Genomic DNA, 230,566 nt, shown 5'->3' on the forward strand with positions numbered 1-230,566 from the left:
GGGCTCCCTGGCCGCTCCTTCAGCCCTCGCCGCTGCGGCCCCTCGGTGCTGCGCGCTCTGGTGACCCTCCGGGCGCCTGCCGCGTTCCCGGCGCTGCCGGGCGCGGCAGGGCTCGTCGACTTTGGGGCAAAGCGAAGAGAGTGGGTTTGGGGAAGCGGGGGCCGAGGGGGTGGGACAGGTCTGCCCGAAGGCCGGGCCCGGCTTCGGCGTGGCAGCGGGGCCGTCCCGGGCCCAGAGGCAGGGGCTGCTACCGCTGGGACGGAGCACTCGTGCGGCCGTGCTCGGGAATTTCCCCCTAGATGGGACCCGGCGATGGCCCGCCGGGAGAGCGCCCACCCCCACCAGGGCTCGGGCCCCCAAGCGGGAAGCTGCTTGTAGGAGCCGCAGTTTGCGTGCTGGTGATCCCTCTAAGCGTCCCAGGCGGGGTCTCCGCGTGTTTCGGGAGCCATCCCTCCTGCCACTCGCGCGCCCGCTTTTATTGCTCGCAGCGTGTTTCTCCGGAGCCGGTTCATCGCCGACGATCCAAGTTGTGAAAAATGAGCAGGCACAATGTGTGTGTTTAAGGCTTTCCGTATATTTTGCTGTTCTGCTTTTGCTGTGGGACCAGTTATGATCAAAGATGATGACAGCATTGTTCGTTTGAATGTAGAACCCAAATTTAGAAACGTGGTTTATGTTTCCTTTTCCGAATGTTTTAAAAAAATAGTTTTGCTAACAGGTTACCGTGGCATCGGTTTCTTTAGCTCACACGTGTAAATCTGAGCACGCACTGGACGATGAAATTATGTAAGCTATATTAAATGGAATTATTAATCCTTTTATAAATGTAAAATAAATGAATTTTAACATAATTGCGGTTATAAGATTTTATAGTTTGACTCTTGGCTTTCATGATTGTGCCTTTCTTCAGGAACCTCTGTCCTGTCTTGTGGGATGGTAATTTGCCAGGTATTCAGCAAAAGTGTTCTCTCAGCCATGGAACATATTGAGTATTTCAGAGAACACTTTAAAATAATTATCTAGTAATAAAATACAGGACTGCAGCCCTTAAACATCTGTTAATAAAACAGATTTTTCAGTCTGAGATCTAGCGTAGAAGGTTCCTTTTAACTCTGTCAGGATGGAGAAGATGGCTAGTAATTTTGGCCAGTATTGTTTTCTGTCGTTAACAATTCAAATGTGTGAAGTGGTAATCTTAGACTAAAATTTTTGCGAATGTGGACACTTGTAAAAGTATGGGTCACTCTGTCTTACTTTAGGTAGTCAGTCCTAAGGGCTCCTGGTGGTCCAGCCAGTGAACCTTCTCTTCTGGTTTAAGAGCATGGAGACCTTTAGTTTGATCTTGTTGGGAGCCTTCACTTGCACTGTGCAGTTCAACTTCATTAGTTTGGAAACCCTCATTAAAAATGTATGACTACATTCTTATTGAGTAAAACGCTCTTATATTTCTCTTGCAGAATTTCAGATCTTATTTGTTAGTAGAATTCATTATAAGTATCTTTTTCAAACCAGAGCTTAATAACTTCCTGGATTATCCAGTATTTAATATTCCTAATGTTTTTCACATTATCAATAGTATATCTGTGGTCTGCTTTGATTTTACAGTTCTTTCACTTAATTGTCTCTTTTTATACTGAATTTTATCATATGGACTTTATTCATATTTAATAAAGCTGTATTTTAAGATACCCTTTATGATTCTCCCCTTCCCCATGATTATTAATTGAATGTTTACTGTAATAACCTGTACACTTAGAGTTTTTACTAGGACAAAATCTCAGTCAAATAAGACTAAGTATATAGCAACAGAAAGTTATACACATTTTTATATAACACTACACCAAGATTAAAATTCCATGTTATATAATTCACTGAATTATCACTCTTCTTTTTATAATCAACACTCATTATTGGGTGCTTATTGATATAAGACAAGCTATCAGGCACTTTATGGAATTTAGTTGAAATTAGTTTCTCCATGAAGATTTTAAATTCTAAACTATAGGCATGGGCGTATTTGATGTTAACTTGTATTAACTATAGAAGGTGAATAACTGGGTTTAGAAAGCAGTGATAACTTGTGAGAAAATCTTTGGAGTTCCTTCTTTTCAGACAGTAAGCGTAGGCAAAGAAGTAGTGGGGGTTAAGTGCTTCTAGAGTGTTATACCACAGTTTGAGTTCCTGGCCAAGAAAGGTTAACAGGCATGCCTGAGGGCATGTGTGTGGGGAGGGGGCTTAGCCAGAGGCTACAGGAAGTAAGAAATTTGTTTAAAGTTTTAAGTTCAAACTTTGAAATTTCCTATAAATCTTGTAGCTTATTCCATAATAGACCCATGTTTGTTATAGAATATAAAATTTTTAAAAATTCACACTTAAACTGTTGGGTAAAGATAGCCCCTTGGGACCATTCTTCAGTGTGACTTGAGACTTGGAGTACCCCGGCACTTCTGTTCCTGTCTCCAAGATGCAGGTGGCCTAGTTTAAGAGTCAAAGAGTGGTAGATAAGAGCTAAGACTTCAGAGTCAAACAAATTCAGGTTCTTTTTGGATTCATTTTCTTGTGTGTAAAATGGGATTAATAATGCCTGCCTCATAGGATTTTATGAAGATTTAAAACATACAATGGACCCAGCACATGGGAAACCCTCAGTGAGTTGTCATGTCTGTCATTATTATTACTAATACTATGCCCTAGTGATCTGCCTTCACTGGTAGAGATTTCTAGTAATGTTCAGTTTTGCAAAGTAGCTGAGCTGGTAGTTTCTAAATTGCTTACAAATGGCCGATTTAATCAGCCATATTCTACTGAGAGAATTGTCCATTGGGCTTGTTAGGCAAATTTTGGAGGTGCATTAACTCACCCCACTAGAGTGTCATTTAGTATGTTGCCAAGTGTATCTCGTGATCCCCTTGAGGCCACCAGAAATCAATGCACATCTCAGAGTGACTGATATGCCCCCCTGGAATAGACCTATGCATAGAGTGGACTGAATCAGTGGCTGACTGCTGTGTTTGGTTTTATTTTTAAAACAGTTAACATTTATTGAGAACCTATTATGTGATAGGCAACTATGTTTAAGGGATTTCATTTCATTCCACTTTCTCAGCATTTATGAAATGGGCGGTGACCTACTGGATGTCCTGAGTTAAAGCAATGCTAAGTGATAGGTCCTAGGTCATACAGGATCCTGGTTGGTTGGCTGCATTTTCTAAATGCCTAAATATTCCCAGTGTACTCCCTGGGAATAGGTTAACCACCAGAAGCACTGCATTTATTCTGCTATGATGATGAATAGCAATAATAAATGTAAACTTTTCTATGATTTTTGGTAACATGAAAGGAGCCAGGACAGGGCGTTTTCTCATTTTATGAATGAAATGGTAAGGCCTAGGTAAGTGACATACTCAAGTCATATAAGTAATGATGGAGCCCGATCCAGGACCTAGGTCTTTTGACTCTTATATATAGTCTGTCATTTTTTTTTTTTTAAATATGAACTATTATTGCTCAGTAGGAAAACTGAGGTGAAGATTATGTTACTTAGGGACCATTGTGTGATCATTAGAGTTCTCAGCTTGGAACCTGTGGCTTATATGTGTTTAATGAGCCCCACAACTTGGCTCTTTAAATAAGTAACCATAACTTTCTTTTCACAGTCAGAACCAACCAATGAGGAGGGAATATGTGTAGTTTGAAGTGTTTTCTCCTGGAAGAGAAGAACTATATAATTCGAGTATGTTAAATGACTGGTTTAGATGTAGGGATAATCTTTATAGATACAGTTTAGCCCCGCCAAAAGTCTGTTTATAATTGTGACTGACAAATGAAGAAACCAATATTTTGCATTACTGAACAAGTTTTTCTTTCTCTTGTCCTCTTGGTTCAGAAGCAAGCCTGAGACATCAACCTATGAAGACTGTGAAGACAATTCTGAATAGCAGTTGTGACTGATGTTGCTGTCAGACTTACTCTGCAGAGCATCTGAAATGAACCTCTCTTATTGATTGTTTTCATTGGCCCAGAGCCAGGAGTACTGGATTCAGTTGGCTTCATAAACATATGAACCAGTGTGATGGTGAAATGAGATGAGGCTCCGAAATGGAACTGTAGCCACTGTTTTAGCATTCATCACTTCGTTCCTTACTTTATCTTGGTATACTACATGGCAAAATGGGAAAGGTAAGGAAAATATCTCCAAAAATGTACATGAAATATACTAGGTTTTTTGCTTTGTTAATGATGCATAAATGTTTAGGTTAAATACCCCAGCAGTCTGAATGTTGCATGCTCTCTGCTGGTGGCCTGGCAGTTCTCTCTGAGATAAAAATTAAACAGTATTCTTGGACAGTGGAGATAGAGAATTTCTAATTTGAATGGGGTTTTGTTTTTGATTTCTTGTAATTGCACTTGGAGGAACAGATACCCATGAGTCATTTATGTTGTACATGATAGCCAAGTTGAATAAGGAAGACTTTTGGCATTTTATTTTCATTATTAAACAACATAAATGTTTAATAAGCATCCTTGTACTGGATGTTGTATAAAATGCCTAAAAGGACACAATCAGTGCTTTTATGAAATTTACATGCTGATTATACTAATGATTTGGTGCTGTTTAGTTAATAATTGAAAATGTATTTGTTGACAGATTGCTGTTTAGACAAAAATATTTATGAAGTGGGTGAGAAGTTCTGACTGGGAATTTTTTAAATTTTAAAAAATTGATGGTGTTTAGATTGTTGAACTTTGTTTTTAAGGAAGGTTACCTGCTCAGTGATTGGAACTGTATGCAGGGATAGTGCTTTTTTTTTTTTGAAGAGAAACTTTGGAGTAAATTCCTACCCACACTTTTTACCTGTTTCTTTTCCTTGTAATAATCTAAGGAATGTTAATGGCAAGAAGGGTGGAGGTGCTGAGATAAGTGCATATTTGGTTTGTTAGAGTAGCCGTCAACACCTGGTTATTTGAAGATGCTGTTGTTGGCATTATTTTATTGACGTATATGAAGATAAGTGAAAAGATGGATTCATCACTTAATTTTTCTCTATGTATAGATATGTATATATCTCTGTGAAGATATGTATGTATAAAGTAAGCCAATAGAAGAGAAAAACGTACTCTGTGCTTTGAGCAAGTATGGTATTCTTGTTTTTCTTATTCCCCCCCCACCCCCCATGAGTAGAGCTCTAATTTTGGGGGGAAGTCTTTGGGGGAAAATGAATGAAAAACTTGTTGAAGACCTTTTTTGTGGCCAAACATATACATTTTAGATTTCATTTTTAAATTGTACCAAAGGGAGAAGATTTACTTAGGAAGAACGGCAAATAGTTAATTTAATCAAGCTATTGATTGTCTTTGGTATGAACAGAACAGATGACTGGCCTTAAGAATCTACTTATGAAATAAGGAAATTGACCATAAGAAGAGTGTACGAATTTTTTTTTTTTTTCTTATCAGGAAACTTACTTATTCAGAGAGTTATAATAGAGAAACTTGACCCCTCTTCTCACCATGTCTTATTTAAGGGATTAGAAGTTTTTGGAGTCTGTGTTCTATTGATCTTGTTTTGTAGTAAGCATTATTTTGTTTGTATTGATCTGTCCTTAGAATTAAAATTAATTTAGAAAATATAAGATTCTTTTACCATGTGACATAAGATACAGAAAGTCTCTTCTGTTTGGTTACCACTCCTTGAACAGCTCTGTAATCCTTCCGTGCATACTTGTAGGCTGTTTTTCTGCTTAGTATTTTGTCCAGACTCTTTCAGGTATCAACAGAGATCTGCTGTTATGGTTATATAAAATCCACTGGGTTGTAATGCTGTCATTTATGTAATCACCCTGTCTGCTGAGCATTTGAATTCTTTCTAGATTGTTCTGGCAGTCAGACAACTTGGATTTTCCAGAGCAGACCTGATTTCAGATATTCCAGTATACTTATAAACCATGTGCTCTGATTTTTATTTTGAAAGCATAGTTCCCATGTCATTGATGTTGCTGGAGTAATAGTTTTTATTTTTCATTCATTCATTGGTCCCTTCCATGTACCTGTCCTATCTTGTGCCTAACACTGTATTCTAAGAAGGAATAAGAAACTTCACATCTCTGAGAAACTCAGGGTTCAGTAGGGGAGATGCCTATAAACAAATATGCTAGATCAAGATAGAAGCAATAACAGTGCTGGTCTTGTACTGTTATAAACATATTACATATTACATTTATCTCATTCTCGTAACAGCCCTGGGAGGTATTATTATTACATCCTTTCTGTAAGTGAGAAAACCAAAGCAGAGTGGTTGAGACACTTGCCAAGGTCATATGTTAAGTGGTGGTAGAATAAAGTTTGAAATGTGGATTCCAGAAATATTGGTCTGTTGCCCAGAAGAACAGAGACAGAGGCTACTAATTCTTGAGACACTTCACTGAGGAAGAGTAAATGTGAAGGCAGTACCAGGCAGAGTAGGGGACAGTGGGCATGTCAGGTAGAGGGTGCTGTGTGTCCAGCCATGGAGTTCTGAAAGGGGTAGAGTATTTGTGCTTCGGAATTCTGAGACACTATTGTGATTGGCACATGAGATTCCCAGACACAGTGCAGTTCCTAGAAATATATCTAGTTTGTCATAGGTTGTTTACCATTTGGAAGAATCCATGAGTTGATCCGTGGGATTGGCCTAAGTTGAGGAGGATGTCAGGAACCCAGCCAGGGAGTTTGGACCAGGGTACCAGTTCCAACAGGATTCCCACGTGAAAACGAGGCAGAATTCCAAGTATGTGGCATGCACAGGTTGTGAAAGTTGTAAAAGTGGGACAAGAGTCTTACCTGTGGGTGGGATTAGAGCCCCTAATGACCCTCCTGCTCTGGTCAGGCATAAACCAGAAACTGGGCAAGACTGGGCAAGCAGTTGTAAGCCCCTGTCCCTGGAGACATATAACATTCATGTATGTATTGTTGTGAGGGCATATGCTTTCATTTTTCTTGGGTATTTTTACCTAGGAGTGGAATTGCCATGTCATATGGTAACTCTACGTTTAATTTGAAGAGGTTCCAGACTGTTTTCCAAAGCAGCTGGACCGTTATGTGTTTCCTCTAGCAGGGTGTAAGAGTTTTGATTTCTTCACATTCTTGACAACACTTATTATCTGGCTATTGGATTCTACTACCCTAGTGGTTGTGAAGTGGTATTTCACTGTAGTTTTGATTTACCTCATGACTAATGATGTCTAGCATCTTTTTATGTACTTATTAGCCATTCAAAAATCTTCCTTGGAAAAAAGTCTGTTCATATCCTTTGCCTGTTTTAAAAAATGGGTTATTTGTTTTTTAAGTTGAAAGAGTTTTTTATGTATTCTAGTTGTGAGTACCTTATCAGATATGATTTGTGAATATTTTCTCTCTGCTTATGGGCTGTCTGTTCACATTCTTGATGATGTGCTGTGAAGCACAAAATATTTTAATTTTGATGAAGTCCAGTCTATTTTTTGTTGTTATTGCTTGTGTTTTTGGTGTCATATCTAAGAATCCATTGGCAAATTCAAGATCATGAAGATTCTCATGTTTTCTTCTAAAATTTTTGCTGCTGTGGTGAAGTCTTTGATCCATTTTAAGTTAATTTTTATATGTGGTGGGAAGTAAAGGTCCAAATTCATTCTTTGTATATAACAGGTTGTTTTTCTCTTACTGCTTTTTAAGATTCTGTCTTTAAATTTATAATTTTAATTTTAAAATGTTTCTTTGTTTTAAAATGTGTCTCTGCTTTCATCTTGTTTGGAACTCTTTTGGCTTCTTGGATCTGGATGTGTGGCCTTCCCCAGGTTAAGGAGGTTTTCAGACATCATTTCTTCAAATAAGTTTTCTGCCTTTTTTTCCTCTTCTGTGAATTTGTTCCATTAGATGTACTATAAGTCCCTTAAACTATGTGTGTGTGTGTGTGTGTGCGCGCGCGCGCGCACGTGCGCTGCTCTATTTGTTTCAATTCTGCTGCTCTACCTTCCAGGTCACTGGTCCTTCCTTCTGCTTCATCTAGTTTACTGCTGTAAAACCTCTCATGTATTTTTCATTTTAGTTATTGTAATCTTCAGCTCTGTGACTTCTGTTTGGTACTTTCTAATGTTTTCTATCTCTGTTAAAGTTCTGTGTTCATCTATTCTTTTCTCAAGGTTGGTGAACATCTTTGTGACTATTTGAATTCTTTATCAGGTAAATTACCTATTTTTCTTTCATTTTAGGTTTTCTTGTGGAGCAGTTATATTCTTTTGTTTGAACATATTCTCTTATTTCCTCATTTTGCTTGACTCTGTGTTTCTGTGTATTAGGTGAAACAGCCATCTCTCCAAGTCTTAAACTAGTGGTCATTGAAAGATTGGAGGTGTATCTGTCTGTTGTCTGTGCAGTAGGCAGGGGGAAGCAGCCGGGCAAGAACTCTCTCAGATTGTTTCATTCTCATGGGGCTCAAAAGCACAAGCCCCTTTGGCGACTAGCACCAGGTGTTCAAGGGGTGACCCTGTGTATATTATATGCACCTTCCAGATCTTATGGGACAGGACCACAGCAGAGGAACATAGGGCCAGGGTGAGCCTTCCCCACCCACTGAGTAAAGCAGAGGCAGGAACAGTGGCAGAGGAGCACCAGGCAGGCTGGGGTGGGAGCAGAAGCCACAGGGGAGTGCTAATATAGGGCAATTGGTGCTGGCAAGGTGATGAATGCCCAGATTGTGCCCACGAGCACCTTTTTCCCCAGAGAGAGAGTTTCAACAAACTCCTGTCTCTCTGGCATACACTTTAAGATTAGTTAATGAATCTTCCTTGCATATGATCTAGGCACTTTTTAAACTGTGGCCTCTGTCTGCACTGGGACTGGGAGCGTGAGTCTGTGTGTGAGCCCTTGACAAGAAGAGTTTCAGTTTCCTACAGCCCTGGGTTTCCTGGATGTAAGCTCTGTTGCTTGTCAAAGCCAGATATTTTGAGGGCTCATCTTTCCATTGCAGGTCCCAAGAGTTGGGATGCCTGATAGAAGGCATGAATCCCTTGCTCTATGTTTGTGACATCCTTCCCTCTCGTGGGTTGTTACCGTCCTGAGACTAGAGCTCCTGGTGAGATTGTATCTCTGCCTCTTCTATTCAAATTGTGGGCTTTTTATCCTTGGTTATGGGAGAGCTGTTCTGATAGTTTTCGGGTCTTTCTCAAAGAGAATTGTTTCACATGGTATGTCCGTGGGAGGAAGTGAGCTAAGGACCTTCCTCTGCCACCATCTTGAACCCACTTTTATTTTACACTGTTTTGATTATTGTTGCTCTGTGGTAAATTTGAAATAGAGAAGTGTAAGTCCTGTTACTTTATTCTTTTTCAGGATTGTTTTGGATATTTTGGGTCTCGGCAATTTCATATGAATTTTAGAATCACTTTATTTTTATAAAACATCAACTGGGATTCTGATAGGGATTGCACTGAATTTGTAGATCAGACCAGGTAGTATTACCATCTTAACATTAGGTCTTCCAACCCATGAACATGGGATGTTTTTCTACTTGTTTTTATATTTTAATTTATTTCAACAATGTTTTTGTATGTTCTCACAGTATAATTTTTATGCTTTTGTTATATATATACCTTTTTATTTTTTCTGATGGTATTTTGAATAGAATTGTTTATTTTGGTTTGTTCATTGCAAGTGTGTAAAAATGCAGTTGATTTCTGTATATTGATCTTGTATCTGGCAACTTCGCTGAACTTATTTATTCTAATAGGTTTTTAGTGGATTCCTTAGGATTTTCTACATGCAAAGTCATGCCATCTGTGAATAGAAATAATTTTCTTTCTTTCTTTCTTTCCAATCCGGATGCTTTTTGTTTTTTTTCTTGTTTAATTTTCCTAGCTAGAACCTTTATTATAGTGTTGAATAGAAGTGGCGAGAGCCGACACCCATCTTGTTCCTCATCTTAATGAGAAGTCAGCCACTTTTTCACATTTAAGTGTGTTGTTAGCTGTAGTTTTTAAGTATATGCTCCTTTTTTAGCTTAAGAAAGTTGCCTTCTATTCCTAGTTTGCTGAGTATTTTTATCACAAAAGAGTTTTGGATTTTGTCAAATTATTTTCCAGCATCTGTCGAGATGAGCATCTTTCCTGCATCTATTCAGTGATTTTGTTTTGTATTCTATTAAGATATGTTGTATTCATTGATTATTAGATGTTCTATTAACCTTGCATTCCTAAGATAACACTTGGTCATGGTATATAATCCTTTTTGTATGTTGCTGAATTTGGTTTACTAGTTTTAAGGAGTTTGCATTAATATTCATAAGGAATATTGGGCTATAGTTTTAGTATGTCAGGTTTTGATGTCAGGGCAATACCAGCCGCATAGAATGATTTGGGAAGTGTTCCCTTCTAGTCTTGGTTTTTTGTTTTTTTTTAAATTCTCTTTTTGAAGACTGTGGAAAATTGATATTACTGTAGTCCCCTCATTTGAATTTTGCTTTTTGCTGTTTCGATTACCCATGGTCAACCACGGTCTGAAAACAATAAATGGAAAATTCCAGAAATAAACATGTTTTAAATTGTGCGCATGATGAACTCTTACACCATCCCACTCCAACCCACCTGGGATGTGAATCATCCCTTTGTCCAGCATATCTATGCTGTGTATGCTACCTGCCCTGTTAGTCACTTAATAGCCATCTTGGTTATCAGATTGAGTGTTGCAGTATGGCAGTACTTGTGTTCATCACTCTTATTTTACTTAATAATGGCCCCAAAGTGCAACAGTAGTGATGCCGGCAATTCAGATATGCCAAAGGGAAGCCATAAAGTGCTTTTTTTTTTTTTAATTGAAAAAGTGAGTACAGTACAATAAGATTTTGAGAGAGATCATATGCACATAACTTATTACACAATATTGTTATAATTGTTCTATTTTATTATTGTCGTTTCTTACTGTCCCTAATTTATAAATTAAACTTTATCATAAGTATGTATGTATAGGAGAAAACGTGGTATATATAGTTTAGTACTATCCACGGTTTTAGGCATCCACTGGGGGTCCTGGAACTTATCCCCCACAGGTGTAAGGGAGGACTACTGTAATTCTTCTTTGGCTGGTAGAATCAGCAGTGAAGTCATCTGGACCTGGGCTTTTCTTTGTGGTAGTTTTATTGGTGACTGAGTCAGTTGCTTCATTTGTCTTTTCAGATTGTGTATTCTCTAGTCAATTTCTATAGTTGGTATTGTTCTAGGAATTTGTCCAGTTCATTTAAGTCATCTGAATTGTTAGTATACAATTATTCATAGTATTTCTTTATAATCCTTTTTGTATTTGTAAGATCAGTAGTAATGTACCCCCTTTCATTTCCGATTCTAGTAATTTGAGTCTTCTGTTGGCTAAAAGTTTGTTAATTTTATTGATCTTTCGAAGAACCAGTTTTTGGTTTTTAACGTTTTCTCTATTTTTCTATTTTCTATTTAATTACTCTTTGCTCTAATCTCGGTCATTGCCTTCATTCTGCTTGTTTTAGGCTTAGTTTGTTCTTCTTTCCCTAGTATATTAAGACTATTGATTTGAGATCTCTCATAATGTAGGCATTTACAGTGATTAATTTTCCTCTAAGCACTGCTTTAGCTGCATCCTGTAAGTTTTGGTACATTTTGTCTTGAGTTTTTATTGATTTCAGTATTTTCTTATTTCTTTTACTAGTTGGTTATTTAGGAGAATGTTCTTTAATTTCTACGTATTTGTGAGTTTGCCAGATTTTTCTGTTACTGATTCCTAATTCTATTCCATTGGGGTCAAAAGACATACTTTGTATCATTTCTTTCTTTTGAGATTTATTTAGGTTTGTTTTATTACCTAGGATGTGATCTGTCCTGTAGAATGTTCCATGTTTCAGTATTTCTTTGTTGACTTTCTGTCTCATTGTTCTATCCATTATTCGAAGTGGTATATTGAAGTCTACAACTATTATTATAGAATTGTCTATTTCTGTCTTCATTTCTATCAGTTTTTGCTTCACCTGTTTTGGTGTTATTGGGTGTATATGTTTTCATTTTTATATCTTCCTTTAATCTCTAGTAACTTGTAAAGTCTATTTTTTTCTGATATTAGTACAGGCACTTCAGCTTTCCTATGGTTTCTGTTTGTATAGTATGTCTTATTCCTTTTTTTTTAAAAACAAATTTACTCATGTCCTTTTTTTTTAAATTAAGTTTATTGAGGTAACATTGGTTAATACAATTATATAACTTTTAGATATACATTATAATTTGATATCTGTATATTCTATTGTGTGTTTACCACCCAAAGTTCAGTTTCCTTCAGCTATCACATATTTGATCCCCTTTACCTATTTCAGCCTTCCCCTCCCCACCTATGTTTGACCCCCTTTACCCTATCAACCCCCTACCCTCTGGTAACTACTAGTCTGTAGTCCATGTGTCTCTGTTTGTTTGTTCTGCTTATTTTTTGCTTTTAGGTTTATATCCCACATATAAGTGATACCATGTGATTTTCAACTTTTCCTGTCTGGCTTATTTCGCTTAGCATGATTATCTCGAGGTCCATCCATGTTGTCGCAAATGGCAGTATTTCATCTCCTCTTATGGCTGAGTAATATTCCATTGTATATATGTACCACAGCTTCTTTAGCCAGTCCTCTATCGTAGGACATTTCCGTTGCTTCCATGTCCTGGCCACTGTGAATAATGCTGCTATGAACATCAGTGTACAAATATCTTTTCGGATATGAGTTTTCAAGTCTTTGGGGTAAATACCCAGTGGAGGGATTGCTGGATCATATGGTAGATCAATTCTTAGTTTTTTGAGGAACCTCCATACTGTTTTCCATAGTGGCTGTACCAATTTGCAGTCCCACCACTAGTGCATGAGGGTTCCTTTTTCTCTGCATCCTCTCCAGCATTTGTTATTACTTGTCCTGTTGATAACAGCTATTCTAACAGGTATGAGGTCAAATTCATAAAATCCTCTTTAAGTCCAAGGTCCTTGAGTTTAGTTCCTATGTTTTCTTCTATGCATGTTATTGTTTCAGGTCTTATATTCAGGTCCTTAATCCATTTTGAGTTAACTTTGGTGTGTGGTGATAGACAACAGTCTTTATTGAAGAGGCTTTCCTTTTTCTACCATATGTTTTGGCTTTTTTGTCAAAAATTATCTGTCCATGTAAATATGGGTTTACTTCTGGACTCCTGATTCTGTTCCACTGGTCTGTGTGTCTGTTTTTCTGCCAATACCATGCTGTTATGATTACTGTCACTTTGTATATAACACTCTATTTCCCAAGCTTGCTATTTCATTTTTCAACTCTTGCAGTGTGTTCTTCATCTCCAGAAGGTCTATTCTGCTCTTCTTGAGGGTTTTACTCTCCTTGCTTTGCTCATCTAGTTGTTTTTTCAATTCTTGAAATTGGTGATATGACTCATTTCGGAACTCACTGAGTTTTTTCAGAAGTACCATCCTGAATTCTCTGTCATTTAAGTCGCATATTTCTATGTCTGTAAGCTTATTTTCTGGAGATTTTTCTCTTTCCTTCAGAAATGCCTTGTCACCTTGGTTGTTCATTGTGTTTAATGGACTATTTCTCCACCTAGGCATTAATGAGAATATATTCTGCTTTTTTTCCAGAATAAAGTTTTATTACATAAAGGTCTCTCTTTAGCTTGCTGCAAAGAAGGCACTTTTCTTTTGGTTTCCAGTAGATGGTGTCTAAGTTTCTTGGATCCCTGCTTTATATAAAGCCTAATAATGCCTTTTTATTTCCTTGTAGATATTTAATCACGCTCCCTACCCTCAGTTTTAGTCCTTGTCAATGTTAGCAGCAGTTTTGGTAGCGTTTGATCAGGTTCCCCTGGGGCTCCGCAGTGATGGGTCTTGGAGGATATAGGGTAGGAGCCCTCTGGGTTGGGGGTTGGGTACTGTGGCTCAGCTTCGGTTTTGCAACTGCGGCTGGTAAAAATCAGCTGTTTTTCTGTTATCCTGCTTCTCTGCCTACTGCCCTGATGACTGACTGAGCCCTGCTGCTGGCTGTGGGGAGCTCACAGCTCTCCCAGGCAGGACTGTTTAGGGAACTCGCTGTTTCTTCTCTCCTCTTCCCACCCTCCTATAGGTAGCTCCGGTGGCTGCAAAGGCAGCTTCTTTATTTCTCCCAGTCCACCACCCGACACCCAGGATTCTGATCTGTGGTAGCTCTTATGTGCACATCCTACACTCATACGTGCTGGTGTTCAGTTTGGGTGTTTTTTGTTGAGTTTTAGATGTTCAGCTCATTGTTGTTTCAAGGGGAGAGATCTGGAGATGTCTCTCACTCTGCCATGTTTCCTCCTTCCCTCTATTCATGTTTTTAAATCTACAGTGTGTCTCTTGTAAACAGCATGTAGTTGGATCATGCTTTTTAAAATCCAATCTAGTAATGTCTACTTTACTTTTGATTGGACTGTTTAATCCATCCCTGTTCAATGTTATTGATGCAGTTTGATTTACATCTGCCATCTTACATCTCTTTTTCATATTCTCATTTCTTTTTAGTTCCGCCATTCCTCCTTTAAAGGTGTTTTTTTTTTTTGCATTGATTAAATATTTTCTAATTTGGCATTTTAATATCATTAATGACGTTTTTCACTAATTTTGAGTATATTTTAGTGGTTGTTACAAGGCTTACCATATACATCTCAACTTATCAGAATCAGCTTCAGATTTATACAAGCTTAATTTCAGTAATATTTAGAAATGTTATTTCTATATAGTTATAAACTTACTCCCTTTCCTCTTGTTTTTTGGTTGTGGTATTGTTATACACATTATATCTGTTGATGTTACAAACCCAGCAATACATTGTTAAAATTATTACTTTACTATCTGTTATTTCCTTTGCATATTACAGCTTTTTCCCATCTACCTCTTTTGTGCTGTCATTGGCAAATGTACTACATTTCCATGTTATAGACTCAACGATACCTTACATACATATCATTTATACAATGTCTTTTTGAATCAGTTGAGAGAAAGAAAAAAATACATTAATAGCATCTGTGATAATTACATAATTACTGATGTTCTTTGTGTGGATTTGAATTACTGTCCTAAGATCACTTGCTTTCAGCCTGACGAACTTATATTAGTATTTCTTGTAAGGCAGGTCTGCTAGTGATGAATTCTATCATTTTTTTAAATCTTGGAATATGTGTATTTTACCTTCATTTTTGAAAAATGAGTGTGCTGGATGTAAGATTCTTGGTTGATGGGATTATTATTTTTAAATTAAAAAAAATTTTTTTTAGCACTTTGTTAAATCTCACTGCCTTCTGGCCACCATTATTTCTGATGAGAAGTCAGCTATTGATCTTTTTAGGATTCCTTATAAGTGATGCATCATTTTTCTCTCGTTTTCAAGATTTTCTTGTGTTTGACTTTTATTATTTTTACCATGATGTATCTGTGGTTCTTGCTAATACCATACTTGCTATTGTTCTTCAGAAATTTTGGGAATTATCCAATCATTCTTATACCTTTCAATATGTTTTTCACCTTTTTCTTCTCTCCTCTGGTATTCTCATTACATTTGTGATGGTATACTTAATGGTATCCCAAAATTTCTTTGAGGCTCTGTTCACTTTCCTTCATTATTTTTTCTTTTTTCAGCATGCATAATCTCTATTTGATCTGTCTTCTAAATCTTGCTGAATTCTACAAGAATCTTGCCAGTTCTTTCTTTGACCAGTTCAAATCTAGTGTTGGATCCCTCCACTGAACTTTTTATTTCTATTATTGTACTTTTCGACTCCAGAATTTCCATTTAGTTCTTTCTTAAAATTTCTATTCCTTTATTGATATTCTTTATTTGATGCAACGTTGCCATACCTTCTTTCACTTCTTTATCAAAGCTTTTTGTTAGTTCCGTGAGTGTATTTATAATAGCTGATTTGAAATCAGTACTGGTTAAATCCTACCCTTCCTCTTCCCCCCTCCCCCCAAGATTATGTCTCTACTGTTGCTCCTCAGGAAGGCACAGTTCGGTGCACACCCCACATCAGCATAGGGTGACCCTTGTTACTGGTAGGGTTCTCGTCCACTCCCTCAGTGACCACTGCACTAATTGCTGGTAGATTGTTCTGTTGTTTACAGCAGTGCAATGGAGCATACATTCTATGAACTAATCAAACTGTAGTTCCTTTGAAGAAATTATTTGAGTTTCAGTGTGTGTTATTTCTGCCTCCGGAAGGCTCCTCCCAGCTATCATTTTCCCTAGTTTTCATTCTCCCTCTGTCCTTCCTTCTTGCGCACACACACATAGACTAGCCACCTACAATCTAGGCTGTATTTTCATTAGGTCTCCAATTCTCCCAGTTCCATTTTCTATAGCCTCCACTATTGCTGTGAGAGCTTTAGGTATAAACTCCTCCAGGCTCTGTTGCAAATGAAACTCGGTCCTTCGGGAAGAAATTAGGAACTATCTGTTTTTTGGCCCTATTTTTCCCCCAGGCAAAATTTCTGACCAGAGCTCTAGAGGTGGAGGCAATGACAGGCTTCTTTCTGTGTGGTACCCCTATTCTAGGAGCTGAGCCCTGGGTTAAGGGAGAGGGTTAGTAGCCGGAAGTTCTCATGGCTCTGACTGTCCTGGAGGGGAGCCACTGCCTCACTAGCTGGAGGAAGGGCTGTTAGGTCCTCAGATTCTTACTTAGCTCACTATATCCAACGCAGAGCCTCAGTGTGTGAAAGTAAGTGAAAAGACCAGATGTCATGTCCTTTTAGTTGCAAACATGTAGACACTAAAGCATTTTGTTTAAAACTATGACTCTTATTTGTGAACAAAATACTTTAGATTTTTTTTAGTTTTTCTTTATGGAATAAGAAAAGTTTTTTTCAAACAGGATATAAGGAAAATTAATAGTAACCGTAGGATTTGGAGGACATTCATGGTTCTGGCTCACTGAAATTGTGTAATAGTGTTTGCTGAGTGCCTTCTGTGTGTCAGGCACTGCTAAAAATTTTGGGTTACATTAGCAAATGTATTGGAGAAAAACCCCTGCTCTTTTCGGGGAGGAAAGATGGAAATAGCCCCCACCATAAATAAGTCAATTAAACAGTAAGCTGAAGGGTAACATGGTTTTTAAACTTTTTATTTTGCAGTAATTTTAGATTTACAGTAAATATGCAAAAATTGTGCACAGAATCCCTTTACACCCCCTAATATGAACAACTTACATAACCACAGAGCACAGTTTTCTAAAATGAAAAGCTGACATTGGTACAATACTATTAACTAACCTACAGACCTGATCTGAATTTTACCAGTTGTCTCACTTGTGTTTTCCTGTTCCAGGACCTCATCCAAGACCCCACGTTGCATTTAGTTGTCATGTTTCCTAGTATCCTATCCATTACGAGAAATTCCCTCAGTTTTTCTTTGTCTTTTATGTCCTTGACACTTCTGAAGATATTTGGCTAGTTATTTTGTAGATGTCCCTTAATTTGAATTTGATGATTTCCTATGATCAAACTGAAGTAATACAATTTTTGGCGAGAATACCACAGAGAATACCTTGTGTCCTTAGCGTATTATATCAAGAGGTGCGTGACTCACCACAGGTTTCGTTAACATCAGTCATTTGTTAAAGTTGTGTCTGCCTGGCTTTGGCAAAGTCACTCTTTTTTCTTTTTGTAATTAATAAACATTTTGTGGAGTCACACTTAAAAACTAAGCAGATATCCCGTTTCTCATCATACTTTTGCCCACAAATTTTAACCTCCATTGATGATTTTTGTCTGCATCAGTTATTGTGGTGTTTGCCAAATGTGATTTTCTGTTCCTATCATTCCTTCTTATAGCTGTTAATTGGTACTCTGCTGAAAGAAGGAAATGTCTTTTCTCTCTCATTTGTTTCTAATTTCTTTATATGAGTATGTACTCACAGGTATTTATTTTCTATGGGTTATAACCTTTTATCATCATTAATAATTTTGTTGTTTACATTGTCCCACAAGTGACTATCAGCAGCTCCTTCAAGTTGGCTTTTGTGCCTTCAACGTGCCTCTGTCATTTTTTTCCCAAATTTATTGAGGTGAAATCCTCATAACATGAAATTAACCATATTAAAGTGAACAGTTTAGTGGCATTTAGTACATTCACAGTGTTGTGCAGCCACCACCTTTATCTAGTTCCCATTCATTTTTTGAGCAATTTTTAATTTTCTGGTGCCATAAAGTGCTCTTCCTGTCTTGTCTTATACTTTCCCTGTCTCAGCCCTGGAAGTAACCTTTTTTTTTCCAAGGAGCTTCTAGTTCCTTTGAAGGGTGGAGTCTTGGTGTGCTCATTCCTGTTGTGGTATCACCAGTTCTGGTCCTTCTCAGTGGACATTGCAAGCACATGTGTGTATATACATGTACATCTGTGTCTATTTCCGTATACATCTGTGTGTGTATATATGTGTATATTTTAAAAACCACCATGAGTTCATACTGATCCAGCTGATTTTAATCCGATACTATGGTATTCTAGTCTCTACTTTTCCTTATTTGTAACGCTTGTCTCTGGCAGTAAATAACATATCTCTTAGTATCCCAATATACTTACTTATTTGCTAAATCCCAGTATATACATACAGTTGTTTCAGAATTGCTAACTCATACCCAAGTGAAAAATAAATTTACTAGGGTACAGTATCTGTGCACAGTTCTTTTTGTATTTAGGTTTGCAGTGTGGAACTTGTCACTTTAAAACCATTTTCTATGAGTGAGTCATATTGAAAGTGAGATATATCATGGAAAGTGTGGACTTTTAAACTTGTAATGGATGTTTAAATGTTTGAATTAGGCCATAGAGAAGATTCAGAAAGAACTCCAGAGATTATAAATGTCTGCCTTGCTCTGGAATAGCAGGGTTTGATCCCTTTTCAGGAGTGGAGGGTGGGTACAGAGATTATAACCCTTAAGACACTGTTCATGTTTTTCCTTTCCTGAGGAATGGTGGCAGTGGTGCCCCTGGGAAGAAGGAAGAATCTAGAGTTGTTGGTTCTCTTGTAGCTTGCTCTTTGATTCTGGAAAAGTCACTTTGGCTCACTTGAAACTGGTTTATTTCTTCTCTTCTCTTCTCTCTCTCTCCTTTCTTTTTTTCTTTTTGCCTCTCATTCCACCATTTATGATCACAGAGGAATTTTAAAGATTGAGAGAAGTGCTAGAAGGCAAATGTAGGCAAACAGGGTTATTTTTTAAAAAATTTATTTAAATTAGTTTCAAATATACAATACATTCGTTAGACATCTATACAGTTCATAAAATGATCCCCCCAATTTCTCCCTCTCTCCCCTGGCCCTCTACCTAGCCATCATATTAATGCTAACTGCATTCCCTCTGCCATACTCCCCATCCCCCTGACCAACTATCAACTACTAATTTGTACTTCTTTAACCCTTCACCCCTTTCTTCCAGCCCCACAACCCCCCTCCCCTCTGTCTGTCACCAAATTGTCCACTATATTTGTGAGTCTGTTTTTGATTAATTTGTTCTTTTTGTTCCTTAGATTCCATATATGAGTGAAATCGTATGGTATTTATCTTACTCTGTCTGACTTATTTCACTCAGCATAATCTCTAGGTCCATTCATGTCGTTGCAAATTGTAGGATTTCATTTTTTAATGGCTGAGTAATATTCCATTGTATAATATATGAACCATAATTTCTTCATCCAGTCATCTGTTGATGGACATTTAAGTTGCTTCCATATCTTAGCTATTGTAAATTGTGCTGCCATGAATATTGGCGTGCATAGACCTTTACGAATTATTGTTTTGGTTTTCTATGGATAAATCCCCAGAAGTGCAATTGCTGCATCAAAAGGTATATCCATTTTTAATTTTTTGAGAAACCTCCATACTGTTTTCCATAGTGGCTGTACCATTTCGCAGTCCCACCAACAATGTGTGAGGGTTCCCTTTTCTCTGTACCCTCGCCAACACTTGTTTCTTGATTTATGGATGATAGCCATTCTGAAAGGTGTGAAGTGATTTCTCAGTGTGGTTTTAATTTGCATTTCTCTGATGGTTAGCGACCTTGAGCATCTTTTCATATGTCTGTTAGCCATGTGTATTTCCTCTTTGGAGAAGTATGTGTTCAGGTCTTCTGCCAACATTTTACTTGGATTGTTTGCTTTTTGGTGTTGAGTTGTTTAAGTTCTTTATATATTTTTGGATAGTAACCCCTTATCAGATGTATCATTAGCAAATATTTTCTCCCAGTCGGTTGTCTTTTTGTTTTGTTGGTGGTTTCCTTTGCTGTACAAAAACTTTTTAGTCTGATGTAATCTCATTTGTTTATTTTTTCTTTTGTTTCCCTTGCCTGAGGAGATAAATCTGAAAAGAAATTCCTGTTAGTAATATCAGAGAGTTTACTGCTTATGTTTTCTTCTAGAAGTTTTATGGTTTTGGGTCTTACATTTAAGTCTTTAATGCATTTTGAGTCTATTCTTGTATACGGTTTAAGAAGGTGGTCCAGCTTATTATTTTTTTTGCATGTATCTGTCCAATTTTCTCAACACCATTTATTGAAGAGACTGTCTTTACCCCATTGTATATTCTTACCTCCTTTGTCATATATTAAGTGAGCATATAGGTGTGGATTTATTTCCGGGCTCTCTCTTCTGTTCCATTGATCAATGTATCTGTTTTTATGCCAGTACCATGCTGTTTTGATTACTGTAGCCTTGTAGTATAGTTTGATATCAGGTAGTGTGATACCTCCAACTTTCTTCTTCTTTCTCAGGATTGCCGTGGCTATTTGGGTTTTTTTATGGCTTGATATAAATTTTAGGATTATTTGTTCTAGCTCTCTGAAAAATGCCATTGGCATTTTGATAGGGATTGCACTGAATTTATAGATTGCTTTGGGTAGTATGGCCATTTTAATGCTGTTGATTCTTCCTGCCCATGAACATGGTATATGCTTCCATTTATTTGTATCTTCTTCAGTTTCTTTTTCAATGACTTATAATTTTCTGAAAACAGATCTTTTACCTTCTTGGTTCATTTGATTCCCAGGTATTTTATAGTTTTCGATGCAATCATAAATGGAATTGTTTTCTTAATTTCTTTTTCCGAAAGTTCATCATTGGTGTATAAAAATGCCACTGACTTCCGAATATTTATATTGTAACCTGCTACTTTACTGAACTTACTGATCAGTTCTAACAGTTTTTTGGTGTAATCTTTTAGCCTTTCCCTATTGAGGATGACGTTAGCTGTAGGTTTGTCATTCATGGCCTTTATTATGTTAAGGTATGTTCCCTCTATTCCCACTTTGCTGAGAGTTTTTATCATAAATGGATGTTGGGTTTTGTCAAACACTTTTTCTGCATCTAATGATATGATATTATGGTTTTTATCTTTCGATTTGTTAATGGTGTATCACGTTAATTGATTTGTGGATATTGTACCAACTTTGCATCTCAGGAGTAAATCCAGCTTGATCATGATGTATGTTATTTTAAATGTATTGCTGAATTCGGTTTGCTAATATTTTATTGAGGATTTTTGCATCAATGTTTATAAGAGATATCAGCCTATAGTTTTCTTTTTTTGTAATGTCTTTGTTTGGTTTTGGAATCAAGGTAATGGTGGCCTCATAAAAGGAGTTAGGGAGCCTTCCTTCTTCTTGAATTTTTTGAAATAGTTTGAGAAGAATAGGTGATAATTCTTTGAATGGTAAAATTCGCCTATGAAGCCATCTGGTCCAGGACTTTTGTTTTTTGGGAGGTTTTTTATTACTGATTCTGTTTCATTGGTGGTAATCAGTTGGTTCAGATTTTCTGTTTCTTCTTGACTCAGTCTTGAGAAATTGTATGTTTCTAGGAATGTGTCCATTTCTTCCAGATTGTCCAATTTGTTGGCATATAATTGCTCGTAGTATTTTCTTATGATCCATTATATTTCTGTGGAGTCTGTGGTTATTTCTCCTCTTTGATTTCTAATTTTATTGATTTGAGTCCTCTCTTTTTTCTTTGATGAGTCTGGCTAAAGGTCTGTTAATTTTGTTTATCCTTTCAAAGAATCAGCTCTTGGTTTCATTAATCTTTTGTATTGTTTTTCTAGACTCTATTTCATTTATTTCTGCTGTGATCTTTATAATTTCCTTCCTTCTATTCACTTTGAGCTTTGTTTGCTATTCTTTTTCTAGTTCTTTTAATTATAAGATTAGATTGTTTGAGCTTTTTCTTGTTTTTTTTTGAGGTAGGCCTGTATTGCTATGAATTTCCCTCTCAGGCCTGCTTTCTCTGTGTCCCATAAATTTTGACTCATTGTGTTTTCATTTTCATTTGTTTCTAGGTATCTTTTGATTTCTTCCTTGATCTCATTAATAACCCATTCATTATTTAGTAGCATGTTATTTAACCTCCATGTGTTTATATATTTTCCAGTTTTTTTCTTGTAGTTGATGTCTAGTTTCATACCATTGTGATCAGAGAAGATGATTGATATGATTTCAGTCTTCTTAAATTTTTTGAGACTTGATTTGTATCCTAACATGTAGTGTATCCTTGAAAATATTCCATGTGTACTTGAGAAGAATGTATATTTTGCTGCTTTGGGGTAAAATGCTCTGAAAATATCGATTAAATCTGACGTAGTGTGTCTTTTAGGCCCATTATTTTCCTAATTCTTTGCTTGGAAGATCTGTCCACTGGCATCAGTGGGGGTCTTAAAGTCTTCTATTATGAGTGTATTACTATTGATCTCTCCTTTTATGTCAATGATTGCTTTATGGGTGTATATATGTTTACTAGGGTTATGTCCTTTTGATTTATTGATCCCTTTAACATTATATAATGCCCTTTCTTGTCTCCTATCATAACCTTTGTTTTAAAGTCTATTTTATCCAATATAAGTATTGCTACTCCAACTTTTTTTCATTTCCATTTATGTGAAATATCATTTTCTATCCCTTTACTTTCAGTCTGTGAGTGTCATTTGATCTGAAGTGGGTCTCTTGTAGACAGCATATGCATGGGTCTTGTTTTCTTATCCAGTCGGTTACTCTCTGTCTTTTGATTGGAGCATTTAATCTGTTTACATTTAAAGTGATTACCGATAGGTACATTGTTACTGGCATTTTATTATTCATATTTGTTACTTCTATTTTCTTTTTTACCCCTTCTCTTACAGAAAATAATGGGCCTTCTCTAACATTTCTTGTAATGCTGGCTTGTTTATGATGAATTCCTTAAACTTTTTCCTGTCTTGGAAGCTCTTTATCTCATCTTCCATTTTAATTGAAAGCCTTGCTGGGTAGAGTATTTGTGGTTGTAGATTCCTGTTTTTCATAACTTTGAATATTTCTTGCCATAATCTTCTGGCCTGCAAAATTTCCATTGAAAAGTCAGCAAACATTTTTATGGGGGTACCCTTGTAAGTAACTATCTTCCTTTCTCTTGCTGCTTTTAAGATTCTCTTTGTCTTTGACTTTTGGCATTTTAATTATGATGTGTCTTGGTACAGATCTGTTTGAATTCCTCTTGTTTGGGATTTGGTGCTTCCTGAACTAGTATGTCTAATTCCTTTGCCTGGTTAGGGAAGTTTTCTTTCATTATTTCTTCAAATAGATTCTCAATCCCCTGTTCGCTCTCTTCCTCTTTAGGTACTCCTATGATCTGGATATTTTTACGCTTCATGTTGTCCCAGAGGTCTCTTAAACTATCCTCATTTTTAAAAATTCTTTTTCTTTTTTGTTGTTATGATTGGGTACATTCTGCTACCAATTCACTGATTTGATCTTCTGCTTCATCCATTTTACCGTTGAATCCTTCTAGTATATTCTTCATTTCAGTTATTGTATTCCTCATTTTTGTCTGGTTCTTTTTAATGGTTTCTATGTCCTTTTTTATGCTGTTAAGGTTCTCATTGTGTTCATCCATTCTCCAATAAGTTCGTTGAGCATCCTTATGATCATTATTTTGAACTCTGCACTGGTAGGTTGCTTGCCTGCATTTCATTTAGCTTATTTTCTGGAGTTTTCTTTTGTTCCATTTGTGGCATGTTTTTTTGTTTTCTCATTTTATTAGCCTTTCTGTGTTTGTTTCTATGTATTAGGAATATTTGTTTCATCTCAGCCTTGGCAAGGTAGCCTAATGTGGAAGGTGTCTTGTGTGACCCAGTGTCACACTTTCCTTGATCCCTTATGCTGGTGGCTCTGGACGTGATCTTTGTGTGGGTTGTGTGTGATCTTCTGTTGTCGCCAAGCCTTTATTGTTGTTAGTAGATCAGTGGATGGGATTAATGCTCAGGCTGATTAATCGTGGGAATTGGCTGCATCCACAGTTGTTGTGTGGGGGCTGACCCCACTGAGTGGGATTTGCCCTAGCAGGCTTGTGTACTTGTCACAACCACCCTTTGTGTGTATCACTAATGGGACTAGTCAGGAGTTGCTCCTTTGTGGTCTGGTGCCAGCCTCCGGATGCGTTGGTTTTGTGGCCCCTTGGGAGGGGCTCCCCCATAGGCCAAGGTCAGCTGCTGCTTTTGATTGCTCAGGGCTACCCAGTAGGAACTACAAAGCAATCTGCAGATGGTTGTTGCCTATGCTGGACCTGTAGGTAAGTGGAAGAGACAATACTGTAGGCAGCAGTCAGTTATTCCGCATCCCTGACCTATGGCAGTTTAGCAGGGGGACCAGTGCTCCTCACGGCCTGACACTACCTGTTAGTTTTGCCTTTAAGACTCTGAAACTAGATGAGCCTCTGGGTGATATGTGTGTTGGGTGGCGCAGGGACCCTGGGAATCTCCTGGGTCTATTGAGTAAATTTCCCCCTGCCACTGCAGTGTCAGTTTATGTGCCAGCACTGTCTCTCTGGCTCCCTGTACAAGTTTCTGCTTGTAGCCTAAATGTGTTACCTTATGGCAGGGGGCAGCTGTCTATCAATGTGCAGCGGGCACTTTGTGTACTGGATGGGGCAGGAGCTCAGGGAGTCAAGGGCCATCAGGCCAATTCAGACCCTGCAATCCCCTCAAGAGATATTGCAGCTTATACAGATGACTGTTTTCCTCGAAATGTGCTCACTGCACTAGCCAAGGTCTGTTGCCTGCGCTGACTGTGCAACCCCAGAGCCAAGCAGAGCACAAGAGGCTGCTTGTCAATGGGCTGTAGGTACTTTGTGGCTTGGGTGAAGTTGGATCTCAAAGGAGACAAGGTCCGTCCGGCCAATATAGCCTCAGTTTTGCTGCAACTTCTGTACCTAGGCGTTCCCGTGGCTTCGATATGGCTCCTTTCTATTATCAGACGTAGGTGTTATCAGCTGGACTTCAGGTGATTCTCCATGCTGATTATTTTATAATTTGGTTGTAATTTCCATGCAGACCTGGGAGGAGAAGAACCCTACTTTTACCTAGTCTGCCATCTCCCCCCCGTCCGGTTATTGTTATTTTTTATTTAAGGACAAGAAGATGGATACTGCAAATTACAGAGCTTGACATTTGGGGACAAATGGTAACTGGATACTTTGTGAGCATGTGTACTTACTAAGAGAAGTAGTCATTGTTTGCAGCCAGCAAAAACGAATTAGGATTGAGTCTAGACAGTGAGCTTCTTAAGGACGGAGACCTGGTCTCCCTCTCCCACCCTACACCAATTTTAAAAATTTACAGAAAAATATAGTGAATGATATAGAAGAAAAAAACCCCTAGGTTTTTATATTTACTTCACATCTTTCATTTTAAATAAGTAAAGCGTGGCAGATCTACCTAAAATCCCCCATCCATTTTTCACCTTTACTTCCCCTTCCTTGGTTGAGGCAAACCACATCACGTTTGTGTGCTCTTCTAGTCCATGTTTTATGCATTGATTTCTGTGTGTAAATATCTGTGAATTATATGTATGTATATGTGTGCACATATAATTTTGTGTTTTAAAACATTGACACAAATGGTGTTATGCTATATGCAATAGTATTATGCGAGTATTATTCTAAATAGATAAAAACATCACTTTTTTCTAATATCGTTTTAGTGTTTCTGGGGAAGGATGCACCCTAGAGGGCTGTGTTCTACCATTTTTGCTGATTTCGCTCAATAGCCATTTTTATGCCATTCCATTATCCAGGTCCTAGCAAGATTCAGATTCAAGTTCTTCTAAGTCGTTTGTATAACATTTTCATCCTTGTTCATTCAAATGTTCATCTTTTAGAGTTTAGCTCATGGCATGGTAGACTTGACACTTTTTTGTCCCTACATACATGGTAGATAATGTTAAGTACACGATCTCAGAACCTCCATCATTTTTTTTTTTTTATGCCTATAGCACCTGGTCTTCCTAGGTGGTCTCCCATTCAAGTACTAACCAGGCCCTACCCTGCTTAGCTTCCGAGATCAGACAGGATTGGGCGTGTTTAGGGTGGCATGGCCGTAGACAGACCTCCATCATTTTTATCCATCTCTCAACATCCACACTGCATTCCTCATTTCCAGTGTTTGGGCACACTTAGTTGGTAGTATTGGTAATAAGAATCTTATTGTTAGTTGATTTTCATTGAGTTCAGACTAGTCCATGATCACATAATCATTTGCGTGACTATATAATATTTTTAATGGACATTATTTTTTCTATAATCAAGGTGATCATATAATTTATTGTCCAGATTGGGGCACTTGAGAATAAAGGTAGTGCTGTTAACAATTATACTGGGGTAACAGTTGTAAATTGGAACTGTCCTAAGCAAAGTAAGTCCCATATGTAGTCACCTTCTTTTCTGTAGTCACCATTAATGAAGTGAAAGACAGTGGTAGAAAATAGTTGTCCATGTTGAGACAGGACAGGGCAGAGGATTCAGCCATGCTGGGAAATGAAGCTCTCAGCGATCTGAACTATCACTCAGAATCATTGTGAACCTCTGTACCTGTGTACCTGAGGGAGCACATGACCCAGGGCATTTATGAAACCTGATTAATGCTTTAAGAAGGGAGTTTATGTTTTAAGAAGGGAGCTTAAACAGTGAGTTCAGGGGAGGCGTTTTCTGAGGTGGTGGCAAGCATTCGCTGAAGCAGTAATGAAAGGAAGTTACCTTTCAGTGTGTCCGTTAAGATCTAGCATATCTCAGTATGCCCATCTAGAACAAACCCTCTTAAGGTAAGTGAGACTTTACCCTTCTGACCTGATTGGATGCAAGGATAAAGATAACTTGGGTTTTCTTATCAGAAAACTAAGATTAAAGATACAGTAAAAAATAAAAAAAATAAAATAAATAAAAGTAAAACAGGACGTCCTATCACCTTTGTTAAGGAAGTTTCTTTTTGCATGTGAATTGTGCCTCTTGTGTTCTTTTGCGTACTCTCTAGGAGTTAACATGCTAAACTGCAGTAGAGTAACTGAACAATGCCTTTATTAGTTTTTCTTAAACTAGTGCAGTTGATGAATTAGATCTTGAGGGAAATTTACTACCCTGTTATAGGATATTAGCATATAGGATATATAGGATATTAGTGGTTGATTGACATAGTGCTCTTTTGATTTGTAAGTACCTTTCTTCATATTGCTTCTTTTTCTATCTTCAGTTAATTTATTTGTTCACCTGGTATTTACTGAGTATGTATGAGGAACCGTTAAACTAGGCAACAAGGTGGTAAACAAGATAGGTGACATCCTTGCTGTCATAGGGCCCTAAGGCAGGAGAGGGAATCAACAATAATAGGGTCAGTAACTGGAAAGACTAGATTATTTGATTTAGCAGTGAATACTGACGATAAAACTAGCTAATGTGATGGAAAAGGACAAGTAGAATGAGGGCTATTTAAATATAGTCAGAGAAGGCCTCTCTGAGGAAGTGCCAATTGAATTGAGGTGTAAATGATAAAAAGCCAGAGAAGTAGAGTGAGGAGGAGTCTCAGTAGTAGAAAGAATAAGTATAAAAGTCCTAGGGCAAGAATGAGCTCGTCATGTTGAAAGAACAACAGGTTGGTGCGGGGAAAGCACAGTAAAAGGTAAGGAGTGTAAGAGTGTGTAGAGATGCACATCAAGAGTTTAGTGATAAATTTGAGATGCTTAGGCTAGAGGTAGAAATTTTGATATTAGTGGCATATAGATGAAATTTATAGTTATGGGAATGGATGAGATAACTTAGAGGATTGAGCCCTGTCACACTCCATCATTGAGGTCGAGTAGAGGAGGAGTAGTTAGTGAAGCAGGAAGAATATTAGGAAATTGTGATGCCAAAGAAATCAATTGAGGGAAGTATTTCAAGAAGGAGAAAAGTGGTCAGTCTCATAGAAAGCTGTCGAGAGATTGTGTAAGATGAGGACAGGCCAATGTGTACGACTCTGAGTTTCTCAACCTGACATCTCATTGCTGTCCTGGATCTGGCTCATCTTCCTCTTCTAAGTCATCATCATCCCGAGGGCTTAATATTAACCCAGTATTAATCTTGTATGCTGAAACCTTGCTGTAATTGCTTACTATTTCGAGGGGGTTTTTGTTGACCTTTGGAATTTTCTAGACAGTTATGTCATCTGTGAACAAAGACAGTTTTATTTCTTTCTTCCCAATCTATATACTCTTTATTTCTTTCTCCTGTTCTATTGCATTATCTAGGACATCCAGTATGATGTTCGAATAGGAGTGGTGAGAGCAGCCATCCTTGCTTTGCTCCTCATCTTAGTGGGAAAACATCCAGTTTCTCACCATTAACTGCGATGTTAGCTGTAGATTTTTTTGTAGATGTTCTTTCTCAAGTTGAGGAAGTTCTCTTCTGTTCTTAGTTTGTGGAAAATCATTACTTTTTTTCATATATTTTTTCTACCACCTTTTCTCTCTGCTTACCTTCTAGGCATACCTAACAATATAGCTCATACTCTGAGGCTCTATTCAGTTTTCTTCAATCATTTTTCTTTCTGTTCTTCAGATTGGATAATTTCTGTTGATCTAACGTCAAGTTCACTGATTCTTTGCCATAAGAAATCTCCCTTCGAGCCTCTCCAGTGAATTTTTTGTTTTAGTTACTGAACTTTCAACTCCATAATTTTCATTTTGTTTTATAATTTCTGTCTCCTTATTTTCTCCATTATATCAGTTTCATCACACTTTCCTTTAATTCCTTAAATGTCATTTTATTCAGTTCTTTTATCCCAGTGGTTTTGAAGTTTTCATCTGCTAAATTCAACATCTGGGAACACTCAGACCATTTCTATTGACTGCTTTTAATTGTTTTTTCCCCCTGAGTATGGGTCACACTTTCTTTTTTCTTTTCACGTCTTGTAAAGTTTTGTTGACTACTATATATTTCAGATAATACATGATGCAACTCTAGATTTTTACTTGTTACCTGGAAGGTGTTGGTGGTTTTGTTTGCTCATTTGTTTGCTCATTTGTTTAGTAACACTACTAGACTAAACCTCCACAGTCTGTGTCTTGTACAGCATATGACTACTGATGTCTCACCACATTTGTTTTAATTTTTTCTAAGCCTGGTTTCCTAGAGTGGCTGCTCCTGTGTCTGCATAGCATAGTGTTCAGCCAAAGATTGGTCAGCGGTTGAAGACCGATACTTGCGCTGGTAAGGAAGGCACCCTACTATTCCGGAGGCTGATGTGGACTGGGGAGCACAGGCATGTGTCGGCTGTTTTCAGTCCACCTAGCTTCTTGCTTCTGGTGTCTTTTTTCAGTTTCTCTGTGTGCATACATGTCAGCCAGGAGTGTTTGGGTGGCTTGGTCTCTGCTGTGCATGCCCATGGCCTCCAGTCAGCCTGGGATATGTAAAGAGTTGGTTAAGCCGCCTAAAGTTGTCTCACTCTCTGTTAGTCTGGCCAGTCTGCCAGTCCATCGCTGGCCCAAGGCAGGGTGCAGCCTCAGACCAGCAGAGCCACTGGTCTCCACATTCATTCACCTCTGAGATTGCCATTCTGACTAACAGCACTCCAAATCACACGCATCCCCTCTGGCATGGCAGTGAATCTGCTGGTTCTAAGGCCTACTCCACCTCATAGAACTTCTGAAGTGGTAGAGCTGGAGAGGGATGAGGGCAGCTCCTAGCGTGAAAGTCACAGCCCTCTGCTCTTCTTACCAACCTGCCATCATTTCCACAGCTGAACACTTCTCAGTTTGTTGTATGTCTTTGGTTGATTTCCAGAGCACTGAAATAGTTCTTTTGACTCTTGTCCAGTTTTATGGTTGCTTTTGGGGGAGAGGATTTGTGGGCCTCCTCTGTCTGTGATGCCAGAAGTAAGAAAAGACTCCTGGCATTTTTTAAATGTTCCCTCAGGTGATTCTAATAATACAGCCAGAGTTGAAAACTATTACACCTAGAATTCTTCAAGCTCTAACTATATACATGTAAAATCATGGCATAGTAAAGTTTTCCCACACTGAATTTCTAAAAACATAAAAAGTCTTTAATATCCGAGGTATTATAAATAAGGACCTAATTTTAAAAGAGCACCTAAAGAGGGCCTAGAATACAAACTTAGATTCTGCCAAGTTGGCCAACAGCCTTTCTTGTTCCTATATTAAAGTTGGCAGATTTAGCCCTTGGACTTGGTACGGTATTATTTTATGTTCAGCTTCGTTGGCTAGCATCCACTTCCTAAACACAGTTTCTTAATCTAATTTTTCTAGGTTGGAAAGCTTCTTAAGCATTACATGTGCTGTGCTTGCTCCGAGATTGTCTGGAATCTGTGGTCGATGTATGCTTAACTCTGAAAGGGTGTTATTCATGGCTGACATATTAGAGGAGACTACATTGAGAACATTGGATTATTACAGAACATTATTAGCTAACTGAATTTTTTGTGCTGCCTTGGAAAGACTGCCTGTCAGGTTTTGGGGAGACAACTAATTGTTCTTTTCTGACTCTTGTCAGAAAAGACAAGACTGGACAAGAATGGCATAAAAAATGAGACCAGTGTACTTGTAGATCAGTGTACTAAGCATAACATAAATGCGTGGACACATGAAAGTGCTGATCAACGGATCCCAGCAGCTGGAGCAATGTTAACTGTTCTGGTGTATTTTCTTTCATTTTTCTGGACTAGTGGTTCTTAAAGGGTGGTCTAAGGGCCCTTGAGGGCATTTGAGACCCTTTCAGGAGGTTCATAAATTCAAGACTGTTTTCATAATCATACTGATAAATATTTGGTTGCCTTTTTCACTCTCATAAGAAATAGCAGAAGCAGATATGAGAAATCAGCTGTTATTTTTTAAGCCAGACATTAAAAAAGATTTGAGAAGATGTCATTCTACTAAATTTTTTTGGTTTTAGAAAATAGTTATTTTTGATAAAAATATATATGTAATGGGTTTATTGTTTTTAGATGAATTTTAAGTGAATGTTTTATATGTTTATTGGTTTTAATTTCTAATAATGGCAAATATTGATAGCTACAATTCATATAAACAAGAGGTATTTGGGATCCTCTAATTTGGAAAAGTGTAAAGGGATTCTGAGACCAAAAAGTTTGAGAGCTGTTGTACTAAATATAAATGAGATAATTAACATCATATTGTGCATGTTGCATAACCTACATTTTTGCCTAATATATCACAAATGTTTCCCATGTTATGATTTTTAGTGTGCTCATACTATTCCATTATATAATTACCATTATTAACCTCACCTTATAAATAATGCTATGATAAATTCTGCATATGTTACTGATCATTTTCCGATGATAATTCTTAAAATTTAAGAGGACTCGCCTCAGTTCACTGGCATTGCTACTCATCACCTGGCATTCTACAAGGCACTGAGGGATAAAATGTGACTAAAATTTGACTCCTGCTATAAAGAGATATGTTAACAGCAGATCTGAGACTGCTTATTGTTAGAAAGTCCTACTTGCAGGGTCAGCCTTTGGCTGGCATCTGGGAACCTGGCTGGTAAACACTGATACAAAACTTCCCCTACGTGATAAGAGAGGTTCATTTGCCTAAACTGTTAGTACAAACACTTTGGTTTATGCTGAATACCTGATTTCCTTATTAGTCTGGAATCTTGGTATGTGCTAGGCAGAGTCTGCCTGTATGACTAGCCTCCGGGAGCATCCTTGGGCACCAAGTCTCTAAAGAGCTTCCTTGGTAGACAACACTTTGCATGTGTTGTCAGAACTCATTGCTGGAGGAATTAAGTGTGTCCCAAACCACTCCACTGGGAGAAGATGTGGAAGCTTGTACCTGGTTTCCTCCAGACTTTTATCCATGTGCCTTTTTCCTTTGCTAATACAACTGTGTGCTGCGTCCCGTGAATCCCAGTGAATAACAGATCTGGGTGCAGCCTTGAAAACTCCTGGCACACCTGCCACCCCAGAACTCAGAGTTTAGTAGGAAAAAGAAATATGTATGTAGTTGCAGTACAGTGTATGTAGTAGGTACAAAACGGGAGTGTGTAAGATAAAGCATTATTAAGAGGAGCTAAACAAGACAGAGGTCAGAGAGAGCTTCACAGGGGAGATAACTAGTGTTTTGAAGGATGAATGGAATTTCATCAAATGAAGAGAGAAAAGGGTGGGTCTGATAAGCAGATGGTATGAACTAAGAGGGATGAAATTCATACAGTACCTAGAGAGCTCTAAGCAGTTTGGTGATGCTGAAGCAAAAAATGATCCTAGGTAACATTAAGGGATAACATTGGAGACTTAAGCCAGGGTTTCCAGTTGAGAAAGTAAGCTTTGTGTCCAGAGTAGTTGGAGGGGAGTGCAGGAAGGCACGAACATAATGCTTGATCCAAGTGGGGAATAAAATGAGGGCTTACAGTGCCGTCTTTGTGAAGAAGAGAGGATAGATGAGCACCGAGGTAAGCAAATGTGAAATTTCAGAGTGTATGAAAAACTTCAACATTCAGAAAGGTGGATAGGTAGGCTCTAAGGAATTTTTGAGAAGTATACTCAGCCTGCAAGTGAGAACTTCAGGGTTTGTATTTTTTGTAGCAGCTTCCACCTCTGATATCTGTATAAGTAGGGCCATCCTCACTGTCCCCCCTACCTTCTACGTGAAGGAGATATAGAGCTGGCCTTTCAGGGGCTATTGGAGTAGACTAAATCATGCTTACTTGGACTCATTGATCCTTTCTCCCCTTAGGTGGCATGGTTCTAAAGACTAGAGACCCCCAAAATTGAGCTTTGCCCTAGATAGTGTGGGAAGGGAGAATTGTGGATGGAAGGAAGAAGCAGTTTCCCTAAACTCATTCCTATATTATACCAGGAAAAATAGATATCAGTGTTTACCATCCGGGTCCAGTGGATGCCTTTTATTTTTATTGTAAGTAATTTTGTAAGTAATAAACAGATAAGAATAAAGGGAGAATTTAAAAAAAAATTTTAATAAGAATTTAAACATAGCCAAGCCAAATCGTTATTTCACTTTTTTTCTGGTTTGGTAGGTACATAAACTGGAATAGGCAACATCCTTCGAATACAGCTTAACTGCCCATGAACCGTCGTGCATGAGCCTGGGACACTTCTTGCTTGTAAATTCTAATCCAGATTTTAGATACTTCTCTACTAAGTCTAGCTCATCATTATTTCTAGTTCTTCTGCACTTGCATCATCAAAACACAAGACTTTTAAAAACCTGCAGCTCCTAATTTTTTTGAAGTAAGGATGGCTGTCTTCTTTGTTCCTTAAGTGCAAAACATTTTCATTATTAAATTTATAAACACCAATTAGAATGATCAATCCAATAAGTTTATTTTTTGTATTTCTATATCATCTCTTTCTAATCACTTTTGTATGTACACCAGCCTTTATCCTTTGTCTGTTTATGAACTTATTCAGTAAATCCTGTCACACAAATGCGTAATAGACAAACGAATACTGTTACCCATCCTTTTAGCAAAACAGGATGTTCTGGGTCCTTATGACAAACATCGTGATGAAGTCCTTCCAGTTGAATGACTAACTGGATAAAAATGCTGTATTTCCTTTTTTGTCCTTAGAAATTCATTGAATCTTTTTTGTTTGGTTTTTTAAATCATAGATTCTTTTTTGTTTTGCTTTTTAAAAAGCTGTTTATTTAAAATAAATATAGAATTATAGGAAGCTACAAAGACAGTACAGAGATAAAGTGTAACCTTCACCCATTTTCCTCCTGTGGTTACTTCTTGTGAGAAGTTATATATGTATAGTGTTCAGGGTCAAAATCAGGAAATAGACATTGGTTCTATGGGTGTGTACGGTTCTGTGCTGTATTATCACACGTGCACACTCTGCAGCCACCACTAAGAAGACATAGAACAGTTATATCACCACATAGAACTGCCACCTTATAGTCACACTCCTTCCTCCATCCCCCACCGTGCCTGGCAACCACTCATCTGTAATCCATCACTATAACTGTCATTTTGGAAGTGTTATATAAATAGAATCATACAGTATGCGACCTATTGAAATTGACATTTTTCATTCAACATAACTGAGATCTGCCGAAGATGTCGGATGTTTCAGAAGTTCATTCCTTTTTATTGCTGAGTAAGACTCCATGGATGTTAGCCTTGTAGACGGCCTAGAATTGAATCATGTATTTTAATCCACTCTATCAGTCTATCTTTTAATTAGTATTTTTAGGCTATTTACATTTAATGTAATTAGGGATGTTAAGCTTAATGAAGTCTGTTATTTGTGTTCACTGTTACTTGTTTTTTTTTTTTCTTTTTCCTGACCTCTTGTGGGTTACTTGAACATTTTAAAAAATTCTATTATAGTGTTTTTGAATATATCCCTTTGTATCGATATTTTAGTGGTTACTCTAGGTGTATTCATATATAACTTACTATGGTCTACTGCTCTTGACATTTATCAGTTTGAGTGAAAAGTAGAAACCTTATCACCTTTAACGTCCCTTTACCCTCCCCAGTTTATAATTGTTTCAAATATTTCCTCTACATTGAGTAGTTCACCAGACAATGTTATACTTTTTCCTTCTATATTCAGACACAATTTGTAAAACTTTAAAAGAGAAGGAACGTCTGTTGAGTTTACCCATACTTTTGCTCTTTCAATTCTTCCTGATGTTCCAAGATTGCTTCTTTTATCATTTCGTTTCTATTTCAGGAACTTCCTCTAGCCATTCTTTTTTGCTGATGACAAATTTTTTTTTTTTTTGTCTGAGAATATCTTGATTTCCCTTTCATTCCTTAAGGATAGTTTTGCCAGATATGGAACTCGGGGTTGATAGTTCTTTTTTTCAGTACAGTCCTGCGCCACTTAACATTTTGGTCAGCAGTGGACCCGCATATATGACAGTGGTCCCATAAAATTATCATGAAGCTGAAAAGTTCCTAGTTACGTCATAGCCATCCTAACATCATAGCACAACGCATCACTCATGTTTGTGGTGATGCTGGTGTAAACAAACCTACTGTGCTTCCAGTCATATGAAAGTACCATGCAGGTTTGTGTAAGTGCACTCCATATTCACACAGTCACGAAATCACCTAATGCTACATTTCTTAGATTGTGTTTCATAATTCCAGTGTTAAGTGACTCATGACTATACTTGAAAAAATGAGGTGCCACTTTCTTCTGGCTTCCGTAGTTTCTGATGATAAATTGTAGTCATTCGATTTTTTTTTTTCCCAATAGGTAAAGTGTCACATCTCTCTGATTACTTTCTAGATTTTTTTTTGTCTCTAGTTTTCTGAAGTTCAGTTATAGTGTTTCTTGGCATGAGTTTCTTTAGGTTTATCCTGTGTGTGGTCTTCTCTGCTTCTTGAATTTTTATGTAAGTTTATATCTTTTGCCAAATTTGGGAAATTCTTGCCGTTATTTCTTCTGATACTTTTTCCACTCTGCCCTCTTTCTCTTTTCCTTCTGGGACTCTTATGATAGGCATGTTAGATCTTAGATATTTTGTTGTAGTTCCAAAGGTCCCTGAGGCTCTGGTAATTTTTTTATTTCAGTCTTTTTTCTCTCTGTTGAGATTGGGTAATTTCATTTGTCTTCCTCAAGATTCACTGATATTTTCTCCTGTCTTTTTCATTCTGCTGTTGAGCCCATTAAGTTTTTTGTTTCAATTATGTTTTCTGTTCTAAAATATTTATTCGTTTCTGTATTTTATAGCTTCTATTTTTTGTCATTTGTTTCTATTTTTTATTTGTTTACTTTCCCATTTAAGCATTTTTATGATGGCTGCTTTAAAATCCTTATTAGATAATTCTAATATCTGTGTCATTGTGATATTGATATTTTTTCATGTTTAGATTTTCTTGGTTCTTAGTATGATAATGATTTTCAGTTGTATCCAGGATATTTGAGGTATTATGTTATGGGACTCTGGGTCTTATTTAAGTTGTCCATCTTTGCCGGCCTTTTCTGATACCATTCTGGAAGGTGAAGAGGGAGTACCACCTTGTTACTACCAGGTGAGAATAGAAATCCAGGCATACTTGGCCTCCATTGAAATCCAGTGGGGAGGGGCTCCTGGTTACTTCTGGACAGACTGGGGTGGGAGAGTGATTTTCCATTAGGCCTCTGCCAACAGTACTCCAGCTGACAGCAGGGGAGATACTCCGTCACTGCTTTCCATATGGCCTCCAGTGATACCTTATCGGGGCGCTCAGTGCTGTGAAGGGTAATGAAAGTCCTGCTATGACTTCTTTGATGCCACTCCAGGGTGCGCGTGCGTGTGCACGTGCCCTGGTTACAGTTGATCAGCGATGGAAGTCTAGATGTCCTGCTTTGCTTTCGCCAATGGGATGTATGAGGGGGGAGGATTTTTTTTTCCAGGGTATTTGGTTGGAATAGAGTAATTATTTTCTAAAAGTTTTCTGTCTTGCTAGGCTGCTCCACCTATAGTCCTTTGGTTAGAAAGGCGGGCTTTTCTTGAGATGTTTTTGTGTGCTCCTTTTGGTGTTTCCAGGATGCTAGCTTCTCTGTTACTCAGGCTGGGATATATGAAGCAAAAAGAAAGCACAGGGAACTCACCGTTGTGTTGTTTTTTGGGCCTCCAAGTCTAATCTATCTGCCCTCTTCTCTTCATCTTCTGGAGTCTTCTCTATGTTTGTTCAATATATAATGTCCAGGGTTTTTGTCGTACTTAGTGGAAAAAATAGGTAGTAGTACACTTTCTCCATCTTGGTCTGTAACCAAGTTCTGGAGGTCCTGAACTTGAATTTGAGAAAATTCATTTAAGATATTGTTACCTGAAGACTCAGAGTCTGAGATTGTACTTTTATGGTCAATTTCACTAACATTGTTAGAGTTTAGAGTGATAATACCTGTCTCTACATTCATTTTCTGATTCATCAAATAATTATGAAATGTTTTCCTCTCTCATTTTCTTTCTTTTTTGCCATTATGAGTACAAGAAGGAAAAATCCTAAATTCTCAATTATTTTCAGTGAAAGTTACAAAAGACTACAAACTTAGTGTTTCCAGGCAAGTGGACCATTTACATCAATTAGAGAACAAAGTCCACAGTACTTCAGAAAAAGACAACAGAGAAGATAGGGATGTTACAGGTTAGATGGGGGAAGTGTGAATAATGTGAAAGAAGAAAGAGGTGAGAGGTATGAAGTTTGTGATGAAAATGAAAAATCCAGAGAAAGAGAAGAATTTGAAAAGTGTTTTGTTGAAGAATAATTGGAGAGAAAGATGGAAAATAAGGAACAAAAGGAAAGTGAGGAGATGGAAGAAGAAAGTATGAAGTAGGTTGTAAAAGCGGCGATATGCAGTGAGAGGCACCATGTTTGTTGGTAGAACTAGTCTATTGTAAGATGGGTTAATTATCAGTATTCTGCTCTTTAAAGATGATTCTAATGTAGAATAAATTGCTAGGTCTTGAGGGATTCCTTCTAGGAAGATATATACCATTATCTTTTAGAACACAAGATTTTTTTTTTTTCTTTTGGGAATGAAGCAACACTATAATGGGAAAAAAATCTGCCAATAAGTTTAAGAACTTAAGGAGAATAGTTTATAACCGTCTGATAATTTTTATTCCAAGCTCCTTATGGCTTGTTGAATTTGAAAGAATTGGGTTGAATAAAATCATTATCAGTATTTTTTAAAAGTAAAGAACTGTTCTAAATACATACTCTAATGAATATCCTAAATTATTCAATTTATTGTTTTTTTTTTTTCCTCATTTCACTATGATGATGGAATTTGGGACTTTATGATAAAATTACTAAAAAGAGATTGCCCTGTCCTCTAGGAAAATCAAGGAAAATGGTTGAAGCTATTTAGATTAAGGAATTATTTCTAGGAAGACAGTGTGTATAGGTATATGCAATGACATTTGATTATCTTAAGGCTTTATAAGGTTAGTGGACAGATTTTAACTTACAGACTTCTACCTGGAAGCTTGTTTGGAATGATATTGTTAATGATTATATTACTTAAGGGACAACTTGCAAATAGTGATTGTGTTCCAGAAAATTCTTCACCCTCATCACATCTGGTATTTACTAGTTAGGATCCTTTTTCGTAAGCATGAAAACACAAAGGAACAAATGGAATTATTTTCTTTGTTTTAATTTAAATAAAGTATACAATTCTGCATATCTGTGAGCCCCACCTTCCTCTTTTGAGTTTAGAAAGGTGCAGGTCTTTTTATCATCTGTGTTTATATGGTGGAGCCTGACTGGAAAGTGGCAGGTCCTCGAATAGCATCATTTCTCTCAGTGTTGTTTCATAAGACTTAGATGAGATGTCAGAGGAACTTAGCTCTTATTTATGTCATTCAGCCTGTGGTAAAATTGGTTTCATTATATTTCATTTAACTCCAAGTCACAGAACCTGTGGATGACGTTAAGTAAGGACTTAACTGTACTCCAAAGCCAGGAATGATCTTGTTCTGCATAACTCTTAGAAGAGACCATGGAACTTGGTCGGTGTCCACTGCATATTACAGAACCCCTCCCTTTCTCAAGTGCAGTGTAGAAGATGATGGCTCAAAACATTTTAATGAACTCCTCCTGTCCTGACTCCCTTAAAATGTAGGAGTGGAAGAGGAGGTGGTAGGGCAGAGCTGTATCGATTTCCAGGCTGCTGGGGTCTAGGCCTACCCTGTGGACAACATCGGCCACATCAGTGCTGCTCAGCACTGCTGTAGAGTATATTAGAAATTTGCAGGCACTATGCCAGATCTCCTGAGTCACAAACTCTGCAGTGGGGTCCAGAATTCTGTCTTAAGAAGCTCCTCCAGGTGGTGGTTATGCACGGCAAAGTTAGAGAAATTGTGAGATACCTAGTCTTGTCTATAATTTTTACTTATTTATTTTTAGCTGTCTGTTCTAATTAGAATTGTCTATTTAAATTCTGTTCTTTCCCCGTATTTCCTTTGGACTCCTGCTTGCCGAGTCTTTTGGCTTTTCTAGGCTTTAGTTCTCCTAAACCATCTTCTGAATCCAGTTTTTAAATTATTTCTTTAAGAGATTTTAAGTGGGAAATTGCTTATAATTTCATTTAGGCTTTTTCCTATTTAAAAATTGTCATATAAGAATGATGAGTGTGAAATAAAATGTTTTTCAAAGGCAATGACTTTCTGAAAAGTAAAGCTTTTAAATTTTGTAATCTATTACTGAGGGAGCTCCTCATTCATATATTTTTTAAAAATTTATATTTGTAAAATAGTTCAGTGTAGTAAAGGACAGAGAGATGGACCAGATAACTTGTCAATATTCTTTTTAGTGCCCGAATTTTATTGTTTAATAAAATTAAGAAATTTGAAAGGAGGTTTAATTTTTGGTAATTTTAATTTCAGTATACAAATCATATTTTTAATGTTATCTCACAGCATTCAATAGTATACCTTGCTAATAATATACTGTTGTTTGAAAAATGAAGTTTTCTGTTCTGTTTTTATATACTATACATTGGGTGTTAGTTATTAGTCCTTTTGTGCTTGTTAATTTTTTTTATATATACTGTATGCATTTTTTCAGTTAAATTGAGTCCAAAGCTGTCATTTAAATTTTGGAACCATATGAAACTGCCAATTTTGTTGAAAATGATCAAATATTAAGGTACCATTTTCACTGGAACACTGACTTGATTATTTGATTTGAAGGAATTCAAGTGGTTTCTTTGAAGATTTTGTATATTTTTGCATCTTGGGTGTACAGAACATGATTTGTGCTTTCATTGTCTAATATGCATATATACTTTTCTACGGTTAAAGGTAGAGTCTGTGTACAATAAAAATAACAGAAAACAAAGCCAGGCACTTCCCAGTAAGATGATCATATAAGAGTTCCCTCACAGTTTCCTCTAGTGTCCCCCCATGGAAACCATTGAAATGATTCAAAGCAAAACAAACATAAGGATTTTGCTACTAAGGTTGAAAATAGGAAAAATTGTCAATCATATATCACTAATTTGAAGGAGTTTTTCTGTCTTTTGTGTTAGAGTTTGAACTTCTGGGAGCTGATACAGCACTCTCCTCAGGAGCACCATGTAGTACTATGGGAAATAAAGGTGGAGAAAATTCTAGAAGTTTCTCATAACTCTGGGCGGGTGGTAGAGGGTGGCCCACAAGGGAGGGCTGTGGGAAGGCCATGGCTCTCTCAGCTCTGCTTGGAGGAGCCTGTGGTATTCTGTGGTCTTCCTCTCCCTGCAGGGCTTATTCCTTTCACTGACTTGGTTTGCTCGATGGAGCAGACTCACTCTGATGTCACGAAGAGAATCCTTTTAATAAGGAAGGGTTGGGCGAGAAACAAAGGGCGGATGTAAGAAAGACAGAAGGATCCACTTGGAGCCCCTCATAGCTATGGGCTCCAGACGAAGAGCAGCAACAGCATCTGGGCCTGAAGGAAAATACTTGTGACTTTACCCTCTGTCTATGTACTCCAAGAATCTTTCCCAAAGCATGGCCAGTTCACCTCAAAGCAGGGGAGCATTTTGGAATCAAGAGTGGGAGTATTTTTCCATTGGTACTGGTCACTCTTCAGACTTGGTGAAGCTGGCTTCTGGGAAGGTGGTTTCAACCAGTACCAAGAAAATGCATGTAAGGCCAGAGGTGCATTCAGAGCCACATTCTTCTACCAAAAGCCTTAACCTCCATGCCATCACTCCTCCTGCTTGCTTTTTAAAAACTTTTTATTTAAAAAAAAAATATTCAAATGAAGAGTTACAAGGATAGTACAAATAACTTCTCTATATTTTTCACCAATTTTGAACATTTTTCTTCTGTAGATATTTGTTTCTTTTCAGAAGCATTGGAGAGTAAATTACAGAATTATGTCTTTTTACCACTAAATAATTTAATGTTTATTTCCTAAGAACAAGGAATTCTCTTACAGTATTACAGCACAGGAAGCCCTCACCTAACCTTGTCGACTTTAAACAGTTTTACCACAGACTAATTTATATAGACAAGAGTTAAGGTCCAACAGAATATTTCTGTATATACATCAGTTTGTGGTAAAATTGCTTTTGTTACATGTCGTTTTGCTTAAAGTTACTGTTTCTAAGAACCTGTCGAAGGTGTTAAGTGAGTACAAGTGTCAAATTTAGGAAATTGGGACAATATTAGCTACTCTCTAAGTCTATATTTGTTTTTTTCCAGTAATGTTCTTCATAGCATTTATTTTTTTCTGGTCCAGGATCCAATCCAGGATTGTGCTTCGCATTTGGTTGTCATGTCTCCTTTAGTCTCTGGTCTCTGAATCTTGGGTGGTTCCTAAAGCCTTTGTCTTTGGTGACCTTGACATTTTTTAAGTATGAGCCTTTTATTTTGTACATTGTCCCTCAATTTGGATGTTTGTGATATTTCCTTGAGATTAGATTTCTATTATGCATTTTTGGCAGGCGTACTACATAAAAGAGGTGTGTGTCCTGTGCATCGCATCAGGAGACATGTGATGTCTATTTCATTGTTGCTGAGATGATTTTACCACTTGATTAAGATGACACCAGCTAGATTTCTCCACAGTAAAATTAGCATTTTTCCTTTATAAGTTAATAAGTATTTTGTAGGGAGACACTTTGAGATGATGTACTTGTCCTGCTCCTATTAAGACTTTCACCTGCTAGTCCTAACATTCATTTTTGATTCTGGCCTGAATCAGTCGTTGCTCTGGCGGTTCCAAAATGGCCCTTTCCTACATTCACCATTCGTTCTACGTTCGTTAGTTGGTGTACAGAAGAAACATGTTTCCCTCATCTGTTAGTTTTTATTTGTTACTGATATGGACTCAAGGATTCTTATTTCATTCAATAGGTTATAGTCTGTCACCATCAGTATTTGTTTTGGTGCTTAAATTGTCCTGATATTGGTCAGTGGGAGCCCCTCAAGTACCTTCCTGAGCCCTTTGACAAGTCCTGTTTTTTTTATTTTAAATAACATTTTCTTGACACAAGAATGCTGCAGGTTCATCTTGAAGTTATTTCTCCAAAGATTTCTGTTCCTTTTATGGTGGATGATAAATAGAAACCGCTGTGTCAGTGCTGTGTAAGTGTTAAGGAGAGGGTTTCGATGTGCTCACACAAAGAGGGGAGAACTCGGGACAGTTCAGTCATGCTGGTTTTGGCACTGTCTGCTTTGCATAACCGGCCTGTGCCAACTCTCTGGACCTGCTCGTCTACACTGTTTTAATTGGAAGTCTACACTGTAGCCTTCTAGTATGTTCTGATCTTAGAGCAAGTTCCCCTTATTTCTAGATATTTTTAGCTCTTTAAAAACGTTCTCTCTTCTAGATGAATTTTAGAATCACATGTCAAACTCCAAATTCCAAAAAAAAGTCATTGTTATTTTGAAAAGAATTGAATTTATTATTTATTATTTGAACAACGTGGGTTTAAACTGCATGGGTACAAATTAGTAGTTGATAGATGGTAATGAGATGGGGAGCACAGCATAGGGAATGCAGTGAGCATTAGTGTAATGGCTAGGTGGAGAGCCAGAGGAGAGAGCAATTAAGGAGATTGTTTTATGAACTATATAAATGTCTAACCAGTGTACTGTATACTTGAAACTAACACAATTTCAGAAAGAACTGGAAAAAAATAAATGCAGTAAATTACTTTTTGTTTTTCTTAATAACATATTCTTTAGCTTACTTTATTGTAAAAATAGAGTATATAATACACACAGCTCACAAAGTGAGTTAATCAGCTGTTCATGTTACCTGTAAGGCTTTCAGGCAACAGTGGCTACCAGTGTAGTAGACCCTCCACTTCTGTGGATTCCCAACTGCAAGTTGAAAATAGTGTTGATAAGTTTTTGGAGAGTCAGAAGTTATGTGTGGAGTTTCCACTGTGTTGGGGGTTGAGGCCTCCAACCCCTGATGTTGTTCAAGTGTAAACTGTAATTGTTCATAGTTTTGTGTTTGTGAATAGTATCTTTTAATGATTCTTTTATTATGAATTTACACATGTGGAAAAGTGCCTAAACTATGAATGTATAGTAATGAATTGTATTCAGCCACCACCCACGTCATTTAATAGAACCTTGCTGGCATCTTGAAGCTTCCTGCGTCATCACAACCCCCTGTTCTTCCTTTCGTTCTAAAGTCAGCACATTAAGAGGAACACAGATGCTCACATGGCTTTCATGATTCAGTACAGGGAAGCATGACAGTTAAGCAGGAGAGACTTTACTTCTCTGCCACAGAATTCTTAAGTGATATTTACTGTGTGGGCCTTTATGTAAGGGACAAAGAACAGTACAATTGACTCTTTTTAAGACTAGCTTTATGAAACATGCAGATTTATTTTTTATAAGTCTGTTTATTATTCAGTTTATGCTAGAATAAAACTGAGGTTATAATAAATTAAAAAATGTCTTTTTAAGGTGTGTTTAATTTAGATGTCAAAATAGTAGCCTTGGATTATCTAGCTTGATATGGAAGTTGAAAATCATTGTTCCCTTAGTTTAATGAGGTATGGAAGTTGCTCATACTACTACTGCTATAGCCTCAACTACCCTTTGGCACTACTGATCAAGAGAAATGAATAGTTTTTCTTCTACATCTCTTAGATTTTGGTGTCCAGTTCTGTCCTTGGGCCTCTTCTCAGTATGCGCTTTGTCTCTAATCTATCTCATACTGTTGTTTCAATGCCTACATGTATCCTCATAACATCTACTTTAATTTCCTAGACCAGGTTTCCTGAGTAGTGATTCTCTTAAATTAAAACGAATGACTTCTGACCAGGGTCATCTTCCATCTACCCAATTGTGTGTTTAAGGATCAGGACTTTGCCTAAAGTCTGGCCTAGGGAAACCTTTGCAGAATGGGAAGCACAGAGGAAACATTTAGCCTATGGAAATGAATGATTCTGCTATATTATCATCCGTTTCAGTGCCTCATCTCTCTGTCTTCATACATGTGGTCTTTATAGTTGAAGTATTAATTCTAATACCTTTGTCTTTTTCTCCCTATCTTTAAATTTCTGACATGCTAAGGAGAAAGTGCTCACATTCTTACAGATCTTCAGAGCGCACTTAGTGGTAGATAGCTTTGTTATATAACTCTTCAGGGCTTTTTTTATTTTCACTTTGTTATCAGCAAATACATAAATGAATATCCGTTTCTGGAAAATGTGACTATAAAATTCCTAACCTTACATTTCTGTTTTGATTGTGGTGTTTGATTTTTTTCTTTTTTTAAAGAAATATACTGATAACTTGGTTTTGCTTCTAGAAAAACTGATTGCTTATCAACGAGAGTTTCTTGCTTTGAAAGAACGTCTTCGAATAGCTGAACACAGAATCTCTCAGCGCTCTTCTGAACTAAGTGCCATTGTACAGCAGTTCAGGCGTGTAGGAGCAGAAACAAATGGAAGAAAGAACACATTGAATAAATTTTCAGGTACAAATAGTATTTTTGGTTTTATAAAAGGATTATATTTTCAAAGGATTATGTAAAGTATTTTATTTGAAAGTTGTGTAGAGTAGCTTATCGGCCAGCATTTGCTACCTTTCACAAAACTTTCTATTATGGTAAATTACAAGACAGTTTTTATTAATTGCTAGATTTTATTTTAAGAGAGTAATAGTGACAAATTTCAGTACTATAAATTTCATTGACAATAGTGTTTTTTTATGTTTTTATAATTGTATTCAAAAAGATTAAAATTTAACTTTGTGCTTTACATGTTTATGTTGTGGCTTATGTGGACCTCAGATGCATTCTAGATAATCTTTGAGCTATTTGAAGCAATTAGTGCTCTTATATCTGACTTATAAGAAAAAAATACAAAGTTTTATAATGGATACTTTTGGGGATATTTGACTAGTTCCGTCTCTGAGAACTTCTCATCAGAGTAATCATCTCTCTGTTTCTGTGCTATTCTGATTATTACATTGAAACATGCAAATAATCAGGTGCCTTCAAATTTACATGATCTTTTAAGTTTAATATACCTTTTATTTAGAATCATCAGTTCTAATCCTTTACCATTAATTCCTCTTGTCACTACCTTATTAAAGTTTCATGCTCTTTATTTCCTGTTCTGATTCTGAAATTTGTATTATGGTACAGTAACATTTAAAATTATGGAATGATATAGGTAATAAAAATAAATCACCCACAAGCCTCCTGATAAATGATTTCTGTTAAAACATTTTGGTTCTATTTTCCATGAATATTTTTCTTCAGAATTGTTATTGTGTTATAGCCTGATTTTTTTACTCTTGAAGTAATGCTGTTAGCATTTACTTTGTCATTGAATAACTTCAAAAATACCATTTTTAATGGCTGTATAATTTGACAGCTAATTCCGTACTGTAATGTATTAAACATTTTTCTATAATTGGCAAATAGGATTTTCCTGGATGGTTTTTCTTGCCACTTTATAGCTCTGTAGTGAACATCTTTGTATATAAATCAGACACATTTCTGGTCATCTTTAAATTATTTTCCTTAGGTTGTGACTTTCTTAAAAACGGAATCTGTGTTTTGATGACTGTTGATTTCCAAACACAAGGCACAGTGGCTGGAACAGAATAGGTAATCACTAAATACTTAGTGAATGCATGGAAGTTAAAGTCCTAAAAGGGAAATTATTGAATAATAGGACAGAAATATTTTAGGGTTTTTGATGCTATTCCAAATAGCTGAAACATTTATCACATTATCACCAAAATTTGATAGAGTATTTAATTTAGCTACAAAAGCCTCTTTTTCATTTTAAATGGAGATCTCATTCACCAAAGTATGAAATGAGGAAAGAAAATTCTTTAGTTCTAGTTTTCATAAATTTCATTGCTATATTTATAAAAGCCTCAACATCTATAAGTAAGGTGTACCTGTGGATTAATTATACTTCTGTGTTTCAGATAATACCATAAAGCTGTTAAAGGAGTTAACAAGCAAAAAGTCTCTTCAAGTGCCAAGCATTTATTATCATTTGCCTCATTTATTTCAAAATGAAGGAAGCCTTCAACCTGCTGTGCAGATTGGTAATGGAAGAACAGGAGGTATGTTTATTTTGTTTCTTATTGTGTTTGTCCTGCTGGTCTTAATTGAGTACTACATTGACCATTAGAAGTCTGCAGGTCAAAGAATAATTCTTTTTCTGGGCATAGTAGATTTGTTTAGGACTCATTCTGAAGTCCACGTTGAAAGGAGTTGTACATTTTTCTCCGTAGACCAGAGTAATAGAGCTGAAAAAGAAAATGAGAAATCTAGTTCAAGCTCATTCATCTCCAGGTAGAAAAATGTTTAAACCTTTGTCATTTTTTTTTAACTTTAAAATTTGAGAGGTGGAGAGATGACTTATTTCTCCTTGTATCTTATTTCAACAATAGCTTTTACAGTCATGTCAAGAAAGTCTTATGTCTGTCCCTACTTTTTCCTAAAGAGATGGAAGTATATAGTTACCTTTATTTTATCTTTCATGAAGTAATTGACATACTTTGGATTGCTTCTTTTTTTCTATTATAACCAAGAGATAATTTATAGCTTTTTTTTTCCCCTTTCATTAGAGCTATCAGAGCTTCTTGGGTTTTCCTTGTGGGACCTGTTTACTATTCCCTTATGTTTTCATTCCTCCACTTTGACATTGTTAATTTTTCTTTGTAGAGTTTTAACTGTAGAGACCAAAACATTATTTCGGTCTCTTTATACGTCTTTAACAAATGACAAAACCATGACTTCATAGATACTGAAATTTGTCTTTGTGGTAACGTTTTTGAAAAGCTGATTTAGTCTGCTTTTGATTCAGTAGGATTCTTAGGTACTTTACTGTTTTTTTTGCGGGGGGGGTCACATTTTCTCATATTAATTGATCTATAAGCTTTTATATTCATCTTTTTTAGTTCTGTCATCTTTCTGTCTTATGAATTATATAAAATTATACATTGTCTTATAAAAAGAGGTAATAACTCCTAAAATAGCATGTTCAGACCAAGTCTTTTCTTTTTTTATGATTCAGGAAATATTTAGAAGATACTAGATATAAAAAGACAAATACGATGTATAGCATATTCTAAAGTATTTTCTTTAGAACATTGATCATTAATTATTTCTGAAGTTGATATCGTATCTCTCCCTTTAATAATCACTTTTAGGGTAAGGTGCCTTGGCCATTTAGTGCATTTGTTGGTCTTTATTAATAAGAATACCAAATGAAAAGAAGTAGTACAAGTATTTTTCAAGTCATTTAAAATTTTAGAACTACTAATAGATTTTTTATAGTAGTCTGTTCTTATTTTATGAATGTGACATTCTCTTTTGAAGATATTTATTCCATCCCATTTGTTTATTATTTTATCCATCATAAATATAATGAAATCTTGGTCAACCAGTAGTTAACATTCTTATTAAGCTGACAATATTTTTGAGAGAGAAAGCAGACTCAGGAAACAGGAAACAGGAAAATCCTCACATTTACTTTAAAAATCTTCCTTCCTAAATCCTTAGGCAGTGAATCTTAACATTTTTGGAGTCACAGAACCCTTTGGATATCCTTGTAAAACTACCCTCTTATTTTAAAACTGCACATAGGAAAAGTAATTTCGTATGTAATTTCTGGGTTTTATGGTGTCCTAAGACCTATTTAGGGACTTTATATTAAGAACTTCTGTTTTTTAGATCAAAGGAAAATGACTTCTTGCTAAAAAATTCTGTTCTTCAGTAGTCAGGCTGATTAAAGAATAGCAGTCAGACCAGGTAAACTAAGCCTTTCTAAGGCTAAAAGGGGAGAATGGTGCTTCAGGCATCTACATACCCTCCAGAAGGGGACTGGAATTCTCACATCCAGAACAAAAACTACCAGCCCACTCCACCCATACCACATCCAGAGCCTATCACAAAATTTGTAGCCTCAGTGGTAGGCTACAGCAAATAGACACAGCGACCACAGTGGGTAACAGGCATCTGGCACAGTAACATTACCAAATACTTAAGCAAACCAACATCATGAATGGCTTACTATTCAAGAAAATTGAATTTCTAGAGCAAGCACATTATAATTTAAAAACAAAAATAATCAATGTATTTTTAGAGGAACGAGAGAGAACAATTCATAACTTATAAAAGAATTAGTTAGAAATCTTTGTGTTTTTATTTTAATGATTATATTTAAAATTAGACATACATGGACTGATAAGCAGAGTAGACACAGCTGAAGATCAAATTAGTGATCAGAAAGGTTGTGTAGTTATTCCAGCAAAAAAGGCACAAAGAATTGGGGCCGACAGATATTTTAACATCCATCTAATAGGAAGTTCAGAAGGAGTGAACAAAGAGTGAAGAGAGGAAATAAATATATAATAGAAGAAAACTTTTTTGGGTTGAAGACACACACAGGTCTTCAAATTAAGGGCATTGAGTGCTGAGCAGGATGGCTGGAGAAAGACCTAAAGGTCACCTGCCCAAATGGTGTTACCGATTGGTGGTGGAGAACAGGCCATTTTTTAAGTATTTGCTAAAGTAAAACATCCATGAGCACCAGCTCTGTGCCTGGCACTTAGCCAGGTACTCTGGTACACAAAATTAGACATGGCTGCAAGTGTGGTGCTTCAATTCAAGGGTGAATGTATTAGATAATCAAGTATATAAATAATGCACAGTTTAGAGCCTTAAGTGGTGATATAAAGGATGCTTTGAGAACGTATAAAAAGGGCATTGGACCTAATTAAAGAGCATAGGAAAGTCTTAAAAAATACATTTGACCTGAGATTGGAGTATGTAGTTCACTGCTGAAAATGGGTGTATTTGCTTTCTATTTCTGCTATAACAAATTGCTGCAAACTGAGTGATTTGACACAACGGAAGTTTATTATCTTATATTTTCGGGGGTCAAAAGTCTTGAAATCAGTGTGTTGACAGGGATGTGTTCCTTCTGGAAGTTTTAGAGGAGAGTCCATTTCTTATCTTTTCCAGCTTCTTGACTACATTCATTAGTTTTTGGCCCCTTCATTTTTAAAGCATAGCACCTTCAAATCTCTCTGACTCTGACCTTCTTGCTCCTGTTGTCACATTTTCCCTCATCCTCACTTTCCTGCCTTCCTCTTCTAAGGACCCTGATGAGTACATTAGGCTCACCTGGGTAACCCAGGATAACCTTCCCATCTCAATATTCTCAGGTCCACAAAGTCCTTTTTGCCATATAAGGTAATATATTTACAAATTCCAGGAATTAGAGCATGGACATCTTTCTGTGGGGGACATTATTCTGTCTACCACATGGGAGAAAAGAATATTCCAGAAAATGAGAAGAGCACCACAAAAGTCCTGTGATGGAATGTTCTAGAAAATGGAAGGAGGCCAGTATAGATGAAGTGTAGAGTGAGGGGAAGCATGAAACAAGATGAGACTCTAGAAATGTATTGAGGCCAGACCATGCAGGACCTTGCAGACCATATACAGGATTTGGGCTTTCATTCTAAGAAGAAAGAAGGCACTGAAGTGTTTTAAGCAGGAATTATTTAAGATGACTTTTAAGATATAAATTTTGCAAAGCTCATATTTGATGCTATGAGAAGAGTGATTGAGGATGTGGGAAGAAGAGTAGATGTGAAAGGGCTGAGTAGGAGGCTGTTGTACTTGAGGTAATAGTGATGGTAGTAGAGGCAGAAAGATGATGATTTAGGAGTTTTTTGAATGTATGAGGACATATGTGGCCTGGTTTTGTGATCTGAGGTGGAGGGAATAGTCAAGGATAAGTCCTCGGTTTCTGGATCATGCAACTGGACGAGTGGTGGGTGCTATTCCGAGATTAGGGACAATAAAAAGTTTTACAGCATTAGTTTGCAAAACAGGATTAAAATTCAACTTGGATATGTTAAGTTAGGAGATGATTTTGATTTATCACAGTGGAGTATAGGCAGTTGGATACTTAGATTTGGGACTGAAGACAAGATCTGAGTTAGATTTAATTTTACAAGTCGGCATTCTCAAGTAGTGGTTTTTGGCAGTACGAAGATGGGTGAGCTCCCCTAGGCTCCCCTAGAGCCTTGAAGGTTCTCTAGCAGTTAGTTTTCAGGAAAGAGAAAGATGAAGTGAATGAAGACAGAGAAGGTACGACTAGACAGTAGAGATAAACATAGTGCCATGGAATATAAGGAAAGAAGTGGGGAATAAATCACTAAAATCAAATATATACACTAAAATCAAACCTTAGGCAGCATGATAGGCCAAAAACGTTTGACTAGCAATGAATATCAATTGAAAAAGGAAAATAATTCAGTTAAAACTGAAGGTAGACTAGTAATCGATGATTAAGAATGCCAAATTAAGATTGTTCCTAAATTTTTCTTGATCATAAAGGAAATAAGTACTATTTGAAAACTTCCCAAAGAAGCTGAAGAAAACTGAAATAACAGTTGATACACCACCAAATTATAAACACCGTGAGGCAGCTACCTTACTCATCTTATGACTGCATTTAGACTGTCTAGTGCATAATGCACTACAGACACACAGTTGATACTTGAATAGGAAATACTGGAAATAATTCAGTAGAACAATGTAGTTCAGCCAGCCCTTTGGCTGTATTTCTCTTTGGTTCCTTGTCTACCTTGCTGCTCCCTAGAAGGATGATACGGCCATATCTAAGATATTTATTCTGAACTCTGATCCCTTAGAATACATACATTTTCTAGACTGTAAGCCATAGAAGGACGTTGTATCAAATAGGACAAGCTGGGTGACTAACAACCCCCAAATCTCAGTGGTCCAAGTAAAACAGGGTTCTTTTATTTATTTTTAGCTCCAAGTGCATGTCAGTCCATTGGGGTTGGCGGATTTGTGCAGTGTTGGTCACTCCAAGACCCAGGCTGGCTGAGCAGTCGCCAGCACCTCCAGTGCTGTTGGCTGCTGTGCTGGGCAAGAGACACACCTCTGAGGAGTTTCCACGTGCTCAGCCACAGGTTACAGGGGTGACTCATTGTTCATTACTAGTCACACCCCCTTCGTTACTCTCCCAGCTCCATGGGGACCAGGAAGTGCCATCTTACTTTGTACCCAGAAGACAGGAAAAACTGTCTTTTTTATGGTGATTTTGTGAAGTATCACAAACATGGATACTCTCTGTGAGTTTAGCTAAAATCAGTACTTTCATTTTTCATGCTTTTGAAGTCCTTGAGTGCCTTGTCTTAAACTAAAGAATTTAAATTTCGACTCCAAAACATTATATTCGAGGAAAATGGCTTCTCTAAACATGCCATCTGAACTTAACCCGAGACTAGTAGGGAGTAGACAGTTTGCATTATAACTTTATACCATTTGTGTTTGCAAATGGGGCAGCATGTATTTTGCCTTTACCATAAATGGAATCTTCGAACTCCATGTAAGTTAACCTTTCTTTGGAATGCTTTGTGTCATAGATGTTGTACATTTATTCTTTGTTCTAAATATTTAAAATACTTTTACTGTAAATCCTGAGATAGATTAAAGTATATGGAAACCTGCTTCCAGTATAACGCATCCTATCTCCAAGCATCTTGGGATAGCACTGTCAGAACAGATGTCCTGATTTGGGGCCTCTCCCCCTCACACGTGTGGTTCTCACAAGACGGTCCCCAGCCACACACTCAAGTCACCATTCGACCTCCTCTTCTGTCTCTCCCAGTCTTAAACCTCATTGAGGAGAGTCTCTGAAATATGCCCCAAATCCACCCATGCCTCTTCGCCTTCAGACACCCTCATTCAAACTACCATCTTTTCCTTTAATTACTGCGGTCACTCCCTAACTGATCTCCAGATGCCTTTGCTTGTAACACTTTTGTGTCTTTCCACAAAATTTGGAAAATTTTTAAAATTACAAATTGGATAATGTCCCTCCCCTTCTTACTACTTTGCAATGGCTTTCTCTTACACTCAGAATTAAAACTAAATTTAAGGTTTTATGTGGTCTTGACCCCCTAATTCTCTGACTCTAGGCCCATTCTGCTTTAGACACATTCTGTTCTAGCTGTTTCTTAGCTATGTTAAGATCATTGTCTCTTCAGGGCCTTGCTATTTCCTCTTCTGAAATGTTCTTTCTCTGTTCTTTCTCATTGTTAATTACCAGCTCAGTTGATATCAGAGAGGCCTTCCATGACCCACACTATACAGGTACTTCTCCCTTCCCTCCCCCACTACTCTTTCTAATATTGCCACGTTTTAGCTGGTATAGTACATATTACCCTCGAAGATTGTATTATTTTATCTTTTCCTCTCCTCTAGAATATTCCAATTAGGCAAGGACCATATCTGTGTTTTTTACTATCATATCCCTATCAGCTAGAATAACACCTTCTATTTTAACAGGTTTTTAGTAAATACGTTCAGAACAAATACAACAAATCTCTTTTTGAGCCCTTAAACTCTTTTGTCTCAAAATGGAAGAGGAGAATGTGGAACTTTAGGGACATCCCTTAAACTCTCCTTATCTGCAGAATCATGGTGGTAGACACCTTGATCCATGATCTTTAAGCTTCCTTCTAGCTTTAGAATTCTGTGAATTCTAAGTATGTTGTAGTATCCCCAATAAATTGTTACATAATTAAGACTTAATTGTTTTTAACATTTGCAAAGTATTTCTCTACCGATATATATGACACGTAGGATACTAAGACTTCTTAAAAGATGTTACTTTTTAGAACTTTCTGTGAAATACAGTTTTACTATAACAGTATATGCATTCCTAAAAATTATTGCACTATGCAGAATTGTGTACAATAATATGAGAAAAATGGGGTTAGGATTACAACACTCAAAAACTTTGTCAATTACATATAAAAAAAGGTAAGAACCTAGTAAAAAATGGTGGCACAATTTTACACACGTTAAGTGATTAAGAAATACAAAATTACTATAATATGTATGGTATTCTACCTTGAAAAAGACCTGGGGTTTGCTTGTTAAAGTGAGCTTCAGAAGGACTGCAGCTTGGAAGCTTTGGGAAAGTGGTGCAAGGCTCTCTGAAATATGGCAGAAAGTTGTAACACCAGATGTGGATAGGTGTGGTTCATAGCAACACTGCAAGCCGAAGCAGCTGGTAGATGTTGGAGGTGTATGCATTTTGTGTATTTCTATGCTGCTCTGTTCTGAACTCAATTCAAATGGGTACAGTTTTCTGCATTCACCTAGTGAGTTCTTGTTCGAGAGAAAAAAATGCGCATAAGCAAATTTGAAGTTAACGTACTGAAATTGTTTCCTAATATACTAAGTGATGTAGGAACATATTTGCATTTCAGAACAAGCATTATATTAGAACTGAAATTTTAGAGTCAAAAAAATGGTTGCATAAATAGTACGCAGTTTCCACATATCTCACTCAGTTGCTGTAAATGTTTACATCTATGTAACAATAGTACTGTGGTCAAAACCAGGGAATTTACTTTGATGTTATACTGTTGACTAACCTTAGCTCCTATGCGCATTTTGTAATTTTTTTTTTCATTATTATTTTTCTGTTCTGGGATTCAGCTCAGGATCCCAATTCACCTAATTGTCATGTCTCCTTAGTCTTCCTCAGTCAGGGATAGTTCTTCATTCTTTCTTTGTCTTTCCTGATCTTGACACTTGAGAGTCCTGGCCAATTATTTTGTGGAATATTCCCCTAATTTGGGTGTGTCTGATGCTTCTTCATGGTTAGACTGAGGTGATGTGTTTTTGACAAGGAAACCACAGAAGGGGCGTTGTGTTCTCGGTGCATCGTATACATGAGATGTGAGACGTTAATCTCTAAGATGTGTTTAGTGTTTCTGAGGTTTAATTGTATAATTAAATATGTTGTTTATACTTTATAGTCATTTGTTTTTAATGTGAGTTTAATATCCTTCATTTATATTGGTTCTTTAACATTATTTCTTATGGATAAGCCATGTGGAAAAGGATTATAGTATTATGTATATGTCTGTATATCCTTTGATTATTTTTCTTTCTAGTATATTTTGATCCCTCAATTATTTTTATCAACGTGAGCGAGTATAATACTTTCGAAATAGTGGTGTTTTTCTGTGTTGTCTTTGTAAAATCTTTTTATATAATTACTATCATTATTTTATTTCAGTTTCAATAGTAATGGGAATTCCTACAGTGAAGAGAGAAGTTAAATCTTACCTCATGGAAACTCTTCATTCCCTTATTGACAATCTATATCCTGAAGAGAAATTGGACTGTGTAATAGTAGTCTTCATAGGAGAGGTAATTATTTAATTGTTATTTTTTACTACATATAATAAGAGTTGAAACAATAATTGAATATTTGAATATACTTTTATAAGCATTTTTTTTAAATGTGATGAGTAAAGTCTACAATAATATATTTCATCTGATAGTTTAAGTTATGTCGTTTGTTATCTTGTTATGTTTGACTTAACTTCTGTCCTGCAGTCACAACCCAGGAGTAGCATGCCGTCCTCAGTGGAGTCACATCACATACATAGATCTTTGAGAACAGTGAGTCCCCATTTCTAGCTCTAGGACCTGAATTTGGAGATTTGCACTGCTGTTCTTTGGGAGTTTTGATACCTAAGAGAGGTTTATCCTAGGCCAGGGTTTTGTCATCTCTATTCTCTCCACCCCTTCTCCATCCTCCCAAGTACTCCCTTTTATGCAGCTGTCATTATTATTCAAAAAAGTATAAATATGTGAATGAGGAATATTATATTACTTGTATTTTAGTTTCTTAAAAAGATCTAGGGAAAGAATAAATCTTGAGCAAGTTTTTCATAAATAATGAAAAAGCACCCTGGAGTAATTATTTCCTTAATTATTATATGGAATTTCAGAATGTGAAAGGATTTAGAACATCTTCTGGTTCTGGCCCACTGATTCCCACCTTTTCAGTATTTCCTGTATCTTTCTAAATGAAAATGTTCAGAACAGTTACAGATATGTGTACTGAAAATTTGCATGCTCTTCCTCCATATAGATATAAATATTGATATTCTGAAATATAGCTTAAGAAAATATTCCTGTGGCTTGTATACATATATATAAATGGATATGTTCTATATATATTTTAATATCAGGGACATTTTTTCATGCCGAAAAGAAATACTACAGCATCATTTTTTTATGGCTACAAAATATTCCATTGTATGGTTTTAACATAATTTAATTTCTGATAGATAGACATTTAGATTGTTGCCAAGTTTTTACTATTATTTTCAACATGGTGTTGAGCATTACTATAAATCAATCTTTGTGTCCTTTGTGTAGTTACTGAGGTAGGATCAATTCCTGAATGTGGAATTGCCAGGTCAGAGTTCATATACATTAAAATGTTCATACGTAGCCAGAACACCCTGCAGAAGTTGAGCAAGTTTATTCCTCCTCCAGCAGTCTGACAGAGGGCTGGTTTCTCTGTTCCTGTGCTCTACTAGATACTATCAGTCTTTAAATTTTTTGTCAGTGTGATGTATTATATAAAAATGTGATACAAGTTTTGTTTAATTTGGATTTCTTTACCGCATGGGGTTAAATGTTGGTTTATAGGTTTTTTTGACCGTCTGTAATTATTTTTATAGCCTTTGCTCATTTTTTTTGGTGATTTTTGATTCATAAGAAATTTTCATATTTGAGAGGAAAACTTTTTGACATATTTGTCTTTAGCATGAACTTCATTTGTGATTTTTTTGTCTTTTATAGAAATTGTATATTTTAAGTAATTGCATATTGTGTACCAGTAGAAATTGGTGCAACCTCCTTGGAAAGCACTTTGGCAATAGGTACTAAAATTTAAAGTATATCCTGTGACCCAGCATTCTGCTTCTAAAAATTAACCCAGTAGAAACATTTGCAGGTGTGCAAATATAGCACACAGACTTATGTATTACAGCTCTACATGTACATTAATTTTTTAAAAATGGAGAAAATGGTCATAGCAGGTATCTTGAGAATTAGGATTATGAGGAATGCCACTTTCTATTGTATGCAATTTTATAAAATTAAAAATTTTTTTACAATGAGTGTATTGATTTTTATTAGAAAAAAGCTCTAATAGTATAAAAGGAAAAAAGCTATATTTATACACTTGAAAAACAGCTTTCAGTGTATAGACAGATAAGTGCATGTAAAGATTCAAGACCCTCTTGCCGTAGCCATTCATCTGATCACTAAGATGTGATAACACTGGATTTGGAGTCAGACGGCCTGTGTTCAGGGCCTGGATTCTGCCACTCACTGCCACTTGAACAGTTAGTTTTTCTTTCTGCAACTTCAGTTTCTTCATTTCTAAGATGAGAATAATGTCACCGAGCCTTAGAGGTCACCGGTGTTGCAGGCACAGCAAGCTCACACGGGAGTGGCGGTGCGTGTTGGAAGCATTCTGAACTCTGGAGACCCCGCTCCTAAACTGCAGGATTTGTACGCTTAGCTATATGGAATTTTTATAGTTGGAAGAAAATCTGCACTGAACAGAGGAAAAAATTTACAGAGTTCATTGAATTGCCTTTGGGCAATTTAAGATTGCTAATTACTGCATTTGGTTTTACCTTGATTAGTACCTTGAACCGAAGTGTCTGGCAGCCTGGGGCCCATCTAACACTAGTAACAAGTGTGTATTCTGTGGCTTTCACTCGATCTATACATGGGATAGTTTCTAGATCTAGATCTCTCGCCTCTCCCTGAGTTGGTATTTCCAGCTACCTATTTGATGACATTATTTGAACTATTTTATGGGTAACTCAGTCTGTCCGTAACTAAATTAGTCTGCTTCTTTTACAGGTTTCCCATCTGTTTATTAAAAGTTCTTTACCTCATATTGTTAACAGGTCTGCGCTCTAAGTCATCCTACTGTCAGTTCACTCCGTGGACCTGTGTGTTCTCAGTTCCGTTTGTGTTATTCCTTAATCTTAAACGTTACCGCTTCCTCTCTCTTTCTTATTTATCCTGTAGATCCCAGCTCATCCCCTTTATAAAACTGTCTCCCGTTTGAAATTAATCTAGAGTAAATAGGCAAAAGTAAATTTATTTTTTACAAACGTTTTCAATTTTTTGTGAAGGACTGAATTATCTCTGGTCCACTTTAACATATGAGGAGTAAATTAAGAATGCAAAAGAACTGGAGAAGATACACATAGACAGCAAAGGGTAGCATAATCTCTTCGTCCCTGTTTGACTTTCTGTTCTTCGTATTCTTTTTTCTTGAAAGAGGGACCATAAAATGCCCCCGTAGGAGGAGATGAGAGACAGAAATATAATTATTAGCTGTATTTTGTTCTTTGTTTCTCTCTGGTGATTTCTCCCTTAGGGGTCTGTTGGGCTTATATGATGAGACATGCAAGGTTTTAGCCAGTTAGCTCGATGCATTATTTGAAAGTTCACTGACTCCAGTCTGGAATTGCAGAAGGAGTTGAGAGGAACGAATTCTAGTTGTTCTGACAGACGCATGAAATGATTCAAGTGTGGTTGTTCACTTTTTAATTGTTTCATTTTTGTTTCTGGTTTTACTTATAATTTAATTATAGTTTTGTATTCTAATGATCTTTTGTCTGTTTGCCTCCTAATTTTTTGTTATATATTTTATGCTATTATTTATTAAAGTTCTTGTTATACTGTATCGTTATTTATATTATTTCTCATTTATGATCATTTCTGACAAAGCATTTTCCTACATTGTACTCTGGATTTTAGGAAAAATTATTTTTCCTTTCCCATTCTTATATTTGGAGAATTCCCTGTCTTATGAGTCTTGGTGAAAGGAAGTGCCACCCTCCAGCCAGGGAAACTGAGTGTCAGATGCCTGCTTTACCAGTCCCAGCAGCCAAGTGGCTAGTCCCATCCTGGACTTTGAGTGGAGCATCATTATTTTCAGATGACATGGAAAACCCAAAGGAATAAACAGACACAAATGATTAGAAATAACGGGAATTTATCAAGGTGGTTGGATATAGGATCAGTTTATATTTCTATGTACCAGTAACAGAAAATAAGAAAATATATTTAGAAGGAATATTTTTCTAAAGAAGTGGAGATTGCGGACAGTCCATTCTGGTGATAACCAGTGGTGGGGGTAGTGTTGTCTTTCCAGGGGCCACAGGGGCAGAGTCCAGAGGCATCAAGGACTGATGGTGAGGGCTTTGCAAGCTGTGGCTTGGGAGCATTCTGTGATATCAGGCCGGTCCAGCCTTATTTCTGCCACCTTCCTATCCTGGTTCCTCAGGCAGACTGGAGGTTTTGTGAATTCTCATCATCTTTTAGTCCCTTGTTCTTCTGACTGTTCTGCCCACGTCAGTTTCTGTTGGTTGCAGCTAAGATCCTGACTGATACAGGTTGTATCTTGTTCAAAAGCACCTCAGTTGCCACCTAAACAGAACAGTCAACATGGATTCACAGGGTAGGTGGCTACATGCTGTTCCAGGTGAAAGGAAAAGACAAAGTGAGTGTTGGAGGCAGGCTTCAGGAAGGATATTGCCTAAATCATAAAAGCCACATTGCTGATGATAACCAATAAAGATCACTGAGAATTTGGAAAGACAAGTTTAGGTAGCTCATCTTGATATCATTCTAATTATTCACACTGTTTCTGCAGTTTGCCTAGAAACATCCCAAAGGCATGTTTAAGTTTTAAGTTTCTAAACAGAAGAATTCAAGTTGAAATTCTGTAATGAAATAGTAAATTCATCATGTTAGAAAAGCACCTAAAGATGGTCTCTGAAAAACTAAGTTTAGAGAATTTCCCCTTCATTGAGTGTTTAATATGTGGCATGAAAACAGTTTTGCTTTTTATTGAGTTGTCTCGTTTTACCGTTGTACATATTTTAGTTTGTATTTTATAGTCAGAGTGCCTGACACCTTTACTAAGCCTACTTTAAATTCTTTTATTTAAATTGGGTTAACAATGCTTGTTAGTCAGCTCACCTATGGGCAGAAATTTGCAGAGCAGGTAGATTTATAAATGAATTCAGAAATTGAATAACCAGAGAGAATTGATTGAATTGCTGTGGGGTTTTTTTGCTTTTTATTTTTCTATTATATATTTTATTTACTAGGAATCATTTCCTATGTACTTAAATTTTTTGGATAGATTATACAATCATATGCTTTAAAAATTATAAATGCGTGTGTTGTATACCTTGAAAAGTCTTCCTTTAGTGCTGTCCCCTAGCCACCGATTTACCATCTCCACTGGCAACAACTATTTGATTGTGGTTGTACCCATTCAGAGGTATTTAACGGGTATATATGGGGGTATTCCTTCTCCCTATTTCTGCATAGATGGTATAATATTAACTTTTCATATTAGAATATAAAGAGCTATTGATATTTCTTGTCAACTTTGATAAAATGTTTTCTTAGAAAATTTTACATTTTATCCAGGTTTTAAAATTTGCTTTATACAGAGTGGAGCAACTCCCTGATTTCATTGTGTACATGTGTATACTTGTACTCCTCCCTCTTTTTGGATTTGTTAGTTAGTGAACCTGTTTATATTTATTATTCTAAAAACTATCTTTGGGTTTATTATTATTTCTCTTTTTTTTCTAATTTATGTCTTTTAACATTTTTTCTGCTTTTGTTAGTTCCATTTTATACTGTACAAACACCTCGTCCCAGATGCTAAATTGATTTATTTTCATTATTTTTGTTAATGTAAAAATGAATGTTTTTTCTTTTGAGCATTGTTAGCTGTATCCCATAGGTTGGTATCTTTGATTCTCATTGATAACTATGTGTAATGTCAGTGCAGTTGGGTGAACACCATATAATTGACTTAGTCTTTTCTAGTTCGACAGTCTATGTGTTACCTGAATGTTTTGGAACATTTTTACATCCCAGAGCACCTGGGAAGTGCAGTAGCATCAGCAATGGATAGTAGCCCTCTCTGTAGTCATGTTTTCTCAAGCTCTCATAATTACCTGTTAGTCTTATTTTTAATAAAAGCAAAGGTACAGATTTCATTCTAAGTATTCTTTCACTCATTGAACAAGTATTTATTGAAGTACTGCAATGAGGAAGATACTAGAAGAAATTAAAAATCTTTTTAAAAATATCCATTAGATGATAGATTGTGCTTTTAACTTGTAGTCTCACATTACACAGTAATATTTGTCAATTTTAAAATAAAGATTTGTATTTTTTTTGTAAGTATCAGTTCTACGTGCACATGGTGTAAGAGTCTAGTAGTTCCACAAATTTCTTTATAGTATTAAACAGCGGTCTCCTGTCTTCACTTTTCCAACCCCCCTTTCCTTTGCTTTTCCCTTCCTCATTTCTTCTCCCTCTGAGACCTTTTGGCTTTTTTAGTTCCTGCTGGCCAGCCCTCAGGTGAAGTGACTCCCTGTCATGCTAATCAGGGATGCTGTTGACATTATTCTTTGATCGTTTTAAAGAACAACTTTTAGTTTTATTGACTTTATCATTTCTCTGTTTTCTGTTTCATTAATTTTCACTCTTTGTTATTTCCCTCTGCTTGCTTTTCGTTTGGCTTGCTCTTCTTTTTCTAGATTTTTAAGGTGAATGCTTAGACTATTGGTTGGAAAGGGTTGTTTTCCCTAATATAGGCAATTTAAAGCTATAATTTTTTCTCTGAGCATCACTTTAGCTGCATCCCATTAATTTTGATATGTCAGGTTTTTATTTTCATTCAGATCAAAATACTTTCTAACTTGTAATTACTTCTTTCACCCATAGTTTACTTAGAAATATGTTTTTTAATTTTTACCTATTTGTGGATTTCTCAAATTTTCTTCTGTTTGATTTTTAATTCAACTCCATTGTAGTCAGAGGACAGACTTTGTATGCTTTCAGATCTTTTAAGTTGATCAGTATAGTAGTCACCCTTGTCCGCAGGGGATATGTTCCAAGACCCCAGTGTATGAAACCACGGATAGCACTATACCCTACATGTGCTATGTTTTTCCTGTACCTACACACCTTTTCACTTAAAGGAAGCACTCTCTGGCTTCTCTTCAGAATATCTGAATTGTCATCATCACTATTATGTTTTGGGGCCATTATTAAAAAAAGAGTGACTTGAACAAATATTATGACACTACAACAGTCAGTCTGATAAACAAGATGGCTACCAAGTGACTAACAGATAGGTGGCATATAGAGTGGACACACTGGATGAAGAGGTGATTCACATCCCAGGCAGGATGGAGGAGGACAGCATGAGATTTCATACGTTACTCAGATGGCATGTAATTTAAAACTTAGGAATTGTTTATTTCTGGGATTTTCCATTTAATATTTTCAGACCACAGTTGACTGTGGGTAACTGAAACCGCGGGAAGCAAAGCCGTGGATAAGGCGGGCTCCTGTACTTGTTTATGAAACTAGCACATGGGGCCTGTGAACAAGGTTCCAGGGTATTTCAAAGCTTGTTTATGGACTTGCATGTGGAACTTACCCTGGACAAAGTGCCATGTGTGCTTAAGAAGAGTGAATTCTGCCGTTGTTGAGAGTGTTTGTAGATGTCTCTTAGGTCAAGTTGATCGATAGTGCCCTTCAAGCCTCCTGTAGACATGCTGATTTTCTGTCTAGTTGTTAGTTGTTTCTGTTCTCGATTTTAACAGGTTACTGTGTTAGTGCAACAGTATTTTGGCCTGTAATTTTTAAGCAGCTAGATTTTAAGATGTTTATTTATGCATTGGTTGTAAATTGTAAAAATGTCGATTGGGAAGAAGTTGTATGTGTATATAATAGCCCATAAAATTCGCTTGTAATTCGACGCATATTTACTGAAACAGTGGCGGTAAGTGCTAGGTATGCATGTCATTGAATAAAACAGAGTCTTCGCCTGATGAAACTTACATTATAGAGGACAGATAAAAAACTAATATATAGTGTGTAAGATGGTAGTGAGCCTGTGGAGAGTAAATCAGAGTGAACAGGAAAAGGGAGGACAGGGTTGCAGGGATGGTTTATTAGAGGTCAAGACATTTGGGCACAGACCTGAGGACATGAGAATGAAACAGTTTCAGCAGAGAAATAGCCCTGAGGCCAAAATACTGCTTGGCACATTTTGTGAAACAGCATGGAGAGGCCTGCGTGGCTGGAGCAGAAAAGGTGAGGTGGTTAGAGAAGGAGTGAGGTGGACCAGATCACGTAGTACACTATAGGCCATTGTAAGAACTTTGCTTTTATTCTAAATCAGAGGACTGGGCCACATAGCAAATATTTAGGCTTTGAAAGCTATACAGTCTCTGCTGCAGCTATTTAACCCTGCTATTCTAGCCCCAAAACAATTGTAGACACTACTTAAATGAATGGGTGGGGTTATGTTCAAATAAAGTGTTGTTTTACAAAAGCAGGCGTCGAAAACAGGCAGCAGTTCTGTTTTGCCAGCTGCTGCTCTAATTAAGATGTAAAGTCATTTGAGGGTTTTGAGTAGGGAAGACACTTGACTTTTTTTCTTTAGGGCACTTTAAAACAGCATTTTGAAATAATTTTAGATTTACAGAAAAGTTGTAAAAATAATACTGAATATTCCCTTCACTCAGCTTGTTCTAATGTTAACTTAGGTAGCTTAATTTTATGTGACTTAATAAAATGCTCAAAACCAGGAACTTAACATTGATATAATACCGTTAGCTAAAGTATAGACTTTATTAAATTTCCATGTTTTTCCAACTCAGGTCACTTTTCTGCTTCAGCATCTAATGCTGAAATACCACATGACTCCTTAATTTCTTCCTATCCATGACAGTTCCTCAGTTTTGTTCTTGTCTTTTATGAACTTGGGCACTTTTAATGAGTACTAGTAAATTATTTTGTAGACTGTCTCAATTTGGATTTGTCCGATATTTTCTCATAATGAGATTGCAGTTATTCATTTTTGGCAAGAGTAACATGTTTTAAAAGGCTTACGCTTGTTGCTTTGGTAAGGGCAGAAACAGGATTATTTAGAATTGCAATAATCCAACAGGCTTGAACTAAGATAGTTATGGAGGCAGTGAGAGGTGGTCAAATGAGCATCAACAGAGTAGGAGAAGGAAAGGAAGAAAGGCTATGGTGGATATATTGGAAATGAAGAAGTCTTTTTTCCTCCTCTTTCCTTTTAATTTCCTCTTTCTTACTCTTTCAACAGCTTGACCATTTTAGAAACTAGCAAAGCTAATTGTGGTATTTGTTAGCCTTTTTGGTACATTTGCATTAAATTAAAGTATTATAATTATTAGGTAGGTAGGAATAGCTTTTTCTTGGACCATAGGGAAATAAAATTTATTATGAGCTGCCTGCCTTATTCTCATACATGCCTATCCTTTTAGTCTTTTTGATTTGTCACTTGTACATATTACCTTTCTAGAATTCTCATTGGTTCCTTATTCTGTAAAGTTGCACCTGTTCTAGCTGTGATGGAGTTAGTAAAGACTGGACTTACCTTATTGCTGTAAGGAACTAGTAAACTGGACAAAATGTAGATTCATTTGTTTTCAGACACTAGACAGCAGACTGAGCAGGATGTGATTCCCAGAGAGAGAGAGAGAAAAATAAATGCAGGCAACACGATTGCCCCAACTTTCTGCCCAGAGACACATTTCAGATCATGTTGCAGGAAGCAGAATCCTAAAGACAACATCTGGAAGTTGCAGAGCAGAGTTCCAGAAAGGAGCATACTACACAGAAAATGATGGTCCCTTTGAACCTTGATTGTTTTGGGCCCCACATGCACAGGCTGGAACTCCACAAGTCTGGGAGAAGAATGATCGGGGGGCTGTAAGCTGGACAGTTCCCATCGCTCACACAGGCCAAGGTCTGACCAGCTGGAGTGGCCCATCCTTCGTAATTATCTGGAGTGTTCAGAGGGGTCAGCACCTTCATGTGAGGGCTGAACTGTCCTTAAAGTGGTCATTCTTTACCAAACCAGAGCAGAGCTTCAAAGGGATTAGCTGATCCACAAATACCTGTCTGCTAGAATCAAGCACAGTACTTTTTAAAAGATAACAAAATTGAGAAACTCATTAATGTAGAATTTATAATATCCAGTATTATATAAAAATGTTAGAATGCCAAGGAGCAAAAATAATGTGACCTTTTACCTAGAAGAAAATGTAGCCAATAAAAACGTATTTACAAATGGCAGATAAGGACAATAAAACAACTATTATAAACATTTTCAGGTACTTAACACAGTGAGGAATGGAATGGAAGATATGTAAAAGAATCAAGTGGAACATAAAGTAATAAAACTACAGCGTATGAAATTAAAAATTCGCCGCAAGTTCTTATCAAATGAGACACAGTAGAAAAGGTCCATGAACTTAATAGAATCTATCCAAAATAAAATAGAGAAAAAGACTGAAAAAATAAAGAACAAAAAATAAAGAACAGTGCCTCAGTGACCTATGGGATAATATTAACTGGTATACCGCACGTGAAATTGGAATGTTAGAGGGAGAGAATAATGGCTGAAATTTTTTCATATTTGATGAAAAGTATAAACTCGTAGATTCAAGAAGTCCAGCAAATCCTAAGTAGAATAATTACAAAGAAAGCCACTCTAAAGTATGTCATGATAAAATTGCCGAAAACTGGAGATAAAGAGATCTTAAAAAGAAGCCAAAGAAAAGACACTTTATGTACAGAAAAAGAAAGGTAATAATATTGTAGAGCAGACTCTTGCTAAAAAAAAGATGCAAGCCAGAGACACTGGAACAAACTCTTCAAGTGTTTTCTTAGATGAATTGTCTTATGTTTCGTCAATCAACATTACACGGTGTTCATGCTACATAGAACCTGATAACATTCAACTGTTTGGGCACCTTTAAAGAGAGGAACTTCATCCTCTATCCCTTATTCAGGTGGGCAACCTGAGGGCCCATCCACTGTGCTCGCTTACCTGCCATGGCTTCCTGCTGTGTCACAAGCCCATTTTGAGTCCCAAGTAAGTCCTTTAAGATCATGTATAGTTTCTTTCAGAACTTGTTAGAACAGGTAGAAAGTGAGTAAGGGTAGAGAAGACTTGAACACCATTATCCACCTATTGATATAAAGTCGTAAGATGTTATTTAGGAAGTCACCGTGATAGGTAGTGGTTATCATCTTATTTTTGTGGCCTCTTTCCAGAGACCATCTTATAACCTCTTTGGCTAATGCAATCTTTGTGTCTTACCAGGACTCATCCCAGTACAGCAGTGTGATCAGGGCTTTTCAGCATCCCATTAATCATGTGTTCCTAGGTGTGTGTGTGTGTGTGTGTGTGTGTGTGTGTGTGTGTGTGTGTGTGTGTGTGTGTGTGTGTGTAGTGTATTTACAAATTAATAACATACCTCTAAAATATATCAAAACTGGAGTATTTTACAGTATGATATATTCCAGTGGATTGTCTTGCACATATGCTGTCTCTGGTCAGAGTAAAAGCCCTAATTAACAAAGCCCTAAATAACCTACAGTATTCCGTTCAGTGTTTTGTTTATTTTTGTAGATTTGAATAGAAACATCAGATTTAGGATTAAATGTCAAATCATCAGAGAGACTTTTCTTTGACAATCCTGTTTAAATAGGTCATCTCTGTTTTTCTCTATTACCGTATACTCTTTTTTAGCACTTAAACAGTTATATGTATATATAACTTTTTTATGAACTGCATTTTCCACTAGTTTTAAATTCCACAAAGCAGAGATCTTGTCTATTTTATTTAGTAATCTGTACTCAGAACTTAACAATATGGCTGTGATATGGATATATATATGTATATATATCCACTTATCTCCCAGCTTATGGGGTAGGCACTGGGTAAGTATTTGTGGAATGAAATGACTAGAAAGACAGTAGTAAATTTACATAAGAAGAACCTTTTTTAAAACCAATTTTTACCTTTCTTCATGTTATTTAAAACTCAGTTCTTTTAATTCTATGTGCTCTTTTAATTTGGTCCTTAAAATTTCTTTCTCTTTTTCCTCTGGGTAACCGTTTTACAGCAGCCTCAGGTCTCTAACATTTGCAACATTCTTTTTTCTTTCATAGGAAATTCCCTCTAACTTTCTATTTTATTCTTTGGGCCATTAGAATGAATTTCTATAATTTATTTTTAGTATCCTTTTACTCAGATCTCTGCTTCACACATTTCTCTGTGCAGTGGTACAGAACACAGCAGTTGTGGCATATTCAAAAGCGATTGGTTGATTTTAATTGAAGGTCTCCCTGAAATAAATCAGTTGACTTTGTTGCAGTTTTCTGACGGCCATGATGTTTCACAAAGCTGTACTTCTTTTCAAATGGGACTTTACAAATTACTGATTTATAATAGCAAAGATGGGAACTTATCTCTTACTAGGGTTTAATTGATTCTTAAGCCAAATATGTATCTTGATGAATTGTTCTACGCATGAGTATATATTGGTGAATTGTGGTCAGTATTAGTGGCTTGTTTAAACCTGATTTAATGCTTCTTAAATTTTTCCTTATATATCCCTAAGAGAAGTCGTGTGACCTTGTACTCCCGCAGTTCCACTCGCACAATCTAAAATACTTGTTTTTTTACATTTAACTTGATTGCTTAGGTTTTTTTTTCTTTTGTAATTCACATAAGATACAGTTCACCTATTTAAAGTCACAGTTGTACAGCCATCATCTCAATCAATTTTAGAAAATTTTTGTCACCCAAAAAGGAACTTTGCCATCACCCATTAATACCACTCACTCTCTCCTCAACCCTAGGAAACTATTAATCCACTTTCTGTCTCTCTGGATTTTTCTATTCTGGACATTTTATATAAGTGCAATCATATAATACATGACTGGCTTCTTTTATTTAGTATAATGTTTTCAAGATTCATCCATGTTGTAGTATGTATCAGTAATATCTCCTAGTTTTAATATAAAAATATTTAACTTCACTTAATCATGAAGAATGCTTGATTCTTCATGATGCTCTTGTTACATATGTCCACTTTCCACCTATCCTAAGTATACCGTGTTTACATACCCCTAGAATATACATATCCCAATTTTAAATTCACAGATATATTCTCAGAATTGGATGATAATACTATGTTTTAAGAAGTCTCCACATGCCTTTAAAAAATTGCAGAAAAAAGTGCTCTCTTAAATCAAGAAAGCCCCAGATCTCAGAGACTGCCTGTCTTATTGCCAACATTTGAGTGGGGGAAAGGCAAGTGGAGGCCCTGATGGAGTCACAGATGTGTGTTCTGGCCAGTTACATGACCCTCAGAAGAGCCTCCTCAGCTAATGCTAGGAAGGGTTGATTCTGCCATATGAAAGTGGCACCAAGTACAGTCCAAGCGAATCTTTTGCTAGTTCTGTCAATTAGCATGCAACATGAGAGTTATATGTAGTATTAGATATGGAGCATTTGCATTTCATAAATTTTAATACAATTACATAATAAATCTACATTCACATAAGTTTATTTGCCCTCCCCCTCCTTAGAGAGCCTAGTAGAGACAGGGAGCTGGTCTTGTTAATATTTGCATTCCTCTTTTCCTTGGATAGGCAAAATAACTGGCACTCAGCAAATGCGTATCAGATTGAATTTCAGGTTGTTGCTAAATTTATTAAAGTTTTTATAAACAAAGTCTTGATCATGTTCTTCAAAATTAGAGCCTGATGAGTAGTAAGATACTCACTGGTTAAATATGTGGATGATAATTTATCAAAAAAGACATCCCTACTGTTTGTGTTTATATAGGAAAGTACAGAGGGTTTTGAGCTGTGGTCCAGTTGTATCTCCATAGTTCCTAAGAGTTTGTGGTCTTAATAAGATGTCTCATCTTAAGTTTTTTAATTTAATGATAAAAATAGGGATTACTTTTAATTAAAAAATTAAAGTTAAAATATTCTTCAAGAAAACCTCTTATAAAACATTTTATCATTCAAAAGTTTTGTAATTTCCAGGGTTAAGCTTTATCTTTTTTGTTTGTTTTTCTTTAAGTTTTAAGCATTTTGCCAGACATTATCACATAGATCAAACTTGATGCATAATTGATTTCTTTCAATAATCAAGCATTTTAATATAAGCTACCACTGCATTTAAAATTGGTAGGGGTTTTGGATCGTCATATGTATATAATTTAAAAGTACACAAGTCTGGTAAATGTTTATTTCTAATTGTGGTAAAAGTGCTCTTGACTTGGGTTCTCATTGTCAGCCTGATAATAATAATACAGAATAATACCAAAGCGTTTTATTATATTTTTATCATTTAATATTATAGTCTCCGAGGTATTATTTCCTCCCACCTTTATTTTTGATAGGACAGGAAACTGAGTCTCGGAGAAGTGACTTACTTTTACACTTGATCTTAGCCAAAAGGCTGAGAAGCGATAGAAGTGACTTACTTTAAATTATACAGGCCAGTAGCTACAGAGGCAAACTTGAACCTAGATTTTATGATTCCAAGTGGAAAATCTTCCCCTATAGCATATAGTATCTGTTATTTATTCTTTACTTAGTTTGGATGTTTTAGAAGTAGAAATTCTGTGCTCAGTTTTTTTCTATTGAATTGAATATAGACAGTTGAAAATAATAAAGACAGCTATCTGCTTATTGGATTAGTAAGTACTCAGTGGTCTATAGTGGTACAATAAAGTAGAATACAGAAATGCAAATCCCATTAAATTGTCTGAAAATTTAACGTAATGTTTTCGATGAATGTTTCAATTATTTAATTTTGAGTTCAGTATTAAAAGTTAAATAAAAATATAAAAGCAATGAACGTAGGTACAATTTTTTTTCTTTCCCAGACAGATATTGATTATGTACACGGTGTTATAGCCAACCTGGAGAAAGAGTAAGTTGTTCTTAATTATGGAAGTGAAAATAATCATTACTGTTATCTCTTCGCTTTCTGCTAAAAAAATGCCTTTTGTAGTTCATTTCTCTTGGAGTTCAGTGTTCTTTGGGCCACCTATAATTGGTCTTTTACATTGTCATAAAGTAGGTGCATATCTATCCAGTTATCTGATGGGATAAATTGGTGTATTTCATTATAGAAAAGACTTGAATGTTATATGTACGTTACATTATCAAATAACTCTTTAATCTGGAAGACAGTGATTAGAGAGAGAGTCATATGAGATTATGTAAATCTTTCCACCTTCTGTTTACCAAGCAAAAGTTTTTCTGACAGAAGAAAATCTAAGTATGGGTGGTGAATACACAATGCAATATATATATGACTGTCAAATTATATACTTGAAACATTGGATTTTGTTGATCAATGTCACCTTGACTTTTTTATTAAAAAAATTTAATAAAATTTTTTTCTGCTGTCAGGGCAGATAGTCATGTAGCAGTTTCAACCTTCGGTGCTAAACTATGTCTAAATCTGTTCTTTCGTTCTGCAAAGCTTGAGGAATGATTTACTGTGAGCAAGGCACATCACAGTTAACATTTAGAGAGCTTAGTAAATTTCATGTATCATTAGTTTTTAAAATATTGCCTTCATCGTTTTAAAAGTGACATCATAAAAGTTTGTCTTGATATGGGTTTCTTCATTGAATTGTATCTGTTTTTTGCCCCCAAAAGACATATTTTCTATTTAAAAAGACAAAAGAGAAGCAACAATTATTTACCAACTCTAGGTTTAAAAAAATATGGCTCTATATTTGTCTATCATGATGCTAAAACCAGAGATTTAAAAAAATATATGCATAATTTGTTATTAAACTTCATTTGTTAGATTTTTCCTCAAGTGCTCAGTTTCTTGGCAGCCTCATGGAAACACAGTTTAGCCTCGACTCCTTGCTATAGGACCAGGGCAGTAAGTCCTGGCCCCTCTACCTATGGGCCACATGGCAGGTCTGTGGTGCTCATGCAGTGGGTCCATTGATTCCCTTTTCCCTCAGTTTGTAGGAAAACCACACCAAAAAACAAAAGTGCAGTTAAGCCCTGAGAACATTTGTGTGAAGGCAGGTAATTAATTGCACAGGCATTTTGTGGAGATTTGCAAAAATGAAATAAGAGAGAATGCAAATAAGAATGAAATTACATTCGAGTCAGTAAAGACGGATTGGAAAAACTTGAGAACAGAATTTCTCATCCTTGGCACTGTTGACATCTTGGTCTAGATAATTCTCTGTTGTGAGGATGGTCTCACACGTTGTAGGGTGCTGTAACAGCATCCCTGGTGTCTACCCACTAGATGTCAGTACTGCCCACAGTTAATGACAGCCAGATGTTTCCAGACATTATTGCTCAGTGTTCCCGCAGCGGACACAGTTGCTCCCAGTTGAGAAATGCTAGTTTAGAATGACACATAGTGTATAACCCACAACTAAACCTTCCTGAAAATTGAAGAATTTTGATTTATGCATAAATACATATATATAGACACACATTCATTAGTTTGTTTTTCTTCAGCTTCTCTTTTTCTGTGCACCTTGATTTGATTTCTTAAAATCCTTATGCTTTTGGGGAAAGTAATACCTGCAGTTGGCCTAGGGTTTCCATGCTACTCTGAGGGTAGTGGCATTTTACAGTTTTTAAAGCATTCTTTTTAAAAAACCTTGCGCTGTTGGAAAAATCTGTATTTTCTTGCTAATCACTTCATTGAACACATTGTGACCATAAGAGTATACCTTACTGATGTGTTTTATGTTAACACAGTTAATTGGGCATGAAGATAAATCAAATCCCACAGAACTTAAATAACTCAACTAACCTTTCTCATGATAGATTTTCTAAAGAAATCAGTTCTGGTTTGGTGGAAATAATATCACCTCCTGAAAGCTATTATCCTGACTTGACACACTTAAAGGAGACATTTGGAGACTCCAAAGAAAGAGTGAGGTGAGTCTGTGCAGTTCGCGGCCCCGCCTCTGTGAGTATAGTACATGGTGAATGCAGTTCTTGTTTATCAAAGCTTACTTAACACACTTTAGGGTTGGGCTGATCAGGGAGAACTAAGAGATTTTTGGATATTTTATTGGAAATTCTGTGGAGTTTCTGATGAGAGGTTGTATTCAGTAACTTAATTTTTATAACTGCTGCTCTGGTGTTGTGACTTTTCTTAGGAGTATATTCATTGAAACTTAGAAGTTAGTCCAGATAGTAATCTCATGTCTGTGTGCAACATAAATGAGAACTGACTCAACAGAAGTGAAAAAACAATAATACCGTTCTGCAAAATTATATTGCCATATTGTTAGTTGGATTTATTTGTAAATCGCTAAACTTGAAGAGCATAAAAACTTCCATTCTGTTGTTATTAAAAAACAAAGTAATCTAAGAGTTATTGATATTTTGGAATTTCTATAACCAGAGGAAAGGAAATAATGGTGTTTCAAGAAGAGATTTATTATATTTCTTGAGTTGTTAATTTGTCCCAAAGGCAGATAATTGGTTAATTATCTCTCAATAACTGTAATTATATTTTTAGAAAATTTAAGTTTGGTCGATTTTGGTTAAAAAAAAAAAAAATCTAGGTAATCTCATTAAATTCAGACCAGCCTGTGAGCTATATTCTGAAGTTTGCTTAGTGTGAGTCAAAGCTTTTATTGTTTTTTTTTTAACTGGCTTTTATAACCACTTCTCTTATTCAGCATTAGTCAATGTGTTCCTGTAGGCTACCAGGATTCACTGGAGGGACTCAATATTGTAAATTTTAATATGATGTTTTGGGTTTTTTAAAAATTCAACACATTTTTATTTCTATCTGTATTTAAAGCGCAGTCTTAGAGATCAGAGCAGTGATCCCCAAAGTATAATTTTTAAAGCACTAGTTCCCACATATTTTAAGATATTACTGAAAAAAGGGCCAGTGGTCAAGGAAGTTTGGAAAATTTTGGGTTAAAAAATTTTTTCAACATAAAATGTATTTGCTGCTGGATGTCTCAGTGCCTGTCATACAGCACCACTGTGTTTCCAGGAGGGTCGGCATTGCTTCTGGGGCTTACTCAGACTCCATTTGCCTCAGGACATGTCAAGGACTAGCGTTGGGGATACTTTTAGAAAAAGGCTTCACTAGAGAACAGTGGACTCTCTTTCACTCTCTCCTAGTGGACGTATTATGTATGTGTGTTTATATATCTGTGTCTGTTAGATACATATCGCGCGCGTGTGTGTATGTTTGTACATCATGTATATATGATATGTACTGACTATATATGCAGTATATGTACATGGCATAGAATATTGTATGTTACATATCATAATACATATTATAAAATATACATCCAATCATATTTTGTTAAATTTGTCTGATTCCTAACTTATTTTTGAAAATATTTCAGATGGAGAACAAAGCAAAACCTAGATTATTGTTTTCTAATGATGTATGCTCAGGAGAAGGGTACATACTACATTCAGGTAAGTGTGGGTTTCTTTTAATGTTTTTCACACTTTTAAAGAAAAAGTAATATCAAGGGTATATTTTCATTAAAACAGGATGTTTTGGAAGTGTAAATCCTCTAAAATCCATAAGATCATAACAGTACATCAGAGAGCAAAGGATCTGCCCCAGTCATCAGGGGTGGGGCTCTGTGGTTGCACTGTGCTCCAGCACAGACACTAGCTCTCCGCTCGGTGGTTGGATTGTGGGCAGTTCACTGTCTCCTCCTCCCTTTTGTCCCATCCTTCTGTCTTCTCTCATCCTCCCTCCCTTCCTTCCTCCCTCCACTGTTAAAAAGATTTAATTATTTGGAAAATTTTAAAGAAGGATTTCCTTATAATTTTTTTAGTGGTCTTATGGTAATATAGTTTTTTTTGTATGCAGCAATGCACTTACATTTATATCGAAGATAATAAAACTTACATTTAGTTCTAATGACCCAAGTTTTAGCAGCATGGCTCAAAGAATAAGTTGATAATGACGATAGGTCTTAAGTTAGCCAGGTAGGCAGGCGACATCTTAAATAATCTAGGAAGCTCTTATTTCTTTCAAATCTCATTCTCCTTAATGATTTAAACTTAAATTTCTCTATTGGAATTTCATCTCTTTAACTCAAGATCTTTATCCATTATTTGAAATGCAGACACCGCTGAGAGATATAGCACACCAAGCCTGTCAGTTATTTTTTGTCAGTATAAAAATGTTCACTAGGTTTTTTCCTCAGAGGATGTTTTGATGAGAATGGCAAGAAGAGACTCTGGGTCTCTGAATCAGAAAGGAAATGGTGGGCAACTATTTGGATAGAGGGGTGAAGAAAGAAGGAAAAAGCCTGGTATCTCATGGGAAGGAGGACTTATTATAGACAGACTATATGTGTCTCCTGTGGCATGTTACCTCAGGCCAGCTGCATCCAAATGTGCACGAACCCTTCCTTGCTTCCCAGGATAGGAGATGGGAATGATGAGAGTGTCAGAATATAACACTGTATGTGACAATGTAGAACAATTGTGTGTATAAAAACATGATCACTATCCTAGATTTAGAGAGTACACTTCCTGTAAATACCGTAGAGAAGTCTTATTTTAATTTCAAAATAATAATTTTAAAATCCTTTATTTTAATATATCCCAAATATTAATGTAGTTGAACCTTGCTGTTTATCCTAGGGCCGGCCAATATGTAAATATTTACATTATGGTCAAGAACTTTATAGAGAGAATTTAAAAATATATTTATATCGCTTTTAAAATTTGCTTTAAATTTCTCTCCAAGGAGAGAATTCATGGAACCTTCAAGGTTTTTTGTGAATATAGGAAAAGTAAATATTTAGGAAATTATGGAGAGGACGGTGTTTAGAAAGAGGATGGTAAGGAAAAATTCCATCAGGCACAGTCAGGTATGTAAGATAACACCAGCAACTATGAACTAGCTTTTATCTCCTGCTTACCATGTGTCAGACATTGTTCTTAACAATTTATGCTTTGCATATATAAATTCATTTAATACAACTCTTTTTTACAAGAACAGGATCATACTGTACATACTGTTTTATAGCTTGTTTTGTTGTCACTTACCATATCGTAGACACCTTTGTATTGCCAGTAATTATAGATTGGCGTAATTTTTCATTGCTTCTTGAAATACCATTATTCAAGTTATCATAATGACCTTATTGTTGGTCGTTTAGGTTATTTCTGTTTCAAAGGTGAATCCAATGAACATTTTTAAAATTACCCAGTTTGTCCAAAAATACTGCCTCAGAAGGGAAGTAGTTGGCTTTATATTCTCCACATAATCTCATATTATATGGAATTCTCTGAGTGAATTCATTATGATCTGTAAAGTATTGGTGGGAAAAACACATTTGCCTCAGTCTGATGCAAGTCTGGTATGTTTATAAAGGATAGAAATCACCTGGCAAAATTTGGGGAGAATTAAGGTGAGGAGCAAGGAAGCAGAGGAATCTCACCCAAGTTTCATAATTATTCTAGGGATGTGACTTCATGGTTGCAGATGTTGTGGGTGTATCCTACCCATGACTTATAATGATTGCTTCTCAAAAGGCAGTGGGGTCAGAGGTTACTCTGCAGAATTGACTTGGAATTGAAGACAGTGTCTTCTGGAAACTGTTCAATTCAAGCATTTCATAGGAGGTGCTGTGGAATTCTTACCGTATCACATAATGAGGCACATTCTGTCTGCTTGTCCCGCTTTTAGTGATGCTGAGTAATCAGTAGGTTTAGTGGTGTCAGCTTCATCTCTCCTTTCCAAAGCTCCCCAGCAGCCATTCAGCCTGTGGTTTCAGCGTCCTTTGATTATTTTTCCCCAGATAAGTTATTTCATGAAAGGTCAGTTTTCTAGTTTCTATAATTTCTAATGTTGTTATAAGCTGAATTCTTCTATAAAGAGCTTTCCCTCTATAACTGTTTGGTTACCTTGAAAAATAGTTCACAAGGAAAGGCAGAATAAATGCTCAATTCTTTCTCTCTGTTAATTTCTAAAGTTGGTACCATAGCAGTCTCCAGTGGTGGCCATTTTTAAAGTATCTTGTGAACTCGTGGATTTTTAAAATATGTTTGATTTCCCTCAGTCCTTGCAATCATTATTCATGTTGATACTGACATCAGTGCAGCATGGACCAGTGGGAGTCTTCATATCAGCTCTTGTGCTCTCTCCACATAAGCCTGGTGATCCTCGATCACTTTTTCACTGACTAGCACACCTTGTATGTGTCCTGTCCCACCCAGGTGTGGAGTCCTCTGTCTCTAAGGAGCCCCGTTCCTGTGAGAGGCTGATGGTATTTGGGACCACAGTCTCAGTGCTTAATGCTCAGTGCTATCGTGGTATCTCTGCTTCAGCAAGGGAAAGAGAATTTTATCTTTCAGAGAAAAAAAAAAATCACATCTATATTGATATTCCTATTTCAAATGTAAGCTTATGGGGTTTTTACTTACTTGTTTTTGAATTTAAACATATGTTTACTCTTTCATTGAAAGTCTTGGTTTTTAACATTGTCCTAATAACATAATTATTTATTAATTTTTTTTTTTTTAGGTGAGGCAATCCTTGGTTGACCTCACAGATTGCAAGGACCTTGTCAGTTTATAATCCCTTACTTATTTTTTACGTCTACAGCACCTAGTCTTCCTGGGTGGTCTCCCATCTAAGTACTAACCAGGCCCGACCCTGCTTAGCTTCCGAGATCAGATAGGATTGGGCTTGTTCAGGGTGGCATGGCCATAGACAATAACATAATTCTTTTTTCTATAGTATGCCTAAAATAGTTTCAAAGTAACACCACCAGTATCACTGCTGACAATTAGACTACTAAATGCAATTTAAATTTTCTTTGCCTTTTTCCCCCTTAGAATATATCCTGATGTATATCTATATCGTCAAAATTCTGTGTTTGAAAGTCAGTTGAAGTAATTCTTTATGCTGTATGGCCATGCTGCCATCTTGTTAGGAAACTAGGTTCATTTGTTTCAGTTTGTTTCCTGTTTTTAGGGTTTTCTTTCTTTTTGGTTATAAAAAATGTAACATTCCATAATCAGAACTTATGTAAAGCAAGATACAGTCACAGAAGTCTCACTTTTATCCCCATCCCCGTCACTGTTTCCTCCCTCCCCCTTGGGTAGCCACTGTCGTTTTTGGTTTCTTTTAAAAGATTTAAGTAAAAAATGCATTTATAATCAACCTCTTTCTGATACTACATTTGTGTACTATAAAAACAGTATTTTGCATCTTGGTTTTTAGCTTCATGCAGTACTAGTAATCACTAACAGATATGTTAGATTTTTGAGTGGCTCTTGCCATGACAAAACTCAGGTTTCAGAGAAGCACATATGTTCACTAAAAAACCTGAACATGAAGGTTCACAGCAGCTTTATTCATAATAGCCCCAATCTGGAAACAGCTCAAGAGTGCTTTGGCAGGCAAGTGGTTAAACAAACTACAGCACATCCATGCCATGGAGTACCAAATAATGAAACGAAATGGACCGTTGACGCTCAGGAAATCCTGGATCTTGGGGGAATTGTGGTTCCATTTATGTAGCATTTTTGAAGTGACAGAATTCTAGAATCGAAGTACAGATCACTGGTCACCAGAGGCCTCGGAGGGGCCAGGGAAGGGAGGGAGGTGGTTGTGGATGTCAGAGTAGTATGAGAATCCTTGCGATGGAACATTCTGTACCCTGACACAGTGGTGCTGGCCCAAATCGGCACGTGGTACAATCACATGGAACTAAACACACACTCACCTGAGTGCATGTAAAGCTGGAAAAATCTGAACAAGGCTGATGAGTTGTATCAGAGTCAATTTCCTGGTTGTGATACTACTGTACGGTAGTGATACTGGAGGATGTTATACTAGGGGAAACTGGGTGAAGAGTGCTTAGCCTCTCTCAACTGCAATATGAATGTACAATTATCTTAAAAACTTTTTAAAAGGTGAAGCTATTTGATGAGATGTGAGAGTGGAACAGAGCAGTTTTTCTAGTTTAATTAAAAAAAATGAATTTATATATGGAATCCAAAATTAGTATACTAATTTTAAGTAGGTATTTGACTATAGTATTTACATCTTTATGTATTTAAATTCACCCCAAACTTGTTTTTTGAATTTACTTATTGGAAAAATTTGGAATTATCTAATGTCATCCTTCCTCGGGGTCATATGCAATAAATGTTTAGGTTTGAGCAAAGGGACTCCCTCTTTCAGAAAGCAAGTTGAGGTGCCAGCATAGCTCTCCACGTTGTCTAGTTTTCCCTTCAGCTTCCCTGAAAGATATGTCTTTTCTGTTCACTGATGTAGTCCCAGGATTTAGTGCAGTGTTTGGAACATAAAAGCTCAGTAAATATTTGGTGAGTCAATATCATATCTTTCCAAATAACTACTGTTTCTTCACAGATAGGAAGAAGAAAGCTTATAGGACTTAAACACATGAAAAATCTAAATACTAAAATAAGTGAAAATTACTTAGAAGGTAATTAGAAATAATATGAAATTAAGAAAAGGTTTTTTTAGGATCTTAAATCATCCTGTGACTTTAAAATTTTATGAAAGGAGATTCTGGGAGGAGGCCTTTGCATACATTCATCATCACTGCTCTGTCAGCTCCCTGTTAAACTAATAAAAATCCCAAGCATAGTAACACATGGTACTGGCGGAGCACATGGGGTTACTGGCACTCCATGAACTGCTACACTTTTTAAGTATTCTGAAAATATCTTTTAAAATATAAAAATGGAACTTTTAGGAATCTCCTGCAGAAGTGAAAAGCACTAGTACAGAAGTATAAGCATATTATTGCAGCATTGTTTGCACTGACAAAAAATGAGAAACGACCTGGATGTTTGCCTGTGAGCAGGGCAGAGTTGAACGCATTGTGTGTTGGTAGTGTGGAACATTGTGCACCTATTAAAAAGAATGGTTCAAATATATATTTATTAACCTGGGAAGATAGTCATGCTATTTTAAGAGGAAAATAAAGTTTTATAGTATGATCCCTTTTTAAAAAATAAAAATGTAGATTTAAGTGGGAGCCCTCGGTGCGTCCATGAGTGCTGCGTGCCCATACCGGTGTTGGGTGGCTGGAGGACAGAGAAGGAAGGCCACTAGCCTTTTTTTTTTAATTTTCTCTTTGACTTGGTATGTGTATTATATAAAAAGCAAAAAAATGTAAAAGGCCTGCAAAAACTCTCTTTCTTTGCAAAGAAAAAGACTAGTGTGAAATCATGTTGGGCATTATAAGGGACCACACAAGAGTGGCCACGGGGTGGCAGTGTCATTCCCCATTGTGAGAGGGGCAGCCCAACCGACTTGCCATGTGCGTCTTCCATTTTATTTTCCTCATTTCCTTTTAATAAAATTTAACTTTGTATTTTCATCATTTTTGACCATTGTTTTCTTGATTTTCATTATAAAGTGTGCTTGAATTTCTTTATAATATAATCTATCTAAACCTTCCTGATCTATTAATGTGATTGTTCAACTTTTCCTAGCTCGAAGATGATATTATTGTCAAACAGAATTACTTTAACACTATAAAAAATTTTGCCCTTCAACTTCCTTCTGAGGAATGGATGATACTTGAGTTCTCCCAGCTGGGCTTCATTGGTAAGAAAATGTCAGATTTATCTACTTTTCAGAAATAACTGTGACTCTTGGGATCTTAAACTAATTTTTTTTTTTTTTAACCTCAAAATTGTCTTTATTCTCTGAAAGTGGATTGCCTTTGAGGAAATCTAGCTTAGGTAAGCTTCCATGTCTGAAATGACGGAGGTGGACCTAAGTAGGATTTGGAAGTTTCTGAGGTGGTAGTGTTTACTGAGGAGTGCTACAAGGCAGCTCTGCTGTCCCCTTATGTCCCCACATGGAGCCAGCCCTGGTCCTGCTGTGCGCGTCTGGGCTCTTCTCTGACCCTTCAGTTCCTCTTTTATAGCCCAGTGCTCTTGCAAGAGTGGGATTCTTTTAAAAAGAACCCCAAACCTCACCAACACTTTTCTAATATGAATTCCTGGTATTTGATGCAGCCCATGAAGTTCCTGTTTAGTCATTGATTTGTAAGTTTATCTGTTGCTTTTATTAGTTAATAAAGACTAGTCAGAGTGCTCATTTTAAAAGTTTTAACTAAAATTCCTAAATTATCCAACTGAGGAGAATATGTTTAAAGTTGAAAAACTGAAGGAAATGTACAGGTCTTAAAAAACACCCAGAGGATAACATTTCACTTCCTGTAGCCCTTTAAATCTTTGAGTGTTCAAGACTAGACCTTTAATCTCATCATTTATCTTGAACTTAAGAGTCAGAAAACATCTTTAGATGGTTTAAGTAAAGACAGAAAAGTTTTTGTTTTTTTTTTCCTAAACCTCTTAAGTTTCTTTTTTATGAGAAAAATCTTAAGACATGAAGGAAAAGTCTCTGGCTTGCTTCTTGAACCCTTTGAGCCAGAAGTTGGATGATGAGTTTGAAACAGAAAATCAGGACTTCTGTACTTCCATTTATACCCAGGGAACAGTTCGGTGTTTGGCTAAAGCACGTTGGTTTGTTTTTGATCAGACAGGTGGGGGACATTATTCATGATGATTTATAGCTGAAAGCACAAGATTTAGCACATGTGTCGTGTAGGTCTCACTGAAGCTCCACTCATGCCCGTTTCTTTGTTACAGCTATTGACTGAGAATATCTTTTCAGGTAAAATGTTTCAAGCGCCAGACCTCACTCTGATTGTGGAATTCATATTTATGTTCTATAAGGATAAGCCTATTGACTGGCTCTTAGACCATATTCTCTGGGTGAAAGTCTGCAACCCTGAAAAAGATGCAGTAAGTTAATTTCTTACGAGCATGGAAGAAGCCTCTTTTCAGTATTTCGTGAAACTGACTTTTAGGGAGCCAAATTTTGTAAATGAACAGTAAAATAGGTGTTTCCACTCACTGACTGAAGTGCTTGCCTTCTTTCTTGAGCCAATAAAAAGTTTTCATATCGGAGGAACTTGTATTAAATAGCAGTGGGAAAATCTTATAAATCAATGAAGCCCACCTTTCTCCGTACTGCTGGTAATGCCTGCTGTATCTTAGCCTTGCTGTCCCATTACTGTCAGCCACAGGGGCTGGTCACATCTGTCCAGTGTTGGGGAGTGTTTCAGTTTTCTTCCTATTCTTTGTCAGCTCTTCTGTTTTAAAATACTTTACGGTCAGTATCAGTCCCTAACACATTTGGAAATAAGCAATAAAATAGAACAGTAATATTTTATTCTAAAACAATGGCAAGTCAAAGAAGTACCTTTCAGTGCATTACTTGGAAGAAACCAGTATTGATACTAATATGCTGACCTTTGGCAGGGAGGTAAGTAAGTGAATGATGATTTTTGCTTTGATTATTCAAATATCAAGTTATTTCCATAGTAATCTTAATACAAAAATGAATTAGGTATGTTTTCCTTGTCCAATTAGAATTGTACCTCTTAAAAAAACATTTATTCGGTATAAGCATACATGAAATAAGAATGTACACATTCTTAAAAATTAAGTCAATTTTGACATGTAACAACAAGGAAATATAAGCATATGTCATTCTAGGGTTGACTTAACATTTATTTTAACAAATAAACAACTTAATTTGACTTCATGACCTTGTATTCCCTAGAATAGTTTTGTCATCCTACCTGCCAGTTAGTTTTTAGAACGCTATCTTCTGGGTCTATAAGCTATTGTTGCCTTCATTTTTTTAAAAACCAATTTCTTAGAGAAAATCATGGAATACAGTGAAATAGAATTATCTACTTTTCAACAATAGAACATATAAATTGGTTCGAACAACTCATTTTAGTGATATAAGCCCTTACCTGTATTTTCTTTGCGATTTATAGGAATTTTTATTGTAGGACACAAGAAAGATAATGTCCTCTTTATACTCCTGAAGTACACTTGCACTGAATTGGTTCTATGCAGTTTAATATATGGTTAGGTTCTAAAAATGAGCCCGTGAGGTGAAAAACTGACAGTAAAAATTAAAACCACAAAAACCCTTTAAATCACCCCTAAATATTAGTACATGACTCTTTGGACAGTTCTGTCTTTCACTCTTGCTAAGGCCACAGTTTTCCATGGCCTATAAATCTCTAGTTGCTTTCACTAGGAAGTAGAGGAAGCTGTCACCACATACCTGCTGGCACCCAGAGCCATCTCCGACGGGTCTGGTTCTCTTCAGAGCACCCCCACATTCTCCAAAGGTTGTCCCCCGGCCCTCAGGCCCACATGTGTCCATTGCTGCTGAGGATGGGCTTTGTCTCAAGTCCCAGTTTTCTTTTCTTCTCTGCTCCCTTTGCTCTTCTCCTTTACTCTCCCTCCCTTCCTTTCCCTTCCCCTCCTTCCACTTGAGTAGTTGAATTTGTGTGAATAAAATATACTGCTCCACCTCTGTTCTAGTGTTAGCAATAATGCTAATGAAGTAAAACCTCTTAAGAAAAATCAGGCCTTTTAACACATAGTAAATTATTGGAGGTCTTTCAAAGTGGAAATGTCTTATAAATGTGTCTTTTTCAATATGTTCTTGGCCTAAAATATAAAAATTCATTGAGAATGAAAAGAGTTTATCAAAGGACAAGCAGCCAGCCATGGCTTTCTTGAAGAAGCGAACTAATGCCCATCGAGAGCCTGCTGGCATCATAGGTTTCACACTCTGTGGCCAAGTGTGAGGGCAGGTTGTGATCTGAAGTCTGGGCCCTGAAGGACTTTGAGTAGAAACAGAAGTGTCCCCTAACTGTGCTGGGATGGATTTATCTATGGAACTTTTAGTAACATCTACTTGCTTGTAGTCAAGTTATTGTCTCACATTTTCAGATTGCTTTCATGCAACAAAATGTGCCTTTTATTATTTGCAAATTCTTCTTTATATTATCTTTGTATATTTTGTCTATTTGAACCAAACCTCTGGTTTATAGTCTGTGCATTTTAATATTAAAAGTCAAATCTATATTGACATCTCGAAAGATGGTGGAAGTTAAATCCTAACTCTTCCCTTAGATGTGCTTATTTTTAATTTCTGCATCATGTCTATTTATCAAGTAGGGAGCAATTCTGTTAATGCCTCAAAGAGAACCCTAAAAAAATCTTGACATGGAAGTACGAGATGAAGTTGGATTTCCTTTTCAATATTTCCTTAAAGGACTTCTCATTTTTCAGATGAGGGCATGATTTCACTTTATGTAACACTAACATGATTTTTTTCCCCTCATATTTAGAAACATTGTGATAGACAGAAAGCAAATCTGCGAATTCGCTTCAGACCTTCCCTCTTCCAGCATGTTGGTCTGCATTCTTCGTTAGCAGGGAAAATTCAGAAACTCACGGTTGGTGATTTAATTTGATTTTTCTCATGCACGTACAATTTGTTATTTAATGCATCATCATTGCCCTTCTTCTTTAAGTATAAATAAGCTATGTGTTGTTTTAATAGTATACTTGTCTCTCTCCCTAGGATAAAGATTACATGAAACCATTACTTCTTAAAATCCATGTAAACCCACCTGCAGAGGTATCTACTTCTCTGAAGGTCTACCAAGGACACACACTGGAGAAAACATATGTAGGGGAGGACTTCTTCTGGGCTCTAACCCCGATAGCTGGAGACTACATCCTATTTAAATTTGATAAGCCAGTCAATGTAGAAAGGTAGGTGATTATTGAATACATTCGATCTTACAATTCAGGCCTCTTATTCATGTGAATTATGCTGGAATTTTTGTGTGTAAAACACATGTCAGGAAACAGTGGGTCCCAAATGTTGGGTTATAAAATACATTTCCTACAACTCAGTAATAAAATAGGTGTGTTGTTTCCAGATATAATATCAGTATTTATCATGTTCAATAAATTACGTTAGTATTTCTGAACATATATTTAATATAGTTTTTAATACTTTTATGTAGAACTCTCCCTCAAAATCTCAAATTTGTTTTCACATCCCTGTCCTAGAATAAATATCCCCTAAGATTTGAATGAGAGCCAGTCGACTGCGCAGCAGTTTGGTTGAAATGCTAAATTTAATAGGCTCTGACTATTTCTAGACAATGGTTTTGCAGACTTTTAGTACAACATGGGGGAATTCACAACCCTTTTATGTTTTTCAACATTCATGTTCATTTTACAAGGTTTAGGATTCTTTCTCACTGTTTTTTATTTAGCAGTCATGATTCCTTCAGCCTTTGCTCAGTTTTGGCTGTGTTCCCCAGACTGCCTGTGGCTTATTACATGTGATCCTTAGAAGAGAATTTAATTCTCTGGCCTGTGGCTTATTGTATTTGTGTCCTCATGTGAGGGCCATTTGGCTTTAGAATCTGCCAGATTCTATTGAAGGTGGTCAGAAACAATGCATAGCTATAATGTAATGTTACTAATTTTCTTTTGTTGCTCTAAACTGATTCTAAAGAGGAATTTAAGTATAAAAATATTTCCAGTGATGGGAACATCACTGGAAAAACAAAAATACTTTTGAGTAATATTTTGTACTTATATGAGTACAAAGTATGTGTAATATTTGTTTTGTTATTTCATGTTCACTTTTATACTATATAGCGATAATCTGCATTTTGAGATATTGTTTACCACAGTTATTATTTTCACCTATTAAACTTGAATAACCTCAACCCATGTTTATTAGTTTATTTTTAGCAAATGAAGATAATTCTATTGAAGAACCTACCTAAAAACTCCCATATTGGAGATCAAATTTCTTACCAACAAATACATTTATAATAAACTGTAAAGTAATATTTACATGCCCCTGCTGAGCACATAGTTCTAAAATCATAGTGTTTGTGGATGTTCTTAGAGTTCATGGATAGAACCACCCACCCTAGGACAGAGCAAGGGAATCACTGTTTGGTTTCCACAGTAAGCCAGCCATTTGCTGAAGGGGGAAGGCAGAAGTTGTCCCTATCAACACGGAAATGAAGTGTTAGGAAAAGTATTTTCTGACTGTGTAACATGATATGTGTTCATTATACAGAAATCTAAAAGTATGAGAAATTAGGGAAAACAAATCACAACCCCAAGGACACCACTGTTACTATACTGGCACAGCTTTTTCTTGGTAGTTCTGTACACTCTCTACTTTGAGATTATGGTCTACATGTAATTTTGTAGTTGACATTTTCATCATACTCTGTCATAAGTGATTCGTAAACATTTTAGTGGTGGTACAGTATCTCACTCTACTGCAAGGCTCTACCATCATTTACTTTTAATGTTAAACTTTTTAAGTGGTATTGAATTTTTCACTATAAATCATCATAGAGTGAACACCTCTGAATCAATCCATATAAAACAGATTATATCCATGGGCTCTTTTCTTAAAGGTGGCTCCCCCACCCCTGTTTTTGCATCTATAGGTGAGATGTTGAATGGCCCATGGTTACGTGAAGCAGCGTTTCAAGGCAAGGGCGTCCTAAAAAGAAGTGTCTTGGTGAAAGTGCTGAAAGTAATTTTTGGTGTAGCTTAGAAGGACCTTCTCTTTAGTGCCTCCTGACCCATGCGACATTGGGAAAGCAGGTCCTCATCACAGGTGGTTTCTGCCCACCAGCACAATACTGTAACTCTCAGAACCATACTATAACTGTTACTTGCTGAGTATTTTTGCTATGCAAGGTATTCTGTCAGTTCTCATAGACCCCTTGGTACAGTCCTGTGAGGCCAGGAATATCTGCATTGTATAGAGGAAACTCAAGCTGAGAAAGCTAAACTTGCCTAAAGGTGAAAATGCAACTTGCTAAAGGTGCAAATTCTAGTAAATGAGAGACCAGGACTTGGATGCAGGTCTTTCTGACTCCTAAACATAAACATTTAACAATGTAACGTAACTAAACTTAAGTTTTAGGTTTAGATATAGATATGCTTTGTATGCCCTATCTAGTTTCCACCCTCCCCCACACATGCCAGTTTTCAGGGTATCAGCACATTATACTCATAACCAGGGACTATTTTAGATTCATCCCAGGGTATCGTGTAATCAGTCAATAGTCAAATATTTGTTAACATTGACGAATGGAATTATTCAGATATTTGGAATTGGTTAATTTGTTTTTACTCTACTGATACTTTCTCATATTGGATAAAACTAGTCTTTGAATTTTCCATGACTCGTGGCTGCCCTGGTGGAAATTTTCTGATACAAGACACAGTGGTATTGTAACGCCGTCTCGTTATTCCTGCCAGGAGGTTTATATATCTAAAGTAGTGTAAACAGCAGCATAAAACTGTCCTTATATTTTTAATCTTTTTAGTTCATTATTATGTTAAGCAGTAGACATGCCTTTTCTGACAGAAGGAATTAACATATCGCGCAAAGGTTACATCTTTCAGTTTTTTAGTTGCCCACAACTGTTCAGAGCATGACATACACCTGCTACAAATTCTAGGTTGTCAGCATGTGTAGAAAGCTTCCTCTGAGGTAAGGCTACCTTCTTGAATCTTTGCAGTCTAGTCTGACTTGTATTTCCATGGTTTTATTTCCAGTTATTTGTTCCATAGTGGCAACCAAGAACATCCAGGAGATATTCTGCTAAACACAACTGTGGAAGTTTTGCCTTTTAAGGTATGACTATTTTTTCTCCTTAATTTTCCTCAAGATTAATACTAGTAGACTCATGTTCTTGTGCATGAGGTGATTGTGTATATTTTTAATAGAAAATAGTATTCTGTTATATTGATTTAAATTTAAAATTATTTGAAATTTAAAATTTCTAATTTAAATTTCTAAAGATTATATACAGATTCAGACAAGGTAGATATATGAACAGTCATATTGATAAGCCTGTTAAGGTTCAAGACTGAGATAACATTTTCTTTTTTCATAAATATCTGCCACAAACGCCATTTTTATATTAAGGTATAGTAGTAACTTAGCTTTGTTTTGAATAGAAGTAATTATTTATGAAATTCATGTTTTTGTTCTATTTTAGAGTGAAGGTTTGGAACTAAGCAAAGAAACCAAAGACAAACGATTAGAAGATGGTTATTTCAGAATAGGTAATACCAACTTTAAACTCATAAAAAAAGGTCCCTTTTTCTTCGGGATTCGCCCTAAAGGGATTTCGAATGCTTTTCAGATGTTCACAGTTGCCAGCGTACTCCAGGTTTTACTTGTTATTACGTTTTAGTATATGCTTATATTACCTTGACCCAACCAGGCTTTCAAATCAGAGGTTCACTTTCTAGTCCCTTTCATTCTCTGTCTGCGATGTCATTGTGGATGCTCATTGATAGTCAGTCGGCCTTCCGCCGCCCTCTGCGGGTTCCTGCTGTACGGCCTCAGCTCCTCTCGGGCTCAGCGACATTCATGGGCCAGAATCCGTGCCTTTCGCCCCTGCCCCACCTGAGCTTTAGAACTGTACCTAGATGCCCACTGACTTAGCTGCCACCCCTGAGCACCTGTGGTGCACACAGAAAATTCCAGACTCTGTCACACCATGATGTCGGCTGGAATCCCTCTAGTCCTTCATTTAGTTGGGCCTGTAAGTCATCCACAGTTCCTCCTGCGGTTGCGTAAATCCCTCCCCTTGCTGGTACTTCAGTAGCGTGGTATGTTCAGTACTGTGAGGTATGAGACACTCCTCCTTCAGACTTGGCAAACCTCATTTTAATATTTCTATTGATACTTGTTTAAATTCCACAAACCACCCTTATTTCTTTGTGGTACCAGTGCCTACTTACGTCTGCCCGCCAACTGGACAGGAACGTGCACTTTAGCCCATGTTGTTCCCAAGCTCACCCTTCTCATTGACTCCATCCCCTTACCTATGTTAGGCCATTCTCCATGAATAAAAAGAGGTCCCTGTATCATTTTAGTTGTTCTTGGCATCCTAGCTGGGGGGTGGGCACAGGCACAGGCACAGGCACAGGCACAGCTGGACTCCTTAATTCCATTTTTACCATCAGACAGTTCTCCTTAGAACTCACACAGCAGGTGATTCGTCTTGCCGAGGCGCTCGGTGCTCTACAAGAGCAGGTTCCCTCTCTCGCGGGCCTAGCTGTGCAGAATCACCGGGCCTGAGAGCTCCTTAATGTTGTCGTAATTGACAGGCTTCATAGTAGGCTGTCTCAGACCTTCAAGAAGACAGGATGACACGGTCCCTCCTTCAGCAGTCAGAGGACCCAGCCTGGTGGTCCCAGCTGGAGTCCTGCCCAGGGGCAGCTATAGCACCAGTGACCTAAGCAGCTGGCCGCCGCCGGTTAAGGTCATCTCTGTACTCTCTGGCCTTAACCTGGATTTGCTTATGTTCTTCCATGTTAGTGCAGGTAGAGAAAATATTGTGTTGTCTCTCCATGAGAACCTGTGGGAGAGAGTGAGGTGTTCACTGAAAAATTCGCTGAAAAATTACCTTGTTTAATTTGGATCTGAAACGAATCAGACATTGAAAAGGGGGCACGAACCGGATGAGTCCCTCCGGCCCGGCAGCCTCCAGCGAGGGGAGTTGGCGAGCCGGGTTAAGGGCTTCCTGGAAAGTATGGCGGGACTGAGTGTGGCCAAGGGAAGGAGGCAGGGAGGGGAAGGAGAAGTAGGTGGAAGGGAAGGAGGGGGCGCTGGCGGGTGTGGGGAAACGGCATGGTGGGAGATCGGTGGGCGGGGGGAGCAGAGAGTGGAGGGTCTTCAGTGTTGGCAGGAGGGGAGGGAGTGACAGAAGAAGGGGTGAGAAGAGGAATGCGACAAGAGGCTTAGAGTTTAGAATCCTGAAAAAGGAGAAAGTAAGTCTGAACATAGGGAATCTCAGACCATTTGCCAGGGCAGCGGCAATAGAGGTCAAGCTGGAGAATAATGTTATTGAAAGAGCCATCCTTGAGCCAGACCTCCTGGTCACCAAGCTTACATTGCAGTGTGAAAGAGCAAACATTTAGGTTTAAGGTCAGTAAGCACCAGAGCCTTCAGGTATTTAAAAAGACATCCCAATGGGGAGTCCTTGGCTGGGATGACTGAGAATTGCCCATGATAAAAACTAGAAGAAAGGAAAGAGGAGGACTTCTCAGGGACAGAGTCATGCCGAACAGCCAGAGTTCAGCATCCCTCTATTGAACAACCTAGGGAGATCTAAAATCCAAGATTCAGGTGTCCTCAAATTGGAAAATTAGACCAACACAGAGGAAGATGGACAGGATTTTCCCGAGAGGCAAGAAAGAAACTCCACTTTCGATTTCGAGAGTGGTTAGTCCCGAGATTCAGGGGGCCTTACCGACTACCTGTTGCTGATGACGTGATGAGGAGATTGTCCCGCAGACCCAGCAGGGTCCAGAGCAAGGGGTGTCCCCATACGGGCCACCAAAATGTTACAGTGCCAGTACCACAGGGTGTGAAAGAATTCAGTTAGGGAGTAAAATAAAAGGTTTATTCAGTTTCTGAGCAAGGAAAGGGGCCGAACATTAAGAGTAACGCTGGCTCCAAAGTGTAAGGGGTGTGGGCTTTTATCGGGTTGTAAAGAGCAAGGCAGCTGGTGCTTTTAAACAGCTATGTAGACTGGCAAGAAGCTTGAGTTTTCTTTGGTGTTGTCTGGAGCAGGGCACCCAGGATGTAGTTGATTCACTGCAGGCTCGCTTGTCTGGATATCTTTTCCCAGGCCTGTGAGCTGAAGCTCAAGGAAAGGAAAAACTAGAGGGGCTTTGGCGCCTGCTTGCATTCATAGGTAGTTCATTTTGGCTGGTGGCTGGGGCGACTCTGGCAGGGGCTTGGGGATTTATAGGTTGCATATTTTAGCTGGAGCTGGTTCTGGCAGGGGTCCACAGCTTGTTAGGAACTGCGCTATTTGTTCTTTTAGTCACCATGGTTTTTGCTGTCGCCATTCATATGGTTTCTGAACCTAACCTTGGGAGACACCCCGAACACCCCGCTTATTGTGCATTAGCGTAAACGTGTCCATTTGTATCTGATTGGTCGCCCTCTGCCTCCCTGTCCTAGCCAGAGGGGGACTTGCATCTGCCTTCATTCTCTCCTGGCTTTCCACTGGGCCTGCAGGTACTTTCTGTGATGTATTGTGATTCTGTTTGTCCAGGGGAAACATACCAACTTCTCACTGTCAGACTCCATAGTTCCACCCACTGTCCCATCATGTCCCTGTCCTCTTAGTCTTCGTTTCTCCAGTCCCACGACTGTCATCCCTCTAGCGCCCCATGCTCTTATGTGCAGCTGTGTTTCTGGCTGTCTTTTCCTCCTGACATGATCAATGGATAGTTCTCCTAATGGATGCTCTCTCATCCTTTATTAACAGTTTAGTAGCCCCTCTTCTCTGCTCTTCCCAGCACACTGTGTGCATCTCTGCTGCTTGTTCGTCGCTTCCCAGCTCTGTTGTGTGGGCTCACTAGGAAGGGAGGGGACTTGTCTCGTGCCTCCTGCAGTTGAGGAAGAGAGCCTGTCACTTGACATCTACTCAGTGAATTACTGTTATTTCCTTTTACTTAAAATAAATTATTGCCTTTCTTAGTGGTAGGTAAAAGAGAATATTGGAAAAGTAATATTCTAGGTATACAGGACGGATGCATTCTTATTACTCTCTCTAGAGCAGTTTTTTACATTTGGTATCATTCAGTTTTTGCTCCAAGGCTTGGATGTGAACCCTGACTAATTTCTATGTAATTTGGTGGATAGATGAGTTTATTTTCATACTTGGGTTATATTTGAACCCACTTCTAGAAATGTACATAAAATAAGCTGAGTATACATGTATTAACCTGTCACCTTTTATCATTTAATCTGAGACTGTTGTGTTCTAGATTATGAAAGTAGCATAGGGAATAGAGACATCTATATTAAGTGTCTGCAGTGATTTGAAGAAAATGACCATCTCAGACATCAGCTCCTGCATATTTAGGACCAGAAGAGAACTGATGGATCATTAAACCCAGGCGGGACCTTGTGCGACAAAAGAAACAGAGCAACTGATTTTTTTCAACTAAATATAAAATTTCTCCCTTAAGAAGTGTGCTTGAGTGGAATGGCACATTGGGGACTTTCTCCCTAGGGAAACAAAACTAGTGAAAATTATTTTAAAGAAATATAGTAAGCAGAGAAATAGTCACTCATGAAAATCTGAATTTCAGTAAGGACACCCCACCCAGGTGCATGTGACAGTAGCCCTGCTCTCGACTCCAGGGTGGTGGTGGCCCCCCGGGAAGGACAGGAGCTGACACCTGTTCTCCCCGCTCCTTCCAGACCTGAGGCTCCTTCCACATCACTTCTGCTCACAAGGCAGAACAGATTGGCCTTGACACCCTGGGCCCGCTCAAAGCCCGCTCACCAGGAGCCCAGCCAGGACAGCGAAGGGCCAGTGTTCAGCTCAGAAAGTAGATGCCACCCCAAGGAAGGTGGGCTGCTGTCCTGCAGGGACCCTGAGCAGGGGAGCGGGTGTTCTCCAGGGCCGGCTGGCCGGCCATCAGGACAGAGCCCTGCAGCACTGCTAAAGGGAGACAGACGTAGTACAGAGCTTAGGGACATCCACACCTAAGGGCTCGGTGGAACAAATCAGGACTATAGTGGCAAGTAGTAAGGGGAGATTGGTAGCTCCACTCACTAAACTGGAGCCCGTCCAGAAGTCTGACAGAACCCTGCGGAGAGGTAGCTAATAAGTGCCCTCTTGGGTGGGAACAAACCACAAAGACTGGCCCACACAGGGGCTTGGATTTGGTCAGATCTAACTGCAGCAGCTTCTGCCTGAAGGCACATCAGAAATTGTGGACAGTCAGCTATAGTCAGTAGGGACCTGATAGTTGAAGTGGGTAGGTTAGCTGGCTATGGTATGACAGCCAAGGACAGTCTTGTGAAAGAAATAGTGGACTTACTAGTAGGTTCAAGTTATAAGAAGGCAGAAGAGCCTTTCACGGAAAACTGGAAGGATCGGACCACTGTCCCGTGTGGCAGGAGGAAGTCTGCAAAGGGCATGACCTTGGAACCCACCCTCCTAATACTAGGATTTTAGGATTCTTGTCACTTCAGTAATTTCCTTCTTCATTTTTCCCTTCTATTTTTTAACGCTTACCTACTAGAACATTGGGTTAAGAACAGAAGTTAAATTTGTTGTTTGGAAAGATAATACGTGGACATGGTACCAAATACAAATTTAAAAGGGTAAACTTAAGTCTCATTCCCTCTTCTTTCCCCTCCTATCCAGTGCTTCCCAGCAGTTCCTATAATGAATACTTCGAGAAGTATTCTACTCAGAAATATGAGTATTTTTTTTTAAAAACATAGTTGTCATATACAAACAACATACTCTACAACCCTGTTCTCTCTGCATCTTGATTTTTCATGGAACAAAGTACATATGTACATGTGGAAGAGGAACATTTTTAAAAATTGTAAATACTTCAGAGGTACAAAAAGATACAAATATGATGATATTCATATTGTAAACATATTGTTTACCCAGCTTAAGGTTTACCAAATCGATTGTTCTTCCCCCAGTATCTTCTTTTCTCTTTCCACCCAAGGGTAACTGCCATCCAAAATGTCGTGGTTACCATTTGCTCTAAACTTTCCTACATATGTATAATATGTCTCTAAACAGGGCAGTTAATTTGGTTGTTTCTAAATCAGATATAAATTATTACTCCATTCTGTAGTCTACAATTTTTTTCTCTCACCATTGTGAGTTTATACATGTGGATGCATGTATCTATGGCTCATTCATTTTCACTGCTGTATAGATTTCCACGGATGAATACATATCACTGTCTATCTCTTGTTTGGCATGAAGTTTGTTTCCATCATTTTATTGATATAAATAAACAATGCTGATTTGAACACTTTATACACATATGAGTTTCTCTACAGTATATACTTAGGATGGCAGTAAGTCTTCAACTATATTATTTTCAGCTTCATTCTTTTCTTCATTCTTTAATTGGCTGCCTAGTTTTCTCTTGTATTAGCATATCATAATTTATTCAGCCAGTCTCCTAGTAACAGACATCTATCTAGGTTGTCGGTTGTTATATCTCATTAGTTAAATGTTTCAGCCCTGAATCCCTGCCTAACTCAATAATCAATATATTTTTTTTGTACTCCCTACCCCAGGCCAGTCCCAGTGTGGAAATACTTTGATAAAATACATTTCTTAGTAATTTTTTAAATAACATTACTTTGGCCATTCATAAGTTTAATATTTTTGATACAAAATGAATATAAACATTCTCCGGTGTGATTTCAATTTGTATCTTAGTAGGAGCCTAGTTAATATATTGTAAGACTCTTGAATAGACTTCATAAATTTAACAGCACACGGGCCAGCAAACTGTAGCCCATGGCTCAGATCTGCCCCGCTGCCTGGTTTGAATGGACCATGAGCTGAGAATGTCTAAAAAATTTTTTAGGTTATTTTTATTTTTAAACAGTTGAAAAAAATAAATATATTTGATATGTAAAGGTTATACAATTTAAACTTCAGTGTCCGTAAATAAAGTTGTATTGGAGCACAGCCATGCTCACCTGTCTCTGTCATGTCCGTGCGCTGACACGCTGCAGCCGCAGAGATGAGTGCAGCAGGGATCGAGGTGGTGCTCTCGTTGCTTCGTGTTGCTGCTTAGTGCACTACAAATAGCAGTGACGCATTTACAATTTGAGAGTTTTGAGTTCCACACACATCACTATACTGTGATATTTTTAAAAAATTATCAATGATAACCCATCATGACAAAACAAGAAAAGTGGACTTCGAAGGCTTTTTAACCCTGTAGAATGTGGATTATTTTACAGTGAGGTGGCAGGTCTTAGGGGTTATTATGCAGTGATGCAGTAGCTGTGCTAAATAATGCATCACCGTACTACAGTCAACTCACAGGAAAGCAGTGGTCAGAAAAATTTTAAATGGAACATTTCATCACAGCATAATTTCTTCACAAAAATAAAATTTTCAAATGAGGATACAACCAAAGTAAGTTTCGAAGTGGCTCGTGTGTTAGCCAAACAAGTGAAACCATTTCCCAGTGGTGAGTTAATTCATTGTTAATTACAGTGGCCAAAAATATGTCTGTAGACAAAATAAACTTATTTAGAACTGTTAGGCCTTCAGCAATAACAATTGCTCAAAGGGTTGAGGACTTTGGGAACATCAGTCAGTAATCAGGAAGCAAAGCAAGTTGTTCTAGTGGTTTTCTTTGGCTCTTGATAACGCGACACATGTTGCCAGTACTGCCCAGCTTTTCTTTGCTGCCAGTGCCAATTTGAAGTGACTGAAGACTTGGTCTCTGAGTAGTCTGTGGAACAGCTGCTGACGAGAATATTTTCAAACAAGTCGAGAAAACAAATTCAGTATGACCTGAAGTGGAATCTGCTAAGATGTGTTACGAAGAATGGTGGTAAAAATATATCTGAAGGAGAAGAGGGTAAATTTACAAAGCTTGTGAAAATGTAAGGTTTTCAAAGCCTATAGTGTTTGTTTTATTATTCATCAGCACATGCTTAAAATATTTGAGTCTGTCATGTACCATTGTTTTATTGAACCAGTGGTGTCTGTGGTGAACTTCATTCACCCCATGGACTTTGCCATCAATTCTGTGAATTTTTGTTAGAAATAGGAAATGGGTATCCTGACTTGTCCTACCACACAGCAGGTCTGGGCTTAGCAGTGATCAAATTTTATTGTGAATTCTCATCCTCTCTCCCTCCCCGTCTCCCCCTCCCTCCTTCCCTTTCTTCTCACTCCTTCCCTCTCTCCTCTTTTTTTTTTTGGAGCTCAGGAACCAGATTGAAATTTTCCAAGTGAGAAGAACTGCCCTCACCACTATTATCTCTTTGAAAATTAATTTTTGCTAAAGACTTGATAATGTTTCTTAATGAATTCAGCCTAAAATTACAAGATAAAATGGTGCTTATATGTAAAACTGTTGTAGTCAAGTCACTTTGACAGTTAATGTTATTTGAACTACAAGTAATATCAAGCTATTCGAGGAATTTCCATGTACCCTTGGATTGCAAGTGATTCATCTACAATGTAATGATCCACTAGAAGGCAGATATCAAAGAGAAGAACCTAATAGAAGTTCGTAAATACCTTCCAAGTATGAACATGCCCCGTTAAAATTATGTGCCTGTGGGTGTCGGTGTTTGGTAGTAGCTAGGCTGTGTGAAAGGAAATGTGGAAGACAATATATATAAAATCTCATCGATCCACATCACCACGACCATTTATAATTGATCTTAATAAAAAACATTAACTGAATTCCAGTTCATTGAAATGTTATCCACCAAAGGGAATTACATTCTCTTTGGTACACTTGCATTAGAAAAATAAAATGTACTCAGTTGTTACTGTATTTTGAATTCCATCAATAAAAACTTTGTGGAAATTTCTTTTCTCTCTATAAGAACCTATGTGGTACTCTCAATTTTCCTTTTGGTGCACAAAGCCCAAAATATCTACTCTGCCTTTTTATAAAAAAAAATTTGCCAATCCCTGGCTTATAGAAATGTGTGTCAGAACCAACCATTTTCCTGTCACTTCTTCAATAGCATTTTTGGTTTTGTTTTAAAAAGAATATTATTCCTCACAGCAAGAAAGATTGAGTACAGAGAGCATGTTACTGTTTATATAAGTTCTTGGTCCATTTCCTTATAGGAAAGCTTTTTCAGCTTGTTATTTATAATGGAGTTTTACTTTGTAACTTCCTAGAGAGGGTATTATTTCTTAACTCCTTCTAGATGTGACCTGGGAAAGAATACACATAGACTGAGGTCCTGCTCAAGGTCAGCCATTCTGTGTATGTCTAATTAAAGCATTGAAATATGTTGTTATCGACTTAATCCTCAAAGTAGTCAGACCAAGTGATGGCATGGAGTATATTTTGGTAAGGTTTGAGTAAGACACATTTTGCTGAAAGCTTATATGTCAAAACATTGTTGATGTGAGAACAAATGTATTTTTGTTTTGTTTCGAATTTGCAGTAAGAAAAAGTATAGCTCTGCCTCTTTCAATGTTTTTAAACTTTCTGCTTCTAATGTTTTTAAGCATACACTACTTCATGAAAAATTTTAAAGTTGAATAAAAGTAGAAAGAAGGAAAAAAATTCAACTATGCCCTGTCTGAAGACCTCCACTAGAAATGGTTTGGTGTTTTTCTTTCCTGTTAAATCAGTGATGTTTCATGTGTGCTTATTCCAGTCCACCCAACAAAGTGTTGGTTTTTATTTTGAAGGAAAATTTGAGAACGGTGTTGCAGAAGGAATGGTGGATCCAAACCTAAACCCCATTTCAGCCTTTCGACTTTCAGTTATTCAGAATTCTGCTGTTTGGGCCATTCTTAATGAGGTAAGACGGTATGTCTCGTCGGTGAAACAGCTTAGATTCTACATTTCTTACAAGATTGTGATTTCATATTTAAAGCTTTTATGGAATTGAAAATGAATTGCCTTATCGTACTCTTCACAATTTTGTATTTCAGATTCATATTAAAAAAGCCACCAACTGATCATCTAAGAAACCAACATTTTTTTTCCTATCAATTTGTTGATTAAAGATAATGAAGCATGTACCTTTTTTTTTTTTTTTTTTTACTTGAACACTACCTCTGGTGAAATCTACTGTAGCTGATTGTCACTTCCTCTCGGAAAGTGAATCTCCCATGGATAATTGTGTTCATTCGAACCTAAGCTGTCCTCCAATTTTAACTTGACTCAGACATTTTACAGTTATGACAGCCTGTTAATGACTTGTACTATTTTGGTATTATACTAATACATAAGAGTTGTACATATTGTTACATTCCTTAAATTTGACAAAAATTAATGTTAAATACATTTTATGAAGGGGGTACTTTTGAAATTCATTTATTTTACTATTCTAGACCCTCTTTTATAGATTATCAGGGATTATATATAAATATATAAATATACATAAAAATGTTATGGAGTTAATTTATTAGAAACACTTAAGAAGTACATTATTTTTGTGCAGTAAATTTTTGAATCAATACTTTTTTTGAAAACCAGTTACCTTGCTTTTTTAAGTTCTTTCTATATGTTTCTTTGGAAATGCGAACATGACAAATTAATGCCATTTTTCAGATGCACTGCCATGTAAGAGTGATTGTAGATGATTCCCTAACTGGGGTGCTTTTTACAGTCATCCCTCCCCTTGTCTGTGGTTTTGCTTCCCGCGGTTTCAGTTACCCACAGTAAACTGTGATCCAAAAATATTAAATGGAATATTCCAGAAATAAACACTTCATAAATTTGAAATCGTGTACCATTCTGAGTAGTTTGATGAAATCTCGTGCCATCTCACTCCATCCCACCTGAGACATGAATTGTCCCTTTGTCCAGCGTGTCTGCCTCATCATGTAGGCATGTAGCATCTCACATCATAACAGGAAGGGTGAGTACAGTGCAGTAAGATAGTTTGAGAAAGAGATCACATTCACATAACGTATTACACTGTAATTGTTCTAGTTTATCATTAGTTGTTGAACTCTTACTGTGCCTAATTTATAAATTAAACTTTATCATAGGTGTATACATATAGGAAAAAAACTATATATAGGGTTCGGTACTGTCTACGGTTTCAAGCATCCACGGGGGGTCTCGGGACGTGTCCCCCATGGGTAAAGGGAGACTGCTGTAATCAGTCTGAACAAAATCTTTTCGAAGGCATTTGTCATTCCTGATAGCCAAGATTTTAAAGACTAATGTCCTTGAGGCTTATTCTACTGTACTTTGTATGGTACATAGCCCACAAAAAATCAGTCTGATAAATTTTAATGTGCAGTAGTGATGCACTTAACCCAAACTATCATAGACCTACCTAACACATTATATTTCCTCTGATATGTAAGATGACAAACTCATCTTTTTTAATCTTTGTATTTAATCCACGAGGTAGATGTTTTATCTCTTTTCTTGTTCATCCTTATATATCTGTGCTCATTTTATGAGTTCTGTGTTCTCTAGATGATGCTACTGTATGAGTCATGACTGATTTAATTTTAAAAACACAATTGTAATATTGGGTTTTGGTGAAAGGTATTGTAGCATTTGTATGTTTTTCCAAAATGATTTATTCTTTTGCATTAGAACTTACAAGTAAATTCATATCCAAAGAGTAGTACTGTTAAACATGCAGTTCCAAATGTTAGTACTGTAGACAAAAACATTATCAGCCTTAGCAATCAGTAATCTTTTCAAAAGTATTCTGCTTTTATAAAGTTCTGAATTATCGACATCAGCTCCCAGCCAGCCTGGCGTACCTCAGGTGGGCTGCAGTGGGTGACAGATGCACGTTCCCCTGAACTTTCACAGCAATCTGACACCAGAGGCTCCAGCCAGCTTCCGTGAGCAGGGAGGAGCCACATCCTGTCACCTATGCTGAGCTGATGGCTCCCAGACAGCATTGTTTCTGTACGCATTTTGAAGTGAAAAGGGCTGGGAACACTGGTGGGGCACAGTTATTTCCATCACTCCATGTCAGAATAATTTTCCGTTACTTTTCTTGATTAAAAAGTCACATGTTGGCAATAAGGATTTTTACATCAAACTCCAGTTAGTTTTTTATTGGGATTTTTAAGATTTTTATTTTCTTTACTGTTTATTTTCTTCCAAATTCCCTTGGCCTCCAGGTACATTTCATTTGAAAAAAACCTTTCATCATAAAATTTTGGCACCAGCTTAACCTACTAAGTTACTGTAATAACAACTAAGTATGAGAGGTAAAAATTTGGAGGTAGGTTTTAAGACCCCTTGTGTCCCTGCTTCCTAAGTAGCCAACTCTGATTTCAGGAGGTAAGGCCATACTCTGAAAATCCAGGGAGGTGACAGTTATTGCAGCCCATTGCCATTCATTGGGGTGTCTAAGTCTTTAGACTGAGCCATTTCCTGTTTTCCTGCTGTTTCCTCCCAGCTCTGCTCACCCCTCCTATTTCCTGAGGATACTTCAGCCAGACCTTGCCCTCCTGTCAAGGACCCTCATGCACAGCTCGCCATGAGCTCGTTACCAGTGCCTAGTAGTGTCAACAGTAATGCCTAGCACAAAGGCAGGTGCCAGGCAGCGTCCAGACTAGGAACAAGTGGTTCCAGCCACACTCCTGTCTTAACTCCCTTTACCTAGTTTTTGCCACACACACTTGACTCCGAGGTTTTGATTGCTTATGGGGTGTGCATGCGTGTTCTGACCAAACCACAAGTTCCTGAGGCCCTGCTCTCATCTGTTCTTTTATCCAGCAGGGGCTCTAAGTCCCACTGTCGGAGGCGCTCTCCTTCCTGAGCTCCACACTAGGCAGAAGCAGCCATGCTTTCCTTAAGCAAGATGCGACAACAGTAGCCTGTGAGCGTCCTGTGAGGGAGTGAGGTGTGGGGAAGGAGGTCACAGGAGAAGGGCCCTGTAACTGAAAGTAAATTCTTGACCTTGAGGGAACCACTTTTACCATAACAGTGAGTGGGAAAGTGTCAAATGATGGGACTACTGTGTAAGTAAATGAGGCATGGTGTAGCGTCTGGTGTGTGCTGTCCTGTATAGTAACCACTAGACACGTGGTGGCTCTATAAATCAATCTTGAGCTCCTCCCTCACTCTAGTAACAGTTCAAGTGCTCGATAGCCACATGTGGCCACTGGACTGGGCTGCACAGGTGTAGAACGCTGCAGACTTTCATTGGCCACACTGTGTCAAGAGTGCTACAGACGTTTTAGAATCCAGAGTAATGAATTCTGATTATTAGGTTAAAAGCAGACATGCAGAATCTATCATAATGCGAATGATGTTGAGTATTTTGGGTGAGAAGGTTGAGGACCTCTTTCTGTAGGGTTCTGAGAGCCAGGATTTCTGTTCTTTGTTGTTACTCTCGTGTTCTTTACAGTGTGCCTTGCGCCAGACTCAGTAGACAAAAAGAGCAACAGTGTGAGGTAGCGAGATCGAAAAGCTCTGGAAAAAGCAAATGCAGATGGGTTATTCAGTATGCAGGCACGTGTCTGTTATAGGCAAATGTGTGTATTAGTTCAACCGCTGGAGACACCTTTGAACAAGTGGCTTTTCAAATCAATGGCTGCACCAGTAAACAAGTAGAAAGTGTTGTTGTTTAAAAATCTTTTTTAAAAAGCTTCTTTTAAATATAATGAAAAAAATTTTTCTCCCAACAACTGTTCCCAAAGACAAGTTTGGCTTTATGGAACAGTGTTTGGGGAGACTGCCCTAATTAATGTCAATTGTGTATCTGGAGTAGCCTGAATCCTGTGCATGACCCCCAACAACCTGGTGTGAGTGTGGGCAGAACCTGGGAATGTGACTGTGACTGATTCCCCCAGGGAGCTAACCTTCGTGTGGGCCCTTTACCAGAGTTTTCTCAGGCTGGCAGCAGGACTTGGATTCAAAGCAAGAGTCGAAATGTGTTGAATGGAAAGAACTGTGCTAACTACCATTCCCAGTGTCAGTGCTGCTATAAAAATGTTATGAATAGTGTGCTGAAATTAGGGTGGGTTGTTGTGGGGAAAATTTACACTTTTGGACATTAGGGAGGCTGATTCATGTGTCTCCGAGTTGTTCCATGGTGTAGTAATTAGCAAACTGCCCTGGAATCAAAGGTTGGTACTTTAGTTTGATTAGCATTCTATGATTTATTTGAAATGCTCGGTGTTCATGGAAACGGTGAAAATACCTTTTGAAGACATATTCTCTTAGCCTTAAAATGGCTGGTCTCAACAGTACTGTAAGATGCATTTCAGTATGGACAGTAAGATTTTTTTCCCCCCCTCTTTAATCCCCGCCCCCATTTCCACCCCTGACTCATGGATTTTGCCGTTTCCCTTTAAGAACTGGATCTCTGAAAGCAGGGTGTCTCCTCTGCTTGCAGTGTGCACCCAGAGCCTGGCGCACCCAGGGTATGGTCCGTGGCTCCACCTGGGGTGCGAACCCAGGACCTTCTGCGTGGACAGTAAGATTTTCTAAGGAAGATTTAGAAATCAGCTGAGTAAACATAACTATGATTCATGTATGGAATGAAAAGGTCAAGTGTTCCTCGCCAAGAACTCTGAACACCGGGAGGGCGGCCTTCGCTTGGGGCGTTTCGGGAAGCAGCCCTTAGATAGGCTGCCCGAGGAACTGCTTTTCCAGGCTGGACCAGTTTTTTCCTCTTTAAATGTATGTATTTCCTTATAGTGTCTTCACTGATTGAATGCGTAACATCTGTAGTAATATTTTAGGTACCTGTTTGATTTTCAAAGGAAGGTTATTTTCAAATTTGCTGCTCTAAATGAAAACCCAGTAAGTGGTCCTGTGGCTGGTGCCTTTCATCACTGTTTCTCTGTGTCACAGTCACTCCTGCATACTTGAAATAAGTTTAAAAAGCCATTTTGAATTCAAGATTCCTAATAGAAATAGGCAAGACTAGTGAGCAGCAGATTTTTATTGGTTTTAACACTGATATAATAAGCTATTTTCAGTTAGAAAATAGAAGTGGCTCTTCTGTGTGGGTTTTAGAAACTCTTTAAGAAAAAAACCCTTAGTGTTAAGACAGTGATGACCCACACTGTGCAGGTGTGTGCTCACACAGTACGTGCTTTATACAGCACCCAAATTTAGAGCAGCCACGATGGGCCCCTTGACTCTTAAGTATTTTGTTTGCATGGAAGATGCTATTGATGATATCTAGGGCCTGTCAGTACAGAGGCTCCTATTTGAGTTACAAATGAGGATTTGGAAGGACTAAGGTCATGTGGCCACAGCCCCTTAGCAATGGAGGCAGACGGCCTCGTAACAGTGGGAGCGGGGAAAGCACATGATTACCATGTTCTCTCAAAAATAATTCCTGTTAAAAATAGTTTTACCTTCCTAATTTCCTCATATTCTTAGTACTTTGTATATCATTCCTGGTTGTGCAATTATCAGAATGAATAAAATATATGCTTTAGTTTAAAAAATATTTATTGTAGAAACATACATTAGTTTTAGGGAATGTATTTGACAATAGTGTTAACATACATATTTCCTCAAATTTGCAAATTTTACACCTTTAAGCTATCTACAATGAGTTTACTTACAAGTTTCATAAGAATTCACTTCACCAATACTGCTGACACAGGGTGTAAGTCTCACTTCTTTCATTTTACTCTGTACTTGTAGAAGGAACACAGTGTGTGGGTGAAGTTCCATCCCAGTGCGAGTGACAGCCCATAGAGCAGAATGAGAGGTGCAAATGGATAGAGAAGAATCACCGTATTTTTCAGAAATGGCAATGCTGGAAAAGAAATCCAAATTCATTTTTTAAAGGAAGAGATATGACTAAGAAATGAACATATTATTACAATCTGTGGGGCCAAAGAGGAACCCACATTTTCAGTCAGTGAGCTGGCACAGTGTAGCCAGATCTGCTCTGTGCTGCCTCCTCTCTCAGGGCTATGCCGAAGCCACAAGGGGGATTCTTTAAGCACAAAGGCTGAGTGGGAAGCAAACTGGGACTAAGGTTAAGAATGAGGGACAAACGTCACAAATATTAATGAAAACAGGGTGAATTTAAACCTGTGACAGCTTCAGAAGCCTCTAAAAGTCCATCTTAAAGTACCAACAGATGGGTGAGGCTGCAAGAGAAACTCCCCACTGTGTGAGGTCCCGATGCAGAGTGCGTGCGCCTCTCAGCTTGGGGAAGAACTACAACTCAAATATAAACTCCGTCCCCAAATATCCACGCTTGTCTTGCTCATTGCTTAGATAGCGGGTCCCTACTCCATGCATGCTAACCAAAAGATTTCTCATACAGGAAGCCCCCTAACTGAGCGAGTCTCAAAACTGTTCTAAAATTACAGGGTCACCAGGAGGGTGATCAGAAACCCACTCAGAGAAACCAGTGTTGCAGCGCGCTAATCACAACATGACACGGCACACACCTTTCCCCCAAACTAGAGAAAGACTCCCAGTGCCCAAACAAGGTATTACCCTTGAGGGGTTAAGCGGCCTCTCTGGAAAAGCAGCTAAGAGGGTGGGGGTGGGGCAGCTCTGACCACAGGAGCCAGTCCCAGGTGAGGGCAAGCGCTCTGTGTTTACAATAAGGTCCTAGTCAGCCAGAATGACACGGCAGGAAGGGTTAAAAAAATATAACACTAATAAGTTATAAGTGAGATCTCCAGATTCCATTCATCTCTATTTAATGGAGATTACTTAACACAACTGAAGAATAACGTGACTGTTTCTCATTCACGTTACAAAAAATGAACTGACAGCAGGATTTAACAATAAATTTGCAAACTGAGGTCAGCAGAAGGTGGGCCAGATCCTCTGTGATCCTCTCTCTGCAAAGCCACGCAGTGATCAGAAACATGAGAAATGGGGCAGAGGGTCTAACACTGAAGTTCATAGGCCTAGGTGCCCGTTAACCTACCCCAGGCCTGTCTCCTCACCATCGCCCACTGCTGGTAACTCGGAAGCTGAAAGCCTGGGGAAGAGGGGTGGGAACTGGCGGTGGGCTCCACCTTGGAGATTGTCAGCATGGCTTAATGTGCTTCCTTGAAATTATAAAAAGCGTTACATACCAGCTATGCCACTTCCAGATGTGTGACCATAGCCAAGTTCCTTAGTCTCTGTGCTGGTTTCCTCATTTGAAAAACGGGGATAAGGAAACCTGTGTTATATAACTGTGAAGAAGGACACTATTCACATAAAGTACTTGAGGACAGTGTCTATGAGTGCTCTGTAACAGTAAGCTGTTACTGTGAACACCAACCTGCCTCCTCCCTGTCGTGTTTTCAATCAGCCAGAAAAAGTAAGTACTCACCACTGTACCCCAGGAAGGTTACGTAGATGTAATAGCCAACTGCAATCAACCATAAGGTGTTGCCAACCAGGTATCCAATAAACGTGTCTGTCAGGATGACATCTGCCGAAGAGAGGGAGACAGTGACCACTTCAGTGCATACCATGAAGACTGATAATGTGAGAGGTAACTGCTACTTACGGTTGATGAAGAAAAGCTGGATGAAATGCAGAATGACTAGGAGAGGATAAAAAGCATTCAGGTGTACGTCGAAGGCGTAGCCCCACTCCACGTCACAGTCTCTGCTCTGCCGCCTCACTAAGTACTTGTTTGAGATAAACCTGAGGAGCAAAGTTACAGCTGATTCTGTAATGTCTGCCGACCACCTTCTACGCACCAAGCATGACTGCAGACACTAGAGATACAGTGGGAAATGGCACAGAAAACAAAAAAAACCGCTGCCTTTTACCGAATGGGCGTGGGCTGACAGCAATAACGTGTATCAGCTGGTGCTATGGAGAAAAAGCAGTGAAAGACAGAGAATAAAGAGTTGAAGTGCAATGTCAGATATGATGGTTACGGGAAAGCATCTGGGTAAAGACTCCAGGGCAGGGATGGAAAGTGCTGGGGCTGAGGATTTCAGGCAGTGGGGAGGCCAGTTCCAGCAGGCGGCAGGGTGCCCAGGCCTGTCTGAGGAATGGGTGAGGGGACCAGTGTGCAGGGAACAAGTGAGCAGAGTAGCAGGAAATCAGAAAAAGACATCAGAAAAGAAACAGATCTTACAGAGCCTGTGGCCACTTGAAGACCTCTGGCTTCTACTCGGTGAAATAAGTTACCGCGCAGTTCACACAGCAGTGTCTGACTGTTTTCATCAGGTCCCTCTGGCTGCCAACAGGGGAACAGACTACAGGGACAAGAGTGGGTGTGGGAAGACCAGGTGGGAGGCCACTGTGACAGAAAGGAACAGGGTTGTGGCTGTGGGGTGGTCACATGTGAGATATAGTGTAGTTAGAAGGCAGAGCCATTAGGATTTAAGTTTTGGATGTAGAGTATGAGAAAAAAAATCAAGGATGACTGAGATTTCTGCCTTAAACAGCAGAATGAGCTGCCATTAACTGAAGTGGGACTGGCTGGGGGCAGAAAGGAGATGCACAGGAGTTTGGGTTTGGCCCTGATACATGGGAGACACCGATCAGGATGGGGTGAGAAGCACCTGAAGTCTAGAGCTTGGAGAAGAGGGCCAAACTGGAGATGCAGACTCTTCAGGGTATAAGTGACAAAATTACGGGCCTGCATGACGTCGCCCACAGAGTGAGCATAGACAGGGCACAGGTCCAAGGCTTAAGACCTGGTGACTCCCTACTGAAAGGCCAGGGATTTGGGAGGAACTAGGAAGGAAACAGTGGCCAGTGACTGTCTCACCAGAAGAAGGCTCACTCAAGCTGAGGCCAGTGTCCTACAGCATGGCGAACTCAGTGACATTATGAATGAATGAACTCCACTGGCCTCCAGTCCAAGGTGAGGTCAGTGCGACCCTGACTCATCTCCCCGCAGGAACACGTCGGATTTATACCCACAGACAGAGCCACTCTTGAGGGACTGAGAGCTGACTGAACACAAGACCACAGAGGAACAGGCAGGATGGAAACACGGAACTGTGAATACCTCCAGCATACGTGCAGAAGGGAGTGTCACCGAAGAGCTCACGCGCAGGCTCACCCGCCCTGGGCACGGTGCGAAAAGAGTGCTTTGAGGCCTCTACACTGCATGGGAGGGGTATCCATTTACTAACCCACCTGAGGGCATCTGCCAAACAGAGAACTGGGAGGAGCACCATTCATTGCCCTCTCTCTCCTCTTTGACCACATGGCAGGACCATGACCCAGGCCCAGGCATTCTAGCAAGCTGGTCAAAGCTGTTGGAGTGTACACCAGGCCCACACCACCTCCTTGGCTTGTCCCCAGGACCCCCCATGGCTCTTGTCATCTCTGGCCACAGCTCTTGGCCTGGCAGGGCTTACCCCTGTCTCCCCATGTTCTGCTTCAGCTCCAGCTTCCAGCAGACTTGACAAGGTGCCCCAGGAACTCCCCATGGCTCGACCCTGCTCTAGCTATTAGCTCTCACCTCTGTGTGGTGTGTCCCTAGGATATCCCACAGACCAGGCCAGCAACAGCTCCAACCAGCCTGCTAAGGCAGCCCTGGAAGAGTTTGCTCCTGGGTCTCTTTGCAGCGAACACCAACCACAGCTAAATAAAGCTCCAGGCCTTGGTGCAGAGTGCCCCGGGGGCTCCCCGTGGCTTGAGACACTCCAACTACAGCTTCGACCAGCCTGCCAAGGTGGTGACGACACAGGCTGCCCCTGGGACTTCCCGCGGCCTGTGCCTGCTCCACTCCAGGCCTCAGTGTGGCTTGCCCCTGGGACTCCCCACAGTGTGAGCCTGTTCCACCTACAGATCAAACCCCTTGCACCTACCATGCAAGCCAGCTTGCCAAGACAACCCAGTGAGGCTTGACCCCAGGGCCTCATGGCCTTAGTTGGCTCAAAGTAAAGCCCCACTTGGTCTAACAAGGCAGCCCCAATAGGAGGCTTGTCCCAAGGACTCCCCACAGCTTGCCCCCAGGCCTTCCTGCAGCCCCCAAACATTACCCCTCCACAGCCCGCTCCTTCCACACTGGGAAAGGCTGCTGTTCTGCCTAATTCATAGGAACAAACATAGAACAAAATGAGGAAACAAAAAAAAAAATGTGTTCTAAACAAAAAACTAGGATAAAGTCCCAAAAAATAACTAAATGAAACAGAAACTTGGGAGAATAGATGAACTCAGGGAGAAGAACATCAACAAACAGAAAACACAGAACCAATCAGAAGTGAATAATACAACAACTGAAACAAAAAATACACTAGAGGGAGTCAACAGCAGATGAGTTGGTACAGATGAGTGAGCTGAAAGACAAGGTAGTGGAAAGCACCTAATGGAAACAGCAAAGAGATTGAGGGGAAAAAATAAAATTCTCAGTCAAGAAGGCAGAGTAGGTAAACTCTGAAATTTCCTCCTTGCTCACCTGGCAAGCGGCTCCCCACATGTGGCCATCTGTGGTTCACACAGTGGACTCTCCCTGAAAACCGCAAACCACCCGAGTGGTGGCTATCCTAGGCTTGTACTGCAGACATTCTCAAACGTCTGCAAACCCCCAACAAGCAGCGGCCAGCCTTGGCATGCACTGTAGCTCTTGCCAAGTGGTCCTAGGCCCAGTACCAGCGGCAACTGGTCTCAATTTGCATTATTGTGTCCATCAGGTGGCCCCAAGGCTGACATAAGGAATGGCCAGTCTTGGCCAGTAATGTAGCTCCAATTAAGAGGCCACAAGCCAGGCACAAGTGGCGGCTGGCCTCAGCTCACATTTAGTGCCCATCAAAGGGTACCGAGCATGGCAGAAGTGGCAGCCAGCCTCTGTCGCTGTGTAGCCTCTCTCCAACACCTCCAAACCCAGCACAAACAGCAACCAACTGCAACCCACTTTGCAGCTCCTACCAAGAAGCACCAAGCCCGGCACAAGTGGCAGCTGACTTTGACCCATACCAGAGCCCCTCCCAAAAGGTTCCAGACCCAATACACCAGACCATACCAGAGCACCACCCAACCAGGTCCACAAATGACACATCCAAAGGGCGGCCACGGCTGGCATCAAAGCCCTGCTAAAGTGAATGAAATCAAGAGCTGGCTCTTTGAAAAGATAAACAAAATTGATGAACCTTTACCCACTCATCAAGAAAAAAGAGAAAGGATTCAATAAATATAACAGAAATGAAAGAGGAAAATGACAACGTACACCACACAAATGCAAAAGATTATAAGAAAAAATTTCAAACATATGCCAACAAATTGGACAACCCGAAAGAAAGAGATAAATTCCTAGAAACATGCAATCTTCCAGAACTGAATCAGGAAGGCACAGAAAATCTAAACAGACTGATAACTACTAATGAAATGGAATCAGTAATAATAATAATAACTTCCAACAAACAAAAGTCCTGGACCAGATGGTTTCATAGGTAAATTTTACCAAACATTAGAAGAGACATTAACACCTATCATTCTCGAGCTATTCCAAAAAAAGTGAAGAGAAAGGAAGGCTCCCTAACTCATTTTATGAGGTTCTCATTACCCTGATACCAAAACCATACAAAGATACTACAAAAAAAGGAAAATTATAGGCCAGTATCCCCGATGAACATAGATGGAAAAATCCTCAATAAATATTAGCAAACTGAATTCAGCAATACATTAAAAAGATCAGACACCATGATCAAGTCTGATTTATTCCCAGGATGCAAGATCGGTTCAATAGCCACAAATCAATTAACGTGATATTCCATATAAGTAAATGAAGGATAAAAATCATATGACCATATCAATAGATGCAGAAAAAGCATCTGACAAAACCCAGCATCCATGTATGATAGAAACTCTCAGCAAAGTGGGGACAGAGGGAACATACCTCAACATAATAAAGGCCATATATGACAAACCTACAGCTAACATCATACTAGATGGTGAAAAGCTGAAAGCTTCTTCTTTAAAATCAGGAATAACACAAGTATGTCCACTTTCACTTTATTCAACATAATATTGTAAGTCATAGCCTCAGCAATCAGACAAGAAATAAAAGGCATTCAAATTGGAAAGGAAGAAATAAAACTGTCATTGTTTGCAGATAACATGATACTATATACAGGGAACCCTAAAGATTTCACAAAAAATTGTTAGAACTGATAAGTGAACTAAGTAGTAGGATACAAAATTAATATTAAAAAACCAGTTGTATTTTCATACACAGATAGCAAACTATCAGAAAGAAAAGTTAAAAAAACAATCCCAGGATTTCTGGTCAACATGGTGGAGTAGGTAAACACTGTGTTTGCCTCCCGTCACGACCACATCGAAATTACAACTAAAGAACAACCATCCTTGAAAACTATAACTAAGGACACACAGAAGGGGCCACTTTGAGAATGAACTGTGGGTGAGGACGATGGGGAGAAACTTTTATAGAATACAAAACAAAAGTTTAACCTACGCACTTACAGAACAGATCATTCATGAGCTGGCAATCACCAACTAGAATGGATTCTAAACCATGAGGTCCAGAGACACTGTGTTTTTGCACACAGAGATATAAACAACATAAAACTGACCTTGAAACATTCCACGGCAGTCCCCCAGTAGATTGTCTTGCCAAGTGACCAGCTGCCAGTACAGGGCTGACCTTAAATCCCTTTGAATGGGGCACAGCCCATTCACTGAAGGTGGCGAGCACTTGGAGATCAGCACAGTGCTGCCTGGCTTTACATGCAATGCCTGTTCCAAGTGTTCAGCATTCCATAGCTGCTTCACTGGTGCTGGCCATTTCTAAAAGTATTTCAAGCACCATCTCGTTCTTCTTCACAAACACTAATAGATGTAGGTACAAGTAGTCCAGTTTCTTTAGTAAAAAGATCTGAAGAGGATGATATAGCTTTCTTTGAAAGATGATACCAGGAAAGGATAAAAATGGAAAAGGCTGCTAAGTGTAAAGGAAAAGCACCACTGCCATCAAATACAAAACTTTCATGAGACTGGGAAATTAAATAAAAAAAATAAAGAAAATTCCATTTACGAATGCCTCAAAAAGAATAAAATACGTAGGCATATATTTAATCAGGGAGGTAAAAGACCTATACTTGGAAAATTATCTAAGATGCTGAAGAAACAGAAAATGGAAATATCTACAGTGCTTATGGACAGGAAGAATTAACAGTTAAAATGTCTCTATTACCCAAAGCAATCTACAGTTTCAATGCAATCCCTACCAAAATACCAATGGCATTTTCACAGAACTAGAATAAATAATCCTAAAATTTATATGAAACCACAAAAGACCCCAAATAGCCAGAGCAATCTTGAGAAAGAACAAAGTTAGAGGTATCAGGCTCCCTGACATCACATTGTACTACAATGCTGTAGTAATCAAACCAGCATGGTGCTGGCACAAACACAGACACGTAGATCAATGGAACAGAATAGAGAGTCCAGAAATAAACACGCATCTATATGGTCAATTAATCTATGACAAAGGAGACGAGAATATACAATGGGGTAAAGACAGTCTCTTCAATAAATGGTGCTGGGAAAACTAGACAGACACATGCAAAAAATGAAACTAGACAACTTTCTTACACTACAAGAAGAAAATCACAATGGATTAAAGACTTAAATGTAAGACCCCTAACCATAAAACCGCCAGAAGAAAACAGGTAGTAAACTCTCTGACATAGCTCTTAGCAATATTTTTTTGGCTATGTCTCTTCTGCAGGAAAACAAAAGAAAAACAGGACTCCATCACAGCAAAGGAAACCACCAACAAAACGGAAAGACAATCTACTGGATGGGAGAAGATATTTTCCAATGATACATCCGATAAAGGATTAATATCCAAAATATATAAGGAACTCAGACAACTTATCACCAAAAAACAAACAATCCAATTTAAAAAGGGGCAAAGAACCTGAATAGACCGTTCTCCAAAAAGGACATACACATGGCCAGCAGACATATGAGAAGATGTTGAAAGTCACTAGTCATCAGGGAAAGGCAAATTAAAACCACAATGAAGTATCACCTCACTCCTGTCAGAGTGGCCATCATTAACAAATCAACAAATAACAAATGTTGGTGAGTATCCTGGGGAAGGGAACGCTTGTGCACTGCTGGTGAGATTGTAAATTGGTGTAGCCACTGTAAAAAACAATATGAAGGTTCCTCAAAAAATTAAAAATAGAACTACCTTATTAACCGAGCAATTCCACTTCTGGGTATTCATCTGTAGAAACCCAAACACTAATTTGAAAACACATATGCACCCCTATGTTCAAATGGAAGCAACCTAAGTGTCCATTGACAGATAAATGGGTAGGAAGATGTGGAACATATATACAATGGAATATTAACTCAGCCATAAAAAAGAATGAACTCTTACCATTTGAGACAACATAAAAGGACCTAGAGGGTATTATACTAAGTGAAACATATCAGAAAAAGACAAACACCATATGATCTCACTTATATGTGAAATCTGAAAAACATAAATAAACAAACAAAACAGAAACTCATAAATACAGAGAACATTTTGATGGTTGCCGGATGGGGGGTGGTTGGGGGGTATGAGTGAAAAAGGGAAGGGATTATGAAGTACAAACTGGCAGTAATAAAAAGTTACAGGAATGTACAGTATAAAGAATATAGACAATAATATTGTAATGACTATGTATGGTGTTAAGATGGATACTAGGCTTACCAGGGTGATCCTAAGTTATATAAATGTCTAATTACTATGCTGTACACCTGAAACTAATAGTATAGATCAACTGTAATTGAAAAAAAAATTTTAATTAAAAAAGAAGATACACGAATGGCCAACAGACATGTGAAAATGTGCTCAACATCCATAATCTTCAGGGAAATGCAAATGAAAACCAAAATGAAATATCATCTCATACCTGTCATGTTAGCTATTATCAAAAAGACAACAACTAAGTTTTGGCGAGGATGTGGAGAAAAGAGAACCCTTGTGTACTGTTGCTGAGGCTGTAAATAGGTGTAGTCACTATGGAAAACAGTAGGGAGGGTCCTCAAAAAATTAAAAATAGAACTACTATATAACCCAGCAATTCTACTTTTGGGTATTTATCCAAAGAAAACTTAAACACAAATTCAAAAAGTTATATGCGCCCGTATGTTCACTGAAGCATTTACATTAGCCAAGAAATGGAAGCAACCTATGTGTCTATCAAATGATGATAGGATAAAGATTTGGTGCACACATACAATGGAATGTTACTTGGCCATAAAAAGAATGAAATCTTGTCATTTGCGACAACATGGATGGACTCTGAGTATTATGTTAAGTGAAATAAGACTAGGCTAGAGAAAGGCTAGACAACAACAAATACTGTTATGATTTCACTTATATGTGGAATCTCAAACACAAAACAAAGTAAACGAACTGAAACAGAAACAAACTCATGGATACAGAGAACTAAGTAATGGCTACCAAATGGAGAGTGAGTGGTTGGGAGAAAAAGGGAAGGGAATTAAGAAGTACAAACTTCCAATTATAAAATGTCACGAGGATTAAAGTACATATAGCACAGGGAATATAGCTAATAATATCGTAATAACTGCATGGTGACAAATGGTTACTAGATTTATGGTGGTAATCACTTTGTAAAGTATATAAATGTCTAATCACTGTGTTGTACACCTGAAACTAATATAATATTGCATGTCAACTATAATTAAAAATACATTTAAAAATGTAAAATATTTGGGTAATAGAAAAAATATGGGAAAAGAAAGAAAAAGAACATTTATATTATAAACATAGCTGTGTAAACTCAATGGATTTTATATGTGACTTCATTTCAAGGACAAAGTTAAGAAAATGGTATGCCTACTGTGGAAATAAAAATAGAAAAAATAAACAAGAGGATGAACATGGTATAGTACTAATAAAACAGTTTTGTACCCAGTTATCTAAAAATGTCAAAATAATACTGCTTTGGTTGAACAAACTGGAACTTAACCAAAACATCTTCCATTTTAGCCAAGAACACGTGCCATCAGATGAATGGAATAAGCGCCTGGCTCCCTAACCAGGAATTCCCGGTCTACAGTCTTGCTGTTGCTCATTCCTTAAATGGGCACTTTCTGGGCCTCTGTCCTCAGTGCAGTCTCCCCTCCAGAATAGTCATTCTCCCCAGGAGCTCAGAAGACAGCTATCCTTTCCCCTCCCACCTCGAGATCAATGATGCTGTCCTGGCGGCATCTTGGCCCAGACTGTTGCAGGTTCAGAGTCAGGTGCCCCAATGTCCACTGACCCTTCATTCCCACTAACCATTCAACGAGCCACCTGAACTCAGCGTCCAACACAGAATGCTTCATCTCCTAAGCCAGAAACTTGCAGGCCAGCCCCAAGAGGCCTCGGCCTTCCCTCTTCCCCACCCCCATCACACCTTCTCATCCGGCAGCTCTAACCCACCTGTCCTGTCCCCAGTATCACCAATCACCATCATCGCACTATTCTGTGCCCTCTGCTCACGCAGACTAGTTGTCTCCAGCCCACAGCTCCTCCTCCTCCACAGCCACAGCAGAGACTTTCCCTGAAGTGTGAATATGATCCTATTTCCTTACTTCAAAGCCTCCAAGCTCCCACCTCTCCCCACCCCTGAACCCACACATGCAGCCTATAAGATAAAGTCCAATTCTTTTTCCTAAATTGCATTTAAGGCTAATTTTTCTAGTCAGTTTTCTCCTTCAACCATTCAGTGTCCCCCTACACTCCCCGTCTAGCATGCTGTTCACACTTCTGTGTCTTTGCACTTGGTACTAGGACTCAGCCATCCCATGGCCCCATCATTTCTATTTTCAGCTCCTCACACAATTTATAACACAAATATACTGAAAAAATATACTGAATCCTTTTCTGTTTAACTCAGATTATCACAAGGTCAGATTCAGGTACTGAACTCCAGGATGACTGTTTCTGTGGTCCTCCAAAGTCAGTGCACTCAGACAGAATGCTTCTACAAACTATTCCTCTGAAAGCCTTAGTTATTGAAATTTTTTCATATACTATGTTTTTCACAAATATTTTGATAATTTACATTAGCAGTATTTAAGCGAGATTTTAGAATTTTAGATTAATAATTTATTGACTACCTAGCACATATAAAACCTGTACTATACTAGTCAGAAATCACAAAGGAAAATAAGAGGTTACAGTCTCTGAATTTTGTTTATAATATCGATAACTACCATTTATTGAGCATTTAGTATATGCTAACTGCTTTTCCTATCACAAACTTCTTAAAACCTTACATAACAGATTATTTGAACCCAGGGCTCTGTGACTAAAATGCTCCATAGCTGTTTTCTTTGATAAACAATGACCACCAGCCCCACTCAACCACTGGGCCTCTCCTGAGCTCACTTGCCACATCCGCTCCCTCTGCCCAGCATGCCAACCAAACAGGAGGCCTGTATCTGTGAGAAAAATGAAAAGGCAAATGCTAGATTATATTCAGTACACTGCTGCTGTTAAACCAAACCCAAAGTCAGACTGAGAACCCTTTCAATAAAACCTCTGTTCGTGTATGTCTTTCCCTCAGCAGGAAGTTACCAAAACTTTACTCAAAAAAATTCTTTAAGTGTACTTCATTTAATGCCAAAGATTCAAAGTTAAGATTCCATGAAATATCCCTCTAGGTCTTACACATTTAGTGGTGACCCAGTGATAAGTGCAGCAGTAAAATGGGCCACATCCAGACAACAGAAGCAGAATTGGCTGTGTACTTTTGCAAAATCAGGGATTTTGTTAATATGATATAATCATTATTTCAATTCGCTTATTTGCTGCACTTGACTATGTAGGCCACCAATTAAAGTATTTTCTGATTCAGGTACTGACACAGGAGGACAGTTTATAATAATCTTGGCAGTCAAAATGGATGCTTTCAGTTCACCTATGTTCTTTCAATTTCCATCAGCTACTGCATCTTGGAAGCAAGCAAGAGGCCGTACAGCAGTAATTGAAGAACCGAGGTATGGTACTTACCACATCAGAGTTGAAATGAGAAGGCCAACGCCCACACAATCTATGAATACGACCCAAAGGAGAAGCTTTATCATCTTAAAAAATCCCATGTCCAGCACAAAGCCAAACCCGACAGTGGACACTGAAAGAAAGATTTACAAGATTCATTCAGGCACTCTGCTGGGTTCCTGGGGTATAGGGCACTACCCTCCAGAAACCCACAGTCCAGTGGGCGAAACAGATATGTAAACCAAACCTATAAGCTGTGTTCTGTGTGGTTAAGAAATGCCTACCACCTTGGGGATGGATAAGCCGCTGAGGTTTCTCTGGTTTACTGAGGGGCCTCACATTTCAAATACCACCTGTACTGAAAAGGCACTCACAGATTTAAGTCCAGTTAAAGGCGAGAAAAATCTTATACATTTCAACCCCCAAAAGGTAGTTAGGACCATTTTGCTACACTACTAGAGAACTTAAAAGTATTTTCTCAAGTTCACATCAGTACTTTCAGAAGTCTCGCTCTGGATTTGCCTGATTGTGAAAAGCGATTTCCAATCTTGATATTCCTTTTCACAGTAAGTTTGCATTTAGGTATCAATTCATTTATCGTAGTAATTAAAAGACATGGAGTTACTGTCCTCTGCTTTTCAAAGTTCTGAGGTCACAGTTTACTCTGGCGACCATGTGGGACCTCTAGAACCAGGAAGAATACAACCTTCTTTCCTATGAGATTTCTGAGGCTTCAGAAAGGAGAAAACAGCTTTAAGTCTCCCCAGATTCTGACCCGCAATTCTTTATAAGACTCCAAATGACAAGTCTCATCAGAAACACTCAACGTGGTCTTCAACTCTCCGGCAGATCAGCTAACACTTACCACAGAGCCAGACACTTAGTAGGACCAAGAACGCTGGGTCATCTCTGGCCCACTGATCCTTTGTCTGTTTTCGATAATGAAAGTTCCTATAAACCCTCTGCGGGGAAGTGAACAGGTAGAGCATCTGCCAGGCAGCAAACTCAAAGTCCATTTGCCGAAAACGAAAAAGCCTTCGCAGGTATTTGTAGCGCTTTGCTCCAGCTGTGTGTCTTGCTGCGTCCCTGGAATTCAACGCCCCATTCCCCTGCATTGGGGAATTAACTGAAGTACTCGGTAACATCTTCCTGTGGAAGAAAAATAAAATCTTTTACAAGTAATCTTAAGAAAGTAGTGGCTACTAGCACCCCTCTTCTAAATTATATAGGAGAGAGGTCACATGACATTACCGGCCCAATCCTTGGGGTCAAAGCAAATGCAGGTGTTTCTTAGGTTTGTTTGGAGGCTCCATAACTGCTGACTGCACTTAAGGCAAGGGCGGCGCCACATCTCTCTCTCTCTCTCTCTCTCTCTCTCCCCCTCTCCCCCCCCCCCCCCCCCCCCCCCCCCCCCGCCAAACCTCGCCTCCCTTGAGGTGGGGCGAGGGCGGGGCGGGGGAAGAGGCCAGGGGAGGAGGAGGAGGGGGATAGGGAGGTTCGGACGCGGGAGGGGTGTTAAGTATCAGGCTTTTAAGGGAAAGCCTTTTTAGGCCAATTAGACACCTGTTCCCAACAAGGTAAAGTAAATGACCTATTCACACAGGTGAACGGTTCATCAGCGCTCTACCATCAGCAACTCGTTCGCTAGAAGGTGATATAAAAACAAAGCAAAACCCAAATCCAGTGTTCTACTCCCTGAAGAGTGCACCAGGGGAACCGCACCGCGGGCGACCAGTGAGAAGCCAGGTGAGCGCAGGTCACAGTGCGACACCCACGCCCCCGTCTCTGCTGCCCAGGCCTTCGGGACGCCAGCAGCACCTCATGTAGCAAATGAAAACACACGACGCCCAGTCACATCGGAATCTCAGATACCGAATGCTTTTCAGTATGAGCACGTCCGAAACACTTTGAGACACACTCATACTAAACATTACCCGTTGTTTATCTGAAATTCGACTGTAGCCGTAGCCTGACGTCCTAGATTTTACCCGGCAACCCCACCGCAGGCCGAGCACGTAATTCCAGGGCCGAGGGACGTCGGGTCGCAGGTGGCCGGAAGAAGCGGCACCGGCGAGCGCTCCTCAGGCCTCACCTGCAGCCTCGCTGCGGCCTCCACCGGTTCCCAGCTAGACTGCCACCTCCGCCGCCAGCCGAGCCCCGCAGCTGCTGGGCCCACTTCCCTTCTCGCAACGCAGACAGCGCCGAGGCGCGACACCTGACGTAAGCCCACTTCCGCCGCGCACGGCCTCTAGGGACTTGTAGTCCGCGAGAGCCCGCTGGAAGTTGTTGCCGGTTTCCGGTCCCTTCCGCCGCGGGAGTCGCTGGCCCGCAGCTGGGTCCGGGCGCTTGCGGACTGAAGCGTTTGGGGCCGTGGCGTTGGGAGGCGCAACCATGCCCCGGTATTACGAGGACAAGCCGGAGGGCGGCGCGTGCGCGGGCGTGAAAGAGGACCTGGGCGCATGTTTGTTGCAGTCGGACTGTGTGCTCCAGGTAGCGCGGCTGGCCAGGCGCTCGGGCTGATGCCGACGCCGAAACGGGGAGGCGGGGCCGGCGAGGGTGCCCTGGGCGGCCCGCCGTGGCGGTCATGATGCGTGGCTCTGAGCCGTGCTGGGTGCAGTTCATAGCTCTCAGTTAATAAACTTGGGCTTCCCACTGTCGCAGCCTCCGTTCCTCCGGTGTGAAATTGGAGATACGCCCCGTTACGTTTTTGTAAAGATTAAACCATTTTGGTTCAAGAAACGTTGAGTGCTGCCACTCTGCTAGGTTCTTGGTGCTTTTTCCAGTGACAGAGGGCAATCAGTTGTGTGCAATTGGATTTATAATTTCAGAAAGTTGCTCTTATTTCAAGGAAGGCAACTATCTGCAAATGGACATCCACCGTAAGTGATGTTCACTGATTTTAATGGTCAGCCAGACTGGGCACCTAGAGTCTAGTAAAACTTCTGAGTTATGAATTTAAGTTATCTAGTCCAGTTTTCTTACACAAATGAAGAAACTGAGATACTCTGTCTTCAGGCTCCCCTGTTCAAGGCTGTTTCCAGTCTACTGCTTCACCAGCTCCTAATGCCTGTTAAGTAGCAGGCCTGAGGCCAGGTAGTGAGGACACAAAGATGAATCAATTACAGTCACTACCTACATTATGCTTGGTCTGATGGGAGGAATAGATATTAAGGGGCTAAATTCCTGTGATAAGGGCTAGATGAGCATTTAGTACATGTTTGATGAATAGGAGCAAAATGCCTTGGGAGCCCAGTGGAGAAAGCACCTTATTTTGCTTGAGAATTTGGAAATTTTGCCCAGAGGTGACATTTAGGCAGAGTCTTAAAGGTTGAGTAGTAGTCTATCAAGTAAGGAGTACAGAGTTGTGATGGTAGTGGCGGGGAGGGATCTGGAAGAATAGCCAGTGCAGAGTCGGGTGTTTGGGAGGGTCTGGAGAAGCTAGTGTGTTTGGGGCCTGGAGGATGGTGAATGTGACAGGATGGTCGCCATGTGTGCAGGCACATGTGTGTCAGAGTGGGGAGCTTGGATTTTATCCTGACATTTCAGCATCAGGTGGGCCATAGAGATAAGCGGTTGAGAATAAAATACATAGAGTAGGACTGAGGAAAGAAACTTAGGAAGTGGAGGGGATACTGGTGGCAGGGAGAAAATCCAGTTGGTTTCTGCAATGATTGAATCATTTATTTAGCAAACATTTGAGTGCCAAACTCTAATTCAGCGTACAGATGGATGGGACACTTTTGCTCCTTTGTAGAAATTGCATCTCTGGAAAGTAGATTTAAATTGTGAAACATACTTTCTGTAGATGTTTCCATGTGCCCAGTATACTTAAGTGTAGTGCCAGATGGGTGCTAGAGTAATCGGGGGATCACTTTATAAATTATATAAATGTCTAACCATTGTGCTATATACCTGAAACTAATAAAAAAGTTTTTTAAAAAATGAATCATGAAATACACTTTGTAGATGCTTCCATGTGCCCAATATATTTAAGTGCCTTTGTGTTAAATTTATGGCACATTTGTTTAAATATTTTAAGATAACGAAGAGGTAGTATTAGGACTTCTATTCCATGTTTACCTTGAAAAATACTAAATTTAGCTTTTACCTAGTTTTGCAGCTGCTACTTCATCAAGTCTCACTTTTAATAGTTATAGTTTTTAAAAAGTCTTATTAAGAGTCAGAAGTAAGCATTTCTTGTAGCAGTATGCTGCCTTGATGGCAGAAATGGGGGGGATAATAAATCCAGTTTTCTTCATAACCTTTTGAGCTTCCACTGCTTAAAGATGAATTAACTTCACATCAGGCCCAGGCAGATCTCATACAAGTATGTGTCCATTCTGTTCCCTTTCCTCTTCCAGTTCTTACTCGGTTGAGCTTCTCAGAATAGAGAACTTGACTGGGGGGGACAAGGAATGGGAAAATGTGGAGATGTGTTGTCACTAAAATGGCTTGCATTAAAAGGATGTAAGTGGAGCCTTTAGAGCCACCTGATACTGCCTTCCAGAACACGCCCTCCTGTTCACCTTATGCCTGATCTCTCATACACACCTGTACATGCTGTCCCCCCTCCCCCCGATATACTTCTGTCTTCAGGAGTTCTTGAGTATAAACATTTTACGAACACTGAAGAAACCATTATCACTTTCACCTTAACTCTTTCTTACCCATTAGGAGCCGAAGATACTGGTTTCTAGATTTTTTATATAAACATTTTAAAGAAAAGTATCTTGTGGAAACCAATGTTAAGAACTCAGGAGTACCTTAAAGTGCCCCAAATTTGTTTACACATTTTTTTCATTATGTCTTCTTAAGCACCAATAGTCAAATGAATTACAAACTATTTTTATATGATTTACTATTTTCTTCTTTTGCCTTTTAAAAAAGAACTATTTTCAGAAGAATGGTTATTGTGTACTTTCTGAGAAAATTTCCCAGGTGTTTATATTGTTTTATGTGTCACAGGAAGGAAAATCCCCTCGGCAGTGTCTAAAGGAAGGAAACTGCAAAGCTTTGAAATATTCATTTTTTGAATGTAAAAGATCAATGGTAAGTAGGTAAAGATTTTTTAAAAACTTATGCTAAAAAATAGCTATGTGTAGTTAAATATATGAATGACTTAGTAATTATAAATAGGTCGCAGTGGTCATTTGGAAAAAAGGATGTAGATAACATTTCTTACTCCAGTGGGTAATGTTAGGTAGCAGTCGTGAAAACCCCACAGCTAGTGGTTCTGTTATTCTGCCACTATGCTAACCACAGCCGCTGATCTGCACAAATTTCTAAAAGTACGAGAATGAAGTCCTGGCAAGTATAATAATATATAACAATGATTCACTATTAGTTCTCCAAGTCATAGGGTCATGTCATAATGATGCAACTTCAGTTATACACGCTTGGCAAAAACCTGAAATAATTTAAATTGTGCTGAGAATTTCACTTAGTTGTTCAGACAATGATATGTAACAGCTAAGATGAGATGGGCAGTTCAAATCAGCTGTTCTCTCATAGTATCTCCATCTCATCATCCTGATTATGATTCCCATGTCTAAAAGTTAATTTTTTTTAAAACATGGTTTTTAGCTTCGTGTAGTGATCAAATGAAGAAATGGCCGTCTGCCCCACACTGGCTGAGCTGGACTCATTAATAGGGTCTTTCTCTAAAGTAATTCCTGTAGAATTTCTTGGAACTGATACTGACTTCTATGCAAATTTGCCCACTCTCCCCACCCGCCCCCCAACCCTTCAGAAGAAGCTGCACTATGAGGCTTAATATTTTCATCCTAAGACTAGGTAATTTAAACATTTTAAATTCCCAATGGCTACGGGTTACTATTTTTCAGGCTCCTCCTTCTTTTCTCAATTGCTATTTAAAGATTTCAAACACATTTGAATATTAACCCAATTAAACTTAATTAGAAAGTTGTTTGCTAGAAGAACAACATATTGAGTATAGTTCAGAGAAAAAGGTAAATGTAATTTGGATTCTACTTAAGAAAACCTTTATTGTGACCTTAAGTAGAACTTGTGTTTTTAATGCCATCTTTTATTTTTATTATTATTATTATTATTAATTGTTATTATAGCTCTGACAATTGGCTTTTTGATTGTGCTGGAAACTGGTTTACTTCTCTCACATCATGGCACTCTCTCCCAAAGTTGTGTTTGATTAATTATGTTGTATAAAATTTGATCTAATTATACATTTATTTTTCAGTTGGATGCCAGATCAAGATTCAGAGGAAGAAAAGGATATTGATACTATTATGTTGGAACCAAGATGAAAACAACAAAAGATTTTCTCTGGTCATTAAAACAGAAAAGCCAAAATAGGAAACGTACTTTCTCTTACATCTCTTTGGTCAAACCACTTTTCTCCCATGGAACACCGTGGAAATGGATGACTTCTGGTTTTGACCGTGTATAAAGTAAATGATTCTCTTGCCCCAAGTTATTTTTAAAATTTTAGAAATTTTTAGAAAAATTGAATTGACCAGTTATGAGCTGGAAGCATAATAAATGTGTTTTGAGAATTGTTCTGAAACCCAAGAATGGAGAGGTAGTTATTGTCAAGCTTGACTCCTCATCCCGATGACACAAGTCAGTACGTCCTTTGTGACTATTACAGAGGCCACCGATGTCGACCTTTGGAGAAGTGTCTATTCATGTTCTTTGCCCATTTTAAATAGAGTTGTTTGCTCTTTTGTTGTTGAGTTCTAGGACTTCGTACATTCTGGATGTTAACTGCTTATCAGGTATATGATTTGCAAACATTATCTCCCTTTTCTTTCACTCTGTGTTCTTTGATGCACAGTTTTAAGTTTTGATGTAGTCCTGTTAATCTGCTTTTACTTTTGTTGCCTGTGCTTTTGGTGTCATATCCAAGAAATTACTGCCCAATTCAATGAAGCTCTTCCCTTATGCTTTGAGGAATTTTTATTTTTAGGTGATTGATCTAGTTTGGGTTGATTATGTATGGGGTGTCAAGTAAAGTCTAATTTCATTCTTTTGCATATGGATATCCAGAGTTTCCAACATCATTCATTGAAAAGACTGTCCTTTCCTCTTTGAATGGTCTTGGCACCCTTGTCGAAATCATTTGACCATGTATGCCGGTGGTTTATTTCTGGGCTGTGTATTCTATTCCATTGCCTGTCTTTATGCCAGTGCCACCCTGTTTTGATTACTGTAGCTTTGTAATATGTTTCAAAATCAGGATGGGTGAGACCTCCAACTTTGTTATTTTTCAAGATTTTTTTTTTTGGCTTTTGGGAGTTACTTGAGATTCCAAATGAATTTTAGAATGGATTTTTCTATTTCTGCAGAAAACACCATTGGGATTTTGATAGGGAGTGCACTGAATCTGTAGATCACTTTGGAGAGTGCTGGCAGCCTAGCAGCCTGAAGTCTTCTAGCCCGTTTACACAGGTGTCTTTCTATCTGTAGGTGTCTTTAACGTCTTTCAGAAACATGTGGTCTTCAGTATATAAGACTTTTGCCTCCTTGGTTAGGAGTATGCCTAAATAGCTCATTCTTTTTTATATGATTGTAAATGGAATTGTTTTCTTAATTTTTTTTTTTCATGTTCATAGGTTAACTTTTATTTTGAAATGTAACATACAGACAAGCACATAGGATGTCTTTATAATGTTAACTAATAACAATGAGGTATGTCATCGTGAACTGCCATCCAGGCCAGCAGAGCATTGAGTGAGCCCCTGCAGGTGACTTTTCTCAGACACCTCCTGGACATCCTCAAGAGAACACTACCGCCCTGGTGTTTGTCACACTCTGCTCTTAAGTTTACCTTCTCCTGTGAGCTTGTTGAGTTTGGTTCCTTATGTCCTTGTGATGTGTTTAGAATACAGTGGCCCCCCACCCCTTATCCATGGGGGATATGTTCCAAGACCCTCCAATGGATGCCTGAGACTGCACATAGTACCAGACCCCATAGATACTGTTTTTACCTCTACGTACATACTATGATAAAGTTTAATTTACAAGTTAGGCACAGTAAGAGACTGACAACAATAATGATAGGACAGTTATAACAGTACACTGTACTGAAAGTTATATGCATGTGGACTCTCAAAATACTGTGCTGGACGTACCCTCCTGTGATGTGTTGACCATGGGTAACTAAAACCATGGAAGATGAAACCTTGGGTAAGGTGGCAATTACTGTAATGGATTATATAGAGAAAAGCAACGTGGTGTGGTGCTGAAATAGGAAAAATTTCAATTGAACAAAATCTTTTTGAGTAGCTCTTTTGCAGCAGGCATTTCACTTGGCTGTTGTGAATATAAAATAACCTGCTGGACAAAGCAAAAGGGTAAGTAACATGATGGACAGGAAATAATACATGATTATAATAAATTCAAGACTCAATGAGGGAAAATATTTTTCTAAAAGGGCCAATTCATTCTATGGAGGGAAGTTGCCACAGAGATGGAAGTGCCTGAGATGGCCTTGGAGGAGGAATGAGAAGGCTGGGGGTGGTAGTCCAGATCAGAATGGACATGGACACGGCCCAGGGCTGAGTTTGGATGGCGTTATGGGGTGGGCTGAAGAGACACAGGTCTTAGTGGCAGGTGGCTGTCCTGGGGAAGGGAGATGAGCCCAGGCTGGAAGGTGGAGTCATTTATCAGGAAGGCTCAGCCAGCTGGGAGGAGGGGATGCATTGGAGATACCTGGCTAGAATGACTGGGCTGTGGCTGGGTGTGCAGGTGGACCTGGAGCACTTAGATGGACTAGGAATTTGAGTCAGTAGCAAGAAAGCAATAACTAATTCCATGGGAATGGCTAGGACTTTTCAGGAAGAGCCTCTGAAGTGAGAAGACAGTGATGGACAGATCCTGGGGGCACCCCAGTGTTGGTGGGTGGAGGAAGACAAGCAGATCAGAGCAGGGATGATTAGAGGGAGGACAGCCAGGAGAGGGGCGACCACAGGAGCCCAGCGGGGAGGAATTGATGAAGTGCTATGTCCCCATGTGCATCTCCAGTCTAGATGTCTTCTTCCTCACTGGAGAGAAGTTTCTCCTCCAACCCATCCCAGTTTTTTTTTTTTTTTTTCTTTTTGGTATGTTAAATGGTATAACAGTGACCTCACAATAAAGGTCTATATTTGAAAGCAGACCTGCCTGCACTGGCCGTAAAGGCCCACTGGGAGCCCAGTGCAGGAAGGAATCATGGGAATGGTGGTGCTAAGACAGAAAGGGGTCTGAAAGGGCCATTCTTAGCCACGCTCAGGGGTTAGCATCAGAGCTCAGGCAGTGGCAGTTGTAATAAAAATAAGGTTATGGCCATTTGCCAAATCTGCAGAATGGAGATGGGCATTCTACCCAGGGTGGCACAGGCAAGCACAGCCCCTTGTCACGTGCACAGTGCCACACCCATGTCACAGACAAGGACAGGTGCCCTAATTGTGTCACCTTCAGTGGTGAGGCCAGGACTTGTTTTCGGAACAAGCATCAGACAAGTTCTCTTTACCCCCTACCATGAATAAAATCACAATACAACTGACAAATAGGTTTAAAAACAATGGCAACATACGACAGGGAGGTCAATATATTGTATATTAAAAATAACTCACAAAAAAGACCAACACCATTGGAGTCACAAAAGTAGAAATACAAGGATGAAAGATGTTCAGTTTTCACTAATCAAATGGATTGAAACAAGGTGCTATTTTTAGCACTGATGAGAATAAAAGAAAGTGGCACGTACTAAAGGTGGCAGCTTAACCTAGGAGAACTTTGGTGATGCAGACAGACCCCCTTTCATTGTACTTTGTAGGTACTGCTTTTTTTACGAGTCGAAGGAAAAACCCTCCACTTGCAAAAAGATAACAGAAGGCTCAGATGACAGCATTTTTTAGTAATGAAGTAATTTTCAATTAAGATACATCCATTGTGTTTTACACATGCTACTGCACCCTTAATGAACTACAGTGCAATATGAACTTGGATGCACTGAGAAACCAAAAATTTGTGTGACTCGCTTTGTCAAAAGATTCACTTTATCGTGGTGGTCTGGAACTGAACCCGCGATATCACCGAGATCTGCCTGTATGAAAAATTCAAAAATTTAAAAAGATTTATGTTATCCTTTAATTGTACATTTCTACTGCCAGGAATTATTCCAAGGGAAATTGCTAGGTGCACGTGCCTAGGAAAAGGTGCAAGATGTAGTCCTGGTTATAACACAATCAAACCGTTAATGGAACAACATTTTAGCAAGTTTTAGAGCAGGCGGCCAGGCAACCCACAGAGAAGATGTGATCCATGTTTACGGCCACGGGACAGTAACAACAGCAGCTAACATGAACATTTAAAGCCAGAGCACCTCACAACTGCCTTGGGAAGAATGTTCCATTGTGCCTACGCTGTCTGCACGAGGAAACGAAGCCTTAAGAGGGCAGCGGCTTGACCATGGTCACCAGCCAGGGACAGGGCCTGGATCTGTCTGAAGCAGACATCCGTGCTCTCAATCCCCTACCCACTGCCCCTCTGCTTTAAATTAAGTGAAAGCGGGTCCTATAACAGAAGTCTATCATGGTCCCAAGTTTACAAACACCCAAGCACTCAACACTGCCCACCGATGACCATCCAGTCAGATGCCAGCCACAGAACCAGTCCTGAGGCAACAGAATGAATCAGGCAAAGCCAAGTTTAATATTCTGGTCAGTTATTTATTATTTGTCCTTCTAGAGACTAGCACATTTACAGCATACATGGCTTTGAATGAGCTAAGAATATATAAAACAGTAACTACATGTTTATACATATATTAATACTGCCCCAAACAAATAAATAAAAGTACCTTAATGGACTAGGCTTGGCAGATACAACTGCGTGAGGATGAAACTGTATCATACAACATTTGTACATTTTCAAGGAAACCAACGGCAGCTGGACTGCAGGTGCTTTGACAGGACCCACAGTGCGCCCTGGTTTCCAGTCTGCCTCAACGTTTCTTATGCACTGGGGGCATTATAAGGAACCCTGGACGGAACCTCTATTTGTGGTGACCTGTAAAACTGCCTTCCTTGTACAACCAAAAACTCAAAGCTCCCACATGAGCTGTGGAGCCACCACGACCATTCGCCTCGCTCAGCAGGCGTGGTGATGTGTGATGCTGTGAGACTTGTCACACAGGAGCCCAGCAATACTCAGAACACTGAAACCTGAATATTTTCTATACAATTAGCCAAGTCTTAGAGTTTTATGGTGATCCATACTATAAAGCCAAAATTGGGAACATAATTCACATAAAGTTGCCACATGCAAAATTGCTGATGGTTGGGTCAACATTTGCTAAATTCCCTTTCGATAAATGCCAGCATTTAATGGTCTTTAGACCAAAAAAAAAAAAAAATTCTGAAAACAATATGGGTGACATTTAAAAAGACAAGGGGATATTTTAAAAAGTAGTGATGTTAAAATGAGAAAAGATGGAAATATAAAAGATAGTAGAAAAATTACAAATTAAATGAAACGGTGGAGAGGTGAAAGGCTAAATCAGCCATACTGGAAACTGTCTTTGAACAGGGACTGGCAAAAAGAGAACCCACCACCAGCTGCCGCCACCTCCTCAGGGGGTTTGCTGGACATGACTTCTCTGCTGCCACCCTCCACAGTGACCACAGTGAAACGAACTGTGACAGAGAGTGAGCTGCAACTGAGCCTCACAGATGCACCCTCCACACCAGCTCACACTTGACCAGTGGGGACTGCCCCATGGGGCCTCAGGAGACAGCAGACTCAGTCTGTGCACTGACTTCCAAGTAGGAAGGGCCTGGAAGGTTAGCCAGTTCCACCCTCACCTGCTGCTCACCCCTCTGTGTCTCTGCCATGGAGTGGTCTTGCCTGTGCCTCGGCAACCCAGACCCAAATTTGGTACATTTCCAAGTAGCACTTCTAAAGGAGCCTGAAGAATAACACCCAGAATTTTAGACATGGGAATTTCCTAAGGGTTCACCAGTCAGGATCAGCATCATGAATAGACGCCACATAGATTTCTTTTACAGCCTTTTAAATAACATGTAAACATCATCATCATGATAAACAGAATTGATAAAACATATCAACCAAAAAAAAAAAAAAAAAAAACAAAACTCTGCTATGTGCAGATAAGACTCGTCACCTTATAATAGATGACCAGACAGTTTTCTATGAAATCCTTAAGTTTTATGGCCCACTAATCTCTTTCAAAATCTCATTTTAGGAGCTAAGTTAAACTTTCTCAATAGTCACCTTACAGAGAAAAATGAGAAGAGAATCTTAACAATTATTGCAAACTTAAAGTTACTTTCATCAGACATTCAAACGTGATTGCATTATCTTTCAGAATACGACAGGCCAGGAAGCCCACAGAAGGACATCTGTTCTGAGGAGGTTTAGGGTTCCATCACCTCCATGGGCAAACCTCAACAACGAGGTCCTGGAGGACCCTAACTTAATGTCCAGAGAGGAGGAGGTGGGCCCTGGGGCAGGTGGGACTAGACCTGGAGCATAAGAGGACAGGAGGCACCTTGCTCTGTGACTAAGGGACCAAAGTGGCCCCCATTGGGTAGGTAGCTTTGCAGGTGTTATCTTCTAATAAAGTCTTATCTTGGGCTGATTTTTTAACCCTTCCTTCAACTTCTGGCATCACCTGTGCTGTCACAGATAATTCACTAGGACCACCTGCTTTTACTGCATGAGACAGAGCTGGCTTCTTTCCCCAAAACTTGAGTTAACATTTAACATTTATTGGTCTGTTCAGGATGCAATTGTTTATTTACTGTTTTACACTAAGATTTTTAAAAAGTAGATTGTAATTCAATGCTCAATCCTGAGTTACTCAGTAGAAAAATAGGTTAGGTGAGCAACTGCCTAAGTGGGCATTTAAAAAAGTCTTCTAGCATTTCAGAGCAACCTAGCTCAATGCATACAGGTGACTCCCGATGCCATCTGTGCAGTTCTGTGTGCAGGCTGTTTCAATGAGCCATGGTTACCATCCACACTATTGAGACAAATGTCACCTCCTACTGGTCCCAACAGGGCAGGGGTGGGGGTGGGGGAGGACATGCTCCATAGAATCTTTAGTGAAATATTTTTAAAAACACAAAAATAAAAACCAATCCTTCAGGTCTTCTTGAAGAATTCATATACGACATTGAGGGTACCCACATTTGTTATGTGACAGCTAATTAGAGGAACCGCGTGTTCAAGTTTCAACCTTGCCGTAAGTCCCTTCGGGAGGCCTGTAATGCTTGGGGAAAGCCTTCAGCTGCAAGGAATTAAATGCATATTTGCGACTTCCAACATTCTTCATTGTATTTTCTCTTCGACAACCCTCACTGGGGAAAAAACAAGCACAAGAAATGACAGCAGTAAAAAAGGAAAAAAAGAAAAGACTTAAACTAAAATGAAATGAACTGATTATTCTCATAGCATTAAAAAAAAAAAAAAAAAGGCTGATTGATTTAAATGGGCACCGGACCAGTTACAGCAACACACACGCAGAATGCTGGGTTTCTGCACAAGGCAGTTAAGAAGCACAGAGATGGACGCATGCTGTATGGGACTGCCAGTTTTGCATTTCCAAAAGCAGTGCTGTATCTAAGTGGAGGCGATATACATATATTTTTAAGTTAATGGTTTTATTTCATGTCTAGTCATTTGAGGGTCTGGCATAACTAGAGGTTCAAAGATTCTGTTACATGACGAATTAAAAGGAAAAAGAAATAGTGTGCTCTTACCCAAGCCCTTTAAAGAGCTGCATTTTTCTATGTCAGCAACAGCTGTCAATCACCTCAAACTCAACATGCTGGTGCTCCTTGCAGAATTCAGCATGTAGCAAAGCCATCTGGCTGAGAAGGCTGCTCTAACATTCCGTCTCCTAGGTGGATGCAAAGCAATCCAGTGGGCCCGGGCGATGGCTGCACCGTGGGTCTGCTTGGCCATCAGGGCTGGAGTGTAGTGAAAGAGCGACCCCACCGAGGTCTCCTGGTGGCAGCCAGACACTTTCTCCAGGTGGGCTGCCCTCATTGTGGTCACCTCTCAGAAGAGTGCCACTGAGCCCACCAGTGTCCTTCTCTAGAGAACCTGTGACAAGCAACATCCCCGCTGCATTTGAGGGAGGGCTGTCATGGCAACTCAGTAGGTAAAGCAAGTGCTGAGCTGAGGGACGAGGGGTCAGGTAGGTCTCAGGTCTCCAGATGAGAGCACCAGGGGAGTTCTCTGGGACATGTTCCCATACAGACAGTAAACCAGCAGGCAAAAGCAATTCTGAATACAAATGACTTCCTATAGCATAGTCTAACTTTATATTTTGTATTATTCTAAGACTAGCAATTAAATCAACTAGTTATCAAATTTAGTACAAAATACCCCTTCCGAGATGGAAAGTTTGCAATTATCAAGAAACGTGATTTAAAAAAATTATTTCCGATCATACAAATACCATTATGACATGCATTTTAAAAAATATATCAGTGGCAAGTGCTCGAGCCTTTTAAAGTAAAAATGACAGTCTCATTTTGAATAACGTGTAAAATATTTTTGGTAAGATAGTGGTTTTATTCAAAAGATAAGCTCAGGTATTTCAGAAAAGTATCTACTAGCTTGTTATTAAGTAATTTTAGTAACTCAAATATGTTTCCTTGTCACCAGAGCCTGGAGCCCTCAGCAAGTTATGTGCTACCTGGGCTGAATGCCTAGGCCACAAGAGCAGGGAGCCCCAAGAGTGAATAATGATCATGTCTGTCTCACACTCAATAATCAGATAAAAATGTAAATCCACTGAAAGCAGAAGCTCTAGGTTCTGTGCACAGTTTGTCCTGTCTAATCTTTGGGAACTCTCACATTACTGGACTATTTGGATACAGCATCTTCATTTACACAAAAACATACAGTACACACTTATCAAAAACCCCCTATGACAGTAAATGCCAAATTGCTTTAAGGAGCAGAGAATAATCTTTGAATTTTGACATTATCTTTTATTTATATGTTAAAGAAGCTAATTACTGGTTTAACTGGCTGAATACACAATACAATGAATTATTCCTTTTTGAGGACATTCATCTTTTAAATGAATGGGGAGAGGAGGGCACACTGTCTGCAGTCAGAAGGGCCCCTTATGTGTGCATGGCCTCTGCCCGGCCTGGAGGTGGACTCAAGCACATGTCACCACTATGAGGCGTCAGGAGTGCTTTACCCACAGTAGTGACTGGGAAGTTGGGCGTGCCTGTGGTCCCCATCTTCAAACAAAGCAAACAAAAGATCTTAGAGAGTCAGTGTATGCACCTCAGTTTGAAGGAGGGTAAGTGGTGAACATACTTGTCAAAGCATCAGAGACTGGATAGGACTTAATCTAATAACCAGTGTCATATGCTACATACTTACCACCAGCAGTCAATGGCACTCAGAGAGATGTCAGGCGGTGTGCCACACAACAGCTACCTCACTTATTCTAGAAAAGATAGGGTGACCAAACTGCACTTGAGAGAAGACCAGATTCACTCACACGTGTGACACCTGTCCTAGGGCTTCTGTAGTGCTCTGGGGCATGTGACAGGGACAACTTTCAATTTAGGATTTGAAGCCTGAGTCTAGTTTTTGTCACTCACTGCTAACTGCTTCTCCGTTTCCCAGGACCTGGACTCAGATTTGACACCAAACCAGACAAATCCCCCAGCAAGTTCTGGAAGTCTTGGGGAGGGAACAGAGACGCCAGTCTCTGCTGGGCTGGGTTTGTGCACATGCGAAGGTGTAAAGTTTCTGGAAAAGCCAGCTTCTCTAAATTCGCTCCAATTTTTCTAGACTGGTAAAAAAAAAAATTCCACTTTCATAATGTACAGAGTATGGGGAACCAGCTGGAGGTCACAAACAGATCACAAGAGAATCTGAACTGGAAGACAGAGAAGCCGCTGAGGGTCTGTGGATTTTCTCTCTAATTTGTTTTGTTACCTTTATAGGTGTACAACTACCCTTCTGCCAAGGTGAATGTCAAGGTTATACATCATCCCATCTTATGGACAGTGCCTTGTTAAAATTAAGAGTGATAACACCAAGAAACCAAAGCAACTCTCTCTCACAGTTCCATCTAGCACAACTGCACCAAAGGTAGGCCTTATTTTTCGGTTATTTTTCTTTGACCTTCTTTTTTTCATTATTAACAACATTTGATTTGTAAGAGAGAAAAGATGTCTGGACTTTAATCTGAATTTAAAGATGCAATTTGTAAAATGAAAAATGCTATTTCAAGTAAAATAAATGTATTTAACGTTAAGAGCTTCTTGTTAAGTTAACTATATGCATTAATTCCTGTAATCAGTTTAATCATCCTTAAAGATGTAAAAGAGTCAATCTAAAGTCACATGCAATATGTTATTTTTATGTGCCTGACTTAGTACAATGTGTTATTGTATCCACAGCTTTGTCATCTCAAATTGGAAATAATAAACATAAGCAGGGAAATGTTATGATTCTGCAAACTGTTTGCTACTGTCATTTAAGGGACTACGCTTTGAAATGAAAGCAGGAAGTACATGTCCTATTAAATAGGCTTATATAGGTGAGCCAGTTATAAAGCATCTATCATTTTCATTTCTCTTCAAAAGGAAAGGAAAGGTTAGCAGTACATTTAAAGAATAGTATCAAATATACAAATTCTTTTCAGACAGAATTCCTTTCTATAGGAAACAGGGCACATGAAATATACAGGTAATAAGCAGCTTTACATCAGAAGGTAAGAGATTTGGTACAAGTGATTCCAGGGCAGCTGAACAACACAGTACAGGGCATTGTAAGAACATGTCACAAGCACTGAAAACTATGGGAATTTAGACGAGTAAGTCTTCATGGTGAAATAACTGGGCAGGTATTTAGAGTTCAAAACCACAAAGTGTCACACTGTAAGGCATGAAATATTTCTTGGCAGGCCACACTTTGACACATTCCTTCTGTCCAGTTAGGTACGCGGTGGCTGGACATACTCTGGCACTTTTGTTTTTCTTGTGACTTATTAATTTTTCATAGTGATATTCATTTGCAACGCAATTTGGTGACCAGGTATGCTATGCTGAGAAAGAGCCACACAATCAGTAAATTGGGGCTCAGCGCTAATAAAGGGATGGAACATAGGAGGCTGGGATCTAGCCTTAAGTCTCGGATGGGTACCAGGCCGCTCAAGTTCTTCTGGGTGACTACCTCCCGTGTTCCAATGCTGTGAAAAGGAAAACGTTTGGGAGAAAGGAAAAGAAAAAGGAAGTAAAGAAAAGAGAGAGAAACGTGCAATGGATTTTGTCAAAAGTATGGAAGAAAGAAGAAAACCAAGAGACAAAATTAAAAAAAAAAATGGAATGAAGCCATAGAGAAAGAAAAGATGAAATGCAGAAAAGAATGTGAAAGGAAAACCAAAACAAAACCAGCACAATTACAAGAAAAAAAGGAGAGAAAGAGAAGTGAAAAATAAGAAAAAAATACTGTAGTCTACTGAACAAACACACAGGTAGGCTGACTAAATGGTTTTCCATGTTCGTGCTCTCGGCCGGCCAAGCGCACCGCCATGCCGCCCCGCCATGCTATCACATGCTGCAAAGACGTGGGTCTCAAACAGCAAGCTGAACATGAAGAACCACTGAGGGTTTGACCTTCTCACAGGTGCCTGAGCAGGGGCGGTGCGGCCAGCTCGCCAAAGCCGCCTCTTGATAGCGGTTCAGATAAGAACCATCTATTTCCAGTGTCAACCAAAGGCAGAGCCCTAACTAGTCTCGCCCTGGCTTTCAGGTAGAGCGGTGGCAGGGCGTCGGCTACTGGTAGCTCCAACTTTTCATTCTGTCCCCAAGAATGGCATCCAACAAAGCTTGCACTGGTAAATCTGGAGTCCCCCCACTTTGGGTTCAGAAGAAATGTCCTGAGGTGAGATGCAGCCAGAACTTAGGGCTCCACAACCACATTCTCTGGACATGGCACTCCGAGTGGCAACAGTGACATGGAATCAGAGGTACTGGGACACGGTGGGTGCCCTATGAGGACCCCTGAGAAAGAGGCAGGCAGGAGGTCCTCCTGGGCTTTCCCTAAGGAAGCTGGACATCCTGGACTGACCCTGCTGGGAAGTGCCATTGTGACAGGGGACACTTTCCATGCTGCAAGCACTGTCACATCCCCAACCAGAGCAGTCTGGGAGGTCACTGTGGCCACTAGGAAAGCATACTTCATGAGTGTTTCAGCCCCTAGACAGGGGACAGAGATGACCAGGAATCAGCTCAGATAGCTGGCAAGAGCCGAGTGTACACATCTTTCCCAACTCCATGTTCCACGGTGTCACACTGGTAGCTTGAAATAGGTCCCAGTGGGAGTATTTATGCCACAGAAATTGGCAAACAATGAAGATCAGGACTTTTTTTCCTTGGAGAGAGGGTTGGTTGTTCAACATTTGCTGCTAGCACTGCCACCGCCACTGCCCACCCAGGCCTCCAGGAGAACAGCCTCAGCACCACTGTGCCCCAACCCCAACCACCTCCGCCCACCCACACCCTGGCCTGCATGCTCCCTTCTCCCATCGGTCAGATGCAAGCGAGAAAGCAGGGGAGCCGAACACCTGCTCCACTCAAGGGCACGGCCACTACCTACTGCTGCCTCCATAGGGCTCTCGGCTGACAGATCCTGGCTACCCCTGCAGCCAGGAGTGCCAGTCAGTGACCCGATCACCTCGGGCTTGCAGGCTATGAACACATGCCCCCAACATGGGATGATCCAGAATACATGGAAATAAGATGTGACAGCGTCACCTCAGAGCACACGTATGTGGTGGAAGCCTGAGATGCTGCAAGGTCAGGTGGACAAGGCAGCAGCCAGCTCTACACCCTGGGCTGGCACCATGATTCTGGGGGCGGGCAGGGGCGGGCGGTACCCGGCTTTGCTCTGTTAGTAACTTCGTGAGGGATTGTTAAGGTGGCACATGTTCACTGTGGAGGTTTTAGAAAATTCAGGAAAACACAAATAAGAAACTTTAAAAAGACAAACATCATTGAAGGTGGGTGGGGGTTTCAGAGAGGCAGGGGAGGCTGAGGAGATGGTGCCTATTCCCACAAGGGGCGTCTCCTGTTCAGGACCTTGGGGTCCTCACCCTTAATAGAAGGAAACAACGCTGGTTGTACAGACTCGGAAGTGTTCAGAACAGTGACAGGAATGGTGACACCCAGAGGGTGGATAAGCAAACCCTCAGTGGTCGACACGGGGAGGGGCTGTGACTGCTATGGGAACAGTGTGTCAATCTGAATGAAAAGCATTACGAAAGGTATGTATGCTTTTCGATCTAAGGAATCAATGGGCAGATGTGGCTAGTATACCTGAGGACATTGGCTGCACCCTTTAAAGTGCTCAAAAGCCACACACAGCTCAAACAGTCAATGACCACAAACTGGATAAACTGTGCTGTGTTAAAAATGACAAGATCTATATTTATTAACCCGAAAAAATGCTTACAAGTCAGTTAAATAAAAAAAGGCTAAAACAACAAGCAAAATTGCACATGTGTGTGTTTTCTGTATTATTCAGGGACTGGCTCACCAATGTATGCGTTAACCACACTCATACCTGTGTCTGTGCGTGTGTGCGTGTGAGACATGCCGGTGAGTTGGCACCAACTCCTGGCAACTATGAATGAGTGAAACAGAATCCTAACCTCAATATCCAGTCCTCACAACCGTGCTCAGCTCCTGTAGACTCAGCCTATGGCTTCTCGTATGGGGTCAGTCCACCTCATAGTGGGTCTTTCCCTGCTGCCTTCAGTTTCCTCACATTAATATCTTTTCCAGAGAACCCTGCCTTGTCACAATGTGCCCGAAGCAGGAGAGCTACAGTTTTGTCATTTTGCCCCCAGTGACATCTCAGGCTTCATTTGCTTTCCTGAGTAAACCTGATCCTACTATTTGTTCCAAAAACCACAGACATCCCCTCTCCACTTCTCTTGTTTCTTTGCTGGCTGAGGTCTGTGTGTCACCAGAGCAGTTCCTCCTGCCACCTCACAGGTGGCTGGAAGCCCAGGCCCTGCCACCCTGATGACACCAGGGACACTGAGCCTGACGGACACAAACCCCTTGAGGACAGGCCATTGGTCAAGGCTGCCCCGGTCAAGGTCTCCGAGCCTCCACTGCTTCCCCATGGCCAAGGCAGGGAGTTGGTGAACCTTCTGGAAGTACATGAAGAGGTGGCCCTGAGGTGACAGAGAGGTTTAGATGAACTTGGAAAGACGAAACGGACAAGAAGATTCCATTTGTACAAAATGCTGTTATCAAGAGGCAGGCGCTTGGTGTGGCTTTTGTGCATCATTGTGAGAAGGTCAAACAGCAGAAATATAGAAAGGATAAGAGAATTGAACGCTGCGGAGTCTGGTGAGAGGACAAATGACACAGAACATTCAGTAGGGGTGACTGTTGGAAACGAGACTATGACAGCATTGGCGACTACAGTGAAGGAGACGGAAAACCAGGTTCTTATCCTTTCTTTTGGGGTGGGAGGCAAGGTGTGCCCCGGCAGTGCTTGAAACAAGGCCTCGGCCAGCAGCAGACAGGTGCTAGTCCTGGGTTTCGCTCTGCAAACACGCCCGCTGCCTCAGAATCAGAACACCATTAGGGCAAGGTTGCCACAGCCCATTGGCAGGTGGCTGCCATAATCACAGAACACTCATCTGACACTCGGCTTATAAAAGCAAACTGTGTCGACTGCTAGGGGAGAAGCGGAGCAGATCGTGCAACCTGCAGACGTACTTGTCACTCAGGTTTGAAAGGATGTGCATGTGATGTATGCAGCAGATGCCTGCTGAAACAGCTGGGGACCTAACTCACATCCACAGCAAGGCAGGTGGCTGGGGGAAGGCCATGTGCCAAACGGCTTTCATGGGGCTCCCTTGTGTCAGTCATCTCCTGACACCTGAGCTGGCCCCATCTACCTATTCCCATGTAGTCCTGCTCTAGAGACAGCCAGCTCCTTGCTTCCCCCTTGACTTAAAAAGAAACAGTGACTCAAATTTGATAGCACCTATGGTTTGACTTTGTAGACACTAGTGAATTTTCCAAAGTCAAACTAGAGCATGACGCTGGAGTTGAGGGGACTTGTGCCAGGGAGCCCTGGGAGGCAGCAGCGGGACCCGTGGGTCGGCAGCGGGAGGCGGGCGCAGACTCACCTGCGCATGCACTCCAGGGCCTGGGTAAAGACCTGCGGGGCCATGCCATGCTCGTGCTGCAGAATCAGGCACTGCTCCAGCGTCACCGACATGGCGGTACGGTCTTTGGCGCTCTTGCAGCTGGTGAATCGGACTCCATTAAGGCGGCGGCAGATCTGCCAACAGGAGAGGCTGCACTTAGAGGGGAGACTGCACAAAATGGAGACGCCCTCACCCTAGACAGAGCTGCGGGGGGCCTGGCTGGGATGTGGTGACAGTTTACCCCAGGCCCAGGCCTTTCTTCTGCACCTGCTTTGCACTCCCACATCTGCCAGATTCGGTGCTGGCAGTCACTGTGTGGGCTGCCCTCACCCTGGCCATCTTCTGCAGCCCACCCAGGCCATCCTCTGCACCTGCTGCCACAAGACGCTCCCGCTCAGCCCAGGCCCCACCTGAAGGGCCACCATCTGTTTGCTTACCTCACCAGCTACCCTCTTCCAAACTGTGCCCACACCAGCTACCCTCTTCCAAACTGTGCCCACACCATCTTGTCACGTTCAGCCCTTTGGTGCTGGCCCCCTGGAAAGTGGTGGGGGGCAGCAAAGACCAACTGAAGGTCAGAGCACCTCACAGCTCCGGTCAGGTTCCTGGGCCTTTCTGGAAGGCACAACACAGACCTACTGGTCTTTACTCCCCTCCTCACCGCACTCAGGGCCCTGGCACTGGGTCAGGTGTCAGTACGCCTCCCCCCACATGCAAGGGGCTGCCTCCAGGCTAGGAACAGGGCACCTCAGGGCATCCTGTCTCCCCATGGGAAGGGTGTTTTGGGTCATTTCCTCTGCACCACTAGATACAACCCTAGGTACGCTGTCCCCAAATCCAGAAAGCCCTAAAACAAAAGTTTTATTTTTTATTTTTTGGCAACCTCATTTGGCAGCACACCCAATCTGAGCTGGTATAAACTTATTTATGACCTTTATTTATCCCATTTTGTATAAATTGTCATATATCTCAGTGAAAAAATATAAGTCTAATTCTAAAGGGTTACTTACCTCAGACTCCCCCGGGGACGCTGAACTGTACCCGCATCACATCACACATGCACGCGCACCATCCATCTACCATGTCATACACACGTGTACCAACTGTATACCATGTCACCTCTAAAATGTGGAAACCTGTGAATTCCCAACCATCTAGCCATATGAGCTTTAGATAAGGGCCTGTGGGCCTGTACCAGATACTGCACTGATGAGCAATATTCTAGCTGTTTAGCCAAGGACCCCCTGCTTACATAGAAACAAAAATGAGATCCAGAAAGGGAGGTGGCTCTGGTCAGAGGAGGGAGAGAAACTAGCACCCGAGTGGCCTGGCATGATCACCCTCACACTCATCTGTCCCCCGGTAGGCCCCAGATGGACAATGAGAACTGACACTGCCACGGGTCTCTGAGACCCTCTACCTCTGAAGCTTCTATGCCGTGGGGCCTCTGCTGGGAACAAGAATACCAGCTGGATGGGCTGCTTTTTGGACCTGGTGATGGGGGATGGTTGATCCTCACTATAGGTGATGATTTTCCTATTGTGTAGCAAGAGAAAAACTGAACTGCGGTTCTCAAACAAGGTATGCGTGGGTCTCTGCAACCACTCTTTTCTGTGAAGCTGTGGGGGAACAGCCCCTAAGTGCTCCTCAGGCTCTATAACCAGGAGTGGTCCAGGTGTCAGTGGGCAGTGCAGGGCCAACTCCTTCCCCCAGGGTAGAGTGTGTGTGTCCAACCTCCTCCTGTGTGCTGGGATGCCATCCGGGGCCACTTGTGTCCCTGAGTCTGTATGTGCCAGTCCCAATACTAAACAGCTCCCCATGCTGCCACAGAGACGAATTAAAGCCATCCTCTCCCGGAGTGAGTGAACCACTAGCTGGGAAACTGTTGACATCCGTGCTCAGAGCAGGGCTTTGGAACCCCACAGGCAAACCTGTGAGAAAGCACATAAGGCTAGGTAATCGGGGAAAAGAGAGGACCAAACTGCAACATATGGTAAACGTCATCTAAAGGGACTGTAGAGGTGACCATGGGGTCCCTTTGGACCTATTAGTTTTCACTGACATTGGCTGTGCAGGCTTCTGAAGGTGACAGCTATCAGCAGCCTGGTTATTAAATGGCCCAGAAGACAGATTCTGTGTCAAGCTTATCAGAATTCAGGCAGCCCATAAGCAAGGGCACCGTGTAGGGTCTGCCCAAGTCTAGGGACACACTCGGCGACTCTCGTGTCCACCTGGAGCTACATGCCCTCTCCGCTCCTGGCTGAGATGTGAACCTGTTCTTGTTGTTATTGTTACTGGCAGCAGGAAAGTAGACTTCCCCACACTAACGCGCACCTCAGCGGCTTGCCAGAGGATGTCCACGTTCTTGTTCTTCCTGGCATGGACGTTCTGGCCCAGAAACCGCAGCAGCTCAGGCAGGCATGTCTGGCTCCGGGACCGGGGTAGGCCTGGAACAGAGAGGTCGAGAGCTGGTGCTAGGCCTAGGGACGCAGCCCAGGGGGCCTCTGGCACACCAACAGCAAAATGAAGTGTCCGGTCGAAGCTGGAAGTTTAGTGTGATTTAAGCAATAAAGGAGGGTTGTTTAGGGCCTGGACTGGTTGCCAGTGTGGTGAGCACCTAGTTACATTCACTGTCATTCCAGTCCCACCTGCAAAGGGCACCCACTTCGTCACCTTTCAGCTCTTCCAACAGGCTGGAGGGTGGACACTGACCATCAAAGGAAGGAGACCCATCTGGCTTCACGACCTCTGTCAGGATGCAGGGCGCTCAGGGCAGGGGGTGTTGACCACTGGGTGGGCTTGGCCAACCCCAGGGGGATGTGGGAAGCACTGCCTCCTGCAGGTGAACTTGGAGTGACCCAGGCAGGTGCCTTCTCACCTAACAGCTCCCTCGGCCACCATGGCATCTCCAGACCCTGCCAGGGCCCTTCAAACCAAGACCAGTCAGATGGCCTCACCTAAGAAACCTGGGGTGTGCAGATACTGGGATCACCAGGGAACAAGAGGAGTCTCAGGACACATCTAGGGAACAGCCATAGTGCCTGAATCCCACATTAAAACCAAATACATGGGATTCTGGGTCAAGTAGACAATGTCTACTATGCAGCCCCACCCTAGTAGATACAGGATCCAATGTTAATTATTTCACATTCCTGATATATGCCCAGCACTACACCAGTCAGAAAGCAAGGCAGAAACAGACAGAAAGAAGGGTCAGCCTGTGATGGAGGCTGTGGACGCCTGGAGGAGGTGGGTCAGGATGCAGCCTCCTGGAGAAGCACCGCCTCACCTCCCAGGTCACCCACAGCTTCCACCTGGCCTCCCAAGTGTCCCGTACAGTGAACACCTGCCCACTGATGGACCGAGCACACATGGCAATTCATGGGCGGGAGCCATTTCCCACATGTAGACCAGCAATTCTCCAGGGGCTGAGGGCTACACGGTGCCACTCCTCCAGCCTCCTGGGTCAGAGTCCAGAGCTGCTAGCCAGGCCCTGGAGAGCCCACGCCAGGCTGCTTTTGCTCCTGTCCCACCTTCCTTGGCCTCACCACCAAGTTGTGTTAATGGCAAAGTGGCCGTCCCCCAAAATGTTGAGCACAGGACTCCCCGTCCCCGACCACAATGCTCATCTGCTGTGACTGGAGCCTGCGTGACGTGGGTGGCAGAGAACCGGGCAGAAAGGGGACCTGCGAGGGCCACAGCCTGAGGGCAGCTCTCTAGGTGAGGACTGGATGGGCTGAGTCTGGGGTGACAGGCCGCCAGGAGGCAGGGAGCAGGGACAGAGGGGTGTCCGGAAGGCCACAGGCAGCTGAGTAGCACGGAAGGCTCAGGTACCCAAAATGACACAACAGGTGGAACCTGTCACAGGTGAAAAAATACTTACAATCCTCAGGCAAAACTTCCTTAAACTGCTCGAAGTAGGAATTTAAACGCACTAAACTCTCCATGTTGATAACTTCTTGTAAAGATGTATCGCCAAACCTTTGGGGGTCACAAGGGACACCGTTAGTCACATTGCTTCCTTCGAGCATAACTGTGACTCACCCAAGCTGACACCACCGCCTCTCTCTAACACTCTCTCTGCACACCCAATTCTAAGCCACCCTCCTCCTCCCAAGCCCAAGGTTTTGTCTGCTGTGCTAGAGATGGGTTTATACACATCTCGTTAGCAGGAGCCTTGCAGTTTGTGGCAGGTGTGCCTGCCTGAGGGTGGCAGAGAAAGCTCAGTCCAGACCAGCCCCGGGCAGCACAGCACAGAAACCACTCACAGCACTCAGCTGGGGGCCCCGTGTCCTCCAGTCCCAGAGGGACTCAAGACAGGGGACGGCAGTGGGGCCATGGCAAGGGGTGAGGACACAGTCCTGCACTTGGCCTGTGTGACCACACCAGATGAGCTGTTCCTCCCAAACTGGTGAAGGAGCTAGCTCTTCTCACCACACAGGTTCACCGCGTGCCTTGCAGGTGGCCAGGACCTGCCAGATGTGACGGGGAGGGGCAGAAAAAAGCCACCACAAGGAAGGTGCAGGTGGCCTCATGAACATGCAGGTGACTTCCTACACAGCAGCCTGTCCACGGTCCCACATCATCATTCAGAGGGAAAGATTCCTGTCCACCTGAGGCCCATGTGGCTTTTCCTCTCAGCACCCTAGGGCACTGGCAGCTGAGGCTCGTTTCTGAGCTACGGGAACGGGCACCTTGGTAGGCTTTCAGGCCACGCCGGCCACCCTGGCCCCAGGGGTAGACACGCACCTCTCGGCCAGAGTCTGCTGCTCGTTGATGCCCACGTTGAAGAGCACAGGCTGCACACGCAGCAGCATGCCGCTCTGGATCTCACGGGGCAGTGCATCGAACAGGGCGCCAGGTAGGGGGATCCGCACGTTAAACCCATCCCTGGAAATGAGGGGGGTTAGGCCTGTGGCCGGGGGAGGGACATAAGGCTTCAAGAGGGTGACACTGATGTAGGCGGCTGTGACCAGCACTTTATTTGCACGAAATAGAATGAAACAAAATTAAGAGAGCATGAATGAAGACTGAGAATTTAAAAACTACTCTACCGGTTTCCTGTGATGACAGGCAGCATGTCGGCCGACGCACTGGAAGTGGCCTGAGTGACTTTGAAAGTCACGTTCCTCAAGTCCATGATTCCAAGGCTCATGTCTTCCAGCATGGCCAGCTCCTCACCTGGACAAGAGAGGGAAGGAGGACTGTTGGGGGAGGGGACCACCACTCTCCTAGTGGCCTCAGCATGGTCACAGGGTGGGACACAGATGCGAGGTGACATGATCGGGTGTGGCTGTGATGAGAGGGGACAAGAGTGTGGGCAGGGGCCTCTCTGAGCCTCTCTACCGAGATGACTCGCTTCTCGACGTTAAAAACGCACTTGGCGGGAAAATGTGCTGTCCTGTCCAGCATGGGGCTCAGAAGGCAGAGCTGGCCCTTCGGAAGTGGACAGAGAAAGCATAAAACAGCTTTTTGTGGTTGGACCCTTCCGCTGCACATGCCTAATGTTTACTGATGTCTTACAATCCAAAGACTAACAAATACTTTTTTAAATGATCCATTTTTACCTGCTAAGAGAAAACCAAAAAATGAAGATGGGGAGAACAGAGCCTTTTTAGAGAGCAATTTGAAAATACCTATGAAATTTTAAAATATCCCTACCCTTGGATGCAGCAACTTCCCTTCCATCAACAGTGGCTGCAGAAATAGGCCCATGTGGACTTCTGCACAGAGAAGCAGGGCAGTACCGTGCTCGTGGAGCAACTGAGAAGTGGCCCCATGTCCCTCAGGAAAGTGCCACTTGAGTAAGGCCCCTTCACCCTCAGCTGGGAAGGGCTTCAAGCTCCTACCAGGAACAAGACCAATGGGGGCCAGGGGACACAGGAGTCTAGTCTGGTTCCTTGGTATGCATTTTGGGGATGCTGGAGACTGTTATGAATCAGCGCACGTTCCTTGTGTGGTCAGGGAAACGCCGAGGAAGAAAGCGTGGCTCGCAGGCGCCCACTGTGGGAGCCAGGTCTCACCGTAGGTGCTCAGCAGGCTCTCAAACTGGGCAAGCAGCCCGATGGTGTGGAGCTGCCGCAGGAACCCGTCGTCGTGAAGGCAGTTCCTCAGCTTGATGACAAAGCCACAGATGAGCGCAGTCAGCTGCAGGGGACAGACACCTGCTCATGATGGCAACCCACCAGCCCGAGCACTTTGCACCCTCTGCTCTAATTGGGCTTCAGAACCTTCTGAAAGCCCAGAGTCAATTCCCCACAGTGAAAGGGTCTACACGCTCAGGAACTCATACCAGCTCTGGCTGGAACCTGAGGTGACCATAACGAGAGACAAGACTGAGAAGACATGTCTCTCTGCAAGTCTCCTTGGCAGAAGATCTTCCACAGAATAAGACAGGCCTGGCGGAGGTGGGGGGACACGTGGAGAGCCAGCCCAGCCCTCCTTCACCTTCAGTGTTCACTTCACCCATTCGATGACTAGTAACAATGAAACCTGTGACACTCGCGTAAGCTCTCCCCTCTGCCACTGACAGCAGCCACTGAAACCGAGCTGTGTGCCAGCACAGAACCCAGCTCCTGCTGTTTTATAAACAACAGATTGGATCACGCTGACAGCGAACATCCATGTCCTCTCATTAAACTGCTCTGTAGGGGGAAAAACGGTGGCAAAGGGGCCTGAGCCATCTGTAACGCCACCGCATCCTCAGTGCAGGGGGAGCAGGTATGCGAATCCTCTCAGCACCGGCTCTAGGGTGGAATCAGACCCTCTCCTACAGGAGACCCATCAGGAGCTTCCTCCCTCTGCATTAAATAAATGTACAGGCAACAGGCAGGAGAACACCTGGCTCTTCCTGCGTGCAGTGAGGGGCAAGACTCCTGGGCCTGTCTGGGGGCGCGGGGCTTACAGTCTGGCAGAAGACCACGTCGCGGCGGTGCTGCAGGCTCAGGCAGGCAGCTATGGTGGGCGCGCGGTCCTGCATGAGCAGGAAGACCATCGCCTTCTTGGCCTTGTCACTCATCATGACCACGCAGTCCGTGAGCGTGGTCAGCAGGGGGTACAGGGCCTCGCTCCATTCACCTGCACACAGGGAGGCACGTTTGAGAAGACTGAAGAGTGAGGCCTGGAAGCCTACCAAGGTGCCCATCCCTGACCCACACTGTCCCCACCTCCCTCCGCATCTCCTGCCTCTGCCTGGCCCCATGCTCTGGTCTCAAATGGCACCACATTCTGTCTGGGAGGACCCAGCCTCTAACCTTCCAGCCGGAAACTTCTCAGCAAACGCAAATGCCAGTCTTACTCCAGGACACTAATGCGTGCCTGGTCTCCCGAACCTCTGGGTACTCGACATGCAAATACTCAGGAATATTCCCTTTGAGGAAAACAGCAGAACTCCTGCAAGTCACAACTGAGCAAGAAAAGTATTCTGTCTGCAGAGGCCAAGCCCCTTGGACAGCACCACCAGTCCAACACTGGGGAGAGAAGGGCACCCAAAAAAGTGACCTGTTGCCTTGCTCCTCCTAACCCAGCTCTCAAGGCAGAGACCCAGAATTTCCTATAGCAAAGAACAGCCCGCCCGTCTCGCCTCCGTGCCACTGTGCTTAGTCCTCCCTTTGCATGTTGCGGGGGAGACCGCTCCACACGGCTTCCCCACTTTCAGCCCCCAGAACGAGACCCTTCCTTCTGCACTCACGCTCTTCCCCACCCAACCTTGCCATCTGTAGCGCAGGTTGTTTTAGGAATATAAGAAAACTCTAACCCTGGACCAAAACAACTTTTTAAAAATAGAACCTCAGGGGAGAAAAACAGAGTGAAATGTATTTTCAGCTTTGGCTCTTTTGTTTTTCCTTTCTATTTAGAAGACATTTAAAAGGGAGAAGACATGCCCTCATCAGTTTTATTTTTAACACGACACCAAGCCCAGAAATAGGCATTTGATCTCCATCACTGGGTGCGCCCACCACACCGCATGCAGCAGAGGCAGCGCAGTGAAGCTTGGGCAGTGCACGCCTCTGAGGATGAAGGTGTCAGCCACAGAACACCCACAAACGTCACTGCACTGTGGGAAGGCACTAGGGCCGCATGAGCAGTGTGGCCACCAGATGGCTAAGCTCATGTCTTAGGTGAACACAGAGAGATGGGCAACCTGGTTTTGTTCTCCCAAACTGTGTGCTTAGTACTTTGTTGAGAAACAAATTTAGAGAAATGCCTAAGACCCGCAAAAGGACTTCCCTCTGCTCAGGGTTCGGTGGACACAGATTTCTGAGGTGTGTGCAGCAATGTAAAATTTGGCAATGACCTAACTGTGTATGTAGGCACACCGTAGGCAGACAGGATTTATGTCTGCAATGGAAAAAGGCAGGCTTAAATTTAGCAAGTCTACTGCGGAAAAGCCATAGCAAATAAATCACAGTGACAAAGGACACCAGACTAAGGAGTGGAAAATGTGAGCTGCTGAGCGCTGGTAGGCCATGGGCTGGCACTTCGACCCCTCAGCCACCTGGGTCCTTTCAGTAAGTGGGAGAGCCACACCAGGTGAGATCCAAGTCTCTTTTTCCAAAACTCTCAGAGCCCATGGTGTTGTTTCTTTGAAGAATTCTTGAATGCATGTCAATTCTATTCATCAACCATCAAAACAGACCTGTGGTGGCTAAGGATCAATAGGCAGATAGTTTGGGGAAAGGCAGGGCCAAACACTCTTAGAGCAGATGCTGCCAGTTCTACCTGGCGTTTCCGCTTAATGTGCACATACATATGCAATTAGCATGCAAGTTATGACCTTAACCTAAAAATGCTCAAAACAAATATATCGGTGGTCTTATTTAACTACGCAAGCCCTCTCTGAGATACAGCAGCCTTTCACTTTGCCTACTTTCTCCTCCAAAAAAAATCCAAAGAAGAATGACTTAGCTTTGTTATATTAAAGAAAAAAAAAAACACTTAAAAAAATGTTTAAAAGCACTAGGAGTTTGTCCTAGAGAAGAGGTGGACATGGGAGAGGTAACTGCCACCGGCCCAGAGGAGAGCTCGGACTGAACACCAACCTCAACCCACACATACCTGCCTGCCCTTCACTTCATAATCAACCACTTCCTCACTCTGTCCAGAGATCGGGTCACGAACACAGGGAAGGGGACAGGCTTGGCCTCCAGACACACCGAAGAACCCGCTGTGTGTACATATGACGGACTGACTCTAAACTCCACGTGATTTCTGTGATGTCAGGCTGCTTCAGAGTAGGAGTTGGCGGTGGGGGGGGGGTGGCGTACGTTTTGGGTCAATATGAGGAAAAAATCTGAAATAAAACTTCTAAACACAGGACATTCGGCTAAGTAAAGGCACCTAGGATGTCAGGGTTGGTGAAGGGATGGATATTCTGCTTCCTTCATCAAGAAAGTCCAGCTACAAAAAACACAGCAGAGGCTGAAAGGTGTCCTCAGCTATGCCACCAACTCACATCTGGCGCAAGCTCCCTCTCTAGCTGCTAACCTATAGCATTCACTGTGGCAGCCAATCCATGCGCCAAACTTTTGCATTTTTTCCCTCATTAACAGGAAAGGAAGGGAAGGGGAAAGGTTGAAAGGGAGAAAGAGAGAAAGTATGTGTTTTAACCCAGATTTAATAAAGTTCTGCAGGAAAAGCCAAAGGTACTCCTGGCAAGGACACTTCCAATCCATTTGACATCAACTCTGGACAAGCCACCAATGCTTCTGGAAAGGACAGAGCTGACACAAGACAGGAAAAGCCTGGAAGCCATGCACTGTCTGTGTGCTGCCTGCCTGGGAGCCCACAGTTTTCTCATCAGTTCTACAGACACTAAGTGGAGGAGACCCCGAGCTTTCAAGGGACGGGCTTCTGACACCACCGCCCTGTTCTGGGTCCTGACTACTGGATGTGGTCTGGACTCCCACCTCAAGGCTCCAGGAAACCAGCTCAGCATGAAGGCACTGACCCACCCTGGAGGTGAGCTGAGGACTGGTAGCCCAGAGGAAGAGGCGAGGGCGAAGGAGAGGTATGGGCCAGAATCAAGGAACGACTTGTATGTCTGCTGAGGCCTCTGTGGCCCTGAGGATCCAGGGGGTTGGGGACCCCACACTGACTTTTTGGGGAAAGAGGAACTGTAATGGGGCTGAAAGCAAATTGGGGCATGTGATGTACCCTATCAGATTAGCCCACTGATGAGCCAATGTCAGGGTTCTGGGGTTGCGGCCAGCAGTTAGCCCAGTCCCCGAGCTGGAATCAGGGTGCTGTGTGAGCTGAGAGGCCACAGGAATAGTCTGGTGCATTTCACACTCACCAATTTGCTGCCTTCCAAATACAAAGCAGGTATCCTGCTATCTCACATTTACATCTGGTCAGAAACATGTGATCATCAGGGACCATGCAGCTATTTTTTGGAGTTTAGAAGAAACATATCTGAGGGTCTCAGGTTCACTCTGGGGAAGCCACAGCCATATCCGGGAAACTCACTATGAACTAGAGTAGGTGTCAGCACACTCTTTTCATGAAGGGCCAGACAGTAAATATTCTAGGCCAGTAGTCCTCAACCTTTTTGGCACCAGGGACCAGTACTCCTATGAGAATCTAATGCCTGATGATCTAAGGTGGAGCTGAGGCGGTGATGCTAGCGCTGGGGAGCGGCTGCAAACACAAATGAAGCTTCGCTTGCTCACTCACTGCTCACCTTCTGCTGTGCAGCCTGGTTCCTAACAGGCCAGGGACAAGTATAGGTCTGTGGGCCAGGGGATGGGGACCCCTGTTCTAGGCTTTGACAGCCACAGGGTCTCCATGGTACCTACCGGACTCTAGCCCAGGCACCACAAAAGTAGCCAGAGATAATATGTGAACACATGGGCACAACTGGTTTCTAGTGAAACTATTTACAAGAGCAGGCGTTGGGCAGGACCCAGCTCAGAGCTGTAGTCTGCCAACTCCTTGGGCTGTAGCCATGAACACTGATTTCTACATGCAGATGCAGCAACAAAGTCCCACCACCAATGCTAACTCCAACTGAAGCCTACAGCAATGCCTGACAAGAATCTACAGACGCATCCAGACTTGGAAGAGAAGGTGCTTTGTGATCATGGGTGCCATCCATGTGATGCTCACAAGTGCAGGTGCAATCACAGGAAGCATCCTTTACAAATGTGACCACTCCAAACCAGGCCACTCACGTCAGGAGGCCTAAGCGTTATGGACATTAATCCTCTGTAAAGGCCTTAGGATGGGTAAGTGGAAAAAGTGCTTGGGGCGGCCTGCTTCAGGCCGCCATCCCCAGCCCAAGGAGTCCCACACCAAACCTCAGAAGAGTTGCTACATGCCTCACAACGAAGAAACTCCTAAAATATTTCCCTAGCTCTGGGAGCAGAAGGCAGCCTTTGAGATGTGGCTACAAACGCTGGCTGAGCGTTCAGAGACCTCTGCGGAGCCTTCAGCGGGAACCACGTACCTGGGCTGGCCTCTTCAGGAGGGGGGCTGCAATCTGCACAGAAACGGAGGTGACACGATGATTAAGAAGCAGCACACAGTTCAAACACCAACAACTCAACGCTTAGAGCAGCTGCATCAGCAGCTTGCAGTGAGGTGGCTAACCTGCACAGAGAAGAGGTAGGGCTGGCCTCTTCCCTAGCCAGCCACACGGAGGCGCTCGAGCCGCTCCGAGGCAGCTGAGCCCCTCGGCAGTAAACACAGCCCGACTGGCGGGCATAAACATTCATGCTGCTCAAACATCAACATAAAGTGCTCTTCGGGGGTGAGCCTACCCACACATGATGATGTGATGAAGTGCACATCCACCATACTGTATGTGGTGGAGCCCCACGTTGGCCTGCAACATCTGGAAGCAAATTTGAAATGAGAGAGGCTGACTGGTCAATGGCATATTCCCAGCACAGAGCCACCACCCTAATGACTGGTAGACCCTGGGCGAGACTGACCACTGAGATCCAAAGGGAGGACCAGTGATGAAACCAATATTTCATAAATATCTATGCCACTCTTTCAAATTGAAGCCAGATAACAAACTTTTATGATTTGGGGGAAGTCTAGAATTAGAACATCCTTCCAGGTCCCGCAAAGAGTACCAATTTTAATTTGCTGTCACCTACACTGAGTCACTTTGGAAAGTACTCATTTCAATTTCATATTTCCCTTAAACACTCTAAATACCTTGGCTAACTGGGTGTGCCACCAAAAAGAAAACGAGTTTGAAAAGGGATCATTTACACTGAAGTAAAAGCTTATTTTATTTTATTATCTAAACTTTTTGGGTCAAAAAATGTCTGCAGGATACTGAAATAGGTAGTTTGGGATCCCCAAGAATAGCCAGGACCAGCTTCGCGGAGACTTTCACAACCCATGGGACTGTCCAGAAGGGGTGGCGAGGGACCTTCCCCTCGTCATCTTTGGGAATGACCTCTTCTCCTGGCAAGGGAGACAGAAACAAGAGTAAAACTGCCAGCCTCACACTCTCCATTAGAGCCATCTACCTGACAAAGAAAGCGACCCCAGAGGTGTGAGCAGCAGAGTAGGGATTCTTAAGCATCTGTCTGACTAGTCAGAATCACCCCAGGCCTTGCCAAAGATAATAGGTTTCTGCTTCTGCCTAAACCCTTCCTTGAAGACTCTGGTCTGAAAGAGGAAGAAGGTCTGGAGCCTATTTCCACGATCTTCTGTGGTGACCCCAGACAGTGGGTTGAGGCCCCTCCTGAGATGGCACCAGGGTTAAATCCAGCTGGGTACACATATCTTTTGCTCAGGGGGGCAAGGGATGGTCTCCGTGGGTACTCCTGGGCCAGGTGCTTGTGACTTGTCTTAGGTGACAGAGTTCCATGACACCAGATGACCACTATGGACTTTCTCTCATTCTAGCACCTAATCTCAGGGCACATGGCCTGGGTTTGACCCACAGATCTCAGGTCAAGAACAACCTGGTCTGGGTTTGAATGGCTCTTAGGGATGAGGAGAACAAGAGAGTGTGCATGTGGAAAGTGATGGAAGGATGGAAGGTGGCAGGCAGGGTACAGAAGGGGTGTGGGGTGCTTGTGGGGAACACGGGGAGGAGAGAGGTTTATGGAGCCTCTGTGGTGCCAGCTGGCAGGGACTTGTGGGCGGGTCCTGTGGAGCCTGGCTCTGGGTGACTCCTGCTCACCAGGCAAGGCTCTGATCAGGTTTGCAGGAGGGCAAGCTGAGAGGCAGGGCAGCTCTTTAGTGAAAGATGAAAACCAAGGCCCTGGGACGAGTATGGAATTGGAACAAAAACTGATGGCACCTTTCAAAGAGGCACAGAGTTGTTCCTGTGTGAATACAACCTGTTCATCAGGTCAAAACCATAGTGATGTGGAACAGTCTAAAAAAATCATGACAGAGCCTGGCTCTGGCCCTGGGGGACAGGAGGCTGAGCACAGCACATGGCCCTTCCTGACACTCCCAGCCATGCCGAGGTACAGATAGCTTCCTGGCTAAACTTGAGGTTCTTGCATCAGGGTCATCTGCAGTTAATTTTGTGGCATATGGTTTCATGCATTTCTTAGATCAGCAGTTAGACTCTCTCAAATGTATGCTTCATGTTCCCATCATCACAACACAACTGATTCATATGGCACACGTGATTACAAGTCAAACCCTATTACAAATAAATGCTCATTTAAATCACTTTAAAACTGCATGTAAGTTTGTCTACATTTGAACAATACATGCCTAAAAAAATGACTTAAGTTATGGATACAACAGTACATCTGATTAAATACACTATCTCCTGCTTTTAAAAAAAAACAATGAAATACATTTTATATCTGCAGGAAAAAACTTAAAGTAGAAGCGAGACAGTATTAAAGAGAAATGAGCAATGAATTTTCAGAAATTTTTAAAAGAAACACAATTAACAAACGAGAACACGAACAAAGACAAAACAGTGCCGTGAAACCAATCACAGGTTTGGGGAGAACTGAAACTGTAATCCCTCTCAGATGGATGAGTGGAGGGTGTGAGCACTGTTGAGACAGAGGCTCAAGTGCAACAGTGCCCTGAAGACAGACTGCAGGCGGACTGAGAAGGTGAAGGGCACCTCACAGAAGGGCTTATCGAGAGGCTCCGATGCAGGAACACAGTCCTGCCTGGAATGAAGGTTGCCCAATTCAAAAATTAAAACTCTTCGCTCCAGGAAACCTAACCAGGCACATTGTAGGCCTTACTTCCTCTGGCTAAATGCCCCCAAAGGAGAGCAAAGCGGTAATGGAAGCTAGGTGTGCAGCCAGGCCTTAGCTGCCAGCCTGTCACCCTCTCCAGCTCTGACAGGAAACGGCGGAGGCCCTGAGCTGCAGGGACCAGGGAGCCACAGGCTGGCGAGAAAGCACACATCCCAGCCTCATGGCCAAATGTGGGACTGGGTATCTATTGACGCCCGGTGTCTTCAGACAAAAGACTCCGAACTGCGCTGCTTCTTGCCAATGTCCCACCACCACAAAGATCCTCACTCTAGAGGTGGTAACAACGAGGAACCTTACTCAGCTCCCAGGGCACAAGAGTACTTATCACCACCATGGGACTGACTCACCAACACGTCCCAGAGCAACGTGCCTCTGCTGGATGAGCGTGCCCACCAGTGACAACCTACCTTTAGACAAGTCTGCTGGGCCTGCTAACAGCTCTCATCCAACTGTGTCCCTGTGCCACTCCCCATGTCCTTGAGCCTACCAGTTAAACAGCCTCATTGGAAAGGCATCTGGATCTCGGCCTCCGTTAAGTTCTCAGACTGGTTTAAGACCAGGGAAGCCCAGGAGCCCCTCCCTCACTGCGTCGCCCTATGACCCAGGAGGGCCCTGACAGTCATACTTCTCCCAACACCCAGATGCAAGGCAGGCTCCCTGGGCACGAAGCCTATGAGACGTCCGTCGTCACTGTCACCACCCCACGTACTGCGATGCTCGCTCTGCCCGACAGCCCTCCCTGCAGTCTGCATGGGGGAGGACATGGAGACAGACAGACAGACAGACAGGCATGGCTGGAGGTGGAGGCAGTGGTGTGAGGGGTGTGGACGCATACGCACGTGTGGTCAGGTGAGGATGGCATGCAGCAGAGGGCGTGGTGGAGGGGCACGGTGAGGAGGGGGTATCGCAGAAGGGGCGCTCCGGTCTGATCCAGTAGGCGTGGCTGTCTGGGTTACCTTTCTTGCTGGAGCCGCTGCTAGTGCTGGGGGAGGCATCCTCACAGCCCTCGCCATGCAGGCGCTCCTTCTGCAGCAGCTTGTCCACCCGCTGGACGATGCACTCCAGGCTCTTGTCGACATTCAGCCACACTTTCTCCTTCCAAACCAAAGGGGTTCATTTGAGTCGGCTTCCCAGCAAGAATGACAGGACAGAACACGAACCCAATCATCCCCCACTGGCCCTGCTCCACCACCAGCTCACTAAACATGAGATTATAAGAATTCTTTAATAACAAAATTCTTGGCCCCAAACACAATTAAAGCTGTATCTGCTTTTCGAAGGACAAGTAGTGTCCTGTGGTCGCTGCTGCTAAAGCCCATTGTGGGGGCCGGGCAGGACGTCCAGTACCTCCCAGCGCTAGCAGAAGGGCACAGCGCTGTCCCCTCCCCCTCCGCTGCAGACCCACAACATCGCACTGGAGAGGACTGAGGCTACTTGGATGGCAGGAGGTGGAAAGAGCCCATTACTTCAGGTGAGGGTGGGGAGGTGAGGGATGGCCAGGGGACCCTAGAAGACATGGGTGCCCAAGCGGGCTGAGGAACGCTTCGCAGCTGACCAGTGACTCCGGGCCTCTAAACAGTGGTCCCCACAAATGACAAATGAGTTGAATAACGTGTCCACTCCCTCAGGAGATGCTAATCTCCTGAGGACAACTCTGAGGAAGCAACAAAGGAACACGATGGCAGGGCAGCATCTCCCAGTCCTCAACAGCTGCCCCAGCACCTCAGCTCGCACAGCTGCAAGTGTGCCGGGGCAGGCCACCGATCAGAGATGGGACAGGGTAGAGCTCCAGGGAGGGGACAGCCCCTCACAGCTGGCTCAGACCCCCAGCCAGCTGCCTGCTCCTCAGATGGACACAGGTGGGAAAACGCCATCTCCCTCCCTGGCTCAGGTGGCCTGGGGCCCCAGGAAGGAGGCCCGGGCTTGTCAGGCCCTCCGGGGAGAGGCTGGGGAGCAGCCTCATGTTTTCAACACCAGCTGGCAGCAAGACGGCTACAGACACACTCACCCACTCCTCCTCATGCCAGTCCACCTGCAGAGAAGACCGGCTGTTCCTGCCTGTCCACCTGGCCATGAGGGTGTCCTGGTCGTTCCTGAGCATCACCTGCTCCTCCTCCGTCGAGGTGGGGGAGGCCTTGGAGGCAATATAATCAGGCCGCGCGGCGTTCAGCCCATGGATGGAGTTGGCCAGCAGCTTGCAGTCGCACACAGTGACCAGCTGCCGGGTCTGCGGGCACACACACCTCACCGCTGAGCCCAGGCCAGGGCTGTAAGGCCTGTCCTCCCTGAGAGCTCGGGGCCAGCCCTGCCCTTCTCCACAGTGTGACTGCCTCGGAGCTGCAGTTCTCAGGACACCTAGCTTATGGCCACATAGCTGACTTGGCGGAAACTTAGCAAGACCTGCCCACTGATAGGAGGATGAAGACTGAGAAGCCTCTGGGACTGACATTGTTTGAAGAAGGGCCTGAAGAGAGGCCAGTGTCCCCGCTTTCGAAAACTGCCTGGCCTGTCCCCTCTCATTCCAGGGGGAGGCTTTACGCTGGGTCAGTCACCAAAGCCTTATCTTTTGCATCTAACACCTAAGCCCTGGGCTCTGGGCAGAGGGTCCTCTTAGAGCACGTGGGTTCTGGGGGATTCCCTATGCAACAAGGGCTATGACTCACCATCTCATTTCTAACACCTTTATTTTCCCAGAGGATCTAATCCCCAGCCCAATCTCTGTGCTGGTGAATACAGGCAAAAGACACAGCGTGCCCCATGAGCATGGGCAAAGGATGTAGCGTGTCCTAACTGGGAACAGCACCTCACCTCAGCAAGGTGAGTGTGACTGGTGAAGTGTGATCAGAATCTCTGTGCATGTATGTGCATGTGTGTATGTGCGTGTACGTGTGTGTTCATAGAGAGGCTGAGTAATTTGAAAAAGCATCACCCATCAAAAGTATCTGAGGTATCCATGCCCCCCAGTATGAACATGCACTTATAAATTTTAGATCTGGATCAATAGAAGACTGGTAGAAATGTGCAAAGTAGGCGGTTGCCAAGAAAGCCGTTGAACTGTCCTGGTGATCCTGTGGACCTACCAGGAGACATGTGTGCATGAAGCAGCAGCCGGTGTCACAGGCCTGGGCTCTGTCCTTGGCCTGCCCCGCGCAGCTCTGTGACCACAAGCAAATCACCAAACCTCCCTGGGCCATGTGGGAACTGGATCTGAAGCTAGATCTTCAAGGTCATCCCAATGTCACCCTTTGTGGGGATGGCTTTGGGTACACACAAGGTGTCCAGGAAGGGGGTTACAGAAACCCAAGGGAGCCCCCACCCACACGCAGCAGGGCAGTCCCTCCTACCTTGTCTGCCAAGATGGCTAGTGTCCTCTCAAGCCCGGTGGCAGATCTGTCCCTGGCTGCCCTCGAGACCCGCTCTGCGTAGTAGCCCACTTGGGTCTTTAGGGTGTTGATCTGGGCGATGATCTCCTTGGCTCTGATGACATCCTGTGGTGTGTAGATGATGGACTGGTAGCCGGAAGAAGTGCTGGAGAGGATGAGAATGGGCCCTAAGGGCTTTCTTTCTCCAAGCACGGGGATAGCAGCCCCTGCCCACCCCAGCCCATGGCCAGCACAGGATAAAGCACTCTGCTGCTGGGACAGTTTCCTGGGCTGGGCTGAGGATGGGCCAAGGTACGTTTCAGGAAGTCCTTTCTCTCTCTTTGGTAGAAGCAAGTCTTTTACCTCTACTTGTATCTCTATTTGTTCTACGTGTATGTACATTGTGTGCAGATACTAAACCCAGCAATCACCCAACAATCTTTTACCTAAGCACTTCATCTGTCGATTTCTAGCAGGACTTAGTGGAGACACTGGGTATGCTGATGCCAGAAGGGGCTGGTTTATCACAGGGAAAGGGGATTGTCGTAGGCTTTGCCAAAAGGATCCTCAGCTTTTTCACTTGGCTAGTTGGGACTCCTAGCCTCCTGCGCATCCCCCAGAGTTGTCCTCCCTCCCACGTCTGACCCCCACAAGTCCCCAGAGGCTTCCTTCCCTGCCCCTGCTCCAGGACTTCTCTACCTTGAAAAATAACGTTCTACCACCTGAGGAGGTGAAGAACGTGCTAAGCCAGAGGCCAGGCCTGGACGCCTCAATGGTTTTGAAAACTGGATTCTTCCTCCTTCCTCGCCTCCTCGCCACCAAGCGGCATGTGTATCCTGGGATCTGAGGCCAAAGCTAGGGCCTAGCCACTGCCCAGAAGACTTACCATCTGCTGAGAACCAGCCCCACAGCCTCAGCTACATGGAGCCGGGCTGTCGTGTTCAGCCCTTCTACAAGAAGATGGTAAATTGCATGCCTCTCAGCTAAGACCTCAAGTCAATCCAATACCATAAACTGATTTCTCAGACTATGTGAGGGAGCTGAGGGAAAGGGGCAGAGAAAGCGTAAGGCACCAATGCTGAGGTCTCTCCCACAGCTGAAGTCGTGGGCTCTGGCTGGGGTGGCTGTCCCACCCTTCATGGAATGAGCCTCAGAGCTGCCCTTTTGAGTTAGGGGAAGGAGAAGAAGGTGGAGAGCCGGACCGTTGATCACCTTCGCTGGGGGCAGGGGTGACGGTGGGCAGGCCTGAGAACCCTCCTCGATGGGCTCTGTCCTGGGTGACCCAACGATGGCCCACCAAGAAACCACCCTGCCCCTTCCCTTGATGGACTATGGGGTAAACATGCAAAAAGCAAAACCCGAGGCACCCCAGAAAGAAACCACACTGCAAACCCGCACACGACGATGGGAACAGTGGGTCTGCCGGAAGCCCATGCAGCACACTGCGCCAAGCCCGCCTGGCCCGACGAGTCAGGCACAGCACGACATGCACATGGTGACCTTCCAATCTGCATCACTCTTCCAATGAATAGCTGCCTTGTGAGACAATTCAGTCTTAAAAAAACAGTCTCAAAATAGAGTTTAAAAAACACCTGTTCGTCCCAGGCCCCGGCACTTCAAGCACACGAGTAACATGTGGTGCGCGCAGAGGTGCGTGTGTGTGTACGGACGGTTGTGTGCACGTCGACAAACAGGTCCTCCCCCATCGCCCGCAGAAGCAGCTCCTCAGCCACCCTGTCCCCACAGGCCACATCCCAACAGCAGCGACCAGGCCTCCCGCACAGGAAGGATGTGAGTGGATTCCAAAGAGCAGCTGCTCAGGGTGAGGGGGAACATATGAGTGTGTATGCTTCACTGCCCAGTCCTCATCCGGGAACGCTCGAGGGGCCCCAGCTGGGATGGGTGAGCCTCGGGGCTTCCTGCTGTCAGATGTCCCCAGCCACCTTCTCTGAGCCTCCGCAGCTCCAGGAGAGCAGGCGTTCCAAAGGGACGAGGTGCCTCTGGTACCCGTTACCCAAAGCAGCAACACTGCAGCTCCCTGTTCTGGCCAGGCGAACACTCTGGGCAGGATTGGGGGGTCTGGGGCAGCAGCAGGGACCCCCAGGCAGCAGACATTATGGGTTCTAGCTGCCATCTAACTTTTTAGTGGAAAAAGTCTCTTGGTTATTGTAATTCTTGGTAAAACTGATACTAGTGACACTGTTTGAAAAATATGCATCGACTATTCAGCATCAAAAAAATGTAAGCTGGCTTCATTCCCACAGAGGTGAAGGTGAAGGTGAAGTGGAGACTGAAAAAATCCCAGATTCTTATAAAAGAAGCCACGAAAGGATTCCCAACGGCACCAGTGGGTGGACCTGAGATTCCAGCCCCAGGGACTTGCCAGCTGGGCTCTTGTCATCCTGGGAGAAACAGCATGGGGTCAGCTCTGGAGTGAGCACTGAGACTTCAAAGACAAAGCAGCAGAGGGACATGGGCTGTTCATTATCAAAGAGCCTTGCAGTTGGAAGGGAGAATTGCTTACGAGGCTACAACTAGGAGCCATTGGGGGCACCGAGGGTGAGGCACCTCACAGGGGAGGGGACAGCACAAGAGCAAGACCCAGACACACACTCTCTCCACAGACAGAAAACTCACCAACACTCCTCAAAACTGCTAAAAGAAAGAACCAAAATGACACATTAGCATCTGTCAGAAAACACTAAATGCAAAGCAAAAATAAAAAGCCAGGTTATCTTTTGTCAAAATACTTGGATTTATTTGCTGAGGAATGATGAATTTCTGAGCCCTGCGTGCTTATTTGTCGCAGCAATGTCAGGGCTCACACCCAGGGAGAAAAGTCACATCTGTACGTTAAGGAAATGTCCAATGACGAAAACCATTTCTACAAGTCATTTTATGACATGAGAAGAAAGTTGAGCATAAACTTTTATTATATATTTGAAAAATATCTCAGAGACATTTTGGGGATAAGAAGTTTCAGTTTAACACACACCATGAGTCACCACGGCCCCCTGCCACCATCAAAATGCACACGCACTCAACATGGCCACAAGCAAGCTGCAGCAGACGCGATCTCTGCTGGCTTTGTGGAGCTGTGGTGGGGACAGGAAGCCTCGCCCTCGTCATAACGCCCAGAGGAACACCAGAGTCGGTGGCTCCTCAGGCAGGCCTGGTCACCTGGCTCAGGGAAGAGCCTTAGGTGCAGACAAACCAAGGTGCCCCCAAAGAGGCCCTCCAAGGTCCTTCTTGTCCCTGCTCCTGTCTCTAGTGCTCCCTGGCTCAGGGCAGCCTGTGCTCACACCTGAAAGGTGGCAACACGGTGCATTCCCTTCCGTCCTCCTACCCACCTCAGCCTTGGTCACGAGGTCAGCGACACTCCCAACTACATCCCTGACCCCTCAGCCCACTGGCCAGGGTCAGTTTTCTCCTGTCACATCCTGACTCCCAGCCACAGCAGCACAGAGCCAGCCAGGGAACCCTGTAAATGTGTTCCACCTGGCTACCTGTTGGACTCTCGTGAGGTCCTGGGGCCTTTGCTCCACCTTCCCTACCCCACCCTGTTCCCAGGGATGAGAATGACCTTTCAGCCCCGCATTCTGCAGAGGCTACTCCACCTCAGCTCATCCCCTCCCACCTGAAAAAACTCCATGTAGCCCCAACTTCCTTGTCCCTTCTGGGACTGCCTGCCTGGTTCTGCCTCTCTCCACCTGTTCCAGAACCTAGGCTATCACCATTCTCTCCCAGCTCCTCATTGCAACAACCCTCCCTCTCAGTCCATACACATGCTCTCATCACAGCCACCCTCCCCAAACTTGAGACCCCCGGCTACTTCCTCTACCTCATAGTCCAAGGGTCTCACGGAACTATCTACACTCACTACCTCCACGTCCTTCACCTACTACAGCTTGACAGGGGACCTTCTGGAAGGGCACCAGTGCCTCCCCCACATCCCACACAGTAGCCTGTTTGCAGCTCCTCCACCCCGGTAGCACACCACACAAGTGGTGGTGCAGCCTGTCAGCCCAGAGCAAGGTCACTGCTCCTCGTGACAGGGCTGGATCTGTCACCTGCATCCCTGGTCACCAGCACATAGCCCTGCACACTGGGACCCCACTGCAGCTCTGTACCCCTCCTCACCCTGCCACCTAGCAGTTTTCTGCTCAGGTAAGCAGCTCCATGCAGCCCCTGGAGCCTTTTGAAAGCTGGGAACGCTGACCAAACCATCCCTTAGGAAAGGAACGGTCCCTCCCCAGCTGCACACAACTGAACAGGGATGGCAAGGACCCCGAGCAGCAGTCACACAGGCAGCCGCCAGAAGCACCTCTTTAGGGTGGGTCTCAATTTGCAGGATGGGGCCACCAACGCAGTGCCCTTGCCACCCCCACTCAGGCACACACAGAGCAACACAGGCCATGAGGCAGCCCCTCCCGCCACGCAGAAGCAGACTGAACAGCTGGATGTTTCTGTGGCCATATTTTAGGTCTTTTTCCAACCTAGGATGCATCAGACAGCTGTACAAGGACTATGAACATCCTCTCGAGAACTTACTGTTTCTTGGTCTCTTCGAACTTGTGCAGCTTTTTGCGGAGGCCTCCTGACTTAAAGCCCTGGCAGTGTGCTGCGGGTGCCCCGATGGTAACGATGTCATAGCTCTGATCTGAATGACAGAAAGCTCTTCTGCATTACCTAGGCTTGGGCCTGCAGACATGCAAGCTACAGGGATGAGCACACAGCTCTGGACTTGCAGCCAGGCAGCTATGGTTCCCTTAGTCTCATAGCCTGCATGGTCGGCCGAGGGCCTCTGGGACCCAGCACCACCCCCCGGAGAGAAGCCATGCAGGGCTGGAAGCACCACGTGCAACATCAGCTCCCCTCCTTTGGAAGGGTGATTGAAGGGCAACTTTCTGCTGCAGAAACACAACAGGAGGCTGGACAGAGGAGAGACAAGAGAAGGGGCTTGTGCTCTTTAACAAAGGGTCTGACAGGGTCCTGAGGCATGCCTGCAGAAGAACACCTGGGGAAGGCTGGGCAAGTGAGGGGTAGTCGCAGGACAAGGCACACAGGGGCAGGAAATTACCTGATCCCCCGTCATCTTGAACTCTCATCCTCTGTATGTGCAGGTTTGTGGGAACAAATTCCAACTTTTTATCTGCTTTCAAACTGCTTGCTTTAAACGAAGGACCTAGGAAACAAAACACGAGCCAAGGGCCATCACTGGGTCCCATCATGAGTGGGACCCATTCATGAGTGGCAAGTGGGAAATGGGTATTTTGAGGGTGCTGCTCAAAAAGTGGGTACATGTGGTGGCCTAGGAAACTCTGAGTCGATCACGAACACATTCTGTTGCAGGGTGGTGGGTGAGTGAAACACCGTAGGGAGGGCAGCTCGCCAGCCAGGAGGCTGGTTCTGAGAGCTTGGGTGGTGAATGGAGCAGGCAACGGCAGATTCAGAAGGTGATGGTGACAGCGACAGTGCCGTGCCTCCCCATGATTCATCCCTCAATGGAGAGGTCTGACACAAAGAGGAGGTTTTGTGCAGCACATGTCAGCAGCACTATAAAAAGCAATGGGCCCACTCCAGGAACTGTCTGTTCCAATTCCAGACTCCAAGAGCTAAGAAATCGGTCAACCAGAGCAACATGTCTCAATTCCGAAAAGCAGTAAAGAGGTCAGCTTGTCACCTGGGTCCCCTCAGATGAGCAATATGCGAGGCAGCAGCAACCCTGGCCCATAGAATAGACTCAAACCCGTTCCCTAGTATGCGCTCAGGTGACTAAGGAGGCTGGATGGTGTTTTGTAACAAATACCCACAGTATTATTTCTATAGTCAGAATCCGTAACTAATTAAGCAAAGAACTCCATGCCTAGAAAAGAAAAGGATTACAAATTACACTGAAAACAAGAAGAGTAGAAGAAATAAACATTGCATCTAGTAAAAAAAGGTAAATTTATTTTGCCAGTATACAAAACACAGGCCAGCCAGATGGCTGTTCTGCATTTTGTCACAGGAGACTGTTCGCTAGATACTTATATGGCGTAGCCCAGGGAGTGCTGGCAGCCTGGAGCCTGTTAGAGTTACAGGATCCTGGACCTGCTATTAGCACGGCCCTCTGGGGATTTAGACACACAGTGACATCCAAGAAGCTCTGCTCTAGAGAACTCAGGCTGTGCAGGTGTCAGTCTTTCCCAGGTAACAGGCATCCAGTGTGGGCCGGTCCCTAGATTCGTTCTGGCAAATGCTGCCACTTCTCTTAGGAACACACTTAGATACGTTCTTCAGATTCAAACCCAAACCTGGGCACCAGGACCTTGTCATCATTCCTGCATTTGGCTTCTCATCCAAGTTCATGGATGAGAAACTACATTAAAGGCTCATGATTTTCTTTAAACCCTGGAATTTCATTATAAAGAAAGGAAGAAAAAAAGAATCTAAAGATAGAAAATAAAGTAATGAAAAGCTTCCCCCACCCAAAAAAAAAACATTCCATTTGGAAAATAAAATGGAATGAGTTAAGAATAGTCTTTTCAATCTACCTTAAGAGTGTTTTGAAAACCAAAAGGCATCTTTCAAGAAGAAAAGGTGAGGTGTCTGAGCTTTATTTTCCTTTTTGAGCCTTAAAAATAGAGATTCTGCTCAGATAATTTATATGTTCAATACAAGTACCACCAAGTATTTAAACTGAGAAATCTAGAAAACGTCTTTGTCTTGAGCAAATGGCCTACCTACCTCCTTTTGGTCATTTCACTGATATTAAGACTAAGATGAAGAAATAGCATGAACGACCTGTGATTTGGTCTCCGCTAAATTCCATCACACAGTGGCTGTTTTGGCAGATCACACCATAGAATTTTCCATGCAATTCAGATTTCTCTTCCTAATTGAGATCTGAGAAATCCAAATTTTAAAGAATTCACACCTACGTGAGTATCTATTTTTAAAAACCCATTAGAGTGCCTGTCAGGGTGCCTGTGTGAGCGACCCGGGTGCCCCCTTCAGGTGGGAAAGCTGCGCATGCATGCGCGGTGAGGGCGAGACCGGTACCTACCTCGGTACTGATGGAGGTCAGTCAGGTTCTCCTGGTACGTGAGGATGATGGTCTGGTACTGAGTGACGATCTGGCGCCGGAGGCTCTCCCAGCAGGGGGACAGCTCGCCCAGCTCCTCCAGTTCACACACTCTGCAAGCAAGACACGTACAGGTCAGGCATGGCCATCTCACTTCCCTGGAGATGCACGGGAGTCCATGCCACCCAGGAGAGCAGAGGGCATGGAGAAGCATGCTGATGCCCGGGGAAGGCCCAGGCTACATGGTGAGGCCAAAGGACAAGCAGCAGAGTGCATGGCAGGCCCCTCTTGGAGGACCGGCTGTACAAAAAGCAGACTACCAACTGTGTGGCAAGTGTACAGAGAAGCTTTGTACAGAGACAAAGTAAAGTGTAAGAGAAAAGCTGAGTGGAGAGGGTGCGGCCCCCTGCCGCCTGGCCCCAGGGGTGAAAGCTCGGAATGCAGCCCCTCTGCATCTGGGCAGGACAAGCTGACGGTGACCCTCCCAGAACACAAGGGCACTGGAGGCCTGTAAGGAACTGCTACAATGTATTATCTCCAGAAAATAAAACCTGTGTAGGAACTGAAACATAAACTTCTTAGCTCAGCAGCAAATAATAGCTATATCAGCAGAGAAACAAAAACATAACATAGATTTAAAAAAAAAAAAAAAAAAAAAGGGATAACCATTTTAGGGAACTAGGGAATGGGAAAGTGTAAAAAACCCAAAACCTTCACTTAGCAGGAGTCAACAGCTAACCCCCGAGGCTGGTCAAGAGCATTCTGCACATGTGTTTAGAAACACAGCGGCCAACATCGAGACTTTGGCTAATGGTGCTGGTTTCTGGAATCAGAAGGTTGAGTGGCCCTAGACTTGTTTTTTGTTAAAAGCCATTGACACTACTTGGCTTTTTATACAATATACATTTTCCTTTGAGGGAAAATCAAATACAAATTTTATAAGACTTTTTATGAATCTACTGAATTATCTTAAGTTTTTAAAAAGCCGTGCCATTTTATGGTTATTAAATTAGCAAAATTGGTATAAAAGAAGACTGGTGCAGGCGGGCTGTGGGAAACAGAAGTCCCTGCACCTCAGAAGGGCTCATGCACAGGAGCCCCACGCCTCGCCGCTCTGGCCCCCTCTGGATGTTTGCCCATGTTCCACGTGGCTCCTTATTTATGCTCTGGGTGCCAGCTTACTGGCACCTAAAATTTCAGAGGCCTGCCATCCGGGACCACTCTCCTCCTTCTCACAGGCCCCAGTACTTTCTCCTAACACATCTGGGCCCTGTGTGTGTCTCCCAGCTCTCTGTGAGTGACTGTCACCCACAGTCTGTGTCTGTATCCCTCATCAAGAAGCCCCTGCACCAAGCACAGTGCCCACAATGTGGCTGGGCTGAAAACATACAGCCATTGAAAGCAAAGTACTTATTAAGTAAATGGTCTTTAAACTTTTAGCACATGTAAATACACACACAAGTGTAGATAATGAGAAATGATGCCCTAACTAAAAATTATAACAAGCTGAGTGATGATTTATGGGAAAGTAGACAGTAGCTACGTATATAGATACAAATATAGAAAAGCTGAAAGGAAAAATTTTAAATCTAAAATACATACGCATAGGAAAAAAGTAATTCGTTGCATTATTATTCTTGCCATTTTTTCCTCTAAATTTGAATTTTTTCAAGATAAAATTTTTTAAAAAATAGCTGTATTAGCTGAATAGGATTCTAGCTGCATTGTTTTCTTTCATGCTTCTGTTATACTGCTTATAATTAATGTTGTTTAGCAACGATAGTGTAAGGCACAGAGGAGATGTAGCCTGACCCATATCACAGGCTTCTCCTTGCTACAGGACCAAGGACATGCACCCTGAGCTGAGGGGTGCCCGACAGGCCCCCTTAGGCTTCCAGAGCCCGCATTGCTGTGACCCTGCCTGAGGAAACTGCTGACCCAGGCAGCCAAGACTAGAGAACAACCAGCTATTGCTAAATTTGAGCCCAAATGAGGAAAAAGGAGAGGGCAAGAGCCGGGAGTGGGTACCAAGTTCAAGGCCGGGCATGTTGTCCCGTGAAGTCCTCACACAGGACACCCAGGACACAGATGCGCAAACTGAGGCTTCACGAGCCCAGGCCGCAGAGCAGGCTCATGGTGGAGCTGGGCTCGCCATCAACCCCTCTGGTGCTGGTGCTATATGCCCATCATCTCAGAGCCTTCCAGAGGGAAAAGGTGCATGACGCGGGCATGATGGGTGGTGAGAGTTCCCACCTGGCCGCATCTTCCTCCAACAGGAGCTTCACGAACTGCCGGGGCACATGCAGGGAGAGCACACTCTCTGCCATCTGCTCCAGGATCCGCAGGTGGTTGCCATCGGTGGTGGGGAAGCGGTACATGCGGCAAATGGCACCTCCAAACACTGAGGGGGTATGAAAGACAGAGGCGTGAGTAGATGCACATTGTGCGGGGGCCTCCCCTCAGGCCGCCCGGTACTGACATCCTCAGTCTCCCTACGCTCATCTCAAGGGACTTCCACATTTAAAACGAAGCCCCACCAGGTGACTGAACCTGGAAACTCTTCCCCTGAGACATGCAGCCTTCCCATTCCAGAAGGCGTAACGCCCCGTGTAAGGGCTGGGGCAGTAACGGTGGCAGTCACTAGACCAACACAGAACAGGAAAGACTAAAGCGAAGGAGGTGGTCCCTTCCTCGGAGTATCACTGACTCTTTATGTGCTGCCACGTGGGTATGCAGCAGGGAGGTGACGACCAGAGAGGACAGGGTGACCACGGGCCCGAGCACCAACAGAGAAGGCCATTTACCTGACTTCAGCAAAGTGTCTTTCCGCAATGAGGCATACTTGGATCGGACCCCCAATGCCTCGGTCAAGCTCTCATCAACGGGCAGGACCATCTAGTGACACGCACAGAAAAGCACAAGAGGACAGACTTGGATGGGTCCAGAGCACTCGGGGGATGTGGTGGCCACAGACATGAAAGAATGCTCCAGGTTAATGTCCACCACCAGCGCTATAGCAAAGACACTGCCCAAGGCACCACAAGCCCGCTTCCCTGTGCATGGGGTATGTCCCACACGCACACCATTTTCTAGGAACATGTGTCTTTTACTAAGTCATTTCACCTGGTATTTCAGTATTTCGATGTGTGAAATGAAAGGGAGGGAAAATGGATACCAGCAATATCTCTACAGCTGGTGTTCCAGGCTTACTTTGGGTGAAACGAGGTATCTCCATATTCGACAATATGACCATGTACCCATGTTTGGGCTCTTCAATTAGAATTCTAGTTTGAGAGCATGGGGGAGAGTGACAGAGAAAGGATTTAGGGAGACGGGGAGGCTGTGCAGGTGTGACACACATGCACATGTGTGTCGGGAGAGGGGGATACTAACAACACAGGTAACCCGCATTTCATTCCTCACCTACCCAGGCACCTGACTGCAGCCCCTCCACCCAGGCTCCAGAGGTGGCCCACAGGGCAGGGGCAAGCGCAGGCTCCAGGGCTGCAGAGCCTGAGGGGAGCCCCTTCTCTCCTCTTTGAGAAGTGCCTGGGGCACTGGCCCATCCTTCAGAGGTAGTGCCAAGGAGCAGGCCCTGCCCTTTGTCCCCTGGAACAGAGGCAAAGCCCATCTCACTCCTGACGGGGGTTAGGGAGTGGCACTCACCCTGCCATTGACTGTGTCCAGAGACCGGGTCACCGGAGGCCTCTGGTCTGACTTCTCCTCCATCTGCCAGCCGATCACGGTGATGTTGCCCACACGGTCACTCTCAGCAGACCTGCAATGAGCAATGTGCTGTGGGAAGTGGCCTTGTGACTACTTTGTTTTTGGCTTAAAGCTCAGCCATCGTGGGCCACAGAGGGGTCCTGGGTGTGCCAGGATCTGGCCAGCTGGTCGGTTGGGCAGCACCCACTGTATACCCAGACTGCGAGGGAGGCCACAGGAAACCACAGGGACACAGCTGAGAGGACAGAGCTCCACAGAGAGGTGTGGACGTGCCTGGCAGAGCCGAGGGAAGGAGCCAACACTCAGGTCCCTGGCTGACCCCTGCCCCAGGGTGTGATGGGAATGCACCTCAGAATCAGGACTAAAGAGCACCCTCACCTGGCACTGTACCCCTTTCTGCTTCTCCCACTCCACCCTTAAGCTTTGATCACCCCAAGGCCTGGGCTGGAGCCCCAAGGAAGCCGTGGTCACCCAGGGTTTCCCCAAGCCTCTGAATCCTGATATGACAGAGCTGATGCCACTCCCAGCCCCAGTCAGCTAGACCCCTAAAACCTCTGGCAGCAGGGGGGAGGCTGCCAGCTACCTGGGCCCATCTTGCTTATCCAGGGAAGCCCCAGGCCTTTTATTTAAGGTGTCGGACTCAGTCAGGCTCTCCATGTTCATGGGGTCACTTCGAATGCCCATTTCCTCTGAGACTCTCACTGTCTCAGGCCCAGAAAGGCCCTTCTCCCTACGCCATCTGTCCAATGGTGACCTCAGCTCCTTCTAACAGGGACGATGTCCCCTTCTTACATGGACCTCTAACGCCTGGCTTATGATGTGCCCAGACATTTTCTCTAATAGCCCTCTCATTTTCCCTGAGACCCTCCCTCCATCCTAAGTCAGGTCCGCCACTCACAGCAAGGACGGCTGCCAGGCTCCCGTCCTACCCAACACCAGCAACACCCTTACCATCACTGCCACAGAATGCTGCACCATCCAGCACAGAATTAACCCTCTCTGTCAAAATTCCTTTGCTATTTTGGACTGTTTCCTTAATTTTTACATTATTTTGGGGAAAAAAAAAAAAGAATGCCATAGCAGGATTTTGGTGGGAATTGCCCCTAAAATGAGTTTGGGAAGGGACGACGTCTTAACATTCTCCATCTTCGTTCCAGGGACGCAGTAGGGGGCGGTTCCCTCCTCCCTCCACAAACAGTTACCGAGAGCCAGGCACTGTTTCACAAGCTCAGGATACAGCAACAAAGCAAAATAGACAGAAATCCCTGCTCTCGGGAGCTGACGTTCTACTAAGGAGAGGGGTGGGTGCTAGACAAATACATTTAGTGTTACTAGACACACATCTAGGTTTCCCTCAGGTCTGAGTCCAGCAGGCAGGCCATACAGGCCCGTGCCTGACACACCTCAGCGGACAACCAGTGCCCGCTGAGACCAGCCTCTGGGAGGGACAGGATGCAGGGCCCCTCCCCATTGACCCCTGGGCCCCCAGATTCTCTCAAAGAAACAAATTAAAAACCAACCTTAGTGTTAAATGCAACCGGTGATGCCTGTCCTGGAGCAGATCCTTGACAATAAATGTTCCAGAGCCCAGCAAATACATCTGAGGAAGAGGGAGAGCCAGCGTCAGTCCCCTTGTCCTCCCTCTGCTCCAGTGACCAGGTCCCAGGGAGTCCGGCTGGTCCTCATTGAAGAAGCCCAATAGGGAAGCTCGGAAAGAAGTTCCCAAAGACAGATGCGTCTGGATATCAGCTGGCCGTGAGCCAGGAATGAAGCCAATCCCATGTTCACGTCTCCCTGAAATGACTACAGAACTTAAGAGATTCCCACGAACCACAACGTGCTACTTAACTGTTCCCTGAGATCTGTCTTTGACGTCATACACGGAGAGTTTGATTTGTGTCATCTGATTGATAAGGGAGTCTTGGAAAAAGGCGATACTGCTTAAAAATATAGGATTGTTGGTTCCCTAGAATGGGAAAGAGAATCATCAGAACACAGAGGTAGGTGGTTAAAGTAATCACTCTTGAAGTACAGCCACATTTTCAGAACGAGTAACATTCTTACTGACGTGGATGAATACAAATGCTCACGGCAGCTTAAACCAATGCAGACAACCCAAACCTGCCTTTCGGAAGGGGCAGAGGAGCCCGAAAGCCCCTGACCAACCCAGACACGACCAACCCAGACACAGCCAATGGGCCACTGCGCAAGCTCTGCCCAGGCTCACTGTAAGGGCTTGTCACTTCATGGGAGGAGTTTTTTAAAATGGAATCGGGCTAAATGTCCACATGTATTCCTGGTCGCGCAGCTTTGGACGAGGCATGGATTTGGATCTACTACTTTGGGTTGTTTCTATGAGATGTGCAAGGGCGGAAGGAAGAGGAAAAGGACAGCTTAGGTCGTTTTCTTATTTCTAGAATCCTGTGGTTTGGGATAATTAAGTCCTGGCCTTTTTAAGGCCATCCCTTTTTTGAGGACTAGCTGCTAGTTTCTAGATCATAAGTGGCTATTTCCTGGCAGCTTAGCCTCACCTCCCAAAGCTCCATATTTTCTTTCTCAGGCAGTGGTGAACTATCTTGGCCAAATGGTTAACGGTTCCTGTTTGTACCTGTGCTTGGGTCCATGCCTCTGGCTGTGTGCCCTCTGCAGCTCCAGGTCCATCTCTCAACAGGCCATCCAGCCTCCCTCTCCACCCACCCTAGCTAACCACCTCCGACTCTTCTTTCACTGAGGCTCCAAACCCAGGCATCTGCTTTGGTGTTTCTTTGTCACGCTCAAGCACCCGGCGACAATGAACTCCTCTCACAACCCTTTCTTTCCTCTCCTTCCCCCTGGCAGTCAGGACCTCCCTGAAACACCTCTGGTCAGGTGACCACTGCATGAAAGCCTACACTGGCCCGCTGTAGACTCCTAGCCTGCCTTTCCAAGGCATCCCCCACGCTCTCCTTTCTGTGCCTTCTGCACATACTGAACGGGCTAACGTTACCTTCCGAACAACACAATGCTTCCTCGTCACCTGTGCATCACACCACAGAGCTCTGGCATGCTCTGCGGCAGGTAGGCCCCAGACTGGCAGCGTGGGCCCCGCCTGGGAGCCTGTGAGGAATTCAGAGTCTCGGGCCCCACTCCAGGCCCATGGAGCCAGAATTTCACTAAGTGGCCCTAGGAAGCCGCCTCCAACCCTCAGGGCTGACTAGGACCCCATCCTCCTGGTGCTGTCCTCATCTTTCAACACCCCATACTCTGTGGGGTATAGATGTGGTCACACTCATTTGTGCCTCCCTGCCCACAGGGTGGTCAACCTCTTGGGGGCAGCGACTGGGTCTGGGTGGCCTATCACCCACAGCACCCAGCACAGTGCTTCCTGTGTAGCGGTGCTCAAAAAGACTTAGAAAACACTGTTGACTTGAACCTCCATTGCAAGAGAATGGAAAGAGTCTACCTTCCAAACTATAAAACTGGGGTGAGGAGGAAGCTCAGTGAATCTGCTGCAGACGGCCAGGAAGGGGTTAATTTTCACAGACACTCATACCACTAACAGAGCTCTGCAGAATCTCACACCAGCAACTCCTTTCACAACTCACGCAACGTGCTCAGTTACCTAAAAGGCTTTTGCAAAATTCCCAAGGAGAATACATATCATTTAATGTAAAAAGTATATATGTTACCCACAACTCAAAAGGATATAAAAATAAAAACCGATAAAAACAGGGGTATGCCCCAGAAGAGGGTTGGTTAACAGTCACTCTCCAAACTTCGATTAATGAGCACAATTCTCCAAAAGTAGAAGCCAAGTGGATGTGACAGGAGAATTAGGTCACCTCTTAAAAGGCAATTGATCTTACAGGATCATTGTTCAAAAATAACTGGCCAATAGTTAATCAATAACTAAAGGATTCAGCAAACGGAAACACCACCCAGATGAGTAAATGTGAGGGAGAACATCAATGTACTGAAAACCCATGGAAAATAGCAACGATTCCCATAAATCTCACTGAAGCTGCGGGTGCTCAGGTGGCCAAGAAAGGTCACGTGAGCCTGTGGTCGAGCCCCAGGGGCCAGCAGCACCCACCTCAATGACCTCGGTCTGAGCGTGCTTCGTCCAGAAAGCCTGAGGAGGGGTGGTCACACTCACTGCTACAAAACTATTTGGTTTCCGATCTAGCGACGGAGTATGCAGCTCACTGCAAGCTGCGGGATCAAAATGGGAGAGAAACGAATCCTTTAATATCAGGCTCTAGGTGGTTCTCTGGTTCAAGTAGACTCAAAGAGCAAAAAAAGTGAGTGACACTCAAACAGAGGACACAACTGCATTTTCAGTTGTCACAGGGAGGTGATTTCTTAAACTGGAATGAACCTGCCCTCACTCCCCTTTACCTCCCCCTTACTCCCACGACAGCGGCACCCTAAGTGCCTGGGGACCGCTGAGCTGGATGGGTTCCTGTGTCCAAGGACTGGAACACAGGGCCAACAACCCTATCCAATGTCTGACCATAAGCTTGACTTCAGTAACTAACTGAACTTCTAACGGCTGATCTAAGCAGCCTGGGACTCCATGAAATCACAACACAGCTACTACATGTGCCGCGTCCGTGGCTGCAGCGCTGGCCCTAAGCTGTGGGCCCCGCGCTCTCTGTGCAGGTGCACATGTTGGAAGCAAATTACAATCTTACGGCAAAATAAACAAAACTCTTTAAAAAGAGAAGTCATTGCTCATTTATTATCTTTATAAGACTCACATCAAACACAATAAGAGTACTAAACATGTTACTTGTTAAAACTTAAACAGTTTCAATTAGAAATTTATGGTACTAAGTAAGCATTTTGAAATATGAGGCTCAGATAATTCTATCGTAGAACTGACCTACTGGAAAGATGATCATATTTCACTGAATCTAACGTGCTATCTGTTGCAAATGGCACTATGAAAGAGAAATTTAACACACTGCCATTAGAGTAGGATATGCTATTGACTGTAAGACACTCTCTTATTAAAGAAATATTAAAACATGAAAAAATACCCATCTTGGAAGTGATGAAATACACTATAAACTAAAGTTAAACACAAGTAGAAACAAATCACTTTTTTGCAGAGGCAGTGAATCCTCCCTAGAGTGCTGTGAGCATTTGCTTAATTTCCAGAATTCTGAAACAATGATTTTGACCATTTTTGCCAGGGTTTTCATTGCCTTTAAGAAGGAAAGGATTTTTGGAGGCCCTTAATCTGTCAATCTGTCATTCTTGCCCTCATCATCGATTCTTAAAATGCGCACTGGCAATGTACGTTTAGAAATGGATTTTTTTACTTCTGAAAATTAATTTTGGTTTTCTGATTATCCCTTTATCTCATATATCTGAATTTTCATTATTTATTAGGCATGATAAAATACAAAGAGCTCAGGTTTTCACTTCAACGAGTTTTGACAATCATATACACCTATGTAACCATCATCAAAACAAGACAGAGAACCTTCTCCATCAGACCAGAAAGTCCCCCGATGCTACCCGCCTCTGTGACCACCATCTGATTTCCATCACTTTGTTCCTGAATTTCATATAAATGGAATGTTTTCGAGACTTCTAAGTGAGAGCAGAGGACGTCAACTTTGTAGGAAGCCAACAGTTTTCAAAAGTGGCCACACCGTTTTACGGTCCCGCCGGCAACGTACATGCGTTCTAGTCGCTCTGCATCCCACCACATTTGCTGAGGTGTTTACTTCAGTGGCTACAATGGATGCATTTTAACTTATGCTTCTGTGATGTTCAGTATCTCTCCACTGTGTGCTCATTGTTCATTTCCATAAATTCTTTTGTCAAGACTCTAATCAAGTCTTTTGCTCATTTTTGAATTCGATTGTTGACTTTTTAATGATGGATTTGTAAGCATTTTATTCTGGATCTGTCCTTTGTCAGAAATATGTCCTGTGAATATCTTTTTCCCAGTCTGTGGTTTACTCATTTTCTTAAAGATTTTTAGATTTTTTGATTTTAGATTTTTAATTTTAGGGAACGTTAGGAAGGAAAATGTCCCCCTTCCCCCAAAGTATCCATGTGCTAGTTTCTGGAGCTTGTGACTATATTATATCACAGGCAAACAAACTATAGGGATGTGAGTGACGTCATGAATCTCAACATGGGGAAGTTTTTCTGGATTACCTAGGTAGTCTTAATCTAATCACACGAGCTCTTAAAAGTAGAAGAGGAAGGTAGAAGGGTGAGTCAGAAAGATGTGACAAGGGAAAAAGGTGAGATCTAAAGCACGAAAGGCACTCGACCTGCCATTGCTGGCTCTAAAGATAGAGGAAGGGGTCCACAAACCAGGAAATGTGAGTGGCCTTTACAAGCTGAGAACCAGCCTCAACTAGTAGTTGGCAAAGAAATGGGGACCGCAGTCCTAAAACTACAAGGAAGTGAATTTTGCCAACAATCTGAATAAGCAAGGAAACAGATTCTCTCTTATGGTCCCCAAAGGAATACAGCCCTGCTGATGCTTTGATTTTGGTGTTAGAAGGCTCTGAGCAGAGAACCAGCTGAGCCCAGTTGGGATTTTGACCTAAGGGAATTATAAGATAATAAATATGTGTTGTTTTAAAGTGCTAAATTTGTGGTAATTTGGTATGGCAGCAATAGCAAACTAAAGCACAGAGTTAGTGCTTTCTGTGCTCTGGCCAAGAAATCTGCCTACCCTGAGGTTGTGAGTTACCCTTTGCTTTCTGGAAGAATGCTTTAAGGTTTTATTTTTTAAAGTTCTCTGCTATGTCTACTACATCTGCCTCAACAGTAATCAGGGATTTGATTGTTTCGCTTTCTCTCTCTCCTTTAGCTATGCCCCTACGTGACCCATGGCCTGGTCTCACTCAGCGTGCACTTGCATCTGGGTTCTCCACATGCAGGCTAGGCTGGAATATTTGAGTCTTTCAAGCAGAAGTGACGGCAGACAGACTGAGGAATACAAGTGGCCAAAGGCTAGGAAGACTAACACCGGTTGTGTGGCTAAAAGGCCAACTGCCACCTTCAGAACATGCCTTCCCACAAGTGACAGTCTTTCCTGGCCTTGTCCCCAGCCCAGCCTACCTAAATCCTACCCAATATGTCGTTCCTAGCTCTAAGTTCCACAGCTTCCACGATGCTTCCTCTCATCAGCTCACATCACGCCGTTTACATCACTCCTTTGGCATATTTCCATAGAAACCATCCCTCTCTGATATGTACGCCTCGTCTCGCCAGACAGACTCTCTGTAATGCCTGCCGAGTGAACACCATCAAGGTAAACAGGTAAAATAGGTTTCAAGTGTATATCATTTGACTCTGCAATTCCATATCCAAGAATTTATTCTAAGGAATTAATCAGCAAAAATATATGAAAGATCTATGCGCATGTGTGTTTACACATGTGTGAACTCCTATGTCCACCAGGAGGAGACTGGTCAACATAACTGGCACAGCCGCATAACAGGTCCTGTGTGGACACCAACCTGGTGTGGCAGGTCCCATGTTAATAAAAACGAAAGATGCCAGTGACTCTTTGCTACCTGAAAAACCATGTTAAGAACACTAGGAAGACATTTTTGTAAATAACTCCACCACCTCCACACCCAAAAATCATTAAAAATTTCTGTATAGCACTGTGTAGGCAGAAAAAATGTCTTGAAGGATATATACCAAAATGTCAAATGTGATTCTCTCTCTCAGGGTTTTCTTTTCCTCTAACATTTTCTGTAAGAAAGAATTTTAAATAAGCATTTTTTAATTTTTAACATTTATTTTCAAGACGAAATGTTTGATCAATCATCTGGCATCTGACCCTTGGGTTTTTTAAAACTTGTGGTAAAATTCATTTCACATCACCTTTTTAAGCTGTTTCTTCCTCTGTGTATCTAATTAATATGATGGTATTGTTCTTATTGATTTGTCGCATCAGAAATGTCCTGGTTTCTGTTACAGGGGTGGGGATTTTTAACTGTTATGTTAACTCTCATCTTCTCTCTATGCTCAGTTTAGCCCAGTTTTTGTAGTTAAACCCACATTCTGCATTGTGGAAGTTAAGTGAATATTATTCATTATAAGCACGTGGGGCTTCCTTCACTCTCTCCCACGTTGGACCCTGTTTCCTAGGCCCCATGTCTTCCGTTTCCTCAAGTCATCCCCTCTTCAGAGTGAAGCCCATCTGCCACCAACTTCCAGAGAAAGGGTATGGGGGAAGCAGGTTTACCTGAGACACTTAAGCTGAAGCAGGTCCCTTCTACCCTCATATCTGACAGACAGCCTAGCTGACCACAATTGGAAACACCTTCCAGCCAAGTCTCCAATGCCACTAAGGTCTCCACACTGGCTGTATCCCTGACCCTTGGATGTGACCATTTTCTTTCTTTTCCGGAAGTTTTTAGATTTTTCCTTTGATTTCCAGTGCTCTGAAACTCCGCCATGATGTGCTCTGAAGCTCCGCCTTGATACAGTCCCTGTCACTGTATCGGGCAGGCCTGGGGGGCATTCCTCGGTGCCAAAAGACCCCTTGTGTTATTTCTTGGTAATCTCCCCCCTTACATCCTTTTCTATTTTCTCTTCTCAGTGTGAGACCTCCCGAACTTGCTCTCTAATTTTCCATTTCTATTTCTCTCCCATTTTCTATTTGCGTTTAAATTTTTACTTTCCGGCAAGTAATAACAAATAGTAGAAAGGATGCAAAGAAAAAGGAAGCCTTATACACTGCTGGTGGGACAGCCACTATGGAAAACAGCATGGAGGTTCCTCAAAAAATTTAGAATTGATCTACCGTATGATCCAGTAATTCCTCTACTAGGTATTTAACCTAAAGACTTGAAAACTCATATCCAAAACGATATTTGCACACCAAGGTTCGTAGCAGCATTATTTATGGTGGCTAGGACATGGAAGCAACTGAAGTGTCCTATGATAGATGACTGGATGAAGAAGCTGTAGTAGATGTATACAAGGGAATATTACTCAGCCCTAAGAAGAGATGAAATACTGCTATTTGTGACAACATAAATGGACTTCGAGATAATCATGCTAAGCGAAATAAGCCAGACAGAAAAAGTTGAAAACCACATGATACCACTTATATGTGGGATATAAACCTAAAAGCAACAAATGAACAGGACAAACAAACAGAGACTCATGGAGATGGACAAGAGACTAGTGATTACCAGACGGTAGGGGGAAAAGGGGAAGAGGAGAGGTAAATGGGGAAAAAGGGGTCAAATATGTGGTGACAGAAAGAAAACTAACTGTGGGAAGTGAACATACGTTGTAAATATATAATACGCCTTACTGTTAAAATGTACAGCTGAAACTTACTGGATTTCGTTAACCAATGTCACCACAGAAAAACAAATTAATTAACCATCAAAAAAATTTTTACATTCTGGGGTAATTCCTTGAATATCTTCCAATGTTTATTGAATTTTTAAATATTTTCTATCCTATTTCAAATTGCTAAGATTATCCATGTTCTGCAACTGTTCTTTTCTTCTTTAGAGTATCCTATTCTTGTTTGATGGATCATATTCTCTTAAGGATATAAATTATAATTTATATATATTAAATATAGAATTATGTATATACGAAATATACATTAACTATATCTACATAAATATACAATTTATGTACAACCCATCTGTCTGTCCATCAGCAGGAGAATGAACTACAGTTGACACACACAATGAACAACCACACAGCAAGGAAAGGAATGAGCTGCTGACCCTCACAACATGGCGAGCCTCAGGGGTGTGGTGCAGAGTAAAAGAAGGCTGTGTGATGTAGGGTTCCATTTACTCAGGAGGCAGAATATGTAGTGACAGGAATCCGGTCAATGGTTGCCAAGAAGTGAAGGTGAGGACTGGCAGGAAAGGGGACAGGGAAGGCTTTGGGGTGATGGGAAGGTTCTGTGTCTTGACAGTGGTGGTTACATGGATGTGCATGCTTATCAAAACTCACTGAATGGATACGTTTTACATATAAATCATACTCAATATTGATTTAAAACAAAATGAAAGAACAGTCAGAGATCACACAACCTTTGTAGAAGGCTCGCAATATGAAAGAAAAAACAGAACTTGGAAGAAGCAGAGAGATTGAAGAAAATAAGAAGAAAATGTCAAAGAAATTATACATCGAAGAAATGATACACCGTACAGTTTGTGTTTCTGTTTCTTATTCTTCTTGATGTTTGGGAGAATATAAGATAAGGGGGCAAAAATATGCTCGCTCTCTGCTGTGACACTGGGAGTCTCTGGGCTGGTATTCAATCTGTAAAGAGCTATGAGGATCTAAGTGGGGTGGCAGGCTTGTGTCCTGCAGCCCTCACTCAGCTCCTGCCCTGGCCCCGGCCCCAGCCACAGCCACAGCCACAGCACTCAGCACAGCACTCTGTCCCCACTGCAGCCCCAGGTCGGGCTGGGAAAACTGTAACTTGTTTAGGAGTATTTACCCTGAAATGGGAACATTTTCTAAAAGTTTAACGTTAACTTCACAACAATGCTTTTCTATTTTTGTGGGTTTAGCAATTTGTCAAAGTCTCTCTGTTTTCTTTGGACCACCATGAGCTTCTTTGTCTCTCAAATGGCAACACCCCAAATAACACATGAGGAAACCCGTCCAGTAAGGTCAAGGGCAGGCTCGAGGCCACGCAGTTCATTTGCAGCACAGTCTGGACTACATTTTAGGTCATCTGACTCCCCAAGAGGTGCTTCTTTATGTTACACACACATCCTGGACACCGATGTCTGGACACTGATCAATGCTGACCACCATCCAGGGAATAAGTGAAGGGGACAGGACTGCCAGAGAGCGTGGGCTCCAGATGAGAAGCATCATGGTGGCTGACCCCACTCTGCTCTCCAACCTCCTGGGCAAGCTGCAGTAATGCCACACTTCCCTGATCCCAGAGCTGGTACATTCTCTCTCTGATGTCCCTGAGGGGTGGGCACGCAGGTTATCACCTGCACAACGAAGGTTAGAGATTCAAACACACAGGACCTCACAGCCAGGAGCTGACACCGCTGGCCTTAAGCCTGTTTTCTCACCTATCAGGCCCCTCCTGAATGAGTGGGAGGAAAGGAGGGGAGGCCTCTGTGCAGCTCCAGGGGCTCCCCATGGCCAGACCTGCAGGCGTGCTGCCCCAGGCCCCCCACTCACAGAGAGTCCACTCCGATCTCCAGCTTCACCTCCTTGGAAACGCTTCAGCAGCAGTGGCGGCAGCAAGTTCTCTGAGACAACCTTGGACCAGCAGTCATGATTTTGTTTTTGAGCAACACATATTAAAAAAAAAATTTAAAGACACCTACCTAAGCTGAATTCTAAAATGGGCTCATCTGGATCTTGCAGGTTTCCTGAATAAAAGAGAAATGCCAGAAAAAAGTTATCCTTAGTAAACTTTTCCCTGCATTTAGATTTTATGAAGAAGACGAAAAAAAAACCCTGATACACTTGTAATCATTTCACAATATATGTAAATCCAACCATCATGCTATACACCTTAAACTTACACAGTGACGTAAATTGATTACCCATCAGAAAACTGGGGGAAACCCCAACACTCTATTTTTCCCTCAAAAACCTGTTGTACAAGATGATTTCTTCATTTTCTAAACATGCCGTTTCCAAATTCCTAAGAAGTCTCAGACCCATGGCCATATAGCTTCCTCCTTGGGCTATACATGCACAACAGGGAGGGTCTGTGCTGTGGTCTGGGCGCTGGCCAGTCCAGCCCTGTGACCTTTGGCACAGCACCTACTGCAGGATGGGCCACACAGCTGTCTGTCCGAGCAGGACACCTGATGTGGGCAGGGCCCCATAAAGCAGTTCCCAGGAGGAGTACTAACTTCCCTTGCCTATTCTGACTCAACCAGAGAATGCCAGAGCAGGGCACCCACCAGCCGGGGGCGGTCACTAGGGGTTCAGCCTGGCTGGCCGCTGGGTGCCCTAGGAGGCATGCTTGTCCCTTCGAGCGTGGCTGCAGCGTAGGGCCCGCCAGGAGCCCTGTAAGGCTCACCTGCCAGAGAGAGGCCAAGCATGTCAGCTGCCACATCGATGGTGGAAGCCCGCTGCATCGCACGGGCCCTGGTGCCATGGCGAGGGCTGTGCTCTCTTGCTGTCATGATGTCATTGGTGATGACAAGCTTCCTGTTCCTGGGTCAGACCACACCTGATTCCCCGGGAAGTGCTGTCACCTGGCAGCACACCTGTTCCCTAAGGTGGCAGTAGTCCTGAGAAATAGAAACAAACACTGGTAAGACACAAGCGATAGGGAATGAGGCCCTGCTCTCGCAGACAGTAAGTGACGGAGCATGGGCAGGGCCGAGAAGCCAGGGTCCCCGCATGGGAGGAGCCATGGTGGAGTCTGATGGCCAAGGTCCCTTCAGTCACCTCTCCCTCTGCACTCGCTAGCACACCCTCACACACATACCACATACCACACACCACACACACGCTATGGGGCCCGTGCAGAAACCATGTTCTCTCCAAGGACATGACGCATGAAATAGTGTCATTCATGCAAGCACAAGATATGGCTTCTGAGATTTTCTTGCTTGCTTTATTATGCTTTTCTGTTGGCAAATCTCATAGAATCTCATAAGAATTTAAACCAACTCACTACACTCTCTTTTAGAAGGGAAGAGATGCGTAAAAGGGCTTGTCATCCACCAGTTGTAGCATGGCGGGACACGGGAGGGACAAGGCACATACATCTGCAGCCCTGCCCTCTGTCTTTCCATAGCTGCAGACACCTCACGTCTTGGTCTGGGACTCTCTTTTCTGCAGAACACGTAGGTGATAATCTACACCTAACGAAGGTGGCTGTGCCATGTGGTGATATGCAGTCTGTGCAGAGACCTGCTGCAGGCCGGATCACATAGCACAGAACTCACATTCTGCTCTGAGAATTGGGGTGACAACAAGAAGTGACTTTCATGTTTTTCCAGCTATAATTCCTGCTGTATCTAGAAGGACCCACCACCCTTTAAAAGTTAAGATAATTAGACTGAGCAATAAGGCTGGTTTTAAAAAGCCTCTCAGAGGCCTCCATACACCCAGATACCCGTCTCCTCAGCGTGTGCCAACACCTGGGCACCCGAAAGGCCTGTGCTCCCCTCTGGAATTCATCCAGCGACTTACTGGACATGTTTGTTCTTGGACTAGCAGAGACACATGATGTTTCTTCATAGGAGCACATCCAAGTCCATTATCTAAAAACAGAACACAAACTTAACATGCTGCTCAGCATGCACGACGTGCTCAGAAACACGTATTATTACATATACGCTGTGATTTCATGGGGAGCCAAGGGCTGCTACGTGCTCCTTTGAGCTCCACACACCAATCTAAAGTTTTGGCTCAAAAACAAGGGTTTTGCTCGGAGCCCAAAAGAATGAGAACTAGAAAGTAGACATTCTATCGCCATCCAGGGCTGGTCCAGGGGATTCGGTCCAGCCCTGAAGAGCCAGCTGGGTGGCTGGGTGTGGCTGAGGGACAATGTGGGGTTAAGGACATGAGTCCCAGTCTCCCTGCTCACAAACCTCAGGCTTGGACCCTCTGAGGCTCTGCTTTCTGGTGTCTGAGATGACGCTAACTGTTCCCACATCACAGGTCTGCAATGAGTACCAAACATGCCACAGCGGTGGAGGCTCTCCAAACTCAGCTGGGCTCCCACATGGGTGTTGCAACCTGGCCCGGGGGCACCTCCCTGAGGAGCAGAACATGGCCCTTACTGGGTTCCAGCACTGCTGGGGGCCATGGGGATGGACCTCGGGCCCAGTGCCATCTGAAACTGCTGGGCCTGGGGTGAAGCTGATGGGAAGAGCAGTGTGCTCGGCCCTTGGGCAAACTCAGTCCCTTGTACAGTGTGCTCCCAACCTCCCCCTGCAGCATCCAGGGACCTCTAGCCTGGGCACCTCAGCAGAGAGGGTGGGAGTCACAGAAATAGTTACCCAGGGGAAGATTCACCAGCTTGCCAACATCAAAAGGCACGCAAGTAAAAAATGTGCAATGAAATTGGTGAAGACTGGGGAAAAGTGCTTACAGTACTAAAATCTGTATTTTACAGTGATGTACACACATCAACCAAAAAAATTCCCTAAAAATCCAAGTGGCAAAACTTATGAATTCATAAAATAGAAATGCACATGGTAAACATTTTGAAAAGCGACCAAACTCATTTAAAATAATGAAGGCAATGCTAAACACATCTAAATTAACTAAGTTAGAACTCCAAAAGCTGTCTGTCTGTTCTACTGAGAACATGCTCTCCTGGAGACCTGGGGGGACTCTGCAGGGCCCTCCTATATGCCGAAGACACTTCAGTGGTCCGAGCATTTCAGGAAGCAACCCAAAATCACTTATCAAAATTTGTCCACAACAAATTCTCGTCACTAATCCAGAAATGCTTATTGTAGCATCACTTATAACAGCAAACACTGGAACCGGCCTAAGTGCCCGGGGGCAAGTGAGTGCATCTGGAACACACTGTTATGTGGCTGTTGATGAGATCGTAATAGAGCGAATAAACATATGGAAAGTCCTTCAACCTCATTAGTCATCAGGAAAATGCAAACTGGATCCATGAGATGCTTCTGCACACCCAGCCGAACAGCTAAAATGAAAAGACAGACGATACCTAGTGCTGGCAAGGACGTGGATTAAAGGAACCAGACACACTGCTGGAGGAGTCAATGGCACAGCCACCCTGGGAAGTGTAATGTCCTCTCAAGCTGACTCACATCTGCCCTGTGACCCGGAACTCCTAACATAACAGCAGATTCACGCCCCTCCAAAGGTGTGAATAATGTTTCCAGCAGGAACGTTCATAAGTGATAAACTAGAAATGACCCCAACATCCATCAACAGCACAATGGACAATAAAAACACCCAAGATGCCCAGGAGCAACACCAGGGGAGGAGCCGGAAAGCAGGGTACCCAGGCCTTTCGCTTCTGTGTGTCTGGGCACAGCGAAATGAGCCTGTGGTGTCAGGGTCAGGAGGCAGTGCCTCTGCGGGGCCAGCACTGACCAGGGTGCGAGGGGGTCTGGGGACCCTGGGTGCGCTCTGCCTCCGACCTGGGTGCTGGCTCCATGAGTGAGTTCTCCGTGTGAACCCCACCATTGATTTCACCCCTCAATAAAGAGATTCTTTAATTCTTTCAGCGACTGTAATAGACAACACAGCATGAAAACATGTTTATGTCAGCTCTGCATCATGTGTTTTTAATTAAATATTCCACCTGGGCTCTGGTTATAGCCATTTAAAAAGATGTGACACAGCGGGAACATGCCAGCACGAGGCCACATCAAGATATTGGCCGTGTCTGGGGGCGTGACCGTGGGTAACTGCTTCCTTTCTTGGCTTACTGTCACCCCCTTGCATCACTGAAAGTTGCATCTGTGTTGGCCAGAGGCAGAGGCGGCACCTTGGGCGTGAATCAGCCTGGGGAAGGCGCTCCTCCCTCTTGAACCTTTTCCTGGCTACAGTCACCCCTCCATCTTCACTTGAGACAGTAGAGACGGGCCACTTAACAGGGCCAATCTGTACCCCGACATCTCAACCACCCAAGGCACCCTCCCATCCCCTGTTCCTCCTCCACTTGCGGGGTCCCTGCCTACTCTACCAGCCTGTCCCTTCCCCCAAGAGGGTGGTTAGTGAGATTATAGGCATGAGATTCTAGGGATAGAAATGCTTAATGGGGAACAGACTAACTTCATACTTGATAGAGTTTATAGATCAGAGAAGCTTTTAGGTCAAAAGACTTTAGAAGCCACTTTGTGTTACTTGGGGGCATTTAATTAGAATTTGCAATTTAAGTCATCGAGACCCAGAACAGGAAGCTCATTTACAGAGCTGAACTCGATTCCCTCATTAGTCACATTAATTTATGGTAACTTGCCAAGGACTCCTATACCCATAGTCCCCGTGTCTCCTCACAGCCCTGAGTGAGGACTTGAGCTCATTAGAAGGAAAACCACACTTCAGTGACAGAGGACGGGGGTGGTGGGGCTGCTTGGGGACTGCGCGGGAGAGCAAGCAGAAGGAAGGAAGCACAACTCGTGAGACTAAATGCCTTGTCTCCTCGCTCTGTGAGACACGTGGCTCCTTCTGACAAGAGGACACAGGCCATCCAATCAACAGCAAACCCCAAAATGTCTTTCGATCTGTGTGGGGGCAGGGAGATGGTGGCTGAGGGGGCATAAGCAAGGCAGAGAGAGAGATGTTCTGAGTCACACAGGCCTGTGGGATGAGTGAGGTGGGCGATTACTGTCAGAGCTTCTTCAGAACCATCCTGCCCTCCCCTCCATGGAGAACAAGGACCCTCAGGCCGGGGAGGGGCCTTGGCAGCCAGCTTGGGAAGCTCTTGACCACCATGCTGAGCTGGCGAGGAGGATGGACCCCATGGAGGCACAGGGTGGGCTCTGGGAGACAGCCCATGGTAGAAAGCCTAAGCACAGTTGGCCACTATCCCTGCCCTCTGCAGCCCACCTACCCTGTCGCTATCACAGCAGGAGCCAAAAGGCCAACAGCGACCCTGCCCTGGGTCTCGGCTCTCCAACTCAGGCAGCATGAGAGAAAGTCGGAGAAAGGGTGAGTGAGTGGGAATGAATCAGCAGTGTGGGGAGGCAGCTACTTCAGGCGTCAGAAAGAGGAAGGGCTTTCTCCGCAAACCCCCAAGCCCAGGACAGACAGGGTCACAGAGCGATGTGGCATCGCACCACTCACTGGCACCAAAATCCACAGGTAGGTAAGAACCCGGGAGCCGGTGTCGCCTCTGCAGGAAACTGGCCCTGCACACGGCTCTCCGCAGAGGTACCCTGAAGTAGGCACCACCAGCCTGTTCCCCCAGCACCGCACTTCCTTGTTTGACCGCGGATGGCCAGCTGGCTCCTGTGTCTTACAAATCCAGACCTCGCTCCCTGCAGCTCCCATGTCCTCCTGGGCACAGAGACCAGGTATTCTGACATACACCTACTGGTGAGCAGATGGCCAATGTGTGCGGCTGCACTTGTTTACAGGGGTCTGACCTTTCCCGGGCACCCAACACCCAGATGACTCCAGCCCGTCGGGTTTGGGGGGCTGTGGGGCTGAGTGCAGAGGGTGCACACCAGCTGAGGTGGAGATGGGAAAGCCCCCCCGGCCTCCTCCAGCTGTCTCCTCCCTAGACTCCTAGCTGGGTGCAGGGGACTGGGTGGGCAGTCCGAAGGCCCCAGGGTAAGGTGGAGACCCTCGGTGGATGGAAACCAGGTTTCGAGACCAGGTGGAACAGAGTCTCTGCTCCCTACCCCTCCGCACATACAACCAACTGGGTTCAACTTGAGAGACCTAAACCCTCATGTGAAGCCACGCAGACCTTAGGAGTGATGGTTACAGCAGCCAACGTCAGTCACCCTGACTAAAATCTGATACATGCCAGATATGCAATGACTGCTATGCTGAAAACAGAGATTACAACACAGTGCTTGGGAAAGGCTGATGCTCTATTCTCTGGGCGAGGTATGCCCAGTTCACAGGAAGTAGCAGGGAGGACACTGCCACCAGGCTCTAGGAAATATAGGAGCACAGAGAAGGAACAAACCCACTTTAGCAGTAGTCAACCAGACAAATCTTTGTCCCTTGACTCCAGGTCAGGCTCAGGACATGCTGATGTCTCTCGTGCCCCTTCCCTAGCCCAGTATCCCCAGGCCAGGCCTGGACCTCGCCACCCCAGATAGACTCTATGGCTGACATCGGCCTTAATGTTGAGAAAGCGGGTCCTTTAAGGTGGCCCAAGAGCTGCTAATCCAACCAGGAGAGAAAGAGACCCGTCTCTACCACTCAGCATCCAAGATCAGCCTCTGTTCTGTGGCTTCTCTGGAGCCAGTGGCAATGGAAGCTGCCCAGGGCTCTGCTAGACCTTGCCTATACCCTACAAGGGCCTTGGGACCCTTGGGGTTTTGGGGCCACCAATTCCTTGAAGCCCAGCAAATAAGAGAATGACAACAGCATGGGTACAAATCTCGTGACATAGCACAAACCTGGAGGTGGGCACCAAGGGGGCACAGTGCAGCTGCTGCTGACAGGAAGTGAATGGGTCAGAGCCCTGGTGGCTGTGGTAGCAGGGAGGGGCCAGGCCAATGCAGAGGGACAGGACCAGTGTCTCTGGAACGACCGAGTGCTGGGGTGACCTGCACACCGCACGTCAAGACAGCTCATGTTCATTCTGCCCCCAGCAGCGGCCCAGGCCCGCCCCCAGGAGAGGAACACTCAGAACAGGGCGGGACCAGGAAGACAGGCTGCTGACTGTTCCAGAACAAGAGGCAATGGCAGCAGAAACTCCGGCCAACATTTGGAAGGAAGGAATGTGTGTCTCTACAAGACCACTCAGCAATTTAAATGCTATGAGTCGTGTTCTGATGCAAAGAAAATGATGGGGTGGCTGTGGGCAGTGTGTGCCACCAGGGTGAGCAGAACACACAAAACTCCTCCTTTCAGTAAGACAAACCTGAGTGGACACAGTGGAGGTCACCGCCATCTGCTGGCTGTGAGGCAGGGATGGGTCAGCAAGAACAGAGCTAAGGGACAAGCTCTAGGAGGGGAAGGAGCCCGGCTAGAATGCGGTTGGAAGGGTTCCTTTACTTTTATTCGCCCCACTTTGGGGGTTTCTTTGCCCATCAAATGTTCCACCCCTCCGCACCCTCCCCACATGTAAAACACACATGCAGAGCCTGGCGCACAGAGGTGTCAGCCATGCTGGCTTCTCTCCTTGGCTTTTCCTAACCTGCCCTGGTCTGGCCCTGCCTGCCAGCCTGGAGGCTGACCCTCCAGCTCAGTCTATTTACATTTTTAGCCAACTTGCCCGCCCTCTAGACTCCCCGCCCAGATCCAGCACACTCTGCTTGTACTTCAGTTTACAGTGCTCCTGTTTCATAAACCAAAATCTTAGTCCTAAAAGTAATGCCAGGAAGGACATATGAATGGAGGACGGTTCCTGGAGGCAGGGTGGCCTGGTGGAGGCAGCTGGACACTGCCATCAGACCTGGCCAGCCACTGGGAAGTCCTGTCACCTTCATAAGAACTCTGTGCCTCAGTTTCCCCCTGCAAAACAAGGCTATGACTGCTGATGGAAGGGACCTGTGGCCCCCAATCAGAGAGGGGAATGTGGAAGGAGACCCCGCCCCAGCCCCCTAGGGAAAAGGAGAGGTCCATGAAGACCATGCTCTTGAGAAGTGGTGCTCCATTCCTCCTGTTCGCTAAGCCCTGCTCTCTGCCAATGACACTGAACAGGCAGCAGTGGCAATGAGTACACCCAATTAAATTACCTAACCTGCCTCATTCATTTGGTGAATGGGGTGGCCGATATGAAAAATGCCTTAACCCAGACTCAGATGAACATCTTGGCATTCTAAGGGGGGATCAGTCACCGTGGATGGGCCATGGATGCCCCTCTCAACAGCAGGCAGGCCAAGTGCCCTGAGCAGGACAAGCCCAGACTGCTCCAGCTTCCCCTCAACCCCCTCCTCCGGTCCCTCAGTGTCCCCATCTCAGTCACTGGCAACTCCATCCTTCCACTGCTCTAGCCAAGGAACAAAATGAGTATGGGTCCTGGCTTCCTTGTCCCGTCGCACCCCATGCCCAAGCCATTGACTCTAACTTCCCAGAGGCCCAGACTTCGACCCGCCTCAGCCCCGCAGCCCCTTATAGCCCCCTGATCATCTCCACGCAACACTGGCTCCAGCACTGGCCTCTCTGCTGCTGAGCCGTCCCTAGCCGGCCACCCTCTGCGAGAACAACAGAGGACAGCTCCCTTACATCTTATCTGTCCTTCCTAAAGTCAGCTTCTCCAGTGTGGTCAGGTTAGTTTTAAACTGTTGCTCGGCCCCTGGTGGTTTACCCACAAACCATAGGACATCAGGGCTTTTCTGCAGGAACCAGTTTGACAATCAGTCACCCTGAGAGACATGCTTAAAGGCGCTTGTGCTGAGCAGCAGGACAGCAGATCCGGGCCTGGGGGCCGGCTCCTGGGAGACACGTGGTAACAGCAAGCAAGTGTGCCATCAGGAGGTGCCTGCCACTGTGGGTTGCTGGCTGTCCCTGGGCCACCTCAGCCAGAACTAGGCCTCCCACACCCCACACTTTGGCCACTTTTCTTCAGCACCCACATTTTCTCTCATGCTGTTTCTTCTCCACAAACAGGCAGTCCCCTCAACAAACAGGAATCGGGCCTTAGGGACACAGAGATGAACGAGGAAGCTTGGGCAGAAATGCATCACAAGGAATGTAACAAACACATGAACGACAGAGAAGCTGAGGGCCACAGGGGTGCTGCTGTCTGCTTGCCCGGCAGGAGCGCATGGGGCTAGAACCAGGGGCTCTGGAGGCTGATTCTAAGGGTGAAGCAATTCAGTGTCCCTATGAAGGACTCCTCTCATTCCTATGTGCCAGGCTTCATTTGTCACTTGATTATCACATAAGTTCTCGGAACACCATAAAGACAATAGAAACACTGCCCCAAGCACCATGGCCAAGTGCCCTGAGCAGGCAGGCCAAGTACTTATTTCGCACTGGAGACAGTGCAGGTCAGTGTCAATGCCACCGTTCCTGGAAGAAAGACATGTAGGAAGAAATGTCTATGACTGTGGCTCATGTCTAGCTCAACTGTCAACTCAGCCACTTGAAGCCCTCACATAATTAACTGAAAGTTTGCCAGGATGTTGCCCAGGAAGGCCTCTGGGTGGTGCCGCAGAAATCCCCAAACAGGTGTGCAGAGGGGCTGAGGAAAACCCCGGCATTCATCAGCTCTCACAAAGACATGCCATCTCTGAGAGTCACAGAGACGAGGACATGGCATCCCTTTGACCTGTGGGTCAGCTTCTCCCCAAGTGGGGCTCCTTAAAGGCCCCCCAGCATGAAGGGAGGTGTCACTGCAGATTCAGATAGTCCTGCTCCAGCGCACTTACTCAAAGCTTGGTTCCAGGAGCTGCAGCTACATTTCTGGCTGCTGTAGGGCAGGGGGGCTCTGAACCCCGGTACTGGGCAGCTGGTCCCATTCACTGCCTGAGACTGTTCTTTCTCTTACCCTTTCTTTTCCCACCCAAACCCAGGGCTGGAAGGTCTGACCTGGTGCCTGTTTCCACCTTTCCCACCCTGAGCTGGACCCTGACCTCTGCCCCTCGCCCTGCCACCAGGCCTATGCCACTGCAGACTCTGATTCTCTCCTCCCTCCCCTTTGGGAGAATTCGGTCCTTCTAGCCAAGGGGACATCAAGTGTAGGTGTAGCCACCCCTGCCCAAGGCTCCTCAGGCTCACGGTGCCCTCTGGGGGCAATGCCTACACCCCAGCCACAGCAACTCCCTTTGCCCGGGACCGACGGTGTCTCCATTGGCCCCAATGCTCCAGTCCTTGGAGGTGCAGTGACAGGGATGTCATGGGAGGGTGGGATCTACCCCTGCTATGCTGGCCAAAATGCCACACCTGACAACCAGGACATTTGTGCTACAGGCTCGGGAACCCAATTCAGATGAGTTTCAGAAAAAAGGCATGTTTGTCATAAAGGTCTGGTTTTGCAGCACCTGAGCAGGAGTATGACAAAGCACCGGCACAGCATTGGCCACACAGATAGCTTTCTCGGCTGCCCTCCCTTACCCACATCCTTCTCCCTCCCACTCCTGCAAAGGAATGTGCAGACACGTGGGGGACACGAGACAGCTGACAGCCCCCAACTTTAAACTCTCAGCTCTAACCATGGAAAAGTCTGAACGCACAGATTCTGACTCTCTAGTCTGGCTCTACCCAGGGAAGGCTGTATAAGGGTCTAGCTCGGGCCAGGTGCCCTGGCTGAGGTCCCAGTGCAGCGTGAGCACTCCCATGAAACTCATGAGCTTGGTGGGGGTGGCTCCCACAGAGGGGGCAGGGAGACACCCAACAGAATCATCCTAATTCACCACAACTTTTAGTAGCCGAATGGAGAGACCCTACAGCCAATGTTTCTTAAACTTTAAAAAGTCAAGAACTCCCAGTGTTAACTAAATCTTTTTTAGATCGTTTAAAACAGATAACGTAAACTCAGCTATAAACTCTTTTCTTGGCACTCTTAGACTACCATAAAACTGACAAACCCTAACACCTGTGGGCTCACACTTACATGACAACGTGAGGGATGAGGCTGCTGCACAGAAGCCATCACACAAGCATAACCCGCCAGCTCCAGACGGCCTCACCTGCCACGCCTGCCACGCCTGCCACGCCTGCCACACCTGCCACTCAGCCTGGCCTGGCCTGAGGCCAGAAATGCCCATAGTGGCCACCTACATCCACCCAGCAGCTATCTGGCCCAAATAGCAGTGGTGAGCCTTCACTGTTCCCCAGAAAAGTGAGTTGTCCAGTGTGGCAGAGGAGCGGGGATGTGGGGACATCCCTGGACTATGGACAGGGGTCTAAGGGTCCTAGGTGGTGGGACCCACACATGTGTTTTTGCTCTTTTGCATAAAATCAAGAATTATAGGAGGAAAGTGCAAAGCGCGGCTTTATGGCTTGCTTTGTGAAAGTGCGAGACGAGGGCCCTGGTTACTTCCTGTAGTCCCCTAATGGAGCTCAGTCTGGGGGCCACGGCAGGTGGTAAGCTTGGTAGTGCCCGCCACAGTTCCTGTGTGACGAGCAGCGTCCTTCTCACCTGCCCTCCTCCCTAGTCTGTCTGCAGCATCGTGCTCCTAACACCTGTGTCAGTTCACCTAAAGGACTACATTTCCCACAATGAGCCCAACAGAGGATCGAGAGGAGGCGGCCAAGACGCTCTAGCCGCTCACCTGCCTCAGCGGATGAATCACCTGTCCCGAGATCTTTGCAGACAGAGAACCTCACTGGGAAAGAAGCGGGGTGTGAGCCCCAACGCCACACTGGCAAGTCCCTCTCATGTCCCCTGGCTCGCTTGGTCCTCCTGGCATCTTGCTGCTGGGTGGCTGGGTGGCCATCTGGCAGGTGGGGGCCAGACTCACAACGCTGGGGCCTCATCAAGGTCATAAGCTGTGGAGCAAGTTTGGCCTTGGCCACTCGGCACGCAACCGCCACACAAAGCAGAGTGTGGGCATGCTAACTCAAGCCACGGCTGATACCAGCACTAGGCACAGTCCTGTCCACTGCAGAGGTTCTCATTTCCACACCCTTCCATGTGTATCATTTTAACCTTGCAGTGTCTATTAAAATATTATTTCCTTCCCTCATCCCTTTTCAAGACTCCCTTGGAAGAAAACATTTCAGATCCAAGACTCCAACTCTGAGCACTATCTCCTCAATGTCCCCAGGGCCAGACTTTACTGGTGACTGGGTCTCTGACCCGTCCCCGGCTTTCCGATGCCGGAGGAAACAGCTCTTCCGGAGAGCCGGTAGGAGGGAGTAGCCTCTTTTTTTGCATTGTTCATGTTTGATTTCCTTTTCCTAAGCTAAAATTAAGCTCCTTGAAAAAAACAGTGTCAGTATTTTTGTCAAAATAAATTTCTAAAAAACACAAAAACTTGTGAAGAGGGTAAAGAGACAAAACCTAGCCAACAATAACAGCTAATACTAAAAAAAAAAAAAAATAGATATCAAATGTTGTGTATATCTAAGGGTGAAGACAGGGCATATAGAAAGTGTGTGGAGGTGCACTATTTCGGTGGGAAGACAGAACGGGACACACACGGACCGGAGTCAAAGTCAGGACTGAGACCTGGTTTCCACGGTGATATCAACTCGATTAGCAGGGCTCCTCTGCTATTTCTGTACAAATTCTGTGTTTTGGGGTCATTTCCTTCTCTCTCCTGCTCCCAACAGGTTTTATTCATTCGCTGCAGACCATCCTGGTTCAGTAAGCATAGTTATGTTAAGGTGCTGTGGGAAAGTGTCACTGAGTACCCCAGTTCCCAGTGACAACACCCCCACAGAGGAGAATCAAGCCTGTACCTTGCTGGCCTCAGAAAACTCCCTCGCCCTCTTTCATGCTTGTGAAAGGACAGTGAACAGGTGGGCATGCGGGCAGTGGCTGGACACAAAAACATGGCAGGTCATGTGGGGAAGTGAGGTCCTGACCAAGGCTGGCCCACTCAGAAGACACCAGAGCCCCAAAGAGGTGCTTTGTCTTTCGCTAACCTAACAGCAAAGTTCACTCTTGGAGGGGACCTGGTGTCCACACTGGCTCCAGACCCAGCCCCTAGAGCTCGCTGATGAGATAGCCTGAGGCTACTTCAAGTCCTAGCACCTGAACACTGGCGCCGCACCATGCAGTTTCCACACGGCAGCCTGGCCCCCACCCTGCTCCCGTGGAAGCCTCATCGCCATCACTCCAGCACCTTCACCAGGCGGCTTGCGGCCTGACAGGGCCAGTGCATGCCATGTACATTGTTCCACCAACCGCTGCTGACAGAACAAACAGGACTGACAGTAATTTACAAGTTCCATGACTGGACTCAGGTGGGTCCAGTTTACTTTTATACTCACTAGGGAAGCTGGTTTTCTAATTCAAAGTACCAAAGTTGGCTTCTTGGGAGAATAAAAATAAAAAAAATTCCATACAGGGCTGCAAATGCAAAGCCACAACTACAGATCAATGAAATGCTGGGAAGTCGAGGTTATTTCTGGAGCGAGGCAGTACTCCAGGAGACCGGGGATGCCCTGCCCAGGGCCCCCATGGGTGCAGCACCAGCCAGGCTCATGTTGGCTCCCGTGCCCACCATGGAACGGACAGACAACATCTACAACCAATGCCAAAGGGACAACTCTCTTATCCTGGCAGGTCTTGCGGGGGGTTCCAAAGGTCATTTTCTCATCGGTACAACTGTACCTACAGGCAAAACATGCTCACTAGCTCTGAAGGAAGCATTATTCAACTCTGCGAACAAAAAACAAAAGCCAACATCAATGACCACAAAAGGACCTAGGAGCCCTAGAGTGAGGTGGCCAGGCAACGCCAGCACCACAGCCGCCTTTCACCTTTACGCAAGATGTCCCAGGCAACCTCGGCCTAAGCCATGCAGTGGACAGACTGCAAGAAAGCTGCCAGAACCCACCCCGTCTTTCACTGTGGCCGTGCTCCAGAGGGGTCCCTGAGCTGGCCGTGCTTTTGTTTAGAAGCAGCAGCTAATCATCCAGATAGCCATGTAAATAATGAGAAAAATGTCAAGAAGTGCTTTGATGTTATTTTTTTTCTTCCAACTCTGCAGCTCAGTTCTGAAATGTAGAGAGGACACGAGAACAAAGGCCCCACCAAGGACTCCCTGTCACATGTTATGTGTTAAAGTTACCGCTGCCGAGAGCAGGGGAAGTGAAAACGAATTAAAACCTCTACTTCTGCTTTCACATTTTTAACATCCTCGGCACCTGAGTAATAAAGAGATCAGGGAAAACGTGCCTTAAAAATCCATTTTCAGAGTGGTTCCCATCTTTTACTAGAATAAATTTGTAGAAAAACTAAAAACTGGAAGCTGGCATGTAGCAGGGATATCCTCCAAGCCACCTAGGCCTGGCCTGCCTCAGCACAGAACACTGGCGGGAGGGCTAGGGTGGCAGGCCTCCGCCAATGGGATATTCTCCCCATCAGCCCCACACAGGTGCCACCTGCCACCCCAAGACTGTTCTCCAGCCCACCACCAGGGCTCGGTGACGCCTGGGCTCTTGCACACCCATCAGGCAGGTGTGAACGCATTCATACTTTTCCAGAACACTGTGGGGAAAGGAGCAGACACTGGTGTATAAAGACAGCACAGTCCTGGCTCAGTCAGAGACCCTGCCCCAGGCCGCAGCTCAAGACAGCTATGCAGCTAAAAGCTCTTGCAGCCCCGCCCAGCCACACAGAACCTGGTGCGCCAGCCTGCCCGCCAACCACACTCGAGATGCGGAGAAGTGTCAGGAACACACACGGATCCCCAGTCGGAGCCTTGGGCTCTTGGTCTGATCCGGGTTTTAATTCAGCTACTAGATCTTGGACAAACCACAAACTCTAGGCACTTTGTGTCCCCACTGCCCGCCCCTTACCCCGTTACTGTCCTACATTGGCAGAGTACCAAAAAGGTGTGACTTGTGCTGCTTCTGCTTTCATTTGCTCCTCACAGCAAAGCTCACCTGGCCACAGGAGAACCATCATCCCTGTCTCAGCGAGGACATCGCAGTTCAAAGAAGGAGGTGTCTTGCCCCTGATCACTCTGTGGGCAACCAGCAAGGCTAGGACAAACAGTAAGACTGACTCCACTCTGGTCACCTTGCAGAGTTGGCAAGGACACCTCAGTACTTCTTCAATGACAGGCACTTGGGGTCATGACTTCTACCTGACCTTGTACTACTGTGCAGATTTTTCTTTAAATAAAATTTTTAAATTAAATTTACTACATGTAATATTTTGAACTAATTAATATTTAAGTATATATGTAAACAAATTTAACTAATCAGATTCAAGGTTCACATCCATCCTCAAGTGGCAGATGTGTTCCCTCAGGGGACACTGGGCCTGGAGCAGAGGACACAGAGCACAGCATCCTATCTCTACCCCAAGTACCAACTAGCTGCTTGACTAAGGGAAGGCACAACTCTGCACCAAGTCCTCTGCCACTAAGGAAAACATTCCCACCTCAGAGGTCTGCTGCATATATCAACTAAGAAAGCTGAAGACCTCGAGGTACTATGATAAACTTAAGTGTCACCAGGCCTTGCTAAGGGTCAAGTGAGATACAAAAGCAAAAATGCCAGGAACAGTAGGAGTGAGCATTTAACCCTTTCAGTGACGCGTCCTTTCCGGGTGTGAACAGGGGAAAGGCTTCCCCAGGACCTGGACCTGGCCGGCCAGCGACACCTACTGTGGCTCCACAGAGCCCACCACAGACAGTGACACCACTGGGTACATCTGCACATGGGCCACAGACTGAGGTGGTCATCGACACCCGCCTCCACTGATCACTGTAGGCCGTCCACCCAGCCAAGAAACTGCTGCTTTAAGAAGACTACCCACCCCTTGTCCTTGAAAGCTACAGTGACACACTCAAAAAACTATGTGTGGGGATGGGGGTGTATGTGGGAACTCTCTGTTCAATTTGGCTATGAATCTAAAACTGCTCCAAAAAGTAAAATTTACTCATTAAAAAAAAAAAGACTTCCAGACACGAATTCCCCAGGGCGTTAGCTGTTCTGCCCCAGGAGGTCTAGAGAAAAATGGCGGAATGGGCGGGGGGGGGGGGGGGGGGGGGGGGGGGGGGGGGGGGGGGGGGGGGGCGGGCGGCAAATCGCAGGAGAGCCTGCAAACCAATCTGTGAGGAAGGCTTCTGAGGCATAAACTCTGGAGTTCTGCTGTTCATCAGATTTTGTGGAGCGATATTCTGAAAAGCCTTGAGATTTCAAATGAAGTTAGATAAACTGGGCACTCTGTAGTCTCATACAAGGTCACAAAACAGGGCCAACCATGCGCCCAAGGACAGGCTTGCAGGGACACTGCAGAGCAGTTCTAAAAGTACCAGGTGATCACCGCCCCCAGCATTTTAGGGGGACAGAGGAGGGGACCGAGAGCCAATGCACACTTGGCATTGCCAGGCTGACTGCCGCCGTGCGGTCCTGCTCTGGTGAGCCACTCTGCACGTGGGCCAGACCTAAAGATACCAGGGTGACACGGCCACTCTGATGACTCTGTTGTCAGGCTGGTCATTAAACATATCTGAAGGACGAAGGCAGGGAGAAGGCAACCTGCAGAATTATCTCATGCTGCACTTTTATAATCCTGAGGGTAAGGGCTGCCTCCCGGTCCTTGGCAGGCAGAGCTGGGAACTGTGCTGTGGGTCCCAGGGAAGAACAGGAAGATGCCACATCAGATGCATGCAGAGACGCAATGCCACTGACCAGCTTCCACAACAGAATCTACTTCCCACAGCTCTGGAGGCTGAAAGTCCAGGGTCAAGGTGTCAGCAGGCTGGGTTTCTCCTGAGGCCTCCCTCCTTGGTAGCAGTGGCTAACCTCTCATGTGTCCTCACATGGCCTTTTCTGGGCATCCTCCCTGCTGTCTCATCGTATTGGATCGAGACCCCACCTTTAAGGCCTCATTTAATCTTAATTACCTCCTTAGAGATGCTGTCTCCAAACACTGAGAGTTAGGGCTTCAACATATAGAGCGGGACATGATTCGGTCCTCATGAGATACAACACGTCTTACAGACTATGCCAGGCACCTGTGACCTGATGCACTGCCCCAGTCCAGCACCCAAGTGGGTGGGTGCTGCCAGTGGGAGTCAGGACCAGAGAGGATAAGGCAGCCCACCTTCCTGCTTGCAGAGGGCATGGTGCCCTCTAAGGCAGAGAACCTGAATCCTCCTTCTCCCTTCCCCACATCTGTCTCACTGTGAGGTCATGGCAGGGAGAGCTGGGCCAGCACTTTCCAGTCATCATCTCAGAGTGCTCAGGGCGACCTTACAACATTGGACACCCAATGTCCAAACCTGACCAGCTCAAGGTCACAATGCAGACAGCAGCCAGGACACCCAAAGCCCAGATCCCAAGCTTCCCCCTCACTCCATGCCACCCCCTCATCTGACTACCTACCAGTCAGACCCATCCATGCTCTGAATACAACATTTAAAATATACCTTTGACCAAAGACCCAGAATAAACCAGAGACAGCTGAGGGCTGTCTCCAGAGAGGGTGATGAAATTTCCTTTCATGGAGAATTCCAGAAACAGTCAAACTCTATTATTTAGTTTACATCCTTATAACACAAACCCTTGTAGTAGGCAAGGGCACAGATGTCTCTTTTTGCCCTCCCTTCCTCGTTCACCGCCTCCCTTTGTGCCAGTGCATCACTGCCAATGGTCACTTTCCATCCCTTCACACACCATTCCAGTGATACATGGACTATTATTCCCGTACGCTTCTAGCCCCTCATCCTCCCCTCTGCTCAATTATTTTTATACATATCACATCTGTATATACCACAAACTTAAAAGTGTATTATCATAACTATACATAACTTTGTGTTTTTAAAGACTCTGAGGGAGGAAAAGAAAGCACTTTATGTTTTTAGAGTTTGTTATGTTAACCTTATACTGTTTCTGGTTCTTATCATTGTTTCCTGTGGATTCAAGTTACCTAATGCAGTGTAACTTCCTTATTCCAATAGAGCTTTTCTCCCACTTGCTTCTTTTATGCTATTACTGTCAAACACAGTACTTTTCTAAATGCTATAGGCCCAGCAATATAATTATATACAGGCCTACGATAGATATTGTGGGTCTGGCTGAAGACCACCACAATAAAGCAAATATCACAGCAAAGCGAGTCACATGAATTTTTTGGTTTCCCAGTACACATAAGAGTTATATCTACACTACACTGTGGTCTGGTAAGTGTGCAGCCGCATATGTCTAAATAAACAATGTATACACTTTAATTTAAAAATACTTTATTGTGAAAAAATGCTAACCATCACCTGAGCCTTCAGCAAGTCATAATCTTTTTGCTGGTGGAGGATCCTGTCTTCAATCTGTGCAAAAACAAAACAAAAAACAAAAAACAAAAAAACTCCCACAGTATCCATGAAGCACAGTAAACCGAGTTGGTCCATATATGTATATTACTTTATAAAATTGCTTTTCAAATCACTTAAGGGGAGATTGTGCACACACACTGTCTTTCACAATTGCGTGATTGCCTTCTCTGGCACTGCCTTCCCACATGGGCCTGAACGACCTGCTGTGGTCATTCGCCTTTAGCCCAACGAGCTCCCCTTAGGCTTCCTGCAAGGTGGGTGTGCTGACAACAAATTCTATTTGTTTTTTAATTTGTGAATGTCTTTATTTCACCTTCATTTTTGAGAGAATTTTGCTGGATGTGAGATCCCTGGCGATGGCTCGTTTTTTCTCTCAGGACTTTGTGCCACGCCACTGCCTCTGGTCCCCACTGTTGCTGATTAAGTCAGCTGTTGGTCTTACTGGGATCCCCTGATACAATCTGAGCCATTTTTCTCCAGTGGATTTCAAGATTTTCTTTCTCTTTCAACAAGTTTTGCTAAGATGGGCATGGTTATGGACCTCTTTGTATTTATGTGAGAAGGAATTCACTGTGTTTCTTGGATGTGTAGATAGCTTTTCATCAAATTTGGGAAGTTTTCAGCCATTCTTTTTTCCAATGATTTTTCTATCCCTTTCTCCTCTCCCTTTTCCTCCTAGAACTTGTATTAAGTGTGTCTATTAGTGTGCTTCGTGGCAACTCACATTTCTTTGAGGCTCTGTTCATTTTTTTCATTCCGCTCCCATATCATTTGAACTGCATCATCTCTATCACTCTGTCTTCAAGTTCACTGATTCTGTCTTCTGCTAGTTAACATCTACTATTGCAGCTCTCTAGTGCATTTTACTTTGTAACTCCAAAATTTCCATTCGGTTCCTTTTTGTACTTTCTATATCTTTATTGATATTCTCCAATTGATCAGACATTGTCATCATACCTGTCTTTACTTCTTTATGCATCCTTTCCTTTAATTCTCTGAATATACAGTTGACCCTTGACCAACACAGGGGTTAGCGGCACCAACCCCCATGCAGTTGAAAATCTGTGTATAACTTTTGACTCTACAGTCAGCCCTTCGCACCTGCAGATTCAACCAACTGTGGATCAAAAACAATATTTTCAATCTGCATTTGGGAATCGTGGGTGGAAAACCATGGTTAAGAATGTAAAAATACCATTTTTGATCTGCAGTTGGTTGAATCCACAGATGTGAGACCCACTGATACAAACAGCCAACTGAATTTATTGAAAAAACCCACGTATAAGTGGACTCACGCAGTTCAAACCCATGTTGTTCAAGGGTCAGCTGTATTTATAATGGCTGCTCTGAAGTCTTTGTCTATTGCACCCGATATCAGGGCCCTCTTTTTCTGTTGCTTTTTTCCCCCCATCACACTTTCCTATTTCTTTTCATGCCTTATCCTTTTTTTCTTCAAAACTGGACCTTTTCAACAACATGTGGCAACAGCTCTAAATGGCAGTCCCCACCCCATCAGGGCATGTTTTCATTTGCTTATTTTTTCAGTGAATTGGCCAGATCAATTAGTGGAGTCCACTTCCCCGCCCCCATCTCGGCCTTCCTGGTGTTGTTCCTCAGAGGTGTGCGCAGGCTCCCTGGGGTGAGGATAGTTTTATCAGGGCTCTTTTTCTCTTCCCTGGTCTCCTTAGGCTGCCTGCCTCTGATGCTATCACACCCAGCTGTTAGACTCCATGCATTGCTGGTTGGCTGCTCCACTGGTTTTGACAACGTCCTGGGGCATCCATGGCTGAGCAGCCTGATCTGATTACATATAGGCTTTTTTGTAGGGATAATTGCTGAGGTCAATGTTTGAGGTTTGCTCTGACCCCAGGACAGCTCTTCTTAGGTCTTTCCCTGGTTTTCTCTAGTTCAAAGTTTCAACTGCTACTCTTGTGAAGCTACCACTCTTTTCCATTCTAACTACCAGTCTCCTTGTTTTTGAGAGCATCCTTAGGTTTGAACCTCCCCACACTCCATTATGAATAAATTCAGCACCTCTGGGAGAGCCGCAGAGCTCTCCGTTCTCATAGCCAATGTCTTCGCCTTGGCAAAACCTCCAAGTGACTGCTCTGAAGCTGGGATCAAGAACAATGACCCACCTCTCTGAGAGTGACACCCGTACTTTATAGACAGAGGGCTGGGGGGGCAGGTGGTAGCCTTTGATCTTCTTGGCTTCACTTTCCTGCAGTTGAACCTCTACCCTATGAGCAAGCTGGGGTGACAGAGGACAAATGGGGCCCCAGTCACCTTGCCTTGGTGCAGAGTCTCCACTCTATAAGTACGGCTGGCTACACGTCCCTGAAATTTACCATCTGCAACATGAAGTTTGAGGAGAATGAGAAGTGCTGGCAGCCTGCCCCTTCTAGGGAGATGCTGTACCCCTTGATGGAAACTTAGGGGCAAGGGAGCCAAGTCTACTCGGCCACATCTAGCCAGAGAATAGCTTCTGTCCTGCTGAGCTGGATGGGAAGAAGGGGATCATGACTCAAGTGCCAGAGGCTCTTGCTGGTGTTACTAAGATTTAGTCAATGTTGCTTCATTTGCTGTATACCCTTAGGACAATTCAGTTGTCCCAATATTTTAACTGTTTTCTTAAAACAATTTTCACCAATTATTGTTTTGCTGAGGAGCAGGTCTGCAGACCTCCTAATACTACTATTCCCAAGGTGGACCCCAAGAATACTTAGACTTAATTTCCAACAATCAACAAAACACTACGTGCAAGTTCCTTTTGGTCTAATGCTCCACATTAGGGAAGCTGGCATTAACCAGCAGCATATGAACTCTACACACTATGAGGAAACTCCCTCAGCAGGAACCAAGTCATTTGTTAAAATCACAGTCACCCAGGGGCATATCCTGATTAGCAAGTCACCTGTAAAATGTGAGCAAATGTTACCATGCACGAGAGGTGACCACAGGCCAGATCATAGGGGGTCAAGTAGACAAACCACACGCATCCCTCATAAATAAATACCTTTGAAGCAGGCCCTCTGCACAACGGGGGCACATTTCGTTGCAGGCCACTCAGCTGAGAAGGCCGAGAGCCCAAGGGTTATGCTTTCTGTCTCACCCCATGGGCACCCTCTCCAGAGGCAGCCCTGCTCAGACCTCCCTGGGACCTGACTGTGCTCACCCTAACGAATGCACCTACAGATCGTCTCCTGTGAGCCCTGGTGTCACAGGGGTACACATCCCCGTCCCCACAGCCCAGAGAGATACACACTAGGAACACAGGATGGAAATGGATGGTAAATGACATCAGGTACTGGCCCCGGGGAATAGCACATCAGTAGGGCCTGCCCCTTCAGACAGTAAGAGCCGTTGCAGTCGGGAAACCTCTGGTAGCTGCTTCTGGCCAGAGAGGTATCACTTGGGTGGCAGTTTCTAAAGCATATTACACTCCTCCCTAATGCTGAGGGCTGTCCTGAACAGGAGACTCAGGACACGGATGACTCCTGTCCCCGACTCGAGTGCCCTGGGCTCCCTGTCCATTGGCAGGAAGGGGAAGATGACACGACTCGGTGCTAGACTGTCCATAAGGTACCTCCTCTGAGGCACAGGGCGCCAGGTCTACATTAAATGTGCCTGGCTTAAGTTCCTTCTTTTGTTACGTCTATACCTCATGGCAGCTTGGCTTCTTCACATGCAATCAGGTTATCAGCTTTCAACATTCTTGTCGACTGAAAGATGCTGCTTCCCCCTGGCCAAGACAGCAAGCAAGAGAGTGTGTGCACACTTCACAGAGAACATGCTGGGTGAGGGCCCCAGGGCTCAAAGGCGCACCTCATCTCCGCCCCCCAGGTCCTACCCGCCTAGGCCTTGGGTGGCTGACAGAGACCCTCTTGCCTCAGGTGTTACTGTCCGATGCTTTCTGGGCAGTTGCCAAAAACAGAGACCTTAGCCCACACTTAAAAAAACCTGCCACCTATGTTTTTGCCCGTAACAAGAAAACCCTCTGACGTACACACAGCTCACCCCAAGCCCCTTTTTGGAAATACAATTTGTTTCTGATGAACTGGGTCTCGGCCGCAATTAGATACAGGAGGGACCTAATGTTCCTGCTATCGTCTGCCTGACCCAGTTTAGGTTTTGATTGTTTTTTTCCTCCATCACCATAAAGAAACGCAACTCATCTTTCTTCACTGTAATTTTTTAAAATTAAGAAGTGAGCATTAAAATGCTTCTTTTCTCTGAAAATTGCTTTTTATCGTTGTTGTTCTGAACAGAAAGATTCCGTGTATTGTAAAATAATAATTTTGGAGATCAAAACAAACTCTTTGTGATCTGTTGTGACACCCAAAGGACCAGATATTCCTCTTCAAAGTATTATTTGGTCACGTGCAGACACAACCCCTCCACCCTTCACCTGGCTGTCACCACCGACCTGCCTCATCCACTAGGAGGTTCTGGTATCACAGGCCGGTGCTGATTCTAGGGCAAAGATGCATGAAGTCTTAGTTTCAAATAGAACTAAAGGAAGGAAGTAGCCCCATGAGGATGATGAAGGGGTCAGGACCAAGCCAGACAACAGATACCTCCAGACAAGCAGGGTCGAACTCCCGTCCCCAAAACCCCAGACTCCCTTCCATGTTTAACGGTGCCACCACAGGCACAGGGACCTGGGGCACCTCTGCAAGGGACACAGGCCCCCACAGGGCACCGTCATCCTCAACTGGGCTCTATCCTCCCAAGCCAAGTACTGTTTCTGGGACCATCTTCTTTCTTTTCAGAGACTCCCAAGTAACAAGTAGCTGGATTAGAAAAAAAAGCCAGCAGAAAACCTGGCCCTTTAAGAGGCCGCTCTCCACTCCCAGTGCGCCTGTCCCCTCCTGCGCCCCTCCAGTCTCCACCTCGGCAGACAGCATCGCCATTTTCCAGGTGGGTCTGGACAAAAGCTCCCTCCGTCAGTCCCTCCCTCATGCGCATCCAACACATCAGCAGGTCCAAAGGACACACCCACATCAGAGCACTTCTCAAGACCACAGCTCTTGGGTCATGAGGTCACAGAACTTCTGGATAAACTCCATTATTCTGGGCCTTTCTAGACTGTTCACATCACTCCACCTGCACACAGCTCCTACAAAGACGTTAACAGCCCACAGATGGAGCTGAAAAGGCAGCAGAATTTGGCGCTGCACAGGGTGGGGCGGTCATAACCCCACACGAAATGCCACGTCATCCAAGGACAAAGACTCAGACAGAATAGTTACAGATACCTCACACCACCTCCCTCCCAGACACTAGTTACGCGACTGTAACCATGGGGGCACCTTCCAGCCTCAGTGTTTGCTCTGCTAAAAAGAAAACTTTAGGGCCTGAGAATGAGATTATCACAGGAGCTGGACACCTCAGGGTTCCAGTACAGTGGTCAATAATCCCCCAAATCAAAGACCCTAAGACACTTGGAACCAGTAATGTCAACACATGATGTGTAAATGACAACTCCCATTTGGTGCTTCAGGGTCCCAGTGCCCACCAGAGTCACTGGCACGACAAGTATCTCTCTGCCAACACTGAGGCCATGCACAGGAACAGAGTTCAGGCCAGGCCTAGTCATCATGAGGGCCTCCACTCCCCAGCACCTTCCCAACTGTACCCATGAGGCCATACAGTCAATGATGCCTCTCCCAGCCCGCTGGCATCTCTTGAGGCTCAATTCAACATTCCCAAGTCAGCCGGCCACCAGCCTCTGACTGCAGGCACCCACTGAAGCCGGAGACCGCATTCCTTTCAGAAATGGCTTCTCCTGGACTCTCTCCGTTTGGGGCCTGGCCTCTCTCAGCTCACACGTATCTGACACCACGGTCCAACTGTCAACCAAACCGGTCGATCACCGAGTTCTGCCCCCTCTTCTTTTAAGACATCTCTGTTTTCATCATCTCCTTTTCTCTATTCCCACTGCCACCCCATGTAGTGAATGGGTTCCCCAGAGAGGCTAGAGCCAAAGATTACATCGCTTACACACACGTGCACACTCATGCACTGTTTAAGGCAAGGGCCCTGAGTCTGCAGGTTGGTGGGTAACTTCCATCAGCCCCCGCACCTCACATTCCCACAACACTCCCCACCTTGCCTGGCCTGTAGGAGCCAGTCCTACCCCATTTCTTACCATTCTCCTTGAACCCCAGGCTCAAGCAACCCTCTGTCTAGGGAGCCCAACTGTGCTTCCTGTACATCCTGGCCACACAGCTCACCAGGTGTCTAGAACTCTTCTCCCAGCAGTTCTTCTCTCAGGCTAGACATTGACTGGGAGCCACTGCAGGACTCGGGCCACAGGCATCATTCATTCAAGACCAACCCATGGCATCTCCGCATGAGCCAGCAAGAGTGTATGGCTGCAAGGTCACAGTTCGAGCCTATGCAGGACACCACCAGCACGGAGACCAAGTCAGAAACGCAGCACGGAGGAGGCACACATCAGGTGAACAGCCTAAAATCCCATCTGCAAGAGTCCAAGAGGGGTGCAGAGCCGGTAAACAGAGAGACATCTCCAGGTGCTACTTGCCAGTGTTGCTACCTACAGGTTTTGCTTTTGCTGCTCAGTTGAAAGCACAGAAACTGAAATCCCAGCAGCTCCAATCAATTAGTTCCCAGGTCTCGGTCTCCAAACTACCCTCCAGGAAGAGGGATAAGGGCTCTTCGAGCAATGGCCGATTCTAAGGCTGGGGCAGGAAATGTGCGAGAGGGTCTTGGAGCACAGCACAGTGCCAAAAAGTCAAGACATGCTCAAAAAAATATTTTTAAACAAAAACCCCATGATAATGGGGGTATGTCAAAGGGACACAGGAGCCAACTGAAAGAGCTCCAATCAATCTAAGCAACAAAATAAATAATCAGGCACTGAATTGCAACCTAAAGTATAATAAATATCTGAGTCCATACTGATGCAAATAAATGACTGAATAATGTACAAATGGAGGGAACAAATCTCCCACATAGAAGAATTCCAAATAATTGTCCCCTCAAAGCAGTGGGGCCTAACTCCGGCCTCTCACTTTGGGCTGCACATAGTGGCTGCCTTCCAAGGAAAACGTGACAGGCGAGGCAGGGAGAGCCACTTCACAGTGGAGAAACCCAAAGCACAGCCTCAGCCAAGTGGCACAGTTACACCAACAGCGGTAAGTCATGTTGACAGGATGTTCCCTGCCACGATGTCACCGGAGGGTGCTCTGTCTCTGGTCTCCCTCCCAAAACCCATAACCCTAGTATAGCCATCAAAATATATCAGACAAACCCAAAATAAAGGGCATCCTACAAACACCTGACCATCACTTCTCAGAGCTGCCGTGGTTATCAAAACAGAAAGTCTGAGAAACTGTCACAACTGAAAGGACCTTGAGGAAATTAAGCAAATAAGTATAATGTGGTGTCCCAGACAGGTCCCGGGACAGAAAAAGAACATTAGACAGAAAACTAAGGAAACCTAAATAAAGTCTGGACTTTAGTTAATAACATGTCACCTTTGCCAGGAGAACATGTTAACAACATGGGAAACTGCGGGTGAGGGGAGACAGAGGAACTCTGCGCTATCGTCGCAAATTTCTATAAAATTGAAACTATTTTAAAATTTAAAAGTTTATGAAAAAATAATCTTATCTCTAAATCTGCGAGCCTTCCCTTCATTTATGTATTTTTTCAAGGGCGAGGATGGAAGCCTGGCTCTGTAGCCACAGCGAGGCCTCAGCTCCCTCCAGCCGGGCAGGAGCCACTCGGTGCACGTTCGTGGGCTACCTGGTGGTGGCTTGCCCCTTGCCTGCTGCTGCTGGCTGAAGTCATTGGTGCAACGACTCCAGGTCAAAGCTGGCAGACTTCTCCCAGGACAGTTTAGGCCAGCCAGCCAGAGCGATCGGACAAGCCTTGCACGAACTAACCCCTAATCCCAGACTCCTCTGATGCGACTTGGCTACAGGAATCCAGCCCCATGACCCAAATGCTCTGTGACCTGGGCCTGCTTGGTCTGCCCCAAACTGCAGGGCCTCTGGGCAATCCCTAATCCAGTCTTGCTTCTTCTGGCTCACCTGTAAATCAATGGTTTCCACACCTTCTTAGCCCATCAAGACAGATGCACTCTGCTTCAGAAGAAAGGGATACACAGGCTGACAAGAAAGGCGGGAAAGGCTGTAAGTGTCCTCCTTCAGAAGACAATCAAGAGCAGAAAGAGGGGACTGGACAATGAGGAGGATTTTCAAAGGTCCCAGACGCTCAGGGCCCAGAAGGGAGCACAGCACCTTCTGTTTCACAAAGCATCAGAGGGTTACACCTGATTCTCAGACATCTTGCGTGAGCGCCCACCATGTATATGCATTCCCATGAAATTCGGCCTAATTTATTAGTGAAATCTAGGAAAACACACAAGTCAGTCTACATAATCACTGCGCCCCATCAAGATTCCCAGGAAAAAGAAAGAAAAGGTGAGGGTGGGGTCAGGGAGACCAACCTGCTGCCGGAGACCCTGGACGGCAGGAGCATTGCTGTGTGGGCTGTGGTCAGTGTCCTGCTAAGGCAGTGAAACAGTCCTTTTCTAATTCAACATTGTCATCAGGAAGGCTCCCTCTCAATTTTAATGAGCAGTAACTCTTTCGATAAAATTTAAATAATTTTATGAAAAAAGAAATATCCAATTTAGGTAGTTAGCAAATAGCACCTTTCAGTTCTTTAGACAAGGTGTTTCCAACAGAGTTCCATTTTCTCAGTTACAGATTTACCTCAAGAAAAGAGTATTCAAATGTAACAACAAATCCTTTAACTAGTCAACGATGATAATGGGAAAAGTTCCCAAAAGTCTCATTGAAAAATCAAAATACTTTCAAATTAATAAGATGCATGAAATCAACAAAAGAACCTAACACCGAAAGTACTGCAGCAATAGTCCCTGAGTGACATGTCCCTAAATGTAGGGGACAACCAGAGACGCTGGCTGCCCAACAGCCAAGCCACCCAGCAGCCTGGGGCTCTCAAGGAGTCTGACCCTGCAGTCAGCCAAGGACAATGAGCATAGAAACTTTAAAAAGAAAAGGTATTACTACTGCTCCCTTATCAGCAGCTCAGAAAATAAAAAGAAAGTCCCCATTCATCACCACACCTTGACTGAGGTCAGTTCTTATTTGTGTATTTTACATAACATCAGTGAGTACCAAGACATAGCATCCTGCTTCTTCACTTAGGTTGTAGACAGATATCATGCTGTTATCAGGCTGTATAATTATCGTATTTTAAAGACTGCATCAAGGTCTTCATACACACCTATTCTTTAACTTTAATCTAAAATCTGTCTTACAAAAAGGATAAAACATGGCCATTTCTTCAGACCTTAAGCTGCCACGGGCTGGCAAAGCAGCAAGAACTCCGTGTAGCTGTGGTCATGGCTGGGATGGGCCATGACCTTCTGCATGAAGGCCAGACCTCTGCTTGGAATGGGGGCACGCCCCTTCAGGCCTTGCCAGCCAACCACAAAGCAGGGGTGCCATGGCTGGACTTAACTCGGCCACCGTGTGTGCTGGCAGGGGGTTGGGGGGTACGTTTGTTCCAAGAGGCCACAGTGAGATTGGAAGACAGTCGCTGCTCCCTGGAAGGATCTTGGACAAGGATGCTCACCGTAGCATTACTTGGGCCATAACGTATTTTATTCCATATTTAATAGTAGCCTAAATGCCTTTCAGGGAAACAGTAACTTCTGGTTCAATTACATGGTGAAATATGCTACACAGACACCGGAAATGAAAATCACTGGGCTTATAACAAGCTGACAAGTGAAAAAATAAAATTCTAAGACCCACCAATGTAAATATACAGAAGCACATACGCGCACACACACACACACACACACACACACACACACACACACACACACACAAAATAGAAGAGGTAGATGAAAATATATTAAAGTTAGGAGTACCATGATTTTCTTTTTTATCTATTGGACCATATTTTTCTAAATGCCTTACAATAAGCATGCAAAATTTTATCACTGGAAAAAATGTCCCCACATTAGGTTGAACACCTCCCAGCCCACATGCAAAAGGGAAACGGAGAGACAGAAGGCTGCTGCTGAAAACTTTCACGGAGGAACAAAGCCCAGCAGGGGGTGGGGGTCACCCCAAGGACCAGCCAAAGAACACTCAAGTCCAGCTGAGCGCCACACTTACAGCCTGCAGTGGCTTCCATCGTCCTCCTGGGATTCTGCAACGCACACTTTCCCCAGGGGACAGCCCACTGCCTAGAATGACCCTACACACAAGCCTGCTTGCTGAGGCTGGGTCACGTGGAGATACAATATAGCGCCCCATAAATCTGCTATGAGGCTCAATGAAGTAAGATCATTTCTTATGGAGAACTGTGTCACTGGATCTTCAGACCTAGAGCCACTTTAGACAGGTAAATCACATGCCAACCTTAAGCCAAATGCAGCTCCATAAAGAGACCAGCACCTTGCCGGCCACAATGTCATCAGCGGCCAGTGTCATTAGTGGCCACAGGTGATCAGAATAAATGATTGTGGCCACCAAGGGTGATGTGTTTCAAATATGCCAAGTGACGAAGCTGGCACAGGTCCCTGAAATGCTCTGAGGTTTGGGGGTAAGACTCATGGTTTCTTTCCTTCCAGGGCATCTTCACAGGAAGAAACCTTCGCCCTCTCAGAGAGTCTTACCTCGTTCACAGATGCTCCTGTTCCTCACTCCCTGGGCTGTCCGTGGGGCAAGGCTGACACGGAGAGAGTGACACTTGTGACCTCGGGATGGAAGCACCTGATGCAGGAAAATTTCACAGGTGCTCTAGTTAGACTTGTGTTGTGTTAAGACCCCTACCTCCAAAGGGTTTGGGAGCTGAAAGGTAACCGGCAGGTTAAGTAGCAGCACACCTGTGGAACCCACGGTCACGTCCCCCCCACTCCTTTCCTCTCTTTAACCTTCGGTTTCTTTATCTGCCCATTGATGGTGTGCTGTCTGCTGCCAAGGGTGGCTGCCCGGGCTCACCATGCAGCTGTGGCCTGAATGGCATGTGAACGGGCACTCACTACACCACTCCTCACTCTTGCACCTGGAAGGGCCTGCCCGCCCACTCCCCCGCCATAGACTAAAGCAGGGGCAGGGGCGTGTGGCTGGGAGACAGACTCAGGGCTCTAGGGCCCACAGGGGACAACAAGGCCAACTGGCTGGAGACTCAGTGCCCTGGCCACTCAGGGGTTGGGGACAGGGCATCTTTTGCCTGACAGGCTGCAAGCCGGGTGTGAGGGAGCAAGCGTGCAAGCTCACAGAAGCTGCCTGGCCCCAGCACATGAACAGCCCACTGAAGCCTGGGACCCCAGGAAGCGCAGACAGCTAAGGAGAGGAGCCCAGATTCAGGTTCTGCTCCCCAGAACTGAAAGTACAGGGGAACCAGCAAGGAGGCTCCTAACAAGTCAATTTGCCATGACGTCCTGCCTGCAGCAAAAGTACACTGAGCCACGGGAACACGTGACAGGATGCTGGGTAAAATCTGGGCAGTCACCTGACCTCCCTCTGAGCTTCCCTTCCCTCCTCTGCACTTGGAAATGAATAGCAACTACCTCCTCCAGTAGCTGGCCTCCAGACACTGATCCTGGAAAAGCCCCAGGTGGTAGAGGAGCCGATCCTGAGCCAGCAGGAGAGGGGGCCCCCTGGTACACCACAGGAGGGGCAGCCATCCCAGGGATCTGGGCGGCCCGAAGTTGTCCTGACTTAGACACAGTGTGCCTGAGATAAGAAAAGGGAACATCCGCAAATTACGAAGTACACCCTCCCCATCTGAGCATTAAGCACACACCCTCCCACAGGCGGCAATGCCCAAAACAGCACACCCTATGTGAGGGGGAGCAAAGGCAGCTCCCAAAGGGGCTGCAAAACAGACCTGGAGTTTGGAAGATGAGGACATTTGGAAGATGAGGAGTTCGTTAAGAGGCTATGGGGACAGTGGTGTTGAACCACCTGCCCTCGGCAGTGTCTATTGTGACCTTTCCTAGGTGGCTCTGCTCGCACTGCAGGTAGGCTATCCAGGTCAGTGGGGCCTCTGCCTCCTCTCCCTCCTCTGTGGCACCCGGGTGGGAGTGGGCCGGGGGTGGGGGCAGAAAGCCCCCGCTCACCAGGCTCCTAAGCTTTGGGCTAAAGGATAGTGACTAACAAAGGTGGCCGTGACTATTGGGGTCATATTCCCTCAAATGGAGGGCAGTTACCACAAGACCAAGTTGCATCCGGGGACACAGGGCAAAGAGAGATGATGCCAGTCAAATGGCTGGAAGCCTGCTGAAAAGGGGTGCAGCCTCACAGTGAGGGCATGGATGGAGCCAGAGCGTTGGTTCCAATCTGCTTTGCCACTCGCCCAGATACCTGTGACCAGGGGAACTAGCCCAACCTTCTGCTCTTCAGTGTCCCCTCTGAGATGGGCAAAATAAGCAGCCACCTCGCCAGGTTCCTGCATAGACTAGCAGATCGCATCCCATAAAGTGGACCTGGCACACAGAAATGCCACCCAATGTCTGCCATTATTGCTGTCATGATGGCCAAGGCCACCTGACACTCTGAGGCCACACACACCTATCTACTCAGACATAAGGGGCCGGAAGTGCCCAGGCCAGGCTTCTGGGTCCAGGACAGCAGGAAGGGGCTCTGAGTGCTCAGAGGACATGGGAGGCTGACAACAGGAAACAAGGTCAAGGAAACTATTAGATGTGGCCGTTAAAAACTGACAGAGAATAGGCCAGAGGGCCTGCGAGAACTTCTGGAAGCCAGGAAGTCAGGCAAGGCAGCACTTGTTGTTCTGGGTGATGGCGCATGAGAAGGGACCACCCTAGCGACCAGAACCTCTGACAGAGGTGTACCCCCAGCCCGGCAGGGAGCAGAGAGAGGTCTCCAGGAAGGCCACCTGACCCTATCTAGCAGCTGCCCCGTGTGCCCGCCCCACACACATGCAGGAGCTGGGCCACCGTGCCAGGGGGAGGGCCTCCCTGACTCTGGGGTCAGGCCCTGGGCACTGAGCCAGGGACAGGAGGGCAGAGGAACCCCAGCTGGTCAGAGTCCCGGCTCTGAGGTGCTAGGGTGGGGATCCCCTGAGGGCAGGCAAGTAAGCAAAGTCCACTCGGTGTGGCACCGTGTCTAACTAGGAGTCCCGTCAGGTGCTGGCTTACACAGAACCTTCGAGCTTAGTGCAGTGGGCACCGGCACGTGTGTCCTAGCAACACCTGACCCCCAACCTGAGTCGCCCAGCACCGAATAAGCAAAACCCACATTGCAGGAACTACTGAGAAGCACGTTCTTTAAAGCTTCCACAGTACTCTCATCTTCATTAACCTGTGCACCCATTCCATCAAACTCTTCAAAAAACTCTGAAATTAAAAAAAAAAAAATTTCAGGAGGCAAGTCTGACCCATTACATTAAGGAGAGAAATGTGCGTACAATCTCATTGCAAAAGGACTCATTACCACAATGCTATCTGCAGCTATTCTGAGTGGGATTCTCCTATCTAATCTCGGCTACCTGAGAACAGATTAAATGTCTGTAAAAAAAATAAAGCCATTCCAACTGCACTCCACAAAGTTAATGGAAACACTGGCGGCCAGGGGACACACGGCCCCCACTGAGGCCTGTGCCCGCAACGTGGGCAGCGCTGCTCCCTCCTCCCCAGCCCCACCCCCCAGGGGAGGCGGGAGTGGGCCTGGAACTCCACACCTGCCCACACAGCCCGTCTGCCATAGCCAAGGACAGGCCATTCAGACTATTTCTGGTCATGCAATGTAACACTGATGCTTGAAGTATAAAAATGATACATCTGTAAAAGTGCAACAAGCTGCTGAAGTTTACATGTAATTTGAGCCAGGGTGCACTCACTTTGTACCACATTTGATTCATTCTGTGTTGCCCAAGTTTGGCTTCATTCAAGGCCCGGCCTTCCCCTCCTATCTCACCTCTCATCCTGGTTGACCGGAAGGAGAGTTTAAACAGCCAGTGGAGAGAGATGACTTCTGAACCTGACCCACAGCCCGTGGGTTGTATGAGGCTGGCTGGCTCACTCCCTGGCTTCTGTCCCTCACGGCTTTCCCAGCACGGACAGGATGCGGCACAAAGCCCTTCACTAGCACAATCTTCCCAAGCTCGCTAAGGACCATGCCCCAGCCCACTTCTCCCTATGCCTTTGCCCAGGCTGTCCCCTCGCCCTAATGCCCTTCCCCTCCTTGTCCTTGGGCTTGACACTCCCTACTCGTGCCTCATGACCAGTTTAAACAGCAATCGCTCTGTGAACCATCTCCCAAGCAAAAATAAATAACTGGGCTCTTCAAAACACAGCCCTGTCCATAGCCCCGGAGAAAACACCTTTAACACACTAAACTCCCATCTCCCCCAAGCTCTTTAGGGAAGGGACTGAGTCGCCATCTTGTCTGTACACTTCGGAGCTGAGCACACAGCAGACCCAGCGAAAGAGCCCAAACAAGCTCGTATAAAACAATTAAAGGATAGAAAAACATAAATTTTGTATCCCCAGTGGCCCAGATGAGTTTGTACATATGAAAAGCTATATGAAAACACTTTTTACCAACTAAATAGATTTTTTTAAAGCCATGACTATAAAATAATGAAACTGGTTTTCCTGCACCTCTCTTAGGCTGATGCTGATGGCAGTGTACAGAGAGGCTACACACTGTCGGGGCAATGGCCACTGCCTGAAATGAGTCCACAGCCTCCTGGGGCCCTACGGTATACAAGAAGGCAAGGCCTGGGTCAGGAGCCTGATTTGGGGCTTGTCTGTCACTCACCAGCCAGGGGACCCTGGGCAGCCCTTTCTCCACCTGGCTCTCCACATGATGTTTGTGGAGTGAAGGGACAGAAGGCAGTGGTCAAAGCCCATCTCACCCCAGAACACTTCAGAGCATAGAGCACATCCATCGCTAAGGCACTTATTCCCATATTACAAAGAACACAATGCAACAAGACAAACCTCCAGCCGCAACACTGTGATAGTCAGACGTGCTTTCATACAGGAGTCCTGCTTAACAATGCACAACCTGCCAGATGTCACTGCTGCGCAGCAGGCACCATAACCCACCGAGCAGCAGGCTGGTCCTGAGGCTAACGAAGTGGTATCGGACACTATTAATACAAAAAGGGAGGTACTGAGAGCCTGAAATAAAAACCACAAGGGATTTCATAACTCTGAGTACACGGCTTTCCAAGCAAGCCTGGTTAGACTCCTGCACACTTCAGAAGGAAGAGGGTACAGAAACGTGGAAAGACGTCTACACAGGACAGACAGCCTCCAGGAGGGTGCACACATGCTAGGCCTGCAAGCTACATCCAGAAAAGGCAGCTGGGAGACAAGCCAGGAGCCCTCATTCTTCTCTCTACACCCTTTCATAATCTTTGACCCCACAGATAAGGCACATAGCCTCAGTGTGAAATCAGGTAAGGCATGTGTCAGCCTCAAACACCAGGTCTGGAAATGTCCCACTGTGACTAGGTCATATCTCTCCTGATCATGTGTACAACCCTCAAACATGTTTGTATCCCACTCCTTGCTGAAGCGGAAAGTCAAGGTAACTTAAGGCCCAGAACAGCTTTCTGATGCCGGTGACCTTGGGCAGGGATTTAATGAAAGGGTCACTTCCAGTCTCTAAGAAACACGTGCACTCCATGGCCCTCTGTCTCCAGGGCAGCTGTACTGGACTGGAGGGTGGGCATAAAGCACTTGGCCTGCTGTGTACTTGGACCTGGGATGGACAGATGAAGGATAAAGGAGTGGACAGCCAGGAGGCCAAGAGTGAGGGTGAGCCAGCCTGCAGCTGCAAGGTGTCACCAGCACCCCCACTCACCAAGGCTCCAGAGGCAGCACTGCCCGGCCCAGTGGGGGCCACTGCCCACACTGAAGAATCCTGACACGGCTGTCATGGGGTGCTCCCATACATGGGAGGCGGAGACCGACACTGGGCTGTCACTCTATCCTCACCACACCTACAATGCCCGCTCACATCCACTATGCACTCGGTGTGCTAGAAAGGAGCCCCTTGCAGGGAGAGGGCTCAAGAAGCAGCCCCGGCCCTGGCAAAGCTGGGGGTCTCTGGGAAAGTCGCTCACCCTTTGTGGCTCATTCCCGCCTCTAACAGGAGAGCCTCAGACTCCCACTCACCTGCCACTGTGTAGACGCCTTCCGTGAGGGCTCTCAGTCCCAAAGCCCACCGCAGACCATCAGGGAGGCTCGGGGCACAGCAGTCTGCTGTGGCCTCTCCCTCGTGATGTCACCATCCACAAGTCAGGGTGACATAGGAGCAAAGGCTACACAAAGAGGGAAGAAGCTCAAGGGGGACAGATGTCTGCACCAGGTCCCTCTGCGAGACTGGTCTGGTTCCTTGGAAAATCGTCACAGTGCTGGTCTCTCCATTTTGGGTCGGCTTCTCCACTGGGCTAGGGGCTCCTAAAGGAGCTTCAGTCCACTCCTGTACTCCCTACGATCCCAGAGGCGCAGGGCAGAGTCTAGCGTACAGGGCAGCATGAGCCTGTCCTGGAGGAGCCAAGGCCCCGGGTGCTGCCAGCTGTGCATGCTCACACCACTGACCCTTCCCAATTGGATGTGCTTTGAGGGAACCGTAGGGAGGTGCTGGGTTTGAGCCCAGCCACACCCCTTGCAGCCTCCCTACCATCACCAGGACCCCACTGTGGCTCCTGTTCCCCACCTCCAAGGCCCCCAGCTCTCTGCCAGCATGGACAGTACTGCTAGACCAGGACGGGCGGAAACAGGCTGAAGGAGAGAAAAAGAAAAGCGCATGGGAAATCAAAAAAGGGGCTTTGCCAGAGTGGACCACAGCCCAGTCAATACGCTCGGTCTCTACACTCCTTGCGGGGCGCAGACAGAGAAACAAACATGGGTGGTCCTCAGACACAGCCTGGCGCTAACGCCAGGCAGCAGACTGCCGGCGCTTTCAGAATCATCCAAGACCATCCTGCTCAGGCCAACCAAGGTCCACGACCCCACCCCAGGATGCTGTCTGTGATTTCAGCTAGATAGGGCTTCTGGGCACCTAGAGGCCTGGGGTTGTAGGGAAGCCACTGACTGTCAGCAACACCTTGGGGAGGGTCAACATTTATGGGATGTTAAAGAAAACAGCTTGCAGAGCCCTGGGCCAGTGAGCACTTCAAATCTGCACAGTCCACCGAGCAAACACATGGAGCTTGGTCCCAGGTCCCTGAAAGCTGAACTTGAAGCTTCCGGCCTCTGAGAAGCAGCAGCATTACAGGCCTTAAGCTCAAGACCACCTTGCCTTCCTTCACAGAGTTTAACTTCTCAGACAGCCCAACAGACAAGGTCCACACATGATGAGACACCACCGAAACCTTAAATGTAAGTTAAATACATATCCCACCTCTCACCGCCCCTCTGCCCACTGTCTATTTTAATTCTACATGGCTTAGCAGAACTGCCCAATTTAAAAAGGGAAAAAAAGCTTTCTAAAACTTAATTTTTTTAACCCCACAGAGTCATCCATTCTTTTCTCCTATGTGGAATGGCTGAAAATACTGAAGTGGTGTTTGTCACAGGACTAAGGTCATCTTCCGCGCTGGCTGCCCACAGTGGAGTCACAGACATGTGCACACGTGTGGACACATACATGCACACACACACACACACACACACACACATATGCAACAGCCGTGGCTGAAACTTTTAGTGTAACCTCAAATCAAAAGTTTGCCCAAATCATTCTGGTTTTTGAGACTATGGATTGAGTCGGTTGTGGCAAAAACAAAACCCTTATTGAAATCAATTAAAATGGCCAGTATGGGTTTCTCAGGAAATGTCCCCAGGTCCTCTTCCAGCATGGCCCTGAACCACGCCTGACCAGAGGCAACACCCAGGAAGGAACCACCCAACGTGCCACCACTTCTTCCCCTTCCTGCTCCCCGTGCCTGGCCGTGAAGGGAGGAATGACCCACAGCCCTCCCCACATGCAGCGGGGGACAGCAGGCTGAGGCGGTGCCTCCCAATGGAGTGGGGGGTAGGGCCACACACTCGGGGACACAACTGTGCCTCAGCTCCTGCAGAGCTCAGAACCTGTGACAGGCAGGTCTCACCCCTCCCCTCTGTGCACAGAAACTGAGAGCCACTCAGGGATCCAGACAGTAGCCACCCACGCGTCAGGGTCATGAGGCCTGGAGTCACCTGAGACAGGCGCACCTGTGCTGTGTCTGCCCCCACAGGCCAGCTGTCTCCACCCACATCCCAGCTGGGCTTCTTAAAATCCAGGGAGGTAACAATGCAAAAAGCAGGACTTTGAAACCTCAAGAAATGAAAAAGAGAGGGAAAAGGATAAGGTAGGAGCAAATTTTTGTAGAAGCCACAAATGCTATGTGGCAGCCAATCTGATATAGAGCAGACGACTAACACCTGAGCCTCAGCTGCACGTCACCCTTTACACGTCTAAGAGAAACACAGTCTGACAAACACAGTTGTTGAGGGGGCTTTGGGGTATAAGTCCGAAGTTCTTAACGAAAAATAAGGTCACCTTTGTCATCGAGAAGAAAGCGGGGCTTCCCCACAGCCATTCTCTCACCCCCTCCATCACTGCACCAGACCCTGGGCCACAGAACGCACTGGGGCAGCAGTGCTTGACCTACCTAGGCCAATCACAGGACCCCTGCTGCAAACACAGCCACACCCCGTGGAAGGGGATCTGGGAACAACCAGTGAGCACTGGGCTTCCCGTGGGTCCCTCCCTGTGCCAAAGTCACGGCCCAAGATATCTCAGTACAGCCTGCCTGGCCTTATTAAGAAGGTGACATTTGAGCAAAGACCCAAGAAGCTGTGACAGCAAGCAAGCCACATGGGAGTCTGAGGTGCCAGGCGGAGGGCAGCTAGCCCGAGGCCACAGTGGGGACAGCAGGCAGGGTGGGCCAACGATGCTGTGGGCACAGCAGACACTGGGAGGGCTGGCAGACGGGTGAGCTAAGCTGGCTGATCCGGCCAGGGGGCCGCCGGGAGGCAGGGACGCTGCAGGTGTGCACACTGAGGCGGGGGCGCCACAAGGAAAGGAGAAGTGTGTGTGCTCCGGCGATGGAGTCCGCAGGACTTCCTGACAAAGGAACACAGGAAGTGGAGAGTTGTCAAGGTCAGTTCCAAGGTGTCACCAAACGCCTGACCCTAGAGAGCTGAGATGAGGCACCATGTTAGGCTGGACATGTTCACTGCCAAGAAAGGGGAAGACGTCGGGGAGGGGCAGGGGAAAGGGCAACGGAACTGGAGAAGTGCTGCCAGAAGGGTCAGTTCATCAGTGTTACATGACAGACCAGAGTGGATGGCACCACAAAGAACCGAAGAGAGAGGAGCCCTCTGGCAACACCAGGAGTGACAAGACAGGAGCAAGTGAAGCAGGGTCCTGGGTGCTGAGGGCATGTTCCCAGGATGAGAAAGGGAGGGGATGACGCCAACAGCCACCTGGGACTGACCACTGTGAGGAGGTGGGTACAGTGCATGAGAGACCGGCCTCGGAGGCCAGCAGACGGTACGACACTGGTCGGCATCTAAGGGACCCCACATCCAGGCTGCTTGTTTTCTCAGCAAATGGGAAAAAGGCCAGTGGCAGTGAGGGGTGGGCTGAGGAGGAGACACGAGGTATGAGGGGTGTGAGGACAAAGTACAAAACAACAGTCTAAAACAGGGTCAGTGAACCACAGCCCGAGGGTCAGAAGCTGCCCATTTTTTTGTAAAACAAAGTTTCGTTGAAACTCAGCTATGTCCATTTGTTTACTCTGAGTGGCTGTTGTGCTGCAACAGCAGAGCTGAACAGTCCTGTGACAGAGCCAGTGTGGCCCACAAAGCCCAAAACATGAACTATCTGTCCCTTTACAGAAAAAGCTGGCTGACCCCTGATCCAAGACAGTAGGGAAACATGCTCTGAATGCCGCCAGCCCTACCTGTGCTCTGTGGTCATGAATTCGGAGAATCTCGTCAGTGTGGTCGTGTGTTCTTCTCCAGTCATGTGCCACCCCAGGGATGTGGTTCCGCCAGGTGAAACCATGAAGGGAGGGGACCAGGGAGGCTATCTGCCACCAGCCCTTCGCATCATTGATAAAGCAGCCACTCCTGCCATGGAGGCTTTGCAGGACCCAGCAAAGTCCCCTACACATCAACCCACTCCTCGGCCCATATCTTCACCTTGCAGACTTGGGGCCTGAGGCTCAGCACAGTTCTGTGGGGATTCAGAAGAGGCTCAAGCTCTGAACCACCAGGGCCAACACTCTCCAATCTACTGCACCTCAGAGTCACTTCCCGGACAGAGGACAAGTGTCAGTGCTGGTCCCACCCTCGCCCCTATCATGTTACTGGCCTGGAGTGGGGGTGGGGGGCGGAGGCTGTTTCCAGGGTTTTCAGAAGCCCCCAAGTGACTCACAAGGCAGCAGGCTGGAGGATGCTGTAACACCCCTCTGCTTCCTGCTCCAATCCCCAACAATGCCTTTCCCAGGCTGGCCCCTCCATCCTGCCACAGTCGGCTCAGGCTCTGTCATCTCAGCAATGACCTCAAGAGGCTTCCACTGAGCCTCCTCAGCTGAGAGTTCCTGGTAACGGAGGTAGTGACCTGCGGTCTCCCCTTCCCACAATGTCCAGCCTTGAGCTCTGTGTGGTCTCTGCTGAACTTAGGGTCCCTGGTGAACCCACAAGGGAATGCACACTTCGATCCATCACTGTCCAGAGAGCATGCTGCTTCTCCTTCACACGGTGAAGTCTTGCTGGGTTCAGGATCAAGACCATCCAGAAAGAGGTGCCATGGGTCTGGGGCCAGAAACATGGCCCACTAGCTTCGCACTGCACTATACTGGCTCTGCTTTGGGTTTTATTCCTCTTCCTTCCTTCATTACCTCTCCTGATGGCATCTGTGTATTTTGTCTTCTTCACTGAGACATAAAAAATTAGGTTGTCTAAGGTTCTCACTTCCTTACCGTAAAACCTCAAAATTTTACTATTATTCCACTTACAATTATGTTAAATTAAGTCATGGTGTGATTGCACTGAAAAGTAAATGAAGCACTATTGTTGATAAATAATTTTAAATAATTCTGTAATTTCACAGAGGTGAGGTTGCACGTATGGCCAGTTCAACCAATAGGTTGCCTTCCAAAAGCCTACTGATGTTATTTGGTACCCAGAGAATATTTTTCTCGTAAAATTACCATTAAATGGTACTTAAGTTTCCAAGCTGAATAGGCAAATACCTATTTAACTTATTTGTTCTTTTACTGATTTAAAATAAGAATATTGTTATTATAATATAAGAAGATCAAGTGTGTGTTTGCATGTGCATCTATTTACACAAAAATCCAATCTGAGTGTGAGTGTTGGGGGTGGGAAGGGGGGGTTCATGCAGGAAGTCTATTCCTTAGGGAAAAGACGCTTTACATGGAGCACATGGAAGTCAGTCGTGGAGGCTGAGATGCAGCTTTCTGCTCACTTCCAAGGGTGGAGGACACTGATGCTGCTGCCCCCCCATGTGGGGGTGTCATTGACATTGCTGGCAGGTTCTCAGTCTTAACTAATAACACAAAGAGAGGGAGAGAGAGCAGAGGTAAACAGATGGAGACCATGTTAATAGAGTGGCGTCCAGTAACCAACCATAGGAAGAAGTGGGTGCATGGCACAGGCCCCAGGCATCCAAGGGGAAAGGATCAGAGAAAGAGAAGAGGGCCACCTGACCTTGGGAGGACACGCCGAGAAAACTCTCAGCTACAGGCTGTGCAGCTGCCAAAAGAGGGGTTGAGCTGGGTTCCCAATGGCGGCTTGAGATCTCTGCCTGGCTAGGGCCAACGCCAGACAAAGGCCACTGGGCCGGCAAAAGACAAGGGTTAACATTTGGCCCTGCTTTTCCCTGCCTCAGCCTGCTCCATGCAACCCCCACTCTCAGTTTTCCTTCTCGAGAGCTGAGTCTCAGTGTCGAAACGCAAGATGTGCAGTAATTCCACTTCCTCCGTAGCTGGAGGGTTCCCTCATGCAGATCCAGCTTCCTCTGGGCTCTGTGCACCTGTGAGGCCCCAGGACCCTGGAGGCTCTTCCATGTTCTCAACCTGCCCTATTCGGTTTCAGAGCTGGGTCTGTGCTGCCCTGAGGGCTCTGCACCTTGACTCCAGCCTGTGTAAGACTTGAGAACTGTCCATTTCACAGGGCCTAGCAGCCACAAAGGGCTCAGGGCGGAGCCTCAAAACCCCAAGAGCATTTTGGAGAAAAGATGAACAAAAAGAAGCTTGCTCACTTCCTGAAAGCAGCCATCTGCAGGCTGCTGGGCTGCCTTCTTTGCACCCATTCTCCACTGACCTTCTGCAAAGGCTGGGCTCACTCAGTGGAAATATGTGCCATGAGCTAGCTGTCAGCCACTGCCAAGGCAGTAAGGGGACAGTGGCATGCACAGTGAGCCATGATCAGAAGGAAGAGCTCCCTCAGTGCTCCTCTGCCACTGGCACTGGACATAGCAGACCCCAGGGGCCAACATGTAATGTTTGCCAGTCCCTCACTGCCCACGGAGGCCTCCCGGCTCAGATCTGTCCCACTAAATCCCACAGGGAGGCCTGTCAGCACTCTCCAGACACACCTGGTTACTCCTGAGCAGGGGTTACCATCAGTCCTGTCTCCAGGACATGCCCTGGGCCAGCATGGCCACAGTCACTTTCCTGTACCTGAAATCACCTACAGCGAACATGCAGGCAGTTGCTCCCACCCTCTGCCCACCAGGCTTCTGTAGGAGGAACTGCATACCCACCCCACCTGTGAGAACCCCCAGGACTACCTGGGAGACGCTGACTATCCACATGACTGTGAAATGTACTAGGTCACTCTCTTCCCTCCTAGATGCACAGCAAGATGGGGGAGTGGCTGGTCTGCAGAGGGCAGGGCCAGGACCAGCCTGACCAGCTCCCAGAACAGCTAGAAGTCAGCCTGATCACAGCTCTGTACTTCCGGTCCTGGCTGGGGGACACATCCCTCCAGAATCACCCATGGCACCCGCAGCTCAGCCCCATGGCGGCCAGGCAGACACCCTGGGAGCCACTGTTCTGAAGCCGGGGTCAAAAGTAGCCTTGACCAGCCTCACCCAGGATGCCATCGGTCAGTTCAAACAGTCTGTGTGTGACTAAACAGACATGTTTTATAGAAACACAGCTTACAAACATCATCAAACCATGACTCACCCTCCCCTCCCCAAACAAAATGCTACAGGTCAGACGAAAGCTGGAATAAATGAGGAGGAATTCCCAAAGGCCACGCACTCCAGCCTTCCTTCCAGCCGGGCAACCCTCAACCAGCTCTCCCACCCGCCGCAAAAGAGGTGTAGCCTCTTTCAAAGAGGCGCGCACACGGGCGCATGTGCAGGCCGCCAGGCAGCGCGGGGTGAAGAGCCCAGGACAGCCCGTAAGGACGTTCAATTCCTGTACGGGTACCAAGACAAAGAGAGGGACAGGGGTGAGGGAGTGCCCGCAGGACACGAGGCTATGGGGGGCAGGTTTAGTGCGCATGCACACATTTGGTGTGCGAAGAGTACCCTGGAAGAATCCGCGACAAGCACATGGCACTGGTGTCTGGAGTGGAAGTCTGGGTGGCTGGGAATGGGTTGGGAGGTGGACTTTATCATATATCCCACTGTACCTTATAATTTGGGGGCCATGAAAATGTCTTACTGTTGTAAAATATAACATAAAATGCTATCAAATTTGTCCAATCAAGCTAAATAAGGCAGGCCTGAGGACTTCCACCAAATGACATTCATGCAGAGCCACTAATAAGAGGGTGGAGGATTTAAAGGGGCCCTTCTGTGGGGGCCATCTAGCAGATGAGGGAACCAACCATAGGGGAGGGCCGTGTCTGTTGCTGGCAATACCTCCGTCACCTGTCACCACCGCCAGCATCCCCTGCTCTTTGCCTTTCACCTCCTTCTTCACCAGCCTAGCTCCTTCGGCCACGTTGTCCTCCCTGCCTACAACACTATACTACATGGCACCACAGGGTGTAGGCCCCGAATGCTAGATCGTAGATGGAGTGTGCTTTAGGGAACTCACAAGCCCAAGGCTGTCCCCACCATTTCCCGCTACCCATGGCAGGCCTGACAGTTCTACATCTGCACAGAGACCATGAGGTCACAGAGGGGCATGACTGTGCACCAAGGGGCTGACCAGAGCCACCCACTCAGCTGTTCCACTGCAGAGAGGATGCAACATTGACACCCATTTCTAGGAACCTGAAATTCTGGGGACTCTTCACACCCCAACACTTCCTCTTCCTCACAGCCCGTTTTTTACAGGTGGTTTAGAATATTTTTCCCTGGTGCTGGTTTCATTTCTATCACTTCACAGACATGGCCTCCCCATTCCTACTGAGGGCTCTGGGGGCGTCTTGTCTGTTGGTGGCATTCCAGCCACCCTACATCAGAGCTGGCTGGCCCGACCCTGGGCAGGGACGAGGAAGCCAACCTTGGCTACAAACCTGGTTAGAGCACAGGTAACGTGGTGGAGACTGTAACAGTCTAAGAAAAAGTGTCCTCAAACTTCTGCCCAGGACGGCACTGCGGGCAATGAGGTGTTTGTCATTTAAAATAAGAACGATACAAGCAAAACAGAATAAAAAGGCTTTAAAAGTCTGAATCTGTTCTGGTGCAGACTGAATAAAGGGTCTGAGCCACTGGGTAAGGTGCCTGGCCTCTCCAGATGTGTCACCTGTCCTCCCCACACTTCTTTCGACACTCCCACAGCTCAAGCCATCACCCCTCTTGACACAGAGCTTGCCCCAGCACGAAGTCCATGGTGCCCCCACCTGTCCCGGGCACCACATGCAGCCTCTGGCTTCTCTTCGCCTTTACTACCTGTGATGTACACTTAGGCACTCATGTGCATGCAAACAGAACCATGCTTTAGGTTGATTACATTTAGAAAGAAAAATCCAAGGTGACCAAGCCCTAAGGTGTGGTACTTTCTCTCCAGAGGAGCAGAAGCAGACCCCCTGTTCCAGCAGCTGAATGAGAGGGCTTGTGTGCTGAAGACACACATGTCACTGCACAAGCGAAGACACAAAAGGACTACTGACAGGTTTGGTTCACCCTGAGAACTTACCAGGCTAACAGTTATGCCATGGGCGCTGGCCTCACCCCCCTCTCCTATGTTAGCCTGCACCCCAAACTGACCTCTGGGAAATGGCCTACTTCCCAAGAGAGACCACGGGTTTTCTCATACTTCTGACAATGACGCAGTAGCTCTGTCCATTCATCACTCAACAAACATTGACTATACACCTGTTTGGTGCCAGGCACTGGGGGATGCTCTGGAGATCCAAAGAAAACTGAGCTATTGTCCCCGCTCTGAAGGACACTTCAGACTTACGAATGATACCCCAGACCTGTCGTGTTCACTGGGAATGTCCCCAGAGAACAATCTTCACATTTGTGGATGCCATGTGGGACACAACATCCCCATACAACACAGTAAAGCAGAATCTGACATAAGGGACTCCTCCAGACCCTTAAGGCATCACTGTCAAGAGCATCACACCAACACGGAGGGTGGGGGCCTCCTGAGGGTGGGGCGCAGGCAGGCCAGCCACTCAGCGCCCCATACAGCAACTCTTCAGAGTGCCCAGAGTCGGCCACTTTACTTTCATGCTGTTTCCTTTTGGCTGCCCAGTAGGCACCCCCAACACTAACAGTGCCCCACGCTCCATTAGTGGACTGTGCCACCCACTTGCTCTCACCTTGGGAGGAGACCAGGTAGGCAGAGTATCAAGTTCGCCAGCATCGGGGCGAACACCTGACCTAGGTCCACTCAGCTGGTGTACCACCCTCCCCAGGACAGACGGACCCACACCGCCACCTCACCTCACAGGGAGTGTCATTCCTGAAGGGCAGAGCTGGGTCTGAGCACCACCTGGTCCTGACCAGGGACCATATTCTATGTTCTATGCATGCTCCAGCCATACTAGTGGCCTGTGGTGGGCACCACCTTGAACTCAGATGTTTCCCAAGTGCCTAATATGTCCCTGGCAAGGGTTAGTAGGCCAATGGCCACACAGTGTGCTGATGGCATTTCTCTCCCCACCACATCCCACTAACAGGGCCTCCCCTTTAAGAGAAGGAGTTGAAACGTGGACATCAGGGCCACCTCCAGCTGGCCAGGGCCTCGCCTTCTGCACTCATAATGCACACGTAACGTCTCAGTGGTCTTCGTCTCCTCTGAAAGACATGTGCAACACCTGGTTCGCAGGGGCCAGATACCATCCACGGCACCTTGGGAACAGGAAGGCGAGTCCCTACTAACAGCCCAGCAGGCCCACAGGGGCGGGTAGTTCTATGAAGGTCAGTGGTCACCTCCCTTAAGTGAAATATTTCGCTCTCTCAGATGAAAAGAAAATCATGTTTTTACTAAGAAAGAACTGGATAGCGGAACAGTCTAGAAGACAGTCACCAGCTCAGGCAGTAATGGCTTGCGGTGGGATATGAGGAAAGATGCTGTGTTCACTCCCTGCCTGCTGTGGCCCCTCCCAGAGCAGAGAGGGTGAGAAAGGGCCAGCTGATAATCCTTGTCCCTTTAAAATGTGAAGGTAACACTTTTTAAAAGCTAAGAAAAACTGTTATCATCAGTTAGCAAATGTTCATCATTGGTTTTGGAAACACAATCAAAACTTTTCTTATTTCAGGAGCATGGGTCAGGGAGTGCTTCTCTGTAAAGATCTGCCCACGTGCGTCCACGCCTGTAACTCCCAGGGTGTCCCATCAGCCAGGAAGCACAGCCTGGCTCCTCCAGGAGCTCAGCTTCCTGGGGCCACTGTCCTCTGTGTGTGTGTGTGTGTATGTGTGTGCGCGCGCGCAAGTGTGCATGTGTGTATGCACACGCACATGTGCAAGGGGCAGGTACAAGTGCACATAGACAGCATGTGCTCACACAGTGCTGTATGCACACAAGAAGCGTGTTCGTGCATGTGTGCTGGGCTGGGGAGAGGAAGGTAACTTGAGCAGGGGCCTGGCCAACTTCACCCAGGTGTGCAGCACACAAATGCTTATGTCCTGTGGTTGGCAGGCGCAAGGAGGGCCCCCAACTTCTCTCATCGGTTCCTGTTCCAGGGTCTGCCATCCTACCATGCAGAGACTTTCTCTTAGGGCCAGGCATTACTAGCACATACATCCTACCTAAAATGCAAATACCTCAAAAAGAACACATTCGACTTTGCTGACACCTGAAATAAACTGGTTATCAGGTCCCGCACTCAGGGGAGGGGCCTGTCTGTAGGGCTTGAGGCAGGGAGAACGAACCAGGCCCGGAGGCCATGGCGGGGAGAAGCCTGTCTGCCTTCTCCTGGCCCCTCCACTCCAGGCCCCCTTCCTATTCAGGGCATCTCACTCACAGGTCCCAGCCTGAAATCCCCACCCAGGCAGCCCTTCCCTCTGGACACACCCAGAAACGCCAGGGGCTCCTGGTGGGAAGCACCTCTGGTCTGTGAGCCTTGTCAAGGCCTGAGAGGCAGATTAAAAATCTACCATTTCTATTCTTTAAAAGAGGAAATTAAGGTGGGAAGTGATCAGGTGACCTTTTTATGGCTCAAGTATGAAAGTACAGGTAGAAGTAAGAAAAGTCTCAAGCCCCAAGAGTCTTCCGTTAGCTGCTCACACCTACAGTTTCCCAACAGAAATTTCCCCGATATTCTGCCAACATTTTCCCAATGAGCACAAAAACTCATCTTTCAAAAAAGATAACAACTTGCCAGAAAGACACCGCTAGCTGCCTCCAATGTCCAGTCTTTCCTTCCTCCTTAGTGACAGGCCCAGGATGCTGGCCTTTACCTGGCATGATGGGTCTGTCTGCCATGTGTGGTTGAGTGTGGCCAGGAGTTCGATTCCTGCCAACAAGATATAAGGACCAAGTATGATGAGTTCTTGGGAAGTGTGCCTTCCTCCAGCCTGGAGTCAGGTACACCCATGAGCTGGCTGTACCACTGGCTGCCATCCTGGAGAGGAGGCCTGGGCCTCCCACCTCCAGACCTCAGTGCATGAAAGAGAAATAAATGCCTATCTTGACTACAGGCACTTTTTCCATTATAACAGCCAAATATTGACCCTGACAATTTTACCATTCCCCACTTATATTCAGTAGCAGAGAATGTCACCATCCTGGAATGCTGAGAGCTGGGGACAAGGAAGGATACTATTTTAGGTTTAAGTTCACTTAACAGCCCTATTTTCCTAGAAACAGACCTTTAAATAAAGCATTCTCCAATTTACCCTGGGCTCTAGGCTGGGGTGACTATATTCTCATGAGACCTTATAAATATAATAAGATTCATTGCCATGGAGTTATTTTATAAAAACAGTTCCTCTGTAATAAAATCAACATTTATAACCCTAAAAAAGCTAACCAACCCTATTTCTAGGCCTGCCTGAGTAGCAAGCTCAAAAAGCCTTAACATATCAAATTTCTGTTTACTGGCCCCAAACATTTAATAGCTTGGCTCGCATATTTAATGCAGACAAATCTAGGTTATAGGGTAAAAATAGCTCATTTTTATTCATTACAGTTAGTCCATTAAATTAGGTTTGCAGTCTAAGCCATGGCGGCTGGTTGTTAGGACAAACATGGGTATAATCCATAACAGTTTATGAAACAGCCAACCTGTGTGTGTAACACTGGTCAGGTGCTGTGATGTCCAGCTCCAACAAGTGACACAGGGATTTGCCTTGAAACTGACCATCTGTCCCCTAGTCCTTTTTGAAAGGAGTCCACCCAACGACAGCTCAGAACGCCCTCTGCTGTAGAAGGGGCTGAGGCTGTACAGGTTGCTGTGATGAGGCCAGACCCGCACACCAGACAGGTGGCCCGAAGCCCTGACAACATCATGGCCAGAGCACACACGGGGACATAGCCCAACAGTCAAGTCCCCAGTGCAAAAGGCCCATTTCGCCCAGGTTAGAAATGGATGGAGCTTAACTTTAAAGCCTGGGTGCTTCTCGACCACACTGGTACACGAGTGGCACCAAGGCCACGAGAGCACACTTTCTCCGCCGACCTGCAGAGGCCCCATGCCTCACAGCCCCTCTGCTGGCTTTCCTTCTCTCTTTGACCAACCAGGTCAATACCTGGCTTGGGAAAGCTTTCTGACTAATTAAAGAATGACTAAATAATTAAGTTGACTCAAAATGCAAAGACCTTCCTCCCTCCAGTAAAGTTACTCAAAATACCATGAGGGTTTAAGGTACCTATGACAATGACCACAACTGTGTGTCCTGGCACTGCTGGCCAGACGCAGCTACCGGCAAGATTGCTGCACTGTCAGGGAGACAAGTGCCTGTAACCATGGGCCCCGCTGGGTTTAGGGAGAGAGGCTCAGATGGAGAGTGTGGATGCTCTCAGCAAAGGCCGTGTCCCTGATACACAGCCAGGACCCTTCCAAAGGGACAGCACTCATGAGAGTTGTATCCATTTGAAGCCCTTTGTTCTTGTGTTTTTCATTCACACACAGCATATGCAACTTTAAGCAACCAAAAGTCCCAAATATACAAGTGAAAAAAATCCAAACTGCTGACACAGGCTTAACTATTATCAGCTACTTTTATGCACAGCTGTAGAAGTTCAGAAAAGCTATCCTATGTGTATGTACAAAAGTTGCTTATACACAGGTCTGTACATAAAGGTCTATACATTTATTTGTTATTTTAATCAGTTTATACTTCTACTGATAACTTTAAACCCACATACTCTTTATGTGAAAGGTCAAGAATGGCTAATAGGAAATAGAATAGAAAGAGACTAAAAGTAGGTCAGAGACAGGTGAGTTGAGAAGTCAGGGAAGGACATCGAGCTGCCAGGAAGAGAAGGCCTGGCCAGATGACAACTGTCATAAGTCATCAGGGGAGAGGACCAAGGAGCCATATGGTCTCCATCTGACCGTGGAAGATGACAAGGATGTAGGCTTCCACACAAAACCTGTAGTTGTTCAGGGGGACTGTTTGCAAAGGGCCACAGCAGGCAGGACGTGTGGACAGGGCACAGAGGGGAGGAGCCAGGGAAAGGCACCGCGTGTTCTGCCTAGACCAGGAAGGCTCTGGTTTCATGATACACAGGCAGCTCCAATCTCTATGGACATATCAGGGTCCCGCAGAGTCCCCGACTCCGAGTTTCTGTGCTGTGGAAAGCCACTGCTGATTCACTGCAGAGAGGAGAGAAAGCGAAAGAGTAAAGAGGCAGCAGTTTGACTCCCAAGACCACAGACTAAATGAGCACTTCTCTAAATAGAACTGTGTGCGTGTCACCCAATGCCAACACCATCAGCAGCACACATGCTTCACCCATGAGCCCTCACTCGGCATGATCATAAGTCCACTGGGTGCTGGGCTAGAAGCCAAGTAGGGAAGAAATGAAGAGAGTCACCTTCACCAGGTGAACGAAGAAGCGGGAGCTGAGATTCAGGAATGACTTCACCAAGTCACCAGAAGTTGGGGGCAAAATCCAAATGTGCCCTTCTCTGCTACCTGAGGTGGGCACTGTCCACCAGCAGGGTATCTCCCCTGGGCCATTCCAACCACCCATCTTCCTCTCCTCCTCCAAAGCACAGGAAGAGTGATGTTTGGAAGATTCTGGGGTGGCCTGACATTTCTTGGCACATAGCTCCATTTAATTGGGCTCAGTCAATTATTCCATTTTCCTGGCCATTTGATTATCACAAAATTATGTAATATGATCATTTTAACATTTGTACATGCAGAACAGTCAAAGCAATGAAAAAGAAATATGAAAATACTCAACATTCCACCGCACACAATCACAAGTTTTTGTGTGCTTGGAAAAAAAAAATGTCAGTAAAACACTCAGCTGGGTCGGTGATCACCTGACCCAAAGTTTATGAGCCAGGCCCCCACACTTTCCTCTTCCTCTCTGCCCATATCCTTCTCCTCTGACCTTTGCCGGAGGGCCCCTGCCTCTCAGAATCTCTTTCTGCTACTTTCCCCCTAGGAAGTGCCCCGGGCAGGACTCACAGATGGGATATATCCTAGCCTTTTGAGTACATTTTTTAAAAGAGGGGCACTGTGGAAAAAAAGTTGTAGAGACTGTAAAGCCAACAGGGAGGTGCTGACCCTGCACTGGCCCAGAGCCTCGCAGGCACAGGTTGTTCCTGCTTGTATCATTTAACCGCCCAATCCTGAGGGCTGGGCATGTACCATCTCACAGGTACGAAAGTTGTCTCAGGTTCATGACCAGCATTTTTTCCTTCCCCAACTCAAGCTGCCCACGTCAAATAACAGACACAGACACCCAAAAGGTATGACTGCATATGTTTTGTGACACATACCAGACTTACACCTGAATTAAAGAATGTATATCACGCCTGCCCCAAACGCAGCCAAGGTGTGATATATTCTTTAATTCAGGTGTTAGCCTGGTCTGTGTCACAAACATACATGTCCAGTGGGGACCCTCCTCCCTGCAGTCAACACTTGGGTTTGACCCATTTTTGTCAAAACCCACAGTAAGATATATTCACAATGCGACAACAGCTAAACATACACCACATGTAAATAGCTTCATGTTTTACCAAAGAATGCTTGCCTTCTTATAAAAACAATACTTGGATATTTTCTATTTTATTTCAAAAACTTTTAAGTGCTGGTTACAGCTGCAAATAGATTTCACAAACCATAGCCAGTAGGCACACACTGCTCTGCTCCCTCCTTCAGCCATGTCATCAGTGTCCAACCACCACTACCCCACCCCCAGCCCAAGTAATTAGCACTAGTGTGACAGCTCAGCGGGAGACCCCTGACCACTGCTCCTGTGCAGTAAGATGAACCTCAGAAAGTCAAGAAAATCTAGAAATACCTCAGCTCACTAGTTTCAGAAAAAACCTAGAACAGTGGGCTATTTTGATCTCACAAATTACAGCATGAGAGTGGCTATTTTACTTCACCCAAACATAAAATTGGAGCTATACTTGCGAAAGGGACAATAAAGCAGATTATTCTGGGCCAAGCCAGACAGAGCTACAAACTGCCATGGGGAGTTGTCCCTCCGGCCAGCTCCTCAAACGTTTCTCAAGCCCCTAACAACATCGCTCTGGATTTTGTTCCAAGGGAGCAGCGAGGAGCAGAGTGTGCGGACTTCACACATCCAAACACACTTGGATCAAACACCAGACAACAAATCAGGGCAAGAGTAGACAGGTTTGGGACCAGCTTCCGGAAGGGAGTCCCAAGGGCCAGACCAAGTCCACAATGGCCATCCTCCTGGGCCAGAGACCAGCAGCAAGACAAGCAGGAGGGTGTGGGCCTCACTCAAGGAGCTGGCAAGGCCACAGGCCAGGGACCTGGGACACAGAGGGGCGATAAACTGGGCACAGGGCAGGCTCACTGAGAGCAAAGCTGCCCACAGGCCCCTGGGACACCTCCCAGGCCCCGCAGCTCACAGGGCGGCTGACACCAGCATTCTCTCCACTTCTCCCAACTCTGAGAAGTGTTCTCTAGACTCAGGGGAAGACAGTCCCACCTCTAGCTAAGAAGTGGCTGTGGTTGCCATCATAGCAGTTCTCACACTCGGCCTTGCATCACAGTCACTGGGGGCTTGTTAAACGATGACCAGAGCTGGGCCCATCTCAGAGTTCCTAACTGGAGGGCAAGGGACTGAGGTCCCCTTTCTATCAAGTCCCAGGGGATGCTGCTGCTGCTGGTGGGACTATACAGGCAGGGTCAACCCTAAGGCCATTGGCACACATCAGCCTCGGAGTCCTGGTTGGGGGGGGTCACGTGACCCTCTCTGCTCCACAACCAAAGGGAGGACTGGCAGCTGGGGACCGGCCAGTGTGTCCCTTCCCTGCTCCTGTTCCTGTCCTGAGCAGGGCAGCATGTGGTCCCACTGACCCTGAGGACTACCACGTAATCACGAGGAGGCTGGCCCTGCGGTGAGAGCAGCAGTAATGGCTGGAGAGAGGACAGAAGAGGACCTAGGTCCCTGGTGACACTGAGGAACAGCTGATGCAGTAGGACTCCAGTGCTGTGAGGCGATGAATGTCCTCATTGTTTACTTGGCAGCCCAAAGCACCCCAACTGACACAACTCATAACCCAGGGGGACCTCTTGAACTGCACAGCCCTTCTTCTCTCAGGACCCGTTTCCCACCTGCCCGCCTGTGTTTCCTTCACACTTCTGGAATTGGTACACCTGAATCATCCCTCTTGAAACTAATAGATTAGAGAACATACCACACCCCCAGAGTGAGTTCACCTTACTACATGGCCCTGTCACAGCGGCGGGCACCAGGCGGACAGGCAGCAACTCCAAGTCAGAAGAATGACCAGGTAGGTGTCTGAAGGAAAGGGCTCACAGGGGGTTCCAGGGACGGAGCTGGGCACAGGTGAATGCTTTCCTCTTCCCATGGTCCCCTCCCTGCCTCCTAGAGATCAGAGGACACCCCTGTCTTCCTGCCCCTGTTCCAGAAAGTGGACACATCATTTTTATCAATGCAGCAGGCCTCTCCTCCACTGGATGCTTCCTGCTTCTAAGGCCTTTAACAGGTGAACCTCACTAAACAGACCCCATACTGAAAGGCCCACAGTGTCTCACTTGTCCCAAGCTAGTGACCATGGGCAAACACCAGGGGCCAGCTGGGCTGCCTGGCAGGCAGGCACAGGGCAGAGTATAAACAAGGTATGTGCAGAGACCATAAATGCTGCACCCCAGGGCCCTGGAACTCCCCGGCCAGGTAATAGCGAATGGGATGGTTAAGAGATTAAGCTCAGAGAGGAAAGGACGTAAATCCAGACTCCATGCTATCTGCACCTGCTCCATACATAAACTCATAACAGCTAAGGCCCCTGAGTGCTCAGCAGGCACCAGCTGTCACTCCAAGTACTTGATATTAACTCACTGTACCCCCTAAAAGGCCTCTGGGGGTGCTACAACCACCAGCCTAGTTTTGCAGATGAGAAAACCAAGGTGCAGAAAGATTAAGCTACTTGCCTGAAGTCGCACAGCTAGTTGGAGGCTCCCAGGAGCTCAGTTCCAGATCCCACAATAGTTCCAGGAACAAAATAAATGGTTTTGAAAGATGTGTATGAGTTTTAAAAAGTTCCTAATTTATAAGTCAAAATATCAGAAACAGAAAATTGTTGGTATGGTAAGGCCAGATGGTTAACTTTCATTCCTAGGTTGATACACGAAGCACAGCACTTAGCTTAAAAGCCCATGGCGGAAGCTATGTGAGCTAATGGAAATGCCACCGAATCCACACTAGGCAGACCTTGGTGTGGATGCCAGTTCAAGCCCTTACCACCACCCTCACATGGGAGCCTTAGCCAGTCCTCACTGTGGCGTCCTCCTTGGATCCCAGCTCCTCGCCGCAGGGGCCCTTGGAGGAGGAGGCACAGGTAGACCATGGGGCCTAGGGAGCTCAGACGATGCTAACTTCCTTCTCCTCCAGGATGAAAACGCGTCACACCTAAAGGGGACTTTTGAAGCCACCAACAACAAAGTCCAAAGTTATAGTAACTTCCACAATCCAGTAAGATAAAAAAAAAAAAAAAACCTAGTTAGAAAAAATGGGCAAAGGCTCTGAACAGGTCATTCATGGGAGCTAAAACATAAACTAGCAAAAAAAGTTCTTCAATGTATTTCGTAATCTGGAAAATGTAATTAAAACCACGTCTTTACCTGTTAGATTAGCAAAAAATTATCATGATTTATACTCATCACTGTTGGTGGAATTCAAAGGAGAAAGGCAATCTCACACATCAATGGAAGGAGCACAAACTGATAAAGCTTCTTGGAAGTGTGGGCAATTTGGCAAAACTGTCCATTTAAAATTACTCTTTGGCTCGGAAATTTCCTTCCAGGGGCTCAAGGAGACTGACACATTTGTAGTATTAACACTGATGTGGTTCACAGACTCCACATTAACAGTAGGGCAGAAAACTGAGAACAACCTAGATGTCCATCAATAAAAGATAGTCCTTTTTTTTGGCCTGTATTCCACACTCTGGAATACAGGCCAAAAAAAAGGGCAAACTTTTCATGTCTGCACATACAGATCTCCAGGCACAGCACTGACTTTAAAAAGCATATCACAGAAAACCTTGTATAATGTGTCTACATTTGTGTTTACTCACTGAAAAGGCCCGGCAGCAGCGACACCCCAGCAATAACAAACACACCTTGCACCTGACCTTGGTTCTGAAGCACCACTGTCCACTGAAAGGAACCAAGACTCTCTGAAGAAGTGGCTGATTCCAGGGCTGGAAAGTATAGGCTGAGGCTTGAAGATTTTGTGCCAAAAAGTAAAGAAGTCTCAAAGAATGAACAGGATGCATCAAAAGGACATGTGAGCCAATGTGACGGGGCTCCTGCAGGCCAAATCTGGGACAATTTGAGCAACGAAACGGATGAGAGTAACAGACTAATCTGCTGCGGAAAGCAGGAATTTATAAGCGCAGGCACATAAATCAAAGGGCAAGGGAAAAAGGAAAGTTCTTCTCGGTTATATTCCAACTAGTAAGTGTAGAAAGAAATGTGAAATTGGAAAGACACCACCAGTCAACTATCATCACACTGATTCCGGTAAGAGTCGTCAATGGATTTGAGAGCCAGTGGTGAAAGTGTAAGTGGCAGTCTTGAGTTATCTATAAAGTTATCTATACCTATAAAGTCTTGAGTTATCTCATGCTCACACACACACTGACTATGAAAGGGAAAGGTAACTTTTCTGTCAGAGGACCTGGCAGACACCACCTTAATCAAGGGATCAAAGTTAGCACGGCCAATGAACAAAACTAATCAGCAGCATATGGGACATGCTAAGACAGCTTCTCAAAACAAAAAAACAAAAATTAAAGAGAGCAAGGTATGCATATGTATGAAATACAGGAAAGTCCTGCGGGTTAGGTTCATGATGGCATCTTCCTTCAAAGCATAGAGACAAAACAAGGTGTCGACACTGGTGTCCCCAGAACATGCTCCCTCACAGGGCCCCTGGAAAGTGCTGTTTTGAAGGCTTTCTGAAAACCAGCCCATGAATCAAGTCCCACAAAAGAGGCAACAGCATACCCAAGCCTTCTCTACTGGAGATTTGTGCCATTTTTTTTCCTGGTGACAGCCAAAGCATCCTGACACCATGAGTAGTTGACATTGCTATGGGAACCTGCCCGGAATATGTAATCTATAAAAGAGTTTTTGTAAGATACCAGAATAGTTTTGGTCCAAAGTCTTCCCTTCTACTCTGTCTTATGAAATACTTGAGCTGTTAAGCCATAGGGTGTGGGTCAGGGGTCAATTGGTACCACACTCCTTACCACTCGGTTCATCTGGTGCATTTGCAGATTTGCTGGATGAGAAGAATGTTCCCAAATAGGCAGGTGGCTAAAGGGACTTGCAGGGTCAACAGTTCTATCATCATATGTCCTGTCTCTCTAGTGCTTTACAGTTTACAGGCTCTCATGTATATTATTTCATTTCATCCTTTCCTTAAAGTTATTTGTTTCTAAAAAAATCCTAATATTCAGTTTAACAGCAGTCTGATAAAACACCCAATTTCCAAAACAATGGGATAAACTACATCTACTCTCAACCTCGACTCGAGTTGGGAGATAGGACTTGCACCTGAGCAGATAAACACTCTGAGATGGCATAAGCCAGATGAAAAATAACTAGGTAAGTAAAGCGGCTACTGGAATTAGTATGACGAATTCCGTCACTGAGCCCAATAGAAACACAGCCCTCCTTTCTCTCTGAATCTGTCCGGCAAACCATCCCAGTAACTCTGGCTTGATGCTACAGAGGTGTGTTTACGAGACATGGCAGGGCACAAGGCCCTGTAAAGCCTGTTCACATGCAATGTCACCCCTGGGACAGCACACGGTCTCCTGACACCAACCCTCCAACAAAAACAGCTACAGTGAACTTCCCACATGGACACCAGCACTCATCTTCCTTCAAAGAAACAAACTGAATCTTCAGGAGGGAACATTTCTGCAAAGAACCCCCAAAACAAAGGTCCTAGCCTAGATCCAAAAGTCCTGTTAAAGAAAGCCTGTTTTCAACCAAAGAAAAATTATGTTTAATTCTCGGCCAACCTACAGCTAGCCTACATGCATTACCCATGCCAACAGCATCTGGATCGCAAAACACTCAGTGAAGTAGGCTCTGTTCTCACCTTTCGGAGATGAGAAAATTCAGAACCAGAGTTAGCAAGTAACAGAACCAGGACTCACACCCAAGTCAGCCTGACTGTCCCCACTGGCTTCCACACAATTTACTGTGAACAGAGATGAATCCGGCAGAATCTCACGGTTAACACCCCACCCCCTTCCCTTGGTTTAGATGCTCTAAGGGCCAGGCGACAAATCAAACTGTCCTATAGGGCAGCCTCCCAACATAAAACACATTCAGAGGCAAAGCGAAAGGTAAAAAGATGGGCTTCACCACCGCCTATAGTTCTCTCTCACCCAGAGGGATACTTTCGGGATCTGTCATCACAGATGAACTCAGGCAGGAGGAACACACCATTATGTAATGTCAGAGGGCAGGCGACAATGGGGAGGGAAAGACGGGCCGCTAAGACATATATTCACCTTTGACATTTTGAGTATTTCAGTCTCCTGATGGCCTACACATTCATGATTGGCATTTCAAGAGACGGTGACAGCAACCTGCAAAGGTCTCAGGCCTCAATTCATTGACTAGCAAAGCCAGAAAGAAACAAAATACAAAAAAAGCGAAGATGCCAGAAACGCTGTCGGGGTCTAGGGGGCCGGCAGCGAAAGGCAGAGTCGCGAGGATGGACGGCGGATTTCCCACGTTTATTTTTATACGGTATGTTTACACCCGAAACGCGGCGAGGCCTTCAGCGTCTGGAGTCGCAGATCCGCCCTGGAGACGCACCAGGCAGGCGCCGCGGCCCTCATCCTTCCGCCCGGGACGCCGGGTCAGCGGGCACTCGCCCGTGTGCGCAGGGACGGACGGGTCTCTAAAGGCGCGACCGCGACTGAACCGCTAGGCAGCAGATTTCCATGACAACCGCGGCGCCGTCCATAACCCGAGCACCGGGTGCTGGGATGTGCGCCGCGCCCTGCTGGAGACATGCCCGTCCCGGCTCGGCGGCGCCAGGGCGCCCCGGGCCCACCTGCCCCCGGCCCACCTGCCTGCCCGGCCCACC

General features: G+C 43.8%; 4 protein-coding genes and 3 pseudogenes across 12 annotated transcripts; 3 read left to right on the forward strand and 4 right to left on the reverse strand.

The window, feature by feature from the left end:
* The first annotated feature begins 3,886 nt into the window (after nt 1–3,886).
* On the forward strand, nt 3,887–96,234 carry MGAT4A (mannosyl (alpha-1,3-)-glycoprotein beta-1,4-N-acetylglucosaminyltransferase, isozyme A). The gene is made up of 15 exons (XM_011381959.2): nt 3,887–4,179; nt 44,537–44,704; nt 46,174–46,314; nt 54,339–54,472; nt 68,926–68,972; nt 70,859–70,972; nt 72,415–72,490; nt 78,518–78,632; nt 79,710–79,840; nt 82,261–82,368; nt 82,497–82,690; nt 85,532–85,610; nt 85,978–86,044; nt 95,188–95,300; nt 95,434–96,234. The coding sequence occupies exons 1-15, from the start codon at nt 4,086–4,088 to the stop codon at nt 95,458–95,460; spliced, it is 1,608 nt and encodes a 535-aa protein (XP_011380261.1). The 5' UTR covers nt 3,887–4,085; the 3' UTR covers nt 95,461–96,234.
* Nucleotides 26,266–26,384, reverse strand: LOC111732456 (annotated as a pseudogene).
* Nucleotides 75,639–75,757, reverse strand: LOC111732459 (annotated as a pseudogene).
* Nucleotides 96,235–100,879: 4,645 nt separating the features above from the next.
* On the reverse strand, nt 100,880–115,599 carry UNC50 (unc-50 inner nuclear membrane RNA binding protein). Of its 3 annotated transcripts, none has more exons than XM_011381960.2 (6): nt 115,453–115,599; nt 114,226–114,509; nt 113,373–113,493; nt 102,921–103,060; nt 102,741–102,842; nt 100,880–101,210 (listed from the first exon to the last, which is right to left on the reverse strand). In XM_011381960.2, exons 2-6 carry the CDS (start codon nt 114,503–114,505, stop codon nt 101,074–101,076), a joined length of 780 nt encoding a protein of 259 aa, XP_011380262.1. In that variant the 5' UTR covers nt 114,506–114,509; nt 115,453–115,599; the 3' UTR covers nt 100,880–101,073. The 3 variants fall into 3 exon arrangements, with proteins under 3 accessions (XP_011380262.1, XP_011380263.1, XP_023380080.1); XM_011381961.2 differs by having other exon boundaries at nt 115,295–115,485; XM_023524312.1 differs by lacking the exon at nt 100,880–101,210 and adding an exon at nt 102,487–102,587 and having other exon boundaries at nt 115,453–115,575.
* LOC111732437 lies at nt 106,149–108,577 on the forward strand (annotated as a pseudogene).
* A 38-nt stretch (nt 115,600–115,637) lies between the features above and the next one.
* On the forward strand, nt 115,638–120,287 carry LOC105306778 (cytochrome c oxidase assembly factor 5). Its single transcript, XM_011381970.2, has 3 exons — nt 115,638–115,850; nt 118,326–118,409; nt 119,578–120,287. Exons 1-3 carry the CDS (start codon nt 115,752–115,754, stop codon nt 119,617–119,619), a joined length of 225 nt encoding a protein of 74 aa, XP_011380272.1. The 5' UTR covers nt 115,638–115,751; the 3' UTR covers nt 119,620–120,287.
* INPP4A (inositol polyphosphate-4-phosphatase type I A) lies at nt 115,898–203,185 on the reverse strand. 7 transcript variants are annotated; one of them, XM_023524308.1, is made up of 25 exons: nt 203,076–203,185; nt 176,055–176,125; nt 174,931–175,144; nt 174,224–174,268; nt 166,990–167,108; nt 164,767–164,883; nt 164,438–164,517; nt 162,858–162,969; nt 161,996–162,086; nt 161,445–161,592; nt 159,174–159,304; nt 157,206–157,310; nt 156,677–156,785; nt 152,108–152,291; nt 150,772–150,990; nt 149,603–149,858; nt 146,006–146,038; nt 141,464–141,636; nt 140,583–140,706; nt 139,614–139,740; nt 139,309–139,449; nt 138,443–138,540; nt 136,894–137,006; nt 134,539–134,693; nt 115,898–117,759 (listed from the first exon to the last, which is right to left on the reverse strand). In XM_023524308.1, the coding sequence occupies exons 3-25, from the start codon at nt 175,034–175,036 to the stop codon at nt 117,663–117,665; spliced, it is 2,883 nt and encodes a 960-aa protein (XP_023380076.1). In that variant the 5' UTR covers nt 175,037–175,144; nt 176,055–176,125; nt 203,076–203,185; the 3' UTR covers nt 115,898–117,662. The 7 variants fall into 7 exon arrangements, with proteins under 7 accessions (XP_023380076.1, XP_023380078.1, XP_011380271.1 ...); XM_023524310.1 differs by lacking the exon at nt 115,898–117,759 and adding an exon at nt 124,031–126,703 and having other exon boundaries at nt 150,772–150,897; XM_011381969.2 differs by lacking the exon at nt 115,898–117,759 and adding an exon at nt 124,031–126,703 and having other exon boundaries at nt 149,720–149,858.
* Between the last annotated feature and the right edge of the window lie 27,381 nt (nt 203,186–230,566).

Source organism: Pteropus vampyrus, unplaced genomic scaffold (genome assembly GCF_000151845.1).
Source record: "Pteropus vampyrus isolate Shadow unplaced genomic scaffold, Pvam_2.0 Scaffold461, whole genome shotgun sequence".
NCBI classification, from domain to species: Eukaryota; Metazoa; Chordata; class Mammalia; order Chiroptera; family Pteropodidae; genus Pteropus; species Pteropus vampyrus.

Excerpts from the sequence above, each read along its gene's own strand:
- MGAT4A (XM_011381959.2), top strand. The coding sequence starts at position 4,086 with ATGAGGCTCCGAAATGGAACTGTAGCCACTGTTTTAGCATTCATCACT. Across the intron at positions 70,973-72,414 it reads GACTCCAAAGAAAGAGTGAG|ATGGAGAACAAAGCAAAACC; the intron begins GTGAGTCTGTGC and ends AAAATATTTCAG. Across the intron at positions 85,611-85,977 it reads TGGAAGTTTTGCCTTTTAAG|AGTGAAGGTTTGGAACTAAG; the intron begins GTATGACTATTT and ends GTTCTATTTTAG.
- UNC50 (XM_011381960.2), bottom strand. The coding sequence starts at position 114,505 with ATGTTACCGAGTACTTCAGTTAATTCCCCAATGCAGGGGAATGGGGCG. Across the intron at positions 113,494-114,225 it reads ACTAAGTGTCTGGCTCTGTG|TGTCCACTGTCGGGTTTGGC; the intron begins GTAAGTGTTAGC and ends TCTTTCTTTCAG. Across the intron at positions 102,843-102,920 it reads CCAGCTTTTCTTCATCAACC|ATGTCATCCTGACAGACACG; the intron begins GTAAGTAGCAGT and ends TCTCTTCGGCAG.
- LOC105306778 (XM_011381970.2), top strand. The coding sequence starts at position 115,752 with ATGCCCCGGTATTACGAGGACAAGCCGGAGGGCGGCGCGTGCGCGGGC. Across the intron at positions 115,851-118,325 it reads AGTCGGACTGTGTGCTCCAG|GAAGGAAAATCCCCTCGGCA; the intron begins GTAGCGCGGCTG and ends TATGTGTCACAG. Across the intron at positions 118,410-119,577 it reads TTGAATGTAAAAGATCAATG|TTGGATGCCAGATCAAGATT; the intron begins GTAAGTAGGTAA and ends TTTATTTTTCAG.
- INPP4A (XM_011381964.2), bottom strand. The coding sequence starts at position 175,036 with ATGACAGCAAGAGAGCACAGCCCTCGCCATGGCACCAGGGCCCGTGCG. Across the intron at positions 140,707-141,463 it reads ACGTGGTCTTCTGCCAGACT|CTGACTGCGCTCATCTGTGG; the intron begins GTAAGCCCCGCG and ends TGTCCCCTGCAG. Across the intron at positions 139,450-139,613 it reads CCTGTCATCACAGGAAACCG|GGATGGGTTTAACGTGCGGA; the intron begins GTAGAGTAGTTT and ends CCTCATTTCCAG.